This window comes from Bufo bufo, chromosome 10, assembly GCF_905171765.1.
Source record: "Bufo bufo chromosome 10, aBufBuf1.1, whole genome shotgun sequence".
In the NCBI taxonomy this organism is placed as follows: Eukaryota; Metazoa; Chordata; class Amphibia; order Anura; family Bufonidae; genus Bufo; species Bufo bufo.
The window spans coordinates 38,711-292,221 of NC_053398.1; the positions used below are offsets into that span (position 1 = coordinate 38,711).

Sequence of the window (253,511 nt, forward strand, 5' to 3'; positions counted from 1 at the left end):
ACAGTCCCTGCACTGTATACAATGTATCAGGGTGACAGTCCCTGCACTGTATACAATGTATGGGGGTGACAGTCCCTGCACTGTATACAATGTATGGGGGTGACAGTCCCTGCACAGTATACAATGTATGGGGGTGACAGTCCCTGCACTGTATACAATGTATGGGGGTGACAGTCCCTGCACTGTATACAATGTATGGGGGTGACAGTCCCTGCACTGTATACAATGTATGGGGGTGACAGTCCCTGCACTGTATACAATGTATCGGGGTGACAGTCCCTGCACTGTATACAATGTATCAGGGTGACAGTCCCTGCACAGTATACAATGTATGGGGGTGACAGTCCCTGCACTGTATACAATGTTTAGGGGTGACAGTCCCTGCACAGTATACAATGTTTAGGGGGGACAGTCCCTGCACTGTATACAATGTATAGGGGTGACAGTCCCTGCACAGTATACAATGTTTAGGGGTGACAGTCCCTGCACTGTATACAATGTATAGGGGTGACAGTCCCTGCACTGTATACAATGTTTAGGGGTGACAGTACCTGCACTGTATACAATGTATGGGGGTGACAGTCCCTGCACTGTATACAATGTTTAGGGGTGACAGTCCCTGCACTATATACAATGTATCAGGGTGACAGTCCCTGCACTGTATACAATGTATCAGGGTGACAGTCCCTGCACTGTATACAATGTATCAGGGTGACAGTCCCTGCACTGTATACAATGTATCAGGGTGACAGTCCCTGCACTGTATACAATGTATCAGGGTGACAGTCCCTGCACTGTATACAATGTATCAGGGTGACAGTCCCTGCACTGTATACAATGTATCAGGGTGACAGTCCCTGCACAGTATACAATGTATGGGGGTGACAGTCCCTGCACAGTATACAATGTATCGGGGTGACAGTCCCTGCACTGTATACAATGTATCGGGGTGACAGTCCCTGCACAGTATACAATGTATCGGGGTGACAGTCCCTGCACGGTATACAATGTATCTGGGTGACAGTCCCTGCACTGTATACAATGTCATATACTTGGAAAAAGAGAAAAAAAGTGGGCCCAGCCAGACTCGAGGGCGCCAACCCTGTAACGTAGTGTATGAATAAAACTAAATAGGAGAATATAGTAATGTCTAATAAGAATCAAAATACATAGTGGGTATCAGATAACACCTTAAAACATATCAAAAGATATAAACAAGGTAAAACCAAGAAAATGATGTGTTATGACTCACTTCACGAGGGGAGATAGTCCATGGGATAAACTCAAGACACCCATAGGCTTAACTCCCCCGCAGTCACCAAGTGGGTACGTCAGGAAACTTCTCTCCCTTTTATTGGAATCGAGGCTCAGCGCGTTTCGGGGCTATACAGTGCACACAACAACTGATGACTCTCTCAGCCCGCTATCCCAAAAAGCCGATCAAAGACTCCCTTGAGAAAGCCCTTAGCGGTAATCAAAAAGAGTCCCTAAAAAAAGAGTTTGACTGACACTAGGGCCTCACCACTTGACAACAGTACAGCCCAGTTCAGAACAAACCTCATCACCAGATATACTTCCAGACACATGGATATCAGACAGATACTGACCAAACATTGGGGTGTGTTACTAAAAGATCCAGTACTCAAAAACAAACTCCCTCGTCTTCCTATCGGCACGCCAAAACTCTTAAGAATATGATTGCACCATCTTGGCCCTGCCTTTCTCCTAAAACTGTAACCATCTCATCTCCTCCAACTAAATTCAGGGACAAGGACGAAGTAGGGTCCTTGAAATGCAATGTGAAGAGGTGTATGTGCTGCTCCATCATCTCACATAGGGTGGAAAACTTTCAGAGTACCTCCACGAAACAAACGCTTCCTCTTAAACACAAAATGAATTGTGGATCCAGCAATGACATATATCTGCTACACTGTCCGTGTGACCTCCAATCCCTCCGAGAATGGCTAAATGAACACTGAGCAAATATTAAACGTAAGATCCTTACCCACAGCGTTTCCAAATATTTTTCCATCTACCATAACGGTGACTCATCTTTACTTAGGGTGACCCCCCTTGAATGTGTCCAAAAATCCTATCAATCTCTTTGCAGAAAGGAGATGTTTTGGATTTACCGTCTCAATACCCCATCTCCTTTTGGGCTAAATAAATGTTTAGAAAATACTAATTATTAAAGACAATATTTTTTTATATTTTTTTTTACTCCCTCCTCTCTACCCATTTAAATATCCATAGAATCAGATTCCTCCATCCAGCTGCATTTGGATGTATTTAATATATATATATATATGTTTATATATTTTTTATAATATATATTTTTTCCTCGATAAAAATGTATATATTTATTTTTTACATACTATATGTACCACTGCCCTACATAACTATACTAATAGATACCCACCCGATTCATACCACTTTGGTATCTCCCAATATTTATAACCCACCATTCTTTTTTAGTATATACATTTTTATTTTATTTTTTCTTGGTATACTCTGTCCATAATAACATGATATATTTCTATTCAGCCCACGTGTAGACAGACCTAATACATTATATGTTTTTATTGCTTGTGAGATATATGTTACATTTTATATGTGTATACATTTGGGTCTTTTATACATACACAATTCCTGTATCTCATTTTATATTTCTCCTATTTGGTTTTACCAATAGGTATTTGCCTTTTTTATATATCCACACACAATAGTTTTTTTATATATACACGGCCTGCACTGTAGGGAAGTCTTGCCCAAGGACTTCCTACTGACCATAGCCAGGATTCAAACCCTGGTCTCCCATGTGAAGGGCAGCGCCCTTGACCAGTACACTACCCAGACAGCTATATACAATGTATCGGGGTGACAGTCCCTGCACTGTATACAATGTATCAGGGTGACAGTCCCTGCACTGTATACAATGTATCAGGGTGACAGTCCCTGCACAGTATACAATGTACAAGGGTGACAATCCCTGCACAGTATACAATGTACAAGGGTGACAATCCCTGCACAGTATACAATGTATCAGGGTGACAGTCCCTGCACTGTATACAATGTATCAGGGTGACAGTCCCTGCACTGTATACAATGTATTTGGGTGACAGTCCCTGCACAGTATACAATGTATTTGGATGACAGTCCCTGCACAGTATACAATGTATCGGGGTGACAGTCCCTGCACGGTATACAATGTATGGGGGTGACAGCCCCTGCACGGTATACAATGTATCGGGGTGACAGTCCCTGCACTGTATACAATGTATCGGGGTGACAGTCCCTGCACTGTATACAATGTATCGGGGTGACAGTCCCTGCACTGTATACAATGTATCAGGGTGACAGTCCCTGCACAGTATACAATGTATCAGGGTGACAGTCCCTGCACTGTATACAATGTATCAGGGTGACAGTCCCTGCACTGTATACAATGTATCAGGGTGACAGTCCCTGCACAGTATACAATGTATGGGGGTGACAGTCCCTGCACAGTATACAATGTATGGGGGTGACAGTCCCTGCACAGTATACAATGTATGGGGGTGACAGTCCCTGCACAGTATACAATGTATGGGGGTGACAGTACCTACACAGTATACAATGTATCAGGGTGACAGTCCCTGCACTGTATACAATGTATCAGGGTGACAGTCCCTGCACTGTATACAATGTATGGGGGTGACAGTCCCTGCACAGTATACAATGTATGGGGGTGACAGTCCCTGCACAGTATACAATGTATGGGGGTGACAGTCCCTGCACAGTATACAATGTATGGGGGTGACAGTCCCTGCACAGTATACAATGTATGGGGGTGACAGTCCCTGCACAGTATACAATGTATCGGGGTGACAGTCCCTGCACAGTATACAATGTATCGGGGTGACAGTCCCTGCACAGTATACAATGTATGGGGGTGACAGTCCCTGCACTGTATACAATGTATGGGGGTGACAGTCCCTGCACAGTATACAATGTATCGGGGTGACAGTCCCTGCACAGTATACAATGTATGGGGGTGACAGTACCTACACAGTATACAATGTATGGGGGTGACAGTCCCTGCACAGTATACAATGTATGGGGGTGACAGTCCCTGCACTGTATACAATGTATGGGGGTGACAGTCCCTGCACAGTATACAATGTATGGGGGTGACAGTCCCTGCACAGTATACAATGTATAGGGGTGACAGTCCCTGCACAGTATACAATGTATGGGGGTGACAGTCCCTGCACAGTATACAATGTATGGGGGTGACAGTCCCTGCACAGTATACAATGTATGGGGGTGACAGTCCCTGCACAGTATACAATGTATGGGGGTGACAGTCCCTGCACAGTATACATTGTTTATAATGATATTCCTCCATATTTTGATCATCTTTGGACATTTTTGGTGAACACCCACAGGAAGTGACATCACCATTCAGTTCCTCCCCACCATGTGCAAGACTCAAACCATGGACTACTATAAATACCTGCATGTATGTATACCCTTTATATTTGTCCTATGTTATTGCTCCTGAAGAAGGGGGTGCACTGTATAGCCCCCGAAACGCGTTGAGCCTCGATTCCAATAAAAGGGAAGTTTCCTGACGTACCCTCTTCCTGTGATTCTACATGCGATCCTGGCGGGGGAGTTAAGCCTATGGGTGTCTTGAGTTTATCCCATGGACTATCTCCCCTCGTGAAGTGAGTCATAACACAGATTTTCTTGGTTTTACCTTGTTTATATCTTTTGATATGTTTTAAGGTGTTATCTGATACCCACTATGTATTTTGATTCTTATTAGACATTACTATATTCTCCTATTTAGTTTTATTCATACACTACGTTACAGGGTTGGCGCCCTCGAGTCTGGCTGGGCCCACTTTTTTTCTCTTTTTCCAAGTATGTGCTATTTCTACTAGCAGTGGCCGTCCACTGCAGCTCCAGCCGCCTCTCACTGCCCTGGTCCCCATTCTGTCCTAATACCTCTCCCTTTGAAAGTCTGTGATTAACACTCTTGTTTTCGGGCGGGGGTCTCTTTTGTCCCCCCATTCTTTCTTCTCCTGTATACAATGTACGGGGTGACAGTCCCTGCACGGTATACAATGTATCAGGGTGACAGTCCCTGCACAGTATACAATGTATCGGGGTGACAGTCCCTGCACGGTATACAATGTATCTGGGTGACAGTCCCTGCACGGTATACAATGTATCGGGGTGACAGTCCCTGCACGGTATACAATGTATCAGGGTGACAGTCCCTGCACGGTATACAATGTATCTGGGTGACAGTCCCTGCACTGTATACAATGTATCTGGGTGACAGTCCCTGCACGGTATACAATGTATCTGGGTGACAGTCCCTGCACAGTATACAATGTATGGGGGTGACAGTCCCTGCACGGTATACAATGTATCAGGGTGACAGTCCCTGCACAGTATACAATGTATCTGGGTGACAGTCCCTGCACGGTATACAATGTATCTGGGTGACAATCCCTGCACGGTATACAATGTATCGGGGTGACAGTCCCTGCACGGTATACAATGTATCTGGGTGACAGTCCCTGCACAGTATACAATGTATCGGGGTGACAGTCCCTGCACGGTATACAATGTATCAGGGTGACAATCCCTGCACAGTATACAATGTATGGGGGTGACAGTCCCTGCACAGTATACAATGTATCGGGGTGACAGTCCCTGCACGGTATACAATGTATCGGGGTGACAGTCCCTGCACAGTATACAATGTATCTGGGTGACAATCCCTGCACAGTATACAATGTATGGGGGTGACAGTCCCTGCACAGTATACAATGTATCTGGGTGACAGTCCCTGCACAGTATACAATGTATCTGGGTCACAGTCCCTGCACAGTATACAATGTATCGGGGTGACAGTCCCTGCACAGTATACAATGTATGGGGGTGACAGTCCCTGCACAGTATACAATGTATCGGGGTGACAGTCCCTGCACTGTATACAATGTATCTGGGTGACAGTCCCTGCACAGTATACAATGTATGGGGGTGACAGTCCCTGCACGGTATACAATGTATCAGGGTGACAGTCCCTGCACAGTATACAATGTATCGGGGTGACAGTCCCTGCACTGTATACAATGTATCAGGGTGACAGTCCCTGCACAGTATACAATGTATCGGGGTGACAGTCCCTGCACGGTATACAATGTATCTGGGTGACAGTCCCTGCACGGTATACAATGTATCTGGGTCACAGTCCCTGCACAGTATACAATGTATCGGGGTGACAGTCCCTGCACAGTATACAATGTATCTGGGTCACAGTCCCTGCACAGTATACAATGTATCGGGGTGACAGTCCCTGCACAGTATACAATGTATCTGGGTCACAGTCCCTGCACAGTATACAATGTATCGGGGTGACAGTCCCTGCACGGTATACAATGTATCTGGGTGACAATCCCTGCACAGTATACAATGTATCTGGGTCACAGTCCCTGCACAGTATACAATGTATCAGGGTGACAGTCCCTGCACGGTATACAATGTATCTGGGTCACAGTCCCTGCACAGTATACAATGTATCGGGGTGACAGTCCCTGCACGGTATACAATGTATCTGGGTGACAATCCCTGCACAGTATACAATGTATGGGGGTGACAGTCCCTGCACAGTATACAATGTATCGGGGTGACAGTCCCTGCACGGTATACAATGTATCAGGGTGACAGTCCCTGCACAGTATACAATGTATCGGGGTGACAGTCCCTGCACGGTATACAATGTATCGGGGTGACAGTCCCTGCACGGTATACAATGTATCTGGGTCACAGTCCCTGCACAGTATGCAATGTATCGGGGTGACAGTCCCTGCACGGTATACAATGTATGGAGGTGACAGTCCCTGCACGGTATACAATGTGTATGTCTCGGTTAATAGTAGTTCGCTATACGGTATGGAAAACTTATCACACTAAACAGTTGTGGTCACAGAAACGGACTAATGCAAATCCTGACGTGAAACCCATCAGAACCAGTACATAATTCTCCATGACCAGCATGAAACATCTCTTTTAATTCACAGACGCCCTTAATCCCAACTCTGCAGTGGTCGCTGCTCTTTCCATTTGCTCAAATCCAAGGCTATTCTCTGTTTGCTTAATAGGGTTATCTCCAAAATAGATCCCCCCAATGTGAGCAGCATTACATCACTCCACTAATGTGCAACCGGCTCAGCACTTAACCCCTTCTGCAGCACATTGCACAGCAGTGGTCATGATCTTCTTCTCAACACAGTCACAACATATGGTGATCTTTATACACGTAACATAATAGACATTGGAAATCAAAGAAAGGAAAAAACACAAACATCCTTTACAAAGATTGCAGGGAGGAGGGTGGGGGTTGTAATGCGTTACCTCCAGGGTGCAGCTCCAGGCTCTTCGCTCCATTCTCAGCTTTGTATTTCCCACACAAATCCTTATCCTATGGGCAAGTCCTGTGGAATCTCAGCAGAGCAGGGCCCGTGGGAGACTGCGGGAGCCCCACATCTGCTTCCAGTGACCCCCAGCAGGCTGACCGGGACAATGGTCACAGTGCTAGAAGTGGCCCCTATGTGAAGTTTGTAGCCCCCACCCAGCAGCTCCAGCAAAGAGTGTGCAGAGTAGTACAACCCCTCTCCTCCTCCTCTCCACCCCCAGCATCCAGTGATAGCAGAGCGGCAGGAACCACAAGACAAAGAACTTTCTTTATTCATTTCCATACTGCTTCCAACAGAAACCGGACCCAGGGGCCTGGGCTGAGCCTGGACATGATGTATCCTCATCCCTGCACAGACTGCATTTAGTGGGGAGCGCCCAGTACTCCCAAATGTGTCATCTGGGGGAATTACCAGCCCAAACTAGGACCCCAGGGACTGCAACAAGTCCTAGCAATGTCCAGGGATGCCCTGAGTCCATTGGGGCCTCTGTCACTGTCCGAACCAGGCATTTACATCACATAATCCTATTATGGGTAATCCCCTGATCATGTTACCAGCACATCCCATAATAACCCTCCTGCCTGCCGGACTGTTTATGGCAGCCTGTACTGGTAGATGGAGCCCTTCCAGGGATCCACAGTCATTACTAGAGGTGTGACTGGGAAAGCCATCCGAGGGGCAGCCATTAAATTACTGTACACTTATTGGTACTAGCGCTCCTTATGGAGGGCACCTAGTAGACGTAAGGAGTCCGGGCAATGCTATGCAAACCCCAGGCACTGACTTATGGGATAGGTACCAGGGTCGGACTGGCCATAGACCGGTGCATAACGATCTGATGCTCTCAGCATTAATTAATGCTAGGATTGTCAGGTACTTCTGCAGCCGGCGAGTGGCCGCAGTGTATCACCGTCCCTAGGACAGTCATACAGCTGGGGCGGTATTTTGTGCTGCACTACAGTACTGCAGGCCCCGCCTACCTGTGTTGCTCCACCTTCTGTCAATTTGGACACGCCTACAACATGGGGCCACTTTAAGTTCCCAGTCTGCCCATGATCGCTAGTCGCTACCTTACATCTGGTGGCGTCACAGGCTCAGCTTTCCTCTCTTTTTGGAAACAGAGATAATTTGCATGTAGAATTATTTCCTTAACCCTTTCTAATAACCCTGGGGCAGAGGGGCCTTTTTTCCCCCCTTTGGCACCAGGGCCGGAGAGACAGTAACTTCTCAAGCTACACTGAAGGTCAAGGACAGGAAAGGAACCTTCAACCTGGTTTGGGATTCCAGTCAGACCAGACATGAAACCGAACCCTCAAAGTCTAGTAAATGAAGATCCATCTTCCCAGGGGATCTCCGGGGGCATCGGGCGCCTGTGCCACTGAAGCAGAGGACAGCACCCAATGTGCAGATCTTGGCTTCGTCTGCTCCCTGTGCCCGGACTCCTCTTCAGACAAGTTACATGTGGCAGGTTTGGGACCCTAAATCCCAGTTGCCTAATGGTATGCAAAATCAGGTACCAGGCCCCTGGGATTAAGGTGACCGAGTGTGTCCCCTTGTAGACTGTCAAGTCCTCGGGGGTAGGATCCTCTCTAATCTGCCCCTGTCTGTCACCCAGTAGCTGAGACCTTATTTCATATGGACAGGAATCCACAGCGCCTTATGAGAATCATCATCTCATCTTACCTTGATAAGTGGTTAAAAAGCAATAGGCTGCAGAGATCCGATCATCCTTCTGGTGCTGGGAGAGACTGGTCCGGAAGAAATCAGATCCTGCAAAATACACAGAAAGAAATGAGCAAAAACAGAGATAATCAATATAATGACAGTAATATGGTAACATAACCGGCAGGCTACAAATACTTCAGCAGCTGAGGTGTGTATGAGGAGGTTGTACAGCAGCTGAGGTGTGTATTAGGAGGTTGTGCAGCAGCTGAGGTGTGTATTAGGAGGTTGTGCAGAAGATGAGGTGTGTATGAGGAGGTTCTGCAGCAGCTGAGGTGTGTATTAGGAGGTTGTGCAGAAGATGAGGTGTGTATGAGGAGGTTGTGCAGAAGATGAAGTGTGTATGAGGAGGTTGTGCAGCAGCTGAGGTATGTATTAGGAGGTTGTGCAGAAGATGAGTGTGTATTAGGAGGTTCTGCAGCAGCTGAGGTGTGTATGAGGAGGTTGTGCAGCAGCTGAGGTGTGTATTAGGAGGTTCTGCGGAAGATGAGGTATGTATTAGGAGGTTGTGCAGCAGCTGAGGTGTGTATTAGGAGGTTGTGCAGCAGCTGAGGTGTGTATTAGGAGGTTCTGCAGCAGCTGAGGTGTGTATTAGGAGGTTGTGCAGAAGATGAGTGTGTATTAGGAGGTTCTGCAGCAGCTGAGGTGTGTATTAGGAGGTTCTGCAGAAGATGAGGTGTGTATTATGAGGTTCTGCAGAAGATGAGGTGTGTATTAGGAGGTTGTGCAGCAGCTGAGGTGTGTATTAGGAGGTTCTGCAGAAGATGAGGTATGTATTAGGAGGTTGTGCAGCAGCTGAGGTGTGTATGAGGAGGTTGTGCATCAGCTGAGGTGTGTATTAGGAGGTTCTGCAGAAGATGAGGTATGTATTAGGAGATTGTGCAGCAGCTGAGGTGTGTATTAGGAGGTTCTGCAGCAGCTGAGGTGTGTATGAGGAGGTTGTGCATCAGCTGAGGTGTGTATTAGGAGGTTGTGCAGCAGCTGAGGTGTGTATTAGGAGGTTCTGCAGCAGCTGAGGTGTGTATGAGGAGGTTGTGCATCAGCTGAGGTGTGTATTAGGAGGTTCTGCAGAAGATGAGGTATGTATTAGGAGATTGTGCAGCAGCTGAGGTGTGTATTAGGAGGTTCTGCAGCAGCTGAGGTGTGTATGAGGAGGTTGTGCATCAGCTGAGGTGTGTATTAGGAGGTTGTGCAGCAGCTGAGGTGTGTATGAGGAGGTTGTGCATCAGCTGAGGTGTGTATTAGGAGGTTCTGCAGAAGATGAGGTGTGTATTAGGAGGTTGTGCAGCAGCTGAGGTGTGTATTAGGAGGTTCTGCAGAAGATGAGGTATGTATTAGGAGGTTCTGCAGCAGCTGAGGTGTGTATTAGGAGGTTGTGCAGAAGATGAGGTGTGTATTAGGAGCTTGTGCAGCAGCTGAGGTGTGTATGAGGAGGTTGTGCATCAGCTGAGGTGTGTATTAGGAGGTTCTGCAGAAGATGAGGTGTGTATTAGGAGGTTCTGCAGAAGATGAGATGTGTATGAGGAGGTTGTGCAGCAGCTGAGGTGTGTATTAGGAGGTTCTGCAGCAGCTGAGGTGTGTATTAGGAGGTTCTGCAGAAGATGAGGTGTGTATTAGGAGGTTGTGCAGCAGCTGAGGTGTGTATGAGGAGGTTGTGCATCAGCTGAGGTGTGTATTAGGAGGTTCTGCAGAAGATGAGGTATGTATTAGGAGATTGTGCAGCAGCTGAGGTGTGTATTAGGAGGTTCTGCAGCAGCTGAGGTGTGTATGAGGAGGTTGTGCATCAGCTGAGGTGTGTATTAGGAGGTTGTGCAGCAGCTGAGGTGTGTATGAGGAGGTTGTGCATCAGCTGAGGTGTGTATTAGGAGGTTCTGCAGAAGATGAGGTGTGTATTAGGAGGTTGTGCAGCAGCTGAGGTGTGTATTAGGAGGTTCTGCAGAAGATGAGGTATGTATTAGGAGGTTCTGCAGCAGCTGAGGTGTGTATTAGGAGGTTGTGCAGAAGATGAGGTGTGTATTAGGAGCTTGTGCAGCAGCTGAGGTGTGTATGAGGAGGTTGTGCATCAGCTGAGGTGTGTATTAGGAGGTTCTGCAGAAGATGAGGTGTGTATTAGGAGGTTCTGCAGAAGATGAGATGTGTATGAGGAGGTTGTGCAGCAGCTGAGGTGTGTATTAGGAGGTTCTGCAGCAGCTGAGGTGTGTATTAGGAGGTTGTGCAGCAGCTGAGGTGTATTAGGAGGTTGTGCAGCAGCTGAGGTGTGTATTAGGAGGTTCTGCAGCAGCTGAGATAAGGAGGTCCTGTGTAACACTGCTCCTCTCTGCATCACCATCAAGTTCTTGTAGAATAATTATCACCCGCTGACGAGTATGGAGGAGTAATAGTGACTATGAGTAGGTTTCACAGTACAATGCTGGGACCTGTAGTTCTTCTGCACGTCCCTGGCAGTCATTCTGCGGTCACCATTTTATTGAATGGTTTCTTCTATCTGGACTTCACTATAGAAAGTCCCTGGATTTGCGGTCACATTTCTAAAGAATGACTGTGTGTTCAGGGCGCTGTCACTTTAAGACAAATTATATAAAAAGTAGCATTCATGTACTAAAGAGAAGCTCATGTGACCAGTGAAACAATGGATCTGTGTTTCATGAGCCACAAAGTATCAGATGGCTCAGGATATGTGTACACTGCTATATCTGAGCACATACATGGCAGTATTATAATGTACAGTGCTATATCTGAGCACATACGTGACGCTATTATAATGTCCGCACGGAGCTTTATGCAGACCCTGACCGCCAAGCAAGTCTACATCATTATGTCATACTACATCCCTCGCTGTCTCCTCAAGATTCTTCTTGTGTCAGTATTCACTGTAATTCTTGCATTCTATTCATGGACCAGGAAGACCAGGATGAACAGAGCAGTGCAAGGAATTTTGGGAGAATGCTGTAATATCCGAGCTGCATCTGTAGCTGGAGAAGATATGAAGGTTTATGCTCCCTGATCGCCCAAAGCTCCAGGATCACATGATTGTGGAAGAGCTGGAAATTTACGGCATCTGCCCGGGACGTCCATCCTGGGACTGCTGATGCGCAAAATCACAACTTCAGGCAAAACAGACTCTGAGCAATGAGATACTGGGTCACTAGAATGATATATACAGTATAAAAAAATGAAACCTTTATTATTTACAAATTATAATGTATATTTATTAATTGCAAAATATTGGAATTCATTCCCGATCAGCGACACCGTTGTAAGATTCTCCTCTTATAACACTCCAGAGACATTACATCATATGTGACTGATATCAGCCGCTCCTCTTATAACGCTCCAGTACTGATATAACCTCCAGAGACATTACATCATGTGACTGATATCAGCCGCTCCTCTTATAACGCTCCAGTGCTGATATAACCTCCAGACATTACATCATATGTGACTGATATCAGCCGCTGCTCTTATAACGCTCCAGCCCTGATATAACACTCCAGAGACATTACATCATATGTGACTGATATCAGCCGCTCCTCTTATAACGCTCCAGCACTGATATAACCTCCAGAGACATTACATCATATGTGACTGATATCAGCCGCTGCTCTTATAACGCTCCAGCCCTGATATAACACTCCAGAGACATTACATCATATGTGACTGATATCAGCCGCTGCTCTTATAACGCTCCAGTCCTGATATAACCTCCAGAGACATTACATCATATGGGACTGATATCCGCCGCTGCTCTTATAACACTCCAGAGACATTACATCATATGTGACTGATATCAGCCGCTCCTCTTATAACGCTCCAGTACTGATATAACCTCCAGAGACATTACATCATGTGACTGATATCAGCCGCTCCTCTTATAACGCTCCAGCGCTGATATAACCTCCAGACATTACATCATATGTGACTGATATCAGCCGCTGCTCTTATAACGCTCCAGCACTGATATAACCTCCAGAGACATTACATCATATGTGACTGATATCAGCCGCTCCTCTTATAACGCTCCAGCACTGATATAACCTCGAGACATTACATCATATGTGACTGATATCAGCCGCTGCTCTTATAACGCTCCAGCACTGATATAACCTCCAGAGACATTACATCATATGTGACTGATATCAGCCACTCCTCTTATAACGCTCCAGCACTGATATAACCTCCAGAGACATTACATCATATGTGACTGATATCAGCCGCTGCTCTTATAACGCTCCAGCCCTGATATAACACTCCAGAGACATTACATCATATGTGACTGATATCAGCCGCTCCTCTTATAACGCTCCAGTCCTGATATAACCTCCAGAGACATTACATCATATGGGACTGATATCAGGCGCTCCTCTTATAACGCTCCAGCACTGATATAACCTCCAGAGACATTACATCATATGAGACTGATATCCGCCGCTCCTCTTATAACGCTCCAGCACTGATATAACCTCGAGACATTACATCATATGAGACTGATATCCGCCGCTCCTCTTATAACGCTCCAGCACTGATATAACCTCCAGAGACATTACATCATATGTGACTGATATCAGCCGCTGCTCTTATAACGCTCCAGCCCTGATATAACACTCCAGAGACATTACATCATATGTGACTGATATCAGCCGCTCCTCTTATAACGCTCCAGCACTGATATAACCTCCAGAGACATTACATCATATGTGACTGATATCAGCCGCTGCTCTTATAACGCTCCAGCCCTGATATAACACTCCAGAGACATTACATCATATGTGACTGATATCAGCCGATCCTCTTATAACGCTCCAGTCCTGATATAACCTCCAGAGACATTACATCATATGGGACTGATATCAGGCGCTCCTCTTATAACGCTCCAGCACTGATATAACCTCCAGAGACATTACATCATATGAGACTGATATCCGCCGCTCCTCTTATAACGCTCCAGCACTGATATAACACTCCAGAGACATTACATCATATGTGACTGATATCAGCCGCTGCTCTTATAACGCTCCAGTACTGATATAACCTCCAGAGACATTACATCATATGGGACTGATATCCGCCGCTCCTCTTATAACGCTCCAGCACTGATATAACCTCCAGAGACATTACATCATATGAGACTGATATCCGCCGCTCCTCTTATAACGCTCCAGCACTGATATAACCTCCAGAGACATTACATCATATGGGACTGATATCAGCCTCTGCTCTTATAACGCTCCAGCCCTGATATAACCTCCAGACATTACATCATATGAGACTGATATCAGCCGCTCCTCTTATAACGCTCCAGCACTGATATAACCTCCAGAGACATTACATCATATGTGACTGATATCAGCCGCTCCTCTTATAACGCTCCAGTACTGATATAACACTCCAGAGACATTACATCATATGTGACTGATATCAGCCACTCCTCTTATAACGCTCCAGTACTGATATAACACTCCAGAGACATTACATCATATGTGACTGATATCAGCCGCTCCTCTTATAACGCTCCAGCACTGATATAACATCCAGAGACATTACATCATATGTGACTGATATCAGCCGCTCCTCTTATAACGCTCCAGCCCTGATATAACCTCCAGAGACATTACATCATATGTGACTGATATCAGCCGCTGCTCTTATAACGCTCCAGCCCTGATATAACACTCCAGAGACATTACATCATATGTGACTGATATCCGCCGCTCCTCTTATAACGCTCCAGCACTGATATAACCTCCAGAGACATTACATCATATGGGACTGATATCAGCCTCTGCTCTTATAACGCTCCAGCCCTGATATAACCTCCAGACATTACATCATATGAGACTGATATCAGCCGCTCCTCTTATAACGCTCCAGCACTGATATAACCTCCAGAGACATTACATCATATGTGACTGATATCAGCCACTCCTCTTATAACGCTCCAGTACTGATATAACACTCCAGAGACATTACATCATATGTGACTGATATCAGCCGCTCCTCTTATAACGCTCCAGTGCTGATATAACCTCCAGACATTACATCATATGAGACTGATATCAGCCGCTCCTCTTATAACGCTCCAGCGCTGATATAACCTCCAGAGACATTACATCATATGAGACTGATATCCGCCGCTCCTCTTATAACGCTCCAGCGCTGATATAACCTCCAGAGACATTACATCATATGTGACTGATATCAGCCGCTCCTCTTATAACGCTCCAGCGCTGATATAACCTCCAGAGACATTACATCATATGAGACTGATATCCGCCGCTCCTCTTATAACGCTCCAGCGCTGATATAACCTCCAGAGACATTACATCATATGTGACTGATATCAGCCGCTCCTCTTATAACGCTCCAGCGCTGATATAACCTCCAGAGACATTACATCATATGTGACTGATATCAGCCGCTCCTCTTATAACGCTCCAGTACTGATATAACCTCCAGAGACATTACATCATATGAGACTGATATCAGCCGCTCCTCTTATAACGCTCCAGTACTGATATAACCTCCAGAGACATTACATCATATGTGACTGATATCAGCCGCTCCTCTTATAACGCTCCAGCGCTGATATAACCAGCCGCTCCTCTTATAACGCTCCAGTACTGATATAACCTCCAGAGACATTACATCATATGAGACTGATATCAGCCGCTCCTCTTATAACGCTCCAGCCCTGATATAACCTCCAGAGACATTACATCATATGTGACTGATATCAGCCGCTGCTCTTATAACGCTCCAGCCCTGATATAACCTCCAGAGACATTACATCATATGTGACTGATATCAGCCGCTCCTCTTATAACGCTCCAGCCCTGATATAACCTCCAGAGACATTACATCCTATGTGACTGATATCAGCCGCTCCTCTTATAACGCTCCAGCGCTGATATAACCTCCAGAGACATTACATCACATGTGACTGATATCAGCCGCTCCTCTTATAACGCTCCAGCACTGATATAACCTCCAGAGACATTACATCATATGTGACTGATATCAGCCGCTCCTCTTATAACGCTCCAGCGCTGATATAACCTCCAGAGACATTACATCACATGTGACTGATATCAGCCGCTCCTCTTATAACGCTCCAGCACTGATATAACCTCCAGACATTACATCACATGTGACTGATATCAGCCGCTCCTCTTATAACGCTCCAGTACTGATATAACCTCCAGAGACATTACATCCTATGTGACTGATATCGGCCGCTCCTCTTATAACGCTCCAGCGCTGATATAACCCCCAGAGACATTACATCATATGTGACTGATATCAGCCGCTCCTCTTATAACGCTCCAGTACTGATATAACCTCCAGACATTACATCATATGTGACTGATATCAGCCGCTCCTCTTATAACGCTCCAGTACTGATATAACCTCCAGAGACATTACATCATATGAGACTGATATCAGCCGCTGCTCTTATAACGCTCCAGAGACATTACATCACATGTGACTGATATCAGCCGCTCCTCTTATAACGCTCCAGCCCTGATATAACCTCCAGACATTACATCACATGTGACTGATATCAGCCGCTCCTCTTATAACGCTCCAGCACTGATATAACCTCCAGAGACATTACATCATGTGACTGATATCAGCCGCTCCTCTTATAACGCTCCAGTACTGATATAACCTCCAGAGACATTACATCATATGTGACTGATATCAGCCGCTCCTCTTATAACGCTCCAGCGCTGATATAACCTCCAGAGACATTACATCACATGTGACTGATATCAGCCGCTCCTCTTATAACGCTCCAGCGCTGATATAACCTCCAGACATTACATCACATGTGACTGATATCAGCCGCTACTCTTATAACGCTCCAGTACTGATATAACCTCCAGAGACATTACATCACATGTGACTGATATCAGCCGCTCCTCTTATAACGCTCCAGCACTGATATAACCTCCAGAGACATTACATCATGTGACTGATATCAGCCGCTCCTCTTATAACGCTCCAGGACTGATATAACCTCCAGAGACATTACATCATATGGGACTGATATCAGCCGCTCCTCTTATAACGCTCCAGTACTGATATAACCTCCAGAGACATTACATCATATGTGACTGATATCAGCCGCTCCTCTTATAACGCTCCAGCACTGATATAACCTCCAGAGACATTACATCATATGTGACTGATATCAGACGCTCCTCTTATAATGCTCCAGTACTGATATAACCTCCAGAGACATTACATCCTATGTGACTGATATCGGCCGCTCCTCTTATAACGCTCCAGCGCTGATATAACCCCTAGAGACATTACATCATATGTGACTGATATCAGCCGCTCCTCTTATAACGCTCCAGTACTGATATAACCTCCAGACATTACATCATATGTGACTGATATCAGCCGCTCCTCTTATAACGCTCCAGTACTGATATAACCTCCAGAGACATTACATCATATGTGACTGATATCAGCCGCTCCTCTTATAACGCTCCAGCGCTGATATAACCTCCAGAGACATTACATCATATGAGACTGATATCAGCCGCTGCTCTTATAACGCTCCAGAGACATTACATCACATGTGACTGATATCAGCCGCTCCTCTTATAACGCTCCAGCCCTGATATAACCTCCAGACATTACATCACATGTGACTGATATCAGCCGCTGCTCTTATAACGCTCCAGAGACATTACATCATATGTGACTGATATCAGCCGCTCCTCTTATAACGCTCCAGCACTGATATAACCTCCAGAGACATTACATCATGTGACTGATATCAGCCGCTCCTCTTATAACGCTCCAGTACTGATATAACCTCCAGAGACATTACATCACATGTGACTGATATCAGCCGCTCCTCTTATAACGCTCCAGTGCTGATATAACCTCCAGACATTACATCATATGAGACTGATATCAGCCGCTCCTCTTATAACGCTCCAGCGCTGATATAACCTCCAGACATTACATCACATGTGACTGATATCAGCCGCTACTCTTATAACGCTCCAGCACTGATATAACCTCCAGAGACATTACATCATATGAGACTGATATCCGCCGCTCCTCTTATAACGCTCCAGCACTGATATAACCTCCAGAGACATTACATCATATGAGACTGATATCCGCCGCTCCTCTTATAACGCTGCTATGGTGTTTATGGTTAGTGACCCTTTTGCTTGCTTGTACCCATCATTCTAGAGATCTGTGGGACCCACAGGAACCAGAGCCCACTTTTTAGGACCACTGGCTTCTCTCTATATGAAACGATGTGATTGTTCTCCTTGAAATCTGCAGCCGCCCAGTACATGTGTACTCAGCAGAGATGCCAGTACCAGAGATTATACATGCACGGCCTTGACCCAGCAGTCGGGCACACAGTGGACGGGTCATATATACAGCACAACCTGCTTCCCAGAGCAAGGTTACAAAACAGGTGACTGACCGGAGGCTCAATGGAGCTCCTAACTGATATCACAGATGAGTGCTGGTATATGGAATATATACAGTACGATATTGAGACATGGCCATTACATGGATCTAACATTGGAGGACATTTAATCAGGTTACAGCCAGAAGCTGTTTACTACTCCTAGGTGATGTCTAGAGGGGAGATTGGAAAGATAAAGATCCTTTTTTGCAAAAATGTTTTCTGTCCACTGTAGGAACTGTTTCTACACAGAAGCACCTGGACATTTTCCTCTGCATTTTAAGTTTTACAACGGCCACCACTTAACAGGATTAGACAATCAACCAATCAGAAGATCAGTTTAGTTTTAAAACGGCCAATAGACTTGTGTTTAGGTTTGAAATTTTGTATTCGCCAATTAGATGTCCTCCACGTGGGACAAGAAGGAAGGTTATGGGTGAATGGACTGAGGAGAATGGACTGAGGTTATCATTTTGCGTATTAGTCGGTTCATTCATCATAAGAGCTATAAACCTTGCTGTTTCTGGGCCTGATAATCGGAATAAAGCTTCATCTCTGGAAAAGAACTGAGGATTGCTGCCATCCTCATTCATCATTTTTCATCATCACTCGCCTTAACAACATTTTGGTGCCATGACCCAGATATCTGCTCAGAAAGATAATCTACATATCACTGCTTTAGTCACAGGCACAATGTATGATTATACAGACACCAGTAATATGTGTTATCTTATAAATATAGGAAAGACATGCTGAGGGCAGAGCTGTGTCCTAGCATCTACATATCATATACACTATGTACTATAGCTTCACCACACTGAGATCTGCTGTCACAGATGTAGTAGGGGAGAACACCAAAAGACAACAAGAAGGAAGGGGAAAGACACTAGGCCTCACCGCTTTGGAAGGAAAAGGGTCACCACCTATAAAACCCTGCTCCTGGCCCTAACTCCAATCCGTATGGGCACCTCTCGATGGTAGAGATGCCCATACACAGGAACCTAGAAAACCCTGGTGGCCCTCGGATGCCCTAATGGTAATGACAGGGCAGAGACAACCCGCTCCTTCCCTGGTGAAGGAACCAGCGTCACGCTGAGGCCTAGTAAACAACAAAGGTGGAGGGAAATACAAAATACAACAAGCGAAACACTTAACCACTTCCCATCTGGGCCATTTGCCCCCTTCCTGACCAGGCCAAATTTTGCAAAACTGACATATCTCACTTTATGTGGTAATAACTTTGGAACGCCTTTATTTATCCAATTCATTCAGAGATTGTTTTCTCGTGACACATTGTACTTCATGATAATCATAAATTTGAGTCAAAATATTTCACCTTTATTTATGAAAAAATCCCAAATTTACCCAAAAATTTCAAAAATTCGCAATTTTCTAAATTTCAATTTCTCTGCTTTTAAAACAGAAAGTGATACCTCATAAAATATTTATTATTTAACATTCCCCATATGTCTACTTTATTTTGGCATCATTTTGGAAATGTCATTTTATTTTTTTAGGACGTTAGAAGGCTTAGAAGTTTAGAAGCAATTCTTCAAATTTATAAGAAAATTGCCAAAACCCACTTTATAAGGACCAGTTCAGGTCTGAAGTCACTTTGTGGGGCCTACATAGTGGATACCCCCATAAATGACCCCATTGTAGAAACTACACCCCTCAAGGTATTCAAAACCGATTTTACAAACTTTGTTAACCCTTTAGGCGTTCCACAAGAATTAAAGGAAAATGGAGATCAAATTTTTAAATTTCACTTTTTTGGCAGATTTTCCATTTTAATAAATTTTTTTCTTTAACATATCGATGGTTAACAGCCAAACAAAACTCAATATTTATTACCCTGATTCTGCGGTTTACAGAAACACCCCACATGTGGTCATAAACTGCTGTATGGGCACACGGCAGGGCGCAGAAGAAAAGGAACTCCACATGGTTTTTAGATGCCATGTCCCATTTGAAGCCCCCTGATGCACCCTTACAGTAGAAACTCCCAAGAAGTGACCCCATTTTGGAAACTAGGGGATAAGGTGCCAGTTTTATTAGTACTATTTTTGGGTACATATGATTTTTTGATCATTCATTATAACACTTTATGGGGCAAGGTGACCAAAAAATTGGTTGTTTTAGCACAGTTTCTATTTATTTATTTTTACAGCGTTCACCTGAGGGGTTCAGTCAAGTGACATTTTTATAGAGCAGATTGTTACGGACGTGGCGATACCTAATATGTATACTTTTTCTCATTTATTAAAGTTTTACACAATAATAGCATTTTTGAAACAAAAAAATTATGTTTTAATGTGTCCATGTTCTGAGAGCTATAGTTTTTTTTATTTTTTGAGAGATTTTCTTATGTAGGGGCTCATTTTTTGCGGGATGAGGTGACGGTTTTATTGGTACTATTTTGTGGGACATACACATTTTTGATCACTTGGTGTTGCACCTTTTGTGATGCAAGGTGACAAAAATTGCTTGTTTTGACACAGTTTTTTTGGGGTTTTTTTACGGTGTTCACCCGAGGGGTTAGGTCATGTGATATTTTTATAGAGCTGGTTTTTACGGACGCGGCAATACCAAATATGTCTATTTTATTTTATTTTTTCTATTTTTAATTTTTTTTTTTTTGTTCCTTACTTGGGAACTTTTTTTTTTTTTACATGTGAAACTTTATTTTATTTTATTTTTTCAACCCTTTATTTTTTTTTTACACTTTTCGTCCCCCATAAGGTCATACAAGACCTCTGGGGGACATTTGCTTCACTTTTTCTTTTTTTTTTTCACTGTTGATTTCTCCTGTAACTGGGGCTGACATAGTAGCCCCAGTTACAGGACAAATACACCCCTATAGAGGCTGTACAGCAGCAATCCAGCGCTGTACAGCCTCAGTGCAGGGCTGACATAGGAGCCCCAGTTACAGGACAAATGCACCCCTATAGAGGCTGTACAGCAGTATACAGCGCTGTGCAGCCTCAGTGCAGGGCTGATCGAGGTCTCTGAGAGACCTCACACAGCTCCTGCACACTCCGGTCACGGCGGTCACATGACCGCCGGGCCGGAACAGGAAGCGCACAGCGCTTCCTTCTCTGCAGACACAGCGCTCGGTGAGCGCTCTGTCTGCAGCGATCGTGAAGGCAGGGACACCTGGGAACTGTCCCTGCCTTGTCTTAGGGTTGCCCTGCTGTCACTGACAGCGGGCAACCCGATCAGCAGCTGCACGATTAGCGTGCAGCTGCTATTTCTGACAGGACGTTTTAAAACGTGCTGTCAGAAATAGACGTCCACCCATAGGACGTTTATAGTCTATGGGCGGACGTGAAGCGGTTAACTTCTGAGGCTGATGGATTATGGATGAAGGATGAACAGGACTTCAACTAGAACCACACTCCAGCTCTTCCAAAAACCAAATGAAGCTATCCAGAGCAAGAAGTGATGGGTAAAGTCAGACTAAATAGGGGGAGGTAAAGGTCACATGATCCACACCTGAACAGGAGGTGTGGACATACAAGCAACACACAGACAAAGTGAAACCAAGACCAAAAGAGGCTGTCAGATCACTAATGTGCAGATAATCTTTCAGACCTTCTGGGACCTGTCACAGATGTGACAGTACCCCCCCTTCTACGGGTGACCTCCGGGCACACAGGGCCAACCTTATCAGGATGAGCTCTGTGGAATGCTCTCACCAGACGACTAGCATTAACATCGGTCGGTGGAACCCACATCCTCTCCTCTGGTCCGTACCCTCTCCAATGAACGAGATACTGGAGGGATCTCCGGAGAACTCAGGAGTCCACAATCCTGCTGATCTGAAACTCCAAATTGCCGTCCACCATGACAGGAGCGGGAGGCAAGGAGGACGGCTCAACAGGTTCGACACATTTCTTTAGCAACGATTTATGAAATACGTTATGGATTTTCAATGCCTGAGGAAGTTCAAGACGGAAGGCTACAGGGTTAACAATGGCAGTGATCTTATATGGACCAATAAATCTTGGTCCCAACTTCCAAGAAGGTACCTTAAGTTTAATGTTTCTTGTAGACAGCCACACAGAATCACCCACTCTCAGGTCCGGACCACTCATACGTCTCTGTAATGACCGGCGTCACACACAGGGAGGGAAAAGGGAAAGCCCTGCCCAAGGGAGAGGGAAAGGTGGTGACCCCTAACTCACCTTGCGGCTGGCACCTGACTGCCCTGACGTCCCTAGACGGGTTCCTCACCCGTGCGGCGATCACGTGCCTAAACCCTGGCTTTCCCTAGAATGAGCCCTAGATAGTGAACGGGCCGGTGGGATCGCTAGTCCGCACCACTGTCACTAAGAGGGAAACACCAGGGAGAGGACAGACAAAACAGACAAACACATACACCCAGGTGGGCGACCACAATAGACCACAAAGGTCCAACAGGGATCCGGAGGGTAGCGTTCTGGACCAACAACCAGAGAACGCAGCAACACAGCTCCAGTGGGTCAGAATAGATGTCCAGGCAGAAAGCTCTATATCTGGCAACCAGAGAAGTGGGAGATGGGAATATAAGGAGGTTTGGGAGTGCTGGACAAGGAACAGCTGAGGAGAAGGAGCTACGGATCCCTGAGTGAGCCAAAAGGGTTTGCAAAGCAAACCCAGAAAGCCACCATAAGGAAACAGCCCTATCTTACATAGAGCGTGCAGCCAACCGCTGCGACTTCCTGACCCCAGGTATAACGGAGTCAGGCGTGGTTCTCGATACCCTCGTGACAGTACCCCCCTCTCTACAAGGGGACTCCGGACACTCAGGACCAGGTCTCTCAGGATGAGAGGCATGAAAAACCCGAACTAGCCTGTCGGCGTTTACCTCAGACGCAGGAACCCACATTCTTTCCTCGGGACTGTAACCCCTCCAATGCACCAGATATTGAAGAGAGCGGCGGACCCGGGCGAGAATTAACAATTTTGGATATCTGAAATTCTAGATTACCATCCACGACAACAGGAGGGGGTGGCAGCGGTGACAGTTCTAGAGGTGGAACATATTTTTTGAGTAACGACTTATGAAAAACATTATGGATTTTAAAAGTCTGAGGTAACTCCAGGCGAAAAGCCACGGGGTTGATGATGGCTACAATTTTGTAAGGGCCAATAAACCTAGGACCCAGTTTCCAAGAGGGAACCTTCAATTTAATATTCCTAGTAGACAACCACACATAGTCATTCACTCCTAGGTCCGGACCTGGCGACCGTCTCTTATCGGCCATGCATTTGTATTTACCTCCCATATTTTTCAAGTTAGCTTGCACCTTCTGCCACACCGATGAGAGAGATTGACGAAAACCGTTCCTCTTCGGGAACCCCAGAAGACCCCCCCTCTTTGAAAGTACAGAATTGGGGATGAAAACTATATGCACCAAGAAATGGTGACTTGCCAGTGGATTCCTGACGACGATTATTTATGGCAAACTCGGCTAACGGTAAATATGATGACCACACCTCTTGGTTTTCAGACACAAAACATCTTAGATATGTCTCAAGGTTTTGGTTGGTACGCTGAGTCTGTCCATTCGACTGAGGATGGAAAGCTGAGGAAAAGGACAAGTGAACCCCCAAACGGGAACAAAAAGCTTTCCAAAATTTAGAAATAAACTGGGTATCCCCGATCCGAAACAACATCGGAGGGGACCCCGTGAAGCTTCACGATTTCACTGACGAATACCTGAGCAAGAGTCTTAGCATTAGGTAGTGCGGGTAACGCAATGAAGTGTACCATTTTGCTAAACCTGTCCACTACTACCAAAATAACTGTTTTACCCGCAGACAAAGGTAAGTCAGTGATAAAATCCATTGACAGATGTGTCCACGGTCTATTGGGAATGACGAGTGGTAATAGAGACCCTGCAGGACGTGTATGTGAAACTTTTGCGCGCGCACAGGTAGAACAAGAAGACACAAAATCCAATACATCCTGACGCAACCTTGGCCACCAAAAACGACGAGACAATAGCTCCAAGGTTGCTTTACTACCCGGGTGCCCAGCAAGTGCCGAATTATGATGTTCCTTTAATAATTCGAAACGTAGGTTCAACAGTTCCCTATTTCCAATATCGTAGTTCTTTTCTGCTGCAGATAGTTTTTTAGAAAAGAAAGCACAAGGGCGCCATTTGCTAGGAGACGGACCCTGAGACAGCACAGCCCCCACTCCCACCTCTGACGCATCGACTTCAACAATAAAAGGCTGAGAGACATCAGGTTGGACTAGTACAGGTGCTGAGGTAAACCTCTCTTTTAGAGAGGAAAAAGCAACTTTAGCGGCGTCAGACCATTTAGAAAAATCAGTCCCCTTCCTAGTCATGTCAGTAAGGGGTTTTACAATAACTGAATAATTTTTAATGAATTTCCTATAGAAATTCGCGAAGCCCAAGAACCGTTGTAGTGCTTTGAGGTTCTCAGGAAGATCCCAATCTAAAATTGCCTGGACCTTCCTAGGATCCATACGGAAACCTGACGCAGATAAAAAATAACCTAGGAATTGTATCTCCTGAACGGCGAAGACACATTTTTCAATTTTAGCATATAATTTATTCGTCCGCAGGACTTGCAGTACTTGCCTGACATGCACCTCATGTGTTCTCAGATCAGACGAATAAATTAAAATATCATCTAGGTATATTACCACAAACCTGCCGCTTAGATGACTAAAAATGTCATTAACGAAATGTTGGAAGACGGCAGGAGCATTGGTCAGACCGAAAGGCATAACTAGATTTTCATAATGCCCCTCAGGGGTGTTAAACGCTGTCTTCCACTCATCCCCCTCCTTAATACGAATCAGATTGTAGGCACCCCTAAGATCAAGTTTGGAGAACCACCTAGCACCCGCAATCTGATTAAACAGGTCAGGAATGAGAGGAAGAGGGTATGGGTCTCGGATGGTTATCTGATTTAATTCGCGAAAATCTAGACAAGGACGCAGGCCCCCATCTTTCTTTTTAACGAAGAAAAACCCTGCAGCCACGGGTGAAGAAGAGGGTCTGATGTGCCCCTTAGCCAAGCTCTCGGAGATATAATCTTTTATGGCTTGTCCCTCTGGACCCGAAAGATTATATAACCTGGTCTTGGGTAATTTTGCGCCGGGAATAAGGTTAACCGGGCAATCATAAGGACGATGAGGTGGTAACTTCTGACAACCCTTTTCAGAAAAAACGTCCTCAAAGTCTGAAACAAATGTAGGTAGGGAAGCTATGGAGGCGACTAAGCAATTGCTATTTAAGCAATTTTCTCTGCACTGCTCACTCCACTCCAATATCTCCCTGGCCTGCCAATCCAGCACTGGATTGTGCGCTACCAACCAGGGAAGACCCAGCACTACCGGAGTGGGAAGCCCCTCCAGAACATAACCTGAAAGCATCTCGTTATGGTGGTCCCCTACCCGAAGGTGTAAATTATGAACCATGTGCGTGAGGTTTCTCTGAGACAGGGGAGCAGAATCAATAGCGAATATGGGAATGGGTCTCTGTAGCGTACAGAGAGACAAACCCATAGTTCGGGCAAAATGGGCATCTATCAAATTTACCCCTGCTCCACTGTCTAGAAAGAAAGAAATAGTCTCCGTCTTATCACCAAAAACAATAACCGCTGGTAACACAAATTGCGATGTACGTATGGAGGAAACGTACACCCCCCGGCTGACATCCTCCACACAGCCTGGGGTTAGTAGTTTTCCGACGGTCTTTTGTTTCTCAGGAAAGAAGGACAGACATTAATGAAATGACCCCTCTCCCCACAGAAAAAACAAACCCCACTCCTACGGCGAACCTCAGGAGGACGGACCTGACGAGTAGTTCCTCCTAGCTGCATAGGCTCGTCTAAGTCCGTACAGACTAACTGCTGCTTGGGAGGGGTTATCAATTGCTCCGGTTTTGTCGACCTGTCCCTAAGGCGTCTATCTATTCGGATAGAAAGGGACATAACCGCATCAAGGGAAAAGGGGGTCTCATATAATGCAAGCGCATCCTTAACCCTTTTGGATAACCCAGAGCAGAACTGACTCCTGAGAGCCGGGTCGTTCCATTGGGTATCCGTAGCCCACCTACGGAATTCAGAGCAATATTCCTCTACCGGCCGCTCTCCTTGTAAGAGTCTCCGTAATCTTGATTCAGCCAGTGCGACTCGGTCAGGGTCGTCATATATGAGACCCAAAGCCCCGAAAAACTCATCCACTGACCGAAGAGCCTGGGAATCAGTAGGTAAAGAGAACGCCCAGGACTGCGGGTCCCCCAGCAGCAGGGAAATAACAACCCCCACCCGCTGTTCTTCATGACCTGAGGAGTAAGGGCGCAGCTTAAAATATAATTTACAGGCCTCACGGAATGTCAAAAACTTGTCCCTTCCCCCAGAAAATCTGTCAGGGAGAGGGACCTTGGGTTCCGCAACAACCTGGTTACCAGTAGCAACCGCTGGGCTTGCGGTCAGTTGTAATCGCTGCTGTTGCTGGAGGACCGACGCCTTCAATCCTGCCACCTCCAAAGACAGGCCATGAAGTTGTTTGGACAGAGCAGCAATTTGATCCATACTGGATTCTAAGTAGGTAAAAAAAAAAATATTTTATTTTTTTTTATTTTTTTTTTACCTACACAAAATAAGGGCCAGAGATAATGTAATGACCGACGACACGCACAGGGAGGAAAAAGGGAAAGCCCTGCCCAAGGGAGAGGGAAAGGTGGTGACCCCTGACTCACCTTGCGGCTGGCACCTGACTGCCCTGACGTCCCTAGACGGGTTCCTCACCCGTACGGCGATCACGTGCCTAAACCCTGGCTTTCCCTAGAATGAGCCCTAGATAAGGAACGGGCCGGTGGGATCACTAGTCCGCACCACTGACACTAAGAGGGAAACACCAGGGAGAGGACAGACAAAACATACAAACACATACACCCAGGTGGGCGACCACAATAGACCACAAAGGTCCAACAGGGATCCGGAGGGTAGCGTTCTGGACCAACAACCAGAGAACGCAGCAACACAGCTCCAGAAGGTCAGAATAGATGTCCAGGCAGGAAGCTCTATCTCTGGCAACCAGAGAAGTGTGAGAGGGGAATATAAGGAGGTTTGGGAGTGCTGGACAAGGAACAACTGAGGAGAAGGAGCTACGGATCCCTGGGTGAGCCAAAAAGGATTGCAAAGCAAACCCAGAAAGCTACCCTTAAGAAACAGCACTATCTACAACCGCTGCGACTTCCTGACCCCGGGCATAACGGAGTCAGGCGTGGGTCTTGACACCCTCGTGACAGTCTCCTGTCAGCTGCACGCTTATACCTGTTGCCCATCTTTTCCAGGTTATTTTTGATTTTCCGCCAAATAGAAGACAAAGAAGAGGAAAATCGTTCCTCCTCAGAATTATGAGCACCAGAAAATGTACCAAACTGTGGATGGAACCCATATGCCCCAAAAAACTGCGACTTATCAGTGGATTCCTGTCTACGGTTATTTATAGCAAACTCAGCTAACGACAAAACATGTCTGAAACAAAACATCTCAAGTAAGTCTCCAGATTCTGATTAGTGCGCTCCGTCTGTCCGTTCGACTGAGGATGAAAAGCCGAAGAGAAGGACAATTGTACACCCAGACGAGTACAGAACGCTCTCCAGAATCTGGAAACAAACTGCGTCCCTCTATCGGACACCACATCAGAGGGAATGCCATGTAGTTTCCCGATGTTGTCGACAAACACCTGCGCAAGAGTTTTAGCTTTGGGTAAACTAGGTAATGCAATAAAGTGTGCTATTTTACTAAAACGAACGTCAACCTCCCGAATCACGGTTTTTCCCGAAGAATTCAGTAAATCCGTGATAAAATCCATGGACAAATGGGTCCAAGGTCTGGACGGGATGGGCAATGGAAGCAGAGATCCGGAAGGCCGAGTATGTGTCACCTTAGCACGTGCACAGGTACCACAGGCTGACACATAGTCCTCAATACACTTACGCAACCCCGGCCACCAGAATCTGCGAGAGATGAGATCGACAGTGGATCTACTCCCAGGGTGCCCAGCAAGCACCGTACAGTGATGTTCCTCGAACACCTTGTGACGTAATTCGGAGGGAACAAACAACTTCCCCTGAGGACAAGGGTCCGGAGCATCCTCCTGTGCCTCCAACACCCTGGCCTCGAGATCAGGATAAAGAGCGGATATGACTACCCCTTCAGATAAAATGGTACTAGGGTCAACAGACTAACCCCCCCCCCCCCCCCCAGGAAAGCTACACGACAAAGCATCCGCCTTGACGTTCTTAACCCCAGTGCGGTAAGTGATGATGAAGTTAAATCTGGTGAAAAACAATGACCATCTGGCCTGCCTTGGGTTCAGTCGCTTAGCCGACTCCAGGTAGGCCAGATTCTTGTTATCCGTAATTACCGTAATAGGGTGAATTGCTCCTTCCAACCAATGCCGCCATTCCTTCGAACGCCAACTTAATGGCCAGCAATTCCCTATTCCCCACATCATAATTCTTTTCAGCAGTCGAGAGTTTTTTAGAGAAAAATGCACATGGGCGCCATTTAGGTGAAGGACCCTGTGACAATATTGCTCCTACCCCAACCTCAGATGCGTCAACCTCAACAATAAATGGCTGAGACACGTCCGGTTGCACCAGAATAGGGGCCGAAGCAAAACATTCATTCACAGCAGAAAAGGCCTGTAATGCCGCATCAGACCAGACAGAAATATCAGCACCCTTTCTAGTGATGTCTGTTAAAGGTTTAACCACCGATGAATAGTTCAAGATACATTTACGGTAGGAGTTGGTAAACCCCAAAAACCGCATAAGCGCTTTCAGATTTTCGGGTCGATCCCAGTCCAACACGGCACGGATCCAGACGAAAACCCGAGGATGAGAGCAGGTAACCCAGAAATTGCACTTCCTGTTCAGCAAATACACACTTTTCCATCTTCGCCTACAACTTATTCTGTCTTAGGATCTGTAACACCTGTCTCACATGATCCTGATAAGTCTCCATGTCTGGAGAATAAATTAGTATGTCATCAAGGTATACAACGACAAACCTCCCCACCAGATGATGAAAGATGTCATTGACAAAGTGTTGAATAACCGCAGGAGCATTGGTTATCGCAAAGGGTATGACCAGGTTTTCAAAATGACCCTCAGGGGTATTAAATGCGGTCTTCCACTCATCCCCCTCCTTGATCCTTACCAGATTATATGCCCCCCGCAGATCCAATTTAGAGATCACAGACGGTAATACGATTGAGGTCACGGAAGTCCAGACATGGTCTCAGGGTACCATCCTTTTTCTTTACAAAGAAAAATCCAGCCGCCACTGGGGACTTGGATGGTCTAATATGTCCCTTTGCCAAACTCTCGGTGATATATTCTCGCATAGCCTTTCTTTCGGGTTACGAAAGATTATATAACAGAGATTTGGGCCATTTAGCTCCAGGAATGAGATTGACGGGACAGTCATACTCCCGGTGCGGAAGCAACTCCTGATTACCACTCTCAGAGAAAACATCAGAAAATTCTGAAATGAACGAGGGCACAGTTTTAGTAGTAACCATAGAGAACGATGCATTAAGACAGTTGTCCATGCAAAAATCACTCCACTCGAGAATCTGTCTCGCTTGCCAATCGATGTTAGGGTTATGTTTGCTTAACCATGGTAAGCCCAACACCAACGGAGGAGGCAGACCCTCCAACACATAACAGGAGATAGATTCCTGATCCAAATCACCCACTCTTAAATGGATGTCATTCACTACCTGCGACAGGCATTTTGGGCGAGAGGTGCTGAGTCAATTGCAAAGACAGAAATACTTTTCTCTAATGCATTAGTAGTCAACCCGTGAATGCGTACAAACTCTCCATCAATCAAGTTAACTCCTGCCCCACTGTTGATAAATGCTTCGATTTTCACAGTTTTGGACTCTAGCGCCACCTCGGCAGACAGGAGAAAACTGGTACTACCAGTAAAAGACAAAAGTAGGTTTTCTTGCTCTCCATCCACACCACCATGAGTAATTTGGGGATTAAACTTTTTTTTCTTTTTGTTGACACCTTGATGCTGCAAGTACGGACAAATATTCACAAAATGTCCTTTCTTGCCACAATAAAAGCAGACTCCCTTCACATGACCCAAGCTTTTTCCAGGAGTAGCTCCTCCTAACTGCATAGGCTCATCACAAGGCACAACCACCCGTGTCTCTCCACCATAAGTGTCAAAGGAAGCAGTACTCTTATTGGACAGTACGTCCTGAAGGTGAGGACCCCTAGATCTCTCCGTCAGGCGTCTATCAAGACATACAGCAAGGGACACAGGATTTTCATGAAAGGCCAACGCGTCCTGCAGTCTCTCAGAGAGACCCTGGCAGAATTGGCTACGGAGAGCAGGATCGTTCCACTCAGTATCAGTAGCCCATCTCCTAAATTCAAAGCAATAGGTCTCCGCAGAACGTTCTCCCTGCCGCAAACTCCGTAACTTGGTCTCGGCCTGAGAAATCCGATCCGGGTCATCGTAGATGAGACCCAAGGCTCTAAAGAATTCATCTACCGACCGGAGGGACGGTGATCCGGTCGGCAGAGAAAAAGTCCAAGATTGGGCGTCCTCTTTAAAGGGATTCTGTCCCCTCCATATGGCCATATACAGCGCTTACGTGGCTCTGTAGCAAAACCTGTACAGGATGGTAACGCTACCTTTCTTCTTTTCTTTAGACTTGCACCAGCAGGAAAATGAAGTTTAATTCATATGCAAAAGAGCGCTCGCGAGTGCCCAGGAGCGGCGTTCAGTGTGTAGGCGCCCAGGAGCGGCGTTCAGTGTGTAGGCGCCCAGGGGCGGCGTTCAGTGTGTAGGTGCCCAGGAGCGGCGTTCAGTGTGTAGGTGCCCAGGAGCGGCGTTCAGTGTGTAGGTGCCCAGGAGCGGCGTTCAGTGTGTAGGTGCCCAGGGGCGGCGTTCAGTGTGTAGGTGCCCAAGAGCGGCGTTCAGTGTGTAGGCGCCCAGGGGCGGCGTTCAGTGTGTAGGTGCCCAGGGGCGGCGTTCAGTGTGTAGGTGCCCAGGGGCGGCGTTCAGTGTGTAGGTGCCCAGGGGCGGCGTTCAGTGTGAAGGTGCCCAGGGGCGGCGTTCAGTGTGTAGGAGCCCAGGAGCGGCGTTCAGTGTGTAGGCGCCCAGGGGCAGCGTTCAGTGTGTAGGCGCCCAGGGGCGGCGTTCAGTGTGTAGGCGCCCAGGGGCGGCGTTCAGTGTGTAGGCGCCCAGGAGCGGCGTTCAGTGTGTAGGTTCTCAGGGGCGGCGTTCAGTGTGTAGGTGCCCAGGGGCGGCGTTCAGTGTGTAGGTGCCCAGGGGCGGCGTTCAGTGTGTAGGTGCCCAGGAGCGGCGTTCAGTGTGTAGGTGCCCAGGGGCGGCGTTCAGTGTGTAGGTGCCCAGGGGCGGCGTTCAGTGTGTAGGCGCCCAGGGGCGGCGTTCAGTGTGTAGGTGCCCTGGGGCGGCGTTTAGTGTGTAGGTGCCCAGGGGCGGCGTTCAGTGTGTAGGTGCCCAGGAGCGATAGATCTGGACTTGGAGGGCGGGCAAAGGAAGTTTATTCTGATTCACCAGAAAACATGGCATGGTCGCTCCCTAGTGATGACATCATGAGGACAATTTACATGCACAAGCATAGGCAAAATATTCGACATACGATCTTTCATTAACTGCAAGACCACTGGACTATTTGATTACGTGCACATGTGGAATTCAGTACGTGGATTCACAAGGCGCATTGCTGAACATCTAGGTGGTGTCAGAAACTATAATGACACCCTTGTTGCCAAACATGTCAAGCAATTTCACAATGCCAACCCAGATGCCCTTAAATTTCAGGGGATTGAGGTGGTCAAACGTTCACCCTGGTGGGCGACTATCACAGACCTGTCCTGAAAAAAGAGTCAGGTTGGATATTTCGACTTGGTACAGGCCTGAATGATCAGATCTCCTTTGCTTGCTTCATTGAACAGGGGATTTCCAGGGACATATCCTCGATCAGATAGCATTACGTTATGTTCCTCCTTTTTCCTTGTGCTATCTCTTTTGACTATGATATCTATATAGCACAATAGATCCTTTGCACATATGGTCAGAGCCGTAATACAACGTCTTGACTATATACATATTTAATAATGGGTATTATTGAACTTAGGCGCCTATTTTTCGGCATTGAGCCCTATTATATTACTCATATACTCCTGGCGGTAAGCTCAGGTTCGTGAACCACAGTTTGATAGTCCCGAACATATTTAATGCCTGGTTCCATATTAAACATTAAAATACTATCCCCCATACTGGTAATGATATCGTCACGTACCTATCATCTCAGCTGAGGACCGCATTCAGACAGAGTATGTATCTCAGCCCCGCCTCCTTTGACCGGCCCCTGCAGCTGGATAGGTCCGTTCACCTACAATGGGCAGGGCCTAGTATTCAAAAGACACATGCTGAGGCGCGCGCGCCGCGGCCATACCAGAGCCGGACGCGCGATCCCTCATTATCAGTAGGGGCAGCGTGCATTGCTCATCTATGTTTTGATCTTTTAAGTTACTTGCGCGGCCTCTCACCATCTGTAGAGGTTGTGCCTTTCTTGTTCTTGTGGGCACCGGAACACTCCCAATACTAGGGAGTATCGTGACCTTTGCCAAGTGTTTGCAAATCGCAATCTCCCAATACCAGGGAGTAGCGCCTTTTTTTGCAACATGGCCTCATATGCATCACTCTGATACATTGTGTGCTACTAACCAACACATTGTATCAGTGGTTATTTAGGTTATTCATATAATCAGATCTTGGTATTGCCTATCCATATCTGAGGCTCCTGATGATCTGGTGACAACCAGAGAAACGCATTGAGTGTGACAGATGTAATGGTTTAAGCGACCATAACTACATACATATTATCAGGTGATGCATCCGATCGACACTGTGTAGCCTGGGTTTTCTCAGGCAGTTATCACATTTAAACAATAGATCCATATGTGGGGCCTAATCACATGGATTCCGGGAGCATGATTTGCAATGGCATGTTTTCTGGTGAATATACACTTTACATCATCAGAATGGTCATTGTTCTATCCACACCTCTACACTCTCAACAATATAGAAAATGGATTGTTGTACCAGTTTTTAGTTCCCTTCTACGAATATCAAGGGACTTTATAGTTAGAGGCTTTGAGCCTGTGATACAAGGGCAGTGCCCATTAAAAGGTTTTATAATTCATATTTAAGAATAAAGATTTATTATACAGGCAGTGAAATTCCACAGATCTTTAGATACATTTACAAGCACATTGGTTTTTTGTTCAGCGGCTTTTCAAGGCCACAGGATAAGATCCCGAGACACTGACATTTTGTGGCGGTGTACCCAGCACTGGGGTCGGCTTTTGTCTCCATATATTGTCTGAGATGAAGAAATCTCCATTGCTGCTTCTACGTAAATGCCCGACTTTCATCATATAATATCACTGGAGATGGAACTTTTTAAGTTTTCCAGAAATTTCACCCAAAGGCCAAACATCCTAACGTCTTGTGAGTAATGTGTTCCTATACGGCTGCATGCATCTGCAGAAAAAGTATAGTGCCCGATGCAGTGTGGATGACTGCACTTTATAATACCGTCCTACTGTATATTACAAATATATCAGTTCAGGTAAAATGTCTGGAGCCCAAGCTAATTACCTCACAGAGGAGTATCTACACTGATACATTGTAACAAACCCTTAGGCCCCTTGCAGACGAGCGTCTCCGGATAAGGTCTGTATGCGTTGCGGCAAACCTGCGCGAGTAGGTACCCAATTGCAGTCAGTTTTGACTGCGATTGCGTTCAGTTGTTCAGTTTTTATCGCGCGGGTGTAATGTGTTTTGCACTCGCGTGATAAAAAACTGAATGTGGTACTCAGATCCGAACTTCTTCACAGAAGTTCGGGCTTGGGTTTGGTGTTGTGTAGATTGTATTATTTCCCCTTATAACATGGTTATAATGGATAATAATAGCACTCTGAATACAGAATGTATAGTACAATAGCGCTGGAGGGGTTAAAAAAAATAAATAAAAAATAATTTAACTCACCTTAATCCACTTGTTCGCGCAGCCGGCATCTCTTCTGTCTTCTTCTTTCAGGAATAGGACCTTTGATGACGTCACTGTGCCCATCACATGGTCCATCACATGATCTTTTTTTACCATGGTGATGGATCATGTGATGGACCATGTGATGAGCGCAGTGACGTCATCAAAGGTCCTTTTCCTGTGCACAGCAAAGAAGAAGAAAGAAGAGAAGCCGGGCTGCGCGAACAAGTGGATTAAGGTGAGTTATATATATTTTTTTTAACCCCTTCAGCCCTATTGTACTAAGCATTCTGTATTAAGAATACTATTATTTTCCCTTATAACCATGTTATAAGGCAAAATAATAATGATCGGGTCCCCATCCTGATCGTCTCCCAGCAACCGTGCATGAAAATCGCACCGCATCCGCACTTGCTTGCGGATGCTTGCGATTTTCACGTAGCCCCATTCACTTCTATGGGGCCTGAATATAGAACATGCTGCGATTTTCACACAACGCACAAGTGATGCGTGAAAATCACCGCTCGTGTGCACAGCCCCATAGAAATGAATGGGTCCGGATTCAGTGCGGGTGCAATGCGTTCACGTCACGCATTGCACCCGCGCGGAAAACTCACTCGTGTGAAAGGGGCCTTAGGCCTCTTTTACACAAGTGTGACGGATTGGCTACGGATGCGTTCAGTGAAATTTGCACCATTTTGCAAGCAAGTTCAGTCAGTTTTGTCTGCGATTGCGTTCAGTTGTTTAGATTTTTACGCGCGCGTGCAATGCGTTTTGATGCGTTTTTCACACGCGCGATAAAACACTGAAAGTTTACAAACAACATCTCCTAGCAACCATCAGTGAAAAACGCATTGAATTCGTGCCTGCTTGCGGATGCAATGTGTTTTTCACTGAAGCCCCATTCAATTCTATGGGGCCAGGGCTGCGTGAAAAATGCAAAATATAAAACATCCTGCGTTTTTCACGCAAAGCAGAACTGAGGCGTGAAAAAAACCCCACTCATGTACACGGACCCATTGAAATGACTGGGTCAGGATTCAGTGTGGGTGCTATGCATTCATGTCGCGCATTGCACCCGCGCAGAAAACTTGCTTGTGTGAAAGGGGCCTTAGGCTACATGCACACGACATGTGATGGACATTTTTTTTAACTGCTGTCAGACGTCCGTTTTAAGACCTGTGTCTGTGGGGTTATTCACACTGGCAGTTACAGTAGTTTGACGGCCAGTCCATTTTTCACTGCCCAACTACTCCCATACAATTCAATGGGTCCATTTCTCAGTAAAGCATCAGTGAAAAAAAATGTCCATTAAAAATCAGACATTTCATCCATTTTTAACAAACTTTTTTTTCACCGCCGTGTGCATGTAGCCTTAAGAAGCAGAGGCAGGAGGAATAGGAGGCACCAGAAAAGGTAGCTTCACACTGTGCATTCAGGCCACGTTCACACAGTAAGGCCTCATGCACACGACCGTTGTGTGCATCCACGTCCGTGGTTCCGTTTTCCGTTTTTTTTCGCGGACCCATTGACTTTCAATGGGTCCGTGGAAAAATCGGAAAATGCACCGTTTGGCAGCCGCATCCGTGATCCGTGTTTCCTGGCCGTGAAAAAAATATGACCTGTCCTATTTTTTTCACGGTCAACGGTTCACGGACCCATTCAAGTCAATGGGTCCGTGAAAAATCATGGATGCACACAAGATTGTCATCCGCGTCCATGATCCGTGTCCATTTTTTCCTATCATTTCAAAGGCAAACTTGACTCCCGCAGGGGGCGGGGTTGGCGTGATGTTTTTAGGACTTGTCTGGTTGCTAAGGGCGATTACACACATAGCAATCCTGTAGCGTCTCCTCCCGCAGGGGGCGGGATGTTTCTAGGACTTGTCTGGTTGCTAAGGGCGATTACACACATAGCAATCCTGTAGCGTCTCCTCCCGCAGGGGGCGGGATGTTTCTAGGACTTGTCTGGTTGCTAAGGGCGATTACACACATAGCAATCCTGTTGCGTCTCCTCCCGCAGGGGGCGGGATGTTTCTAGGACTTGTCTGGTTGCTAAGGGCGATTACACACATAGCAATCCTGTAGCGTCTCCTCCCGCAGGGGGCGGGATGTTTCTAGGACTTGTCTGGTTGCTAAGGGCGATTACACACATAGCAATCCTGTAGCGTCTCCTCCCGCAGAGGGCGGGATGTTTCTAGGACTTGTCTGGTTGCTAAGGGCGATTACACACATAGCAATCCTGTAGCGTCTCCTCCCGCAGGGGGCGGGATGTTTCTAGGACTTGTCTGGTTGCTAAGGGCGATTACACACATAGCAATCCTGTAGCGTCTCCTCCCGCAGGGGGCGGGATGTTTCTAGGACTTGTCTGGTTGCTAAGGACGATTACACACATAGCAATCCTGTAGCGTCTCCTCCCGCAGGGGGCGGGATGTTTCTAGGACTTGTCTGGTTGCTAAGGGCGATTACACACATAGCAATCCTGTAGCGTCTCCTCCCGCAGGGGGCGGGATGTTTCTAGAACTTGTCTGGTTGCTAAGGGCGATTACACACATAGCAATCCTGTAGCGTCTCCTCCCGCAGGGGGCGGGATGTTTCTAGGACTTGTCTGGTTGCTAAGGGCGATTACACACATAGCAATCCTGTAGTGTCTCCTCCCGCGGGGGGCGGGATGTTTCTAGGACTTGTCTGGTTGCTAAGGGCGATTACACACATAGCAATCCTGTAGCGTCTCCTCCCGCGGGGGGCGGGATGTTTCTAGGACTTGTCTGGTTGCTAAGGGCGATTACACACATAGCAATCCTGTAGCGTCTCCTCCCGCGGGGGGCGGGATGTTTCTAGGACTTGTCTGGTTGCTAAGGGCGATTACACACATAGCAATCCTGTAGCGTCTCCTCCCGCAGGGGGCGGGATGTTTCTAGGACTTGTCTGGTTGCTAAGGGCGATTACACACATAGCAATCCTGTTGCGTCTCCTCCCGCAGGGGGCGGGATGTTTCTAGGACTTGTCTGGTTGCTAAGGGCGATTACACACATAGCAATCCTGTAGCGTCTCCTCCCGCAGGGGGCGGGATGTTTCTAGGACTTGTCTGGTTGCTAAGGGCGATTACACACATAGAAATCCTGTAGCGTCTCCTCCCGCAGGGGGCGGGATGTTTCTAGGACTTGTCTGGTTGCTAAGGGCGATTACACACATAGCAATCCTGTAGCGTCTCCTCCCGCAGGGGGCGGGATGTTTCTAGGACTTGTCTGGTTGCTAAGGGCGATTACACACATAGCAATCCTGTAGCGTCTCCTCCCGCAGGGGGCGGGATGTTTCTAGGACTTGTCTGGTTGCTAAGGGCGATTACACACATAGCAATCCTGTAGCGTCTCCTCCCGCAGGGGGCGGGATGTTTCTAGGACTTGTCTGGTTGCTAAGGGCGATTACACACATAGCAATCCTGTAGCGTCTCCTCCCGCAGGGGGCGGGATGTTTCTAGGACTTGTCTGGTTGCTAAGGGCGATTACACACATAGCAATCCTGTAGCGTCTCCTCCCGCAGGGGGCGGGATGTTTCTAGGACTTGTCTGGTTGCTAAGGGCGATTACACACATAGCAATCCTGTAGCGTCTCCTCCCGCAGGGGGCGGGATGTTTCTAGGACTTGTCTGGTTGCTAAGGGGGATTACACACATAGCAATCCTGTAGCGTCTCCTCCCGCAGGGGGCGGGATGTTTCTAGGACTTGTCTGGTTGCTAAGGGCGATTACACACATAGCAATCCTGTAGCATCTCCTCCAGCAGGGGGCGGGATGTTTCTAGGACTTGTCTGGTTGCTAAGGGCGATTACACACATAGCAATCCTGTAGCGTCTCCTCCCGCAGGGGGCGGGATGTTTCTAGGACTTGTCTGGTTGCTAAGGGCGATTACACACATAGCAATCCTGTAGCGTCTCCTCCCGCGGGGGGCGGGATGTTTCTAGGACTTGTCTGGTTGCTAAGGGCGATTACACACATAGCAATCCTGTAGCGTCTCCTCCCGCGGGGGGCGGGATGTTTCTAGGACTTGTCTGGTTGCTAAGGGCGATTACACACATAGCAATCCTGTAGCGTCTCCTCCCGCGGGGGGCGGGATGTTTCTAGGACTTGTCTGGTTGCTAAGGGCGATTACACACATAGCAATCCTGTAGCGTCTCCTCCCGCGGGGGGCGGGATGTTTCTAGGACTTGTCTGGTTGCTAAGGGCGATTACACACATAGCAATCCTGTAGCGTCTCCTCCCGCAGGGGGCGGGATGTTTCTAGGACTTGTCTGGTTGCTAAGGGCGATTACACACATAGCAATCCTGTAGCGTCTCCTCCCGCAGGGGGCGGGATGTTTCTAGGACTTGTCTGGTTGCTAAGGGCGATTACACACATAGCAATCCTGTAGCGTCTCCTCCCGCGGGGGGCGGGATGTTTCTAGGACTTGTCTGGTTGCTAAGGGCGATTACACACATAGCAATCCTGTAGCGTCTCCTCCCGCAGGGGGCGGGATGTTTCTAGGACTTGTCTGGTTGCTAAGGGCGATTACACACATAGCAATCCTGTAGCGTCTCCTCCCGCAGGGGGCGGGATGTTTCTAGGACTTTTCTGGTTGCTAAGGGCGATTACACACATAGCAATCCTGTAGCGTCTCCTCCCGCAGGGGGCGGGATGTTTCTAGGACTTGTCTGGTTGCTAAGGGCGATTACACACATAGCAATCCTGTAGCGTCTCCTCCCGCAGGGGGCGGGATGTTTCTAGGACTTGTCTGGTTGCTAAGAGCGATTACACACATAGCAATCCTGTAGCGTCTCCTCCCGCAGGGGGCGGGATGTTTCTAGGACTTGTCTGGTTGCTAAGGGCGATTACACACATAGCAATCCTGTAGCGTCTCCTCCCGCAGGGGGCGGGATGTTTCTAGGACTTGTCTGGTTGCTAAGGGCGATTACACACATAGCAATCCTGTAGCGTCTCCTCCCGCGGGGGGCGGGATGTTTCTAGGACTTGTCTGGTTGCTAAGGGCGATTACACACATAGCAATCCTGTAGCGTCTCCTCCCGCGGGGGGCGGGATGTTTCTAGGACTTGTCTGGTTGCTAAGGGCGATTACACACATAGCAATCCTGTAGCGTCTCCTCCCGCAGGGGGCGGGATGTTTCTAGGACTTGTCTGGTTGCTAAGGACGATTACACACATAGCAATCCTGTAGCGTCTCCTCCCGCAGGGGGCGGGATGTTTCTAGGACTTGTCTGGTTGCTAAGGGCGATTACACACATAGCAATCCTGTAGCGTCTCCTCCCGCAGGGGGCGGGATGTTTCTAGGACTTGTCTGGTTGCTAAGGGCGATTACACACATAGCAATCCTGTAGCGTCTCCTCCCGCAGAGGGCGGGATGTTTCTAGGACTTGTCTGGTTGCTAAGGGCGATTACACACATAGCAATCCTGTAGCGTCTCCTCCCGCAGGGGGCGGGATGTTTCTAGGACTTGTCTGGTTGCTAAGGGCGATTACACACATAGCAATCCTGTAGCGTCTCCTCCCGCAGGGGGCGGGATGTTTCTAGGACTTGTCTGGTTGCTAAGGGCGATTACACACATAGCAATTCTGTAGCGTCTCCTCCCGCAGGGGGCGGGATGTTTCTAGGACTTGTCTGGTTGCTAAGGGCGATTACACACATAGCAATCCTGTAGCGTCTCCTCCCGCAGGGGGCGGGATGTTTCTAGGACTTGTCTGGTTGCTAAGGGCGATTACACACATAGCAATCCTGTAGCGTCTCCTCCCGCAGGGGGCGGGATGTTTCTAGGACTTGTCTGGTTGCTAAGGGCGATTACACACATAGCAATCCTGTAGCGTCTCCTCCCGCAGGGGGCGGGATGTTTCTAGGACTTGTCTGGTTGCTAAGGGCGATTACACACATAGCAATCCTGTAGCGTCTCCTCCCGCAGGGGGCGGGATGTTTCTAGGACTTGTCTGGTTGCTAAGGGCGATTACACACATAGCAATCCTGTAGCGTCTCCTCCCGCAGGGGGCGGGATGTTTCTAGGACTTGTCTGGTTGCTAAGGGCGATTACACACATAGCAATCCTGTAGCGTCTCCTCCCGCAGGGGGCGGGATGTTTCTAGGACTTGTCTGGTTGCTAAGGACGATTACACACATAGCAATCCTGTAGCGTCTCCTCCCGCAGGGGGCAGGATGTTTCTAGGACTTGTCTGGTTGCTAAGGACGATTACACACATAGCAATCCTGTAGCGTCTCCTCCCGCAGGGGGCAGGATGTTTCTAGGACTTGTCTGGTTGCTAAGGGCGATTACACACATAGCAATCCTGTAGCGTCTCCTCCCGCAGGGGGCAGGATGTTTCTAGGACTTGTCTGGTTGCTAAGGGCGATTACACACATAGCAATCCTGTAGCGTCTCCTCCCGCAGGGGGCGGGATGTTTCTAGGACTTGTCTGGTTGCTAAGGGCGATTACACACATAGCAATCCTGTAGCGTCTCCTCCCGCGGGGGGCGGGATGTGCCTAGGACTTGTCTGGTTGCTAAGTGCGATTACACACATAGCAATCCTGTAGCGTCTCCTCCCGCGGGGGGCGGGATGTTTCTAGGACTTGTCTGGTTGCTAAGGGCGATTACACACATAGCAATCCTGTAGCGTCTCCTCCCGCAGGGGGCGGGATGTTTCTAGAACTTGTCTGGTTGCTAAGGGCGATTACACACATAGCAATCCTGTAGCGTCTCCTCCCGCAGGGGGCGGGATGTTTCTAGGACTTGTCTGGTTGCTAAGGGCGATTACACACATAGCAATCCTGTAGCGTCTCCTCCTGCAGGGGGCGGGATGTTTCTAGGACTTGTCTGGTTGCTAAGGGCGATTACACACATAGCAATCCTGTAGCGTCTCCTCCAGCAGGGGGCGGGATGTTTCTAGGACTTGTCTGGTTGCTAAGGGCGATTACACACATAGCAATCCTGTAGCGTCTCCTCCCGCAGGGGGCGGGATGTTTCTAGGACTTGTCTGGTTGCTAAGGGCGATTACACACATAGCAATCCTGTAGCGTCTCCTCCCGCAGAGGGCGGGATGTTTCTAGGACTTGTCTGGTTGCTAAGGGCGATTACACACATAGCAATCCTGTAGCGTCTCCTCCCGCAGGGGGCGGGATGTTTCTAGGACTTGTCTGGTTGCTAAGGGCGATTACACACATAGCAATCCTGTAGCGTCTCCTCCCGCAGGGGGCGGGGTTCCCATGTTTAGATGAATACAATCATGGGGGTGATCTCCCTAATAACAACATGACAAATGGAAAACGTATGTTTCTCATACATGATTGGCTGCTAGGGACAATTGCATGTATAACCGTCATGCGGTGTCTCCTCCCACGGGGGGCGGTATTGGCGCGCTCAGGTGATCTCTCTGATTGGCACATGACTTTAGAATTCCCATACATGACTGGTTGTTCAGGGCAATTACATGTGTATGGTCAACGTAAAGGAGGTCTGTCCGCCGGCTCCTGCCTCCAGGTCCAGTAGCATTCCCCATTTCTGACTTTCTGCTTCCGATCCGTTTTTTCCCCTTTTTCTATCCCCATCACTTTGAATGATACTGTGTTAAGCCTCATTCACACGTCAGTGATTTGGAGCCTCCACAGACATGAGGTAGAAAGGAAAGATCTGCTCCTGTTCTGTGTTCAGAGCCGCTCCTGGTTTTGGCTGGAAATCACTGACCGAACACTGACGTGTGACTGAGGCTTTACTCGCATGGACTTGGATGAAATGCTGAGAAGCAGCTGATGTGCGTCTATTGCCTGGATGTGAACTGTCCCCGATACTTGACACAAGAAGGAAGAACACTACATGGCTAGACGCACGCGGTAACGCACGCGGTAACACACGGTGTGGATTGTGAAAAGCGAAAGTGATCCAATCCACAAGCAATAAACAAATATTTGGTATGAAAACCATTATTAATTGTTGGCCTGCTCATGTCCTGTCAGGTGCATGAGCCATAGGCCGTTCTTTAGGAATTCCTTGTATTGCAAGATGATGTTTTTATTCGCTTGAAATAAAGTATTGGAGTTTATAACCACAAGTGCCGGAAGATTTGTCCAGGATTCCCAGTATAAAAAGTATTTTCTACTCCATTCGCATCCCCCAGATATAAAAAACAAGCAGCGGATTTTAAAATCTACAACATGGTCTTTACAGGAGCACAATATACAATGGGCCTAATCCACAGCAGCAGCAGCAGAAATCGGAGTCTTGACCTTGGAGTTCTGTCACAGATTCCCTAAAGAATCGCCAGCCGACATGACAAAGGCAAACCTGACCTGTGTGAACAGGGACTGCGCTGAATTAGGGCTCATCCACATGCGTGTGTGTGCCCTGTGCCGCTGACTACAAATAGCGCCATTTGCAGATGCGGACCAATTCCCTTGAATGGGTCCATGATTCACAAGATACGTTCCACAACACAAAAAAACACGGAGGTACGGACCAAAATCCCATGGAAGTGCTTTGCAGTGCCTCCGCGCCGTATCTTGCGGATTGTGGACCTATTGGAGTGGAGGGGTGCCTGTATATTGCGGACCTACTGAATGGCTGCACTGGGACATCTAATGCAGGAGAGCAGGGATCTGATGAAGTGCGCTGTTTTCACTGATCTCACACTCATGGTATTTTTACATATGTTGAACACTCGCCGCTCCCTAGGAGAACATGCTGAGTGCGCTCTGGCCCTAACCCAGCAAGAATATGAATTAAAGCAATCCGAAATTGCTTAATCACTTAGGTACAAATTCCACTTTCCAACCAGCGAGAAGCTGCGGCCCCAAACACCTGGCACTCCACCGCCGCCGCGACTTGTCCAGTCTTGTGATCTTTTACGGCTCTCTGCCTGGCAGTATCATAGTCAATGTGCCGCCAAATCTGCTGTGTTCCCCAGAAATGAAAGGAGAAAAGATATGGTAAAGTTATCCTGGAGTCATCCAAATCACATTCATCAACAAGCTGGATGGCGACCAAAATGTCCAAGATCATAACAGGGAACATCGCTCAGCTACTGAACAGTCTGCTGACGGGAGTCTGGGAAAGGTGAGTATCAACAAGTCAGGACAGCTTCTCGAGATTCCTGAGGAAATGACGCAGAGAAGCACATTTAAGAAGACCGGCTTTCACATCAGTCTTAGTGTCCCCCTCATCTCATTTAGGCCTCATGCACACGACAGTTGTTTTTTGCATATGCAAATTGTGCGTCCGCCCCAAAAAACTGATGCGGCATCCGTTTTTTTGGGAGGATCCGTTTTTTTCCACAGATCACTTGTAATAAATGCCTATCCATGACCGCAAACGTGAAAAGAGTAGGACATGCACTATTTTTTTTGCAGAAGGGAAACACGGACAACGGACGCTGAACACAAACGGATGAACTATCAGCATTTTTTTGCTGATCTATTGAAATGAATGGGTCCCCATCCTATCCGCCAAAAAAAACGGAATGGAGGCCGAGAAAAACAACTGTCGCGTGCATGAGGCCTTATGAAGAGGCATGAATCTTGTGCATCTGTGGCAGTTCCTGGCTGGCGCAGTTACGCCTGTTTTCCCGGCCCCTGACCCGCCCCCGCCCAGACAGACTTGTGGACACTGCATAAAACAGGTTAAAACAAGGGAACACACCAGCTGGTCATAGGGTTCAGTCTAAGGCCTCATGCACACAGCCGTTGTTCGGGTCCGCATTCACTTCAATGGGGCCGCAAAAGATGCAGACAGCACTCCGTGTGTTGTCCGCATCCATGGCTCCGTTCCGAGGCCCCGTTAAAAAAATATAACATGTCCTATTCTTGTCCGCGCTTTGCGGACAAGAATAGGCATTTACAATGCCGTCACCAGTTCCATTCCGCAAATTGCGGAAGGCAACACGGGCGGCTTCCGTTTTTTGCGGATCCGCAGTTTATGGACCGCAAAAAACAGCACGGCTGTGTGCATGAGGCCTAAGGCAAAATGCGGGCAGCAATACACGGGCGCCATTCTGTGGGCATTCCGTATCACGGATGCGGACCCGCAAATCCGGAGATGCGGAATGGTGCGGAACAGAACCACGGAATGGAACTCTACGGAAGCACTACGGAGTGCTTCCGTGGGGTTTCGTCCCATACTTCCGTTCTGCAAAAAGATAGAACATGTCCTATCTTTTTGCGCAACGGCCGGATCGCGGACCCATTCAAGTGAATGGGTCTGTGATCCGCTGCGGCTGCGCCACGGACTGTGCTCGTGCATTGCGGCCCGCAGCACGACCACAGGCCGCACACGCCAGTGTGAAAGAGGCCTAAGAAGCCTATAAAAATCTAAAAAAGAGAGGTGTAGACTTTGCAAAATAAGATAAGTCTTTAATTGGCCCTATAACATAATAATAAAAACGTTATATAAATGGCCTTGATTACAAATCTCCTACGAGGCGCACGCCACTTGCTCCGTATTTGTGGCACACATTACACAACTGCATTTTATACACGTGGCTGTGGGAGAAGGACACTGATTGTACAGCGCTGCGCAATATGTTGCTGCTATATAAAGATCTATGGAAACCAGCGCCTGGGTCTTGTCAGACAATGGCGCCACACAGTGGACAAGAGTGTAAAGAGCGCACAGATCAGGTGGGAGGTGACGCAGGGATGCCGCACATTATCCCACCCATCGTCAGACACATATGTTAGCAACATCCAGCGTCTATGGTGGGAAAACTTGGACACAACTTTTTCATAGCACTTTTTTTGTAGCAACCCTCAGTCCTTTGCTCTTTCCTATGCACTTGAGAAAAGGTAATCCCTCCAAAGGACGCTCTTTTGGCCTCCATTGTGTGCAAGGAGCCCCATGGATGTGTTTGGCGCGTACACTGCAAGCTTCTCCCGGTGTATCCACTAAACACAGGGCTATGATGGCACAGTGTGCATGGAGCCTTACAAGTGCTGCTGTTCTTCTGGAGACGTGGCCGCCACGACTTGCAATCCACATTCACTTTTATTACGTTGCGATGTAAATGTAACATCTGACCCCCCAGCATAACATAATGGAGGTCAGAGGAGGGGGTCAGTGGCTGGTTTGGGAGACTTTAGCAAGAGATCGTCTCCTGTACATAGTGGAGGAAACTTGCAGAGGAGCAGAAATCGGGCGCAGAGGTCAGGGAGTCAGTGCCGCCATTGCAGTCCGTCTGTTCTGGTCCCAGCTGCTCATGAATCCATAACCTGCCAGGACACAGGGCTACACACATTGCTCTTTAAAGAGGAACTCCACCCAACTGTATCCTGCCCATTAATAATAGGAGGGATTCTGCTGCTGCTAAGGATGATAGGACTGCGCGGATAATAAGAGGCCATGACAGTCCCCATCCACTGTCTAACGTCCTGGGGCCTTCAGCTCCCATGGAGATTATATCTGGGTAGTGTCACTCCGACTGCTCCTCCTACATTCATCTGTCAGCTCTCCTGGCAACCAGCTACCTCTGGCAGAGACATGGGCACCACATCACTGGCCCTATGCTAGGTCCCCCCGCGCCTCCCAACATGGGTACCATATCACCGATTATCTAACAGGATAAGGCCTCTTGCACACTAATGGGTTTTTTCCGCTTCCGTTTCGTTTTTTGCCTTCCGTATACAGGCCGTTTTTGAGTTCCGAAAACAGTTCATATAAGGAACCAGTTATGGTTCCGCAAAAAAAACGGAATGTACTTCCATATTTCAGTTCAAAGGTCCTGTTCCTGTAATTAATGCTCACCACAGGTCCTATTCAACAAAGGAGACAGAAGGAGATGCCGGGTCGCGATCAAGTGGACTAAGGTGAGTTAAATTTTTATTTTTTTAACCCCTCCAGTGCTATTGTACTATGCATTCGGTATTCAGAATGCTATTATTTTCCCTTATAACCATGTTATAAGGAAAAATAATAATGATCGGGTCCCCATCCCGATCGTCTCCTAGCAACCGTGCGTGAAAATCGCACCGCATAAGCACTTGCTTGCGATTTTCACGCAACCCCATTCACTTCTATGGGGCCTGCGTTGCGTGAAAAACGCAGACTATAGAACATGCTGCGATTTTCACGCAACGCACAAGTGATGCGTGAAAATCACCGCTCATGTGAACAGCCCCATAGAAATGAATGGGTCGGTATTCAGTGCGGGTGCAATGCGTTCACCTCACGCATCGCATCCGCGTGGAATACTCGCCCGTGTGAAAGGGGCCTTAGGGTGAATAGGACTTCACACTGTCCCTACTGCTCTGTGTATAGTACACACAGCAGCAGGGAGGTTACCATGGCAGCCAGGGCTTCAGTAGCGTCCTGGCTGCCATGGTAACCAATCGGAGCCCCGCGATTACACTGCTGGGGCTTCGATCAGAAGCTGCCACTGCACCACCAATGAGGAGGAGGGGATCCTGTGGCCACTACCACCAATGATTTTAACCACTACAGGACCGCCGTACGCAGGATTGCGTCTTTGCGGCGGCCCTGTTATTCTGGGTGGACGCGCCGGCGAGACGCGAGATTTCCTGTAAACGCGCGCACACAGGCGTGCGCGTTCACAGGAACCGGAGGTAAACTAGCTGATCTACAGCCTGCCAGCGGCGACAGTTCGCTGGCAGGCTGTAGATGCGATTTTTTTAACCCCTAAAAGGTATATTAGACGCTGTTTTGATAACAGTGTCTGATATACCTGCTACCTGGTCCTCTGGTGGTCCCTTTTGCTTGGATCGACCACCAGAGGACACAGGTAGCTCAGTAATATGTAGCACCAAGCACCACTACACTACACCCCCCCCCTGTCACTTATTAACCCCTTATTAACCCCTGATCACCCCATATTAGACTCCCTGATCACCCCCCTGTCATTGATCACCCCCCTGTAAGGCTCCATTCAGACGTCCGTATGTGTTTTGCGGATCCGATCCATGGATCCGCAAAACACATACGGACGTCTGAATGGAGCCTTACAGGGGGATGATTGCCCCATATAGACTCCCTGATCAACCCCCTGTATTTGATCACCCCCCTGTAAGGCTGGCTCCATTCAGAGGTCCGTATGTGTTTTGCGGATCCACGGATCCATGGATCGGATCCGCAAAACACATACGGACGTCTGAATGGAGCCTTACAGGGGGGTATTCAATGACAGGGGGGTGATCACCCCATATAGACTCCCTGATCACCCCCTTGTCATTGATCACCCCCCTGTAAGGCTCCATTCAGAGGTCCGTATGTGTTTTGCGGATCCCTGGATCCATGGATCGGATCCGCAAAACACATACGGACGTCTGAATGGAGCCTTACAGGGGGGTGATCAATGACAGGGGGGTGATCCCCCCATATAGACTCCCTGATCACCCCCCTGTCATTGATCACCCCCCTGTAAGGCTCCATTCAGACGTCCGTATGTGTTTTGCGGATCCGATCCATGGATCCGTGGATCCGCAAAACACATACGGCCCTCTGAATGGAGCCAGCCTTACAAGGGGGTGATCAATGACAGGGGGGTGATCAATGACAGGGTGGTGATCACCCCATATAGACTCCCTGATCACCCCCCTGTCATTGATCACCCCCCTGTAAGGCTCCATTCAGACATTTTTTTGGCACAAGTTAGCGGAAATTGATATTTTTGGATTTATTTATTTTTTAGTTTTTTCTTACAAAGTCTCATATTCCACTAACTTGTGACAAAAAATAAAATCTCACATGAACTCACCATACCCCTCACGGAATCCAAATGCGTAAAAATTTTTAGACATTTATATTCCAGACTTCTTCTCACGCTTTAGGGCCCCTTAAATGCCAGGGCAGTATAAATACCCCACATGTGACCCCATTTTGGAAAGAAGACACCTCAAGGTATTTTGTGATGGGCATGGCGAGTTCATGTAAAATTTTATTTTTTGTCACAAGTTAGCGGAAAGGGAGACTTTGTGAGAGAAAAAAAATCAATTTCCGCTAACTTGTGCCAAAAAAAACAAAACTTCTATGAACTCGCCAGGCCCCTCACGGAATACCTTGGGGTGTCTTCTTTCCAAAATGGGGTCACATGTGGGGTATCTAAAGCGTGAGAAGAAGTCTGGAATCCAAATGCCCTCCTAAAAGAAACTCATTGGAATTTGGGCCCCTTTGCCCACCTAGGCTGCAAGAAAGTGTCACACATGTGGTATCGCTGTACTCAGGAGAAGTTGGGCTATGTGTTTTGGGGTGTCTTTTTACATATACCCATGCTGGGTGAGAGAAATATCTCTCTATAATGACAACTTTGTATAAAAAAATGGAAAAAGTTGTCTTTTAGAGAGATATTTCTCTCACCCAGCATGGGTATATGTAAAAATACACCCCAAAACACATTGCCCTACTTCTCCTGAGTACGGCGATACCACATGTGTGACACTTTTTTGCAGCCTAGGTGGGCAAAGGGGCCCAAATTCAAATGAGTACTTTTAGGATTTCACAGGTCATTTTTTAGGCATTTGGATTCCAGACTTCTTCTCACACATTAGGGCCCCTAGAATGCCAGGGCAGTATAACTACCCCACAAGTGACCCCATTTTGAAAGAAGACACCCCAAGGTATTTTGTGATGGGCATCATGGAAGTTTTTATTTTTTGTCACAAGTTAGTGGAATATGAGACTTTGTAAGAAAAAAAAAACACATCATTTTCCGCTAACTTGTGACAAAAAATAAAAAGTTCTATGAACTCACTATGACCATCAGCGAATACCTTAGGGTGTCTACTTTCCGAAATGGGGTCATTTGTGGGGTGTTTGTACTGTCTGGCCATTGTAGAACCTCAGGAAACATGACAGGTGCTCAGAAAGTCAGAGCTGCTTCAAAATGCGGAAATTCACATTTTTGTACCATAGTTTGTAAATGCTATAACTTTTACCCAAACCATTTTTTTTTTACCCAAACATTTTTTTTTATTAAAGACATGTAGAACAATAAATTTAGAGAAAAATTTATATAGAAATGTAGTTTTTTTTTAAAAAAATTTACAACTGAAAAATGTCATTTTTTTGCAAAAATTTAGTTAAATTTCGATTAATAACAAAAAAAATGTAAAAATGTCAGCAGCAATGAAATACCACCAAATGAAAGCTCTATTAGTGAGAAGAAAAGGAGGTAAAATTCATTTGGGTGGTAAGTTGTATGACCGAGCAATAAACGGTGAAAGTAGTGCAGTGCAGAAGTGTAAAAAGTAGTCTGGTCATTAAGGGTGTTTAAGCTAGGGGGGCTGAGGTGGGTAATACTGGGGAGGAGGAGGGGGGGGTGGGGGGGAGGGTGCACTGCGCCACCAATGATAGTTAACTTTTAATACAGGAGGCGGTGCTGGAAGAATCACATAGTCGGCATCCTGCCTCTGACAGGGAGCTGCAATCAGCAGCAGTTAACCCCTTAGATGCAGCCCTGAGGGGTTAACTGCAGCGGATCGCAGCGCCCTGTTATAGAGGCAGGGTGCCGGCTATGTGATTCTGCCGCCTCCTGTATTTGTATTATAAGTTAAAGGGGTTCTGCAGTTTGTTTAAACTGATGATCTATCCTCTAGATAGATCATCAGCTGTTTGAGAAGGCAGCAGCGCTCCAGGAGTGCCGTAGCCTTCTCACTGTTGACCTCAGTAACACTATCACTAAGTGAGCGCTGCTGTAAAACACAATACAGCACTGACTTAAAAACCACACTGTTATACCCTCACCTAAAGAATTATTAGGAAGACCTGTTCTATTTCTCATTGATGCAATTATCTAGTCAACCAATCACATGGCAGTTGCTTCGATGCATTTAGGGGGGTGCTCCTGGTCAAGACAATCTCCTGAACTCCAAACGGAATGTCAGAATGGGAAAGAAAGGTGATTTAAGCCATTTTGAGCGTGGCATGGTTGTTGGTGCCAGACGGGCCAGTCTGAGTATTTCACAATCTGCTCAGTTACTGGGATTTTCACGCACAACCATTTCTAGGGTTTACAAAGAATGGTGTGAAAAGGGAAAAACATCCAGTATGCGGCCGTCCTGTGGGCAACAATGCCTTGTGGATGCTGGAGGTCAGAGGAGAATGGGCCGACTGATTCAAGCTGATAGAAGAGCAACGTTGGCTGAAATAACCACTCGTTACAACCGAGGTCTGCAGCAAAGCATTTGTGAAGCCACAACACGCACAACCTTGAGGCGGATGGGCTACAACAGCAGAAGACCCCACCGGGTACCACTCATCTCCACTACAAATAGGGAAAAGAGGCTACAATTGGCACGAGCTCACCAAAATTGGACTGTTGAAGACTGGAAAAATGTTGCCTGGTCTGATGAGTCTCGATTTCTGTTGAGACATTTAAATGGTAGAGTCCGAATTTGGTGTAAACAGAATGAGAACATGTCTCCATCCTCCGATGGCTACTTCCAGCAGGATAATGCACCAGGTCACAAAGCTCCAATCATTTCACATTGGTTTCTGGAACATGACAATGAGTTCACTACTAAAATGGCCCCACAGTCACCAGATCTCAACCCAATAGAACATCTTTGGGATGTGGTGGAACGGGAGCTTCATGCCCTGGATGTGCATCCCTCAAATCTCCATCAACTGCAAGATGCTATCCTATCAATAGGGGCCAACATTTCTAAAGAATGCTATCAGCACCTTGTGGAATCAATGCCACGTAGAATTAAGGCAAAAGGGGGTCCAACACCGTATTAGTATGGGGGCACTAATAATTCTTTAGGTGAGTGTAGACTGGCTGTGTCATGGCCTCTGTGTTGTGCGCCGTGACGCGTTCGCCGTGCATGCCGGTAGCCAGGGGCAACACGTGGTTGTCAGCATGTATGTGCTTTGCTACCCTTCTCCTTGTTTTTACCCTGTCTGGTGCTGGGAGGGTTAACTCCCTGACTGGGAGGTCATTGGTGCTTGAGCTCTGCTCCAGTCTAGGGTGTTCTATCTGCCCAGTCCTTGTGAGCCACCTAGTGGGACATCGATTTATTCCCGTTTGTCTACGTTCCATTCACTACCCTTGCATATGTTTGTTGATGTTTATGTATGGCTGGTTGTTGTCTTGTCTAGTGGTTGTTACATGTCTGGTCTGTTGGGGTCTTTAGTCCAGCATGTTTGCTAGACATGTTCCCTGTGTGTTGTTCCTCCAGAAGGGGGTCTCAGGGTTCCCAAGAGGGGGAACCACAAGTCAAGTCAGTGAGCAGTTGCTGGAGTGCCGGTTCCTATGTGTGTCAGTACGTACTGAGTCCAGTATGGTGTTCGGATTGCAGTACATTTGCCTGGGTTCCAGTTAATACTGATGTGGTCTTCTGTTGTGCCTTCCAGCAGCTACAGCAGGTAAGTTACCATGTATTCCAGTGTTCTTGGTTCAGTAGGTATTCCACTGGATACTTACCTGCCGTTCCACTTGGCTTTTCTCTCCATTCCCGTCTTTGCAGCTAGGCCGGTGGAAACTCCTGTGCATCCGTGTACTGGAAGCATAGGTAGTCTCACCCCAGCTCCTATTCCAGGGATTTTTGAGGGTTAGTAGGGCCCCCAGGTTCCTGAGTATGAGCCTCCTACCATCTGGGTTGGCTCATACGGATAGGAGTCAGGGCGAGTATTAGGGATGCATTAGGTGACCAGCTCCGGCATCCAGGCCTAGTTGCTGCCTTGTATACCCACCCTATCGTACGGTGGGCAGTTTCCCCCACTCCACACCGTGACAGGCTGTTTACTAGCAAGACTGCTCGAGATTGCTGCTCTTTGCAGCAGCTGATACATAGCTGAGGTGTATACCAGTGAGGAAAATACACGGCTGATACACTGTTACTGTATCCTTCCACCTTATGGGGAGAAATAGGATTGAGGGGGATATTTATAGACATACCTGAGTATTGCACCCTAGCCTGCATCTGACGCTGTAGGTGGTCTGTACTGCCCCAGACTTTAGTATTGAATTCGCAATAAAGTTAGTTTTTGTTTTATTTTAACATTCGTTACCAGGCTGAGAATGTACAATATCACTGGCCCTATGCTAGGACTAAAACATATATAAGTCCCCCCCGCAAGTCCCGACATGGCTACCATATCACTGGCCCTATCAGAGGTCGCAAAAACACCTGTACAAGTGTCATAGACGCCTGTTCAGGCTGTTTTACTCTCTGAAAAAAGTCTAAGTTGTACCAATACGCCTTAGACTTTACCCCTACATTCAGCAGCACAGGGAATGGCACAGGCAGAACAATGAAAATAATGGAAGTGTTGGATTTTTGTCATTTGTTTAACGTATACAGAAAAAACCTGTACTATAACGGACGCCATCACCATAGAGTTCCATTGTAAAAAAAAAAAAAAAACATATATGCAAATGTATACGTTTTATTTTTTTTATTTTTTTTGCAGGATGGGAAATCGTACCGTACCACGTCTTTCCATCCTGCAAAGTCCAGAAAAAAAAAATGAAAATGTTGTAACTCTATGGTGACAGATGCCACAATATGACATCTGTCTAAGGAGTCCGTTATAGTATAAGTTTTTTCATGTACGTTAAACGTATGACCGAAACATGATGTGAACCCGGCCTAACTGACAGGAACAGAGTGAACAGACTCCAAGGACTATGATGGAATCCGTTCAGTTTCTGTTTGGGATCCTATCTTTCTGTCCAGTCTTTTTAACAGAATCTGTGACGGAGACTCCAAACGCAGATGTGAACAAGTGCAGGCCACGTATTATGTAATGGGTGCGATATCACCGACCCTATGCTAGGGACTAAAACATATACAAGTCCTCCTACGCCCCCCCCCCCCCCCCGACATGGGTACGATATCACCAACCCTATGCTAGGGACTAAAACATATACAAGTCCCCCACGCACGTCCCGGCATGGGTACGATATCACCGACCCTACACCAGGACTATAACATATACAAGTCCCCCCCCCCCTCCCGAACGTCCCGAAATGGGTACGATATCATCAACCCTATGCTAGGACTAAAACATATACAAGTCCCCCCCCCTGCACGTCCCGACATGGGTACGATATCACTGACCCTATGCTAGGACTAAAACATATACAAAACCCCCCCCCCCCCTGCACGTCCCGACATGGGTACGATATCACCGACCCTATGCTAGGACTAAAACATATACAAGTCCCCCCCCCCCCCTGCACGTCCCGACATGGGTACGATATCACTGACCCTATGCTAGGACTAAAACATATACAAATCCCCCCCCCCCCCCCACCTGCACGTCCCGACATGGGTACGATATCACCGACCCTACGCTAGGACTAAAACATATACAAGTCCCCCTCCCCCCGCACGTCCCGACATGGGTACGATATCACCGACCCTACACCAGGACTATAACATATACAAGTCCCCCCCCCCCCTCCCGAACGTCCCGAAATGGGTACGATATCATCAACCCTATGGTAGGGACTAAGACATATACAAGTCCCCCCCCCTGCACGTCCCGACATGGGTACGATATCACCGACCCTATGCTAGGACTAAAACATATACAAGCCCCCCCCCCCCCTCCCGAACGTCCCGAAATGGGTACGATATCATCAACCCTATGCTAGGACTAAAACATATACAAGTCCCCCCCCCCTGCACGTCCCGACATGGGTACGATATCACTGACCCTATGCTAGGACTAAAACATATACAAACCCCCCCCCCCCCCCTGCACGTCCCGACATGGGTACGATATCACCGACCCTACGCTAGGACTATAACATATACAAGTCCACATCCCCCCGCACGTCCCGACATGGGTACGATATCACCGACCCTACACCAGGACTATAACATATACAAGTCATCCCCTCCCCACCCCACACACGTCCCGACATGGGTACGATATCACCGACCCTATGCTAGGACTAAAACATATACAAGTCCGTCCCCCCCCCCGCACGTCCCGACATGGGTACGATATCACTGACCCTATGCTAGGACTAAAACATATACAAATCCCCCCCCCCCCCCCACCTGCACGTCCCGACATGGGTACGATATCACTGACCCTACGCTAGGACTAAAACATATACAAGTCCCCCTCCCCCCGCACGTCCCGACATGGGTACGATATCACCGACCCTACACCAGGACTATAACATATACAAGACCCCCCCCCCCTCCCGAACGTCCCGAAATGGGTACGATATCATCAACCCTATGGTAGGGACTAAGACATATACAAGTCCCCCCCCCTGCACGTCCCGACATGGGTACGATATCACCAACCCTACACCAGGACTATAACATATACAAGTCCCCCCCCCCCTCCCGAACGTCCCGAAATGGGTACGATATCATCAACCCTATGCTAGGACTAAAACATATACAAGCCCCCCCCCCTGCACGTCCCGACATGGGTACGATATCACTGACCCTATGCTAGGACTAAAACATATACAAATCCCCCCCCCCCCCCCCTGCACGTCCCGACATGGGTACGATATCACCGACCCTATGCTAGGACTAAAACATATACAAGTCCCCCCCCCCCCTGCACGTCCCGACATGGGTACGATATCACTGACCCTATGCTAGGACTAAAACATATACAAATCCCCCCCCCCCCCCCCACCTGCACGTCCCGACATGGGTACGATATCACCGACCCTACGCTAGGACTAAAACATATACAAGTCCCCCTCCCCCCGCACGTCCCGACATGGGTACGATATCACCGACCCTACACCAGGACTATAACATATACAAGTCCCCCCCCCCTCCCGAACGTCCCGAAATGGGTACGATATCATCAACCCTATGGTAGGGACTAAGACATATACAAGTCCCCCCCCCTGCACGTCCCGACATGGGTACGATATCACTGACCCTATGCTAGGACTAAAACATATACAAATCCCCCCCCCCCCCTGCACATCCCGACATGGGTACGATATCACCGACCCTACGCTAGGACTATAACATATACAAGTCCACATCCCCCCGCACGTCCCGACATGGGTACGATATCACCGACCCTACACCAGGACTATAACATATACAAGTCATCCCCTCCCCACCCCACACACGTCCCGACATGGGTACGATATCACTAACCCTATGCTAGGGACTAAAACATATACAAGTCCCCCCCCTGCACGTCCCGACATGGGTACGATATCACCGACCCTACACCAGGACTATAACATATACAAGTCATCCCCTCCCCACCCCACACACGTCCCGACATGGGTACGATATCACTAACCCTATGCTAGGGACTAAAACATATACAAGTCCCCCCCCTGCACGTCCCGACATGGGTACGATATCACCAACCCTACGCTAGGACTAAAACATATACAAGTCGTCCCCCCCGCACGTTCCGACATGAGTACGACAACATATGAGGACTGCAGTACATTTTCCTGATGTCTCCAACGGGGGAAAGAAGGGTCTGAAATGTTGTCCAATCCATTTCTCCTGATCAGCGGTGCTAGAGATCTGCCACCAGCTTATGAGAGAGATGGTTGTGGGGATTGTTCAGTCATTAGCCGTTATATTAACACTGGTGCTCTGTAACCTGAGCTACTTCAGCCATTGTGGCACTGCAAGTCCCAGCAAGCCCTGCAGGGTCAAGCACTGACTTAAGGTTTTTTGTTGCACCACAATCTATCATCTCCATATCCCATCAAACACGGTTTCTGCTGTGCAGATTTTGACTACTGTCCGCCGTGCATCCCCCCTAAAATGCTGTATAAAGGTAACAAGACTCACAGATTCTTGAAGTTGAAGGAAATTTTAAGAAGTGGAAAAAGTTACTTTCCTCCTTTGTTTAATTTAGCGATTTCCCTCAGAGGCTTCCTGATGCAGATTACACGGCCCTGGTACAGGGATATCAGGTAGTACCTGACAGGTACCTCAGGAAGGTGTAAACTCAGCAAAGGACATTCTACAAAATATTCTGGATCCCAAACAAAGCAGCAGCTGCAGCTCCTGGAGGCGCAGACTGACGAGGAACCTTCTGGAAAGGAGGCAGGAGGTAATAACTGAGGTGAAGAGGTCACACAAAAGGAGGGAACCAGGGTCAGAAGGTCAAAGGCGCTTAAAACAGAACTTCATGTGGAAGCAATGCCCTGAGGGAAACAACGAGTCTGTGGGAAGAGGAGAAAAAGTCCAGACCTCACCTCCAATAAATACTATTAGGAGTAGAACGAAAGACTTTCCAGCACATCACAAGGACTTCCTCGTCTACTCCCGCACATCACAAGGACTTCCTCGTTTACTCCCACACATCACAAGGAATTCCCAGTCTACTCCCGCACATCACAAGGACTTCCTCGTCTACTCCCGCACATCACAAGGAATTCCCAGTCTACTCCCGCACATCACAAAGACTTCCCAGTCTACTCCCGCACATCACAAGGACTTCCCCCGTCTACTCCCGCACATCACAAGGACTTCCCCGTCTACTCCCGCACATCACAAGGACTTCCCCGTCTACTCCCGCACATCACAACAAGCACTTCCCAGTCTACTCCCGCACATCACAAGGACTTCCCCGTCTACTCCCGCACATCACAACAAGGACTTCCCCGTCTACTCCCGCACATCACAAGGACTTCCCCGTCTACTCCCGCACATCACAACAAGCACTTCCCAGTCTACTCCCGCACATCACAAGGACTTCCCCGTCTACTCCCACACATCACAAGGAATTCCCAGTCTACTCCCGCACATCACAAGGACTTCCCCGTCTACTCCCGCACATCACAACAAGCACTTCCCAGTGTACTCTCGCACATCACAAGGACTTCCCCGTCTACTCCCACACATCACAAGGAATTCCCAGTCTACTCCCGCACATCACAAGGACTTCCCCGTCTACTCCCGCACATCACAACAAGCACTTCCCAGTCTACTCCCGCACATCACAAGCACTTCCCCGTCTACTCCCGCACATCACAACAAGCACTTCCCAGTGTACTCTCGCACATCACAAGGACTTCCCCGTCTACTCCCACACATCACAAGGAATTCCCCGTCTACTCCCGCACATCACAAGGACTTCCCCGTCTACTCCCGCACATCACAACAAGCACTTCCCAGTCTACTCCCGCACATCACAAGGAATTCCCAGTCTACTCCCGCACATCACAAGGAATTCCCAGTCTACTCCCGCACATCACAAGGACTTCCTCGTCTACTCCTACACATCACAAGAAATTCCCAGTCTACTCCCGCACATCACAACAAGCACTTCCCAGTGTACTCTCGCACATCACAAGGACTTCCCCGTCTACTCCCACACATCACAAGGAATTCCCCGTCTACTCCCACACATCACAAGGAATTCCCCGTCTATTCCCGCACATCACAAGGACTTCCCCGTCTACTCCTGCACATCACAACAAGCACTTCCCAGTCTACTCCCGCACATCACAAGGAATTCCCAGTCTACTCCCGCACATCACAAGGACTTCCCCGTCTACTTCCGCACATTACAAGGACTTCCCCGTCTACTCCCGCACATCACAACAAGCACTTCCCAGTCTACTCCCGCACATCACAAGGAATTCCCAGTCTACTCCCGCACATCACAAGGAATTCCCAGTCTACTTCCGCACATCACAAGGACTTCCTCGTCTACTCCCACACATCACAAGAAATTCCCAGTCTACTCCCACACATCACAACAAGCACTTCCCAGTGTACTCTCGCACATCACAAGGACTTCCCCGTCTACTCCCGCACATCACAAGGACTTCCCAGTCTACTCCCGCACATCACAAGGAATTCCCAGTCTACTCCCGCACATCACAAGGACTTCCTCGTCTACTCCCGCACATAACAAGGACTTCCTCGTCTACTCCCGCACATCACAAGGACTTCCCCGTCTACTCCCGCACATCACAAGGAATTCCCAGTCTACTCCCGCACATCACAAGCACTTCCCAGTCTACTCCCGCACATCACAACAAGCAGTTCCCAGTGTACTCTCGCACATCACAAGGACTTCCCCGTCTACTCCCGCACATCACAAGGACATCCTCGTCTACTCCCACACATCACAAGGACTTCCTCGTCTACTCCCACACATCACAAGTACTTCCTCGTCTACTCCCACACATCACAAGGACTTCCTCGTCTACTCCCGCACATAACAAGGACTTCCCCCCAGTCTACTCCCGCACATCACAAGGAATTCCCAGTCTACTTCCACACATCACAAGGACTTCCCCGTCTTCTCCCACACATCACAACAAGCACTTCCCCGTCTACTCCCGCACATCACAAGGAATTCCCAGTCTACTCCCTCACATCACAAGGACTTCCCCGTCTTCTCCCACACATCACAACAAGCACTTCCCAGTCTACTCCCGCACATCACAAGGACTTCCCCAGTCTACTCCCGCACATCACAAGGACTTCCCCCGTCTACTCCCGCACATCACAAGGACTTCCCAGTCTACTCCCGCACATCACAACAAGCACTTCCCAGTCTACTCCCGCACATCACAACAAGCACTTCCCAGTCTACTCCCGCACATCACAAGGAATTCCCAGTCTACTCCCGCACATCACAACAAGCACTTCCCAGTCTACTCCCGCATATCACAAGGACTTCCTCGTCTACAATGGATCAATGGATGTCGTATATCTGGACTTCTCCAAAGCATTTGACACTGTACCACATAAAAGGTTAGTATATAAAATGAGAATGCTTGGACTGGGAGAAAACGTCTGTAAGTGGGTAAGTAACTGGCTGAGTGATAGAAAACAGAGGGTGGTTATTAACGGTGCACACTCAGATGGGTCACTGTCACTAGTGGGGTACCTCAGGGGTCAGTATTGGGCACTATTCTCTTCAATATATTTATTAATGATCTTGTAGAAGGCTTGCATAGTAAAGTATCAATTTTCGCAGATGACACTAAACTGTGTAAAGTAATTTACACTGATGAGGACAGTATACTGTATATATACTACAGAGGACAGTATACTGTATATATACTACAGAGGACAGTATACTGTATATATACTACAGAGGACAGTATACTGTATATACACTACAGAGGACGGTATACTGTATATATACTACAGAGGACAATATACTGTATATATATATATATATACACTACAGAGGACAGTATACGGTATATATACTACAGAGGACAGTATACTGTATATATACTACAGAGGACAGTATACTGTATATATACTACAGAGGACAGTATACTATTACAGAAGGATCTGGATAGATTGGAAGCTTGGGCAGATAAGTGGCAGATGAGGTTTATCACTGAAAAATGTAAGGTTATGCACATGGGAAGGAAAAATGCAAGTCACCCGTACATACTAAATGGTAAAACACTCGGTAACACTGACATGGAAAAGGATCTAGGAATTTTAATAAACAGCAAACTAAGCAGCAAAAACCAGTGTCAGGCAGCTGCTGCCAAGGCCAACAAGATAATGGGTTGCATCAGAAGGGGCATAGATTCCCGTGATAGGAACATAGTCCTACCACTTTACAAATCGCTAGTCAGACCACACATGGAGTACTGTGTACAGTTCTGGGCTCCTGTGAACAAGGCAGACATAGCAGAGCTGGAGAGGGTTCAGAGGAGGGCAACTAAAGTAATAACTGGAATGGGGGGACTACAGTACCCTGAAAGATTATCAAAATTAGGGTTATTCACTTTAGAAAAAAGACGACTGAGGGGAGATCTAATTAATATGTATAAATATATCAGGGGTCAGTACAGAGATCTATCCCATCAGCTATTTATCCCCAGGACTGTGACTGTGACGAGGGGACATCCTCTGCGTCTGGAGGAAAGAAGGTTTGTACACAAACATAGAAGAGGATTCTTTACAGTAAGAGCAGTGAGACTATGGACTCTTTACTGTAAGAGCAGTGAGACTATGGACTCTTTACTGTAAGAGCAGTGAGACTATGGACTCTATACTGTAAGAGCAGTGAGACTATGGACTCTTTACTGTAAGAGCAGTGAGACTATGGACTCTGTACTGTAAGAGCAGTGAGACTATGGACTCTGTACTGTAAGAGCAGTGAGACTATGGACTCTGTACTGTAAGAGCAGTGAGACTATGGACTCTTTACTGTAAGAGCAGTGAGACTATGGACTCTTTACTGTAAGAGCAGTGAGATTATGGACTCTTTACTATAAGAGCCGTGAGACTATGGACTCTTTACTGTAAGAGCAGTGAGACTATGGACTCTTTACTGTAAGAGCAGTGAGACTATGGACTCTTTACTGTAAGAGCAGTGAGACTATGGACTCTTTACTGTAAGAGCAGTGAGACTATGGACTCTGTACTGTAAGAGCAGTGAGACTATGGACTCTTTACTGTAAGAGCAGTGAGACTATGGACTCTTTACTGTAAGAGCAGTGAGACTATGGACTCTTTACTGTAAGAGCAGTGAGACTATGGACTCTGTACTGTAAGAGCAGTGAGACTATGGACTCTGTACTGTAAGAGCAGTGAGACTATGGACTCTGTACTGTAAGAGCAGTGAGACTATGGACTCTTTACTGTAAGAGCAGTGAGACTATGGACTCTTTACTATAAGAGCCGTGAGACTATGGACTATTTACTGTAAGAGCAGTGAGACTATGGACTCTTTACTGTAAGAGCAGTGAGACTATGGACTCTATACTGTAAGAGCAGTGAGACTATGGACTCTGTACTGTAAGAGCAGTGAGACTATGGATTCTTTACTGTAAGAGCAGTGAGACTATGGACTCTGTACTGTAAGAGCAGTGAGACTATGGAGTCTTTACTGTAAGAGCAGTGAGACTATGGACTATTTACTGTAAGAGCAGTGAGACTATGGACTCTTTACTGTAAGAGCAGTGAGACTATGGACTCTATACTGTAAGAGCAGTGAGACTATGGACTCTTTATGGTAAGAGCAGTGAGACTATGGACTCTGTACTGTAAGAGCAGTGAGACTATGGACTCTATACTGTAAGAGCAGTGAGACTATGGACTCTTTACTGTAAGAGCAGTGAGACTATGGACTCTTTATGGTAAGAGCAGTGAGACTATGGACTCTTTACTGTAAGAGCAGTGAGACTATGGACTCTTTACTGTAAGAGCAGTGAGACTATGGACTCTTTACTGTAAGAGCAGTGAGACTATGGACTCTATACTGTAAGAGCAGTGAGACTATGGACTCTTTACTGTAAGAGCAGTGAGACTGTGGACTCTTTACTGTAAGAGCAGTGAGACTATGGACTCTGTACTGTAAGAGCAGTGAGACTATGGACTCTTTACTGTAAGAGCAGTGAGACTATGGACTCTTTACTGTAAGAACAGTGAGACTATGGACTCTTTACTGTAAGAGCAGTGAGACTATGGACTCTTTACTGTAAGAGCAGTGAGACTATGGACTCTTTACTGTAAGAGCAGTGAGACTATGGACTCTTTACTGTAAGAACAGTGAGACTATGGACTCTTTACTGTAAGAGCAGTGAGACTATGGATTCTATACTGTAAGAGCAGTGAGACTATGGACTCTTTACTGTAAGAACAGTGAGACTATGGACTCTTTACTGTAAGAGCAGTGAGACTATGGATTCTATACTGTAAGAGCAGTGAGACTATGGACTCTATACTGTAAGAGCAGTGAGACTATGGACTCTATACTGTAAGAGCAGTGAGACTATGGACTCTTTACTGTAAGAGCAGTGAGACTGTGGACTCTTTACTGTAAGAGCAGTGAGACTATGGACTCTTTACTGTAAGAGCAGTGAGACTGTGGACTCTTTACTGTAAGAGCAGTGAGACTATGGACTCTGTACTGTAAGAGCAGTGAGACTATGGACTCTTTACTGTAAGAGCAGTGAGACTATGGACTCTTTACGGTAAGAGCAGTGAGACTGTGGACTCTTTACTGTAAGAGCAGTGAGACTATGGATTCTATACTGTAAGAGCAGTGAGACTATGGAACTCTCTGCCTGAGGAGGTGGTGATGGTGAGTACAATAAAGGAATTCAAGAGGGGCCTGGACGTATTTCTGGAGCTTAATAATATTACAGGCTATAGCTACTAGAGAGGGGTCGTTGATCCAGGGAGTTATTCTGATTGCATGATTGGAGTCGGGAAGGAATTTTTTATTCCCCTGAAGTGGAGAAAATTGGCTTCTATCTCACAGGGTTTTTCGCCTTCCTCTGGATCAACTTGCAGGATAACAGGTCGAACTGGAAGGACAAATGTCTTTTTTCGGCCTTATGTACTATGTTACTATGTTATGTACTATGTTACTCCCACACATCACAAGGACTTCCTCGTCTACTCCCACACATCACAAGGAATTCCCAGTCTACTCCCGCACATCACAACAAGCACTTCCTCATCTACTCCCGCACATCACAAGGACTTCCTCGTCTACTCCCGCACATCACAACAAGGACTTCCTCGTCTACTCCCGCACATCACAACAAGGACTTCCTCATCTACTCCCGCACATCACAAGGACTTCCTCGTCTACTCCCGCACATCACAACAAGGACTTCCTCGTCTACTCCCGCACATCACAAGGACTTCCTCGTCTTATCCAGCACATCACAACAAGGACTTCCTCATCTACTCCCGCACATCACAAGGACTTCCCCCGTCTCCCCCGCACATCACAAGGAATTCCCAGTCTACTCCCGCACATCACAAGGACTTCCTCGTCTACTCCCGCACATCACAAGGAATTCCCAGTCTACTCCCGCACATCAAAACAAGCACTTCCCAGTCTACTCCCGCACATCACAAGGAATTCCTCGTCTACTCCCGCACATCACAAGGAATTCTCAGTCTACTCCAGCACATCACAAGAACTTCCCTGTCTACTCCCGCACATCACAAGAACTTCCCTGTCTACTCCCGCACATCACAAGGAATTCCCAGTCTACTGCAGCACATCACAAGAACTTCCCCGTCTTATCCAGCACATCACAACAAGGACTTCCTGTGCTGTTCTCCTCATATCTAATTGTACACCGTATTATTAATTCTTCTTTCTCTATGTTGTTTCTATGTATTGTTCTGTTACTGCCATCTGCTGGCCAGAGTTTGTATGCTGCACGCCTCTGCTCCTGTTATTAAAGTTTTTTCTCTGCTGCTGGGCGTGGTTTTAGGCAGCCGTGGTCCACGTCACTTCCTGCAGCCATTTTCAGTGTTGCATAGCTCTGTGACCGGATATCCAAACACTTTGGGCTTGTGAAGGCATCAGTTTTTGACCAGCAGTTAGCCTCAGGATACACATTAACAGGACAGCATCAATACCACTACTACATTACAGTATTGTATCATCGTATGTCGCTGTTTGGATCAAATAAACCCACGTTGATTGCATTCCCGTGTCTACGTTTGGATCCATCTAACCCGAGCATCTGCCGGTCCGGTCTGCTCCACTGCTTGGATATGAAGGAAGGAAAGTCACACAGTCGTTATCAGTTATACCTTCATTCGCCTTCATGTGGGGACAGAACACTTCCCCGTCTAGAACACTAGAAGATATTAGAATGTTCATTCATTTCTGTAGACCTTTGCAGTGCGTATACTTAGACTGCCTGCCACACTCCGTCTCTGGGGAAGCACTGCAAGTGCTGAACACCGCGTTGGACACGTGTTGTAATATATGGTACGCTCACAAATATACCTGAATCACTCATTTCAATATCGGACGTCTGTGTAATGATATGATACGGCCGCAATACAATACTATATAGAAGAGTTACAAAAGACTGCAAAAATATTAGATAAGACCATATATTCTATACAGTACATAGACACAACCAGCATCTACACAGAGACTTTATAACTCTTGGCAATATTTAATATAGAAGAATTGATGTCCTCTTTATACATATCCGGTGTCTAATACACTTCTCCGGACACGACCGCACACAACACTTGAGGTGCGATGATGTCGTCTCTTCCTGCAGGAAGAACAGTGAACACACGTCAGTTGACATGGCGACCACAGATTTGCGGATCTTCTCCTGCATAGAACATATGTTTACTCCGTTATAACACGCGACATCTGGTTTGCCGTTTAGTGACAATGCGGCGGGTTGTAAAGTTAAGGTAATAAGATTCCTGCTCAAAAGCATAAGTGGGAGAAGCGAATGCAGTTTACAGCGGATGGATCTCGGCGCTGACGGATGGGAATTAACCCATTATTCACCGGTAGACAATTGCTGGGGTTCTCGCCCCCGGCTTTTCTCTGACTTAACAGACTCAGCACTTCAGAAACGCGGCGCTGGAGAGAGACGCGCCAAACAAATTAAGGTGCATAACTAAGGCCCACTGCTGTAAACCTGTCGGACCGCAGGCAGCCGCCCCCTCAAAACTAAGCCACGCCCACTTTGAACAAATACTTATTTATTTATTTTTAAGTGTTTTTGAGCAAAATGCCACTTTTACAAAAAATTTAGCCTTTTGTGCCCCAGTTCTGGCTCACACCCTGGGCTGTCTTGCCCCACGGACAGGCATATTTTGAAGTAATTATCAGGCTTCTGGTTGTGGCTGCAACTTGAAAAGATCTTGAAGATGTACCCCAAAAAACTCAGGTCAGATGCACCTTCTGCTCTCCGACTTTGTCACCGCTCCGCTCACTAATCCTGGCACAGTACATTGTTACAGGGCACCCATGTGTTATACCAGCATTTAGTAACCTCGGGGGGCAAAGGCAGGAGCCGCTCCGCTCACTAATCCTGGCACAGCACATTGTTACAGGGCACCCATGTGCTATACCAGCATTTAGTAACCCTCGGGGGCACAGGCAGGAGCCGCTCCGCTCACTAATCCTGGCACAGCACATTGTTACAGGGCACCCATGTGCTATACCAGCATTTAGTAACCTCGGGGGGCAAAGGCAGGAGCCGCTCCGCTCACTAATCCTGGCACAGCACATTGTTACAGGGCACCCATGTGCTATACCAGTATTTAGTAACCTCGGGGGCACAGGCAGGAGCCGCTCCGCTCACTAATCCTGGCACAGTACATTGTTACAGGGCACCCATGTGCTATACCAGCATTTAGTAACCTCGGGGGGCACAGGCAGGAGCCGCTCCGCTCACTAATCCTGGCACAGCACATTGTTACAGGGCACCCATGTGCTATACCAGCATTTAGTAACCTCGGGGGCACAGGCAGGAGCCGCTCCGCTCACTAATCCTGGCACAGTACATTGTTACAGGGCACCCATGTGCTATACCAGCATTTAGTAACCTCGGGGGGCACAGGCAGGAGCCGCTCCGCTCACTAATCCTGGCACAGCACATTGTTACAGGGCACCCATGTGCTATACCAGCATTTAGTAACCTCGAGGGCACAGGCAGGAGCCGCTCCGCTCACTAATCCTGGCACAGCACATTGTTACAGGGCACCCATGTGTTATACCAGCATTTAGTAACCTCGAGGGCACAGACAGGAGCCGCTCCGCTCACTAATCCTGGCACAGTACATTGTTACAGGGCACCCATGTGCTATACCAGTATTTAGTAACCTCGGGGGCACAGACAGGAGCCGCTCCGCTCACTAATCCTGGCACAGCACATTGTTACAGGGCACCCATGTGCTATACCAGCATTTAGTAACCTCGGGGGGCACAGGCAGGAGCCGCTCCGCTCACTAATCCTGGCACAGCACATTGTTACAGGGCACCCATGTGCTATACCAGCATATAGTAACCTCGGGGGCACAGGCAGGAGCCGCTCCGCTCACTAATCCTGGCACAGTACATTGTTACAGGGCACCCATGTGTTATACCAGCATTTAGTAACCTCAGGGGGCACAGGCAGGAGCCGCTCCGCTCACTAATCCTGGCATAGTACATTGTTACAGGGCACCCATGTGCTATACCAGCATTTAGTAACCTCGGGGGCACAGGCAGGAGCCGCTCCGCTCACTAATCCTGGCACAGCACATTGTTACAGGGCACCCATGTGCTATACCAGTATATAGTAACCTCGGGGGCACAGGCAGGAGCCGCTCCGCTCACTAATCCTGGCACAGCACATTGTTAGAGGGCACCCATGTGCTATACCAGCATATAGTAACCTCGGGGGCACAGGCAGGAGCCGCTCCGCTCACTAATCCTGGCACAGCACATTGTTACAGGGCACCCATGTGCTATACCAGCATATAGTAACCTCGGGGGCACAGGCAGGGGCCGCTCCGCTCACTAATCCTGGCACAGCACATTGTTACAGGGCACCCATGTGCTATACCAGCATTTAGTAAACCTCGGGGGGCACAGGCAGGAGCCGCTCCGCTCACTAATCCTGGCACAGCACATTGTTACAGGGCACCCATGTGCTATACCAGCATTTAGTAACCTCGGGGGCACAGGCAGGAGCCGCTCCGCTCACTAATCCTGGCACAGCACATTGTTACAGGGCACCCATGTGCTATACCAGTATTTAGTAAACCTCGGGGGGCACAGGCAGGAGCCGCTCCGCTCACTAATCCTGGCACAGTACATTGTTACAGGGCACCCATAAGCTATACCAGCATTTAGTAACCTCGGGGGGCACAGGCAGGAGCCGCTCCGCTCACTAATCCTGGCACAGCACATTGTTACAGGGCACCCATGTGCTATACCAGTATTTAGTAACCTCAGGGGCACAGACAGGAGCCGCTCCGCTCACTAATCCTGGCACAGCACATTGTTACAGGGCACCCATGTGCTATACCAGTATTTAGTAAACCTCGGGGGGCACAGGCAGGAGCCGCTCCGCTCACTAATCCTGGCACAGTACATTGTTACAGGGCACCCATGTGCTATACCAGCATTTAGTAACCTCGGGGGCACAGGCAGGAGCCGCTCCGCTCACTAATCCTGGCACAGTACATTGTTACAGGGCACCCATAAGCTATACCAGCATTTAGTAACCTCGGGGGCACAGGCAGGAGCCGCTTCGCTCACTAATCCTGGCACAGTACATTGTTACAGGGCACCCATGTGCTATACCAGTATTTAGTAACCTCGGGGGGCACAGGCAGGAGCCGCTCCGCTCACTAATCCTGGCACAGTACATTGTTACAGGGCACCCATGTGCTATACCAGCATTTAGTAACCTCGGGGGCACAGACAGGAGCCGCTCCGCTCACTAATCCTGGCACAGTACATTGTTACAGGGCACCCATGTGCTATACCAGCATTTAGTAACCTCGGAGGGCACAGACAGGAGCCGCTCCGCTCACTAATCCTGGCACAGTACATTGTTACAGGGCACCCATGTGCTATACCAGCATTTAGTAACCTCGGGGGCACAGGCAGGAGCCGCTCCGCTCACTAATCCTGGCACAGCACATTGTTACAGGGCACCCATGTGCTATACCAGCATTTAGTAACCTCGGGGGCACAGGCAGGAGTCGCTCCGCTCACTAATCCTGGCACAGTACATTGTTACAGGGCACCCATGTGCTATACCAGCATTTAGTAACCTCGGGGGGCACAGGCAGGAGCCGCTCCGCTCACTAATCCTGGCACAGCACATTGTTACAGGGCACCCATGTGCTATACCAGCATTTAGTAACCTCGGGGGCACAGGCAGGGGCCGCTCCGCTCACTAATCCTGGCACAGCACATTATTACAGGGCACCCATGTGCTATACCAGTATTTAGTAACCTCGGAGGGCAGAGGCAGGAGCCGCTCTGCTCACTAATCCTGGCACAGTACATTGTTACAGGGCACCCATGTGCTATACCAGCATTTAGTAACCTCGGGGGGCACAGGCAGGAGCCGCTCCGCTCACTAATCCTGGCACAGTACATTGTTACAGGGCACCCATGTGCTATACCAGCATTTAGTAACCTCGGGGGGCACAGGCAGGAGCCGCTCCGCTCACTAATCCTGGCACAGCACATTGTTACAGGGCACCCATGTGCTATACCAGCATTTAGTAACCTCGGGGGGCACAGGCAGGAGCCGCTCCGCTCACTAATCCTGGCACAGCACATTGTTACAGGGCACCCATGTGCTATACCAGCATTTAGTAACCTCGGGGGCACAGGCAGGAGCCGCTCCGCTCACTAATCCTGGCACAGCACATTGTTACAGGGCACCCATGTGCTATACCAGCATTTAGTAACCTCGGGGGGCACAGGCAGGAGCAGCTCCGCTCACTAATCCTGGCACAGCACATTGTTACAGGGCACCCATGTGCTATACCAGCATTTAGTAACCTCGGGGGCACAGGCAGGAGCCGCTCCGCTCACTAATCCTGGCACAGTACATTGTTACAGGGCACCCATGTGCTATACCAGCATTTAGTAACCTCGGGGCGGGCACAGGCAGGGGCCGCTCCGCTCACTAATCCTGGCACAGTACATTGTTACAGGGCACCCATGTGCTATACCAGCATTTAGTAACCTCGGGGGGCACAGGCAGGAGCCGCTCCGCTCACTAATCCTGGCACAGCACATTGTTACAGGGCACCCATGTGCTATACCAGCATTTAGTAACCTCGGGGGGCACAGGCAGGAGCAGCTCCGCTCACTAATCCTGGCACAGTACATTGTTACAGGGCACCCATGTGTTATACCAGCATTTAGTAACCTCAGGGGCACAGGCAGGAGCCGCTCCGCTCACTAATCCTGGCACAGCACATTGTTACAGGGCACCCATGTGCTATACCAGCATTTAGTAACCTCGGGGGGCACAGGCAGGAGCCGCTCCGCTCACTAATCCTGGCACAGTACATTGTTACAGGGCACCCATGTGCTATACCAGCATTTAGTAACCTCAGGGGCACAGGCAGGAGCCGCTCCGCTCACTAATCCTGGCACAGCACATTGTTACAGGGCACCCATGTGCTATACCAGCATTTAGTAACCTCGGGGGGCACAGGCAGGAGTCGCTCCGCTCACTAATCCTGGCACAGCACATTGTTACAGGGCACCCATGTGCTATACCAGCATTTAGTAACCTCGGGGGCACAGGCAGGAGCCGCTCCGCTCACTAATCCTGGCACAGCACATTGTTACAGGGCACCCATGTGCTATACCAGCATATAGTAACCTCGGGGGCACAGGCAGGAGCCGCTCCGCTCACTAATCCTGGCACAGTACATTGTTACAGGGCACCCATGTGCTATACCAGCATTTAGTAACCTCGGGGGGCACAGGCAGGAGCCGCTCCGCTCACTAATCCTGGCACAGCACATTGTTACAGGGCACCCATGTGCTATACCAGCATTTAGTAACCTCGGGGGCACAGGCAGGAGCCGCTCCGCTCACTAATCCTGGCACAGTACATTGTTACAGGGCACCCATGTGCTATACCAGCATTTAGTAACCTCGGGGGGCACAGGCAGGGGCCGCTCCGCTCACTAATCCTGGCACAGCACATTGTTACAGGGCACCCATGTGCTATACCAGCATTTAGTAACCTCGGGGGCACAGGCAGGAGCCGCTCCGCTCACTAATCCTGGCACAGCACATTGTTACAGGGCACCCATGTGCTATACCAGCATATAGTAACCTCGGGGGCACAGGCAGGAGCCGCTCCGCTCACTAATCCTGGCACAGCACATTGTTACAGGGCACCCATGTGCTATACCAGTATTTAGTAACCTCGGAGGGCAGAGGCAGGAGCCGCTCCGCTCACTAATCCTGGCACATTACATTGTTACAGGGCACCCATGTGCTATACCAGCATTTAGTAACCTCGGGGGGCACAGGCAGGAGCCGCTCCGCTCACTAATCCTGGCACAGCACATTGTTACAGGGCACCCATGTGTTATACCAGCATTTAGTAACCTCGGGGGCACAGGCAGGAGCCGCTCCGCTCACTAATCCTGGCACAGCACATTGTTACAGGGCACCCATGTGCTATACCAGCATTTAGTAACCTCAGGGGGCACAGGCAGGGGCCGCTCCGCTCACTAATCCTGGCACAGCACATTGTTACAGGGCACCCATGTGCTATACCAGCATTTAGTAACCCTCGGGGGGCACAGGCAGGAGCCGCTCCGCTCACTAATCCTGGCACAGCACATTGTTACAGGGCACCCATGTGCTATACCAGCATATAGTAACCTCGGGGGCACAGGCAGGAGCCGCTCCGCTCACTAATCCTGGCACAGCACATTGTTACAGGGCACCCATGTGCTATACCAGCATTTAGTAACCTCGGGGGGCAAAGGCAGGAGCCGCTCCGCTCACTAATCCTGGCACAGTACATTGTTACAGGGCACCCATGTGCTATACCAGCATTTAGTAACCTCGGGGGGCAAAGGCAGGAGCCGCTCCGCTCACTAATCCTGGCACAGTACATTGTTACAGGGCACCCATGTGCTATACCAGCATTTAGTAACCTCAGGGGCACAGGCAGGAGCCGCTCCGCTCACTAATCCTGGCACAGCACATTGTTACAGGGCACCCATGTGCTATACCAGCATTTAGTAACCTCGGGGGGCACAGGCAGGAGCCGCTCCGCTCACTAATCCTGGCACAGCACATTGTTACAGGGCACCCATGTGCTATACCAGCATATAGTAACCTCGGGGGCACAGGCAGGAGCCGCTCCGCTCACTAATCCTGGCACAGCACATTGTTACAGGGCACCCATGAGCTATACCAGCATTTAGTAACCTCGGGGGGCACAGGCAGGAGCCGCTCCGCTCACTAATCCTGGCACAGTACATTGTTACAGGGCACCCATAAGCTATACCAGCATTTAGTAACCTCGGGGGGCACAGGCAGGAGCCGCTCCGCTCACTAATCCTGGCACAGCACATTGTTACAGGGCACCCATGTGCTATACCAGCATTTAGTAACCTCGGGGGGCACAGGCAGGAGCCGCTCCGCTCACTAATCCTGGCACAGTACATTGTTACAGGGCACCCATGTGCTATACCAGCATTTAGTAACCTCGGGGGCACAGGCAGGGGCCGCTCCGCTCACTAATCCTGGCACAGCACATTATTACAGGGCACCCATGTGCTATACCAGTATTTAGTAACCTCGGAGGGCAGAGGCAGGAGCCGCTCTGCTCACTAATCCTGGCACAGTACATTGTTACAGGGCACCCATGTGCTATACCAGCATTTAGTAACCTCGGGGGGCACAGGCAGGAGCCGCTCCGCTCACTAATCCTGGCACAGTACATTGTTACAGGGCACCCATGTGCTATACCAGCATTTAGTAACCTCGGGGGGCACAGGCAGGAGCCGCTCCGCTCACTAATCCTGGCACAGCACATTGTTACAGGGCACCCATGTGCTATACCAGCATTTAGTAACCTCGGGGGGCACAGGCAGGAGCCGCTCCGCTCACTAATCCTGGCACAGTACATTGTTACAGGGCACCCATGTGCTATACCAGCATTTAGTAACCTCGGGGGGCACAGGCAGGAGCCGCTCCGCTCACTAATCCTGGCACAGCACATTGTTACAGGGCACCCATGTGCTATACCAGCATTTAGTAACCTCGGGGGGCACAGGCAGGAGCCGCTCCGCTCACTAATCCTGGCACAGCACATTGTTACAGGGCACCCATGTGCTATACCAGCATTTAGTAACCTCGGGGGCACAGGCAGGAGCCGCTCCGCTCACTAATCCTGGCACAGCACATTGTTACAGGGCACCCATGTGCTATACCAGCATTTAGTAACCTCGGGGGGCACAGGCAGGAGCAGCTCCGCTCACTAATCCTGGCACAGCACATTGTTACAGGGCACCCATGTGCTATACCAGCATTTAGTAACCTCGGGGGCACAGGCAGGAGCCGCTCCGCTCACTAATCCTGGCACAGTACATTGTTACAGGGCACCCATGTGCTATACCAGCATTTAGTAAACCTCGGGGCGGGCACAGGCAGGGGCCGCTCCGCTCACTAATCCTGGCACAGTACATTGTTACAGGGCACCCATGTGCTATACCAGCATTTAGTAACCTCGGGGGGCACAGGCAGGAGCCGCTCCGCTCACTAATCCTGGCACAGCACATTGTTACAGGGCACCCATGTGCTATACCAGCATTTAGTAACCTCGGGGGGCACAGGCAGGAGCCGCTCCGCTCACTAATCCTGGCACAGCACATTGTTACAGGGCACCCATGTGCTATACCAGCATTTAGTAACCTCGGGGGGCACAGGCAGGAGCAGCTCCGCTCACTAATCCTGGCACAGCACATTGTTACAGGGCACCCATGTGCTATACCAGCATTTAGTAACCTCAGGGGGCACAGGCAGGGGCCGCTCCGCTCACTAATCCTGGCACAGCACATTGTTACAGGGCACCCATGTGCTATACCAGCATTTAGTAACCTCGGGGGGCACAGGCAGGAGCCGCTCCGCTCACTAATCCTGGCACAGCACATTGTTACAGGGCACCCATGTGCTATACCAGCAGTTAGTAACCTCGGGGGGCACAGGCAGGAGCCGCTCCGCTCACTAATCCTGGCACAGCACATTGTTACAGGGCACCCATGTGCTATACCAGCATTTAGTAACCTCGGGGGGCACAGGCAGGAGTCGCTCCGCTCACTAATCCTGGCACAGCACATTGTTACAGGGCACCCATGTGCTATACCAGCATTTAGTAACCTCGGGGGCACAGGCAGGAGCCGCTCCGCTCACTAATCCTGGCACAGCACATTGTTACAGGGCACCCATGTGCTATACCAGCATTTAGTAACCTCGGGGGGCACAGGCAGGAGCCGCTCCGCTCACTAATCCTGGCACAGTACATTGTTACAGGGTACCCATGTGCTATACCAGCATTTAGTAACCTCGGGGGCACAGGCAGGACCCGCTCCGCTCACTAATCCTGGCACAGTACATTGTTACAGGGCACCCATGTGTTATACCAGCATTTAGTAACCTCGGGGGCACAGGCAGGAGCCGCTCCGCTCACTAATCCTGGCACAGTACATTGTTACAGGGCACCCATGTACTATACCAGCATTTAGTAAACCTCGGGGGGCACAGGCAGGAGCCGCTCCGCTCACTAATCCTGGCACAGTACATTGTTACAGGGCACCCATGTGTTATACCAGTATTTAGTAACCTCGGGGGGCACAGGCAGGAGCCGCTCCGCTCACTAATCCTGGCACAGCACATTGTTACAGGGCACCCATGTGCTATACCAGCATTTAGTAACCCTCGGGGGCACAGGCAGGAGCCGCTTCGCTCACTAATCCTGGCACAGTACATTGTTACAGGGCACCCATGTGCTATACCAGTATTTAGTAACCTCGGGGGCACAGACAGGAGCCGCTCCGCTCACTAATCCTGGCACAGTACATTGTTACAGGGCACCCATGTGCTATACCAGCATTTAGTAACCTCGGGGGCACAGACAGGAGCCGCTCCGCTCACTAATCCTGGCACAGTACATTGTTACAGGGCACCCATGTGCTATACCAGCATTTAGTAACCTCGGGGGCACAGGCAGGAGCCGCTCCGCTCACTAATCCTGGCACAGTACATTGTTACAGGGCACCCATGTGCTATACCAGCATTTAGTAACCTCGGGGGCACAGGCAGGAGCCGCTCCGCTCACTAATCCTGGCACAGTACATTGTTACAGGGCACCCATGTACTATACCAGCATTTAGTAACCTCGGGGGCACAGGCAGGAGCCGCTCCGCTCACTAATCCTGGCACAGTACATTGTTACAGGGCACCCATGTGCTATACCAGCATTTAGTAACCTCGGGGGCACAGGCAGGAGCCGCTCCGCTCACTAATCCTGGCACAGTACATTGTTACAGGGCACCCATGTGCTATACCAGCATTTAGTAACCTCGGGGGCACAGGCAGGAGCCGCTCCGGTCACTAATCCTGGCACAGCACATTGTTACAGGGCACCCATGTGCTATACCAGCATTTAGTAACCTCGGGGGCACAGGCAGGAGCCGCTCCGCTCACTAATCCTGGCACAGTACATTGTTACAGGGCACCCATGTGCTATACCAGCATTTAGTAACCTCGGGGGCACAGGCAGGAGCCGCTCCGCTCACTAATCCTGGCACAGTACATTGTTACAGGGCACCCATGTGCTATACCAGCATTTAGTAACCTCGGGGGCACAGGCAGGAGCCGCTCCGCTCACTAATCCTGGCACAGCACATTGTTACAGGGCACCCATGTGCTATACCAGTATTTAGTAACCTCGGGGGCACAGGCAGGAGCCGCTCCGCTCACTAATCCTGGCACAGCACATTGTTACAGGGCACCCATGTGCTATACCAGCATTTAGTAACCTCGGGGGCACAGGCAGGAGCCGCTCCGCTCACTAATCCTGGCACAGTACATTGTTACAGGGCACCCATGTGCTATACCAGCATTTAGTAACCTCGGGGGCACAGGCAGGAGCCGCTCCGCTCACTAATCCTGGCACAGTACATTGTTACAGGGCACCCATGTGCTATACCAGCATTTAGTAACCTCGGGGGGCACAGGCAGGAGCCGCTCCGCTCACTAATCCTGGCACAGTACATTGTTACAGGGCACCCATGTGCTATACCAGCATTTAGTAACCTCGGGGGCACAGGCAGGAGCCGCTCCGCTCACTAATCCTGGCACAGTACATTGTTACAGGGCACCCATGTGCTATACCAGCATTTAGTAACCTCGGGGGCACAGGCAGGAGCCGCTCCGCTCACTAATCCTGGCACAGCACATTGTTACAGGGCACCCATGTGCTATACCAGCATTTAGTAACCTCGGGGGCACAGGCAGGAGTCGCTCCGCTCACTAATCCTGGCACAGTACATTGTTACAGGGCACCCATGTGCTATACCAGCATTTAGTAACCTCGGGGGCACAGGCAGGAGTCGCTCCGCTCACTAATCCTGGCACAGTACATTGTTACAGGGCACCCATGTGCTATACCAGCATTTAGTAAACCTCAGGGGGCACAGGCAGGAGCCGCTCCGCTCACTAATCCTGGCACAGCACATTGTTACAGGGCACCCATGTGCTATACCAGCATTTAGTAACCTCGGGGGGCACAGGCAGGAGCCGCTCCGCTCACTAATCCTGGCACAGCACATTGTTACAGGGCACCCATGTGCTATACCAGCATTTAGTAACCTCGGGGGCACAGGCAGGAGCCGCTCCGCTCACTAATCCTGGCACAGCACATTATTACAGGGCACCCATGTGCTATACCAGCATTTAGTAACCTCGGGGGCACAGGCAGGAGCCGCTCCGCTCACTAATCCTGGCACAGCACATTGTTACAGGGCACCCATGTGCTATACCAGCATATAGTAACCTCGGGGGCACAGGCAGGAGCCGCTCCGCTCACTAATCCTGGCACAGTACATTGTTACAGGGCACCCATGTGCTATACCAGTATTTAGTAAACCTCGGAGGGCACAGGCAGGGGCCGCTCCGCTCACTAATCCTGGCACAGTACATTGTTACAGGGCACCCATGTGCTATACCAGCATTTAGTAACCTCGGGGGGCACAGGCAGGAGCCGCTCCGCTCACTAATCCTGGCACAGTACATTGTTACAGGGCACCCATGTGTTATACCAGTATTTAGTAACCTCGGGGGCACAGGCAGGAGCCGCTCCGCTCACTAATCCTGGCACAGCACATTGTTACAGGGCACCCATGTGCTATACCAGCATATAGTAACCTCGGGGGGCACAGGCAGGAGCCGCTCCGCTCACTAATCCTGGCACAGCACATTGTTATAGGGCACCCATGTGCTATACCAGCATTTAGTAACCTCGGGGGCACAGGCAGGAGCCGCTCCGCTCACTAATCCTGGCACAGCACATTGTTACAGGGCACCCATGTGCTATACCAGCATTTAGTAACCTCGGGGGGCACAGGCAGGAGCCGCTCCGCTCACTAATCCTGGCACAGCACATTGTTACAGGGCACCCATGTGCTATACCAGTATTTAGTAACCTCGGGGGCACAGGCAGGAGCCGCTCCGCTCACTAATCCTGGCACAGCACATTGTTACAGGGCACCCATGTGCTATACCAGCATTTAGTAACCTCGGGGGGCAAAGGCAGGAGCCGCTCCGCTCACTAATCCTGGCACAGTACATTGTTACAGGGCACCCATGTGCTATACCAGCATTTAGTAACCTCGGGGGGCAAAGGCAGGAGCCGCTCCGCTCACTAATCCTGGCACAGTACATTGTTACAGGGCACCCATGTGCTATACCAGCATTTAGTAACCTCAGGGGCACAGGCAGGAGCCGCTCCGCTCACTAATCCTGGCACAGCACATTGTTACAGGGCACCCATGTGCTATACCAGCATTTAGTAACCTCGGAGGGCACAGGCAGGAGCCGCTCCGCTCACTAATCCTGGCACAGCACATTGTTACAGGGCACCCATGTGCTATACCAGCATATAGTAACCTCGGGGGCACAGGCAGGAGCCGCTCCGCTCACTAATCCTGGCACAGCACATTGTTACAGGGCACCCATGAGCTATACCAGCATTTAGTAACCTCGGGGGGCACAGGCAGGAGCCGCTCCGCTCACTAATCCTGGCACAGTACATTGTTACAGGGCACCCATAAGCTATACCAGCATTTAGTAACCTCGGGGGGCACAGGCAGGAGCCGCTCCGCTCACTAATCCTGGCACAGTACATTGTTACAGGGCACCCATGTACTATACCAGCATTTAGTAAACCTCGGGGGGCACAGGCAGGAGCCGCTCCGCTCACTAATCCTGGCACAGTACATTGTTACAGGGCACCCATGTGTTATACCAGTATTTAGTAACCTCGGGGGGCACAGGCAGGAGCCGCTCCGCTCACTAATCCTGGCACAGCACATTGTTACAGGGCACCCATGTGCTATACCAGCATTTAGTAACCCTCGGGGGCACAGGCAGGAGCCGCTTCGCTCACTAATCTTGGCACAGTACATTGTTACAGGGCACCCATGTGCTATACCAGTATTTAGTAACCTCGGGGGCACAGACAGGAGCCGCTCCGCTCACTAATCCTGGCACAGCACATTGTTACAGGGCACCCATGTGCTATACCAGTATTTAGTAACCTCGGAGGGCAGAGGCAGGAGCCGCTCCGCTCACTAATCCTGGCACAGTACATTGTTACAGGGCACCCATGTGCTATACCAGCATTTAGTAACCTCGGGGGCACAGGCAGGAGCCGCTCCGCTCACTAATCCTGGCACAGCACATTGTTACAGGGCACCCATGTGCTATACCAGCATATAGTAACCTCGGGGGCACAGGCAGGAGCCGCTCCGCTCACTAATCCTGGCACAGCACATTGTTACAGGGCACCCATGTGCTATACCAGTATTTAGTAACCTCGGAGGGCAGAGGCAGGAGCCGCTCCGCTCACTAATCCTGGCACATTACATTGTTACAGGGCACCCATGTGCTATACCAGCATTTAGTAACCTCGGGGGCACAGGCAGGAGCCGCTCCGCTCACTAATCCTGGCACAGCACATTGTTACAGGGCACCCATGTGCTATACCAGCATTTAGTAACCTCAGGGGCACAGGCAGGAGCCGCTCCGCTCACTAATCCTGGCACAGCACATTGTTACAGGGCACCCATGTGCTATACCAGCATTTAGTAACCTCGGGGGGCACAGGCAGGAGCCGCTCCGCTCACTAATCCTGGCACAGCACATTGTTACAGGGCACCCATGTGCTATACCAGCATTTAGTAACCTCGGGGGCACAGGCAGGAGCCGCTCCGCTCACTAATCCTGGCACAGTACATTGTTACAGGGCACCCATGTGCTATACCAGCATTTAGTAACCTCGGGGGCACAGGCAGGAGCCGCTCCGCTCACTAATCCTGGCACAGCACATTGTTACAGGGCACCCATGTGCTATACCAGCATTTAGTAACCTCGGGGGCACAGGCAGGAGCCGCTCCGCTCACTAATCCTGGCACAGCACATTGTTACAGGGCACCCATGTGCTATACCAGCATTTAGTAACCTCAGGGGCACAGGCAGGAGCCGCTCCGCTCACTAATCCTGGCACAGTACATTGTTACAGGGCACCCATGTGCTATACCAGTATTTAGTAACCTCGGGGGGCACAGGCAGGAGCCGCTCCGCTCACTAATCCTGGCACAGTACATTGTTACAGGGCACCCATGTGCTATACCAGCATATAGTAACCTCGGGGGGCACAGGCAGGAGCCGCTCCGCTCACTAATCCTGGCACAGCACATTGTTACAGGGCACCCATGTGCTATACCAGTATTTAGTAACCTCGGGGGCACAGGCAGGAGCCGCTCCGCTCACTAATCCTGGCACAGCACATTGTTACAGGGCACCCATGTGCTATACCAGCATTTAGTAACCTCGGGGGGCACAGGCAGGAGCCGCTCCGCTCACTAATCCTGGCACAGCACATTGTTACAGGGCACCCATGTGCTATACCAGCATTTAGTAACCTCGGGGGCACAGGCAGGAGCCGCTCCGCTCACTAATCCTGGCACAGCACATTGTTACAGGGCACCCATGTGCTATACCAGCATTTAGTAACCTCGGGGGGCACAGGCAGGAGCCGCTCCGCTCACTAATCCTGGCACAGCACATTGTTACAGGGCACCCATGTGCTATACCAGCATTTAGTAACCTCGGGGGGCACAGGCAGGAGCCGCTCCGCTCACTAATCCTGGCACAGCACATTGTTACAGGGCACCCATGTGCTATACCAGCATTTAGTAACCTCGGGGGGCACAGGCAGGAGCCGCTCCGCTCACTAATCCTGGCACAGCACATTGTTACAGGGCACCCATGTGCTATACCAGCATTTAGTAACCTCGGGGGGCACAGGCAGGAGCCGCTCCGCTCACTAATCCTGGCACAGCACATTGTTACAGGGCACCCATGTGCTATACCAGCATTTAGTAACCTCGGGGGCACAGACAGGAGTCGCTCCGCTCACTAATCCTGGCACAGTACATTGTTACAGGGCACCCATGTGCTATACCAGCATTTAGTAACCTCGGGGGGCACAGGCAGGAGCCGCTCCGCTCACTAATCCTGGCACAGCACATTGTTACAGGGCACCCATGTGCTATACCAGCATTTAGTAACCTCGGGGGGCACAGGCAGGAGCCGCTCCGCTCACTAATCCTGGCACAGCACATTGTTACAGGGCACCCATGTGCTATACCAGTATTTAGTAACCTCGGGGGCACAGGCAGGAGCCGCTCCGCTCACTAATCCTGGCACAGCACATTGTTACAGGGCACCCATGTGCTATACCAGCATTTAGTAACCTCGGGGGCACAGGCAGGAGCCGCTCCGCTCACTAATCCTGGCACAGCACATTGTTACAGGGCACCATGTGCTATACCAGCATATAGTAACCTCGGGGGCACAGACAGGAGTCGCTCCGCTCACTAATCCTGGCACAGTACATTGTTACAGGGCACCCATGTGCTATACCAGCATTTAGTAACCTCGGGGGGCACAGGCAGGAGCCGCTCCGCTCACTAATCCTGGCACAGTACATTGTTACAGGGCACCCATGTGCTATACCAGCATTTAGTAACCTCGGAGGGCACAGGCAGGGGCCGCTCCGCTCACTAATCCTGGCACAGTACATTGTTACAGGGCACCCATGTGCTATACCAGCATTTAGTAACCTCGGGGGGCACAGACAGGGGCCGCTCCGCTCACTAATCCTGGCACAGCACATTGTTACAGGGCACCCATGTGCTATACCAGCATTTAGTAACCTCAGGGGGCACAGGCAGGGGCCGCTCCGCTCACTAATCCTGGCACAGTACATTGTTACAGGGCACCCATGTGCTATACCAGCATTTAGTAACCTCGGGGGCACAGGCAGGAGCCGCTCCGCTCACTAATCCTGGCACAGCACATTGTTACAGGGCACCCATGTGCTATACCAGCATTTAGTAACCTCAGGGGCACAGGCAGGAGCCGCTCCGCTCACTAATCCTGGCACAGTACATTGTTACAGGGCACCCATGTGCTATACCAGCATATAGTAACCTCGGGGGCACAGACAGGAGTCGCTCCGCTCACTAATCCTGGCACAGTACATTGTTACAGGGCACCCATGTGCTATACCAGCATTTAGTAACCTCGGGGGGCACAGGCAGGAGCCGCTCCGCTCACTAATCCTGGCACAGTACATTGTTACAGGGCACCCATGTGCTATACCAGCATTTAGTAACCTCGGAGGGCACAGGCAGGGGCCGCTCCGCTCACTAATCCTGGCACAGTACATTGTTACAGGGCACCCATGTGCTATACCAGCATTTAGTAACCTCGGGGGGCACAGACAGGGGCCGCTCCGCTCACTAATCCTGGCACAGCACATTGTTACAGGGCACCCATGTGCTATACCAGCATTTAGTAACCTCAGGGGGCACAGGCAGGGGCCGCTCCGCTCACTAATCCTGGCACAGCACATTGTTACAGGGCACCCATGTGCTATACCAGTATTTAGTAACCTCAGGGGGCACAGGCAGGGGCCGCTCCGCTCACTAATCCTGGCACAGCACATTGTTACAGGGCACCCATGTGCTATACCAGCATTTAGTAACCTCAGGGGGCACAGGCAGGGGCCGCTCCGCTCACTAATCCTGGCACAGCACATTGTTACAGGGCACCCATGTGCTATACCAGCATTTAGTAACCTCGGGGGCACAGACAGGAGCCGCTCCGCTCACTAATCCTGGCACAGCACATTGTTACAGGGCACCCATGTGCTATACCAGCATTTAGTAACCTCGGGGGCACAGGCAGGAGCCGCTCCGCTCACTAATCCTGGCACAGCACATTGTTACAGGGCACCCATGTGCTATACCAGCATTTAGTAACCTCGGGGGGCACAGGCAGGAGCCGCTCCGCTCACTAATCCTGGCACAGCACATTATTACAGGGCACCCATGTGCTATACCAGCATATAGTAACCTCGGAGGGCACAGGCAGGAGCCGCTCCGCTCACTAATCCTGGCACAGCACATTGTTACAGGGCACCCATGTGCTATACCAGCATATAGTAACCTCGGGGGCACAGGCAGGAGCCGCTCCGCTCACTAATCCTGGCACAGCACATTGTTACAGGGCACCCATGTGCTATACCAGCATTTAGTAACCTCGGGGGCACAGGCAGGAGCCGCTCCGCTCACTAATCCTGGCACAGCACATTGTTACAGGGCACCCATGTGCTATACCAGCATTTAGTAACCTCGGGGGGCACAGGCAGGAGCCGCTCCGCTCACTAATCCTGGCACAGCACATTGTTACAGGGCACCCATGTGCTATACCAGCATTTAGTAACCTCGGGGGGCACAGGCAGGAGCCGCTCCGCTCACTAATCCTGGCACAGTACATTGTTACAGGGCACCCATGTGCTATACCAGCATTTAGTAACCTCGGGGGGCACAGGCAGGAGCCGCTCCGCTCACTAATCCTGGCACAGCACATTATTACAGGGCACCCATGTGCTATACCAGCATTTAGTAACCTCGGGGGCACAGGCAGGAGCCGCTCCGCTCACTAATCCTGGCACAGCACATTGTTACAGGGCACCCATGTGCTATACCAGTATTTAGTAACCTCGGGGGCACAGGCAGGAGCCGCTCCGCTCACTAATCCTGGCACAGCACATTGTTACAGGGCACCCATGTGTTATACCAGTATTTAGTAACCTCAGGGGGCACAGGCAGGAGCCGCTCCGCTCACTAATCCTGGCACAGTACATTGTTACAGGGCACCCATGTGCTATACCAGCATTTAGTAACCTCGGGGGCACAGGCAGGAGCCGCTCCGCTCACTAATCCTGGCACAGCACATTGTTACAGGGCACCCATGTGCTATACCAGCATTTAGTAACCTCGGGGGGCACAGGCAGGAGCCGCTCCGCTCACTAATCCTGGCACAGCACATTGTTACAGGGCACCCATGTGCTATACCAGCATTTAGTAACCTCGGGGGCACAGGCAGGGGCCGCTCCGCTCACTAATCCTGGCACAGCACATTGTTACAGGGCACCCATGTGCTATACCAGCATTTAGTAACCTCGGGGGCACAGGCAGGAGCCGCTCCGCTCACTAATCCTGGCACAGCACATTGTTACAGGGCACCCATGTGCTATACCAGTATTTAGTAACCTCGGGGGCACAGGCAGGAGCCGCTCCGCTCACTAATCCTGGCACAGCACATTGTTACAGGGCACCCATGTGCTATACCAGCATTTAGTAACCTCGGGGGGCACAGGCAGGGGCCGCTCCGCTCACTAATCCTGGCACAGCACATTGTTACAGGGCACCCATGTGCTATACCAGCATTTAGTAACCTCGGGGGGCACAGGCAGGAGCCGCTCCGCTCACTAATCCTGGCACAGCACATTATTACAGGGCACCCATGTGCTATACCAGCATTTAGTAACCTCGGGGGCACAGGCAGGAGCCGCTCCGCTCACTAATCCTGGCACAGTACATTGTTACAGGGCACCCATGTGCTATACCAGCATTTAGTAACCTCGGGGGGCACAGGCAGGAGCCGCTCCGCTCACTAATCCTGGCACAGCACATTGTTACAGGGCACCCATGTGCTATACCAGCATTTAGTAACCTCGGGGGCACAGGCAGGAGCCGCTTCGCTCACTAATCCTGGCACAGCACATTGTTACAGGGCACCCATGTGCTATACCAGCATTTAGTAACCTCGGGGGCACAGACAGGAGCCGCTTCGCTCACTAATCCTGGCACAGCACATTGTTACAGGGCACCCATGTGCTATACCAGTATTTAGTAACCTCGGGGGCACAGACAGGAGCCGCTCCGCTCACTAATCCTGGCACAGTACATTGTTACAGGGCACCCATGTGCTATACCAGCATTTAGTAACCTCGGGGGCACAGGCAGGAGCCGCTCCGCTCACTAATCCTGGCACAGCACATTGTTACAGGGCACCCATGTGCTATACCAGCATTTAGTAACCTCGGGGGCACAGGTAGGAGCCGCTCCGCTCACTAATCCTGGCACAGCACATTGTTACAGGGCACCCATGTGCTATACCAGCATTTAGTAACCTCGGGGGCACAGGCAGGAGCCGCTCCGCTCACTAATCCTGGCACAGCACATTGTTACAGGGCACCCATGTGCTATACCAGCATTTAGTAACCTCGGGGGCACAGGTAGGAGCCGCTCCGCTCACTAATCCTGGCACAGCACATTGTTACAGGGCACCCATGTGCTATACCAGCATTTAGTAACCTCGGGGGCACAGGCAGGAGCCGCTCCGCTCACTAATCCTGGCACAGCACATTGTTACAGGGCACCCATGTGCTATACCAGCATTTAGTAACCTCGGAGGGCACAGGCAGGAGCCGCTCCGCTCACTAATCCTGGCACAGCACATTGTTACAGGGCACCCATGTGCTATACCAGTATTTAGTAACCTCGGGGGCACAGGCAGGAGCCGCTCCGCTCACTAATCCTGGCACAGCACATTGTTACAGGGCACCCATGTGCTATACCAGCATTTAGTAACCTCGGGGGGCACAGGCAGGAGCCGCTCCGCTCACTAATCCTGGCACAGCACATTGTTACAGGGCACCCATGTGCTATACCAGCATTTAGTAACCTCGGGGGCACAGGCAGGAGCCGCTCCGCTCACTAATCCTGGCACAGTACATTGTTACAGGGCACCCATGTGCTATACCAGTATTTAGTAACCTCGGGGGCACAGACAGGAGCCGCTCCGCTCACTAATCCTGGCACAGCACATTATTACAGGGCACCCATGTGCTATACCAGCATTTAGTAACCTCGGGGGGCACAGACAGGAGCCGCTCCGCTCACTAATCCTGGCACAGCACATTGTTACAGGGCACCCATGTGCTATACCAGCATTTAGTAACCTCGGGGGCACAGGCAGGAGCCGCTCCGCTCACTAATCCTGGCACAGCACATTATTACAGGGCACCCATGTGCTATACCAGCATTTAGTAACCTCGGGGGGCACAGGCAGGAGCCGCTCCGCTCACTAATCCTGGCACAGCACATTGTTACAGGGCACCCATGTGCTATACCAGCATTTAGTAACCTCGGGGGGCACAGGCAGGAGCCGCTCCGCTCACTAATCCTGGCACAGCACATTATTACAGGGCACCCATGTGCTATACCAGCATTTAGTAACCTCGGGGGGCACAGGCAGGAGCCGCTCCGCTCACTAATCCTGGCACAGCACATTGTTACAGGGCACCCATGTGCTATACCAGCATTTAGTAACCTCAGGGGCACAGGCAGGAGCCGCTCCGCTCACTAATCCTGGCACAGTACATTGTTACAGGGCACCCATGTGCTATACCAGCATTTAGTAACCTCGGGGGCACAGACAGGAGCCGCTCCGCTCACTAATCCTGGCACAGTACATTGTTACAGGGCACCCATGTGCTATACCAGCATTTAGTAACCTCGGGGGCACAGGCAGGAGCCGCTCCGCTCACTAATCCTGGCACAGTACATTGTTACAGGGCACCCATGTGCTATACCAGCATTTAGTAACCTCGGGGGCACAGGCAGGAGCCGCTCCGCTCACTAATCCTGGCACAGCACATTGTTACAGGGCACCCATGTGCTATACCAGCATTTAGTAACCTCGGGGGCACAGACAGGAGCCGCTCCGCTCACTAATCCTGGCACAGTACATTGTTACAGGGCACCCATGTGCTATACCAGCATTTAGTAACCTCAGGGGCACAGGCAGGAGCCGCTCCGCTCACTAATCCTGGCACAGCACATTGTTACAGGGCACCCATGTGCTATACCAGTATTTAGTAACCTCGGGGGCACAGGCAGGAGCCGCTCCGCTCACTAATCCTGGCACAGTACATTGTTACAGGGCACCCATGTGCTATACCAGCATTTAGTAACCTCGGGGGCACAGGCAGGAGCCTCTCCGCTCACTAATCCTGGCACAGCACATTGTTACAGGGCACCCATGTGCTATACCAGTATTTAGTAACCTCGGGGGCACAGGCAGGAGCCGCTCCGCTCACTAATCCTGGCACAGCACATTGTTACAGGGCACCCATGTGCTATACCAGTATTTAGTAACCTCAGGGGGCACAGGCAGGAGCCGCTCCGCTCACTAATCCTGGCACAGTACATTGTTACAGGGCACCCATGTGCTATACCAGCATTTAGTAACCTCGGGGGCACAGGCAGGAGCCGCTCCGCTCACTAATCCTGGCACAGCACATTGTTACAGGGCACCCATGTGCTATACCAGCATTTAGTAACCTCGGGGGGCACAGGCAGGAGCCGCTCCGCTCACTAATCCTGGCACAGCACATTGTTACAGGGCACCCATGTGCTATACCAGCATTTAGTAACCTCGGGGGCACAGGCAGGAGCCGCTCCGCTCACTAATCCTGGCACAGCACATTGTTACAGGGCACCCATGTGCTATACCAGCATTTAGTAACCCCGGGGGCACAGGCAGGAGCCGCTCCGCTCACTAATCCTGGCACAGCACATTGTTACAGGGCACCCATGTGCTATACCAGCATTTAGTAACCTCGGGGGCACAGGCAGGAGCCGCTCCGCTCACTAATCCTGGCACAGCACATTGTTACAGGGCACCCATGTGCTATACCAGCATTTAGTAACCTCGGGGGGCACAGGCAGGAGCCGCTCCGCTCACTAATCCTGGCACAGCACATTGTTACAGGGCACCCATGTGCTATACCAGCATTTAGTAACCTCGGGGGGCAAAGGCAGGAGCCGCTCCGCTCACTAATCCTGGCACAGCACATTGTTACAGGGCACCCATGTGCTATACCAGCATTTAGTAACCTCGGGGGGCACAGGCAGGAGCCGCTCCGCTCACTAATCCTGGCACAGCACATTGTTACAGGGCACCCATGTGCTATACCAGCATTTAGTAACCTCGGGGGGCACAGGCAGGAGCCGCTCCGCTCACTAATCCTGGCACAGCACATTGTTACAGGGCACCCATGTGCTATACCAGCATTTAGTAACCTCGGGGGCACAGGCAGGAGCCGCTTCGCTCACTAATCCTGGCACAGCACATTGTTACAGGGCACCCATGTGCTATACCAGCATTTAGTAACCTCGGGGGCACAGACAGGAGCCGCTCGCTCACTAATCCTGGCACAGCACATTGTTACAGGGCACCCATGTGCTATACCAGCATTTAGTAACCTCGGGGGCACAGACAGGAGCCGCTCCGCTCACTAATCCTGGCACAGCACATTGTTACAGGGCACCCATGTGCTATACCAGCATTTAGTAACCTCGGGGGCACAGGCAGGAGCCGCTCCGCTCACTAATCCTGGCACAGCACATTGTTACAGGGCACCCATGTGCTATACCAGCATTTAGTAACCTCGGGGGCACAGGTAGGAGCCGCTCCGCTCACTAATCCTGGCACAGCACATTGTTACAGGGCACCCATGTGCTATACCAGCATTTAGTAACCTCGGGGGGCACAGGCAGGAGCCGCTCCGCTCACTAATCCTGGCACAGCACATTGTTACAGGGCACCCATGTGCTATACCAGTATTTAGTAACCTCGGGGGGCACAGGCAGGAGCCGCTCCGCTCACTAATCCTGGCACAGTACATTGTTACAGGGCACCCATGTGCTATACCAGCATTTAGTAACCTCGGGGGCACAGGCAGGAGCCGCTCCGCTCACTAATCCTGGCACAGCACATTGTTACAGGGCACCCATGTGCTATACCAGCATTTAGTAACCTCGGGGGCACAGGTAGGAGCCGCTCCGCTCACTAATCCTGGCACAGCACATTGTTACAGGGCACCCATGTGCTATACCAGCATTTAGTAACCTCGGGGGCACAGGCAGGAGCCGCTCCGCTCACTAATCCTGGCACAGCACATTGTTACAGGGCACCCATGTGCTATACCAGTATTTAGTAACCTCGGGGGCACAGGCAGGAGCCGCTCCGCTCACTAATCCTGGCACAGTACATTGTTACAGGGCACCCATGTGCTATACCAGCATTTAGTAACCTCGGGGGGCACAGGCAGGAGCCGCTCCGCTCACTAATCCTGGCACAGTACATTGTTACAGGGCACCCATGTGCTATACCAGCATTTAGTAACCTCGGGGGGCACAGGCAGGAGTCGCTCCGCTCACTAATCCTGGCACAGTACATTGTTACAGGGCACCCATGTGCTATACCAGCATTTAGTAACGTCGGGGGCACAGGCAGGAGCCGCTCCGCTCACTAATCCTGGCACAGCACATTGTTACAGGGCACCCATGTGCTATACCAGCATTTAGTAACCTCGGAGGGCACAGGCAGGAGCCGCTCCGCTCACTAATCCTGGCACAGCACATTGTTACAGGGCACCCATGTGCTATACCAGTATTTAGTAACCTCGGGGGCACAGGCAGGAGCCGCTCCGCTCACTAATCCTGGCACAGCACATTGTTACAGGGCACCCATGTGCTATACCAGCATTTAGTAACCTCGGGGGGCACAGGCAGGAGCCGCTCCGCTCACTAATCCTGGCACAGCACATTGTTACAGGGCACCCATGTGCTATACCAGCATTTAGTAACCTCGGAGGGCACAGGCAGGAGCCGCTCCGCTCACTAATCCTGGCACAGTACATTGTTACAGGGCACCCATGTGCTATACCAGTATTTAGTAACCTCGGGGGCACAGACAGGAGCCGCTCCGCTCACTAATCCTGGCACAGCACATTATTACAGGGCACCCATGTGCTATACCAGCATTTAGTAACCTCGGGGGGCACAGACAGGAGCCGCTCCGCTCACTAATCCTGGCACAGCACATTGTTACAGGGCACCCATGTGCTATACCAGCATTTAGTAACCTCGGGGGCACAGGCAGGAGCCGCTCCGCTCACTAATCCTGGCACAGCACATTATTACAGGGCACCCATGTGCTATACCAGCATTTAGTAACCTCGGGGGGCACAGGCAGGAGCCGCTCCGCTCACTAATCCTGGCACAGCACATTGTTACAGGGCACCCATGTGCTATACCAGCATTTAGTAACCTCGGGGGCACAGGCAGGAGCCGCTCCGCTCACTAATCCTGGCACAGCACATTGTTACAGGGCACCCATGTGCTATACCAGCATTTAGTAACCTCGGGGGGCACAGGCAGGAGCCGCTCCGCTCACTAATCCTGGCACAGCACATTATTACAGGGCACCCATGTGCTATACCAGCATTTAGTAACCCTCGGGGGGCACAGGCAGGAGCCGCTCCGCTCACTAATCCTGGCACAGCACATTGTTACAGGGCACCCATGTGCTATACCAGCATTTAGTAACCTCAGGGGCACAGGCAGGAGCCGCTCCGCTCACTAATCCTGGCACAGTACATTGTTACAGGGCACCCATGTGCTATACCAGCATTTAGTAACCTCGGGGGCACAGGCAGGAGCCGCTCCGCTCACTAATCCTGGCACAGTACATTGTTACAGGGCACCCATGTGCTATACCAGCATTTAGTAACCTCGGGGGCACAGACAGGAGCCGCTCCGCTCACTAATCCTGGCACAGTACATTGTTACAGGGCACCCATGTGCTATACCAGCATTTAGTAACCTCGGGGGCACAGGCAGGAGCCGCTCCGCTCACTAATCCTGGCACAGTACATTGTTACAGGGCACCCATGTGCTATACCAGCATTTAGTAACCTCGGGGGCACAGGCAGGAGCCGCTCCGCTCACTAATCCTGGCACAGCACATTGTTACAGGGCACCCATGTGCTATACCAGCATTTAGTAACCTCGGGGGCACAGACAGGAGCCGCTCCGCTCACTAATCCTGGCACAGTACATTGTTACAGGGCACCCATGTGCTATACCAGTATTTAGTAACCTCGGGGGCACAGGCAGGAGCCGCTCCGCTCACTAATCCTGGCACAGTACATTGTTACAGGGCACCCATGTGCTATACCAGCATTTAGTAACCTCGGGGGGCACAGGCAGGAGCCGCTCCGCTCACTAATCCTGGCACAGTACATTGTTACAGGGCACCCATGTGCTATACCAGCATTTAGTAACCTCGGGGGGCACAGGCAGGAGTCGCTCCGCTCACTAATCCTGGCACAGTACATTGTTACAGGGCACCCATGTGCTATACCAGCATTTAGTAACCTCGGGGGGCACAGGCAGGAGCCGCTCCGCTCACTAATCCTGGCACAGTACATTGTTACAGGGCACCCATGTGCTATACCAGCATTTAGTAACGTCGGGGGCACAGGCAGGAGCCGCTCCGCTCACTAATCCTGGCACAGCACATTGTTACAGGGCACCCATGTGCTATACCAGCATTTAGTAACCTCAGGGGCACAGGCAGGAGCCGCTCCGCTCACTAATCCTGGCACAGTACATTGTTACAGGGCACCCATGTGCTATACCAGCATTTAGTAACCTCGGGGGGCACAGGCAGGAGCCGCTCCGCTCACTAATCCTGGCACAGCACATTATTACAGGGCACCCATGTGCTATACCAGCATTTAGTAACCTCGGGGGCACAGACAGGAGCCGCTCCGCTCACTAATCCTGGCACAGCACATTGTTACAGGGCACCCATGTGCTATACCAGCATTTAGTAACCTCGGGGGGCACAGGCAGGGGCCGCTCCGCTCACTAATCCTGGCACAGCACATTGTTACAGGGCACCCATGTGCTATACCAGCATTTAGTAACCTCGGGGGCACAGGCAGGAGCAGCTCCGCTCACTAATCCTGGCACAGCACATTGTTACAGGGCACCCATGTGCTATACCAGCATTTAGTAACCTCGGGGGCACAGGCAGGAGCCGCTCCGCTCACTAATCCTGGCACAGCACATTGTTACAGGGCACCCATGTGCTATACCAGCATTTAGTAACCTCGGGGGGCACAGGCAGGAGCCGCTCCGCTCACTAATCCTGGCACAGCACATTATTACAGGGCACCCATGTGCTATACCAGCATTTAGTAACCCTCGGGGGGCACAGGCAGGAGCCGCTCCGCTCACTAATCCTGGCACAGCACATTGTTACAGGGCACCCATGTGCTATACCAGCATTTAGTAACCTCAGGGGCACAGGCAGGAGCCGCTCCGCTCACTAATCCTGGCACAGTACATTGTTACAGGGCACCCATGTGCTATACCAGCATTTAGTAACCTCGGGGGCACAGGCAGGAGCAGCTCCGCTCACTAATCCTGGCACAGCACATTATTACAGGGCACCCATGTGCTATACCAGCATTTAGTAACCTCGGGGGCACAGGCAGGAGCCGCTCCGCTCACTAATCCTGGCACAGCACATTGTTACAGGGCACCCATGTGCTATACCAGCATTTAGTAACCTCGGGGGGCACAGGCAGGAGCCGCTCCGCTCACTAATCCTGGCACAGCACATTATTACAGGGCACCCATGTGCTATACCAGCATTTAGTAACCCTCGGGGGGCACAGGCAGGAGCCGCTCCGCTCACTAATCCTGGCACAGCACATTGTTACAGGGCACCCATGTGCTATACCAGCATTTAGTAACCTCAGGGGCACAGGCAGGAGCCGCTCCGCTCACTAATCCTGGCACAGTACATTGTTACAGGGCACCCATGTGCTATACCAGCATTTAGTAACCTCGGGGGCACAGGCAGGAGCCGCTCAGCTCACTAATCCTGGCACAGCACATTGTTACAGGGCACCCATGTGCTATACCAGCATTTAGTAACCTCGGGGGCACGGGCAGGAGCCGCTCCGCTCACTAATCCTGGCACAGTACATTGTTACAGGGCACCCATGTGCTATACCAGCATTTAGTAACCTCGGGGGCACAGGCAGGAGCCGCTCCGCTCACTAATCCTGGCACAGTACATTGTTACAGGGCACCCATGTGCTATACCAGCATTTAGTAACCTCGGGGGCACAGGCAGGAGCCGCTCCGCTCACTAATCCTGGCACAGCACATTGTTACAGGGCACCCATGTGCTATACCAGCATTTAGTAACCTCGGGGGCACAGGCAGGAGCCGCTCCGCTCACTAATCCTGGCACAGCACATTGTTACAGGGCACCCATGTGCTATACCAGCATTTAGTAACCTCAGGGGGCACAGGCAGGGGCCGCTCCGCTCACTAATCCTGGCACAGCACATTGTTACAGGGCACCCATGTGCTATACCAGCATTTAGTAACCTCGGGGGCACAGGCAGGAGCCGCTCCGCTCACTAATCCTGGCACAGCACATTGTTACAGGGCACCCATGTGCTATACCAGCATATAGTAACCTCGGGGGGCACAGGCAGGAGCCGCTCCGCTCACTAATCCTGGCACAGCACATTGTTACAGGGCACCCATGTGCTATACCAGTATTTAGTAACCTCAGGGGGCACAGGCAGGAGCCGCTCCGCTCACTAATCCTGGCACAGCACATTGTTACAGGGCACCCATGTGCTATACCAGCATTTAGTAACCTCAGGGGGCACAGGCAGGGGCCGCTCCGCTCACTAATCCTGGCACAGCACATTGTTACAGGGCACCCATGTGCTATACCAGCATTTAGTAACCTCGGGGGCACAGGCAGGAGCCGCTCCGCTCACTAATCCTGGCACAGCACATTGTTACAGGGCACCCATGTGCTATACCAGCATTTAGTAACCTCAGGGGCACAGGCAGGAGCCGCTCCGCTCACTAATCCTGGCACAGCACATTGTTACAGGGCACCCATGTGCTATACCAGCATTTAGTAACCTCGGGGGCACAGGCAGGAGCCGCTCCGCTCACTAATCCTGGTACAGCACATTGTTACAGGGCACCCATGTGCTATACCAGCATTTAGTAAACCTCGGGGGGCACAGGCAGGAGCCGCTCCGCTCACTAATCCTGGCACAGTACATTGTTACAGGGCACCCATGTGCTATACCAGCATTTAGTAACCTCGGGGGGCACAGGCAGGAGCCGCTCCGCTCACTAATCCTGGCACAGCACATTATTACAGGGCACCCATGTGCTATACCAGCATTTAGTAACCTCAGGGGGCACAGGCAGGAGCCGCTCCGCTCACTAATCCTGGCACAGCACATTGTTACAGGGCACCCATGTGCTATACCAGCATTTAGTAACCTCGGGGGCACAGGCAGGAGCCGCTCCGCTCACTAATCCTGGCACAGTACATTGTTACAGGGCACCCATGTGCTATACCAGCATATAGTAACCTCGGGGGGCACAGGCAGGAGCCGCTCCGCTCACTAATCCTGGCACAGCACATTGTTACAGGGCACCCATGTGCTATACCAGCATTTAGTAACCTCGGGGGGCACAGGCAGGAGCCGCTCCGCTCACTAATCCTGGCACAGCACAATGTTACAGGGCACCCATGTGCTATACCAGCATTTAGTAACCTCGGGGGGCACAGGCAGGAGCCGCTCCGCTCACTAATCCTGGCACAGCACATTGTTACAGGGCACCCATGTGCTATACCAGCATTTAGTAACCTCGGGGGCACAGGCAGGACCCGCTCCGCTCACTAATCCTGGCACAGTACATTGTTACAGGGCACCCATGTGTTATACCAGCATTTAGTAACCTCGGAGGCACAGGCAGGAGCCGCTCCGCTCACTAATCCTGGCACAGCACATTGTTACAGGGCACCCATGTGCTATACCAGCATTTAGTAACCTCGGGGGCACAGGCAGGAGCCGCTCCGCTCACTAATCCTGGCACAGCACATTGTTACAGGGCACCCATGTGCTATACCAGCATTTAGTAACCTCGGGGGCACAGGCAGGAGCCGCTCCGCTCACTAATCCTGGCACAGCACATTGTTACAGGGCACCCATGTGCTATACCAGCATTTAGTAACCTCAGGGGGCACAGGCAGGGGCCGCTCCGCTCACTAATCCTGGCACAGCACATTGTTACAGGGCACCCATGTGCTATACCAGCATTTAGTAACCTCGGGGGCACAGGCAGGAGCCGCTCCGCTCACTAATCCTGGCACAGCACATTGTTACAGGGCACCCATGTGCTATACCAGCATTTAGTAACCTCGGGGGGCACAGGCAGGAGCCGCTCCGCTCACTAATCCTGGCACAGCACATTGTTACAGGGCACCCATGTGCTATACCAGCATTTAGTAACCTCGGGGGCACAGGCAGGAGCCGCTCCGCTCACTAATCCTGGCACAGCACATTGTTACAGGGCACCCATGTGTTATACCAGCATTTAGTAACCTCGGGGGCACAGGCAGGAGCCGCTCCGCTCACTAATCCTGGCACAGCACATTGTTACAGGGCACCCATGTGCTATACCAGCATTTAGTAACCTCGGGGGGCACAGGCAGGAGCCGCTCCGCTCACTAATCCTGGCACAGCACATTGTTACAGGGCACCCATGTGCTATACCAGCATTTAGTAACCTCGGGGGCACAGGCAGGAGCCGCTCCGCTCACTAATCCTGGCACAGCACATTGTTATAGGGCACCCATGTGCTATACCAGCATTTAGTAACCTCGGGGGCACAGGCAGGAGCCGCTCCGCTCACTAATCCTGGCACAGCACATTGTTACAGGGCACCCATGTGCTATACCAGCATATAGTAACCTCGGGGGCACAGGCAGGAGCCGCTCCGCTCACTAATCCTGGCACAGTACATTGTTACAGGGCACCCATGTGCTATACCAGTATTTAGTAACCTCGGGGGCACAGGCAGGAGCCGCTCCGCTCACTAATCCTGGCACAGCACATTGTTACAGGGCACCCATGTGCTATACCAGCATTTAGTAACCTCGGGGGCACAGGCAGGAGCCGCTCCGCTCACTAATCCTGGCACAGTACATTGTTACAGGGCACCCATGTGCTATACCAGCATTTAGTAACCTCGGGGGCACAGGCAGGAGCCGCTCCGCTCACTAATCCTGGCACAGCACATTGTTACAGGGCACCCATGTGCTATACCAGCATTTAGTAACCTCGGGGGCACAGGCAGGAGCCGCTCCGCTCACTAATCCTGGCACAGCACATTGTTACAGGGCACCCATGTGCTATACCAGCATTTAGTAACCTCAGGGGGCACAGGCAGGGGCCGCTCCGCTCACTAATCCTGGCACAGCACATTGTTACAGGGCACCCATGTGCTATACCAGCATTTAGTAACCTCGGGGGCACAGGCAGGAGCCGCTCCGCTCACTAATCCTGGCACAGCACATTGTTACAGGGCACCCATGTGCTATACCAGCATATAGTAACCTCGGGGGGCACAGGCAGGAGCCGCTCCGCTCACTAATCCTGGCACAGCACATTGTTACAGGGCACCCATGTGCTATACCAGTATTTAGTAACCTCAGGGGGCACAGGCAGGAGCCGCTCCGCTCACTAATCCTGGCACAGCACATTGTTACAGGGCACCCATGTGCTATACCAGCATTTAGTAACCTCAGGGGGCACAGGCAGGGGCCGCTCCGCTCACTAATCCTGGCACAGCACATTGTTACAGGGCACCCATGTGCTATACCAGCATTTAGTAACCTCGGGGGCACAGGCAGGAGCCGCTCCGCTCACTAATCCTGGCACAGCACATTGTTACAGGGCACCCATGTGCTATACCAGCATTTAGTAACCTCAGGGGCACAGGCAGGAGCCGCTCCGCTCACTAATCCTGGCACAGCACATTGTTACAGGGCACCCATGTGCTATACCAGCATTTAGTAACCTCGGGGGCACAGGCAGGAGCCGCTCCGCTCACTAATCCTGGTACAGCACATTGTTACAGGGCACCCATGTGCTATACCAGCATTTAGTAAACCTCGGGGGGCACAGGCAGGAGCCGCTCCGCTCACTAATCCTGGCACAGTACATTGTTACAGGGCACCCATGTGCTATACCAGCATTTAGTAACCTCGGGGGCACAGGCAGGAGCCGCTCCGCTCACTAATCCTGGTACAGCACATTGTTACAGGGCACCCATGTGCTATACCAGCATTTAGTAAACCTCGGGGGGCACAGGCAGGAGCCGCTCCGCTCACTAATCCTGGCACAGTACATTGTTACAGGGCACCCATGTGCTATACCAGCATTTAGTAACCTCAGGGGCACAGGCAGGAGCCGCTCCGCTCACTAATCCTGGCACAGCACATTATTACAGGGCACCCATGTGCTATACCAGCATTTAGTAACCTCAGGGGGCACAGGCAGGAGCCGCTCCGCTCACTAATCCTGGCACAGCACATTGTTACAGGGCACCCATGTGCTATACCAGCATTTAGTAACCTCGGGGGCACAGGCAGGAGCCGCTCCGCTCACTAATCCTGGCACAGTACATTGTTACAGGGCACCCATGTGCTATACCAGCATATAGTAACCTCGGGGGGCACAGGCAGGAGCCGCTCCGCTCACTAATCCTGGCACAGTACATTGTTACAGGGCACCCATGTGCTATACCAGCATTTAGTAACCTCGGGGGGCACAGGCAGGAGCCGCTCCGCTCACTAATCCTGGCACAGCACATTGTTACAGGGCACCCATGTGCTATACCAGCATTTAGTAACCTCGGGGGGCACAGGCAGGAGCCGCTCCGCTCACTAATCCTGGCACAGCACATTGTTACAGGGCACCCATGTGCTATACCAGCATTTAGTAACCTCGGGGGGCACAGGCAGGAGCCGCTCCGCTCACTAATCCTGGCACAGCACATTGTTACAGGGCACCCATGTGCTATACCAGCATTTAGTAACCTCGGGGGCACAGGCAGGACCCGCTCCGCTCACTAATCCTGGCACAGTACATTGTTACAGGGCACCCATGTGTTATACCAGCATTTAGTAACCTCGGAGGCACAGGCAGGAGCCGCTCCGCTCACTAATCCTGGCACAGCACATTGTTACAGGGCACCCATGTGCTATACCAGCATTTAGTAACCTCGGGGGCACAGGCAGGAGCCGCTCCGCTCACTAATCCTGGCACAGCACATTGTTACAGGGCACCCATGTGCTATACCAGCATTTAGTAACCTCGGGGGGCACAGGCAGGAGCCGCTCCGCTCACTAATCCTGGCACAGCACATTGTTACAGGGCACCCATGTGCTATACCAGCATTTAGTAACCTCAGGGGGCACAGGCAGGGGCCGCTCCGCTCACTAATCCTGGCACAGCACATTGTTACAGGGCACCCATGTGCTATACCAGCATTTAGTAACCTCGGGGGGCACAGGCAGGAGCCGCTCCGCTCACTAATCCTGGCACAGCACATTGTTACAGGGCACCCATGTGCTATACCAGCATTTAGTAACCTCGGGGGGCACAGGCAGGAGCCGCTCCGCTCACTAATCCTGGCACAGCACATTGTTACAGGGCACCCATGTGCTATACCAGCATTTAGTAACCTCGGGGGCACAGGCAGGAGCCGCTCCGCTCACTAATCCTGGCACAGCACATTGTTACAGGGCACCCATGTGTTATACCAGCATTTAGTAACCTCGGGGGCACAGGCAGGAGCCGCTCCGCTCACTAATCCTGGCACAGCACATTGTTATAGGGCACCCATGTGCTATACCAGCATTTAGTAACCTCGGGGGCACAGGCAGGAGCCGCTCCGCTCACTAATCCTGGCACAGCACATTGTTACAGGGCACCCATGTGCTATACCAGCATATAGTAACCTCGGGGGCACAGGCAGGAGCCGCTCCGCTCACTAATCCTGGCACAGTACATTGTTACAGGGCACCCATGTGCTATACCAGCATTTAGTAACCTCGGGGGCACAGGCAGGAGCCGCTCCGCTCACTAATCCTGGCACAGCACATTGTTACAGGGCACCCATGTGTTATACCAGCATTTAGTAACCTCGGGGGCACAGGCAGGAGCCGCTCCGCTCACTAATCCTGGCACAGTACATTGTTACAGGGCACCCATGTGCTATACCAGCATTTAGTAACCTCGGGGGCACAGGCAGGAGCCGCTCCGCTCACTAATCCTGGCACAGCACATTGTTACAGGGCACCCATGTGCTATACCAGCATTTAGTAACCTCGGGGGCACAGGCAGGAGCCGCTCCGCTCACTAATCCTGGCACAGCACATTATTACAGGGCACCCATGTGCTATACCAGCATTTAGTAACCTCGGGGGGCACAGGCAGGAGCCGCTCCGCTCACTAATCCTGGCACAGTACATTGTTACAGGGCACCCATGTGCTATACCAGCATTTAGTAACCTCGGAGGGCACAGGCAGGAGCCGCTCCGCTCACTAATCCTGGCACAGCACATTGTTACAGGGCACCCATGTGCTATACCAGCATTTAGTAACCTCGGGGGCACAGGCAGGAGCCGCTCCGCTCACTAATCCTGGCACAGTACATTGTTACAGGGCACCCATGTGCTATACCAGCATTTAGTAACCTCGGGGGCACAGGCAGGAGCCGCTCCGCTCACTAATCCTGGCACAGCACATTGTTACAGGGCACCCATGTGCTATACCAGCATTTAGTAACCTCGGGGGGCACAGACAGGAGCCGCTCCGCTCACTAATCCTGGCACAGCACATTGTTACAGGGCACCCATGTGCTATACCAGCATTTAGTAACCTCGGTGGCACAGGCAGGAGCCGCTCCGCTCACTAATCCTGGCACAGCACATTGTTACAGGGCACCCATGTGCTATACCAGCATTTAGTAACCTCGGGGGGCACAGGCAGGAGCCGCTCCGCTCACTAATCCTGGCACAGCACATTGTTACAGGGCACCCATGTGCTATACCAGCATTTAGTAACCTCGGGGGCACAGGCAGGAGCCGCTCCGCTCACTAATCCTGGCACAGCACATTGTTACAGGGCACCCATGTGCTATACCAGCATTTAGTAACCTCGGGGGCACAGGCAGGAGCCGCTCCGCTCACTAATCCTGGCACAGCACATTGTTACAGGGCACCCATGTGCTATACCAGCATTTAGTAACCTCGGGGGGCACAGGCAGGAGCCGCTCCGCTCACTAATCCTGGCACAGCACATTGTTACAGGGCACCCATGTGCTATACCAGCATTTAGTAACCTCGGGGGGCACAGGCAGGAGCCGCTCCGCTCACTAATCCTGGCACAGTACATTGTTACAGGGCACCCATGTGCTATACCAGCATTTAGTAACCTCGGGGGCACAGACAGGAGCCGCTCCGCTCACTAATCCTGGCACAGTACATTGTTACAGGGCACCCATGTGCTATACCAGCATTTAGTAACCTCGGGGGCACAGGCAGGAGCCGCTCCGCTCACTAATCCTGGCACAGTACATTGTTACAGGGCACCCATGTGCTATACCAGTATTTAGTAACCTCGGGGGCACAGGCAGGAGCCGCTCCGCTCACTAATCCTGGCACAGCACATTGTTACAGGGCACCCATGTGCTATACCAGCATTTAGTAACCCTCGGGGGCACAGGCAGGAGCCGCTCCGCTCACTAATCCTGGCACAGCACATTGTTACAGGGCACCCATGTGCTATACCAGCATTTAGTAACCCTCGGGGGGCACAGGCAGGGGCCGCTCCGCTCACTAATCCTGGCACAGTACATTGTTACAGGGCACCCATGTGCTATACCAGCATTTAGTAAACCTCGGGGGGCACATGCAGGAGCCGCTCCGCTCACTAATCCTGGCACAGTACATTGTTACAGGGCACCCATGTGCTATACCAGCATTTAGTAACCTCGGAGGGCACAGGCAGGAGCCGCTCCGCTCACTAATCCTGGCACAGCACATTGTTACAGGGCACCCATGTGCTATGCCAGTATTTAGTAACCTCAGGGGCACAGGCAGGAGCCGCTCCGCTCACTAATCCTGGCACAGCACATTGTTACAGGGCACCCATGTGCTATACCAGCATTTAGTAACCTCGGGGGCACAGGCAGGAGCCGCTCCGCTCACTAATCCTGGCACAGCACATTGTTACAGGGCACCCATGTGCTATACCAGCATTTAGTAACCTCGGGGGCACAGGCAGGAGCCGCTCCGCTCACTAATCCTGGCACAGCACATTGTTACAGGGCACCCATGTGCTATACCAGCATTTAGTAACCTCGGGGGCACAGGCAGGACCCGCTCCGCTCACTAATCCTGGCACAGCACATTGTTACAGGGCACCCATGTGCTATACCAGCATTTAGTAACCTCGGGGGCACAGGCAGGAGCCGCTCCACTCACTAATCCTGGCACAGCACATTGTTACAGGGCACCCATGTGCTATACCAGCATTTAGTAACCTCGGAGGGCACAGGCAGGAGCCGCTCCGCTCACTAATCCTGGCACAGTACATTGTTACAGGGCACCCATGTGCTATACCAGCATTTAGTAAACCTCGGGGGCACAGGCAGGAGCCGCTCCGCTCACTAATCCTGGCACAGCACATTGTTACAGGGCACCCATGTGCTATACCAGCATTTAGTAACCTCGGGGGGCACAGGCAGGAGCCGCTCCGCTCACTAATCCTGGCACAGTACATTGTTACAGGGCACCCATGTGCTATACCAGCATTTAGTAAACCTCGGGGGGCACAGGCAGGAGCCGCTCCGCTCACTAATCCTGGCACAGCACATTGTTACAGGGCACCCATGTGCTATACCAGCATTTAGTAACCTCGGGGGCACAGGCAGGAGCCGCTCCGCTCACTAATCCTGGCACAGTACATTGTTACAGGGCACCCATGTGTTATACCAGCATTTAGTAACCTCGGGGGGCACAGGCAGGAGCCGCTCCGCTCACTAATCCTGGCACAGCACATTGTTACAGGGCACCCATGTGCTATACCAGCATTTAGTAACCTCGGGGGCACAGGCAGGAGCCGCTCCGCTCACTAATCCTGGCACAGCACATTGTTACAGGGCACCCATGTGCTATACCAGCATTTAGTAACCTCGGGGGCACAGGCAGGAGCCGCTCCGCTCACTAATCCTGGCACAGTACATTGTTACAGGGCACCCATGTGCTATACCAGCATTTAGTAACCTCGGGGGCACAGGCAGGAGCAGCTCCGCTCACTAATCCTGGCACAGCACATTGTTACAGGGCACCCATGTGCTATACCAGCATTTAGTAAACCTCGGGGCGGGCACAGGCAGGAGCCGCTCCGCTCACTAATCCTGGCACAGCACATTGTTACAGGGCACCCATGTGCTATACCAGCATTTAGTAACCTCGGGGGCACAGGCAGGACCCGCTCCGCTCACTAATCCTGGCACAGCACATTGTTACAGGGCACCCATGTGCTATACCAGCATTTAGTAACCTCGGGGGCACAGGCAGGAGCCGCTCCGCTCACTAATCCTGGCACAGCACATTGTTACAGGGCACCCATGTGCTATACCAGCATTTAGTAACCTCGGGGGCACAGGCAGGAGCCGCTCCGCTCACTAATCCTGGCACAGCACATTGTTACAGGGCACCCATGTGCTATACCAGCATTTAGTAACCTCGGGGGGCACAGGCAGGAGCCGCTCCGCTCACTAATCCTGGCACAGCACATTGTTACAGGGCACCCATGTGCTATACCAGCATTTAGTAACCTCGGGGGCACAGGCAGGAGCCGCTCCGCTCACTAATCCTGGCACAGCACATTGTTACAGGGCACCCATGTGCTATACCAGCATTTAGTAAACCTCGGGGGAACAGGCAGGAGCCGCTCCGCTCACTAATCCTGGCACAGCACATTGTTACAGGGCACCCATGTGCTATACCAGCATTTAGTAACCTCGGGGGCACAGGCAGGAGCCGCTCCGCTCACTAATCCGGGCACAGTACATTGTTACAGGGCACCCATGTGCTATACCAGCATTTAGTAACCTCGGGGGGCACAGGCAGGAGCCGCTCCGCTCACTAATCCTGGCACAGCACATTGTTACAGGGCACCCATGTGCTATACCAGCATTTAGTAACCTCAGGGGCACAGGCAGGAGCCGCTCCGCTCACTAATCCTGGCACAGCACATTGTTACAGGGCACCCATGTGCTATACCAGCATTTAGTAACCTCGGGGGCACAGGCAGGAGCCGCTCCGCTCACTAATCCTGGCACAGCACATTGTTACAGGGCACCCATGTGCTATACCAGCATTTAGTAACCTCGGGGGCACAGGCAGGAGCCGCTCCGCTCACTAATCCTGGCACAGCACATTGTTACAGGGCACAAATTCCGGATTTTGAGGCCAGGTCCGGAATACAGATAGACTGTGCGGGCTTCACTGAACTAGATGTTTTCCAAATCATCTTCTCTGAAGATTTAGTAAATGTAACGGTGGCCCAAACCAATTTATACGCCCAACAATTCATTGCTCAGAACCCCACATCGCCATACGCTGGACCCCTAGGTTGGACCCCAGTAGATGATGACGTTTTGGGGACTCGTGCTGCATATGGGCGCTGTAAAGAAGCCAAACGTTAGACAATATTAAAGTTGGGACGTTTTCTACCATGACCCGGAAGCGATTTGAGTCAATTCAGAAATTAGTACACGACAATGACAATGCACAGCGCCCACCCCATAATGACCCGACATTGGACCGTCTGTTCAAAGTTAGGCCCGTCCTCAACTACTTTAACACCAAGTTTGCTGATATGTACAACCAGATAACAATGTCAGTGTAGATGAGTCCCTATTACTGTTCAAAGGGAGGGTTAGATTCCGCCAGTGCCTGCCTAGCAAACGGGCAAGGTATGGCATAAAGATATACAAACTCTGTGAGAGTAGCTCCGGGTACAGCCACAAGTTCCGCGTTTACGAAGGGAAAGATTCCCGCATAGAACCCCCAGAATGCCCCCCCATCCTAGGAGTTAGTGGCAAGATCGTGAGGGACTTACTGCACCCACTGCTGGATGGGGTCACCACCTCTATGTGGATAACTATTATCCCAGCATACCCCTATTCAGGTCCCTAACTGCCAGAGGTACTGCGGTGTGCGGCACAGTGCGCAAAAATCAGAGAGGCCTCCCTAGATCCCTAGTAGGGCAACCACTGAGAATGGGTCAAAGCAGGGCTCTCCTCCATGAGAACATGGACAAGAGGGACCTCCTTGTACTGACCACCATTCACACTAACACCAGCTCCCCTGCCCCTGTACGAGGTACCACAACCACTATCCTCCATGAGAACATGGACAAGAGGGACCTCCTTGTACTGACCACCATTTACACTAACACAAGCTCCCCTGCCCCTGTACGTGGTACCACAACCACTGAGAATGGGTGAAAGCAGGGCTGTGCTCCATGAGAACATGGACAAGAGGGACGTCCTTGTACTGACCACCATTCACACTAACACAAGCTCCCCTGTACGTGGTACCACAACCACTGAGAATGGGTGAAAGCAGGGCTGTGCTCCATGAGAACATGGACAAGAGGGACGTCCTTGTACTGACCACCATTCGCACTAACACCAGCTCCCCTGCTCCTGTACGAGGTACCAAAACCACTGAGAATGGGTGAAAGCAGGGCTGTGCTCCATGAGAACATGGACAAGAGGGACGTCCTTGTACTGACCACCATTCACACTAACACCAGCTCCCCTGCCCCTGTACGAGGTACCACAACCACTGAGAATAGGTGAAAGCAGGGCTGTCCTCCATGAGAACATGGACAAGAGGGACCTCCTTGTACTGACCACCATTCACACTAACACCAGCTCCCCTGCCCCTGTACGTGGTACCACAACCACTGAGAATAGGTGAAAGCAGGGCTCTCCTCCATGAGAACATGGACAAGAGGGACCTCCTTGTACTGACCACCATTCACACTAACACAAGCTCCCCTGCCCCTGTACGTGGTACCACAACCACTGAGAATGGGTGAAAGCAGGGCTGTGCTCCATGAGAACATGGACAAGAGGGACGTCCTTGTACTGACCACCATTCACACTAACACAAGCTCCCCTGCCCCTGTACGTGGTACCACAACCACTGAGAATGGGTGAAAGCAGGGCTGTGCTCCATGAGAACATGGACAAGAGGGACGTCCTTGTACTGACCACCATTCGCACTAACACCAGCTCCCCTGCTCCTGTACGAGGTACCAAAACCACTGAGAATGGGTGAAAGCAGGGCTGTGCTCCATGAGAACATGGACAAGAGGGACGTCCTTGTACTGACCACCATTCACACTAACACCAGCTCCCCTGCCCCTGTACGAGGTACCACAACCACTGAGAATAGGTGAAAGCAGGGCTGTCCTCCATGAGAACATGGACAAGAGGGACCTCCTTGTACTGACCACCATTCACACTAACACCAGCTCCCCTGCCCCTGTACGTGGTACCACAACCACTGAGAATGGGTGAAAGCAGGGCTCTCCTCCATGAGAACATGGACAAGAGGGACCTCCTTGTACTGACCACCATTTACACTAACACCAGCTCCCCTGCCCCTGTACGTGGTACCACAACCACTGAGAATGGGTGAAAGCAGGGCTCTCCTCCATGAGAACATGGACAAGAGGGACGTCCTTGTACTGACCACCATTTACACTAACACCAGCTCCCCTGCCCCTGTACGTGGTACCACAACCACTGAGAATGGGTGAAAGCAGGGCTCTCCTCCATGAGAACATGGACAAGAGGGACGTCCTTGTACTGACCACCATTTACACTAACACCAGCTCCCCTGCCCCTGTACGTGGTACCACAACCACTGAGAATGGGTGAAAGCAGGGCTCTCCTCCATGAGAACATGGACAAGAGGGACGTCCTTGTACTGACCACCATTTACACTAACACCAGCTCCCCTGCCCCTGTACGTGGTACCACAACCACTGAGAATGGGTGAAAGCAGGGCTCTCCTCCATGAGAACATGGACAAGAGGGACGTCCTTGTACTGACCACCATTCACACTAACACCAGCTCCCCTGCCCCTGTGCAAGGAACCAAAACCACTGAGAATGGGTGAAAGCCGGGCTCTCCACCATGAGAACATGGACAAGAGGGACGTCCTTGTACTGACCACCATTCACACTAACACAAGCTCCCCTGCCCCTGTACGTGGTACCACAACCACTGAGAATAGGTGAAAGCAGGGCTCTCCTCCATGAGAACATGGACAAGAGGGACGTCCTTGTACTGAACACCATTCGCACTAACACCAGCTCCCCTGCCCCTGTACGAGGTACCACAACCACTGAGAATGGGTGAAAGCAGGGCTCTCCTCCATGAGAACATGGACGAGAGGGACGTCCTTGTACTGACCACCATTCACACTAACACCAGCTCCCCTGCCCCTGTACGAGGTACCACAACCACTATCCTCCATGAGAACATGGACAAGAGGGACGTCCTTGTACTGACCACCATTAGCACTAACACCAGCTCCCCTGCCCCTGTACGTGGTACCACAACCACTGAGAATAGGTGAAAGCAGGGCTCTCCTCCATGAGAACATGGACAAGAGGGACGTCCTTGTACTGACCACCATTCGCACTAACAACAGCTCCCTTGCCCCTGTGCGAGGTACCACAACCACTGAGAATGGGTGAAAGCAGGGCTCTCCTCCATGAGAACATGGACGAGAGGGACGTCCTTGTACTGACCACCATTCACACTAACACCAGCTCCCCTGCCCCTGTACGAGGTACCACAACCACTATCCTCCATGAGAACATGGACAAGAGGGACGTCCTTGTACTGACCACCATTCACACTAACACCAGCTCCCCTGCCCCTGTACGTGGTACCACAACCACTGAGAATAGGTGAAAGCAGGGCTCTCCTCCATGAGAACATGGACAAGAGGGACGTCCTTGTACTGACCACCATTCACACTAACACCAGCTCCCCTGCCCCTGTATGAGGTACCACAACCACTGAGAATGGGTGAAAGCAGGGCTCTCCTCCATGAGAACATGGACAAGAGGGACGTCCTTGTACTGACCACCATTCGCACTAACAACAGCTCCCTTGCCCCTGTGCGAGGTACCACAACCACTGAGAATGGGTGAAAGCAGGGCTCTCCTCCATGAGAACATGGACAAGAGGGACGTCCTTGTACTGACCACCATTTACACTAACAACAGCTCCCCTGCCCCTGTGCGAGGTACCACAACCACTGAGAATGGGTGAAAGCAGGGCTCTCCTCCATGAGAACATGGACAAGAGGGACGTCCTTGTACTGACCACCATTCGCACTAACAACAGCTCCCCTGTGTCACGGAACCATGAACCAGACGTACAACAAGAGATAAGTGAAAATAAGAAGGCTTTATTGAAAATAAAGCTGTAAAGCAAAAGTCCAAACGAATGGTGAAACCGAAGCAGAGTCTTTGAGAGGCCAGAGATCAGGAACCAGCAGGGTAGTCAGACGAAGCCAGGATCAGGAACCAGCAGGGTAGTCAGACGAAACCAGGATCAGGAACCAGAAGCAGCAGCAGTCTTAGAAGCATGTGAACACAGGAGGACCAAGCAAGGAACTGAAGCCACAGACCTCCTATATATATATGAGCTAGGCATCCAGCTCCTCCCAGTGGGAAGGAGGAGCCGCAGGGTGGAAGGCTACAAGAAACCCAGAAACCAAGATGGCCGCCAGCACATGTCAAACGAAGGAGAACAGCAAGAAGGTAAGACCATGACAGTACCTCCCCCTCAAGGGCCCCTCCTCCGCGGAGCAAAAAACGGTTTCTGAGGGAAGCGTGCGTGGAAGGCTCGGAGCAAGGCAGGAGCTTGGACATCTGCGGAGGGAACCCAGGAACGCTCCTCTGGACCATAACCACGCCAATGGACCAAAAACTGCACCCGACCGCGGACCAGGCGTGAGTCCAGGATATTGCTCACCTCATACTCCTCATGATTGCCCACTCGGACCGGACGAGGCCGAGGAACCGATGAAGTGAAACGATTACACACCAGTGGCTTCAACAGGGAGACATGAAACACGTTAGAGATCCGCATGCCAGGAGGAAGCGCAAGGGCATAGGCTACCGGGTTTACCCTGCGAAGCACTCGGAAGGGACCAACAAAGCGAGGCGCCAGCTTGGGAGTGGGCACTCGAAGGTTGAGGTTGCGGGTGGACAACCATACACGGTCTCCGACCTGGTAGGAAGGAGCAGGCGCTCGTCTGCGATCAGCCTGGAGTCTCTGGCGCTGCGCAGAGGCCTCAAGGGACTTCTGGATCTGTACCCAAGAAGCACGTAGGACGGAAAGGTGATCCTCCACCGCCGGAATATCCTGGGGAGAGAATACCTCCGGTAACACGGCAGGTTGGAACCCATAATTGGCCATGAAGGGAGACGTCCCAGAGGAAGAGTTCACCGCCGTGTTCCTGGCAAACTCAGCCCAAGGCAGAAGGTCAACCCAATTGTCCTGGTGATCGGAGACATAGCAACGAAGGAATTGCTCCAAGGCCTGATTGGATCGTTCTGCGGCCCCATTGGACTGAGGGTGGTAGGCCGAGGAGAAGGAGAGATGAATCCCCAACTGGGAGCAAAAGGCGCGCCAGAACCTGGACACAAACTGACTCCCCCGATCCGACACAATCTCCTTGGGCAAACCGTGCAACCGGAAGACCTCCCTGGCAAAAATCGTGGCCAACTCTTGTGCAGAGGGTAACTTCTTGAGAGGAACACAGTGGCACATTTTGGAAAACCGATCCACAATCATGAGAATGACCGTATGGCCTCGGGATGCAGGGAGGTCCACAATGAAATCCATCCCCAGGTGTGACCATGGGCGCTCCCCGGTGGCTATGGGTTGCAGAAGGCCCAACGGAAGGTGCCGAGGGGACTTACTCTGGGCACAAACGGAGCATGCCGCTACATATGCGGCGATGTCGGAACGTAGGGAAGGCCACCAGAACAGACGTGAAACAGCCCAGGACAGCTGATTCTTTCCAGGATGCCCCGCGGTCTTGGAGTTATGGTAGGTTCGCAACAACCGAGTGCGCAACTCCTCAGGCACAAAACATCTGCCGTTGGATCTCCCAGAGGGAGCACCAGATTGAGCCGCCAAAATCTGCTCACCCAGGGGAGAGGTCAGGCTGGTGCGAATGGCGGCCAGGATCTGATTCGGAGGTATGACCGAAGTCGGAATCGACTCCTCCCTGGACAGCTCGGAGTACTGCCGTGATAGGGCATCCGCCCTGATGTTCTTGGAACCGGGTAGGTAGGAGACCACGTAATTAAAACGTGACAAGAACAGAGCCCATCTGGCCTGACGTGGTGTCAATCTCTTAGCCTCAGAAAGGTAGGTCAGATTCTTATGGTCCGTCAGGATGAGAACCGGAACCACCGAACCCTCGAGCAAGTAGCTCCATTCTTTAAGGGCCTGCACGATGGCCAATAACTCCCTGTCACCAATCTGATAGTTGCACTCCGCGGAAGACAGTTTCCGGGAGTAAAACCCACAAGGAAGCAGAGGACCCTCTGGTGTTCTACGCTGAGACAGAAGGGCGCCTACTCCCGTCTCAGACGCGTCCACCTCGAGGACAAAGGGCAACCCAGGGTTGGGATGCGACAGGATCGGAGCCGACACAAAAGCGGACTTTAGGGCCTCAAAAGCTCGGATGGCCTCGAGCGGCCAGACCTGGGAATTACTGCCCTTCCTGGTCAGATCCGTGAGAGGCTTGGCCAGCATGGAAAAGTCCCTGATGAACTTCCGATAATAATTGGCGAAGCCAAAAAAGGGCTGCAGGGAACGAAGACCACTGGGCTGGGGCCACTGTAAGACAGCCGAAACCTTCTCAGGATCCATGGAGAACCCCTCAGCGGAAATGATGTAACCTAAGAAGGTTACCTGGGATCGGTGAAATTCGCATTTCTCAAGCTTACCGAACAGCTTGTTCTCTCCTAACCGTTGCAACACTCGTCTGACATCCAGAATGTGGGCCTCCATGGATTCAGAATATACCAAGATGTCATCCAAATAGACCACCACACACTGCTGCAACAGGTCACGGAAAACATCGTTGATGAATTCCTGAAAGACTGCGGGCGCATTGCACAACCCAAAGGGCATAACCAAGGATTCATAATGACCGATCCTGGTGTTAAACGCGGTCTTCCACTCATCGCCCGCCTTGATCCTTACCAGGTTATATGCCGCCCTCAGGTCGAGTTTGGTAAAGACCGTGGCCCCTTTAAGGCGATCGAACAGCTCGGAAATCAAGGGTATCGGGTAAGCGTTCTTGATCGTGATGCGATTGAGACCCCTGTAATCGATGCAAGGCCTCAACTCACCGCCCTTCTTTTTCACAAAGAAAAATCCAGCCCCAGCCGGGGACGAGGATTTGCGAATGTGTCCGCGTGAAAGCGCCTCCCTCACGTACTCCTCCATGGCCTCATTCTCCGCTACCGACAGTGGATAGACCTTGCCACGAGGAGGAACGGCACCAGGTTGTAACTCTATGGCGCAATCGTATGGGCGGTGCGGAGGTAGGACAACCGTGCGCACCTTATCGAATACATCCCGGTACTCCTCGTATTCAGGAGGCAACAGAGAGTCCGAGGAAGTACACAGCAACTTGACAGACCCATGGATGCAACTAGTCCCACACTGCGGTGACCACGAGAGGATCTCGGCCGATCTCCAATCGAAAGTCGGATTATGCTTCTGGAGCCAGGGGTACCCCAAGACCACCGAGTAGTGTGGAGACGAAATAACCTGGAGACAGACCGACTCTCTGTGAACGGCACCAATGGCTATCCCCACTGGAAGGGTCTCATGAGTCACGTGTGGCGGCAGAAGGGGTCTGCCGTCTATCGCCTCAAGAGCCAGTGGGGAACCTCGAGCCTGCAGAGGAATGGAATTGGCGGCAGCGAACACACTATCAATGAACAAACCACCAGCACCCGAGTCCACCAACGCCTGGGTCGTCACCGAGCCCCCGACCCAGGAGAGGACAACAGTGATCAGTGGTTTGTCAACACGGGAAACCGGGGACGAGGAGACTCCACCCAAGATCTGCCCCCGACAGGATCTCAGGTGCGAGCGTTTCCCGGACGGTTCGGACATGCCAACCGAAAATGCCCACCGAGACCACAGTACATGCATCGACCCTCGCGTCTCCGGAGTACCCTCTCCCCCTCGGACAGGCGAGCAAACCCCAGCTGCATGGGTTCACCCCCAGACAAGTCATCCCCAGGAGGCGTGGGAGGAGAGGGAGGCACGGGTGGGACAGCAAACGTAGGCGCCAATCTGTTAGAAGACCTCCGCAGGCTCTCCTTAAAGGAAGGTCTCTCCCTGAGTCTGGTGTCAATCAAAATCAGGAAAGAAATAAGAGACTCGAGCTCCACTGGTAGGTCCTTAGCTGCAACCTCATCCTTCAAGGCATCCGAGAGACCATGAGAGAAAGCAGCGACCAGAGCCTCATTATTCCAGCCCACCTCTGCTGCCAGGGTACGAAACTCAATGGCATATTCAGCTACGGATCGTGAACCCTGTCTGATGGACATAAGGAGCTTCGCAGCAGAGGCAGCACGAGCCGGCACATCGAATACCTTCCGAAGAGAAGCAACAAAACCGGAAAACTCGGCAACCACCGGATTGTTGTTCTCCCATAAAGGGCTGGCCCAGGCCAAGGCCTTGTCCGAGAGCAGCGAGATCAAGAAGCCCACCTTTGATCTCTCAGTAGGAAAGGCATGTGGCAGCAACTCGAAATAAATGCCCACCTGGTTAAGGAAACCTCGGCACTGAGTTGGCTCTCCCCCAAAGCGCTGTGGAAGAGGGGCAGACCCGGTCATACCCCGAGACACCGCAGGCGCAACAACAGGTGTCGGGGTAGACTCTGGCGCAACAACCGGAGCGGCAGTAGGAGCGACAAGCGACCCATCAGCAACGGGAGCGAAATGAGCCGTGCGTTCAAGCAGGGTTTGCAACGCCACAGCGAACCGACCCAACAGGTGATCCTGCTGATCAAGTCTGGCAACCAGCATGGGTAGCGAGGATGGCCCTGTACCGTCAGAACTCATGGCTTGGTCCTAATGACACGGAACCATGAACCAGACGTACAACAAGAGATAAGTGAAAATAAGAAGGCTTTATTGAAAATAAAGCTGTAAAGCAAAAGTCCAAACGAATGGTGAAACCGAAGCAGAGTCTTTGAGAGGCCAGAGATCAGGAACCAGCAGGGTAGTCAGACGAAGCCAGGATCAGGAACCAGCAGGGTAGTCATACGAAACCAGGATCAGGAACCAGAAGCAGCAGCAGTCTTAGAAGCATGTGAACACAGGAGGACCAAGCAAGGAACTGAAGCCACAGACCTCCTATATATATGAGCTAGGCATCCAGCTCCTCCCAGTGGGAAGGAGGAGCTGCAGGGTGGAAGGCTACAAGAAACCCAGAAACCAAGATGGCCGCCAGCACATGTCAAACGAAGGAGAACAGCAAGAAGGTAAGACCATGACACCCTGCCCCTGTGCGAGGTACCACAACCACTGAGAATGGGTGAAAGCAGGGCTCTCCTCCATGAGAACATGGACAAGAGGGACGTCCTTGTACTGACCACCATTCGCACTAACAACAGCTCCCCTGCCCCTGTGCGAGGTACCACAACCACTGAGAATGGGTGAAAGCAGGGCTCTCCTCCATGAGAACATGCTGGTGACAAGAGGGACGTCCTTGTACTGACCAGTCGGGGAGGGTTCCAGTACTTCAGCAAGTCATGGTACCCATGTCGTAGCAGAGCAACATTTTCCAGGTTAAATCCCCCAGACAGCAAGGAAAGGAAGGACCCAAAAAAGATGCAGGGTGTGTTCCAAAAGGGGGATAAGGAAAGACACCATTTACCACTGCGAAACCTGCCCTGTGCATGCAGGAGGGCCTCCGAGTTTACCGCCACTCCATGGAGTATTCACTTTATGTCATCCATGATGCACCCTGTAATTTTACCCCCTTACATCTCTGATTTAGTCTGCATCGCTTACAGATCCACTTCTCACCAACCACTACATATTCATTTCTGTGAAACACCTGTTAGGTCAAAAGTACCCTTTCCACCCCTTAAAATTTTCGTATGGGGGTGCTCTTTCCAAAATGAAGTCACTTCTTAGGGTTTTTAATTTCTAAGGACCTCGGGATTTTTTTTTACACGGCATGTCTGCCAATTCAGGTCAGAAAAGTCCATATACTCCAGAGCCCTGCTGTGCGCCCATATGGGGTGTTTCTGTAAACTCCAGGTTCAGGGCAATAGATTTAGAATCATGTTTGGCTGTTAACTCTTGATGTGTTGCAGAACAAATAGATTAAAATTTAAAATCTGCTATAAAAAGAGAAATTTAATCCTTTAAAGGATAATGGTCATATTTTCATCCAAATATCTATTTTAGCATATGTTACCACAGCATTCTGCATAAAGCCTTCTTTAGTTTCTTCACTTACCATTGTTTTCCTTCAGTTTTCCCCTTAGTTACGACAGTTTTGAATCCTACATTATGAGGCCCTTCTTAAGATGGCTCCTCTGCCAGTTCTCTGAGGCCAAAACTGCATTCCCTCAGGTCACATACAAACGTGCTGTAGCCAGCAGCTTCCTGCCAGCCAATCAGATTGGATTACTGAGAGACACGCCTCCTGACTCTGAAGCCTAATGCAGGCCTGCAGTGTGAAGGACCGCCCCTCCGTCTTCCTAGCCGGAGACAGATGAGCCCTAGAAACAGTCTTTTAAGGGACAGGGGACATCAATGAAAGCTGTTATTATAAGGTGATTACAGATCTTTTGACAATCATTGACAGATTGAGCTCTAATAAACTAGCAAATAAAAAAAAAATATGACAGTCATCCTTTAATTCTCATGGGGCACCTAATGGGTTAACAGTTTGTAAAATCAGTTTTGAATACCTTGAGGGGTGTAGTTTCTAAAATGGGGGGATTTACTGGTGGTTTCTAATATGTAAGCCACAGAAAGTGACCCCAACTTCTAACGTCCCAAAAATATAAAATGTCAATTTTAACATGATCCAAACATGAAGTAGAAATACGGGGAATATAAGGTAATAACCATATTTGGAGGAATCACTATCTATTATAAAAGTAGAGAAATTGAAATTTCCGCCTATCCATCCCTAGAGATCAGCGGTGCCATCACTGCGAATGAGGACTATCCATCAGCGGTGCCATTACTGAGAATGCCGCCTATCCATCCCTAGACATCAGCGGTTCCATCACTGAGAATGAGGACTATCCATCACTGGAGATCAGCGGTGCCATTACTGAGAATGCCGCCTATCCATCCCTAGACATCAGCGGTTCCATCACTGAGAATGAGGACTATCCATCACTGGAGATCAGCGGTGCCATTACTGAGAATGCCGCCTATCCATCCCTAGACATCAGCGGTTCCATCACTGAGAATGAGGACTATCCATCACTGGAGATCAGCGGTGCCATTACTGAGAATGACGCCTATCCATAACTGGAGATCAGCGGTGCCATCACTGAGAATGAGGACTATATCACTGGAGATCAGCGGTGCCATTACTGAGAATGACGCCTATCCATCACTAGAGAGCAGCGGTGCCATCACTGAGAATGAGGACTATATCACTGGAGATCAGCGGTGACATCACTGAGAATGCCGCCTATCCATCACTAGAGATCAGTGGTGCCATCACTGAGAATGCCACCTATCCATCACTAGAGATGAGCGGTGCCATTAATGAGAATGCCGCCTATCCATCACTGGAGATCAGCGGTGACATCACTGAGAATGCCGCCTATCCATCAATGGAGATCAGCAGTGACATCACTGAGAATGCCGCCTATCCATCACTGGAGATCAGCGGTGACATCACTGAGAATGCCACCTATCCATCACTAGAGATGAGCGGTGCCATTAATGAGAATGCCGCCTATCCATCACTGGAGATCAGCGGTGACATCACTGAGAATGCCGCCTATCCATCAATGGAGATCAGCGGTGCCATCACTGAGAATGAAGACTATCCATCACTGGAGATCAGCGGTGCCATTACTGAGAATGCCGCCTATCCATCCCTAGACATCAGCGGTTCCATCACTGAGAATGAGGACTATCCATCCCTAGAGATCAGCGGTGCCATCACTGCGAATGAGGACTATCCATCAGCGGTGCCATTACTGAGAATGCCGCCTATCCATCCTTAGACATCAGCGGTTCCATCACTGAGAATGAGGACTATCCATCACTGGAGATCAGCGGTGCCATTACTGAGAATGCCGCCTATCCATCCCTAGACATCAGCGGTTCCATCACTGAGAATGAGGACTATCCATCACTGGAGATCAGCGGTGCCATTACTGAGAATGACGCCTATCCATAACTGGAGATCAGCGGTGCCATCACTGAGAATGAGGACTATATCACTGGAGATCAGCGGTGCCATTACTGAGAATGACGCCTATCCATCACTAGAGAGCAGCGGTGCCATCACTGAGAATGAGGACTATATCACTGGAGATCAGCGGTGACATCACTGAGAATGCCGCCTATCCATCACTAGAGATCAGTGGTGCCATCACTGAGAATGCCACCTATCCATCACTAGAGATGAGCGGTGCCATTAATGAAAATGCCGCCTATCCATCACTGGAGATCAGCGGTGACATCACTGAGAATGCCGCCTATCCATCAATGGAGATCAGCAGTGACATCACTGAGAATGCTGCCTATCCATCACTGGAGATCAGCGGTGACATCACTGAGAATGCCACCTATCCATCACTAGAGATGAGCGGTGCCATTAATGAGAATGCCGCCTATCCATCACTGGAGATCAGCGGTGACATCACTGAGAATGCCGCCTATCCATCAATGGAGATCAGCAGTGACATCACTGAGAATGCTGCCTATCCATCACTGGAGATCAGCGGTGACATCACTGAGAATGCCACCTATCCATCACTAGAGATGAGCGGTGCCATTAATGAGAATGCCGCCTATCCATCACTGGAGATCAGCGGTGACATCACTGAGAATGCCGCCTATCCATCAATGGAGATCAGCAGTGACATCACTGAGAATGCTGCCTATCCATCACTAGAGATCAGCGGTGCCATCACTGAGAATGAAGACTATCCATCACTGGAGATCAGCGGTGCCATTACTGAGAATGCCGCCTATCCATCCCTAGACATCAGCGGTTCCATCACTGAGAATGAGGACTATCCATCCCTAGAGATCAGCGGTGCCATCACTGCGAATGAGGACTATCCATCAGCGGTGCCATTACTGAGAATGCCGCCTATCCATCCCTAGACATCAGCGGTTCCATCACTGAGAATGAGGACTATCCATCACTGGAGATCAGCGGTGCCATTACTGAGAATGCCGCCTATCCATCCCTAGACATCAGCGGTTCCATCACTGAGAATGAGGACTATCCATCACTGGAGATCAGCGGTACCATTACTGAGAATGACGCCTATCCATAACTGGAGATCAGCGGTGCCATCACTGAGAATGAGGACTATATCACTGGAGATCAGCGGTGCCATTACTGAGAATGACGCCTATCCATCACTAGAGAGCAGCGGTGCCATCACTGAGAATGAGGACTATATCACTGGAGATCAGCGGTGACATCACTGAGAATGCCGCCTATCCATCACTAGAGATCAGTGGTGCCATCACTGAGAATGCCACCTATCCATCATTAGAGATGAGCGGTGCCATTAATGAGAATGCCGCCTATCCATCACTGGAGATCAGCGGTGACATCACTGAGAATGCCGCCTATCCATCAATGGAGATCAGCAATGACATCACTGAGAATGCTGCCTATCCATCACTGGAGATCAGCGGTGACATCACTGAGAATGCCACCTATCCATCACTAGAGATGAGCGGTGCCATTAATGAGAATGCCGCCTATCCATCACTGGAGATCAGCGGTGACATCACTGAGAATGCCGCCTATCCATCAATGGAGATCAGCAGTGACATCACTGAGAATGCTGCCTATCCATCACTAGAGATCAGCGGTGCCATCACTGAGAATGAAGACTATCCATCACTGGAGATCAGCGGTGCCATTACTGAGAATGCCACCTATCCATCACTAGAGATGAGCGCCGCCATTAATGAAAATGCTGCCTATCTATTCACTAGAGATCAGCGGTGACATCACTGAGAATGCAGAATATCCATCACTAGAGATCAGCGGTGCCATTAATGAGAATGCCGCCTATCCATTCACTAGAGATCAGCGGTGACATCACTGAGAATGCCGCCTATCCATACACTAGAGATCAGCGGTGCCATCACTGAGAATAAGGACTATCCATCACTAGAGATCAGCGGTGCCATCACTGAGAATGAGGACTATCCATCACTGGAGATCAGCGGTGCCATTACTGAGAATGCCACCTATCCATCACTAGAGATGAGCGGTGCCATTAATGAGATTGCTGCCTATCCATACACTAGAGATCAGTGGTGCCATCACTGAGAATGAGGACTATATCACTAGAGATCAGCGGTGCCATTACTGAGAATGCTGCCTATCCATTCACTAGAGATCAGCGGTGACATCACTGAGAATGCCACCTATCCATTCACTAGAGATCAGCGGTGACATCACTGAGAATGCATCCTATCCATACACTAGAGATCAGTGGTGCCATCACTGAGAATGAGGACTATATCACTAGAGATCAGCGGTGCCATTACTGAGAATGCTGCCTATCCATACACTAGAGATCAGCGGTGACATCACTGAGAATGAGGACTATATCACTAGAGATCAGCGGTGACATCACTGAGAATGCCGCCTATCCATACACTAGAGATCAGCGGTGACATCACTGAGAATGCAGAATATCCATTCACTAGAGATCAGCGGTGCCATCAGTGGAGAATCAGCCTATCCAAGGGCAGAGTTGGAGCAATTTGTGGGACTGGGGAGCACTTTTAGGGGTGTGTGGGTGCAGCTTGTGAGGCAACAGAGGCGCACTTTGTGGTAAAGGGAGTGGTTTGAAGGGTGCAGATGAAGAAGCAGGCAGCGCAGCATGTAGGGCCAGAGGGGAGCGGGAGGGATATCGTTTGTGGGGGAAGCGCACTGTCCCTGAGCTGGAGTTTATAACTTTGGCCTGACCTGATAATCGCTTGACGCGGTCCGCCCCCGGCCTTGAGGAGCGCTCCGTCTGTAACGCACAGAACATGGGACGCTGACATTTAAGGAAGACTTACGTTTGTCCTATACTGAGGCCGCCGGCAGATAAAGGTCACTTTTCCTCCTTGTTGCCAGTACACTGAGGCACACAGCACCTCATGCCTCTGGCTGACACCCCAGGACAGGAAGTGCCTGCTTTACTGCCCCTGTACAGAGAGCCTCTTGTCTGTCTGTCCTGTGGTCATGACAATCCCTCACGATCCAACCAGGAATTGCGCAAGTCACAAATCTGAAGCACATTTCCACACGTCGAGCTGTTCTCCGATTGTGCAAGTCACTAAAGAACCTCCATGAAGCCAAGAAACATGTAAAATGTGAGACACACATAATACAGGCCAAGGGAATATTCTGGACTATCAGACGCCCTAGAAAAGCGCACTCACTAACCACACCGCCAGATGAAGAACATGCGCTCCCCCCCACTAGTCACTAAGGAGGGGCTGTTCACGTCAAGGGTTATATTTCCGTTTAGTGGGTACACAAGAAAAAAGCCCAACGTAGTCTCTAAATGGAGGTTGTGGTGACGTCATGGGTGACAGGTGCATTGAAGGACGCTGTCACCCATAGGATATAGAGGTGTCATTTATTACATCCGTCACCCATAGGATATAACGGCGTCATTTATTACATCCGTCACCCATAGGATATAACAGCGTCATTTATTACATCCGTCACCCATAGGATATAACGGCGTCATTTATTACATCCGTCACCCATAGGATATAACAGCGTCATTTATTACATCCGTCACCCATAGGATATAACGGCATCATTTATTGCACCCGTCACCCATAGGATATAACGGCGTAATTTATTACATCCGTCACCCATAGGATATAACGGCATCATTTATTACATCCGTCACCCATAGGATATAACGGTGTCATTTATTACACCCGTCAGCCATTGGATATAACGGTGTCATTTATTACACCCGTCAGCCATAGGATATAACGGCGTCATTTATTACACCCGTCACCCATAGGATATAACGGCGTCATTTATTACACCCGTCACCCATAGGATATAACGGCGTCATTTATTACATCCGTCACTCATAGGATATAACGGTGTCATTTATTACACCCGTCACCCATAGGATATAACGGCGTCATTTATTACATCCGTCACCCATAGGATATAACGGCGTCATTTATTACATCCGTCACCCATAGGATATAACGGTGTCATTTATTACACCCGTCACCCATAGGATATAACGGCGTAATTTATTACATCCGTCACCCATAGGATATAACGGCGTAATTTATTACATCCGTCACCCATAGGATATAAAGGCGTCATTTATTACATCCGTCACCCATAGGATATAACGGCGTCATTTATTACACCCGTCACCCATAGGATATAACGGCGTCATTTATTACACCCGTCACCCATAGGATATAACGGCGTCATTTATTACATCCGTCACCCATAGGATATAACGGCGTCATTTATTACATCCGTCACCCATAGGATATAACGGCGTCATTTATTACATCCGTCACCCATAGGATATAACGGCGTCATTTATTACACCAGTCACCCATAGGATATAACGGCGTCATTTATTACACCAGTCACCCATAGGATATAACGGTGTCATTTATTACACCCGTCACCCATAGGATATAACAGTGTCATTTATTACATCCGTCAGCCATAGGATATAACGGCGTCATTTATTACATCCATCACCCATAGGATATAACGGCGTCATTTATTACATCCGTCACCCATAGGATATAACGGCGTCATTTATTACATCCATCACCCATAGGATATAACGGCATCATTTATTACATCCGTCACCCATAGGATATAACGGCATCATTTATTACACCAGTCACCTATAGGATATAACGGTGTCATTTATTACACCCGTCAGCCATAGGATATAACGGTGTCATTTATTACACCCGTCAGCCATAGGATATAACGGCGTCATTTATTACACCCGTCACCCATAGGATATAATGGTGTCATTTATTACATCAGTCACCCATAGGATATAACGTTGTCATTTATTACACCCGTCACCCATAGGATATAACGGTGTCATTTATTACATCCGTCACTCATAGGATATAACGGCGTCATTTATTACATCCGTCACTCATAGGATATAACGGCGTCATTTATTACATCCGTCACTTATAGGATATAACGGCGTCATTTATTACACCAGTCACCCATAGGATATAACGGCGTCATTTATTACACCCGTCACCCATAGGATATAACGGCGTCATTTATTACATCCGTCACTCATAGGATATAACGGCGTCATTTATTACATCCGTCACTCATAGGATATAACGGCGTCATTTATTACATCCGTCACTCATAGGATATAACGGCGTCATTTATTACACCCGTCACCCATAGGATATAACAGTGTCATTTATTACACCAGTCACCCATAGGATATAACAGTGTCATTTATTACACCCGTCACCCATAGGATATAACGGCGTCATTTATTACACCCGTCACCCATAGGATATAACGGTGTCATTTATTACACCCGTCACTCATAGGATATAACGGTGTCATTTATTACACCCGTCACTCATAGGATATAACGGTGTCATTTATTACATCCGTCACCTATAGGATATAACGGCGTCATTTATTACATCCATCACCCATAGGATATAACGGTGTCATTTATTACATCCGTCACCTATAGGATATAATGGAGTCATTTATTACACCCGTCACCCATAGGATATAACGGCGTCATTTATTACACCCGTTACCCATAGGATATAATGAAGTAATTTATTACATCCGTCACCCATAGGATATAACGGCGTCATTTATTACATCCGTCACCTATAGGATATAATGGAGTCATTTATTACACCCGTCACCCATAGGATATAACGTTGTCATTTATTACACCCGTCACCCATAGGATATAATGGAGTCATTTATTACACCCGTCACCCATAGGATATAACGGCGTCATTTATTACATCCGTCACCCATAGGATATAATGGAGTCATTTATTACACCCGTCACCCATAGGATATAACGTTGTCATTTATTACACCCGTCACCCATAGGATATAACGGCGTAATTTATTACACCCGTCACCCATAGGATATAATGGAGTCATTTATTACACCCGTCACCCATAGGATATAATAAAGTAATTTATTACATCCGTCACCCATAGGATATAACGGCGTCATTTATTACACCCGTCACCCATAGGATATAATGGAGTCATTTATTACACCCGTCACCCATAGGATATAATAAAGTAATTTATTACATCCATCACCCATAGGATATAACGGCGTCATTTGTGGTCGGATCGGCTATCAGAAAGGTGAACCTAACCTATCTAACCCCATCTACAACAAGCAGTAGAGTTATGCCATAAATGGGGCAGCCTAAATGGGGCCACCCTAATGTGAAGTGACTGTAAGATGGTGTGGGTGGGTGGGTGAATTCAGCTGAATCGGCGTCAGCCTGGGCCCACATGTGCCTATAAATAGCCTAGTAATCAGCCAGCCTGGGCCCACAGGTACGTATGAATAGCCTAGTAATCAGCCAGCCTGGGCCCACAGGTACGTATGAATAGCCTAGTAATCAGCCAGCCTGGGCCCACAGGTGCCTATAAATAGCCTTGTAATCAGCCAGCCTGGGCCCACAGGTGCCTATAAATAGCCTAGTAATCAGCCAGCCTGGGCCCACAGGTGCCTATAAATAGCCTAGTAATCAGCCAGCCTGGGCCCACAGGTGCCTATAAATAGCCTAGTAATCAGCCAGCCTGGGCCCACAGGTGCCTATAAATAGCCTAGTAATCAGCCAGCCTGGGCCCACAGGTGCCTATAAATAGCCTAGTAATCAGCCAGCCTGGGCCCACAGGTGCCTATAAATAGCCTAGTAATCAGCCAGCCTGGGCCCACAGGTACGTATGAATAGCCTTGTAATCAGCCTCCCCTCCCACAAATGCAGCAATATCTTGCTTATACTTATTACATCCGTCACCCATAGCCTAAACTTTCTGAGCCCAGATGGGGTGTTGGCCATATAATGGTTCATGAGCGCATGGGTCCAGACTAATTCCTATCATCCTCCTATTTCCAGCCTTGTCTCCTGGCTGTGAATCTGATGACCGCGGCGTCTTCCGCGGATGTTTACAGAGCGGTCAGAGGGAGCTCACGCACCCCAGTATGAAGCGCTGATTACTTTACCCCCTGACCCATTAAATACGGGGAAGAGATATTTATGTCCTGACCAAGAACATCACACAGATTCCGGACAAGGACCCCGCAAAGAGTCCATCCAGCAACACAAATACCGAGCTGGAGACCAAATGTGTCCTGTAACCACCCGCCGGGTCATCCACACTCCCATCATCCACAGCACAAAATGTGTCCTGTAACCACCCGCCGCGTCATCCACACTCTCATCATCTACAGCACAAAATGTGTCCTGTAACCACCCGCCGCGTCATCCACACTCCCATAATCCACAGCACAAAATGTGTCCTGTAACCACCCGCCGCGTCATCCACACTCCCATCATCCACAGCACAAAATTGTGTCCTGTAACCACCTGCCGTGTCATCCACACTCCCATAATCCACAGCACAAAATGTGTCCTGTAACCACCTGCCGCGTCATCCACACTCCCATCATCTACAGCACAAAATGCATCTTGTAACCACCCGCCGCGTCATCCACACTCCCATAATCCACAGCACAAAATGTGTCCTGTAACCACCCGCCGAGTAATCCACACTCCCATAATCCACAGCACAAAATGTGTCCTGTAACCACCCGCCGCGTCATCCACACTCCCATCATCCACAGCACAAAATGCATCCTGTAACCACCCGCCGCGTCATCCACACTCCCATAATCCACAGCACAAAATGTGTCCTGTAACCACCTGCCGCGTCATCCACACTCCCATCATCCCCAGCACAAAATGCATCCTGTAAACACCCGCCGCGTCAACCACACTCCCATAATCCACAGCACAAAATGTGTCCTGTAACCACCCGCCACGACATCCACACTCCCATCATCCACAGCACAAAATGGGTCCTGTAACCACCCGCCGGGTCACCCCACACTTCCATCATCCACAGCACAAAATGTGTCCTGTAACCACGCGCAGGGTCATCCACACTCCCATCATCCACAGCACAAAATGTGTCCTGTAACCACCTGCCGCGTCATCCACAGCACAAAATGTGTCCTATAACCACCTGCCGCGTCATCCACACTCCCATTATCCACAGCACAAAATGTGTTCTGTAACCACCTGCCGCCTCATCCACACTCCCATCATCCACAGCACAAAATGTGTCCTGTAACCACCTGCCGCGTCATCCACACTCCCATCATCCACAGCACAAAATGTGTCCTGTAACCACCTGCCGCCTCATCCACACTCCCATCATCCACAGCACAAAATGTGTCCTGTAACCACCTGCCGCGTCATCCACACTCCCATCATCCACAGCACAAAATGTGTCCTGTAACCACCTGCCGCGTCATCCACACTCCCATCATCCACAGCACAAAATGTGTCCTGTAACCACCCGCCGGGTCATCCACACTCCCATCATCCATCGGATCATTTGGATTCCTATCATCCACAGTTCAAAATGTGTTCTGTAATCATCCAGACTCCCATCATCAGTGGAGAGTGTGATATCACTGGCTCAGAGCGGGTGGTATCTAAAACAACCTCCTTGCCTCTTCAGGAATGGATAGGTCCCCCTGTGAATCAGCGCACTCCCCTCCTGAAATACTCTGTGCTGCCACTATCTAACTGCTAGTCTGAGAGATCGCGCACATCATCAGCCCCCTCCTCGGCTGAAGGACAGTTCCATCTGTAACCTCAAGTAGGATCAGCACACCCTTCTCCTGAAATTATCTGTGCTGCTGTGGATCATGTCCCTCTGATATAATGAGTAACCAGTATATAGAGATGGACGCCAGAGGTGCAGAGCTTTCCTATAGGATAGTAATATGTCAGGTGCTCATCAGCAACAGACGGCGCCTTGTGCACACGGCCAGGCGCCCGCCATCCCCTCTCATTCATTTTCATAGACTGGAGCCTATAGAGCTGCTCACCATGAGTTACCTGATTCCCTAAAGAATGCTAGGAAAACAGTAAACACTGACACGGTCAGGGGCAGGAGAGTTTTTATATGCTATTCAAGGAATGTGAAAAAATGAGTGACCATTGTCAGCCATTAGTGAGGGCAGCCCAGAATCTGGAATACTTCGATCCGAAAGGCAAAGAGACATCCAGAGGGAGAATGAATGGAGAGACGTGCGCGACACCTGGATGCTGCAGCACAGAGGTGGCACCGGCAAAGTCTGCCACCATAGGGTCCCTCCACGAGCCATCATATCAACCCCTTGCCATACGTTTAGGGGGGCATACCTCCGTGACAGTGCATGTGATGAAGCCCTCATGTAAAACTGGATGGGGAACCTGGATGTACAGAATCAGGAACATAAATCTGTAAGAGAAGTTCTCTTCTATCCAAGGTCCAAGGCATCAGGTGCAGCCTCCCAGTAAATCCGCACGTGTCCATTTACAAGGCGATCTCTCTGTCCTGGACCCCATCCGTGGGTAAAACGGAGCCGAACATGTCCGTACTCTTAGTATCCCTGTCCTCTGGGATGATGAGGTACGGTTACTCTTAGTATCCCTGTCCCCTGGGATGATGAGGTACCACTACTCTTAGTATCCCTGTCCTCTGGGATGATGAGGTACCACTACTCTTAGTATCTCTGTCCTCTGGGATGATGAGGTACGGTTACTCTTAGTATCCCTGTCCTCTGGGATGATGAGGTACCACTGCTCTTAGTATCCCTGTCCTCTGGGATGATGAGGTACCACTACTCTTAGTATCTCTGTCCTCTGGGATGATGAGGTACCACTACTCTTAGTATCCCTGTCCTCTGGGATGATGAGGTACAGTTACTCTTAGTATCCCTGTCCCCTCGGATGATGAGGTACCACTACTCTTAGTATCTCTGTCCTCTGGGATGATGAGGTACCGCTACTCTTAGTATCTCTGTCCCCTGGGATGATGAGGTACCGCTACTCTTAGTATCTCTGTCCTCTGGGATGATGAGGTACCACTGCTCTTAGTATCCCTGTCCTCTGGGATGATGAGGTACCACTACTCTTAGTATCTCTGTCCTCTGGGATGATGAGGTACCAATGCTCTTAGTATCCCTGTCCTCTGGGATGATGAGGTACGGTTACTCTTAGTATCCCTGTCCCCTCGGATGATGAGGTACCACTACTCTTAGTATCTCTGTCCTCTGGGATGATGAGGTACCGCTACTCTTAGTATCTCTGTCCCCTGGGATGATGAGGTACCGCTACTCTTAGTATCTCTGTCCTCTGGGATGATGAGGTACCACTACTTTTAGTATCTCTGTCCTCTGGGATGATAAGGTACCAATGCTCTTAGTATCTCTGTCCTCTGAGATGATGAGGTACTACTGCTCTTAGTATCCCTGTCCCCTGGGATGATGAGGTACCACTACTCTTAGTATCCCTGTCCCCTGGGATGATGAGGTACCACTACTCTTAGTATCCCTGTCCTCTGGGATGATGAGGTTCCACTACTCTTAGCATCCCTGTCCTCTGGGATGATGAGGTACGGTTACTCTTAGTATCCCTGTCCCCTGGGAAGATGAGGTACGGTTACTCTTAGTATCTCTGTCCTCTGGGATGATGAGGTACCACTACTCTTAGTATCTCTGTCCTCTGGGATGATGAGGTACCAATGCTCTTAGTATCCCTGTCCTCTGGGATGATGAGGTACGGTTACTCTTAGTATCCCTGTCCCCTGGGATGATGAGGTACCACTGCTCTTAGTATCCCTGTCCCCTGGGATGATGAGGTACCGCTACTCTTAGTATCTCTGTCCTCTGGGATGATGAGGTATCGTTACTCTTAGTATCTCTGTCCTCTGGGATGATGAGGTACGGTTACTCTTAGTATCCCTGTCCTCTGGGATGATGAGGTACGGTTACTCTTAGTATCTCTGTCCTCTGGGATGATGAGGTACCACTACTCTTATTATCTCTGTCCCCTGGGATGATGAGGTACCACTACTCTTAGTATCCATGTCCTCTGGGATGATGAGGTACGGTTACTCTTAGTATCCCTGTCCTCTGGGATGATGAGGTACCACTGCTCTTAGTATCTTTGTCCTCTGGGATGATGAGGTACCACTGCTCTTAGTATCTCTGTCCTCTGGGATGATGAGGTACCACTGCTCTTAGTATCCCTGTCCTCTGGGATGATGAGGTACGGTTACTCTTAGTATCTCTGTCATCTGGGATGATGAGGTACGGTTACTTTTAGTATCTCTGTCATCTGGGATGATGAGGTACCACTACTCTTAGTATCCCTGTCCCCTGGGATGATGAGGTACGGTTACTCTTAGTATCCCTGTCATCTGGGATGATGAGGTACCACTGCTCTTAGTATCCCTGTCCTCTGGGATGATGAGGTACGGTTACTCTTAGTATCCCTGTCCTCTGGGATGATGAGGTACGGTTACTCTTAGTATCCCTGTCCTCTGGGATGATGAGGTACGGTTACTCTTAGTATCCCTGTCCCCTGGGATGATGAGGTACCACTACTCTTAGTATCCCTGTCCTCTGGGATAATGAGGTACCACTGCTCTTAGTATCTCTGTCCTCTGGGATGATGAGGTACCACTGCTCTTAGTATCCCTGTCCTCTGGGATGATGAGGTACCACTACTCTTAGTATCTCTGTCCTCTGGGATGATGAGGTACCATTACTCTTAGTATCCCTGTCCTCTGGGATGATGAGGTACAGTTACTCTTAGTATCCCTGTCCCCTCGGATGATGAGGTACCACTACTCTTAGTATCTCTGTCCTCTGGGATGATGAGGTACCGCTACTCTTAGTATCTCTGTCCCCTGGGATGATGAGGTACCGCTACTCTTAGTATCTCTGTCCTCTGGGATGATGAGGTACCACTACTTTTAGTATCTCTGTCCTCTGGGATGATAAGGTACCAATGCTCTTAGTATCTCTGTCCTCTGAGATGATGAGGTACTACTGCTCTTAGTATCCCTGTCCCCTGGGATGATGAGGTACCACTACTCTTAGTATCCCTGTCCTCTGGGATGATGAGGTTCCACTACTCTTAGCATCCCTGTCCTCTGGGATGATGAGGTACGGTTACTCTTAGTATCCCTGTCCCCTGGGAAGATGAGGTACGGTTACTCTTAGTATCTCTGTCCTCTGGGATGATGAGGTACCACTACTCTTAGTATCTCTGTCCTCTGGGATGATGAGGTACCAATGCTCTTAGTATCCCTGTCCTCTGGGATGATGAGGTACGGTTACTCTTAGTATCCCTGTCCCCTGGGATGATGAGGTACCACTGCTCTTAGTATCCCTGTCCCCTGGGATGATGAGGTACCGCTACTCTTAGTATCCCTGTCCTCTGGGATGATGAGGTATCGTTACTCTTAGTATCCCTGTCCCCTGGGATGATGAGGTACCGCTACTCTTAGTATCTCTGTCCTCTGGGATGATGAGGTACGGTTACTCTTAGTATCCCTGTCCTCTGGGATGATGAGGTACGGTTACTCTTAGTATCTCTGTCCTCTGGGATGATGAGGTACCACTACTCTTATTATCTCTGTCCTCTGGGATGATGAGGTACCACTACTCTTAGTATCTCTGCCATGTGGGATGATGAGGCACGGTTACTCTTAGTATCCCTGTCCTCTGGGATGATGAGGTACGGTTACTCTTAGTATCCCTGTCCCCTGGGATGATGAGGTACCGCTACTCTTAGTATCTCTGTCCTCTGGGATGATGAGGTATCGTTACTCTTAGTATCCCTGTCCCCTGGGATGATGAGGTACCACTACTCTTATTATCTCTGTCCTCTGGGATGATGAGGTACCAATGCTCTTAGTATCCCTGTCCTCTGGGATGATGAGGTACGGTTACTCTTAGTATCCCTGTCCCCTGGGATGATGAGGTACCACTACTCTTAGTATCTCTGTCCTCTGGGATGATGAGGTACCACTACTCTTAGTATCTCTGTCCTCTGGGATGATGAGGTACCACTACTCTTAGTATCCCTGTCCTCTGGGATGATGAGGTACAACTACTCTTAGTATCTCTGTCCTCTGGGATGATGAGGTACCACTACTCTTAGTATCCCTGTCCTCTGGGATGGTGAGGTACGGTTACTCTTAGTATCCCTGTCCTCTGGGATGATGAGGTACCACTGCTCTTAGTAACCCTGTCCTCTGGGATGATGAGGTACCACTGCTCTTAGTATCCCTGTCCCCTGGGATGGTCAGGTACGGTTACTCTTAGTATCTCTGTCCTCTGGGATGATGAGGTACCACTACTCTTAGTATCCCTGTCCTCTGGGATGATGAGGTACCACTACTCTTAGTATCCCTGTCCTCTGGGATGATGAGGTACCACTACTCTTAGTATCTCTGCCATGTGGGATGATGAGGCACGGTTACTCTTAGTATCCCTGTCTTCTGGGATGATGAGGTACGGTTACTCTTAGTATCCCTGTCCCCTGGGATGATGAGGTACCACTACTCTTAGTATCTCTGTCCTCTGGGATGATGAGGTACCACTACTCTTAGTATCCCTGTCCCCTGGGATGATGCGGTACGGCTACCCTTTGCATTCCTGCCCCCTGGGATGATGAGGTATGGCTACCCTTTGCATTCCTGCCCCCTGGGATGATGAGGTACGGCTACCCTTTGCATTCCTGCCGCCTGGGATGATGCGGTACAGCTACCCTTTGCATTCCTGCCCCCTAGGATGATGAGGTACGGCTACCCTTTGCATTCCTGCCCCCTGGGATGATGCGGTACAGCTACTTTTTGCATTCCTGCCCCCTGGGATGATGAGGTACGGCTACCCTTTGCATTCCTGCCCCCTGGGATGATGAGGTACGGCTACCCTTTGCATTCCTGCCCCCTGGGATGATGAGGTACGGCTACCCTTTGAATTCCTGCCCCCTGGGATGATGAGGTACGGCTACCCTTTGCATTCCTGCCCCCTGGGATGATGCGGTACAGCTACTTTTTGCATTCCTGCCCCCTGGGATGATGAGGTACCACTACTCTTGGTATCTCTGTCATGTGGGATGATGAGGTACGGTTACTCTTAGTATCCCTGTCCTCTGGGATGATGAGGTACGGTTACTCTTAGTATCCCTGTCCCCTGGGATGATGAGGTACCACTACTCTTAGTATCTCTGTCCTCTGGGATGATGAGGTACCACTACTCTTAGTATTCCTGTCCCCTGGGATGATGCGGTACGGCTACCCTTTGCATTCCTGCCCCCTGGGATGATGAGGTACGGCTACCCTTTGCATTCCTGCGCCCTGGGATGATGAGGTACGGCTACCCTTTGCATTCCTGCCCCCTGGGATGATGAGGTACGGCTACCCTTTGCATTCCTGCCCCCTGGGATGATGAGGTACGGCTACCCTTTGCATTCCTGCCCCCTAGGATGATGAGGTACGGCTACCCTTTGCATTCCTGCCCCCTGGGATGATGCGGTACAGCTACTTTTTGCATTCCTGCCCCCTGGGATGATGAGGTACGGCTACCCTTTGCATTCCTGCCCCCTGGGATGATGAGGTACGGCTACCCTTTGAATTCCTGCCCCCTGGGATGATGAGGTACGGCTACCCTTTGCATTCCTGCCCCCTGGGATGATGAGGTACGGCTACCCTTTGCATTCCTGCCCCCTGGGATAATGCGGTACAGCTACCCTTTGAATTCCTGCCCCCTGGGATGATGAGGTACGGCTACCCTTTGCATTCCTGCCCCCTGGGATGATGAGGTACGGCTACCCTTTGCATTCCTGCCCCCTGGGATGATGTGGTACAGCTACTTTTTGCATTCCTGCCCCCTGGGATGATGAGGTACCACTGCTCTTAGTATCCCTGTCCTCTGGGATGATGAGGTACGGCTACCCTTTGCATTCCTGCCCCCTGGGATGATGCGGTACAGCTACCCTTTGCATTCCTGCCCCCTGGGATGATGAGGTACGGCTACCCTTTGCATTCCTGCCCCCTGGGATGATACGGTACGGCTACCCTTTGCATTCCTGCCCCCTGGGATGATACGGTACGGCTACCCTTTGCATTCCTGCCCCCTGGGATGATGCGGTACGGCTACCCTTTGCATTCCTGCCCCCTGGGATGATACGGTACGGCTACACTTTGCATTCCTGCCCCCTGGGATGATGCGGTACGGCTACCCTTTGCATTCCTGCCCCCTGGGATGATGAGGTACGGCTACACTTTGCATTCCTGCCCCCTGGGATGATGAGGTACGGCTACACTTTGCATTCCTGCCCCCTGGGATGATGAGGTACGGCTACCCTTTGCATTCCTGCCCCCTGGGATGATACGGTACGGCTACCCTTTGCATTCCTGCCCCCACACAATCTTATCGCACTATCCGTACATGTCAGGACGATCTGCAGACTTTGCACCTACCGGTTTCTCTCCCGAGCTTGTAGCCCAGAGCCGCGGCTGCACAGCTGCACTGGATCTTGCTTCCAGCTCTGATCTCTGAGCCTGAAACTAATTTTTGTGGAAACTGGGAAAAAAAATTGCAAAGACAGGAAGTGGGGACGAGCCGTCACTGGGAGATGAATGTGAAACACTAAACCCGAATCACCAGGAAAGGAGCTGAAGGAGGGGGAACGTTCTGGAGGACTGCGCTCCAAACTAAAGCCACAAGGCAAGAGTGCTCCACAGCAGCGCTCCCCAATATAGAGGGCTCTGCTGAGAGAGAGACAACCAAGAATAGGATGGAAAACGTGCACCTAGATCCCAGGGAGGCTATACGGGAAAGAGGAATCGGTTGAGGTAAAAGTTACTGCAAAAATAAATCCTTTCTGACTTATTCGGGCTCTAACATAAATCCTCTCTTACAGCGCTGATAGCCCTGCTCACCCAGCTTTCCATAAATCCTGAATGGCAGATACACATGACTATACTGGGATACAACCCTCCCTGTGTCTCTGTGTGTCAGTAGTCACTGCCACTGTTCCATTTTGTTTATGGCAAGACAGCTCAGGATGAACAGAGCTATAGGCGAATCCCCTACAGGAGACACACATGTAATTCACACATTATCAGTAATGATTACAACCCCCAAGCATAAAGCAATCACAGAATACTGATTACATAATATCTGCCAACAACATACCGTGACGAGCTCTTCCTAAAGGTTGGCCACCATTACAAGGGGGTTTTACAGACTTATATCAGAATAACTGAAGATCCCGCACCTCTCAGGTTATCTTTATGCTGGATTAAAGAAATTTTATTCCACATGTACCCCCGGTGTGCAGAGGACACGGTATAGATCTCCACGTGTACCCCCGGTGTGCAGAGGACACGGTATAGATCTCCACGTGTACCCCCGGTGTGCAGAGGACACGGTATAGATCTCCACATGTACCCCCGGTGTGCAGAGGACACAGTATAGATCTCCACATGTACCCCCGGTGTGCAGAGGACACAGTATAGATCTCCACGTGTACCCCCGGTGTGCAGAGGACACAGTATAGATCTCCACGTGTACCCCCGATGTGCAGAGGACACGGTATAGATCTCCACATGTACCCCCGGTGTGCAGAGGACACGGTATAGCTCTCCACATGTACCCCCGGTGTGCAGAGGACACAGTATAGATCTCCACATGTACCCCCGGTGTGCAGAGGACACGGTATAGATCTCCACATGTACCCCCGGTGTGCAGAGGACACGGTATAGATCTCCACATGTACCCACGGTGTGCAGAGGACACAGTATAGATCTCCACATGTACCCCCGGTATGCAGAGGACATGGTATAGATCTCCACATGTACCCCCGGTATGCAGAGGACACAGTATAGATCTCCACGTGTACCCCCGGTGTGCAGAGGACACGGTATAGATCTCCACGTGTACCCCCGGTGTGCAGAGGACACGGTATAGATCTCCACATGTACCCCCGGTGTGCAGAGGACACGGTATAGATCTCCACATGTACCCCCGGTATGCAGAGGACACAGTATAGATCTCCACGTGTACCCCCGGTGTGCAGAGGACACGGTATAGATCTCCACGTGTACCCCCGGTGTGCAGAGGACACAGTATAGATCTCCACATGTACCCCCGGTGTGCAGAGGACACAGTATAGATCTCCACATGTACCCCCGGTATGCAGAGGACATGGTATAGATCTCCACGTGTACCCCCGGTGTGCAGAGGACACGGTATAGATCTCCACATGTACCCCCGGTGTGCAGAGGACACAGTATAGATCTCCACATGTACCCCCGGTGTGCAGAGGACACGGTATAGATCTCCACGTGTACCCCCGGTGTGCAGAGGACACGGTATAGCTCTCCACATGTACCCCCGGTGTGCAGAGGACACGGTATAGATCTCCACATGTACTCTCTGTGTGCAGAGGACACGGTATAGATCTCCACATGTACCCCCGGTGTGCAGAGGACACGGTATAGATCTCCACATGTACCCCCGGTGTGCAGAGGACACGGTATAGATCTCCACATGTACCCCCGGTGTGCAGAGGACACAGTATAGATCTCCACATGTATCCCCGGTATGCAGAGGACACGGTATAGATCTCCACATGTACCCCCGGTGTGCAGAGGACACGGTATAGATCTCCACGTGTACCCCCGGTGTGCAGAGGACACGGTATAGATCTCCACATGTACCCACGGTGTGCAGAGGACAGGGTATAGATCTCCACGTGTACCCCCGGTATGCAGAGGACACGGTATAGATCTCCACATGTACCCCCGGTGTGCAGAGGACACAGTATAGATCTCCACATGTACCCCCGGTATGCAGAGGACACGGTATAGATCTCCACATGTACCCCCGGTGTGCAGAGGACACAGTATAGATCTCCACATGTACCCCCGGTATGCAGAGGACATGGTATAGATCTCCACATGTACCCCCGATGTGCAGAGGACACGGTATAGATCTCCACATGTACCCCCGGTGTGCAGAGGACACGGTATAGCTCTCCACATGTACCCCCGGTGTGCAGAGGACACAGTATAGATCTCCACATGTACCCCCGGTATGCAGAGGACATGGTATAGATCTCCACATGTACCCCCGGTATGCAGAGGACACAGTATAGATCTACACGTGTACCCCCGGTGTGCAGAGGACACGGTATAGATCTCCACGTGTACCCCCTGTGTGCAGAGGACACGGTATAGCTCTCCACATGTACCCCCTGTGTGCAGAGGACACGGTATAGATCTCCACATGTACCCCCGGTGTGCAGAGGACACGGTATAGATCTCCACATGTACCCCCGGTGTGCAGAGGACACAGTATAGATCTCCACATGTACCCCCGGTATGCAGAGGACACAGTATAGATCTCCACATGTACCCCCGGTGTGCAGAGGACACGGTATAGATCTCCACATGTACTCTCTGTGTGCAGAGGACACAGTATAGATCTCCACGTGTACCCCCGGTGTGCAGAGGACACGGTATAGCTCTCCACATGTACCCCCTGTGTGCAGAGGACACGGTATAGATCTCCACATGTACCCCCGGTGTGCAGAGGACACGGTATAGATCTCCACATGTACCCCCGGTGTGCAGAGGACACAGTATAGATCTCCACATGTACCCCCGGTATGCAGAGGACACAGTATAGATCTCCACATGTACCCCCGGTGTGCAGAGGACACGGTATAGATCTCCACATGTACTCTCTGTGTGCAGAGGACACAGTATAGATCTCCACATGTACCCCCGGTGTGCAGAGGACACGGTATAGATCTCCACTTGTACCCCCGGTGTGCAGAGGACACGGTATAGATCTCCACATGTACCCCCGGTGTGCAGAGGACACGGTATAGATCTCCACTTGTACCCCCGGTGTGCAGAGGACACGGTATAGATCTCCACATGTACCCCCGGTATGCAGAGGACACAGTATAGATCTCCACGTGTACCCCCGGTGTGCAGAGGACACGGTATAGATCTCCACGTGTACCCCCGGTGTGCAGAGGACACGGTATAGATCTCCACATGTACCCCCGGTATGCAGAGGACATGGTATAGATCTCCACGTGTACCCCCGGTGTGCAGAGGACACGGTATAGATCTCCACATGTACCCCCGGTGTGCAGAGGACACAGTATAGATCTCCACATGTACCCCCGATGTGCAGAGGACACGGTATAGATCTCCACGTGTACCCCCGGTGTGCAGAGGACACGGTATAGCTCTCCACATGTACCCCCGGTGTGCAGAGGACACGGTATAGATCTCCACATGTACTCTCTGTGTGCAGAGGACACAGTATAGATCACCACATGTACCCCCGGTGTGCAGAGGACACAGTATAGATCTCCACATGTATCCCCGGTATGCAGAGGACACGGTATAGATCTCCACGTGTACCCCCGGTGTGCAGAGGACACGGTATAGATCTCCACATGTACTCTCTGTGTGCAGAGGACACAGTATAGATCTCCACATGTACCCCCGGTGTGCAGAGGACACGGTATAGATCTCCACATGTACTCTCTGTGTGCAGAGGACACAGTATAGATCTCCACATGTACCCCCGGTGTGCAGAGGACACAGTATAGATCTCCACATGTACCCCCGGTATGCAGAGGACACAGTATAGATCTCCACATGTACCCCCGGTGTGCAGAGGACACGGTATAGATCTCCACATGTACTCTCTGTGTGCAGAGGACACAGTATAGATCTCCACATGTACCCCCGGTGTGCAGAGGACACGGTATAGATCTCCACATGTACTCTCTGTGTGCAGAGGACACAGTATAGATCTCCACATGTACCCCCGGTGTGCAGAGGACACAGTATAGATCTCCACATGTACCCCCGGTATGCAGAGGACACAGTATAGATCTCCACATGTACCCCCGGTGTGCAGAGGACACGGTATAGATCTCCACATGTACTCTCTGTGTGCAGAGGACACAGTATAGATCTCCACATGTACCCCCGGTGTGCAGAGGACACAGTATAGATCTCCACATGTACCCCCTGTGTGCAGAGGACACGGTATAGATCTCCACATGTACCCCCGGTATGCAGAGGACACAGTATAGATCTCCACATGTACCCCCGGTGTGCAGAGGACACGGTATAGATCTCCACATGTACTCTCTGTGTGCAGAGGACACAGTATAGATCTCCACATGTACCCCCGGTGTGCAGAGGACACAGTATAGATCTCCACATGTACCCCCTGTGTGCAGAGGACACGGTATAGATCTCCACATGTACCCCCGGTGTGCAGAGGACACAGTATAGATCTCCACATGTATCCCCGGTATGCAGAGGACACGGTATAGATCTCCACGTGTACCCCCGGTGTGCAGAGGACACGGTATAGATCTCCACATGTACTCTCTGTGTGCAGAGGACACAGTATAGATCTCCACATGTACCCCCGGTGTGCAGAGGACACGGTATAGATCTCCACATGTACTCTCTGTGTGCAGAGGACACAGTATAGATCTCCACATGTACCCCCGGTGTGCAGAGGACACAGTATAGATCTCCACATGTACCCCCGGTATGCAGAGGACACAGTATAGATCTCCACATGTACCCCCGGTGTGCAGAGGACACGGTATAGATCTCCACATGTACTCTCTGTGTGCAGAGGACACAGTATAGATCTCCACATGTACCCCCGGTGTGCAGAGGACACAGTATAGATCTCCACATGTACCCCCGGTATGCAGAGGACACAGTATAGATCTCCACATGTACCCCCGGTGTGCAGAGGACACGGTATAGATCTCCACATGTACTCTCTGTGTGCAGAGGACACAGTATAGATCTCCACATGTACCCCCGGTGTGCAGAGGACACAGTATAGATCTCCACATGTACCCCCTGTGTGCAGAGGACACGGTATAGATCTCCACATGTACCCCCGGTGTGCAGAGGACACGGTATAGATCTCCACATGTTGGACATGTGTAAGGAATCAGAGGGGTAAAACTGCTTATTGTAATAAGTGCAGATTACGATTACTTATTTTATCTCACAGCATATTGGAGCAGGACACGGAGCAGGCAGATGGTTTTAATCACTGGAATAATGGGATATTTTGGAAAGTGACACAGAAAATGCTGGAATGATAGTGATTTAATGGAAAGGGTCTCTACCTGCCAAAACACTTTTAAACAGGGCAAAGAAAACTTCCTAAGACTGAAGCGTGGATGGTGCCCAGTGATGTAAATAATGTCCTACTGGCACAAAGGAGACAGTTACGGTCCATGCCGTAAGGCCATATATGCCAGGGTTAATGAAGGCAGGTAGAGCACGACTTACCTGATGGGTGACAGAGGATTAGTGGGGGGTGATAGGAGGTGCACTCCAGTATTCACCAGGACTCCGGGCACAGCTGCCTTCACACTTCAATTCCTGTTAAGAGATGACAAGGTGGTTGGAAACACGCACACTGGTATTTTGAAACTTTTTCAGCACTTTTGTACTTTTTGAGTCATGTTTTCTTGCAGAAAAATTTGCCAGCCCCAGGTGTTTCTTGAAAGTCTATGAAATGCAGGACACACACAAGCGTTTTTTTCGGCAGTGGCATTTTTATTAATTGGTGGTAATTTTTGTCTTTTTTTTTAACGCAACTTAAAGCTATATTGTCTTTCTTTCTCTATAAAACACCATCCACACAGTAATAAAAAAAACTTTTTTAAAATAAATAAAATAATGTAAGGAGTTTCAGGGAGTATTAAAAAAACACCAGACCAAATGCATGTGTGTAATGCAGGGGCCACCACCCACGGCCCCTCCAGGTGTTGTGAAACTACAATCCCCAGAATGTTCTAAGAACAGCTGAGCAAGTGTGCATGCTGGGAGTTGTAGTCTGACATGCCAGAGGTTGCTGATCCCTAAGTGCTTGGTTCTTAGGTGAAAAGTCTGACGACAAAGTTGAGCTAAAGAGCTGTCTGTTGGCTCCTCAGACTTCTCCATGTCTTGGATACAGGCCTTGTGTAGTCCTTAGAAAGCAAAGACTCGTGTCGCCCATAGCAACCAATCAGATTCCACATTTAGTTTAGTATAGAACTGGAAAATGAAAGGAGGAATCTGATTGGTTGCTATGGACGACTGAGCCCGTTCTCCTTTACACCAGTTTGATAAATGACCCCCTCAATTTCTACTAAAAAACAGAGAAATGGAATGGTTGCTGTGGACAAAACCTACACTTTTTACTTCACATTAGTTTTCAGAAATGTCCAGAATCTTACGTGTTTTGTGGCAACTTGTCTTGTGGTTTGGAGCAGACGACAGCAGTGAAGAGAACGATAACCTCCCTAAATCGCGCAGTGGATTTTGGGTCTGGGAGTAGAATGTACGTCTGGGACATGAGGCTATGGACAGAAAAGTCTCCAAGTCTTTATGAGGTTAATTAAAGGGACTTTATGCTAATAAACGGAGGGGATGGAAAAGGAGACAAAGCTGTCAGCGGGGCCCGTCTGAGGAGGGGGTCCAGGAGGTGTAGGGACAATGATGCGCAATTAGCTCTCATCCAGAAGGACGAACTCTCTCTCTAGCGCCACCTGTAGATGGATACTGGCCAAAACCAGAGGCCCGACATGACAGAGGTACCGCCTGGGCAGTGGCGTAACTACCGGGGAAGCAGCTGCTTCGGGGCCCGGGCTGCCTGATATGAGACTTCTACTGTTATAGCTGGCTAAGTGTACATCTATACACATGACAGCTGCCCCAACACACCCAGCACTGCTATATCTCTATATGACAGCTGTCCCAGCACACTCAGCTCTGCTATATCTCTATATATGAGCAGCTGTCATGTGTATAGATGTACACTTAGCCAGCTATAACAGTAGAAGTCTCATATTTTTTCAGTCAGCAGCAAGGCAGCTGTTATGGTCTTGTGGTTAAGTGCTTTGCCTCTGATACAGAAAGTCGTGGGTTCGAATCCCAGCAGAAACTTTTCTGAAATACAAGCACTGACTCCATATATGGACATACAGGGCGGGACACAGGAAGAGGCTGCATCGCATCGCTGACATGGAGGTAAGTAGAAGTGTTTATTTTATTTTTTTTAATACCCGACTGTTACTGCCATGGGGGGAGCGGGAGGCACTTGATACTGGCACATGGGGGGAGGGGGGTTGGCACCTGATACTGGCACATGGGGGGGGAGAGGGGTTGGCACCTGATACTGGCACCTGGGGGGGGGTTGGCATCTGATACTGGCACATGGGGGGGAGAGAGGCACCTGATACTGGCACATGGGGGGGGGGAGGAGAGAGGCACTTGATACTGGCATGTGGGGGGGGGGGGGTTGGCACTTAATACTGGCACATGGGGGGGGTAGAGGCACTTGATACTGGCACTTTTTGGGGGGGGAGATGGCACTATGATACTGGGACATGGGGGGGGAAGAGAGAGGCACTTGATACTGGCATGTGGGGGGGTTGGCACTTAATACTGGCACATGGGGGGGAGAGAGGCACTTGATACTGGCACTTTTTGGGGGGGGAGATGGCACTATGATACTGGGACATGGGGGGGGAAGAGAGAGGCACTTGATACTGGCATGTGGGGGGGTTGGCACTTAATACTGGCACATGGGGGGGAGAGAGGCACTTGATACTGGCACTTTTTGGGGGGGGAGATGGCACTATGATACTGGGACATGGGGGGGGAAGAGAGAGGCACTTGATACTGGCATGTGGGGGGGTTGGCACTTAATACTGGCACATGGGGGGGAGAGAGGCACTTGATACTGGCACTTTTTTGGGGGGGGAGATGGCACTATGATACTGGGACATGGGGGGGAAGAGAGAGGCACTTGATACTGGCATGTAGGGGGGGGTTGGCACTTGATACTGGCACATGGGGGGTTTGGCACTATGATACTGGCACATGGGGGGGGGGAGGCACTTGATACTGGCACATGGGGGGGTTTGGCACTATGATACTGGCACATGGGGGGTGGGAAGGAGAGAGGCACTTGATACTGGCACTTTTTTTTTGTGGGGGGGAGATGGCACTATGATACTGGGACATGGGGGGTAAGGAGAGAGGCACTTAATACTGGCACCTGGGGGGGAGGGGGGGTTGGCACCTGATACTGGCACATGGGGGGGGTGAGAGGCACCTGATACTGGCACCTGGGGGGGGGGGGTTGGCACCTGATACTGGCACAAAGGGGGGAGAGAGGCACCTGATACTGGCACATGGGGGGGGGAGGAGAGAGGCACTTGATACTGGCATGTGGCGGGGGGGTTGGCACTTAATACTGGCACATGGGGGGGAGAGAGGCACTTGATACTGGCACTTTTTTGAAGGGGAGATGGCACTATGATACTGGGACATGGGGGGGGGGGGAGAGGCACTTGATACTGGCATGTGGGGGGGGGGGGGGTTGGCACTTGATACTGGCACATGGGTGGGTTTGGCACTATGATACTGGCACATGGGGGGGAGAGGCACTTGATACTGCCACTTTTTTGGGGGGGGAGATGGCACTATGATACTAGTACATGGGGGGGAAGAGAGAGGCACTTGATACTGGCACATGGGGGGGGTTTGGCACTATGATACTGGCACATGGGGGGTGGGAAGGAGAGAGGCACTTGATACTGGCACATTGGGGGGGGGGGGAAGGCACTATGATACTGGGACATGTGGAGGGGAGGAGAGAGGCACTTGATACTGGCACATGATGGGGGGGCATCTATGGGGACACTTACTGGCACATTATTGGGGGGCAATATGGGGGACACTAGGCCGGCAGCCTATCAGAGGCCGGACACTGAGGGGCATCTACTGGGGCACTATATATGGGGCATTTTATACTGGTACATTATGGGGGGCACTAGCAGGAAGGGGGGAGAGGAGCACTATGGGGGAATTTACTGGGGGCACTATATAGGGGTATTTTATACTGGCACATTATGGGGGCACTATGGGGACATTAGCTCAACTGGGGGCATTACAAGGGGGTATTTTTGCACTGTCACATTATAAGGAGAATTATTACTACTGGGGGGGGGGGGCATTATGGTGGGCTTTATTACTCCCCCATGGTATGACCCCCTAGTAGCAGCACCAGCCTCTCCCTGCTCTGCTATCCCTCTGCCCCTTCTCCAAATCCTTATTATGAAATCTTTCTCATTAGGATAAAGCACAACATCAGCTCCGCCGAGCCCCCGACCAAAGTGTGGAAGTGGCGTCCGAGATCCCCAAGGGTCAAGTAACTGTAAGTTTTCATATGAAATATGTTTATGTTATACACATATAGCCTACACTGTGCCACACAATATACAGTATACCTCTACACTGTGCCCCACAATATACCTCGACACTGTGCCCCACAATATACAGTATACCTCGACACTGTGCCCCACAATATACAGTATACCTCGACACTGTGCCCCACAATATACAGTATACCGCTACACTGTGCCCCACAATATACAGTATACATCTACACTGTGCCCCACAATATACAGTATACATCTACACTGTGCCCCACAATATACAGTATACATCTACACTGTACCCCACAATATACAGTATATCTCTACACTGTGCCCCACAATATACAGTATACCGCTACACTGTGCCACACAATATACAGTATATCTCTACACTGTGACACACAATATACAGTATACCTCTACACTGTGCCCCACAATATACAGTATACCGCTACACTGTGCCCCACAATATACAGTATACCTCTACACTGTGCCCCACAATATACAGTATACCTCTACACTGTGTCCCACAATATACAGTATACCTCTACACTGTGTCCCACAATATACTGTATACCTCTACACTGTGCCACACAATATACAGTACACCTCTACACTGTGCCACACAATATACAGTACACCTCTACACTGTGCCACACAATATACAGTATACCGCTACACTGTGCCCCACAATATACAGTATACCTCTACACTGTGTCCCACAATATACAGTATACCTCTACACCGTGCCCCACAATATACAGTATACCTCTACACTGTGCCCCACAATATACAGTATACCTCTACACTGTGCCCCACAATATACAGTATACCGCTACACTGTGCCCCACAATATACAGTATACCTCTACACTGTGCCCCACAATATACAGTATACCGCTACACTGTGTCCCACAATATACAGTATACCTCTACACTGTGTCCCACAATATACTGTATACCTCTACACTGTGCCACACAATATACAGTACACCTCTACACTGTGCCACACAATATACAGTACACCTCTACACTGTGCCACACAATATACAGTACACCTCTACACTGTGCCACACAATATACAGTATACCGCTACAATGTGCCCCACAATATACAGTATACCTCTACACTGTGCCACACAATATACAGTATACCTCTACACTGTGCCACACAATATACAGTATACCGCTACACTGTGCCCCTCAATATACGGTATACCTCTACACTGTGTCCCACAATATACAGTATACCTCTACACTGTGTCCCACAATATACAGTATACCTCTACACTGTGCACACAATATACAGTATACCTCTACACTGTGCCCCACAATATACAGTATACCGCTACACTGTGCACACAATATACAGTATACCGCTACACTGTGCCGCACAATATACAGTATACCGCTACACTGTGCCGCACAATATACAGTATACCTCTACACTGTGCCACACAATATACAGTACACCTCTACACTGTGCCACACAATATACAGTACACCTCTACACTGTGCCACACAATATACAGTATACCGCTACAATGTGCCCCACAATATACAGTATACCTCTACACTGTGCCACACAATATACAGTATACCTCTACACTGTGCACACAATATACAGTATACCTCTACACTGTGCCCCACAATATACAGTATACCGCTACACTGTGCACACAATATACAGTATACCGCTACACTGTGCCGCACAATATACGGTATACCGCTACACTGTGCCGCACAATATAAAGTGTACTTCTACACTGTGCCACACAATATACAGTATACCTCTACACTGTGCACACAATATACAGTATACCGCTACACTGTGCCGCACAATATACAGTATACCTCTACACTGTGCCACACAATATACAGTATACCTCTACACTGTGCCCCACAATATACAGTATACCGCTACACTGTGCCACACAATATACAGTATACCTCTACACTGTGCCACACAATATACAGTATACCTCTACACTGTGCCACACAATATACAGTATACCTCTACACTGTGTCCCACAATATACAGTATACCTCTACACTGTGCCCCACAATATACAGTATACCTCTACACTGTGCCACACAATATACTGTATACCTCTACACTGTGCCACACAATATACAGTATACCTCTACACTGTGTCCCACAATATACAGTATACCTCTACACTGTGCCACACAATATACAGTATACCTCTACACTGTGCCACACAATATACAGTATACCTCTACACTGTGCCACACAATATACAGTATACCGCTACACTGTGCCTCACAATATACAGTATACCTCTACACTGTGTCCCACAATATACAGTATACCTCTACACTGTGTCCCACAATATACAGTATACCTCTACACTGTGTCCCACAATATACAGTATACCTCTACACTGTGCACACAATATACAGTATACCGCTACACTGTGCCACACAATATACAGTATACCTCTACACTGTGCACACAATATACAGTATACCTCTACACTGTGCCCCACAATATACAGTATACCTCTACACTGTGCACACAATATACAGTATACCTCTACACTGTGCCCCACAATATACAGTATTCCGCTACACTGTGCACACAATATACAGTATACCTCTACACTGTGCCCCACAATATACAGTATACCTCTACACTGTGCCCCACAATATACAGTATACCTCTACACGGTGCCCCACAATATACAGTATACCGCTACACTGTGCCACACAATATACAGTATACCGCTACACTGTGCCACACAATATACAGTATACCTCTACACTGTGCACACAATATACAGTATACCTCTACACTGTGCCCCACAATATACAGTATACCTCTACACTGTGCACACAATATACAGTATACCTCTACACTGTGCCCCACAATATACAGTATTCCGCTACACTGTGCACACAATATACAGTATACCACTACACTGTGCCCCACAATATACAGTATTCCGCTACACTGTGCCCCACAATATACAGTATACCTCTACACTGTGCCCCACTATATACAGTATACCTCTACACTGTGCCCCACAATATACAGTATTCCGCTACACTGTGCACACAATATACAGTATACCGCTACACTGTGCCCCACAATATACAGTATACCGCTACACTGTGCCAAAGGAGTGGGGTTTACACAGGAGGAGGGAGGTGCAAAGCGCGCTGGAGGGGCCTTTACAAATATTTGCTGTGGGGCCCAGTCACTTCTAGTTACGCCCCTGGCCCCAACTATAGTGCTATGGTGCCTGCTGGGCTCCTGGCAGGGAAGGGGGTCCAGGAGTTTAGCTGACAGAGGACTGGAACAAATCCCCAGCTGTGAGAAGTATTAGCTCATGACAGGCTGAACCGCTGAATCTAAACAACAATGCCCCCATTAATTGCCAGCAAGCAGTGATTGTGAAATGGGAAGGAATTGATACAAAGTATGAAATTGCATAACTGCAGGAAAAAAATATCTGTTTTCATTTCTTACATGTTGCAAGGAATCCTAGTTCTTCCTAAGAAATTGACATGAACGGACCCTAATCCCAGAGAGACTGCGCCTTTTTGCCTTACACGGAGCAGGAGTACTTTAGCCGTGCTTTGCTGCGTTTCAGGCTCTGAGGGAAAGTAAAGAAGGGTAGAATGGAGATCAGACAGTGGGGGGGATGTAAAAACAACAGCTTCAGGATGGAGCAGGACATGGAAATGCTTCCCGGCTCCAAGATAAATACAATCCACATTCCTTATTATCTGCTGATATTACTGTGTGGGCACCTGGTACATGCAGGTATTCCCTTCAGTGCTCAATGTGTCCACCGGGGGCGCTGTTCTGGAATAATGCAGTGACACCAGGCGAGCTATATCCTGCAGGAATGACTGATCAGATCTACAATAAGTGGCGGCTCTCTGGGGCTTCCACCAACCCCGGGAATGGGGGGATCTAGACCCCATTCTTACAGACTGAATTACAGTGACAGGGAATGTTTCTCCATTCACTACATGGACGAGTCATTCTCCACTGCAGTGGTCCCAGTACTTACCTTCACATGCCGGGTAAGTCTTTATTCCCGTCATCGCTCCCCGGAGAAGGGCGCTGGCACTAACTGGAAGATGACCATTTATTTGCTATAAGTTGTGGGCTCCCCATCCGTACCGAGGCTCACGCTCTCCTCAGTCTATTTACCTCAGTTTGTATCAAATTCATTAGTTTAGTTGCTTGTAGTTTATAATCATTTGAGCTGCAGTGTAAAGAATGGGGGAGGTGAATTTCAGAGATCAGACTAAAACAATGGACAATACCGTTAAGCTGCAGCCTATATAAAGGAGCCATACTTCACACAATGTAATAAACGTCCCTGTCACATCTGCTGAAAACATCCTGAACTTCCTGGGACAAGAACCATCCGCTTCCCCCTCAAGTGTCACAATCATAAAAATATCCTCTTCTGCCCGATCTAGGAGATACCCGGAAGACGTGGAGAGGCGGATTTGTAACTAAAGGTCGGTGACGCTTTACATTCCCTCCTCCTGCGCGGCAGATTTGTGTCCTGAAGCAGGAATATTCAGAGGAAGAAGAACGTGAAAGGTGTATGGAAGAGACCAGTGTAACCAGTAACATATGGAAGAGACCAGTGTAACATATCGAAGAGACCAGTGTAACCAGTAACATATGGAAGAGACCAGTGTAACCAGTAACATATGGAAGAGACCAGTGTAACATATGGAAGAGACCAGTGTAACCAGTAACATATGGAAGAGACCAGTGTAACCAGTAACATATGGAAGAGACCAGTGTAACCAGTAACGTATAGCAGTGACCAGTGTAACCAGCATCGTATGGAAGTGACCAGTGTAACCAGCATCGTATAGAAGTGACCAGTGTAACCAGCATCGTATAGAAGTGACCAGTGTAACCAGCATCGTATAGAAGTGACCAGTGTAACCAGCATCGTATAGAAGTGACCAGTGTAACCAGTAACGTATAGAAGTGACCAGTGTAACCAGCATCGTATAGAAGAGACCAGTGTAACCAGTAACGTATAGAGGTGACCAGTGTAACCAGTAACGTATAGAAGAGACCAGTGTAACCAGTAACGTATAGAAGTGACCAGTGTAACCAGTAACGTATAGAAGTGACCAGTGTAACCAGCATCCTATAGAAGTGACCAGTGTAACCAGCATCGTATAGAAGAGACCAGTGTAACCAGTAACGTATAGAAGAGACCAGTGTAACCAGTAACGTATAGAAGTGACCAGTGTAACCAGCATCGTATAGAAGAGACCAGTGTAACCAGTAACGTATAGAAGTGACCAGTGTAACCAGCATCGTATAGAAGAGACCAGTGTAACCAGTAACGTATAGAGGTGACCAGTGTAACCAGTAACGTATAGAAGTGACCAGTGTAACCAGTAACGTATAGAAGTGACCAGTGTAACCAGTAACGTATAGAAGTGACCAGTGTAACCAGCATCCTATAGAAGTGACCAGTGTAACCAGCATCGTATAGAAGAGACCAGTGTAACCAGTAACGTATAGAAGTGACCAGTGTAACCAGTAACGTATAGAAGTGACCAGTGTAACCAGCATCGTATAGAAGAGACCAGTGTAACCAGTAACGTATAGAAATATATAAAAACAGCCAATTTGCCATTTTTTGTCACTTCAACTTTCCAATAATTTTTTCATAAAAAGTGATCAAAAAGTCGCACACACTTCAAATTGGTTTGACTGAAAAGAACCGATGCATCCAGCGCCCCAGGAATGCCTCTACTCACCTCACAGATAACGTGACTGCTGATGAAGGTCCCTCGTGACCGAAACGTCCGGTCAGAAATAGTCTGTTATTGATATGTACCACTGGGCAAATGGATGATGCAGATAATCTGAAATAAAGCTATACTTTAATTGCAAAGCCTTAGGCCTCATGCACACGACCGTTGTGTGCATCCGTGGCCGTTGTTCCGTTTTCCGTGATTTTCTGCAGACCCATTGATTTTAAATGGGTCCGTTGAAAACTCGGAAAATGCACCGTTGTTCATCCGCGGCCGTGATCCGTGTCCGTCCAAAAAATATGACCTGTCCTATTTTTTTGACGGACAACGGTTCACGGACCCATTCAAGTCAATGGGTCCGTGAAAAAACACGGATGCACACAAGATTGGCATCCGCGTCCGTGATTCGTGGCCGTAGGCTACTTTCACACAGACGGATCGCAGAAAACTCAGATCCGACAGTATATTCTAACACAGAGGCGTTCCCATAGTGATGGGGACGCTTCAAGTTAGAATATCCTACGAACTGTGTACATGACTGCCCCCTGCTGCCTGGCAGCACCCGATCTCTTACAAGGGGCTGTGATCCGCACCTAAGGGGTTAATTGTGCGTATCATAGCCCCCTGTAAGAGATCAGGTGCTGCCAGGCAGGAGGGGGCACACCCTCCTCCCTCCCCAGTTTTAAATTCATTGGTGGCCAGTGCGGCCCCCCCTCCCTCCCCTGTGTTACTGTACATTCATTGGTGGCCAGTGGGCCCCCCCTCCCTCCCCTGTATTACTGTACATTCATTGGTGGCTAGTGGGCCCCCCTCCCTCCCCTGTATTACTGTACATTCATTGTTGGCCAGTGCAGCCCCCCTCCCTCCCCCTCCTAATTAAAAGCCCCCCCTTATCATTGGTGGCAGCGGAGAGTTCCGATAGGAGTCCCAGTTTAATCGCTGGGGCTCCGATCGGTAACCATGGCAACCAGGACGCTACTGCAGACCTGGTTGCCCCGCTCCCTCCCCTGTATTACTGTACATTTATTGGTGGCCAGTGCGGCCCCCCCTCCCTCCCCTGTATTACTGTACATTCATTGGTGGCCAGTGGGCCCCCCCTCCCTCCCCTGTATTACTGTACATTCATTGGTGGCCAGTGGGCCCCCCCTCCCTCCCCTGTATTACTGTACATTCATTGGTGGCCAGTGGGCCCCCCCTCCCTCCCCTGTATTACTGTACATTCATTGGTGGCCAGTGGGCCCCCCCTCCCTCCCCCTCCTAATTAAAATCCCCCCCCCTATCATTGGTGGCAGCGGAGAGTTCCGATAGGAGTCCCAGTTTAATCGCTGGGGCTCCGATCGGTAACCATGGCAACCAGGACGCTACTGCAGACCTGGTTGCCATGGTTACTTAGCAATTTTAGAAGCATTATACTTACCTGCGATGTCTGTGTCCGGCCGGGCGCTCCTCCTATTGGTAAGTGACAGGTCTGTGCTATAAGCAATGCGCCGCACAGACCTTTCACTTACCAGTAGGAGGAGCGCCCGGCCAGTCACAGACAGCGAAGGTAAGTATAATGCTTCTAAAATTGCTAAGTAACCATGGCAACCAGGACTGCAGTAGCGTCCTGGTTGCCATGGTTACCGATCGGCGTCCCAGCGATTAAACTGGGACTCCGATCGGAACTCTCCGCTGCCACCAATGATGGGGGGTGGATTTTAATTAGGAGGGGGAGGGAGGGGGGGCCCACTGGCCACCAATGAATGTACAGTAATACAGGGGAGGGAGGGGGGCCCACTGGCCACCAATGAATGTACAGTAATACAGGGGAGGGAGAGGGGGCCGCACTGGCCACCAATGAATGTAATACAGGGGAGGGAGGGAGGGAGGGGGGGCACACTGGCCACCAATGAATTTAAAACTGGGGAGGGAGGGGGGGTGCCCCCTCCTGCCTGGCAGCACCTGATCTCTTACAGGGGGCTATGATACGCACAATTAACCACTCAGGTGCGGCACCTGAGGGGTTAATTGTGCGGATCACAGCCCCCTGTAAGAGATCGGGTGCTGCCAGGCAGCAGGGGGCAGTCATGTACACAGTTCTTAGTATATTCTAACTTGAAGTGTCCCCATCACTATGGGAACGCCTCTGTGTTAGAATATACTGTCGGATCTGAGTTTTCACGATCTAACTCAAATCTGATGGTATATTCTAACATAAAGGCGTTCCCATGGTGATGGGGACGCTTCAAGTTAAAATATACCATCGGATTGGAGAAAACTCTGATCCTATGGTATAATAGGGACTCCTGACTTTACATTGAAAGTCAATGGGGGACGGATCCGTTTGCAATTGCACCATATTGTGTCAACGTCAAACGGATCCGTCACCATTGACTTGCATTGTAAATCAGGACGGATCCGTTTGGCTCCGCACGGCCAGGCGGACACCAAAACGACTTTTTCCTTCATGTCCGTGGATCCTCCAAAAATCAAGGAAGACCCACGGAAGAAAAAACGGACACGGATCACGGACCTACGGACCCCGTTTTTGCGGACCGCAAAAAAAAACGGTCGTGTGCATGAGGCCTTAACCTGAGTTCCTCAATACTTTATCATTTGGATGGTGGCTTAACAGCCCTTGATTGGCACCAGGGACACTTTGAGTGCGGTTCCTCACTTAACTACAGATGAAAAGTTAGAGTTCAGAATATTGTTATAAAAAAATGTTTTTTTTCCCTCAAAGTAAAAAAACAAAAAAAAAACTGTATTAAAATGCAAGAAAAATGATACAAGTGTGGTATAGTTGTAACCGTACTAACAGGTCAATTTTACCGCATAGTGTACAGTGGGAAAAAAAAAAAAAAAACCTTTATCAGAATTTGTTTTTTCCCAATTCTACCCCATTTGGATTTTTTTATGGGAAGGCGGGGGGGGGTGAAAAACAAAAGCACAAAAATGGAAAATCTCAGGGTCCTTAAGGGGTTAACCAATTTGAATCCAACAGACAAGCGAGTGTAGTCCCCTAGTTTTGGACTTGTCCTAAATTGCAGCGACAACAGCTCCGTCAGAGATCACACAAATAACTGATCTCTGATGAAAGTGACACAAACATAACAGTTATGTGAACTCAGCATAAGGCCTCATGCACACGACCGTTGTGCGTAGGGATCGACCGATTATCGGTTTTACCGATATTATCGGCCGATATTCCGGATTTTGACCGTTATCGGTATCGGCATCTATTTTGCCGATATTCCGATAACGTATTGGGAACACAGAACGCGCTGCTCTCAGCGCTCTCCGCGTTCCCTCAGCAGCACAGGGGAGAAGGAAGCAGTGTCTCCTCCCCCTGTGCTGCCGCTGCCGCCAATGAGAGGAGAGAGGACAAAAGAAGGGGAGGGGCTGTGGCCACCGCTCCACCAATGAAGATAAGTCTTTCATTCATTCATATACAGGAGGCGGGAGCTGGCTGCAGAATCGCATAGCCGGCCCCCGACCTCTATGAACGGTAGCTGCGATCTGCGGTAGTTAACCCCTTAGGTGCCGCGGATCGCAGCTACCGCTCATAGAGGTCGGGAGCCGGCTATGTGATTCTGCAGCCAGCTCCCGCCTCCTGTATATGAATTAATGAGAGATTTCTCTTCATTGGTGGCGTAGTGCGCCCCCCCAAGCCCCCCAGTATTAATCATTGGTGGCGCAGTGCACCCCCCACCCCCACCCCCGTATTAAAAACATTGGTGGCGCAGTGCGCCCCCCACCATTAATCATTGGTGGCAGTGGCCACAGGGTCCCCTCTCCCCTCCTCCTCCGATCGGTTACCATGGCAGCCAGGACGCTATTGAAGCCCTGGCTGCCATGGTAATCTCCCTGCTGTGTGCACAGAGCAGCAGGGACAGTGTGAGCTCCTATTCACCCTGATAGAGATCTGTCAGGGTGAATAGGACAAGGGTTCTAGTCCCTAAGGGGGCTAAAAGTTAATAAAAAAAAAACACAACACCAAAATATTAAGTATAAATGAAAAAGATTTACAAAAAAAAAAAAACTACACATTAACAATAAACATATTCATTTTCAGCAGATTTGTGTAGGATTTTTTCTTTCAAAAATGAAAATTCACAGAATATCGGTATAAATTATCGGTTATCGGCCTGAAAGTTCACAAATTATTGGTATCGGCCCTAAAAAATCAATATCGGTCGATCCCTAGTTGTGCGTTTTGCGGTCCGCAAATTGCGGATCCGCAAAACACAGATGGCGTCCGTGTGCATTACGCAATTTGCGGAACGGCAAGGACAGCCATTGATATAACTGCCTATTCTTGTCCGCAAAACAGACAAGAATAGGACAGGTTATATTTTTTTTGCAGACTACGGAACGGAGCAACGAATGCGGACAACGGAGTGCTGTCCACATCTTTTGCGGCCCCATTGAAGTGAACGGGTCCGCATCCAAGCCGCAAAATCTGCGTGCCATTGTTTTCAATTGGAATCCACATTGTTGTTCATACAGCCCCAGATCTTTTTTTCCACAGTTCAACCTGTAAATCGGGAACAGAAATCTGAGGGATTCCATATCTGACAATATAGTTGTGTAGCCTCAGGCTTCTTTCACATGAGCGAGATCTCCGTCTCAGTTGTGATGCGTGAAGCAAACACATACACCCGCACCAGGGGCGTACATAGAAATCACTGGGCCCCATGGCAAGAACCTGAATTGGGCCCCCTTGTAAGTAACCCCTAGCACCCCTTAGGGTACGTGCACATCTACTGCAGAGGTACCAGCAGAAGCCTCCGGTGCAGATTCTGGCAAAAACAAAGGGCAAAATAATGTGGGATCACGAATTACCCCATTATTGTGAATGGGATTCGGCAGGTGTCGGCAGTGTTTGGCATATGCTGGATCTGGCCATTCCGGTATTCTGCTGGTATGCTGGTACAGAACACCAAAATCTGATCACAAGTGATTACCTAACCCGATGAACTGTGCCCGCTGCTGCTACTTCTTATATGGTGTGTCACCCTTCCCCATGGACTGTGCCCGCTGCTGCTACTTCTTATATGGTGTGTCACCCTTCCCCATGGACTGTGCCCGCAGCTGCCTCTTCTTATATGGTGTGTCACCCTTCCCCATGCACTGTGCCCGCTGCTGCTACTTCTTATATGGAGTGTCACCCTTCCCCATGGACTGTGCCCGCTGCTGCCTCTTCTTATATGGTGTGTCACCCTTCCCCATGGACTGTGCCCGCTGCTGCTACTTCTTAAATGGTGTGTCACCCTTCCCCATGGACTGTGCCCGCAGCTGCCTCTTCTTATATGGTGTGTCACCCTTCCCCATCGACTGTGCCCGCTGCTGCTACTTCTTATATGGAGTGTCACCCTTCCCCATGGACTGTGCCCGCTGCTGCTACTTCTTATATGGAGTGTCACCATTCCCCATGGACTGTGCCCGCTGCTGCTACTTCTTATATGGAGTGTCACCCTTCCCCATGGACTGTGCCCGCTGCTGCTACTTCTTATATGGAGTGTCACCATTCCCCATGGACTGTGCCCGCTGCTGCTACTTCTGTGTCATCCTTCCCCATGGACTGTGCCCGCTGCTGCAACTTCTTATATGGTGTGTCACCCTTCCCCATGGACTGTGCCCGCAGCTGCCTCTTCTTATATGGTGTGTCACCCTTCCCCATGGACTGTGCCCGCTGCTACTTCTTATATGGAGTGTCACCCTTCCCCATGCACTGTGCCCGCTGCTGCTACTTCTTATATGGAGTGTCACCCTTCCCCATGGACTGTGCCCGCTGCTGCCTCTTCTTATATGGTGTGTCACCCTTCCCCATGGACTGTGCCCGCTGCTGCTACTTCTTAAATGGTGTGTCACCCTTCCCCATGGACTGTGCCCGCAGCTGCCTCTTCTTATATGGTGTGTCACCCTTCCCCATCGACTGTGCCCGCTGCTGCTACTTCTTATATGGAGTGTCACCCTTCCCCATGGACTGTGCCCGCTGCTGCTACTTCTTATATGGAGTGTCACCATTCCCCATGGACTGTGCCCGCTGCTGCTACTTCTGTGTCATCCTTCCCCATGGACTGTGCCCGCTGCTGCTACTTCTTATATGGAGTGTCACCCTTCCCCATGGACTGTGCCCGCTGCTGCTACTTCTTATATGGAGTGTCACCATTCCCCATGGACTGTGCCCGCTGCTGCTACTTCTGTGTCATCCTTCCCCATGGACTGTGCCCGCTGCTGCAACTTCTTATATGGTGTGTCACCCTTTCCCATGGACTGTGCCCGCAGCTGCCTCTTCTTATATGGTGTGTCACCCTTCCCCATGGACTGTGCCCGCTGCTGCTACTTCTTATATGGAGTGTCACCCTTCCCCATGGACTGTGCCCGCTGCTGCTACTTCTTATATGGAGTGTCACCATTCCCCATGGACTGTGCCCGCTGCTGCTACTTCTATGTCATCCTTCCCCATGGACTGTGCCCGCTGCTGCTACTTCTTATATGGAGTGTCACCCTTCCCCATGGACTGTGCCCGCTGCTGCTACTTCTTATATGGAGTGTCACCATTCCCCATGGACTGTGCCCGCTGCTGCTACTTCTGTGTCACCCTTCCCCATGGACTGTGCCCGCTGCTGCCTCTTCTTATATGGAGTGTCACCCTTCCCCATGGACTGTGCCCGCTGCTGCTACTTCTGTGTCACCCTTCCCCATGGACTGTGCCCGCTGCTGCTACTTCTTATACAATGTGTCACCCTTCCCCATAGACTGTGCCCGCTGCTGCTTCTCCTCCTCCCCAATGCTGACTTACTGTTTGTGCTGCTGGCAGAGCGCAGTCAGGGCCTGCAGCAGATCTTCATGGAACTGGACTGGAGTATGGACTGGTAACGTTGCTGGATCAGGTCAGGTCCGGACTGGTCAGTCTGGTCACAGTGAGACGTGTGCTGGAAGAGGAACAGGACAGGGACAAGTGCAGACATAGAAAACAATAGGATTTAATCCAGTCACAACGGATGTTTCTCTGACTGCTGCAGAACCTCCTAATACACACCACAGCTGCTGCAGAACCTCCTAATACACACCTCAGCTGCTGCAGAACCACCTAATACACACCTCAGCCGCTGAAGAACCTCCTAACACACACCTCTGCTGCTGCAGAACCTCCTAATACACACCTCAGCCGCTGCAGAACCTCCTAATACACACCTCAGCTGCTGCAGAACCACCTAATACACACCACAGCTGCTGCAGAACCTCCTAATACACACCTCAGCTGCTGCAGAACCACCTAATACACACCACAGCCGCTGCAGAACCACCTAATACACACCACAGCTGCTGCAGAACCTCCTAGTACACACCACAGCTGCTGCAGAACCACCTAATACACACCTCAGCTGCTGCAGAACCTCCTAATACACACCTCAGAGGCTGCAGAACCTCCTAATACACACCACAGCTGCTGCAGAACCCCCTAATACACACCTCAGCTGCTGCAGAACCTCCTAATACACACCTCAGCCGCTGAAGAACCTCCTAACACACACCTCAGCTGCTGCAGAACCTCCTAATACACACCTCAGCCGCTGAAGAACCTCCTAACACACACCACAGCTGCTGCAGAACCTCCTAATAAACACCTCAGCCGCTGAAGAACCTCCTAACACACACCTCAGCTGCTGCAGAACCTCCTAATACACACCTCAGCTGCTGCAGAACCTCCTAATACACACCTCAGCTGCTGCAGAACCACCTAATACACACCACAGCTGCTGCAGAACCACCTAATACACACCTCAGCCGCTGCAGAACCTCCTAATACACACCTCAGCTGCTGCAGAACCACCTAATACACACCTCAGCTGCTGCAGAACCACCTAATACACACCACAGCTGCTGCAGAACCTCCTAATACACACCACAGCTGCTGCAGAACCTCCTAATACACACCTCAGCTGCTGCAGAACCTCCTAATACACACCTCAGCTGCTGCAGAACCACCTAATACACACCACAGCTGCTGCAGAACCACCTAATACACACCACAGCTGCTGCAGAACCACCTAATACACACCACAGCTGCTGCAGAACCTCCTAATACACACCACAGCTGCTGCAGAACCTCCTAGTACACACCACAGCTGCTGCAGAACCACCTAATACACACCTCAGCTGCTGCAGAACCACCTAATACACACCTCAGCTGCTGCAGAACCTCCTAATACACACCTCAGCTGCTGCAGAACCTCCTAATACACACCTCAGCTGCTGCAGAACCACCTAATACACACCACAGCTGCTGCAGAACCACCTAATACACACCACAGCTGCTGCAGAACCACCTAATACACACCACAGCTGCAGAGCATCATAATACATACATCAGTCGCTGCAGAACCTCCTAATACACACCTCAGCCGCTGCAGAACCTCCTAATACACACCACAGCTGCTGCAGAACCTCCTAATACACACCTCAGCCGCTGAAGAACCTCCTAACACACACCTCAGCTGCTGCAGAACCTCCTAATACACACCTCAGCCGCTGCAGAACCTCCTAATACACACCTCAGCTGCTGCACAACCTCCTAATACACACCTCAGCCGCTGCAGAACCTCCTAATACACACCTCAGCCGCTGAAGAACCTCCTAACACACACCTCAGCTGCTGCAGAACCTCCTAATACACAAGTCAGCCGCTGCAGAACCTCCTAATACACACCTCAGCTGCTGCAGAACCACCTAATACACACCACAGCTGCTGCAGAACCTCCTAATACACACCTCAGCTGCTGCAGAACCACCTAATACACACCACAGCCGCTGCAGAACCACCTAATACACACCACAGCTGCTGCAGAACCTCCTAGTACACACCACAGCTGCTGCAGAACCACCTAATACACACCTCAGCTGCTGCAGAACCTCCTAATACACACCTCAGAGGCTGCAGAACCTCCTAATACACACCTCAGCTGCTGCACAACCTCCTAATACACACCTCAGCTGCTGCAGAACCTCCTAATACACACCTCAGCCGCTGCAGAACCTCCTAATACACACCTCAGCCGCTGCAGAACCTCCTAATACACACCTCAGCCGCTGAAGAACCTCCTAACACACACCTCAGCTGCTGCAGAACCTCCTAATACACACCTCAGCTGCTGCAGAACCTCCTAATACACACCACAGCTGCTGCAGAACCTCCTAATACACACCTCAGCCGCTGAAGAACCTCCTAACACACACCACAGCTGCTGCAGAACCTCCTAATACACACCACAGCTGCTGCAGAACCTCCTAATACACACCTCAGCTGCTGCAGAACCTCCTAATACACACCACAGCTGCTGCAGAACCTCCTAGTACACACCACAGCTGCAGAGCATCATAATACACACCTCAGCTGCTGCAGAACCTCATAATGCTAGAGAAAATATAAGGCTTTGATCACATCTGTGTTGGGGCCTCATTCGCAGATCAGGTCATAAATGCTGGACACAATTTTAAGCCCGTTGCAGACGAGCGAGTATTCCGTGCGGGTGCAATGCATGATGCGAACGCACTGCGCCCGCACGGAGTCCGGACCCATTGATTTTAATGGGGCTGTGTACACGTGCGTCGTTTTTCACGCATCACTTGTGCGTTGCATGAAAATCGGAGCATGTTCTATATTCTGCGATTTTCACGCAACGCTGGCCCTATAGAAGTGAATAGGGCTGCGTAAAAACCGCGTCGCATCCGCAAGCAAGTGCGGATGCGATGCGTTTTTCACTGATGGTTGCTAAGAGATGATGTTTGTAAACCTTCAGTTTTTTTATCACGCGCGTGAAAAACGCATTAAATCACATCGCAGCCGTGCAAAACAAACTGAACAACTGAACGCGATCGCAGACAAAACTTACTGAACTCGTTTGCGAAATAGCGCATTTTTCACTGAACGAATCCGCAACGCATCTGGACCTAATCTGCTCACGCTTGTCTGCAAGGGGCCTTATAGCCTGGCAGATGGAAACCCGTCAGATCTCATCATGGCCAGCGGGATCCGTCAGGTGTTGTTGTCCATGAAGCGATTTTCATTGTTGTAATCCTATGACGAAGAACAGCGAACATCGCCAGCACAGATGTGAACAACGCCTAATACGCACCTCAGCTGATGCAGAACATTATAATAGTGACAAGGGAACTACAAGTCTCATCATCACCTGATTGTTGTTATTGGAAATTAGTGGGCAACAAAGGGAGAGTTAAAAGTGGAAAGAACTACAACTCCCAGCATGTCCAGATTATTATAGGGCCTCATCCAGTTGTACTAGGTGAGAGCTTTAAAAGGAAATAACTATAACCCCCAGTATGGCCAGACTTATTATGGTGCATCAGTATACATTACAGAGAGGGGGTATGAGAGAACTACAACTCCCAGCATTACCAGACTGTACTATGGCATACATTGAAATGACATGGAGAGGGATATACTAGGACAGTACTACAACTCCCAGCTTTTATAGGAGGTTATATGGGTTATCCCAGGACATCACTAACCTCTCCTCCAGGCACAACACAGAAGCTCCGCCCCCTCACAGAAATATCCCATAGGTCTTTTACAGGGCTCTGCACTGGTCACATGGTTGATGACATCACCAAAGGTCCTTCAGACTTCTTGGCTTCCTGCACTGGTCACATGGTTGATGACATCACCAAAGGTCCTTTTCCACTTCTTACATTCTCTTTTAACAGGTAGTGGTTGAGACTAGAATGGAGTTCTTAGAAGGAGGTCCTCCCCCTGGAGTCAGTAGGGGCCTATTCTCTACTGCGGGCCCCCTTACCCCAGGGGCCCCAAAGCAGCTGCGTGGTCTGCCGCTATTGGAGGTACGCCACTGACCCATTCATCAGTCCTGTTCGCAGCCTGTTCTATATTCTGCGTCTTAGAAGTGAATGGGGCTTGTGTGACACACGGACGGTATCCGGATACAATGCGTTTTTCCACACGTGAAAAACGCATCAACAACTGATTGCACCCGCTGATAAAACTGACTGAACTTGTGTGCAAAACTATCAGTTTTTCTCTTGAACAGATCCCGACACAATCCGTATCGTTCGTGTGAAAGAGGCGACTTTGATGCAGTTTTGCTGCAGAAGTTCTTCCTATGACAAGAGTGAAATCCGCACAAAAGATCTGCAAACATAATTGATGTCCTGCAAGTACGCGTAAGCCTTAGGGCTCATGCAGATGAACTTTGTGTGTCCGTTCCGTTTTTTTTGCAGACCATTTACGGAACCGTGTGCATTCTGTTTTCGTATGTCCGTATTTCCGTTCCGCAAAGGATAGGACTGTTCTATTAGGGGCCGGCTGTTCCATTCCGAAAAATACGGAATGCACACAGACGTCATCCATATTTTTTGCGGATCCGTTTTTTTGCGGACCACAAAATACATACGGCCCATGTGCATGAGCCCTTATTGACACAGTCAATGTTTGGCACTGATTGTGGAGGCCAGGTCTTTCCCTCACACCTCATCTCTGTGCAGCCTCCACTCCAGGTTCTGGCGCCCAATCACTGATGCGCTGCAGGTGAAGGAGCCGTATCGTGGCCACAGCACGGATCTCACTTAGGCCTCATGCACACGACCGTTGTGTGCACCCGTGGCCGTTGTGCCGTTTTTTTTTCGCGGACCCATTGACTTTCAATGGGTCCGTGGAAAAATCGGAAAATGCACCGTTTTGCAGCCGCATCCGTGATCCGTGTTTCCTGGCCGTGAAAAAAATATGACCTGTCCTATTTTTTTCACGGCCAACGGTTCACGGACCCATTCAAGTCAATGGGTCCGTGAAAGAACACGGATGCACACAAGATTGGCATCCGTGTCCGTGATCCGTGGCCGTAGGTTAGTTTTTATACAGACGGATCCGAAGATCCGTCTGCATAAAAGCTTTTTCAAAGCTGAGTTTTCACTTCCTGAAAACTCAGAACCGACAGTATATTCTAACACAGAGGCGTTCCCATAGTGATGGGGACGCTTCTAGTTAGAATACACTACAAACTGTGTACAAGACTGCCCCCACCTGAAGGGGTTAATTGTGCTGATCACGGCCCCCTGTAAGAGATCAGGGCTGCCAGGCAGCAGGGGGCAGACCCTCCCCCCCCTCCCCAGTTTGAATATCATTGGTGGCCAGTGCGGCCCCCCCCCCTCTATTGTAATAATAGGTTGGTGGCCAGTGCGGCCCCCCCCCCCCCTCTATTGTAATAATTCGTTGGTGGCACAGTGTGCGCCCCCCCCCCCTCCCTCTATTGTAATAATTCGTTGGTGGCACAGTGTGCGCCCCCCCTCCTCCCTCCCTCTATTGTAATAATTTGTTGGTGGCACAGTGTGCGCCCCCCATCGGCCCCCCCTCCCTCTATAGCATTAACAACATTGGTGGCCAGTGTGCGGCCTCCCATCTCCCCCCTCCCCATAATTGGTGGCAGCGGAGTTCCGATCGGAGTCCCAGTTTAATCGCTGGGGCTCCGATCGGTAACCATGGCAACCAGGACGCTACTACAGTCCTGGTTGCCATGGTTACTTAGCAATAGTACAATAGTAGAAGATTCATACTTACCGGCTGCTGCGATGTTCGTGTCCGGCCGGGAGCTCCACCTACTGTTAAGTGACAGGTCTGTGCAGCGCATTGCTAAATGAACTGTCACTTACCAGTAGGAGGAGCTCCTGGCCGGACACAGACATCGCAGCTCCCAGTTAAGTATGAATCTTTTACTATTGTACTATTGCTAGTAACCCGCTGCCACCAATGATCGGGGGGGGGGGGGGGTAGATGGGAGGCCGCACACTGGCCACCAATGTTGTTAATGCTATAGAGGGAGGGGGGGCTGATGGGGGGCGCACACTGTGCCACCAACGAATTATTACAATAGAGGGAGGAAGGGGGGGGGGGGGGCGCACACTGTGCCACCAACGAATTATTACAATAGAGGGAGGAAGGGGGGGGGCGCACACTGTGCCACCAACAAATTATTACAATAGAGGGAGGAAGGGGGGGGGGCGCACACTGTGCCACCAACGAATTATTACAATAGAGGGAGGAAGGAAGGGGGGCCGCACTGGCCACCAATGATATTCAAACTGGGGAGGGGGGGGGGGGGTCTGCCCCCTGCTGCCTGGCAGCCCTGATCTCTTACAGGGGGATATGATAGTACAATTAACCCCTTCAGGTGCGGCAAGAGATCGGATGCTGCTAGGCAGCAGGGGGCAGTCATGTACACAGTTTGTAGTATATTCTAACTAGAAGCGTCCCCATCACTATGGGAACGCCTCTGTGTTAGAATATACTGTCGGAAATGAGGTTTCACGATCTAACTCATATCCGACAGTATATTCTAACATAGAGGCGTTCCCATGGTGATGGGGACGCTTCAAGTTAAAATATACCATCGGATTGGAGAAAACTCCGATCCGATGGTATAAAAGGGACTCCAGACTTTACATTGAAAGTCAATGGGGACGGATCCGTTTGAAATGGCACCATATTGTGTCAACGTCAAACGGATCCGTCCCCATTGACTTGCATTGTAATTCAGGACGGATCCGTTTGGCTCCGCACGGCCAGGCGGACACCAAAACAACTTTTTTTTCATGTCCATGGATCCTCCAAAAATCAAGGAAGACCCACGGACGAAAAAACGATCACGGGAAAACGGAATCCCGTTTTGCGGACCGCAAAAAAATACGGTCGTGTGCATGAGGCCTTAAAAGGGTTTTCCAGTTTATATATTTTGTACACAAAAAGTTGAGTCACTTTATAGTCTATGGCCTGCAGTATCCGCTAGGGGAGCAGTGACAATTCTGCTGGTAATTACTGGAAACCGTCAGCAAGCTGGTGAACGACACCCCATAACATCTCAGCTCAGCTCCTATAATGTAAAGGTGAAGAAGGTTTTTTTTCTTAGCAAATTAATGTCCTAATATGTGGATAGTACAGACTTTCCACTGCATTTTTTTTCAAAATGCCGCATGCCTTAAGTATGGCGGTATTTTAGGCCATTTTTCCCATGAGTCTCTCTATAGAACTTGAAAAAAAAAAAAAAAAAAAAGGTAACATATAAGCAAGATAAGAAAAGCTTGATATTCACATTTCCAGGGGTTAAAAAAAAAAAATTGCAGAGGCCTGGTGCCCGTGTCTGTGTTTCAGTCCACGAAGAACAGATCTACAAAATCCAGATCCCTTCCGTGTGCGCACTGCATTTTTCTCCCTCACAATATGGACAAGACTGGAGCACATTCTGTAATCCGCGAAAAACCAATGTAAGTGCGCAGATGAGAAGTACATCGTGTGCATGAAGCTTAAAGAGGACCTTTCACTAGTGTAGGAACTAAAACCTAACTAGATCAGTGGGCAGAGCGGCGCCCAGGGGTCCCCCTGCACTTACTAGTAGGTCTGGGCGCCGCTCCGTTCGCCCGGTACAGGCTCCGGTGTCTGCGCTCCCTCTGTTGTACTGGACTGTACATAGCCAGGCTATGAGCTGTGCGCTGCGATTGGCCAGCGCTGCAGCAAGGGACACGCCTCATACAAGAAATCACTCCAGTACAGCAGAGGGAGCGCAGACACCGGAGCCTGTACCGGGCGAACGGAGCGGCGCCCAGACCTACTAGTAAGTGCAGGGGGACCCCTGGGCGCCGCTCTGCCCACTGATATAGTTAGTTTTTAGTTTGAAGAGTAGTGAAAGGTCCTCTTTAAAGGCCGCAGACGTCTTTGGGGGCATTTTTTTAATTATTATTGCATTGTACTCATTTTGAGTTAAAAATAAAAAAAATTTACTTGAACTTTATTGGCAATCTAGAGCCCTTTTTTCTGTACGGAGCTGAGATGCTCTAATAAAGGGATCTGGATTTTCTGTCTTTTCCGTCAGTTGGGGAGCTGACGGACTCCTTATCTCTGCTCTCTGACCTTATAAACACTCGTTATCGGTCAGCCCTCATCTCACTGATAAGAATGTGCCTCAGATCCGTGTTTATGACTCTTAGTAAATTAGAGATAAGGTTTATTAGATGGCGGCACACCGTGAAAGTACCAGTCACATAGCTAGACAAACCGTTAACCCTTTGTGACATTACAGCTCATTATTTTTAATAAAGACCAATTGAAAAAAAAAAATTGCTCAAAATGAGTAAAATGCAATCATAAACAAAAATTTGCCTCCAAAAGGTGCACATAGCCTTAAAGGCGATGTTCACACAGCAGCAACGTTTTTCCAGTCCTGAGATGTACAGCAAGCAGAGTTATTATGCAGGATGAGACGTACAGGCCTCATGCACACGGCCGTATGTATTTTGCGGGCCACAAAAAACAGATCCACATAAAACACGGATGAAGTCCATGTGCATTGCATATTTTGTGGAATGGAACAGCCGGCCCCTAATAGAACAGTCCTATCCTTGTCCGTAATGCGGGCAATAATAGGACATGTTCTATTTTTTTGCGTAACGGAAATACAGAAACGGAATGCACACGGAGTGGAAAAACGGAACGGACACGAAAAGAAAATACGTTCGTGTGCATGAGGCCTTACTAAAAGATACATACACAAAATGTGATGGTTATGCAGGAGATGTACAGCAAGCAGAGTTATTAAGCAGGATGAGACTACAGCAATCAGGGTTACTAAAAGATGCATATACCTGTATGGAAGGGGGGACAGACGGCTGTTAGATGGTTAACTGCCTGACACCTCCCGAAATAGACACTATGCGGACGACAAACGCAGATAAGTGAAAAAAGAACTAGGGTTGCACCGGGTATGGAATTACCGATACTTTTGTACCCGGATCGATTCGATACCGGGATTTGCCATTTACCGATACTAGGCTGCGCAGTATCACTGAGAGAACACGTCGCGCACCATGTCATCCTGAGCCGGCGCAGTGCAGAAGGAGGGGAGGGACTGGGGCCCCTGCGGGTGCCGGCCATTTCACATACCTGGCCTCTGTGACTGGACGCTGTGATCCGCCGCAATTAACCCCCCAGATACAGCATCTGAGGGGTTAATTGCGGCGGATCGCATCGCGCAGTCATAGAGGCTAGGTATGTGATATGGCCGGCACCCGCAGCCTACCGGTACTTTTGTATTCAGCCATAAACTACATTCATTGGTGGTGCAGGGGCCACAGTCCCTCCCCTCCCCCTCTTCTCAGTATTATATTAACTACGGCCCCCCCCCCAATCCACAGTATTATAGTCATTGGTGGCACAGTGCGCCCCTCTCCCCCCCAGTATTATAGTCATTGGTGGCACAGTGCCCCCCCCCCAGTATTATAGTCATTGGTGGCACAGTGCGCCCCCCCCCCCGTATTATAGTCATTGGTGGCACAGTGCGCCCCTCGCCCCCCCAGTATTATAGTCATTGGTGGCACAGTGCGCCCCTCTCCCCCCCAGTATTATAGTCATTGGTGGCACAGTGCGCCCCCCCCCAGTATTATAGTCATTGGTGGCACAGTGCCCCCCCCCCCGTATTATAGTCATTGGTGGCACAGTGCGCCCCTCCCCCCCAGTATTATAGTCATTGGTGGCACAGTGCGCCCCTCTCCCCCCCAGTATTATAGTCATTGGTGGCACAGTGCCCCCCCCAGTATTATAGTCATTGGTGGCACAGTGCGCCCCCCCCCCCCCCGTATTATAGTCATTGGTGGCACAGTGCGCCCCTCGCCCCCCCAGTATTATAGTCATTGGTGGCACAGTGCGCCCCTCTCCCCCCCAGTATTATAGTCATTGGTGGCACAGTGCGCCCCCCCCCCGGTATTATAGTCATTGGTGGCACAGTGCGCCCCCCCCCCAGTATTATAGTCATTGGTGGCACAGTGCGCCCCCCCCCCCCGGTATTATAGTCATTGGTGGCACAGTGCGCCCCCCCCCCCCAGTATTATAGTCATTGGTGGCACAGTGCGCCCCTCTCCCCCCCAGTATTATAGTCATTGGTGGCACAGTGCCCCCCCCCAGTATTATAGTCATTGGTGGCACAGTGCGCCCCCCCCCCCCCCGTATTATAGTCATTGGTGGCACAGTGCGCCCCTCTCCCCCCCAGTATTATAGTCATTGGTGGCACAGTGCGCCCCCCCCCCCCCCGGTATTATAGTCATTGGTGGCACAGTGCGCCCCTCCCCCCCAGTATTATAGTCATTGGTGGCACAGTGCACCCCTCGCCCCCCCAGTATTATAGTCATTGGTGGCACAGTGCGCCCCTCCCCCCCAGTATTATAGTCATTGGTGGCACAGTGCGCCCCTCTCCCCCCCAGTATTATAGTCATTGGTGGCACAGTGCACCCCTCGACCCCCAGTATTATAGTCATTGGTGGCACAGTGTGCCCCTCCCCCCCCCCAGTATTATAGTCATTGGTGGCACAGTGCGCCCCCCCCCCCGTATTATAGTCATTGGTGGCACAGTGCGCCCCTCGCCCCCCCAGTATTATAGTCATTGGTGGCACAGTGCGCCCCTCCGGTATTATAGTCATTGGTGGCACAGTGCGCCCCTCCCCCCCCCCCCCCAGTATTATAGTCATTGGTGGCACAGTGCGCCCCTCCCCCCCAGTATTATAGTCATTGGTGGCACAGTGCGCCCCTCGCCCCCCCCAGTATTATAGTCATCGGTGGCACAGTGCACCCCTCGCCCCCCCAGTATTATAGTCATTGGTAGCAGTGCACCCCTCACCCCCCCCAGTATTATAGTCATTGGCGGCACAGTGCACCCCTCGCCCCCCCAGTATTATAGTCATTGGTGGCACAGTGCACCCCTCGCCCCCCCCCCAGTATTATAGTCATTGGTGGCACAGTGCACCCCTCGCCCCCCCAGTATTATAGTCATTGGTAGCAGTGCACCCCTCACCCCCCCCAGTATTATAGTCATTGGCGGCACAGTGCACCCCCCGCCCCCCCCAGTATTATAGTCATTGGTGGCACAGTGCACCCCTCGCCCCCCCAGTATTATAGTCATTGGTGGCACAGTGCACCCCTCGCCCCCCCAGTATTATAGTCATTGGTGGCACAGTGCGCCCCTCCCCCCCAGTATTATAGTCATTGGTGGCACAGTGCGCCCCTCTCCCCCCCAGTATTATAGTCATTGGTGGCACAGTGCGCCCCCCCCCCCCCCCGTATTATAGTCACTGGTGGCACAGTGCGCCCCTCGCCCCCCCAGTATTATAGTCATTGGTGGCACAGTGCGCCCCCCCCCCCCCGTATTATAATCATTGGTGGCACAGTGCGCCCCTCTCCCCCCCAGTATTATAGTCATTGGTGGCACAGTGCGCCCCCCCCCCCCCCGGTATTATAGTCATTGGTGGTACAGTGCGCCCCTCCCCCCCAGTATTATAGTCATTGGTGGCACAGTGCACCCCTCGCCCCCCCAGTATTATAGTCATTGGTGGCACAGTGCGCCCCTCCCCCCCAGTATTATAGTCATTGGTGGCACAGTGCGCCCCTCTCCCCCCCAGTATTATAGTCATTGGTGGCACAGTGCGCCCCCCCCCCCCCCAGTATTATAGTCATTGGTAGCAGTGCACCCCTCACCCCCCCCAGTATTATAGTCATTGGCGGCACAGTGCACCCCCCGCCCCCCCAGTATTATAGTCATTGGTGGCACAGTGCACCCCTCGCCCCCCCAGTATTATAGTCATTGGTGGCACAGTGCACCCCTCGCCCCCCCAGTATTATAGTCATTGGTGGCACAGTGCGCCCCTCCCCCCCAGTATTATAGTCATTGGTGGCACAGTGCCCCCCCCCCCCCCAGTATTATAGTCATTGGTAGCAGTGCACCCCTCACCCCCCCCAGTATTATAGTCATTGGCGGCACAGTGCACCCCCCGCCCCCCCAGTATTATAGTCATTGGTGGCACAGTGCACCCCTCGCCCCCCCCAGTATTATAGTCATCGGTGGCACAGTGCACCCCTCGCCCCCCCAGTATTATAGTCATTGGTAGCAGTGCACCCCTCACCCCCCCAGTATTATAGTCATTGGCGGCACAGTGCACCCCTCGCCCCCCCAGTATTATAGTCTATCAGGGTGAATAGGACAAGGGATGAAAAGATCCCGGGTTCTGGCCCCTAAGGGGGAAATAGTAAATAAACTAAAAAAAAAAAAAAAGTTTAACCCCCCCCCACCAAAAAAATTTGAATCGCCCCCTTTCCTAGTTTTACATAAAAAAATATAACACAATAATAAATAAATATATTACATATCGCCCGCCCGAAAAAGTCTGAATAATTAAAATGTCAAAAAATATCTCCTATGCGGTGAACGCCGTAACAGAAAAAAACACGCAATTTACCATTTTTTGGTCACCTTGTCCCCCCGAAAAAAAATAGGGTAAAACTGTTCTATTATGGGCCAGACGTTCTATAAAATGCGTAATGCACAAGGCTTTTTTTTGTGTTTTTATTTTTTTCTGCGTGATATTGAATGGTATCGAGTATCGCAATACTTTTTTATGGTATTGAAATCTAATCAAAATTTTGGTATTGTGACACCCCTAATAAGAACTGAATGAAATAAGTGTTCTGATGAGAATACAGAGCAGCGGAGGGAACGCCCGCCTCTCAGACAGGAAGAGCCATTAATAATAAGCACAGATAAAGATGGCGGACCAGCACGGGAAAAGAAGAAAGGAGACTTATAGGGACGAAGAACTGTTTTCACAGACTTGTAGATATCTTTAGGTTAGGGTTAAAAAAAAAACATGGGAGTGCTTCTTTAACCCCTTCCCGACATCCGCTGTACATGCACAGCAGATGTTGGGTCATTAAAGATGGCGCCCACTACGAAAAAAGCGCCATAGCTCCTGGGTGCCTGCTGTTTCATGTGGTATCACTGTAATCGTACTGACCCGGAGAATGGAGGGAAAGGGTCAGTTTTATCTCATAGGGAACACTGTAAAAACAAAACCCATAAAACTATATAAATGTGGTATCACTGTAATCGTACTGACCGGAGAATGAAGAGAACAGGTCAGTTTTATCTCATAGGGAACGCTGTAAAAACAAAACCCATGAAACTATATAAATGTGGTATCTCTGTAATCGTACTGACCCGAAGAATGAAGAGAACAGGTCAGTTTTATCTCATAGGGAACGCTGTAAATACAAACCCCATAAAACTATATAAATGTGGTATCACTGTAATCGTACTGACCGGAGAATGAAGAGGACAGGTCAGTTTTATCTCATAGAGAACACTGTAAAAACAAAACCCATAAAACTATATAAATGTGGTATTACTGTAATCGTACTGACCGGAGAATGAAGGGAACAGGTCAGTTTTATCTCATAGGGAATGCTGTAAATACAAAACCCATAAAACTATATAAATGTGGTATTACTGTAATCGTACTGACCGGAGAATGAAGAGAACAGGTCAGATTTATCTCATAGGGAAAGCTGTAAAAACAAAACCCATGAAACTATATAAATGTGGTATCTCTGTAATCGTACTGACCCGAAGAATGAAGAGAACAGGTCAGTTTTATCTCATAGGGAAAGCTGTAAAAACAAAACCCATGAAACTATATAAATGTGGTATCTCTGTAATCGTACTGACCCCGAGAATGAAGAGAACAGGTCAGTTTTATCTCATAGGGAACACTGTAAAAACAAAACCCATAAAACTATATAAATGTGGTATTACTGTAATCGTACTGACCGGAGAATGAAGGGAACAGGTCAGTTTTATCTCATAGGGAATGCTGTAAATACAAAACCCATAAAACTATATAAATGTGGTATCGCTGTAATCGTACTGACCCGGAGAATGAAGAGAACAGGTCAGTTTTATCTCATAGGGAACGCTGTAAATACAAAACCCATAAAACTATATAAATGTGGTATCACTGTAATCGTACTGACCCCGAGAATGAAGGGAACAGGTCAGTTTTATCTCATAGGGAACGCTGTAAATACAAAACCCATAAAACTATATAAATGTGGTATCTCTGTAATCGTACTGACCGGAGAATGAAGAGAACAGGTCAGTTTTATCTCATAGTGAACACTGTAAAAACAAAACCAATAAAACTATATAAATGTGGTATCACTGTAATCGTACTGACCCGGAGAATGGAGAGAACAGGTCAGTTTTATCTCATAGGGAACACTGTAAATACAAAACCCATAAAACTATATAAATGTGGTATCACTGTAATCGTACTGACCGGAGAATGAAGGGAACAGGTCAGTTTTATCTCATAGTGAACACTGTAAAAACAAAACCCATAAAACTATATAAATGTGGTATCACTGTAATCGTACTGACCGGAGAATGAAGAGAACAGGTCAGTTTTATCTCATAGGGAACACTGTAAAAACAAATCCCATAAAACTATATAAATGTGGTATCACTGTAATCGTACTGACCGGAGAATGAAGAGAACAGGTCAGTTTTATCTCATAGTGAACACTGTAAAAACAAAACCCATAACACTATATAAATGTGGTATCACTGTAATCGTACTGACCCGGAGAATGGAGAGAACAGGTCAGTTTTATCTCATAGGGAAAGCTGTAAAAACAAAACCCATAAAACTATATAAATGTGGTATCACTGTAATCGTACTGACCCGGAGAATGAAGAGAACAGGTCAGTTTTATCTCATAGGGAACGCTGTAAAAACAAAACCCATAAACTATATAAATGTGGTATCACTGTAATCGTACTGACCGGAGAATGAAGAGAACAGGTCAGTTTTATCTCATAGAGAACGCTGTAAACACAAAACCCATAAAACTATATAAATGTGGTATCACTGTAATCGTACTGACCCGGAGAATGAAGGGAACAGGTCAGTTTTATCTCATAGGGAACACTGTAAAAACAAAACCCATAAAACTATATAAATGTGGTATCACTGTAATCGTACTGACCCGGAGAATGAAGAGAACAGGTCAGATTTATCTCATAGAGAACGCTGTAAAAACAAAACCCATAAACTATATAAATGTGGTATCACTGTAATCGTACTGACCGGAGAATGCAGGGAACAGGTCAGTTTTATCTCATAGGGAACGCTGTAAATACAAAACCCATAAAACTATATAAATGTGGTATCACTGTAATCATACTGACCAGGAGAATGAGGGGAACAGGTCAGTTTTATCTCATAGAGAACGCTGTAAAAGCAAAACCCATAAAACTATATAAATGTGGTATCACTGTAATCGTACTGACCGGAGAATGAAGGGAACAGATCAGTTTTATCTCATAGGGAACGCTGTAAATACAAAACCAATAAAACTATATAAATGTGGTATCACTGTAATCGTACTGACCCAGAGAATGAAGAGAACAGGTCAGTTTTATCTCACAGGGAACGTCATAAAAACAAAACCCATAAAACTATATAAATGTGGTATCACTGTAATCGTACTGACCAGGAGAATGCAGGGAACAGGTCAGTTTTATCTCATAGGGAACGCTGTAAATTCAAAACCCATAAAACTTTATAAATGTGGTATCACTGTAATCGTACTGACCCGGAGAATGAAGGGAACAGGTCAGTTTTATCTCATAGGGAACACTGTAAAAACAAAACCCATAAAACGATATAAATGTGGTATCACTGTAATCGTACTGACCCGGAGAATGAAGGGAACAGGTCAGTTTTATCTCATAGGGAACGCTGTAAACACAAAACCCATAAACTATATAAATGTGGTATCACTGTAATCGTACTGACCCGGAGAATGGAGAGAACGGGTCAGTTTTATCTCATAGGGAACGCTGTAAAAACAAAACCCATAAAACTATATAAATGTGGTATCACTGTAATCGTACTGACCCGGAGAATGGAGAGAACGGGTCAGTTTTATCTCATAGGGAACGCTGTAAATACAAACCCCATAAAACTATATAAATGTGATATCACTGTAATTGTACTGACCCGGAGAATGAAGAGAACAGGTCAGTTTTATCTCATAGGGAACGCTGTAAAAACAAAACCCATAAAACTATATAAATGTGGTATCACTGTAATCGTACTGACCCGGAGAATGAAGAGAACAGGTCAGTTTTATCTCATAGGAAACACTGTAAATACAAAACCCATAAAACTATATAAATGTGGTATCACTGTAATCGTACTGACCTGGAGAATGAAGAGAACAGGTCAGTTTTATCTCATAGGAAACACTGTAAATACAAAACCCATAAAACTATATAAATGTGGTATCACTGTAATTGTACTGACCGGAGAATGAAGAGAACAGGTCAGTTTTATCTCATAGAGAACACTGTAAAAACAAAACCCATAAAACTATATAAATGTGGTATCACTGTAATCGTACTGACCCGGAGAATGAAGAGAACAGGTCAGATTTATCTCATAGAGAACGCTGTAAAAGCAAAACCCATAAAACTATATAAATGTGGTATCACTGTAATTGTACTGACCGGAGAATGAAGAGAACAGGTCAGATTTATCTCATAGGGAACGCTGTAAACACAAAACCCATAAAACTATATAAATGTGGTATCACTGTAATCGTACTGACCCGGAGAATGGAGAGAACGGGTCAGATTTATCTCATAGGGAACGCTGTAAACAGAAAACCCATAAAACTATATAAATGTGGTATCACTGTAATCGTACTGACCCGGAGAATGGAGAGAACGGGTCAGTTTTATCTCATAGGGAACGCTGTAAAAACAAAACCCATAAAACTATATAAATGTGGTATCACTGTAATCGTACTGACCCGGAGAATGGAGAGAACGGGTCAGTTTTATCTCATAGGGAACGCTGTAAATACAAACCCCATAAAACTATATAAATGTGGTATCACTGTAATCGTACTGACCCGGAGAGTGAAAAGAACAGGTCAGTTTTATCTCATAGGGAACACTGTAAAAACAAAACCCATAAAACTATATAAATGTGGTATCACTGTAATCGTACTGACCCGGAGAATGAAGAGAACAGGTCAGATTTATCTCATAGAGAATGCTGTAAAAGCAAAACCCATAAAACTATATAAATGTGGTATCACTGTAATCGTACTGACCGGAGAATGAAGGGAACAGGTCAGTTTTATCTCATAGGGAACGCTGTAAATACAAAACCCATAAAACGATATAAATGTGGTATCACTGTAATCGTACTGACCGGAGAATGAAGAGAACAGGTCAGTTTTATCTCATAGAGAACGCTGTAAACACAAATCCCATAAAACTATATAAATGTGGTATCACTGTAATCGTACTGACCGGAGAATGAAGAGAACAGGTCAGATTTATCTCATAGTGAACACTGTAAAAACAAAACCCATAAAACTATATAAATGTGGTATCACTGTAATCGTACTGACCGGAGAATGAAGAGAACAGGTCAGTTTTATCTCATAGGGAACACTGTAAAAACAAATCCCATAAAACTATATAAATGTGGTATCACTGTAATCGTACTGACCGGAGAATGAAGAGAACAGGTCAGTTTTATCTCATAGTGAACACTGTAAAAACAAAACCCATAACACTATATAAATGTGATATCACTGTAATCGTACTGACCCGGAGAATGGAGAGAACAGGTCAGTTTTATCTCATAGGGAAAGCTGTAAAAACAAAACCCATAAAACTATATAAATGTGGTATCACTGTAATCGTACTGACCCGGAGAATGAAGAGAACAGGTCAGTTTTATCTCATAGGGAACGCTGTAAAAACAAAACCCATAAACTATATAAATGTGGTATCACTGTAATCGTACTGACCGGAGAATGAAGAGAACAGGTCAGTTTTATCTCATAGAGAACGCTGTTAACACAAAACCCATAAAACTATATAAATGTGGTATCACTGTAATCGTACTGACCCGGAGAATGAAGGGAACAGGTCAGTTTTATCTCATAGGGAACACTGTAAAAACAAAACCCATAAAACTATATAAATGTGGTATCACTGTAATCGTACTGACCCGGAGAATGAAGAGAACAGGTCAGATTTATCTCATAGAGAACGCTGTAAAAACAAAACCCATAAACTATATAAATGTGGTATCACTGTAATCGTACTGACCGGAGAATGCAGGGAACAGGTCAGTTTTATCTCATAGGGAACGCTGTAAATACAAAACCCATAAAACTATATAAATGTGGTATCACTGTAATCATACTGACCAGGAGAATGAGGGGAACAGGTCAGTTTTATCTCATAGAGAACGCTGTAAAAGCAAAACCCATAAAACTATATAAATGTGGTATCACTGTAATCGTACTGACCGGAGAATGAAGGGAACAGATCAGTTTTATCTCATAGGGAACGCTGTAAATACAAAACCAATAAAACTATATAAATGTGGTATCACTGTAATCGTACTGACCCAGAGAATGAAGAGAACAGGTCAGTTTTATCTCACAGGGAACGTCATAAAAACAAAACCCATAAAACTATATAAATGTGGTATCACTGTAATCGTACTGACCAGGAGAATGCAGGGAACAGGTCAGTTTTATCTCATAGGGAACGCTGTAAATTCAAAACCCATAAAACTTTATAAATGTGGTATCACTGTAATCGTACTGACCCGGAGAATGAAGGGAACAGGTCAGTTTTATCTCATAGGGAACACTGTAAAAACAAAACCCATAAAACGATATAAATGTGGTATCACTGTAATCGTACTGACCCGGAGAATGAAGGGAACAGGTCAGTTTTATCTCATAGGGAACGCTGTAAACACAAAACCCATAAACTATATAAATGTGGTATCACTGTAATCGTACTGACCCGGAGAATGGAGAGAACGGGTCAGTTTTATCTCATAGGGAACGCTGTAAAAACAAAACCCATAAAACTATATAAATGTGGTATCACTGTAATCGTACTGACCCGGAGAATGGAGAGAACGGGTCAGATTTATCTCATAGGGAACGCTGTAAACAGAAAACCCATAAAACTATATAAATGTGGTATCACTGTAATCGTACTGACCCGGAGAATGGAGAGAACGGGTCAGTTTTATCTCATAGGGAACGCTGTAAATACAAACCCCATAAAACTATATAAATGTGATATCACTGTAATTGTACTGACCCGGAGAATGAAGAGAACAGGTCAGTTTTATCTCATAGGGAACGCTGTAAAAACAAAACCCATAAAACTATATAAATGTGGTATCACTGTAATCGTACTGACCCGGAGAATGAAGAGAACAGGTCAGTTTTATCTCATAGGAAACACTGTAAATACAAAACCCATAAAACTATATAAATGTGGTATCACTGTAATCGTACTGACCTGGAGAATGAAGAGAACAGGTCAGTTTTATCTCATAGGAAACACTGTAAATACAAAACCCATAAAACTATATAAATGTGGTATCACTGTAATTGTACTGACCGGAGAATGAAGAGAACAGGTCAGTTTTATCTCATAGAGAACACTGTAAAAACAAAACCCATAAAACTATATAAATGTGGTATCACTGTAATCGTACTGACCCGGAGAATGAAGAGAACAGGTCAGATTTATCTCATAGAGAACGCTGTAAAAGCAAAACCCATAAAACTATATAAATGTGGTATCACTGTAATCGTACTGACCCGGAGAATGGAGAGAACGGGTCAGATTTATCTCATAGGGAACGCTGTAAACAGAAAACCCATAAAACTATATAAATGTGGTATCACTGTAATCGTACTGACCCGGAGAATGGAGAGAACGGGTCAGTTTTATCTCATAGGGAACGCTGTAAAAACAAAACCCATAAAACTATATAAATGTGGTATCACTGTAATCGTACTGACCCGGAGAATGGAGAGAACGGGTCAGTTTTATCTCATAGGGAACGCTGTAAATACAAACCCCATAAAACTATATAAATGTGGTATCACTGTAATCGTACTGACCCGGAGAGTGAAAAGAACAGGTCAGTTTTATCTCATAGGGAACACTGTAAAAACAAAACCCATAAAACTATATAAATGTGGTATCACTGTAATCGTACTGACCCGGAGAATGAAGAGAACAGGTCAGATTTATCTCATAGAGAATGCTGTAAAAGCAAAACCCATAAAACTATATAAATGTGGTATCACTGTAATCGTACTGACCGGAGAATGAAGGGAACAGGTCAGTTTTATCTCATAGGGAACGCTGTAAATACAAAACCCATAAAACGATATAAATGTGGTATCACTGTAATCGTACTGACCGGAGAATGAAGAGAACAGGTCAGTTTTATCTCATAGGGAACGCTGTAAATACAAAACCCATAAAACGATATAAATGTGGTATCACTGTAATCGTACTGACCGGAGAATGAAGAGAACAGGTCAGTTTTATCTCATAGAGAACGCTGTAAACACAAATCCCATAAAACTATATAAATGTGGTATCACTGTAATCGTACTGACCGGAGAATGAAGAGAACAGGTCAGATTTATCTCATAGGGAACACTGTAAAAACAAAACCCATAAAACTATATAAATGTGGTATCACTGTAATCGTACTGACCCGGAGAATGAGGGAACAGGTCAGTTTTATCTCATAGGGAACGCTGTAAACACAAAACCCATAAAACTATATAAATGTGATATCACTGTAATCGTACTGACCCGGAGAATGAGGGAACAGGTCAGTTTTATCTCATAGGGAAAACAAAACCCTTAAAACTGTGTTGGAATCATAGTTTTCCCCCGAATTCCACACCATTTGAATTTATTTCCAGTTTCCCAATACATCTTATGCCATTAGAAAGTACAATTTGCTCCACAGAAATAAGCCGTCATACGGCTGCGTGACCCTGTAGTTTTTCACTCATGTCGATGGAGGGGCCCCGTGCTGGGATGTGGTGAAGGCCATAGGGGCCCCTAATAGAACCTCTCCATTCTCTCCTCCTCAGATATAATAGGGTCTTCTCTGATTAGGATTCTACGTTATGTCATGCTGTGTACTGCACTGGGCCGTTATTACATACACCTCACCTATGGCCTCCATCTATACTGGGCTGTGATCATCCACTGAGGGCGGGATGCGTTCACACACGTCAGTCTTCCCTCAGCCTGAAGCCACAGCTTTCTAACTACAAGTCCCGGCAGGCAGCGCGGCGGCGGCAGCGGCTCAGTCACGTGCCTCTACAGCTGATCTGGCGGCGTCCAGTGAGGTGGCTCTCCTCCCAGCAGGCAGTGCGGGATCCGGAGCAGTGACGTCACGCGGTTGGAGACGTCTGAGGAGTGACGTAGAGGTGGCATCACTTGCGACGCTTTTCTAGTGTTGCTTTCTGGTTCTTATTTCTGATAAATGTAGTGATTTTAGGGTTGGCCCCTTGGATATTTCAGACGGTGTTCGCCATGTCTCGGGATGGAGAATACCCCTTTAACCAGTGAAGTCATCGCTGGTGACCGAGGTGTTTGACAGAGGCTCCCCAGAACCTGATATCATGGGGCCAATGCCTCACCTGCCCCTTAGGCCCTGTCAGCGTATGTTCACACATGTAAATTGGTTTTGAGCCGAAATCGGCATCCCATTGGCTCCAATGGGAATCCACAGCGCAGGAAGGGAGGCCGCGAGGCCCGGGGCAGCCTCGGATTTCCAGCAGGGATTCTGCCCCACGTACACGTTCTCCAATCGTAGGAACGCTGAAGTGTCAGGGGCGATCAGAAATCCGAAAAGATTAGTAAGGTTTTATAAAAATACCATTTTAACGTTTTTTATAATAGTTCACCTTTTAACCCCCTCCCAAAAATCTATAAATTATACGTACCACAAAACCAATAGAGACGCCGCCCTGTCCGGCAAAACCCAACGAGCCGTCGAGCAGTTTTTCCTTAGATAGACTTATTTTTTACCCGTGTGATGGAGTGATTGTGGGTTTATTTTCATCCCCTCACGAGTGATTCCCGGGGTATTGTTGCCCCATCCTCAGCACAGGTCATCAGGATCTGAGCGCTCACCCAGCACAGCGCCATCCAGTCTATAATGGCCGTGCTTGGTACTGCAGCTCTGCCCCCTTCACGTAGGTCGTCAGTGGCACAGGAGGCGTGAGTGCCACGGCTGATCGGCAGATAGGGATGACCTGTCCTGGGGGACTCCCAGAAACCCTTTAATAACGTCTAATCAATAGATTTCTCTGTCCTGAAGGGTTGGCGCGGTGTCCGGAGTCCTGCTCTCTGCGTCTCTTCCGGGGTCTTCCCAGTGATGGCCGCTCGCCTCTTCCCATCTCATTGTCTGTAGATCACAATCCATGGAGAAATCTTACGTGTGGATGGAGGATTCCATCAGGAGAACGTCTGAGCTGGGGCGGCAGGTGCTGGAGCGGGCACAACGCAGGGACGTGGACTGGTGGTCTGCACGTGGACAGGACCCTCAGAGTCCCGAGATCCCAGAGGTCAGTTCATGTCCAGCCCTATAAGAGGCGCACCCCACCTTCTGCAGAGACAACAGTGCGGTCACTGCACAAGCCCCGCCCACCGCGACAACGGGGAGATTTATCAAGACTGGTGTAAAGCAGGATGGGCCTAGTCGCCCATAGCAACCAGATTCCACCTTTCATTTTTCAGAGCTCCCTTGGAAGGTGGAATCTGATTGGTTGCTATGGGCCGTCCTACTTTACAGCAGTTTGATAAATGACCCCCCCCCCCCTTGTATCTTATTCATCAGTTATAACCAGGTAGAAAACGGTTCTCTGGAATAACTAAACAAGTCAGGTTGTCACAGCCCCGCCCCTTCCAAACTCTGGAATCAGGCTACATTCACACGACATGACCATGAAAAACAGACACATTCATGGCCATTTTCAACCATTTTTGCATCCGTTTTCTGGCCCAGTGCTCCAGACTAAAAAAAAAAACCTAGTAGCCATTGGCTCCTGAACTGAAAAATTTAGGAGCCAAATTTAATTTTTAGTCGAAACCGAATAAAAATTTTGGTATCGTGGCAATGATGATGATCAGATCGGCGTAGGGTTGTTTTGATACCAAAATTTTGATTAGCTTTCGTCACCATTAAAAAAGTATTGCGATACTCAATACCACGCAAAAAAAAAAAAAACACCCAAAAAAGCCACGTGCATTTCGCATTTTATGAAACGTTCAGCCCATAATAGAACAGTCCGATCCTATTTGTTGGGGTGACAAGGTGACTTAAAAATGGCGAATCGCATGGTTTTTATTTATTTATTTCTGTTACAGCGCTCACCGCATAGGAGATATTTTTTAATAATTTAATAGTTTGGACTTTTCGGACGCAGCGCTATGTAATATGTTTATTTATTTATAGTTTATATATTTTATATGTTAAATTGGGAAAGGGGGGATTTAAACTTAATATTTTAGGGTACTTTCACACTAGCGTTTTTCTTTTCCGGCACTGAGTTCCGTCCTAGGGGCTCAAATCCGGAAAAGAACTGATCAGTTTCATCCCCATGCATTCTGAATGGAGAGTAATCCGTTCAGGATGCATCAGGACGTCTTCAGTTCAGTCATTTTGACTGATCAGGCAAAAGATAAAACAGCAGCATGCTACGGTTTTATCTCCGGCAAAATAAACTGAAGACTTGCCTGAATGCCGGATCCGGCATTTTTCCCTATAGGAATGTATTAGTGCCGGATCCGTCCTTCCGATCTGCGCATGCGCAGACCGGTAAAAATGTGTAAAAAGATACAAGACAGATCCGTCTGTTCGCATGACAAGCGGAGAGATGGATTCGTTCTTGCAATGCATTTGTGAGATGGATCCGCATCCGGATGCGTCTCACAAATGCTAATAGTCGCATCCAGATCGGCGGATCCGGCAGGCAGTTCCGACGACTGAACTGCCCCCGGATCACACTGCCGCAAGTGTGAAAGTAGCCTTAGTGTTTGTGTTTTTTTTTTTTTTTTTTTACTTACTATTAGCCCCCTTAGGGGCTGGAACCCTTGTCCTATTTACCCTTAGGCCCCTTTCACATGGGCGAGATTTCTGCGCGGGTGCAATGCGTGAGGTGAACGCATTGCATCTGCATTGAATCCGGACCCATTCATTTCTATGGGGCTGTTCAGATGAGCGGTGATTTTCACGCATCACTTGTGCATTGCGTGAAAATCGCAGCATGCTCTATGTTCTGCGTTTTTCACGCAACGCAGGCCCCATAGAAGTGAATGGAGCTGAGTGAAAATCGCAATCAAGTGCGGATGCGGTGCGATTTTCACGCATGGTTGCTAAGATGAAAGTCTATTCACTGTATTATTTTCCCTTATAACATGGTTAGAAGGGAAAATAATAGCATTCTGGATACAGAATGCTCAGGTCAATGTTTATTATACTGGGGGGGGGCGCACTGCGCCACCAATGTTTATTATACTGGGGGGGGGGCGCACTGCGCCACCAATGTTTATTATACTGGGGGGGGGGCGCACTGCGCCACCAATGTTTATTATACTGGGTTGGGGGGGCGCACTGCGCCACCAATGTTTATTATACTGGGGTGGGCGCACTGCACCACCAATGTTTATTATACTGGGGTGGGGGGGCGCACTGCACCACCAATGTTTATTATACTGGGGTGTTGGGGGGGGGCGCCCTGCGCCACCAATGTTTATTATACTGGGGTGGGCGCACTGCACCACCAATGTTTATTATACTGGGGTGGGGGGGCGCACTGCACCACCAATGTTTATTATACTGGGGTGTTGGGGGGGGCGCACTGCACCACCAATGTTTATTATACTGGGGTGGGGGGGCACACTGCGCCACCAATGTTTATTATACTGGGTTGGGGGGGGGCGCCCTGCGCCACCAATGTTTATTATACTGGGGTGGGCGCACTGCACCACCAATGTTTATTATACTGGGGTGTTGGGGGGGGCGCACTGCACCACCAATGTTTATTATACTGGGGTGGGGGGGCGCACTGCGCCACCAATGTTTATTATACTGGGGTGTTGGGGGGGGCGCACTGCGCCACCAATGTTTATTATACTGGGGTGGGGGGGCGCACTGCGCCACCAATGTTTATTATACTGGGGTGGGGGGGCGCACTGCGCCACCAATGTTTATTATACTGGGGTGGGGGGGCACTGCGCCACCAATGTTTATTATACTGGGGTGGGGGGGGCACTGCGCCACCAATGTTTATTATACTGGGGTGGGGGGGCGCACTGCGCCACCAATGTTTATTATACTGGGGTGGGGGGGGTACTGCGCCACCAATGTTTATTATACTGGGGTGGGCGCACTGCACCACCAATGTTTATTATACTGGGGTGTTGGGGGGGGCGCACTGCACCACCAATGTTTATTATACTGGGGTGTTGGGGGGGGCGCACTGCGCCACCAATGTTTATTATACTGGGGTGTTGGGGGGGGCGCACTGCGCTACCAATGTTTATTATACTGGGGTGGGGGGGCGCACTGCACCACCAATGTTTATTATACTGGGGTGGGGGGGCGCACTGCGCCACCAATGTTTATTATACTGGGGTGGGGGGGGTACTGCGCCACCAATGTTTATTATACTGGGGGGGGGGGGCGCACTGCGCCACCAATGTTTATTATACTGGGGTGGGGGGGCGCACTGCGCCACCAATGTTTATTATACTGGGGTGGGGGGGCGCACTGCGCCACCAATGTTTATTATACTGGGGTGGGGGGGCGCACTGCGCCACCAATGTTTATTATACTGGGGTGGGGGGGCGCACTGCACCACCAATGTTTATTATACTGGGGGGGGGGCGCACTGCGCCACCAATGTTTATTATACTGGGGTGGGGGGGGTACTGCGCCACCAATGTTTATTATACTGGGGTGTTGGGGGGGGGCGCACTGCACCACCAATGTTTATTATACTGGGGTGGGGGGGCGCACTGCGCCACCAATGTTTATTATACTGGGGTGTTGGGGGGGGCGCCCTGCGCCACCAATGTTTATTATACTGGGGTGGGCGCACTGCACCACCAATGTTTATTATACTGGGGTGGGGGGGGTACTGCGCCACCAATGTTTATTATACTGGGGTGGGGGGGCGCACTGCACCACCAATGTTTATTATACTGGGGTGGGGGGGCGCACTGCGCCACCAATGTTTATTATACTGGGGTGTTGGGGGGGGGGGCGCACTGCGCTACCAATGTTTATTATACTGGGGTGGGGGGGCGCACTGCGCCACCAATGTTTATTATACTGGGGTGGGGGGGGTACTGCGCCACCAATGTTTATTATACTGGGGTGGGCGCACTGCACCACCAATGTTTATTATACTGGGGTGTTGGGGGGGGCGCACTGCACCACCAATGTTTATTATACTGGGGTGTTGGGGGGGGCGCACTGCGCCACCAATGTTTATTATACTGGGGTGTTGGGGGGGGCGCACTGCGCTACCAATGTTTATTATACTGGGGTGGGGGGGCGCACTGCGCCACCAATGTTTATTATACTGGGGTGGGGGGGCGCACTGCGCCACCAATGTTTATTATACTGGGGTGGGGGGGCGCACTGCGCCACCAATGTTTATTATACTGGGGTGGGGGGGGTACTGCGCCACCAATGTTTATTATACTGGGGTGGGCGCACTGCACCACCAATGTTTATTATACTGGGGTGTTGGGGGGGGGCGCACTGCACCACCAATGTTTATTATACTGGGGTGGGGGGGCGCACTGCGCCACCAATGTTTATTATACTGGGGTGTTGGGGGGGGGCGCACTGCGCTACCAATGTTTATTATACTGGGGTGGGGGGGCGCACTGCGCCACCAATGTTTATTATACTGGGGTGGGGGGGCGCACTGCGCCACCAATGTTTATTATACTGGGGTGGGGGGGGCACTGCGCCACCAATGTTTATTATACTGGGGTGTTGGGGGGCGCGCACTGCGCTACCAATGTTTATTATACTGGGGTGGGGGGGCGCACTGCGCCACCAATGTTTATTATACTGGGGTGGGGGGGCGCACTGCGCCACCAATGTTTATTATACTGGGGTGGGGGGGCGCACTGCGCCACCAATGTTTATTATACTGGGGTGGGGGGGGTACTGCGCCACCAATGTTTATTATACTGGGGTGGGCGCACTGCACCACCAATGTTTATTATACTGGGGTGTTGGGGGGGGCGCACTGCACCACCAATGTTTATTATACTGGGGTGGGGGGGCGCACTGCGCCACCAATGTTTATTATACTGGGGTGTTGGGGGGGGGCGCACTGCGCTACCAATGTTTATTATACTGGGGTGGGGGGGCGCACTGCGCCACCAATGTTTATTATACTGGGGTGGGGGGGCGCACTGCGCCACCAATGTTTATTATACTGGGGTGGGGGGGGCACTGCGCCACCAATGTTTATTATACTGGGGTGGGGGGGCGCACTGCGCCACCAATGTTTATTATACTGGGGTGGGGGGGCGCACTGCGCCACCAATGTTTATTATACTGGGGTGGGGGGGCGCAGTGCGCCACCAATGTTTATTATACTGGGGTGGGGGGGCGCACTGCGCCACCAATGTTTATTATACTGGGGTGGGGGGGCGCACTGCGCCACCAATGTTTATTATACTGGGGTGGGGGGGCGCACTGCGCCACCATCAGGAATGAGCGCTCATATGAAGACTTGTTCCCAGTAATTGGCCTGAATATCTCGCAGTGTATTAGGCTCCATTCACACGTCCGCAAATGGGTCCGCATCAGTTCCGCAATTTTGCGGAACAGGTGCGGACCCATTCATTTTCTATTGGGACAGAATGGATGCGGACAGCACACAGTGTGCTATCAGCATCCGCATTTGCAGAGCGCGGCCCCGATCTTCAGGTCCGCAGCTCCGCAAAAGATAGAACATGTCCTATTCTTGTCCGCAGCTTGCGGACAAGAATAGGCATTTCCACCTCATCACCACGACGGCTACAAGGAGATTGACCCCTGACCTCTGTAGGGGCAGGAACAGAAAGAGGGTTTAAATCCCCCCCTCCCACCACCAACACCAGTGTTCCCTGTCCCTACAGAGGACAGGGGCAGAGAGAGTCTCCCTGTATGAAGATGAAGATGGTAACTTCCTGAGACCTTACCTGGTGTTCCTCCTGCGGTCCTTGTACTAACGCTGGGCAGGGGTGAAGGAGGGAGGCCTCGCTCCATTACAATATGTGAGCCTGCTCCCGGGTCGCGATCTCCCACCGGGCCTGCTTGGCTATCGCCGGGTGCGCTTCAGAAAAGCGGCAGACGTCACTTCCGGTGGACGGGGGAAGTAACGTCATCCAGGAAGCGTCTCCTGTTCAAATTTCGGCGCCAGCAAGTGCCGAATGTCTCAGTGTACCGGCGTACATCGGAGTCAGCGTCCAGTCATGTCGACTGAACCCCGCTCCCCTGGAGACCCTTCTGTGCCGCCTACCGTAAGTTCCCCTGTGGGGAAGCGCTTTTTGCCCTGTTACTTGTTCTTAGACACTGTACCAGGTTGCTTGTCCCTCCTCCTCCACATCTCTGGCTTGGGGCTTCTGACTGTTTTAGCTCCATGTACAGGTCCTTCTCAAAAAATTTGCATATTGTGATAAAGTTCATTATTTTCTGTAATGTACTGATAAACATTAGACTTTCATATATTGTAGATTCATTACACACAACTGAAGTAGTTCAAGCCTTTTCTTGTTTTAATATTGATGATTTTGGCATACAGCTCATGAAAACCCAAAATTCCTATCTCAAAAAATTAGCAGATCATGAAAAGGTTCTCTAAACGAGCTTTTAAGCTAATCATCTGAATCAACTAATTAACTCTAAACACCTGCAAAAGATTCCTGAGGCTTTTAAAAACTCCCAGCCTGGTTCATTACTCAAAACCGCGATCATGGGTAAGACTGCCGACCTGACTGCTGTCCAGAAGGCCATCATTGACACCCTCAAGCAAGAGGGTAAGACACAAAGAAATTTCTGAACGAATAGGCTGTTCCCAGAGTGCTGTATCAAGGCACCTCAGTGGGAAGTCTGTGGGAAGGAAAAAGTGTGGCAGAAAACGCTGCACAACGAGAAGAGGTGACCGGACCCTGAGGAAGATTGTGGAGAAGGACCGATTCCAGACCTTGGGGGACCTGCGGATGCAGTGGACTGAGTCTGGAGTAGAAACATCCAGAGCCACCGTGTACAGGCGGGTGCAGGAAATGGGCTACAAGTGCCGCATTCCCCAGGTCAAGCCACTTTTGAACCAGAAACAGCGGCAGAAGCGCCTGACCTGGGCTACAGAGAAGCAGCACTGGACTGTTGCTCAGTGGTCCAAAGTACTTTTTTCGGATGAAAGAAAATTTTGCATGTCATTCGGAAATAAAGGTGCCAGAGTCTGGAGGAAGACTGGGGAGAGGGAAATGCCAAAATGCCTGAAGTCCAGTGTCAAGTCCCCACAGTCAGTGATGGTCTGGGGTGCCATGTCAGCTGCTGGTGTTGGTCCACTGTGTTTTATCAAGGGCAGGGTCAATGCAGCTAGCTATCAGGAGATTTTGGAGCACTTCATGCTTCCATCTGCTGAAAAGCTTTATGGAGATGAAGATTTCATTTTTCAGCACGACCTGGCACCTGCTCACAGTGCCAAAACCACTGGTAAATGGTTACTGACCATGGTATTACTGTGCTCAATTGTCCTGCCAACTCTCCTGACCTGAACCCCATAGAGAATCTGTGGGATATTGGGAAGAGAAGGTTGAGAGACGCAAGACCCAACACTCTGGATGAGCTTAAGGCCGCTATCGAAGCCTCCTGGGCCTCCATAACACCTCAGCAGGGCCACAGGCTGATCGCCTCCATGCCACATTGCCGCATTGAAGCCGTCATTTCTGCAGAAGGATTCCCCACCAAGTATTGAGGGCAGAACTGAACTTAATTATTTGAAGGTTGACTTTTTTTGTATTAAAAACACTTTTCTTTTATTGGTCGGATGAAATATGCTAATTTTTTGAGATAGGAATTTTGGGTTTTCATGAGCTGTATGCCAAAATCATCAATATTAAAACAAGAAAAGGCTTGAACTACTTCAGTTGTGTGTAATGAATCTAAAACATATGAAAGTCTAATGTTTATCAGTACATTACAGAAAATAATGAACTTTATCACAATATGCTAATTTTTTGAGAAGGACCTGTATACTTAACATGGCTGATGGCATGATTCATGAGGAAGTAAAAACCTCCTTATCCCAAATGCCCCCCTTACCCAGGGATCCACCTCCACCTAAAAAACGAAGGGGACCATCTCCTTCTTTATCAGACCCGGAGATGATAGAGGAAGATGCTTCATCATCTAGAGCCTGGGAGGACGAGGCGGCTTCCTCTGATATTGATACTACAGAATCAGATAGGAAAGATTTTGCTTTTCATTGGATGAGATGCCAGACCTTCTAAGGGCTGTCCGGGCCACTATGGGGGTAGAAGAAACCTCAGGAGCCCACTCAGTCCAGGACGAGATGTTTGGGAGACTCGGGGTTAAAAAGACCCGGGTGTTCCCAATTAATGAGAACATACGAGATATGGTGCTCGACGAGTGGTCCAACCCAGAGAAGCGGTTGGGGGTGTCCAGATCCTTTAAAAACCGGCTGTTGTTTGACACTAGTGAAGTGAAAATTTTCAGTGAAACACCAAAAGTTGACATTCAAGTCGCAAAAGTCAATAAAAAGACTGCCTTGCCCTTCGAAGACACCTCTCAGCTGCGGGACCCCATGGATAGGAAGGCAGATAGCCTTTTAAAAAAATCGTGGGAAGCGGCGATGTTTAATTTAAAAGCAAACATCGCAGCTACCTCGGTAGCAAGGTCCATGAGGTTGTGGCTAGATGAGCTGGAATCTCCCATCAGAGATAATACTCCCAGGGAAGAGATCTTAAGGTCCCTCCCCCTATTGAAGTCCGCCACAGCATTTATGGCAGACGCCTCGGCTGAATCTGTCAGATTTGCTGCGAAGGACGCCGGGCTCTCCAATGCGGCCCGACGCGCCTTGTGGATGAAGAGCTGGTCAGGCGACAACACATCAAAGATGAAACTATGCTCCATCCCGTTCTCAGGGGAATACGTCTTTGGCCCTGTCCTAGATCGTATCCTGGAAAAAGCTGCGGACAAGAAAAAGGGTTTCCCAGAGGAGAGACCCTATAAAAGGAAATATCCCTTTCGGGCCCCCACTAGCCAGAATAGATCCTTTAGGGATAAAGGAAAGTCAGGACGCTGGAGCTATCCGAAAGGGGGCAGGGGTAGAAATAACCCCTCCTCCTCCTCCCAAAATAAGTCCTCGGATAAACAATGACGCCAGAGTCGGGGGGAGATTAAAGAATTTTCTGACTCCTTGGGAGTCCATTACCCCGAACCCTTGGGTCCGGGACATCATAAAATTCGGATGCCGAATCGAACTTTCTTCATCTCCCCCAAACCGCTTTGTTGTTACCAACCCAAACTCCTCCAAGGTACGCAAAAAGATTCTGCAAGGAATTCAAAGCCTTCTGGCAATGGATGTGATAGTACAAGTCCTATCAACACAGCAAGGACAAGGGTTCTATTCGAACCTGTTTTGGTAGAGAAAAAAAAAAAAGAAGGCTCATTCCGTACAATTATAAACTTGAAAGCCCTGAACAAGTTTGTAATCTATCGGAAGTTCAGGATGGAATCCCTAAAGTCCCTGATTCCGTTAATAGGGAGGAATGCCCTGATGTGTTCAGTAGATCTTCAGGACGCCTACTACCACGTCCCAATTCATCCAGAGTCACAAAGGTTCTTGAGATTTGCCATTCAGGACCACAAGGGGGTAACCCGTCACTTCCAGTTTACGGCCCTTCCCTTTGGGATATCATCTGCGCCCAGAGTCTTCACGAAACTGGTAGTCGAGATGGTGGCCTTCCTGAGACACGAAGGACTGGTGATTATACCATACCTGGACGATTTCCTCCTAATTGGGAATTCAGAGAACAAACTCAGAACAGACCTTCTAACCTTCCTGTCTCTCACCCAAGATCTAGGGTGGTTGGTGAACCAGAAAAAAATCAAACCTGGTACCCTCCAGCACTATCCAGTTTTTGCGCGTCATCCTGGATTCCCGAGCTCAACATACCTTTCTTCCACCAGACAAGGTCAAAAACCTCCAATTGAAGGTTCGCCGATTCCAGAACAGGAGGTCTTGTCCCATAAGGGAAGCTATGAGTCTCCTGGGTCTTCTCTCGTCCCGCATTCCGTCCGTCCCATGGAGCCAGTCTCACTTCCGATCCCTCCAGTCATGGATTCTCAGAACTTGGAACAAACAACAGTCCTCCTTGGATCACAAAGTTCTGATCCCTCTAGTGGTGAAGACCTCCCTAGAATGGTGGAAAAGCACAGGCAATCTGTCCTTGGGAGTTGCCTGGGAGAAGACTCCCTACATTCAAGTGCTTACAGATGCAAGCGAAAAAGGATGGGGAGCGAAAGTGGGAGATCACTTGTTTCAGGGTTCCTGGATTCCAACAACCCGCTCTCAATCCTCCAACTTCAGAGAGCTGGAAGCAGTCTGGAAAGCTCTGAAAGCTGCAGAGATCCTTCTCATGGGTCAACACGTAAAGATTCTTTCAGACAACACGACGACGGTGGCTTACCTCTCTCACCAGGGAGGCACGAGATCGGAGAAACTGATGTCCATTGCAAGAAAGATCTTCAATTGGGCAGAGTCCCACGTGAGATCCATCTCCGCAATTCATTTAGAAGGGATACTAAATGTGGAAGCAGACTATCTCAGTCGCCAGTTAATAGACCATACCGAATGGTCTCTAAATCAGGAAGCGTTTCAGGTTCTGGCAGAAAGATGGGGCACTCCACAAGTGGACCTGTTCGCCTCCAAGAAGAACGCAAAGGATAATCCAGAAACTCTACCTAGAAGATACGACGCTAATTCTAATAGCTCCCTATTGGCCGAAAAGGAGCTGGTTCCCTGCTTTAAAAAACCTATCAATAGAGGACCCATGGCCTCTTCCTTCCAGGAGGGATCTGCTTCATCAAGGGCCAATTCTACACCCAAACCCGAGCTTCCTCAAGTTGTCAGCTTGGATCCTGAGGTCCAGAGGTTGAAGTCACAAGGGTTTTCTGACCAAGTGATATCTAAATCACTGAAGAAAATGCACCAAAAGGATATGCCACTGACTATATTAGCTGGTCATACAAGCAGATATTAAAAGCTGAGACTTTTGCCAATATATTCCTGTCAGGAAAATATCGGAGCCCATCATGCACCACGTCACGGTCACTCAGCATGGCACGGGGTCCTACCACTACGCTAACTATGGTGTGAACACGGTCTGAAGGTGATGTAATCCCAGCTCACAGCCATATATAATTGTATTTTCATCCGCACAATGCTCTGGTCTGTGTAGGATGCTTTTGTGGTGCATGTGGACCCCCCTGGCGTCCTCCTTTGTACGCATTAATTGCTCGGAAATGGTCGTTTGCTGCGGTCCACATGCGGTGGGACTGCTCCCCCAATGAGAAACACGCTACAGTGTTTGGGGTTTGAGCAGTTCCCCCATATTGGCCCCTGCAATTCTGTGATTTTGCCAAGTGATATCTACCCTAAAAGCGAGTAGGAAGAAGGTTACCTTCTCGATTTATCTAAAGATTTGGAAGAGATTCTGTACCTGGATTGGTAACCCTGCCCCAAACTTAGAGCCGCCCAATTTTCAGAAAATCTTGGACTTCCTCCAGCAGGGACTTGAATTAGGTCTTAGACCCTCCACCCTGAAGGTACAGGTCTCGGCCCTAGCTTGCTTCTTCGATCAAGATCTAGCCAGTCACCGCTGGATCAGAAGATTTATGAAAGCTGCTTCTCGACTACGCCCCTCTCTAAAATCCAGGATCCCCAACTGGGACCTCCAATACGGTGCTCACAGGCTTAACACTTGCCCTGTTTGAGCCCCTATCTAGTTGTTCCACCAAACATCTATCGTTTAAGACCGCATTCTTGGTGGCCATCACGTCTGCAAGAAGGCTAGGCGAGATTCAAGCTCTATCGATACAAGAACCCTATCTCCGTATCACCGATGATAGAATCATTCTTAAATTAGATCCAGGTTTTTTGCCTAAAGTAGTATCGGATTTCCACTGTAACCAGGAGATAGTCTTACCTTCCTTTTGCAGTAATCCTTCTAATGATAGGGAATCTAACTTCCACTCACTAGATGTAAGACGCTCAGTCTTACGGTATCTCGAAGTGTCAAAAGGTTTCCGTAGATCCAACAACCTATTTGTCTTATTCTCAGGTAAGAATAAGGGTCTAAAAGCCTCCAGGTCCTCCTTAGCACGGTGGATTAAGGATTCCATTTCCTATGAGTCCCAAGGCCTGCCTTGCCCCTCAAATTTGAGAGCTCACTCTACCCGGGCTATGTCCTCCTCCCAGGCCGAGCGGGCCGGAGCTTCTCTTGAGGATATCTGTAAAGCCGCTACTTGGTCTAACATCCACACCTTTACAAAACACTATAGGTTAGACCTATCTAGTTCAGACTTGTCTTTTGGATGTAAGGTCCTTCAGGCGGTCCCCCCCCCCCCAAAGCTATAATTTTTTTTATATCTCCTTGTAGCCGTCGTGGTGATGAGGTGGAAAGCCGGAATTAGACTTACCGGTAATTCAGTTTCTACGAGATCACCACGACGGCACATATATTCCCTACCCTTTCTTTAGCCTTACCTGGGAGGTTATGAAGTAATACCCTCTCGACTTATTATTTTGTGTTCTCACCACTTATTTCTGTCTCTGTAATTTTGGACACACTGGTGTTGGTGGTGGGAGGGGGGGATTTAAACCCTCTCTCTGTTCCTGCCCCTACAGAGGTCAGGGGTCAATCTCCTTGTAGCCATCGTGGTGATCTCGTGGAAACTGAATTACCGGTAAGTCTAATTCCGGCTTTCTATAGGGGTGCCGGGCTGGTGTGTTGCGGGTCCGCAACACACCACGGACGTGTGAAATGGAGCCTTAGGGGCTTAAAGGGATTTTCCAGTAAAAATTATTTTTTTAACAAGTTCTTTCAGCATGGCCCTAGAATCCGAAAAATGATACCTACTTGCTCCCCGCGCTGTTTTTACTTGGCAGTGCATGGCCATGGTGACATGCACCTCTCCAGCCAATCACTGGCTTCCGCGGTGATGTGGCCACAAGCAGAATGTCACTGCTGCAGCCAGTCATTGACTGGAGCGGTGTATGTGACCATGACCATGCACTGCCAGGTGTAAAAGAGCAGGAACCGGAAGATGGAGGCTGAGGGGGCCAGGGCCACATGAAGCAGGGTTAGGGCATCTTCTGGTTCAGGGGCCATGCCGCAGGAACTTGTTAATGTCACCACTTTTCCTGTAAAAATTACTTAACTTCCTGCCTCCTATTCATAAATCAGCGATTTCCTTCCCTGCAGAGGACGGCGCTCACTGGTTATTACTTCTCCTGCCCCCAGTTATGGGGACCCTCCAATGACCAGTAAGTACTTTCCTTCCCTGCAGAGGACGGCGCTCACTGGTTATTACCTCTTCCTGCTCCCAGTTATAGGGGTCCTGCCATGACCAGTAAGCACTTTCCTTCCCTGCAGAGGACGGGGCTCACTGGTTATTACCTCCTCCTGCCCCCAGTTATAGGGACCCTGCAATAACCAGTAAGCACTTTCCTTCGCTGCAGAGGACGGGGCTCACTGGTTATTACCTCTTCCTACACCCAGTTATAGGGGCCCTGCAATAACCAGTAAGCACTTTCCTTCACTGCAGAGGACGGAGCTCACTGGTTATTACCTCCTCCTGCTCCCAGTTATAGGGGCCCTGCAATAACCAGGAAGTACTTTCCTTCCCTGCAGAGGATGGCGCTCACTGGTTATTACCTCCTCCTGCCCCCAGTTATAGGGGCCCTGCAATAACCAGTAAGTACTTTCCTTCACTGCAGAGGACGGGGCTCACTGGTTATTACCTCTTCCTGCTCCCAGTTATAGGGGCCCTGCAATAACCAGTAAGCACTTTCCTTCCCTGCAGAGGACGGGGCTCACTGGTTATTACCTCCTCCTGCCCCCAGTTATAGGGGCCCTGCAATAACCAGTAAGTACTTTCCTTCACTGCAGAGGACGGGGCTCACTGGTTATTACCTCCTCCTGCCCCCAGTTATAGGGACCCTGCAATAACCAGTAAGTACTTTCCTTCACTGCAGAGGACGGGGATCACTGGTTATTACCTCTTCCTGCTCCCAGTTATAGGGGCCCTACAATAACCAGTAAGTACTTTCCTTCCCTGCAGAGGACGGGGCTCACTGGTTATTACCTCCTCCTGCCCCCAGTTATAGGGGCCCTGCAATAACCAGTAAGCACTTTCCTTCACTGCAGAGGACGGGGCTCACTGGTTATTACCTCCTCCTGCCCCCAGTTATAGGGGCCCTGCAATAACCAGTAAGTACTTTCCTTCACTGCAGAGGACGGGGCTCACTGGTTATTACCTCTTCCTACACCCAGTTATTACCTCTTCCTACACCCAGCTGAAATTCCTCAGTAAGTACCAGTAAGTACTTTCCTTCACTGCAGAGGACGGGGCTCACTGGTTATTACCTCTTCCTACACCCAGTTATAGGGGCCCTGCAATAACCAGTAAGCACTTTCCTTCACTGCAGAGGACGGAGCTCACTGGTTATTACCTCTTCCTACACCCAGTTATTACCTCTTCCTACACCCAGCTGAAATTCCTCAGTAAGTACCAGTAAGTACTTTCCTTCACTGCAGAGGACGGGGCTCACTGGTTATTACCTCCTCCTGCCCCCAGTTATAGGGGCCCTGCAATAACCAGTAAGTACTTTCCTTCCCTGCAGAGGACGGGGCTCACTGGTTATTACCTCCTCCTGCCCCCAGTTATAGGGACCCTGCAATAACCAGTAAGCATTTTCCCTTACTAGTGGGGAAAGCGCTTATTGGTTAACACTTTAATAACCAGGCGTGAACAGACACTTTTGGTGATTTAGCGCACACTGTGGTTCAAACGGTTGTGACTTTTGTATGTGTTTGCAACAATTTTTCACTTGACACATAGGGCTTTATAATTAATTTTTTTGTTTTATTTTGGGGAAACTGTAAAAAACATTTTTTTTTTAAGTATTAGGGTTCTGATAGCGAGGATTAATATGAGGAAAAAGGAGACTAGAGAAAAGGTGAGGAGACTGCCGCAAGATGTAGCGGAAACAGAAGCTGAGTTTATTTTAAATCCATCTGTAGATTCTGAGAATAAGTGGAAAGAGGCCCAAAAGTCGCTGAATGATAGATTATTGGTGAATGCGCAGAACAGGAGATTTTTTCAAAAACAGCGGTACTATGAGGAGGGAGAAAAGACAGGGAGATTGTTGGCTCTTAACTAAGGCCCAACATCAGTCCAGCTTTATACCAGCTCGGCGTAATTCAGAAGGGTCGATATGTACCTCCCCGGAGCAGGTGGTAGAGATCATGTACTCCTTTTACTCCAATTTATATTCCTCAAAAATTACTGCCACTGAGTGGCTCAAATGGAGGACTTTCTGGTCCCACTTGATCTCCCTGCTCTTACACAAGACCAGCAATCCCAGTTAGATGCCCCCATTTCCCTTATGGAATTGGAAATGGCGCTGCAAGACATGTCTAATAATAAGGCTCCTGGGGGGAATGGACTACCAGCTGAAATTCCTCAGTACTCCTGCCCCAGTAATTAGAAGTATTTAAAGAGGCTCAAACTAGTAAGGCCCTGCCAGCTTCTATGAATGAGGCCATTATTCTGGTTATCCCAAAACCGGGAAAAGACGTCCTAGAGGCAGGATCTTACCGACCCATTTCCTTATTGCAGGTGGACATCAAACTGTTGGCGAAGATATTGGCTAAACATTTGAACCTGGTGATTAAATCTGTAATCCACTCTGATCAAGCCCGTTTCATACCCAACATGTCAGCGGTAGTGAATATTAGACGACTGTACCTGAATATTCAGGTGGGCCAGACGCATGCGGCGGTCGCGTCTCTTGAGGCGGCCAAAGCATTCGACAGTGTGGAATGGCGATACCTCATTACTGTACTAAAGGCCATGGGATTCGGGTCAGGGTTTATTAATTGGGTCCAGTTACTATATGCATGCCCTACTGCTAGACTACAGGTGAATGGCAATCTTTCTGACTCCTTCGAACTCCACAGGGGGACTAGACAGGGGTGTCCTCTTTCGCCGCTATTATTCACAATCGCGGTGGAACCTTTGGCAGAGGCTCTCCGAAACGCTTGTGGGTCAGTAACGGAAAAGGTCGCTCTCTATGCGGACGACCTTCTGTTATTTCTTGATGACTGGACTTCCTCTCTGCCGGCAGCTATGCAAATCATTAATGATTTTGGGCGTCTCTCTGGCCTGACTATTAATTGGGCAAAGTCAATGCTAATGCCTTTGGGAAATCCTACGCAGACAGATCATAGTTTTACTGCGGGTTTGCAGGTTGTACCCTCCTTTAAGTATCTGGGTATACAGGTATCGGCGGATCCTCAGGACTTTATCCGTTTGAATTTATTACCGCTATTAGATAAATTCAGACGGAAGGTCCAAGTGTGGATTAGACTCCCCTTGTCACTCATCGGTCGCACCAACTTGTTAAAAATGATCCTTATGCCAGAGCTTTTGTACATTTTGCATAACTCCCCGTCCTGGATCCCCTTACGAATATTTCATTCTATTAATGCAATATTCCGAGACCTTATTTGGAAGAAAAAAACACCCCGAATTAAACTTGCGGTGCTGTGCAGATCCAAAACCCAGGGGGCGTTGAGTGTCCCTGACCCACGGATGTATTCTATAGTGGCCCAATTAGAGAGGCAGATAAGTTGAGCCCTGCTGGGCGAGTTGTGCAGCAGCTTATCCATACTAAGAATGTAATGGCAATACGGTATCCTACGTACCGTACACACAGTATGGTGGAAAGCTAAAGAGATTGTAGCGCTTCGATCGGATTGAGTTCCTCTAGAGCGCTATACAAGGACTTAGTAACATAACATAACATTGTAGGAATCCAAGGGTACACACAACTTACCCCGATCTGGCCTAACCACCTGTATAAAGAGCTAAACACGGTAACTAATGTGAAATTATGGGACGTCTATGCTCTTTTTTTAAATCAGATAATTTTTATAAAAAATTTCTGTAAATTGCAAAAATACAGAGAAAGAAAATAGTCTGCACAATATACATGCAACAAGCAATAAAGGTATTACCAGAGCATTACATGATCAGTCATAAAAAGAATTCCATGAATACAAAATGTAGCATCCAGCATAGTAGAAGACGTACATGAGATCAAGTAATATTGTTACACAATATCCATTGTACAAACCAAGTTTCCCACCCCTTTCGGTTTATAAACAAAAGACCGTCCCTCCCTACCCAACTAAAGCCCATCCCCCACCCGAGCGATGGAACGGGTCCGACCTCCAAAATCGGTTACATTCTCAATACTTCCAGAGAATAGCCAATGGTGTACTTCTCTTATCTGTTTAACAGGCCACTTCACCCCCATCTTATGTCATTCTGATCATCTTCCAACAGCACAGACCCAAAGCTAATCAGAATAAAGGAGAGAAACAAGGCCACCACATGGCACAGTTAGGGAAGGAAGCTAATCCGGGCGCTGTATCCTCAATGCGCCTGCGCCGATGACGTCACATGGACACCCGGCGCAGGTGCATTGAGGAGCGAGCGGCCGCCTCTCAGTGCGCCTGCGCAGATTGAAGAGAGGTACGGCCGCGGCGCAGGCGCCAGATATTGAATCAAAACAGGCAGGGCCAGCAGAGAAAGATCCCGTCCGCTGGCCCTGTCAATCAACAAGCAGAGGAGGCGTCATTACCATCGGAGGATGCGGCTGCTACCAGCAAGTAGGTAATTTACATATTTAAAAAATCGATTTTTAACAAATTCTACTGAACGAAAATCATTAATTAGCTTATGTATAATGAGATCGCAGTGTAGGGATTATTAGTAAAGAAAAAAAAAAAACGGTTTAATGGGGTGACAGAAGCCCTTTAAACTTCGTTACACGTTGTCTTTTAATATATACACCTTTTTCTAAGCGCAGTATATCTGACATCCTATTAAGAAATTCTCCCCTAGACGGAGATTGGGGTCTAAGCCAATATCTGGCTATCAGTCTGTGCTCCCAGACGATGATGTCCAATATCCTGACCACACATGCTCTTGGCCCAGGTGTAACCATAATATTATATTCTGCGGTCCAGAAGCTCCTGAGCTCCGCACAATCCCAGAACATGTGTAACAAGGATGCAGGACTTATCTAGGACAATCCGCGCCTTCCCGAACTCCTATCCGGCATAAAAACTCTGGAGTCCTATACACCCGGTGTAGTAAAAACAGCTGGGACATACGCTGCCCCTCACAAACTGACAATTGCGGAGTAAGCGCTAAAAGCGACTTCCATTGCTCTTCTGAAATCGGCCCGACCTCATTTTCCCATTTAGATTTAACTTCTAAAACCTCTTGTTTCAGTGATTTCACATACAAGTCCCTGTAAGTAGATGATATCAGACCAAGAAGTTGCTGAAACAACGGGACCGTAGTACATTTCAACGATAAGGATTCAGCCTGTGTCTGAAAGGCCGTGTGCGGGAGACCAAACTCATTTCTTTACTGACTCTGTAGCTGACAGAAGTACCTCACTCCTCTGCGCTCCCAGCGTGAGAAGCCATCTAAATGGAATAATTCAGGCAGGTGCGTAAACCCTTGTATTGATAGCAGCGCCCGACATTTCTGCCAGACCTTGTGTATCATGAAAAGTGTGGGACGTCTATGGTCCTAATCGAATGTGTCAGCTATATGAGAACAACTGTCTTAAATCCTTTAATATAAGTTTGGACTGCCTAAGACGTGATTTTATGTCTACCTTCAGGTACAGCTTGCTGTACAATCACAAGACCGTAAGGAGAAAATAGTCTCTGCTGATTCACATCCGATTATTACCTCCCTGGGGGATACAAGAGGGGTGATCGAGGAGAGTTCTATCTGGTCTCATGCGGCATTAGGGCTCTTTCACACCTGCGTTGTTCTTTTCCTCCGGCATAGAGTTCCGTCGTCGGGGCTCTATGCCGGAAGAATCCTGATCAGGATTATCCCAATGCATTCTGAATGGAGTGAAATCCGTTCAGGATGCATCAGGATGTCTTCAGTTCCAGGCCGGAACGTTTTTTGGCCGGAGAAAATACCGCAGCATGCTGCGCTTTTTGCTCCGGCCAAAAATCCGGAACACTTGCCGCAATGCCGGATCCGGAATTAATGCCCATTGAAAGGCATTGATCCGGATCCGGCCTTAAGCTAAACGTCGTTTCGGCGCATTACCGGAGCCGACATTTAGCTTTTTCTGAATGGTTACCATGGCTGCCGGGACGCTAAAGTCCTGGCAGCCATGGTAAAGTGTAGCGGGGAGCGGGGGAGCAGCATACTTACCGTCCGTGCGGCTCTCGGAGCGCTCCAGAGTGACGTCAGGGCGCCCCAAGCGCATGGATCATGTGATCGCATTGGACACGTCATCCATGCGCATTGGGCGCCCTGACGTCACTCTGGAGCGCCCCGGGAGCCGCACGGACTGTAAGTATACCGCTCCCCCGCTCCTACTATGGCAACCAGGACTTTAATAGCGTCCTGGGTGCCATAGTAACACTGAAAGCATTTTGAAGACGGTTTCCGGATCCGGAGTGTAATTCCGGCAAATGGAGTACATGCCGGATCCGGACAACGCAAGTGTGAAAGAGGCCTTACACACGGCCCATCCGCTGCAGCTAGATTCCAAATGGCAACATGATGTCACTGACTTAACAGTGGGAGGAGGTATTGGAGGGTTTCCCGGGGGTAGCGGTAAGTGAGGCCCACAGTGTACAGAACGCCAGTCTTATTACACAACGATACCAGCCCTAGATGTGGCGCACGTAATGCTGATTTAATTCACTTAATGTGGAATTGCCCAAGGCTGCGAAGATATTGGTCTGTAATGTGTTTGATGTAAGTACAATCTGTATTCTGGGATATACCGAGGAGATACCTGTTACCCCTGAGCTTAGAATAGCGATCACAAGAATCCTTTACCAGGCAAGGAAGCGAATTGCGTTTCTCTGGATCGCCTCTGCCCCCCGGCTATCCAGAACTTAGTAGATAAGATTCATATGCTAGTAAGACTAGAGAGTTACGTATACCAAAAACGAGGGAGTAATAAGAAATTTGAAAAAATATGGTCCCTTTGGATATGACATTATAATGTAGTGGACTTGTTGCTTTGAATGGCGATGGGAAGGTATTGCATGAGGCCCTGTGAGTAAGGTGGGGAGATGGTTGGAGTGGATGCTGGATTTGCATATGGAAAGTGGGGCAATGGCTTATCCTGAAGATCTTCTGGGACTATGGTTCTTGGAGTACTACGAAGCCACCATCCAGCCCTCTTCTAGAGACTTTCTTACAACCGCGAAGCCAGGACTCTGGGTGTGGGAGGGGGGGGGGGGGGGTTATGTTTTCCCCTTTTTGGGTTGTTTGCATAAAATCTTATTGAAAATCAATAAAAAAGATTTGATTTAAAAAAAAGAAATATGGGTGACGGATCCGTTTTCAATTGCACCAGATTGTGTCAGTGAAAACGGATCCGTCCTGGCACACAATGTAAGTCAATGGGGACGGATCTATATGGTGCAATTGAAAATGGATCCGTTTGGCTGCAGGCAGCATTTTGGCATCCACCTTCAGAGCGGAATGGAGACGGAACGCAGCCAAACTGATGCATTCTGAACGGATCCGTTTTGGGCCACTTGTGAGAGCTCTGAAACGGATCTCAGAAACGCCAGTGTGAAAGTAGCTTAACTAGTTCTCTATTTTGTGTTGGTCGGTTTGTTATATAATATGTATAGTTTCATGTGAATGGACCGCTCTCTCAGCCCGCATGCGCAGTAAAGGGCTGCTGTAGCGCGATCCCGGCTCGTACACACAGACGGCTTCAGTCTCACTACTGTGCATGCGCCCGCCAGCCTTACATACTCGCGCCCGGCATCTTCTCTTCCTGCGCATACAGAGCGCGAGTATGTAAGGCTGGCGGGCGCATGCGCAGTAGTGAGACTGAAGCTGGCTGAGTGTACGAGCCGGAGCTGGGATCGCGCTACAGCAGCCCTTTACTGCGCATGCGGGCTGAGAGCGCGGTCCCGGCACTGAGATGCGGCGTGTCAATCAAGGCGGCGAGAGGCCGGAAAAGCAGGATTGGAGACGCCTAGGCCGCTGCCCCCTTGACTGCAAGCCTGACTTGAAACACGGGGCAGCGGCTGATTAAAACATCGATTTCTCAGTGACGATAAATGTGCGATAGGACACAACTATGTGGCGCTATAAGGTGCTCTGAACAGCTCAATAGGCGGTTTCTGGGTGACAGGTTCCCTTTAAGTTTTAATTTATTTTTACAGTATTTAGACATAAAAACCTATACATATGTGGTATCGTAATCGTACTGACCCAGAGAATGAAAAACACAGGTCAGTTATGCCGCAAAGGGAACGCCATAGGAAAAAAAACTGTAAAATGGTGGAGGAATTGCGTTTTTATTCCAATTCCACCCAGTTTGGAATTTTTTTCCCACTACATTGTATGCCATATAAAACGGTGGCATTAGAAAGTACAACTTGTCCTGCCTAAAATAAGCCCTCATACAGCTACTGTCTGTGAACGGAAAAATAAAGTTATGACTCAGATGCGCCACCTGAGGAGTTAATTGCCGCGGATCACAGCACCATGTCATAGAGGCCGGGTATGTGACACCGTCGGCACCCGCATCCTACACTTGTATTAACAGATTAAGTATCTTCATTGGTGGCGCAGTGGCCACAGCCCCTCCCCTCTCTTCTTATTGGTGGCGCAGTGGCCACAGCCCCTCCCCTCTCTTCTTATTGGTGGCGCAGTGGCCACAGCCCCTCCCCTCTCTTCTTATTGGTGGCGCAGTGGCCACAGCCCCTCCCCTCTCTTCTTATTGGTGGGGACGGAGTGACTCCCTCATTCTACACTGTGCTACTGAAGAGAACATGGCGCGCGCTGCGCAGCCTAGTATTGTTAAAGGGTTTCTGTCACCGGATTTAACCCTATTAAGCTAGCTGACAGTAGCGATGTGCTCATGTCAGCTAAACCTAACTAGCCTATTCCTACTTGTATCTAGGCCCCGTTACACCAGAAATCTAACTGTAATATGCTAATTAGCCTCTAGGTGTTCCTGCTCCTAGGGCTCCCTTCTCCCACCTTTTGTCGCCTCCCTCCAAGTCCTAAATGACAGCGCCAGGTAGCGCTCACATCTGTCTGCCAGCCCTGTGCTCTGGTGAAATCTCGCGGCGTTCAGTATTCGGCGCGGTGAGGGAAAGACGATTGCTGGCTGCCAGCTTCCTCACCGCGCCTGGGCCGCATACTGAACGCCGCGAGATTTCACCAGAGCACAGGGCTGGCAGGCAGATGTGAGCGCTACCTGGCGCTGTCAATCAGGACTTGGAGGGAGGCGACAAAAGGTGGGAGAAGGGAGCCCTAGGAGCAGGAACAACGCCCCCCCCCCCCGCACCTAGAGGCTAATTAGCATATTACAGTTAGATTTCTGGTGTAACGGGGCCTAGATACAAGTAGGAATAGGCTAGTTAGGTTTAGCTGACATGAGCACATCGCTACTGTCAGCTAGCTTAATAGGGTTAAAGGGATTCTGTCACCAGGTTTCACCCCCTCCAGATAAAAATATGGTTACATTCATTGAGCTTTCACGATTCCTAATGTGGTCTTATAAATGTAATCTGGAGGCTCATTTTGCCAAAAAAACGCTATTACTAACCTGTCATTCAACAAAATAAGGTGCCCAAGGGGATGTAAATGGACCGAAGCTGCCGCCCGCACCCGCCGCCGTTCATGCCCAGCTCCGCCTTTCCCGACCTCAGCGCCGCCTCATAATCCTGTGTGACGCCTCCGGCTCTCCCTCCCCCTCCTTCTGCTCTAACATCTCGCGCGTGCGCACAGGGCTCTGCCAGTGTGCAGGTCATCGAGAGGTTGAGTGAAGTGCCGGCGCATGCGCACTTCGCTCTATGAAGCCGAACGGAAAAGTCAGCACGGGCGCATCAGGCAGAGCCCTGTGCGCACGCGCGAGATGTTAGAGCAGAAGGAGGGGGGAGGGAGGGAGAGCCGGAGGAGTCACACAGGATTATGAGGCGGCGCTGAGGTCGGGAAAGGTGGAGCTGGGCACGAACGGTGGCGGGTGCGGGCGGCAGCTTCGGTCCATTTACATCCCCTTGGGCACCTTATTTTGTTGAATGACAGGTTAGTAATAGCGTTTTTTTAGCAAAATGAGCCTCCAGATTACATTTATAAGACCACATTAGGAATCGTGAAAGCTCCCTGAACATAACCATATTTTTATCTGGAGGGGGTGAAACCTGGTGACAGAATCCCTTTAAATCTGGTGACAGAAACCGTTTAAATAGTAAGACCAAGTATCGTATCGATCCAGGTCAAAGTATCGATTGGGTGTCGATACTTCGATACCCGATGCAACCCTAATCCCAACCCCTGCAGTGCCCCCCGTGTCAGGACACCAGATCGGACCCCCGTGTCAGGACACCAGATCGGACCCCCGTGTCAGGACACCAGATCGGACCCCCGTGTCGGGACACTTCAGACCTCCGATCAGACTCGCTTCTCCTGCTCCGTCGCTGTGCTGCAGGTCTGGGAGTCGCGATCACCGTGTGCAGTGTAAGGTCATAGTGCGCATTGTAGGTCCTGACGCGGTACGCAGTGTGGCCCTAGGGTGGGTGAGCACAACCTCACACCACGCTCCCCGCATCTACTGCATACTAGTGAGCGCGTCCATAATGGAAGGTTGCTAGTATTTGCTTTAGAAGACGCACTGCCATTTCCCCCCAACTTTTTTGGGGAGAAAAAAATGTGTCCTATAAAGCGAAAAACAGGGTACTTTAACAAAAATCAGCCAAAAAGAAACAGAAACATGTAATGTTTTTACAATGCATAAACAGCCTGAACAATAAATTTTGCATCAAATGCGCTGTGCCAAAAAATGGCAGCGACCGACCGTACATCTCATCCCGCAAGAAAAAAGCATTGGGCAGTCACCTCAAAGATAAAATAAAAGTTATGACTGCTGGAATGTAAAGAGTTAAAGAAATACCCAAAGCAGATCCAGAATCCACAGCATCCGCAGGGCACCTATAGACTATGTAAGCATTCAATGGGTGAGGTGATAGATGGCAGGTAAGTTTCACTGAGGCCGCGGCTCTCGGTGATATAAGTCCCGGAGGTAAGTTGTGGCCAGTGATGCTAGATCACTGAGTTTGTGGTAGCTGGAGCTTGGGTCCTGGATTTAGGAGTGACTGAAGAGCCTGGGTGGGAAGGTCACTCCCATACTCCATCCCGAGTGGTCCTACCTCAACCAGGTGGAAAACTAATTCAAAGGCTGCCAGAGAGCAGTGTGTGTGCTGGTCTGAGAGTAAGACCCACGGAAACGACCACGCGGCTAGAGAGCAGTGTGTGCTGGTCTGAGAGTAAGACCCACGGAAACGACCACGCGGCTAGAGAGCAGTGTGTGTCTGCTGGTCTGAGAGGAAGACCCACAGAAACGACCACGCGGCTAGAGAGCGGTGTGTGTCTGCTGGTCTGAGAGGAAGACCCACAGAAACGACCACGCGGCCACAGAGCAGTGTGTGTGCTGGTCTGAGAGGAAGACCCACGGACAAGACCACGCAGCCAGAGAGCGGTGTCTGCTGGTCTGAGAGGAAGACCCACGGACAAGACCACGCAGCCAGAGAGCGGTGTCTGCTGGTCTGAGAGGAAGACCCACGGACAAGACCACGCAGCCAGAGAGCGGTGTCTGCTGGTCTGAGAGGAAGACCCACAGAAACGACCACGCGGCTACAGAGCAGTGTGTGCTGGTCTGAGAGGAAGACCCACGGACAAGACCACACGGCCACAGAGCGGTGTGTGCTGGTCTGAGAGGAAGACCCACGGATAAGACCACGCGGCTACAGAGTAGTGTGTGTGCTGGTCCAAGAAGAAGACCCACGGACAAGACCACGCGGCCAGAGAGCAGTGTGTGTGCTGGTCCGAGAAGAAGACCCACGGACAAGACCACGCAGCCAGAGAGCAGTGTGTGTGCTGGTCCGAGAAGAAGACCCACGGACAAGACCACACGGCCACAGAGCGGTGTGTGCTGGTCTGAGAGGAAGACCCACGGATAAGACCACGCGGCTACAGAGTAGTGTGTGTGCTGGTCCGAGAAGACGACCCACGGACAAGACCACACGGCCACAGAGCGGTGTGTGCTGGTCTGAGAGGAAGACCCACGGATAAGACCACGCGGCTACAGAGTAGTGTGTGTGCTGGTCCGAGAAGACGACCCACGGACAAGAGCACGCGGCCAGAGAGCAGTGTGTGTGCTGGTCCGAGAAGAAGACCCACGGACAAGACCACGCGGCCAGAGAGCAGTGTGTGTGCTGGTCCGAGAAGAAGACCCACGGACAAGACCACGCGGCCAGAGAGCAGTGTGTGTGCTGGTCCGAGAAGAAGACCCACGGACAAGACCACTATTCAAAGTGGAATCTCTAGGTCAGTGGTCGGCAAAGTGCGGCTCGCGAGCCACAAGCGGCTCTTTAGATCCTTGAATGCGGGTGGGCGGCCGCGCAGCCATATCGCGCCGCTCAAGCTGCCAAAATGTCCGTCATGCGCCTCCTGCCCCATCTGTCTGCTCCTTCCACTTTATGAATGAAGCAGGCAGGAGGCACATGACGGAGGGTGAGATGTCACGCTGCGCACAGCAGCAGAAGGGCGGGCAGCGGCGGACTTTCGGCACAACACCGGCCATGTGAGGAGTGGTGAAGAGGCCGCCGCTCAGGAGGAGCGAAATGTCCTGCAGCAGAAAGGTAGGAGCTGCCCCCGGTGTGTGCACAGCGCCGGGCACTGCACCGGCCCCGCCGCAAGTTTCCCTGCCTCCTCCCTTCCCCCCACTATAATATTACTTTACTTACTGGGGGGCACTTATGGGGGATATCTGTGGATGACACATATATAGCATCTTATGCTATATATGTGTCCTCCACAGATATCCCCCATAAGTGCGTCCTCCACAGATATCCCCCATAAGTGCGTCCTCCACAGATATCCCCCATAAGTGCGTCCTCCACAGATATCCCCCATAAGTGCGTCCTCCACAGATATCCCCCATAAGTGCGTCCTCCACAGATATCCCCCATAAGTGCGTCCTCCACAGATATCCCCCATAAGTGCGTCCTCCACAGATATCCCCCATAAGTGCGTCCTCCACAGATATCCCCCATAAGTGCGTCCTCCACAGATATCCCCCATAAGTGCGTCCTCCACAGATATCCCCCATAAGTGCGTCCTCCACAGATATCCCCCATAAGTGCGTCATCCACATCTGCAGACAAGTTTAATAAAAGTAAAAAATGATAAAGTTAAAATGAAATAATAATTAAGATCCAAATAAAAGAAAGTACATATAAAAGTATGTAAAAACACACTATGGGCTCATGCCCACGAATGTAAGGGCGCCCGCAAATAGCGGTCCGCAATGCACGGACACAGTCCATGGGGCAGCTGCATGAGGATCGCGGACCCATTCACTTGAATAGGGTTCGCACACCGCAAAAAAGTAGCGCATGCTGAAGTGAATGGGTCCTTGATGCGGGCTGCACACGGCCAGTGCCCGTGTATTGCGGACTGCTGTATGCGGCCTGCAATATGGCAACGGCGGGCACACGGTCATGTGCATGAGCCCTAATAGTTCTCACTGGTACTGTTGACGCAATATTTTAGGTTTTAAAAATGTGGCTCTCGAAAGAAATTTCAATCGTGGTTTTGGCGATATTTGGCTCAGTTGACAAAAAAGTTTGCCCACCACTGCCCTAGGGTAAACCCTACAAGCTGATGAGGCGCCGGTATCACCTCATTGTTTGCTGGAGCCTGTATCGTATTGTCGTGTGTGCTGAATGGTCCCGTCCCCATGTCCTGGTATAGGGTCAGTCAGATGTTCCCTTCGCTCCTGTGCATTGAGATTCTGTCACTGTTTTGCAGGAGGATCGGCTCCAGCGCTTAGAAGACGCCTTCAGCACGCTGTCACGCTTCATGCACCACACAACGGAGCGGTGTGAGGTAAGGGTGATGTCACCTGGTGTCCTGAGGTCATATTGCTGTGCACCTTTTAGACATGTATGGAATATTGATAAGACGGGCCCAGATTCTGGGGTCATGGGGTTCCAGCAGTCATACCCTACAGTGTGTATGGTGTCCGCCTTTATTTTACCCTCACGTCTGCAGCATGGCGACCAGACTGTATGGACGACCTCCGGTGTCCTGCTGATAGATGTGTGCGCCCGCGACCTGTGATGACTGTATAAATCCTATATTCCTGCAATCCCTAGGCGTCAGAATGTGAAGCGCCGTGGAATATGTCAGTGCTATATAAGAGAGTGAAATAATCATAATATCCTGTTCCATCTCCAGAGGTATCACAGCTCTATCCCTGCGCAGGCGATGAACCCGAGTGAAATCCAGCACATCTCCAGATTTCACCGGACCATGCCGCTGAAGCCGCAAACAGGTTGGGTGAGTGGTGAAAAACCGTAATTTGTAATGACTGGATGAAAGTGGAGTGCATACAGCGCATGTAAAAGTATTCACGCCCAACTAAAGCGTCATATGAAGTTTTAATATGTTTTCCCTAATAAAACTAGTTCTAATATACTTTATTAATCCTTTTTGTATTTTTCTTATACTTTCCCTAAAGCGCACCATTCCCTGTGCGCTCAAAACTCTTCGTACACGGCTGAGAGCTGGGCTCTTAATGAGAACTGCATGCCGGCAGAAGCAGGATCCGCTCCGCTAATCCTGGCGTAGTACCTGGGTACAGGGTACCAGGAGTTAGTCATAAAACGTGTGCTCCGTACTCCAAGTGTATTAGAAATCCTTTTATTAGGGAGAACATATTAAAAGTTCATATAAAGGTTTAGTTACTAATGTGTAAAGAGCCCCCAACATGGGGAGATGATAGGGTTAACCCTAGCAATGGTTCTTCAGTACTGAATCATCAGTTATCAGCCGTGGGAAAGGATCCTGAAAGGGATCAGCATTTAAGGTCATGAACATCAGATTGGCGGGGTTGCTACTGCTGGCAGCCACTGGCATTCGATGCTGTAGGAGATGAGGCAGCCCTGGGGGTGAATACTTCTTACAGGCGGGGTATATATCTCTGACCTTTCCTCCAGGGGTGGCTGCACATCTGCAATCGGACGTGTAGCCTGCGGGTTTGGGTGAGTGGGTGGTGGCGTCCTCCGTACATCATGTGTTTATGCTCCGCAGACCTCGGCCGCTGCCCCCCCTCAGTCCTCTGGGAGAAACAGAGACCCTCGAGACGTGTACATTGAAGTTGCTCCTGGAACGTACAGGATCTCTGCCCGGTCCCCCAACCTCCAGAGTCAGACCCACCTGGTGAACATCACCCCCGGGCAGAGCGTGGACCTCACCTTCAATGTGTAGTCTACATCCCAGGGGGAAGGGGGTCAGTACAAGAAGACTGGAGCGCCCCTTTAATACTACCTATCATTGATCTGTATAAGAAGACTGGAGCGCCCCTATAATACTACCTATCATTGAGCTGTATAAGACTGGAGCGCCCCTTTAATACTATCATTGATCTGTATAAGAAGACTGGAGCGCCCCTTTAATACTACCTATCATTGAGCTGTATAAGACTGGAGCGCCCCTTTAATACTACCTATCATTGAGCTGTATAAGAAGACTGGAGCGCCCCTTTAATACTACCTATCATTGATCTGTACAAGAAGACTGGAGCGCCCCTTTAATACTACCTATCATTGATCTGTACAAGAAGACTGGAGCGCCCCTTTAATACAGTCTGTCATTGGAGTTCCCCTTTAATACTGTATGCTGTTCCTGAAGATTTGTGTTCTGTGTGGCAGGCAGTCATGACTCTGCTCTACGGGGACAGACGCCTCTGTTTTCCGGAAACTCTACGGTGGATTTGTTTTTTTAGACACCATTAAAATGAATTGAATAGATGATCAGGTTGGATGTAAAAAATCTGAAAAATCCCTGAAAAAGCAGTCGGCATCTTATATCTCAGGCGCTGATTGTTGCATGTCCTGCAAGGATTTAAGAATTACATTTATGTGAGGAGCAAAATGCAAAACTCTATAAATTTCTAGTGATTGGGCAGCGCTGTGTAAGCGCTGTAATACCGCCGGCAGACTGCAGAGGGCAGCAGAGGGCTGATGTGGGCTTTGTAATAAAGATTTCCCCTTTTATAATCTGATTGCCCGGGTGTAGGAAGAAATGGGATTATGGCGTATTGGCCACTTCTCTGCTGAGAAGGTATTTGTTGTCATTTTACAGGAATAGAAAACCGTACCTGCGTTCTTCTAAAAAATAGTGCCACACCTGTCCCAATACTGTATGAGGTATTGCAGCTCAGCCTCATTGTGTTCAATGGACAGATGTTGTGCTAGTTGGTCTCCCCTTCCCAGTGTAGAGACCACCCAGTGACTACTGAGGAGCGTTGTGCTCCATGACCTGAACTTCCGCGTCTTACATAAAGAGGGCACAAAAAGACAAGAAAAATCTGAATGAACCTGAATTGTGGGAGCAGTGACCAGTGTTCCCTCTAAGCTGCGCGGGTGGGCGGCCGCGCAGCAATTATTGTGGCCCCGCTCACAATTTTATAATGCCCGCTCACTCAGCTGTGCCGGCCCCCAGCCGATTCCCCTGTCTGTTTTGCTGGCTGACGCCGCCCGCCGCACGGTCAGTTCATTTACAATACCTGGCTGTGGGCTGCCGGTGGGCGGTGGCTAGTATTCAAATAGGGGGGCGGAGTTTTGGACCCGCCGGAGGCAGAGAGGGAGTGCGTGCTGTGTTCTGTGCAGGCTGAGGTCACGTCACGCTACGCTGCATCTGAGTACCCTGCGCGCCTGGCCGCCTGCTAGCTGGTGAGGGCATATAAAAAAAGAAGTATGTACCCCCCCCCTGTCCCACAGTGCTACGAATCCTCTGTTGTCCCCTGTATTACCCTGATACCCCTCAGTTATATAATATATCTGAGGGGTATCAGGGTAAATTATACAGGGGGTAATATAACTAGGGGTATCAGGGTACATGAGGGGTAATATAACTGAGGAGGGCTAGGCTACTATCAGACATTATACAGGGGTAATATAACTTATCTTACCCCTCACCCCTGTATTATGTCCCTGATAGCCCTCCTCACTTATATTACCCCTGTATAATGTACCCTGATAGATACCCCTTAGTTATATTACCCCTGTATAATGTACCCTGATACCCCTCAGTTATATAATATAACTGAGGGGTATCAGGTTAAAATATACAGGGCGGGGTAATATAACTAAGGGGTATCAGTGTACATTATTATACAGGGGTAATATAACTAAGGGGTATCAGTGTACATTATTATACAGGGGTAATATAACTAAGGGGTATCAGGGGACATTATTATACAGGGGTAATATAACTTATATTACCGCTGTATAGTGTACCCTGATACCCCTTAGTTATATTACCCCCTGTATAATGTACCCTGATACCCCTCAGTTATATAATATAACTGAGGGGTATCAGGTTAAAATATACAGGGCGGGGTAATATAACTAAGGGGTATCAGTGTACATTATTATACAGGGGTAATATAACTAAGGGGTATCAGTGTACATTATTATACAGGGGTAATATAACTAAGGGGTATCAGGGGACATTATTATACAGGGGTAATATAACTTAGGAGGGCTATCAGGGGACATTATACAGAGGTAATATAACTTATATTACCCCTGTATAATGTCCTTGATAGCCCTCCTCAGTTATATTACCCCTGTATAGTGTACCCTGATACCCCTTAGTTATATTACCCCCTGTATAATGTACCCTGATACCCCTCAGTTATATAATATAACTGAGGGGTATCAGGTTAAAATATACAGGGCGGGGTAATATAACTAAGGGGTATCAGTGTACATTATTATACAGGGGTAATATAACTAAGGGGTATCAGGGGACATTATTATACAGGGGTAATATAACTTATATTACCGCTGTATAGTGTACCCTGATACCCCTTAGTTATATTACCCCCTGTATAATTTACCTGATACCCCTCAGTTATATTACCCCTGTATAATGTCCCCCATAACAGTGTGTGTCATCCACAGGTCCCCCATAACAATGTGTCATCCACAGATCCCCCAAATTATTTTAAAAACCTGCTGTTTCTCTAGATGACCTTATGTTTATGGTAGTGGTAATAGAGTCTCAGGGGTCTATAAAAGCAGCTACACTATTTTTACAGACCTTTGAGACTCTATTAACACTACTATTAACTATTAACATAAGGTCATCTAGACTAGAAAAAGCAGGTTTTTAAAATTCTTATTTTTCCCATTTAGGTGTTAGAGCAATCTAATTAAAGTTATGTTTTAACACCTAAAGAGAAAGAAAAAATAAATAAAAACCTACGGTTTCTCTAGATGACCTTATGTTGATAGTAGTGTTAATAGAGTTTCAATGCTTTGTAAAAATAGTGTAGCTGCTTTTATAGACCCTTGAGACTCTATTACCACTACCATAAACATAAGGTCATCTAGAGAAACAGCAGCTTTTTTTAATTATTTTTTCCTTTAGGTATTAAAGCAATCAAATGAAAGTTATGTTTTAACATAAGGGTCAGAAACTGGGTTTTGTTTAGCCTCTTGGTTATTAGTTTTTCTATGTAAGTTCTCTGGAACAAAGATTTTTTTCCCCTGTATGGTTTATATATGGAGAGCAATGTCCAGTGATAACAGAGAGGACTATACTGTATATTGTATGGGATGGTGCAGGGGTTATACTGTATATTGTACGGGATGGTGCAGGGGTTATACTGTATTGTACGGGATGGTGCAGGGGTTATACTGTATATTGTACGGGATGGTGCAGGGACTATACTGTATATTGTACGGGATGGGGCAGGGGACTATACTGTATATTGTACGGGATGGTGCAGGGGTTATACTGTATATTGTACAGGATGGTGCAGGGGTTATACTGTATTGTACGGGATGGTGCAGGGGTTATACTGTATATTGTACGGGATGGCGCAGGGGTTATACTGTATATTGTACAGGATGGTGCAGGGGTTATACTGTATATTGTACGGGATGGCGCAGGGGTTATACTGTATATTGTACGGGATGGTGCAGGGGTTATACTGTATTGTATGGGATGGTGCAGGGGTTATACTGTATATTGTACAGGATGGTGCAGGGGTTATACTGTATATTGTACGGGATGGTGCAGGGGACTATACTGTATATTGTACGGGATGGTGCAGGGGTTATACTGTATATTGTACAGGATGGTGCAGGGGTTATACTGTATATTGTACAGGATGGTGCAGGGGTTATACTGTATATTGTACAGGATGGTGCAGGGGTTATACTGTATATTGTACGGGATGGTGCAGGGGACTATACTGTATATTGTACAGGATGGCGCAGGGGTTATACTGTATTTTGTACGGGATGGTGCAGGGGTTATACTGTATATTGTACGGGATGGTGCAGGGGACTATACTGTATATTGTACAGGATGGTGCAGGGGTTATACTGTATATTGTACAGGATGGCGCAGGGGTTATACTGTATATTGTACGGGATGGTGCAGGGGTTATACTGTATATTGTACGGGATGGTGCAGGGGACTATACTGTATATTGTACAGGATGGCGCAGGGGTTATACTGTATATTGTACAGGATGGTGCAGGGGTTATACTGTATTGTACGGGATGGCGCAGAGGTTTGTATGCTCTTTGAAGTGACAATTATCTTAGGTTTTCCTATCGCCCACATTTGATGGCGCTGTGCCCAGCTCTGAGCCGACCCCGCTCAGCAGCTGCGAAGGCTTAGAGGGAACACTGGCGGTGACCCCTGCAGGCGATGTCGGGTACTACACTGTGTACTGGCAACGAGACTCCTCAGTAATGGAAATGTTTTATGGAATATCACAAAAAATACATGAACCGTGCCTCGGTAGCGAAATCGTGTTGTATCTGTAACCGTCCTCTGATTGTTAAATCCCTCTGACCCCCTCTATGCCCCCCCCCTCTATGACTCCCTCTATACCCCCCTCTATGACTCCATGCCCCCCTCTGACTCCCTCTATGACTCGCTCCATGCCCCCCTCTATGACTCCATGCCCCCCTCTATGACTCCATGACCCCCTCTGACTCCCTCTATTACTCCATGCCCCCTCTATGACTCCCTCTGACTCCCTCTGACTCCCTCTGACCCCCTCTGACTCCCTCTGACCCCCTCTGACTCCCTCTGACCCCCTCTATGACTCCCTCTGACCCCCTCTATGACTCCCTCTGACCCCCTCTATGACTCCCTGTGACTCCTCTGACCCCCTCTATGACTCCCTCTGACCCCCTCTATGACTCCCTCTGACTCCCTCTGACCCCCTCTATGACTCCCTCTGACCCCCTCTATGACTCCCTCTGACCCCCTCTATGACTCCCTCTGACCCCCTCTATGACTCCCTCTGAACCCCTCTATGACTCCCTCTGAACCCCTCTATGACTCCCTGTGACTCCTCTGACCCCCTCTATGACTCCCTCTGACCCCCTGTATGACTCCCTCTGACCCCCTCTATGACTCCCTCTGAACCCCTCTATGACTCCCTCTGACCCCCTCTATGACTCCCTCTGAACCCCTCTGACTCCCTCTGACCCCCTGTATGACTCCCTCTGACCCCCTCTATGACTCCCTCTGACCCCCTGTATGACTCCCTCTGACCACCTGTATGACTCCCTCTGACCCCCTGTATGACTCCCTCTGACCCCCTCTGACCCCCTGTATGACTCCCTCTGACCCCCTGTATGACTCCCTCTGACCCCCTGTATGACTCCCTCTGACCCCCTGTATGACTCCCTCTGACCCCCTGTATGACTCCCTCTGACCCCCTGTATGACTCCCTCTGACCCCCTGTATGACTCCCTGTGACTCCTCTTTGACTCCCTCTGACCCCCTGTATGACTCCCTCTGACCCCCTGTATGACTCCCTCTGACCCCCTGTATGACTCCCTCTGACCCCCTGTATGACTCCCTCTGACCCCCTGTATGACTCCCTCTGACCCCCTGTATGACTCCCTCTGACCCCCTGTATGACTCCCTCTGACCCCCTGTATGACTCCCTGTGACCCCTTCTATGACTCCCTGTGACCCCTTCTATGACTCCCTGTGACCCCTTCTATGACTCCCTGTGACCCCCTCTATGACTCCCTGTGACCCCCTCTATGACTCCCTCTGACCCCCTCTATGACTCCCTCTGACCCCCTCTATGACTCCCTGTGACCCCCTCTATGACTCCCTGTGACCCCCTCTATGACTCCCTGTGACCCCCTCTATGACTCCCTGTGACCCCCTCTATGACTCCCTGTGACCCCCTCTATGACTCCCTGTGACCCCCTCTATGACTCCCTGTGACCCCCTCTATGACTCCCTGTGACCCCCTCTATGACTCCCTGTGACCCCCTCTATGACTCCCTGTGACCCCCTCTATGACTCCCTATGACTCCCTCTGACCCCCTCTATGACTCCCTCTGACCCCCTCTATGACTCCCTCTGACCCCCTCTATGACTCCCTCTGACCCCCTCTATGACTCCCTCTGACCCCCTCTATGACTCCCTCTGACCCCCTCTATGACTCCCTCTGACCCCCTCTATGCGGCCTCTACTCCTCCATAAGCTGCTCTCTGCGGTGTCCGCTTCGCCCTCCTCGTTGCTCTGCTTGGAGGACTCTTTCAGCCACTTCTTTGTAATGATCCTGAAGTCTTCGGCTCTGCGCCTCCTGTGAAGATAAAGTAGTGACTGAAGGTGAGACGCGCGGCGTCACTGCACGCACCCCGTCGTCTGCGCCATTCTGCCGGTGACATATAGGGTTACTGGAAATGTCAAGGATCTCTGCCTGCTGTCTGTGAATGTAGACACCCTTTGTGATCCGGTCCTGCTCGCAGAGCGCATACACTAACCATGTGATTCCTTTCTCGCTGCTCATTGGCCACACACTTCTCGAATTCCTTCTGGTCGATCCTCTCCCGGACCCTCCTCAGGTGGCCCAGCCTGTGCTCTTCCTTCTTCTTATCCTCAGTAGCTAAGGTTTGGTGGCGCTCGCTGCGCTCCTCGTGTGCAGCCATCTTGGCCTTCATACTGGTCACATTTCGGGCTTGTTTGTCCTTCAGCTTCTGCTCCTCGTTCTGTAGACGGCGAAGGGTTTTCAGCCTAAGGTGGATATAGAAGACACCGTTATGGTCCTAGCCGTGTCTGGAGGCCTCGGGTGTAGACGACCTGGGTGTCGGGCACCTGTGCGCCTCCTGCTGGTCACTGGATTTCTGGCCGGCCTCATCTTCCCTCTTTCGCTCCCATTCTAGATGTTTCATTTTCTTCTTGTGTTGACGTTTCTGCTTCTCCTGCTTCTCCCGCAGTGTAATGGCGTCTGACTCCCCAAGACGTTCACCCGCGGGGGGCGATTGTACCTGTAAAGAATGGATAGTAGACGTAATGAACCAAGAGCAGTGATGGATAGGCGGCATTCTCAGTGATGTCACCGCTGATCTCTAGTGAATGGATAGGCGGCATTCTCAGTGATGTCACCGCTGATCTCTAGTGATGGATAGGATGCATTCTCAGTGATGTCACCGCTGATCTCTAGTGATGGATAGGCGGCATTCTCAGTGATGTCACCGCTGATCTCTAGTGAATGGATAGGCGGCATTCTCAGTGATGTCACCGCTGATCTCTAGTGATGGATAGGCGGCATTCTCAGTGATGTCACCGCTGATCTCTAGTGATGGATAGGATGCATTCTCAGTGATGTCACCGCTGATCTCTAGTGATGGATAGGCGGCATTCTCAGTGATGTCACCACTGATCTCTAGTGATGGATAGGCGGCATTCTCGGTGATGTCACCGCTGATCTTTAATGAATGGATAGGCGGCATTCTCAGTGATGTCACCACTGATCTCTGGTGAATGGATAGGCGGCATTCTCAGTGATGTCACCGCTGATCTCTAGTGAATGGATAGGCGGCATTCTCAGTGATGTCACCGCTGATCTCTAGTGATGGATAGGCGGCATTCTCAGTGATGTCACTGCTGATCTCTAGTGATGGATAGGCGGCATTCTCAGTGATGTCACTGCTGCTCTCTAGTGATGGATAGGTGGCATTCTCAGTGATGTCACTGCTGATCTCTAGTGAATGGATAGGCGGCATTCTCAGTGATGTCACCGCTGATCTCTAGTGATGGATAGGCGGCATTCTCAGTGATGTCACTGCTGCTCTCTAGTGATGGATAGGCGGCATTCTCAGTGATGTCACTGCTGATCTCCAGTGAATGGATAGGCGGCATTCTCAGTGATGTCACCGCTGATCTCTAGTGATGGATAGGCGGCATTCTCAGTGATGTCACTGCTGATCTCTAGTGATGGATAGGCGGCATTCTCAGTGATGTCACTGCTGATCTCTAGTGATGGATAGGTGGCATTCTCGGTGATGTCACTGCTGATCTCTAGTGATGGATAGGCTGCATTCTTAGTGATGTCACCGCTGATCTCTAGTGATGGATAGGCGGCATTCTCAGTGATGTCACTGCGGATCTCTAGTGATGGATAGGCGGCATTCTCAGTGATGTCACCGCTGATCTCTAGTGATGGATAGGCGGCATTCTCAGTGATGTCACTGCTGATCTCTAGTGATGGATAGGCGGCATTCTCAGTGATGTCACTGCTGATCTCTAGTGATGGATAGGTGGCATTCTCGGTGATGTCACTGCTGATCTCTAGTGATGGATAGGCTGCATTCTTAGTGATGTCACCGCTGATCTCTAGTGATGGATAGGCGGCATTCTCAGTGATGTCACTGCTGCTCTCTAGTGATGGATAGGCGGCATTCTCAGTGATGTCACCGCTGATCTCTAGTGATGGATAGGCGGCATTCTCAGTGATGTCACCGCTGATCTCTAGTGATGGATAGGCGGCATTCTCAGTGATGTCACTGCTGATCTCTAGTGATGGATAGGCGGCATTCTCAGTGATGTCACCGCTGATCTCTAGTGAATGGATAGGCTGCATTCTCAGTGATGTCACTGCTGATCTCTAGTGATGGATAGGCGGCATTCTCAGTGATGTCACTGCTGATCTCTAGTGATGGATAGGCGGCATTCTCAGTGATGTCACCGCTGATCTCTAGTGATGGATAGGCGGCATTCTCAGTGATGTCACCGCTGATCTCTAGTGATGGATAGGCGGCATTCTCAGTGATGTCACTGCGGATCTCTAGTGATGGATAGGCGGCATTCTCAGTGATGTCACCGCTGATCTCTAGTGATGGATAGGCGGCATTCTCAGTGATGTCACTGCTGCTCTCTAGTGATGGATAGGCGGCATTCTCAGTGATGTCACTGCTGATCTCTAGTGAATGGATAGGCTGCATTCTCAGTGATGTCACTGCTGATCTCTAGTGATGGATAGGCGGCATTCTCAGTGATGTCACCGCTGATCTCTAGTGATGGATAGGCGGCATTCTCAGTGATGTCACCGCTGATCTCTAGTGATGGATAGGTGGCATTCTCAGTGATGTCACCGCTGATCTCTAGTGATGGATAGGCGGCATGCTCAGTGATGTCACCGCTGATCTCTAGTGATGGATAGGCGGCATTCTCAGTGATGTCACCGCTGATCTCTAGTGATGGATAGGCGGCATTCTCAGTGATGTCACCGCTGATCTCTAGTGATGGATAGGCGGCATTCTCAGTGATGTCACCGCTGATCTCTAGTGATGGATAGGTGGCATTCTCAGTGATGTCACCGCTGATCTCTAGTGATGGATAGGCGGCATGCTCAGTGATGTCACCGCTGATCTCTAGTGAATGGATAGGCTGCATTCTCAGTGATGTCACTGCTGATCTCTAGTGAATGGATAGGCTGCATTCTCAGTGATGTCACTGCTGCTCTCTAGTGATGGATAGGCGGCATTCTCAGTGATGTCACCGCTGATCTCTAGTGATGGATAGGTGGCATTCTCAGTGATGTCACCGCTGATCTCTAGTGAATGGATAGGCTGCATTCTCAGTGATGTCACCGCTGATCTCTAGTGATGGATAGGTGGCATTCTCAGTGATGTCACCGCTGATCTCTAGTGATGGATAGGCGGCATTCTCAGTGATGTCACCGCTGATCTCTAGTGATGGATAGGCGGCATTCTCAGTGATGTCACCGCTGATCTCTAGTGATGGATAGGCGGCATTCTCAGTGATGTCACCGCTGATCTCTAGTGATGGATAGGCGGCATTCTCAGTGATGTCACCGCTGATCTCTAGTGATGGATAGGCGGCATTCTCAGTGATGTCACCGCTGATCTCTAGTGATGGATAGGCGGCATTCTCAGTGATGTCACCGCTGATCTCTAGTGATGGATAGGCGGCATTCTCAGTGATGTCACCGCTGATCTCTAGTGATGGATAGGCGGCATTCTCAGTGATGGAACCGCTGATCTCTAGTGATGGATAGGCGGCATTCTCAGCCTTATAAACTGTTACTAGTGTGTGATGCATCTAGTGCAGTGTGCCATGTATGTAAGGCGACTTTCACACTTGCGGCAGAGGATTCCGGCAGGCAGTTCCGTCACCTGAACTTCCTGCCGGATCCGTCAAACCGTATGTAAACTGATGGCATTTGTCAGACGGATCAGGATCCTGATCCGTCTGACAAATGCATTGAAATGCCAGATACGTCTCTCCGGTGTCATCCGGAAAAACGGATCCGGCATTTATTTTTGTTTACATTTTTTGCGGTCTGAGCATGCGCAGACCGCAATGCCGGATCCGTTTTGCTGGAACACTCGGGGCCGGATATGCAAGTGTTCCGGAATTTTGGACGGAGATAAAACCGTAGCATGCTGCGATATTATCTCCGTCCTGAACAGTCAAAAAGACTGAACTGAAGACGTCCTGATGCGTCCTTAACGGATCGCTCTCCATTCAGAATGCATTAGGATGAATCTGATCAGTTATTTTCCGGTATAGAGCCCCTAGGGCGGAACTCAGTGCCGGAAAAGAAAAACGCAAGTGTGAAAGTGCCCTAATGCAGTGTGTGATGTACGTAATCCAGTGTGTCATGTAGGTAGGGCAGTGTATGATATATGTACAACATACATCACACACTGCACTACACATATCACACTGCGCTACATATATCATAGACTGCATTACATATATCACATCACACACTGCGCTACGTACATCACACACTGTGCCACATATATCACATCATAGACTGCACCACATACATCACACCCTGTGCCACATATATCACATCACACACTGCGCTACATACATCACACACTGTGCCACATATATCACATCATAGACTGCACCACATACATCACACCCTGCACCACATACATCACACCCTGCACCACATACATCACACCCTGTGCCACATATATCACACACTGCGCTACGTACATCACATCACACACTGCACCACATACATCACACACTGCACTACACATATCACACTGCGCTACATACATCACATCACACACTGCACCACATACATCACACACTGTGCCACATATATCATAGACTGCATTACATATATCACATCACACACTGCACCACATACATCACATCACACACTGTGCCACATATATCACATCATAGACTGCACCACATACATCACACCCTGCACCACATACATCACACCCTGCACCACATACATCACACCCTGTGCCACATATATCACACACTGCGCTACGTACATCACATCACACACTGCACCACATACATCACACACTGCACTACACATATCACACACTGTGCCACATATATCATAGACTGCATTACATATATCACATCACACACTGCACCACATACATCACATCACACACTGTGCCACATATATCATAGACTGCATTACATATATCACATCACACACTGCGCTACGTACATCACATCACATCACACACTGCGCTACGTACATCACATCACACACTGCGCTACATACATCACACACTGTGCCACATATATCATAGACTGCATTACATATATCACATCGCACACTGCGCTACGTACATCACATCACACACTGCACCACATACATCACACACTGTGCCACATATATCATAGACTGCATTACATATATCACATCGCACACTGCGCTACGTACATCACATCACACACTGCACCACATATATCATAGACTGCATTACACATATCACACTGCGCTACATACATCACATCACACCACACACTGCACCACATACATCACATCACACACTGCGCTACGTACATCACATCACACACTGCACTACATACATCACACACTGCACTACACATATCACACTGCGCTACATACATCACATCACACACTGCACCACATACATCACATCACACACTGCACCACATACATCACACACTGTGCCACATATATCATAGACTGCATTACATATATCACATCACACACTGCGCTACGTACATCACATCACACCCTGCACCACATACATCACACCCTGCACCACATACATCACACACTGCACCACATACATCACACACTGCACCACATACATCACACCCTGCACCACATACATCACACCCTGCACCACATACATCACACCCTGTGCCACATATATCACATCACACACTGCACCACATACATCACACACTGTGCCACATATATCATAGACTGCATTACATATATCACATCACACACTGCGCTACGTACATCACATCACACACTGCACCACATATATCACATCATAGACTGCACTACGTACATCACACCCTGCACCACATACATCACACCCTGCACCACACTCATCACACCCTGCACCACACTCATCACACCCTGCACCACATACATCACACCCTGCACCACATACATCACACACTGCACTATATACATCACACACTGCACTATATACATCACACACTGCACTATATACATCACACCCTGCACCACATACATCAGACCCTGCACCACATACATCACACACTGCACCACATACATCACACACTGCACCACATACATCACACACTGCACCACATACATCACACACTGCACCACATACATCACACACTGCACCACATACATCACACACTGCACCGCATACATCACACCCTGCACCGCATACATCACACCCTGCACCGCATACATCACATCACACCCTGCACCGCATACATCACACACTGCACCACATACATCACACACTGCACCGCATACATCACACACTGCACTATATACATCACACCCTGCACCACATACATCACACACTGCACCACATACATCACACACTGCACCGCATACATCACACCCTGCACCGCATACATCACATCACACCCTGCACCGCATACATCACACACTGCACCACATACATCACACACTGCACCGCATACATCACACACTGCACCACATACATCACACACTGCACCACATACATCACACACTGCACCGCATACATCACACCCTGCACCGCATACATCACATCACACCCTGCACCGCATACATCACACACTGCACCACATACATCACACACTGCACCGCATACATCACACACTGCACTATATACATCACACCCTGCACCACATACATCACACACTGCACCACATACATCACACACTGCACCGCATACATCACACCCTGCACCGCATACATCACATCACACCCTGCACTATATACATCACACACTGCACCGCATACATCACACCCTGCACCGCATACATCACACCCTGCACCTCATACATCACACACTGCACCACATACATCACACACTGCACCACATACATCACACCCTGCACCACATACATCACACCCTGCACCACATACATCACACCCTGCACCACATACATCACACCCTGCACCACATACATCACACCCTGCACCACATACATCACACCCTGCACCACATACATCACACACTGCACCACATACATCACACCCTGCACCACATACATCACACACTGCACCGCATACATCACACACTGCACCGCATACATCACACCCTGCACCGCATACATCACATCACACCCTGCACTATATACATCACACACTGCACCGCATACATCACACCCTGCACCACATACATCACACCCTGCACCGCATACATCACACCCTGCACCACATACATCACACCCTGCACCACATACATCACACCCTGCACTATATACATCACACCCTGCACTATATACATCACACCCTGCACCGCATACATCACACCCTGCACCGCATACATCACACCCTGCACCACATACATCACACACTGCACCGCATACATCACACACTGCACCGCATACATCACACCCTGCACCGCATACATCACATCACACCCTGCACTATATACATCACACACTGCACCGCATACATCACACCCTGCACCACATACATCACACCCTGCACCTCATACATCACACCCTGCACCGCATACATCACACCCTGCACTATATACATCACACACTGCTGCTGCTGTCACCTTGTTCTGCACGTCAACCTTGATCTGTAGTAGTCTTCAGTTCCACTGCCGCCATGTTTGTCGGGGTCCTTACTACAGCCGGCCCCTCCTCCTTACATCTCCCGCCGGCTTCCCCTGCTGTAGGGCCCTGTATCGCTCCGGCAGCCCGCCAAACCAGCAATAACAAAGCTCCTTGCTGTTCGGAGCTTTGTCATTGGTTATTTCAGGCGCTGGCAGTATCGCTGCGCCGGTCACAGCGCGTCCTGCACTGATGAATGGCAGGGAAAAGTCTAAGGCATATTGCTTCACTTAGACTGTTTTCAGGGAGTTAAATGTCCTGGACAGGCGTCTATGACGCTTCTACAGGCGTTATGGCGACCTCTGCACTAGTATACAGTAATACTCCTGATTACTTACATTTTGGGAAAGGTTAAAATCCGTATGAACCAGAACGTCTTTCATGGTTAAGCGTCTGACCGGTGATTCTGAAATGGTTTCGAATAAGGAGCTTTGGTTGGATGACCCGACCGTATCAGACAGCGCGGCCCTCAGATCTGACGTCAATTTATTCTTTGATTTGATTATTCCTGTAAGATGTAGAATTATTTCTGTGTCAGATTTTGTCAGATACAAGACGTCCTTCGGCCTTGTTCACACTGTACTGGAGGCAGGAAACACACCAAAAACCGTGACCAACCCCCCGAGGGTCCCATCACAAGCGTCATTAGGCTCGGTCATGCAGATACCGCTATGAACACCTTCACAGGCAATTTTTGTTTATGATTGCATTTTACTAATTTTTGGATAAAAATCATATTTTCAATTGGCCTTTATTAAAAATATTGAGCTGTTCTGTCACAAGGGGTTAACTGTCTAGCTGTGTGACTGGTGCTTTAACTTTGTGCCGTCATCTGATAAACCTGATCTCTAAATTACTAAGGCTACTTTCACATTAGCGGCAGCCTTCTCCAGCAGGCTGCCCCCTGCCGGATCCATGCTGACGCTAGTGCACGCGTGCTGCCCGAAGTCCGCTCTGGCCCCATTCACTATAATGGTGGCGAGGTCCGGCTGCAGCACGGCAAACATGCCGTAATTTTATTCCGGACGCCTCTCGGCATGTTTGCCGAGCTGCGGCTAGACCTCCGGCTCGCCACCATTATAGTGAATGGGGCTGGAGCGGATTTCCAGCAGCACGCGTGCACTAGCGGCAGCACGGATCCAGCTGGCTGTTCCCCCACCAGAAGGTTGCCACTAGTGTGAAAGTAGCCTAAGAGTCAGAAACGCTTATTTACCACATTCTTATCAGTGAGATGAGGGCTATAATGTCAGAGAGCAGAGATAAGGAGTCCGTCAGCTCCTCAGATGACGGAAAACACAGAAAATCAGAGGCTGCTAATGGAGCATCTCAGCTCCGTACAGAAAAAAGGAAGAGATGATTTTAGCTTAGAAGGAGTACAATGCAATTATTTTAAAAAAAAATACCCCCAAAGGTGTCCATAGCCTTGAAGACCACATAATCATTATATGTCTCCGCCAAAATATAATAATTGGAGGCATTGGATCCTGATTCATCCCCTTTTTTAAGATCTCTGCTTTGTCAGGGAATGGAATCTTTATTTACAACTGGAAAACAGAGCAGATCCTTTTCACACAGCTGCGGGCACGTAACAATGTATCAGTCCAGACGTGTTAACTTATGGGGTCATTTATCAAACTGGTGTAAAGGAGAACGGGCTCAGTCGCCCATAGCAACCAATCAGATTCCTCCTTTTATTTTCCACTATACTAAATTGAAGGTGGAATCTGATTGGTTGCTATGGGCGACTGAGCCCGTTCTCCTTTACACCAATTTGATGAATGACCCCATAAGTTAACACATGTCTGGACTGATACATTGTTACGTGCCCGCAGCTGTGTGAAAAGGATCTGCTCTGTTTTCCAGTTGTAAATAAAGATTCCATTCCCTGACAAAGCAGAGATCTTAAAGTGTCTCAGCAGCACAGACCTCTCTGCTGATATTTTGTTACAATGTCATCAGTGCAGGTAAAATGTATCATCCTGGATTCCATTGTAGCAGACAATCGGTGGGGAGTACGGGACCGCACATCGCCGCCACTTAATAGAAAATGCCTAATCTTGTCCGCAATTGCAGACAAGAATAGGACATGTTCTATTTTTTTCTGGAACGAAATTGCGGACCCAGAAGTGTGGACCCGCAATTCCGGATCCGGGCTGCACATCGTGCGGCCCCATAGAAATGAATGGGTCTGCAATTCCGTTCCGCAAAATGCGGAACAGAATTGCAGACGTGTGAATGGACCCTAAGGGTGTGTTCACACATTGGGATCCGATCCAGGCCGACACTGGATTCCTGCAGCGGTTGCGCCTCAGATCTGCATGAAGATTACAGACGGATTCTGCTGCATGTGAATGGGGCTTTACCCTGCTGACTGCATGGACAGCTCCTTTGGAAAATGAGAGGAGGAATCGGATTGGTTGCTATGGGCGACTAGGCCAGTTCTACTTAACGCCAGTTTGCTAAATGACCCCTCAGAGTTGTGAAAGTTGGAAAAAGACAAGAGTCCATCAAGTCCACGCTGAACTGCTGCTATGTTGGCCTGATGTCATTTCGTCGAGCGCCGCATCTCTGTCTGTTCTCACCTGGCTTTCGGTAGAAGGGCTCTGGTTGGCTCCTCTTCCAATATTTCCATTCAGGGCGGTCACTAATGTCCAGGCTTGGCTTCTCCCACAGACTGGAGTCCGTGTTCACGGCGCTGTCCACCATTGTACTCTGCGGGGTCCGACTTGTCTCATCATCACTCTCATCATCCAAAGACTCCTCACCTCCAGGCTCAGACGATGAGGAGGAGGAGGAGAAGTGACGTCCACTCTGCCTGCGGCTGTCTGCTTTCATCTTCCTGGATGAGTATAATTCTGCATTGCCCGGCTCCTTCATCCCCTGGATGTAGACGGTGGTCCTGGGTGACAGGGACCACCAGTCCTGACATTTGGAGTCATGGCAGCAGGTACATCCGGAGCGGGTGGGGAAGCAGCAGCAGGGACAGTGGGGGAGATGTGGGTGGACGCTGTGATAATGGTTCCATCTGTGTTTGTGGAAGTGGTCGGCGGAGCACACAGGGATCGGCACTGCGGCGCAGCGGTCACGGATGACATACGTCGTGCTGCTCTGTGCTGTGACCTGGGTGGACAATCGTCTGCCGATTGGACGGTGAAAGGCGTCTACAATCCTGTGGTAAACCGTTGGCGAGATCCACACGGCCACCCGGAGCGGGACTGTTGATTTTTTGCCATTCCAGAAACTGATCATCAGCTCCTCATCCTCGGTGGCTGCAGGAAAAAATAAAATATTATCCGTACACAATTGTATATGGGGTGCAACAGGGAGCTCAGGATTGATAAATGTGGCACATCTTTAAACATGAGACCTTTGGACATTTTTGTGACTTTTTAAAAAAGTTGCATTTGATAAATCTGGTGTGCGCCTAATTTACATGGCTAACCACGTCCACATTCCCACTAAGCAGAAAGGAAGAGCTTTCCTCACCATTTTCAAGATCCCTGCTTTTGTACATAAAAAGGTGACATTCATAACATCCAGCAATTCAAGAGCGCGCCCTGGACTCGCACAGCTGAGGGTACGGCACAATGTATGAGTGCAGACAATCCTCTGTCAACTAAAATCTCACTCCTCTTCTGATACTTTGTTACAATGTCTCAGTCAGCAGTCCAACTCGCAGAGGATTGTCTACACTGTCAGATATCTTTTAAGACTGTATGGGAATGTTAAGCAAGAATGTCTCCATTCACTGACAGAAAGCAGAGATCGTCACAGCGGTGAGAAAAGTAAAATGCAAACTATACAATAAAGTCACAGAATTACTGATTCTGAGTAAGCCCGAGCTAAGGGACGCTGCACTGGAGTGCTTCTCGTTCTTGCAATCAGTGACCATTGTGTAAGGCTGCGTTCTCATCTCCATTTCGAAAAGCTGCCTGATCTGGCGCAAACACCAGCTGTTGGCCGGACAAAAAAACGTTGCATGCAGCAGTTTTTGTTCGTCCGAAACCCGGCATTTATGCCGGAAATTGTCTGGATGACTGCCAGACCTCATTGCAGTCAGTGGGGGTCCAGCAGGCTGCTATATGCCGGAACGGAGATGTGAACAAAGCCTAAGGCCTCATGCACACGTCCGTGGAACACGGACCATGAGATACCGGCCTGGATTCCTGCTGAGTGCAGGAGCGCGCAGCGTCATTGGTTGCTATGACGCCGTGAGCTTCGTGCCACCGCTGCTGTACTGTATGGACGTGTGCATGAGGCTTAAAGGGCTTCTGTCGCTCCACTAAACTCATTTATTTTTTGTCTCCTTAAAATCCTTATGCTGCGATTTCTCAATATTTAGGGCACTGAGTGGAGGACGCTCGCTCGGCCGCCCCATCCTCAGTGCGCCTGCGTCGGGTGTACATGTGACGTCATCGGCGCAGGCGCACTGAGGATGGAGCGGCCGAGCGAGCGTCCTCCACTCAGTGCGCCTGCGCCAACTGAAGACCGGCGCGAGATTTAAAACGCAGACAGGGCCAGTCAGAGGAGGAGCGCATTCGCTGGCCCTGTCAATCAACATGAGGAGGGGGCGTCATTATGAATGGAGGATGCGGTAGCCGCCCTACCTGCTGCTAGAGAGGTAATTAGCATATTATAAAAGTCCGTTTTTTTATATAACTACTGAACCAAACTGAGTAATAGCCCTATATATTGAGAAATCGCAGCATAAGGGTTTTAAGGAGACAAAAAAAAAATAAGAGTTTAGTGGAGCGACAGAAGCCCTTTAAGACTGATAGAAAGCTATATTCACACATGGCAGAAACTTACTGCACCTGAACTGAATTTTGGAAGAACCAACCGGTGAGTTAGCACCTGCAAGTCTTTCTGAAAACTCAATTTAGATTAAAGATACAGTCGCAGAAATTTCTAAAATAAATCTGCCGTTGTCTAATGTTAGAAATACATGGCTGCATTCTTCTTGGAAAATATAAAGTAAGTGACACTGGATGCGGTTTGTATGAGAATGTCTGTGGATCTGTACAGGGACTGTAAGAATGAGGCTTGGTACCTCTCAGGGGGTCCCTCGTCTCCAAGCCCAGAATGACCGTCCCTGGTCCATATCTGATCAGCTGCGGTTCCCAGGGAGCTAACACGTTGTCCCCTGGCACAATGCAGTGTCTCAGCGCCTCCTCATGCTGGATGATGTCACACACACTTGTTTTCTGGAGAATGGCGGGGAAACGCTCTCCATCCACACACGGTTTGGTAAATTCAATTAGGAACGCTCCAGATTCTTCCTGTTGTGAGAAGTGCATGAGAAATTTAAGAGTTTTTATATGTTATTGTGACGGACTGAACCATCACTGGGGCTGCTGGAGAAGCCTGAGGGCCAGCCTCCTTCCTACGGACTATGGACCCAGAACTATGGAGACCCCCTCAGACCTTTTGGGGTTACAAGGAACTATGAACCCTGATTTATGTGTGGAATTTATATGCCACGTATTTCCTATTGCCCATTAAAGGTGCAGGGTGTGAATCCAGCAACACAAAAAGGGTTAACTCTGCACTGAGACTCCCACTGCTTGTGTTAGGGATGGGATTAAGATAGCTGACTCTAGGAGCAGCCGTCTCCTAGATGAGTAGATCACCCTATGATACACTCAGGAGATAATCCCATCACATGTGTCTCCTCTTCCCATTCATTCATTATGGAGGGGGTGAAGATGTCTGTTTCGCATGTTGTTCATTGTTGATTGCGTCAAAGACAATGCCATTGTGTTATTGAGTGCTCACAGGCAATGCCATTGTGTTTGTTAATTGCGTCACAGACAATGCCATTGTGTTTGTTGAATAGGGTTAGTTTTTGTGTTTAAACTGTAAAGCTGTAAAGGATTGGCTGCTATGTCTTGTCCTCAGTTCCCAACCAGGTCCACGGGGGTGGTACCCTTGTTGGAAAATGTGTATATAAGTCAATGCTTGTGTGTTCAATAAAGAGTTCCTGTTTTACCCTTGATCATGTTGAGGCTGGTGTTTGGGTAACTGACACTGGGGATTGCTTACGCTGAAGATTTTCTATACTCCCCTGGTTATAACTACTAGCTCTTGTAAGAGCTGTTCCTGGTTCCTGTGGTGGTTACGGTGTTGAGTGGAGTGCTTGGAGTTCTCGGGAAGCACTAGGAGCATCCATCAACTGAGGTAGCCAGTCGGGGTGCCAGGAGATCCGTTACAGTGGTGGCAGCAGTGGGATGGCGTCCTAGTGCAAGGAGAAGCAGCTCGGAGACACCGTTCGTGGAGCATATTGAGGGCAACGCTAGTATCCGTACAGCGCCCCTGGCTACAGCAGGATGGAATCGCTAGTCTTTGGACAGCGTTCCACTACGACGAGGAGGATTACATGGACTAGAGGGATGCAGTCCGGAAAGGCATCTGGCACGAGGCACTGGAAGATGTACAGCGTCGGCGGGGCGAGAGTCTCCCCAGTGAGGGGCAGCAGTTGCGGATGCGAGTGGCCCTGCGAATGACCCTTCTGGGAAAGCAGCCCCTGGATGAGTGGGTGGCAGAACTCGAGAGTCTGGTATGGAAGGAGCTTTGGCTAGACGACGCCTACCAGGCACTCTGGTGGTATGTGATTCGGCACTCCCCCTGGATGGCTGAGCACGACAGACCCGAGGGTGAGGATTATGATGGCCCTGGCCTGTTTGAGTCCTTCGCAGAACTGGAGTTCGGAGATGCTGGAAAGTCCCGGTTCTGGGATATCTATGACCACAGGGAGGCTATGCATGATTGGGCTACAGCGAGAGAGGTGAGACAAGACCTGGCATCTCTAGTGACAATGGAGCTGGAGCAGGATTACCGATACTTCCTCAGCTCAATTCGGCCCCAATATACACTGCCAGAGAGCTGGGTGGCAGTCCCAGACCTACAACCCTACAGCTGGGAAGACCCAACTGAAGTATCCCCTGCTTCAGTACCAGCTACAGAGGTAGGGGACCTAATAGACTGGTCCTGGGGGGAACCCCATATGGCAGGTGGAGATGGGACCGAGATCTCTCCACCGGCCCTACAGGGATGCTGGGCTGTCGGCCCAGATCCCCAACGGCAGCCGGAGTTTCAGGGAGTAGGGACAGTCGGTCCTGCTCCCCAGCGGCAGTTTACCTTGAAGGGAGAGGAGACAATTGGTCTCTCTCCCCAACCATAGGGGGACAGCACCTCTAACTCTGATGGTGCAGATGGGACCGCGGTCTCAGCACCAGACCTACAGGGATGCTGGACAGCCGGTACAGATCCCCCACCAACCCCGCAGGAATGCCAGGAGGAGGATTTAAGCAATCTCTGCTTTCCACAGCCGATCCACAACAAGGTCCTGGGGGTAGAATTGCCTGACCCCATCCCAGCGGAAGACCTGGCATCTGGGCAGAGCGCAGTTGGCCTCTGCCCACCAAGTACCCACAGCTCCAAGCTAGAGAACAACAATGAAGCAAGGAGTAGCAGATGCCCACTCAAAAGCTGGGGACATACAGAACAGAGCCAGGACCCAGAGTTCAACAGGACCAGTGTTTGTTTATGGGTGGGCTACTCAACTAACTCAGGCACCGACCCACAGGAGGTCAGGTACCTGGTTAGTCTACTGTTGGGAGGGGAGAAATGTGACGGACTGAACCGTCACTGGGGCTGCTGGAGAAGCCTGAGGGCCAGCCTACTTCCTACGAATTATGGACCCAGAACTATGGAGACCCCCTCAGACCTTTTGGGGTTACAAGGAACTATGAACCCTGATTTATGTGTGGAATGTATATGCCACATATTTCCTATTGCCCATTAAAGGTGCATGGTGTGGATTCAGCAACACAAAAAGAGTTAACTCTGCACTGAGACTCCCACTGCTTGTGTTAGGGATGGGATTAAGATCGCTTACTCTAGGAGCAGCCGTCTCCTAGATGAGTAGATCACCCTATGATACACTCAGGAGATAATCCCGTCACATGTGTCTCCTCTCTCCCTATTCATTCATTATGGAGGGGGTGAAGATGTCTGTTTGCATGTTGTTCATTGTTGATTGCGTCACAGACAATGCCATTGTGTTTGTTAATTGCGTCACAGACAATGCCATTGTGTTTGTTGAATAGGGTTAGTTTTTGTGTTTAAACTGTAAAGGATTGGCTGCTATGTCATGTCCTCAGTTCCCAACCAGGTCCACAGGGGTGGTACCCTGGTTGGAAAATGTGTATATAAGTCAATGCTGTGTGTTCAATAAAGGTAGTTCCTGTTTTACCCTTCATCATGTTGAGGCTGGTGTTTGGGTAACTCATCGACATTGGGGATTGCTTACGCTGAAGATTTACTATACTCCCCTGGCTATAACTACTAGCTCTTGTAAGAGCTGTTCCTTTTCCTGGTTCCTGTGGTGGTTACGGTGTTGAGTGGAGTGCTTGGAGCCCTCGGGAAGCACTAGGAGCATCCATCAACAGAGGTACCCAGTCGGGGTGCCAGGAGATCCGTTACAGTTATTATATGTCGGAGGAGCAGCTTAGTGAATACTCCACGTATACCGGTGGACACTGCTATCAGCCTCACATAGTGCACAGTGAAAAATACACAGCCGCATAGATCTTACCTCTTGTATCACCACACCGAGATAGTAGAATCCATCCGGGTCTCTTCGGGCCAGTACAGTTTCTCGCTTAATTATTGAAGTTAGACATGAAAATGTGGGGGAGACGGTCATCTTTCTACAAGTCACACTAGTGTAATGAGGATAGGGACTGGTTAGTGAACATTGGCTGTAAATAGAGGAAAAATAAATCAATTATCTACTACAAGATGCAGAGCAAAATATAACCAGATCAACCGTGAGAAACCTACAATAATACTGTCCTCTATGTGCAAGAATGTAATACTATAATACTGCCTCCTATGTATAAGAATATAACTACTATAATACTGCCTCCTGTGTACAAGAATATAACTACTGTAATACTGCTCCTATGTACAAGAATATAACTACTATAATACTGCTCCTATGTACAAGAATATAACTACTATAATACTGCTCCTATATACAAGAATATAACTACTATAATACTGCTCCTATGTACAAGAATATAACTACTATAATACTGCTCCTATGTACAAGAATATAACTACTATAACACTGCCTCCTATGTACAAGAATATAACTACTATAATACTGCTCCTATGTACAAGAATATAACTACTATAATACTGCTCCCATGTACAGGAATATAACTACTATAATACTGCTCCTATGTACAAGAATATAACTACTATAATACTGCTCCTATGTACAAGAATATAACTACTATAATACTGCTCCTATATACAAGAATATAACTACTATAATACTGCCTCCTATGTACAAGAATATAACTACTATAATACTGCTCCTATGTACAAGAATATAACTACTATAATACTGCTCCTATGTACAAGAATATAACTACTATAATACTGCTCCTATGTACAAGAATATAACTACTATAATACTGCTGCTATGTACAAGACTATAACTACTATAATACTGCTCCTATGTACAAGAATATAACTACTATAATACTGCCTCCTATGTACAAGAATATAACTACTATAATACTGCCTCCTATGTACAAGAATATAACTACTATAATACTGCTCCTATGTACAAGAATATAACTACTATAATACTGCCTCCTATGTACAAGAATATAACTACTATAATACTGCCTCCTATGTACAGGAATATAACTACTATAATACTGCTTCTATGTACAAGAATATAACTACTATAATACTGCCTCCTATGTACAAGAATATAACTACTATAATACTGCTCCTATGTACAAGAATATAACTACTATAATACTGCTCCTATGTACAAGAATATAACTACTATAATACTGCTCCTATGTACAAAAATATAACTACTATAATACTGCTGCTATGTACAAGAATATAAATACTATAATACTGCTCCTATGTACAAGAATATAACTACTATAATACTGCTCCTATGTACAAGAATATAACTACTATAATACTGCTCCTATGTACAAGAATATAACTACTATAATACTGCCTCCTATGTACAAGAATATAACTACTATAATACTGCTCCTATGTACAGGAATATAACTACTATAATACTGCCTCCTATGTACAAGAATATAACTACTATAATACTGCTCCTATGTACAAGAATATAACTACTATAATACTGCTCCTATGTACAAGAATATAACTACTATAATACTGCTCCTATGTACAAGAATATAACTACTATAATACTGCCTCCTATGTACAAGAATATAACTACTATAATACTGCCCCTATGTACAGGAATATAACTACTATAATACTGCTCCTATGTACAGGAATATGATGACTATATTTCTTCCATCTCCTCCGTTATGACTGGCGGATGAGGTTTACCGGCTGTGGGTGGCTTGATGAGTGGTCACACATGGGTGTCCAGGAGCAGTACAGCCACACTGTGTAAGTAGACTGTGGCAGGAGAGTGTAGACAGGGGGGACGTCACACTGCAGTATTTGTGGTCCAGGCACAGGGAGGGCACGCAAGCATCCATCTGTCCAGGTGAACAATGGGTTAATGTGCTGGTTTCATATACAAATATAGCAGACAATCACTATGGCGGGTCTGAGGACAGGAGCTGGTACAGAGCAGACATTCTCAGTTCTCTACCACTTGTGACCCCCTGATCTCTGTGAGCTGCTATTCTGTCTGGGCTTCAGACTGATACATTGTTACAGACGGTCAGGCAGGAAGGAGATGGTCTACTGTGTGCTGTAAAGAGAGTCTACACTGATACATTGTAACAGACAGTAAATAGTCTCTAGATGTGAATTGGGAATGTTTCCATTACCTACTTTGTAAAGTACTTATTTGGCAAAGTTCCTGTGCATTTTATTATCTCTGCTTGCTGTCAGTGTGTGGGAACATTTATGTTCATATTCAGAGACTAAAAACCTGTCTTGCCTAGTCACACAGCTGTAGTTTTTTTATAATGTATCAGTGCAGGTAGAAGCCATCTGCCTGAGGATTGGCTACACTGATACATTGTAACGGACCACCAAAGGAAAGTAAGAATGTTGTCCATTCATAAGTCACAAAATGACTGGTAGTGTGCCCGGCGCTGTACCCTGAGCTCACAGTCCTCAGCCGTGTCCTCCAGTGATGTAGTATGTGTATACTGTACCAGGTCTGGTAGTGTGCCCGGCTCTGTACCCTGAGCTCACAGTCCTCAGCTGCGTCCTGCAGTGATGTAGTATGTGTATACTGTACCAGGTCTGGTAGTGTGCCCGGCGCTGTACCCTGAGCTCACAGTCCTCAGCCGCGTCCTGCAGTGATGTAGTATGTGTATACTGTACCAGGTCTGGTAGTGTGCCCGGCGCTGTACCCTGAGCTCACAGTCCTCAGCCGCGTCCTGCAGTGATGTAGTATGTGTATACTGTACCAGGTCTGGTAGTGTGCCCGGCTCTGTACCCTGAGCTCACAGTCCTCAGCCGCGTCCTGCAGTGATGTAGTATGTGTATACTGTACCAGGTCTGGTAGTGTGCCCGGCGCTGTACCCTGAGCTCACAGTCCTCAGCTGCGTCCTGCAGTAATGTAGTATGTATATACTGTACCAGGTCTGGTAGTGTGCCCGGCTCTGTACCCTGAGCTCACAGTCCTCAGCTGCGTCCTGCAGTGATGTAGTATGTGTATACTGTACCAGGACTGGTAGTGTGCCCGGCGCTGTACCCTGAGCTCACAGTCCTCAGCTGCGTCCTGCAGTGATGTAGTATGTGTATACTGTACCAGGTCTGGTAGTGTGCCCGGCGCTGTACCCTGAGCTCACAGTCCTCAGCCGCGTCCTGCAGTGATGTAGTATGTGTATACTGTACCAGGTCTGGTAGTGTGCCCGGCTCTGTACCCTGAGCTCACAGTCCTCAGCCGCGTCCTGCAGTGATGTAGTATGTGTATACTGTACCAGGTCTGGTAGTGTGCCCGGCTCTGTACCCTGAGCTCACAGTCCTCAGCCGCGTCCTGCAGTGATGTAGTATGTGTATACAGTACCAGGTCTGGTAGTGTGCCCGGCGCTGTACCCTGAGCTCACAGTCCTCAGCCGCGTCCTGCAGTGATGTAGTATGTGTATACTGTACCAGGTCTGGTAGTGTGCCCGGCGCTGTACCCTGAGCTCACAGTCCTCAGCCGCGTCCTGCAGTGATGTAGTATGTGTATACTGTACCAGGTCTGGTAGTGTGCCCGGCGCTGTACCCTGAGCTCACAGTCCTCAGCCGCGTCCTGCAGTGATGTAGTATGTGTATACTGTACCAGGTCTGGTAGTGTGCCCGGCTCTGTACCCTGAGCTCACAGTCCTCAGCCGCGTCCTGCAGTGATGTAGTATGTGTATACTGTACCAGGTCTGGTAGTGTGCCCGGCGCTGTACCCTGAGCTCACAGTCCTCAGCCGCGTCCTGCAGTGATGTAGTATGTGTATACTGTACCAGGTCTGGTAGTGTGCCCGGCGCTGTACCCTGAGCTCACAGTCCTCAGCCGTGTCCTGCAGTGATGTAGTATGTGTATACTGTACCAGGTCTGGTAGTGTGCCCGCGCTGTACCCTGAGCTCACAGTCCTCAGCCGCGTCCTGCAGTGATGTAGTATGTGTATACTGTACCAGGACTGGTAGTGTGCCCGGCGCTGTACCCTGAGCTCACAGTCCTCAGCTGCGTCCTGCAGTGATGTAGTATGTGTATACTGTACCAGGACTGGTAGTGTGCCCGGCGCTGTACCCTGAGCTCACAGTCCTCAGCTGCGTCCTGCAGTGATGTAGTATGTGTATACTGTACCAGGTCTGGTAGTGTGCCCGGCGCTGTACCCTGAGCTCACAGTCCTCAGCCGCGTCCTGCAGTGATGTAGTATGTGTATACTGTACCAGGTCTGGTAGTGTGCCCGGCTCTGTACCCTGAGCTCACAGTCCTCAGCCGCGTCCTGCAGTGATGTAGTATGTGTATACTGTACCAGGTCTGGTAGTGTGCCCGGCTCTGTACCCTGAGCTCACAGTCCTCAGCCGCGTCCTGCAGTGATGTAGTATGTGTATACTGTACCAGGTCTGGTAGTGTGCCCGGCTCTGTACCCTGAGCTCACAGTCCTCAGCCGCGTCCTGCAGTGATGTAGTATGTGTATACTGTACCAGGACTGGTAGTGTGCCCGGCGCTGTACCCTGAGCTCACAGTCCTCAGCCGCGTCCTGCAGTGATGTAGTATGTGTATACTGTACCAGGTCTGGTAGTGTGCCCGGCGCTGTACCCTGAGCTCACAGTCCTCAGCCGCGTCCTCCAGTGATGTAGTATGTGTATACTGTACCAGGTCTGGTAGTGTGCCCGGCTCTGTACCCTGAGCTCACAGTCCTCAGCCGCGTCCTGCAGTGATGTAGTATGTGTATACTGTACCAGGTCTGGTAGTGTGCCCGGCGCTGTACCCTGAGCTCACAGTCCTCAGCCGTGTCCTCCAGTGATGTAGTATGTGTATACTGTACCAGGTCTGGTAGTGTGCCCGCGCTGTACCCTGAGCTCACAGTCCTCAGCCGCGTCCTGCAGTGATGTAGTATGTGTATACTGTACCAGGACTGGTAGTGTGCCCGGCGCTGTACCCTGAGCTCACAGTCCTCAGCTGCGTCCTGCAGTGATGTAGTATGTGTATACTGTACCAGGACTGGTAGTGTGCCCGGCGCTGTACCCTGAGCTCACAGTCCTCAGCTGCGTCCTGCAGTGATGTAGTATGTGTATACTGTACCAGGTCTGGTAGTGTGCCCGGCGCTGTACCCTGAGCTCACAGTCCTCAGCCGCGTCCTGCAGTGATGTAGTATGTGTATACTGTACCAGGTCTGGTAGTGTGCCCGGCTCTGTACCCTGAGCTCACAGTCCTCAGCCGCGTCCTGCAGTGATGTAGTATGTGTATACTGTACCAGGTCTGGTAGTGTGCCCGGCTCTGTACCCTGAGCTCACAGTCCTCAGCCGCGTCCTGCAGTGATGTAGTATGTGTATACTGTACCAGGTCTGGTAGTGTGCCCGGCTCTGTACCCTGAGCTCACAGTCCTCAGCCGCGTCCTGCAGTGATGTAGTATGTGTATACTGTACCAGGACTGGTAGTGTGCCCGGCGCTGTACCCTGAGCTCACAGTCCTCAGCCGTGTCCTGCAGTGATGTAGTATGTGTATACTGTACCAGGTCTGGTAGTGTGCCCGGCGCTGTACCCTGAGCTCACAGTCCTCAGCCGCGTCCTGCAGTGATGTAGTATGTGTATACTGTACCAGGTCTGGTAGTGTGCCCGGCGCTGTACCCTGAGCTCACAGTCCTCAGCCGTGTCCTGCAGTGATGTAGTATGTGTATACTGTACCAGGTCTGGTAGTGTGCCCGGCTCTGTACCCTGAGCTCACAGTCCTCAGCCGCGTCCTGCAGTGATGTAGTATGTGTATACTGTACCAGGTCTGGTAGTGTGCCCGGCGCTGTACCCTGAGCTCACAGTCCTCAGCCGCGTCCTCCAGTGATGTAGTATGTGTATACTGTACCAGGTCTGGTAGTGTGCCCGGCTCTGTACCCTGAGCTCACAGTCCTCAGCCGCGTCCTGCAGTGATGTAGTATGTGTATACTGTACCAGGTCTGGTAGTGTGCCCGGCGCTGTACCCTGAGCTCACAGTCCTCAGCCGTGTCCTCCAGTGATGTAGTATGTGTATACTGTACCAGGTCTGGTAGTGTGCCCGGCGCTGTACCCTGAGCTCACAGTCCTCAGCCGCGTCCTGCAGTGATGTAGTATGTGTATACTGTACCAGGACTGGTAGTGTGCCCGGCGCTGTACCCTGAGCTCACAGTCCTCAGCCGCGTCCTGCAGTGATGTAGTATGTGTATACTGTACCAGGTCTGGTAGTGTGCCCGGCGCTGTACCCTGAGCTCACAGTCCTCAGCCGCGTCCTGCAGTGATGTAGTATGTGTATACTGTACCAGGACTGGTAGTGTGCCCGGCTCTGTACCCTGAGCTCACAGTCCTCAGCCGCGTCCTGCAGTGATGTAGTATGTGTATACTGTACCAGGTCTGGTAGTGTGCCCGGCGCTGTACCCTGAGCTCACAGTCCTCAGCCGCGTCCTGCAGTGATGTAGTATGTGTATACTGTACCAGGACTGGTAGTGTGCCCGGCTCTGTACCCTGAGCTCACAGTCCTCAGCCGTGTCCTGCAGTGATGTAGTATGTGTATACTGTACCAGGTCTGGTAGTGTGCCCGGCTCTGTACCCTGAGCTCACAGTCCTCAGCCGCGTCCTGCAGTGATGTAGTATGTGTATACTGTACCAGGACTGGTAGTGTGCCCGGCGCTGTACCCTGAGCTCACAGTCCTCAGCCGCGTCCTGCAGTGATGTAGTATGTGTATACTGTACCAGGTCTGGTAGTGTGCCCGGCTCTGTACCCTGAGCTCACAGTCCTCAGCCGCGTCCTGCAGTGATGTAGTATGTGTATACTGTACCAGGTCTGGTAGTGTGCCCGGCTCTGTACCCTGAGCTCACAGTCCTCAGCCGCGTCCTGCAGTGATGTAGTATGTGTATACTGTACCAGGTCTGGTAGTGTGCCCGGCTCTGTACCCTGAGCTCACAGTCCTCAGCCGCGTCCTGCAGTGATGTAGTATGTGTATACTGTACCAGGTCTGGTAGTGTGCCCGGCTCTGTACCCTGAGCTCACAGTCCTCAGCCGCGTCCTGCAGTGATGTAGTATGTGTATACTGTACCAGGTCTGGTAGTGTGCCCGGCTCTGTACCCTGAGCTCACAGTCCTCAGCCGCGTCCTGCAGTGATGTGACCGGCGGCAGCAGTTTACTGGTTACAGGGCTCATGTTTCCTGGTTACTGTGTTGGTTGCTATAGAAGCCGCTGGGAATGTGATCTGATAGGAGATACACTGAGCATGCTCACACCGGGCCCAGGAGCTGACACTTCATCAAGTGGACAAGTATCAGTCTTTCTTGCTATTTTTTAGATCCTCTTCTGCAATAAAAATGTTGTTTTACTCATTGTATAATGAAACATTCTGCAATTCCTCCTCATTTTCAAGATCTCTCCTTGCTGTCAGTGACTACAAACATTCTTGATTACTTACAAAGAGTCTGAGAGCTGAAGATTTGTTACAATGTATCAGTATTTATTCCAGTGCCTCTCTGGAGTCCAGGACTCTTGACAGATACATCCATCATGATGATCTTGTGAGTGGTGCCAGTGTCTTCAGCTCGAGCCGGCCGGGATCGGATGGCAGATTCTCACAAAACCGTAAAAGGAAACAGGAAAATAATTTTTTTCATGAAAATTTTGTAAGATGTGAAATATCCGAGACATATTTGGTATCGCCCTTCAGAATATGGGATACAAATAGGAAAAATGTAAAAAGTAAAATGGCAGAGTGTTTGATCCTCCTTGTGTTGGGGAAGAAAATGTTTGTCTCCCAGGCAATAAGATAAGGAAGCCGGACATCTCAGGTTATAGTGCTGCTGACTGCCAATAGTGGGCGTCACAGAGTGGAGGGAGCAGGGTCCCAGCAGCACAGAGGATTTCAGGAGAGCAGTGCGCTGATCTTGTGGAGGTCACAGGCTGAGAGTTACATAGTGGAAGGAGCAGGGTCCTCCCAGCAGCACAGAGGATTTCAGGAGAGGAGTGTGCTGATCCTGTGGAGGTCACAGGCTGAGAGTTACATAGTGGAAGGAGCAGGGTCCTCCCAGCAGCACAGAGAATTTCAGGAGAGCAGTGCGCTGATCTTGTGGAGGTCACAGGCTGAGAGTTACATAGTGGAAGGAGCAGGGTCCTCCCAGCAGCACAGAGGATTTCAGGAGAGGAGTGTGCTGATCCTGTGGAGGTCACAGGCTGAGAGTTACATAGTGGAAGGAGCAGGGTCCTCCCAGCAGCACAGAGAATTTCAGGAGAGCAGTGCGCTGATCTTGTGGAGGTCACAGGCTGAGAGTTACATAGTGGAAGGAGCAGGGTCCTCCCAGCAGCACAGAGGATTTCAGGAGAGGAGTGTGCTGATCTTGTGGAGGTCACAGGATGAGAGTTACATAGTGGAAGGAGCAGGGTCCTCCCAGCAGCACAGAGGGTTTCAGGAGAGGAGTGTGCTGATCTTGTGGAGGTCACAGGCTGAGAGTTACATAGTGGAAGGAGCAGGGTCCTCCCAGCAGCACAGAGGGTTTCAGGAGAGGAGTGTGCTGATCTTGTGGAGGTCACAGGCTGAGAGTTACATAGTGGAAGGAGCAGGGTCCTCCCAGCAGCACAGAGGGTTTCAGGAGAGCAGTGTGCTGATCTTGTGGAGGTCACAGGCTGAGAGTTATATAGTGGAAGGAGCAGGGTCCTCCCAGCAGCACAGAGGGTTTCAGGAGAGCAGTGTGCTGATCTTGTGGAGGTCACAGGCTGAGAGTTATAGTGGAAGGAGCAGGGTCCTCCCAGCAGCACAGTGGATTTCAGACGAGGGGTGTGCTGATCTTGTGGAGGTCACAGGCTGAGAGTTAGGCCTCATGCACATGACCGTATTTTTTTTTTACGTTCCGCAAAATGGGGTTCCTTTGGTCCGTGATCCGTGACCGTTTTTTCGTCTGTGGGTCTTCCTTGATTTTTGGAGGATCCACGGACATGAAAAAAAAGTCGTTTTGGTGTCCGCCTGGCTGTGCGGAGCCAAACGGATCCGTCCTGAATTACAATGCAAGTCAATGGGGACGGATCCGTTTGACGTTGACACAATATGGTGCAATTTCAAACGGATCCGTCCCCCATTGACTTTCAATGTAAAGTCAGGAGTTAATATACCATAGGATCGGAGTTTTCTCCAATCCGATGGTATATTTTAACTTGAAGCGTCCACATCACCATGGGAACGCCTCTATGTTAGAATATACCATCGGATTTGAGTTACATTGTGAAACTCAGATCCGACAGTATATTCTAACACAGAGGCGTTCCCTCCCTCCCCAGTTTGAATATCATTGGTGGCCAGTGTGCGGCCTCTGTCGGCCCCCCCTCCCTCCCTTTATTGTAATATCATTGGTGGCTAGTGTGCTGCCTCCGTCGCCTTCCCCCCCCCTCCCTCTATTGTAATTTCATTGGTGGCCAGTGCGGCCCCCCCCCCTATATTGCAATATCATTGGTGGCCAGTGTGCACCCCCCCCCCCCCCCCCGGCCCCCCCTTTATTGTATTAATATCATTGGTGGCAGCGGAGATTCCGATCGGAGTCCCAGTTTAATCGCTCTGGGGCTCCGATCGGTAACCATGGCAACCAGGACGCTACTGCAGGCCTGGTTGCCATGGTTACTTAGCAATATTACAATATTGGAAGCATCATACTTACCTGTTGCGCTGTCTGTGTCCGGCCGGGAGCTCCTCCTACTGGTAAGTGACAGGTCTGTGCGGCGCATTGCTTAATGATCTGTCACTTACCAGTAAGAGGAGCTCCCGGCCGGACACAGACAGCGCAGCAGGTAAGTATGATGCTTCCAATATTGTAATATTGCTAAGTAACCATGGCAACCAGGCCTGCAGTAGCGTCCTGGTTGCCATGGTTACCGATCGGAGCCCCAGAGGGATTAAACTGGGACTCCGATCGGAATCTCCGCTGCCACCAATGATTGGGGGGGGGGGGGAAGAGGGGAGGCCGCACACTGGCCACCAATGATATTAATACAATAGAGGGGGGGCCGCACACTGGCCACCAATGATATTACAATAGAGGGAGGGGGGGCGCACGCTGGCCACCAATGATATTACAATAAAGGGAAGGAGGGGGGGGCCGACGGAGGCCGCACACTGGCCACCAATGATATTACAATAGAGGGAGGGGGGAGCCGCACTGGCCACCAATGAAATTACAATAGAGGGAGGGGGGGGGCAACGGAGGCCGCACACTGGCCACCAATGATATTACAATAGAGGGAGGGGGGAGCCGCACTGGCCACCAATGAAATTACAATAGAGGGAGGGGGGGGGCAACGGAGGCCGCACACTGGCACCAATGATATTACAATAAAGGGAGGGAGGGGGGGGCCGACAGAGGCCGCACACTGGCCACCAATGATATTACAATAGAGGGGGGGGACGCACACTGGCCACCAATGATATTCAAACTGGGGAGGGAGGGGGGTCTGCCCCCTGCTGCCTGGCAGCCCCTGATCTCTTATAGGGGGCTATGATATGCACAATTAACCCCTCAGGTGCAGCACAGTCATGTACACAGTTCGTAGTATATTCTAACTAGAAGCGTCCCCATCACTATGGGAACGCCTCTGTGTTAGAATATACTGTCGGATATGAGTTTTCACGAAGTGAAAACTCATCTCTGAAAAAGCTTTTATGCAGACGGATCTTCGGATCCGTCTGTATGAAAGTAACCTACGGCCACGGACGCGGATGCCAATCTTGTGTGCATCCGTGTTCTTTCACGGACCCATTGACTTGAATGGGTCCGTGAACCGTTGTCCGTCAAAAAAATAGGACAGGTCATATTTTTTTGACGGACAGGTAACACGGATGCGGCTGCAAAACGGTGCATTTTCCGATTTTTCCACGGACCCATGAAAGTCAATGGGTCCGCGAAAAAAAACGGCACAACGGCCACGGATGCACACAACGGTCGTGTGCATGAGGCCTTACATAGTGGAAGCAGCAGGGTCCTCCCAGCAGCACAGTGGGTTTCAGGAGAGGGGTGTGCTGATCTTGTGGAGGTCACAGGCTGAGAGTTACATAGTGGAAGCAGCAGGGTCCTCCCAGCAGCACAGAGGATTTCAGGAGAGCAGTGTGCTGATCTTGTGGAGGTCACAGGCTGAGAGTTACATAGTGGAAGGAGCAGGGTCCTCCCAGCAGCACAGAGGATTTCAGGAGAGGAGTGTGCTGATCTTGTGGAGGTCACAGGCTGAGAGTTACATAGTGGAAGCAGCAGGGTCCTCCCAGCAGCACAGAGGATTTCAGGAGAGGAGTGTGCTGATCTTGTGGAGGTGACAGGCTGAGAGTTACATAGTGGAAGGAGCAGGGTCCTCCCAGCAGCACAGAGGATTTCAGGAGAGGAGTGTGCTGATCTTGTGGAGGTGACAGGCTGAGAGTTACATAGTGGAAGGAGCAGGGTCCTCCCAGCAGCACAGAGGATTTCAGGAGAGGAGTGTGCTGATCTTGTGGAGGTCACAGGCTGAGAGTTACATAGTGGAAGCAGCAGGGTCCTCCCAGCAGCACAGAGGATTTCAGGAGAGCAGTGTGCTGATCTTGTGGAGGTCACAGGCTGAGAGTTACATAGTGGAAGGAGCAGGGTCCTCCCAGCAGCACAGAGGATTTCAGGAGAGGAGTGTGCTGATCTTGTGGAGGTGACAGGCTGAGAGTTACATAGTGGAAGGAGCAGGGTCCTCCCAGCAGCACAGAGGATTTCAGGAGAGGAGTGTGCTGATCTTGTGGAGGTCACAGGCTGAGAGTTACATAGTGGAAGCAGCAGGGTCCTCCCAGCAGCACAGAGGATTTCAGGAGAGCAGTGTGCTGATCTTGTGGAGGTCACAGGCTGAGAGTTACATAGTGGAAGGAGCAGGGTCCTCCCAGCAGCACAGAGGATTTCAGGAGAGGAGTGTGCTGATCTTGTGGAGGTGACAGGCTGAGAGTTACATAGTGGAAGCAGCAGGGTCCTCCCAGCAGCACAGATGATTTCAGGAGAGCAGTGTGCTGATCCTGTGGAGGTGACAGGCTGAGAGTTACATAGTGGAAGCAGCAGGGTCCTCCCAGCAGCACAGATGATTTCAGGAGAGCAGTGTGCTGATCTTGTGGAGGTGACAGGCTGAGAGTTACATAGTGGAAGCAGCAGGGTCCTCCCAGCAGCACAGAGGATTTCAGGAGAGGAGTGTGCTGATCTTGTGGAGGTCACAGGCTGAGAGTTACATAGTGGAAGCAGCAGGGTCCTCCCAGCAGCACAGAGGATTTCAGGAGAGCAGTGTGCTGATCTTGTGGAGGTCACAGGCTGAGAGTTACATAGTGGAAGGAGCAGGGTCCTCCCAGCAGCACAGAGGATTTCAGGAGAGGAGTGTGCTGATCTTGTGGAGGTGACAGGCTGAGAGTTACATAGTGGAAGGAGCAGGGTCCTCCCAGCAGCACAGAGGATTTCAGGAGAGGAGTGTGCTGATCTTGTGGAGGTCACAGGCTGAGAGTTACATAGTGGAAGCAGCAGGGTCCTCCCAGCAGCACAGAGGATTTCAGGAGAGCAGTGTGCTGATCTTGTGGAGGTCACAGGCTGAGAGTTACATAGTGGAAGGAGCAGGGTCCTCCCAGCAGCACAGAGGATTTCAGGAGAGGAGTGTGCTGATCTTGTGGAGGTGACAGGCTGAGAGTTACATAGTGGAAGCAGCAGGGTCCTCCCAGCAGCACAGATGATTTCAGGAGAGCAGTGTGCTGATCCTGTGGAGGTGACAGGCTGAGAGTTACATAGTGGAAGCAGCAGGGTCCTCCCAGCAGCACAGATGATTTCAGGAGAGCAGTGTGCTGATCCTGTGGAGGTGACAGGCTGAGAGTTACATAGTGGAAGCAGCAGGGTCCTCCCAGCAGCACAGTGAAAAAAAAAAAGTAATTGACCTCCTGGGGGACAGATTATGTGCCAAAAAAAAAATAATATAATAAAAAATACAAGTGTAAAAAAAGCCATTGCTAACAGAAACTGTCACCATAGTCGCCCTGTTCTCTCAAACCTATACATGCTATATATGAAAACAATCATCACAAAATAGGGAACCCATTGCAATAATACATTTTTGTGTCAGTTTTAATAGTTAAGAAGCTATAATAAAAAAATATATACTTTTTAATAATAATTAGCGGTTTTCCTCCAAATTAAACCTAAAAGGAAAAAAAACTCTAAAAAACATTATAATAAAAAGTCCTAAGTATCACGTAAAATTGCAAAAATTGTTTTTGTAGTCAAACAAAGAAAAAAGCTACGGTCAATAAACCACCAGGTGCACAAAATCACAAAAAGTTGCCTGGACATTCAGGCCTTTTTGGGCCTGGTCATGAAAGGGTTAATGACAACTTCTTAGTGAGTGTGCAGTGGACACCAGGTCCTGCCGTGGTCAGGGCCCGTCCTCGTACAAGTAGCACACGGCATCCAGTGCGTTAACAGTGTCACATTTTACTGCCTGCTGAGGATGATGACCCCGCACAGCCCCATGCTGCGAGGAGACAGGGCAGCCCACCATATTCATGTTCCACCTCATTGTATGAATACCTGGGTTCTATTCACTGACATCACGTGTGGTTTGTTCAAAGGGGTCTTTGGGTTTGACATATATTAACCCCTTAGTGACCAAGCCTGTTTGGGCCTTTATGACCAAGCGTTTTTCTTCCTTTTTTTATGGTCTCGTTCCAAGAGCTATAACTTTTTTATTTTTTCGTCTATATAGCTTTATGAGGGCTTGTTTTTTACGGGACAAGTTGTAGTTTTTAATGGCGCCATTTTGGGGTACACATAACTTTCTGATTAACTTTTATTAACTCTTTCTGGGAGGGAGATGAGGAAAAATAGCAATACTGCCACTGCGTTTTTACATTATACATTTTTTGGCGTTCATTTTTCGGTGCAAATAACATAATATCTTTATTCTCTGGGTCAGTACGATTACAGTGATACTAAATACTTATAATTTTGTTTACGTTTTACTACTTTTTTTTGCAATAAAACACCTTTTATTAACCCCAAAAATTATTTTGCATTGCCACTTCACAAGACCCATAACTTTTTTTAATTTTTTTATATGGAATTGTGTGAGGGCTTGATTTTTGAAAGACGACTTGTATTTTTCATGGGTATGATTTTGGAGTAAATGCCGCTTTTTGATCGCTTGTTATTACGTTTTTTTTCGGTGGAAACTAAGAATAAATTTGAAATTCTGTCTTTTTTTATTTTTTATGGCGTTCACCATAGGGGATAATTTATGTAATATTTATGTAGTCCCGGTCGTTACGGACGCGGCAATACCAAACATATGGGGGATATTTTATTTTTGCAATTTTTTTCATTGAAAAGCGTATTTTCAATGGAAAAAAAGGCATATTTTTTTATTTTATGGAATTTTTTTTATTTAATAAATGTGTATTTTTTTTCTATTTTTTTTTACTACTTAATAGTCCCACAAGGGGACTATAATATACAGTATTTTGATTGCTTTTAAAATCTCTATAATGCATTGCATTTCAATAGCAATGCTATTCGAACATTGACCAGCAGGCTGCGCCAGAGAGGCACAGCCTGCTGGAAGTAACTGAAGACAGGCTCGGGCCCTCATCGGAAGCAAGGTAAGCTTCCCAGCACATCAGCACCCCGCGATCGCATTTTCGGGGTGCTGATGGGAGACAGAGGGAGTCCGCTCCCTCTGTCACCACTTTACATGCAGCGGGCGCCATTGTGCCCGGCATGTAAAGGGTTAAACAGCCCGGATCGGCACTCCTGCCGTTCCGGGCTGTTAGAGCAGGGACCCGGCTCTCATGTGAGAGTCGGGTCCGCGCTCCCCGCTGCACGGGGGAGCCGCGCGGCGCTTAAACTGTGCCGCCGTAAAAACGCGGCGGCCCAGCCTAAGGCCCCTTAGTGACCGCCGTAAAAACACGTATGGGTGGTCACTAAGGGGTTAAGCTTAAAGGGTTGTTATCATCTGATGTGATTGGTGGGGTCTGACTCCTGGGACATTCTAGTGACATGTCATCACTTTGTAAGATGGGGATACCCATTTAAAGGGAATATACAATGCCTAAAATGCCTCCCCTACTGCCCGGGTCCCTCACACTTATTATACTTACCCTGCTCCCCGGTAAGTATATTGGGCAAATCAGGGGTAGTATAACCCCTTTAAGGTGGTATTTAATTGGTGGATATTGCTGGGACATGGTGTCACTTGGTGATCCATGTGATCTAATTAAAGGGACTTGTATGGGCCATGTGAATGAAGGGTCCAAAGCACTGCATGCTCTCAGAACTGCAATCATGTTCTTTTACTGGAGAGCCCCTTATTCAGGGTAACCTGATGGGCTTGTTACAATGTATCAGTGTAGTCCAGGGCAGGAGAGGTTTATGGTGCAGTTTTGCTTTCACCGATACATTGTATCAAGCCCTCAGATAATTTAACCCCTTTATGTAAATACAAGTGATGTGATTCATTGATGGCAAGCAGAGATCTTGAAAATAGCAAGGATACTAAATGCAAAGTATTTGTAGAAGTTTTTATTATAGAATATTTGAGCTTTATGTAAAGATGGAAAGGACATTACCATGAAGTATACATTAACTTGTCTTTATCTGCAGTACATGTCTATATACAGTCTATTGCTCCCTGTTATCAGCCATTTCAGGGGAGAGGATGACTGTAGGACAGGAGAATACAGTCTATTGCCCCCTGTTATCAGCCATTTCAGGGGAGAGGATGACTGTAGGACAGGAGAATACAGTCTATTGCCCCCGTTATCAGCCATTTCAGGGGAGAGGATGACTGTAGGACAGGAGAATACAGTCTATTGCCCCCTGTTATCAGCCATTTCAGAGGAGAGGATGACTGTAGGACAGGAGAATACAGTCTATTGCCCCCTGTTATCAGCCATTTCAGGGGAGAGGATGACTGTAGGACAGGAGAATACAATCTATTGCCCCCGTTATCAGCCATTTCAGGGGAGAGGATGACTGTAGGACAGGAGAATACAGTCTATTGCCCCCTGTTATCAGCCATTTCAGGGGAGAGGATGACTGTAGGACAGGAGAATACAATCTATTGCCCCCTGTTATCAGCCATTTCAGGGGAGAGGATGACTGTAGGACAGGAGAATACAATCTATTGCCCCCTGTTATCAGCCATTTCAGCGGAGAGGATGACTGTAGGACAGGAGAATACAATCTATTGCTCCCTGTTATCAGACATTTCAGGGGAGAGGATGACTGTAGGACAGGAGAATACAGTCTATTGCCCCTGTTATCAGCCATTTCAGGGGAGAGGATGACTGTAGGACAGGAGAATACAGTCTATTGCCCCCTGTTATCAGCCATTTCAGAGGAGAGGATGACTGTAGGACAGGAGAATACAGTCTATTGCCCCCTGTTATCAGCCATTTCAGCGGAGAGGATGACTGTAGGACAGGAGAATACAGTCTATTGCCCTCTGTTATCAGCCATTTCAGGGGAGAGGATGACTGTAGGACAGGAGAATACAGTCTATTGCCCCCTGTTATCAGCCATTTCAGGGGAGAGGATGACTGTAGGACAGGAGAATACAGTCTATTGCCCCCGTTATCAGCCATTTCAGGGGAGAGGATGACTGTAGGACAGGAGAATACAGTCTATTGCCCCCTGTTATCAGCCATTTCAGGGGAGAGGATGACTGTAGGACAGGAGAATACAGTCTATTGCCCCCTGTTATCAGCCATTTCAGGGGGGAGGATGACTGTAGGACAGGAGAATACAGTCTATTGCCCCCTGTTATCAGCCATTTCAGGGGAGAGGATGACTGTAGGACAGGAGAATACAGTCTATTGCCCCCTGTTATCAGCCATTTCAGGGGGGAGGATGACTGTAGGACAGGAGAATACAGTCTATTGCCCCTTGTTATCAGCCATTTCAGGGGAGAGGATGACTGTAGGACAGGAGAATACAGTCTATTGCCCCCTGTTATCAGCCATTTCAGGGGAGAGGATGACTGTAGGACAGGAGAATACAATCTATTGCCCCCTGTTATCAGCCATTTCAGGGGAGAGGATGACTGTAGGACAGGAGAATACAGTCTATTGCTCCCTGTTATCAGCCATGTCAGGGGAGAGGATGACTGTAGGACAGGAGGATACAGTCTATTGCTCCCTGTTATCAGCCATTTCAGGGGGAGAATGACTGTAGGACAGGAGAATACAATCTATTGCCCCCTGTTATCAGCCATTTCAGGGGAGAGGATGACTGTAGGACAGGAGAATACAGTCTATTGCTCCCTGTTATCAGCCATTTCAGGGGGAGAATGACTGTAGGACAGGAGAATACAATCTATTGCCCCCTGTTATCAGCCATTTCAGGGGAGAGGATGACTGTAGGACAGGAGAATACAGTCTATTGCTCCCTGTTATCAGCCATTTCAGGGGAGAGGATGACTGTAGGACAGGAGAATACAGTCTATTGCCCCCTGTTATCAGCCATTTCAGGGGAGAGGATGACTGCAGGACAGGAGAATACAATCTATTGCTCCCTGTTATCAGACATTTCAGAGGAGAGGATGACTGTAGGACAGGAGAATACAGTCTATTGCTCCCTGTTATCAGACATTTCAGAGGAGAGGATGACTGTAGGACAGGAGAATACAGTCTATTGCTCCCTGTTATCAGACATTTCAGGGGAGAGGATGACTGCAGGACAGGAGAATACAGTCTATTGCCCCCTGTTATCAGCCATTTCAGGGGAGAGGATGACTGTAGGACAGGAGAATACAGTCTATTGCCCCCTGTTATCAGCCATTTCAGAGGAGAGGATGACTGTAGGACAGGAGAATACAGTCTATTGCCCCCTGTTATCAGCCATTTCAGGGGAGAGGATGACTGTAGGACAGGAGAATACAGTCTATTGCTTCCTGTTATCAGCCATTTCAGGGGAGAGGATGACTGTAGGACAGGAGAATACAGTCTATTGCCCCCCGTTATCAGCCATTTCAGGGAGAGGATGACTGTAGGACAGGAGAATACAGTCTATTGCCCCCTGTTATCAGCCATTTCAGGGGAGAGGACGACTGTAGGACAGGAGAATACAGTCTATTGCCCCCTGTTATCAGCCATTTCAGGGGAGAGGATGACTGTAGGACAGGAGAATACAGTCTATTGCCTCCTGTTATCAGCCATTTCAGGGGGAGAGGATGACTGTAGGACAGGAGAATACAGTCTATTGCCCCCCGTTATCAGCCATTTCAGGGAGAGGATGACTGTAGGACAGGAGAATACAGTCTATTGCCCCCTGTTATCAGCCATTTCAGGGGAGAGGATGACTGTAGGACAGGAGAATACAGTCAATTACCCCCTGCTATCAGGGTCAGCTATTTCAGGCTGGAGTAAAGCTAGCATCCCCCCTGGACCATGACCACTACTTTGTCATATCTCTGCACTGCAGAATCGGTGTCAGTGTTCGTGTCTTTGGTTGTTTGTAGCTTTCTCATGCCGTCGGATGGCATCTCGGGAATCTTCTGTGTTCTCCCAGCAGAGGGTTTCCTGCAGATGACTGATGTATTTGATGGCTGCTCTGAGGGTTTGCACTTTGCTAAGTCGCTTTTCCATATATTCCTGGGGTAGATGCCTCTGTAGTCGAGCGTAGCCCTCGTTCACGCACCTTACCCGCTGCCTCTCCCTTTCGTTCCTCTTACAAATGTATGATGGTCCATAGAGACCATCCTCATAACCGTACTGCTGACGTTGAAGCTGGGCAGAGTACAGGCTGCTGTAGTAATGCTGTAACCGAGGAGTCTCTACATGGGAGAGAAGAGTCATGTCCTGACAGCGGTGCCACTGGTACATCTCAGGGGGCAGATGGAACATCATGGATGTGTCCACACAGAATGGAGGGAGCGACAGGGTGGACAACGCTAAAGCATCACTGACGAGAGGTGGACGCTCCGGTGGATTGTACAGGTCACTGCCCATTGTTCTGCCAAGACCTGTAGGATTATAACTTTGTCATTATAAGGGCTCATGCACATGAACATATTGTTTGTCCACTTCAAATCTGCCTTTTTTGCAAGTCAGTGGCGGACCCATTCACTTCAGTGGAGCAGCAAAAGATGTGGACAACACACCGTGTGTTGTCTGCATCCATTTGTTTGTTCCGTTGCATCCGCTAAAATATAGAACATGTCCAATTATTGTCAGCATTACGGACAAGGCTAGGACATGTTCTATTATGGGCTGGACGTTCCATAAAATGTGTTATGCACACGGTATCTGTGTTTTGCGAACTACAAAACAGGCAATGGTCGTGTTCATGAGCCCTAATGGACAGAAAAATAATGGGATTGTGTTATACTATGAATAATTTAATATAATTAATCTACATAAACCGTAAAGTCACTGTGTACATACATTACTTATCCTGTACTGATCCTGAGTTACATCCTGTATTATACTCCAGAGCTGCACTCACTATTCTGCTGGTGCAGTCACTGTGTACATACATTACTTATCCTGTACTGATCCTGAGTTACATCCTGTATTATACTCCAGAGCTGCACTTACTATTCTGCTGGTGCAGTCACTGTGTGCATACATTACTTATCCTGTACTGATCCTGAGTTACATCCTGTATTATACTCCAGAGCTGCACTCACTATGTACATACATTACTTATCCTGTACTGATCCTGAGTTACATCCTGTATTATACTCCAGAGCTGCACTCACTATTCTGCTGGTGCAGTCACTGTGTACATACATTACTTATCCTGTACTGATCCTGAGTTACATCCTGTATTATACTCCAGAGCTGCACTCACTATTCTGCTGGTGCAGTCACTGTGTACATACATTACTTATCCTGTACTGATCCTGAGTTACATCCTGTATTATACTCCAGAGCTGCACTTACTATTCTGCTGGTGCAGTCACTGTGTACATACATTACTTATCCTGTACTGATCCTGAGTTACATCCTGTATTATACTCCGGAGCTGCACTCACTATTCTGCTGGTGCAGTCACTGTGTACATACATTACTTATCCTGTACTGATCCTGAGTTACATCCTGTATTATACTCCAGAGCTGCACTCACTATTCTGCTGGTGCGGTCACTGTGTACATACATTACTTATCCTGTACTCCAGAGCTGCACTCACTATTCTGCTGGTGCAGTCACTGTGTACATACATTACTTATCCTGTACTCCAGAGCTGCACTCACTATTCTGCTGGTGCAGCTCCTGTGTGATGGATATTTTATTAATATAGGCTACAATGTAACTGTGAACAGAGCCTTACAGCCACACATTGTACCGATCCTCCAGTTTTGCTGCAGTTCAGTTAGAGTCCTGATTTTCCTATTGAAGTGAATGGATGAGGAAATAAATGGGATGTGGAGAATAATGAATATTCACATGCTGCAGAGTATGAATAGAGTTTTAATCTCCTTCCTATAATGTGATACTGTAATAATAATAATTACCAACCTTCTGGATGATGGGAGTTATGATGAGCTGGTAACATGATGCAGTCCCGGGGTGTTGGGTGGCTCTTCTGTCCTCACATTATGGAGCCTCCTGTCATTTATAGCAGCCGGGACAATACCCGGAGTTGTGTACACAAGAACCAGCGTCGCCATCGTCCCTCCGGTGCTTCTGCAGAAACAGGGAAACGAGAGGTGGCCACCAGATGGAGTGGAGCATGTTTGTGGGGCAACATGTCCATGTCGTCACTGCCCCTGGAGATTTATAGTAAATATAGTGCCACCACGCGCTCTCATCCATACAGCTGTAGTGTCACACATTTGTCTTATGCTCCAGTCACTTCCAGAGCTGCATTCACTGTTCTGTTCCATATCACAGCATTGTAATGTGCATTAGCATCGAGACAGACTTATCATATCTTCGAACAGGGTACAGACATGGACTGTACTGCCCCTTAAACCCCTGACAATAGGGTACAGACATGGACCGTACTGCCCCTTTAACCAACGACAACAGGATACAGACATGGACCATATTGCCCCATTAACCCCGCCAACAGGGTACAGACCTGGACCGTACTGGCCCTTTAACACCTGACAATAGGATACAGACATGGACCGTACTGCCCCTTTAACCCCCAACAACAGGATACAGACATGGACCGTACTGGCCCTTTAACACCTGACAACAGGGTACAGACATGGACCGTACTGGCCCTTTAACACCTGACAACAGGGTACAGACATGGACCGTACTAGCCCTTTAACTCCAGCAAACAGCTCCCCTGAATAGATGAGGTAAACGTGTCACGGTCACAGCCTCCATGACACATTCGTCACCAGGTTTGAGGTGCAGATTTAGTGTAGAGCAGGGATCTCAAACCCAGCATGCCTTGAGAGCTGTAGGATGTCCATGTATGATGGGAGTTGTAGTTTTGCAGCAGCTGGAGGGCCACAAGTTTGACATGCCTGTTGTAGAGTAAGCGTTAATTCTAACGTAAATTTGTTTTTCCTTAGTCCTAACAGCAGCACAAGTGGGGAGTTCTCCCCTGTGAAACTGGCAGGACAGGTGGAATTTTTATTGATTCCATGAAGTCAGTGCGGCAGAGCACAAACACAATCTGTGGACAAGGGTGGAAGAAAACTAGTCGTCATGTACAAACTTGGACAACCCCTTTAAGACACTGGAGAAAAGTGAACACGCCACTGGATTCGTAGAACGCAGTGGGAGAAGCATTCCCTTACGTCCTAACCAGCAGCACAAGTGGGGGGGAGTTCTCCCCTGTGAAACCGGTAGGACAGGTGGAATTTTTATTGATTAAAATTGCTACCAAGACAATTAAACAATTAACCCATCCCCTGTAAAGGGACGCCCGCCCCTAAACCAGTGCTTTATCAGCAAGTACACAAACAAAAATAGGGTGGGAAATTTGTGTGCTGCTGTTAGGACTAAGGGAAAACAAATTTACGTTAAAATTAACGCTTCCCTTACGTCCTAACCATCAGCACAAGTGGGGACCTAGCAAGGAGCGACAGACAAATTGGGAGGGTTCCCCTTTTTTTTTTTTTTTTATGAGAGGGCGGCACTAGGAATGGTACGTCCAAATGCCACTCCCTCAGAGCGCTTAGAATCTAGGCGGTAATGCTTTATAAAAGGTAGTGTGGGAGCTTCAAGAGGCTGCAGCACAGATTTGTTCTAGCGGGACCAAACTTTTCTCCGCGTACGAAGTAGATACTGCCTTTGTAGAGTGGGCAGTGACAAAGGATGGAGGAGCCAACCCCTGGGCTAGAAAAGCTTCATGGATGGCCTCTTTTACCCATCTACTCAAAGAGGGTTTAGAGGCCTTTAGACCTTTGTTTTTCCCCGACAAGGACAGCAGGAGGTGTTCGGATCTTCTGAAGTCCGCAGTTCTGTTCAGGTAGATTCTGAGATTTCTTGAAATGTCCAAGGAATGGAGGGCTTCTTCCTCTGGAGATGAGGCAGAGGGACATAAAACTGGTAAGGTGATTGTCTGATTAGTATTTCTAAATGATGGTACCTTGGGGACAAAGGTCGGTAGGAACCTCAACAGAACTCTGTCCTGGAGAAAGAGGGTAAAAGGCTCAGCGGCCGCTAAGGCCTGCAGTTCTCCAATCCTCTTGGCCGAAGTTATGGCCAGTAGAAATGTGACCTTCAAAGATAAAAATCTAAGGTCCACATTTTCCAAGGGTTCAAAGGGGGGAGAGGATAGCCCCTTCAGAACCACAGATAAATCCCTCTGATGTGAACAGCCAAAAGGTGGGATAGACTGGTTTCTGCCCAAGCAAGAATGAAACCAACTTCCTGGAGGAGAGGTTGAGATCTTGTGCCTCCCTGCCTGTGATGTAAGCGACTACCGTCGTATTGTCCGAGCAGACTCTTCCCGCAGATAAGAGGAGCAAAGTGGTAGAGAGCGCGACAAACTGCTCTCCATTCTCTCAGATTGGATGAGAGAAGCCTCTCCTGCGGACTCCAGGTACCTTGTACTGGATTCTCCTCCAGATGGGCTCCCCAACCTAGAAGGGAGGCGTCTGTGGTCAAAGTGATCCAACAAGGTTGAATCAAGGACCTCCCATCTGATAGGTTCCTCCACCACCTGAGGGAGGAACGGACCTCGGTAGACAGGGAATGCGTCTTGTCCAACCACTTGGGGTTGCGATTCCAGACTGCTAACACTTCTTCCTGAAGTGGACATAGGTGCCATAGGGCCCAAGGAACTGCTTCCGCAGATGCTGACATGTGGCCTAACATCTTCCTGAGTGTTCTGATGGACACCCGCCGAGGTGCCATGAGGAACTGCGCGGCTCTTATCACTCGATCCTTCCTCTCTGGAGAGAGGGAAAGGGTCATCCGTTCGGAGTCTACAAGAAAACCCAGGAACATCCTGGAAGTAGATGGAACGATCTCCGATTTTTCCCAATTTATGAGCCAGCCCAAGCGTTGGAGAGACTGAAGAGCCAGCTGAAGATGAGATAAAAGAACGTCTAGCGTGGCGGCTTTTAGAAACCAGTCGTCTAGGTATGGCACGATTTCTAGCCCGTGAAGCCTGAGTTGGGCGACAACCGGAGCCACACCTTTTGTGAAAGTGTGGGGAGCGGAAGAAATGCCAAAAGGCAGCACAGCAAACTGGCAATGTTTTACCACCCCTCTTATGGAGACCGCAATTCTTAAAAATCTCCTGTGAGCTGGATGAATGGGGATATGAAGGTAAGCATCCTTCAGATCTAAGGTGATCATTAGATCGCCAGGGTTTAGGATGCTTATGAGTGATCGAATGGTCTCCATTCTGAAGCGCTTTGGTCTTATGAACCGATTTAGGTAATGCAGGTCTATGATCATGCGCCAATCGCCCAACGACTTCGGGACTAGAAAAACGGGGGAGTATACTCCCAGCCCTTGTTCGCGAGGAGGAACTTCCTCTAGGGCAATTTTTTTTAACATAAAGGAGAACAGAATCCTCTAAGATAGACTGTTTGGTCTGTTTAGGGTTCTGGTTAAAACAAATTTCTCTTGGGGAGGGGACAGAAAATCTATTTCGTACCACAACATAATTATTTCTAGGACCCACTGGTTTGGAATATTTTGCAGCCAGCCCTGCTGAAATAAACTTATATGACCTCCAACCAGAGGGGAACTGAAATTCTGAGCATCGCACAGACGGCCTGGAGGGGATAGGGGAGGGTAAACAGGAGAGTCATAGGTCCGCTTTACGGTCCTTTCCACGACCGCGACCCTGTCTGCGTCTGGATGACTCCTGACGTCTCTGAGACCTCGAGGGGCCCTGGGTTCTAGAACTTCTGGGCCTACTCCGGCCCCGAAAGGATTAATTGGGGGAGGGACTTCCCCTTTTTATCCGCCAGGCTCTCCATTATCTTATCTAATTCTGAACCAAAGAGTCTTCCTGGTCCATATGGTAAGCCACACAGATTGAATTTGGAGGCGTTATCAGCAACCCAGGGACGCAACCCATAGGGGCCGCCGACTGGCGGCTAATTTCAGGTGCCGAAGGTGGACCGAACAAACTCCGCGACTTCTGAGGAAGCAACTGAAGCAGAGGCTGCAGCTGCGGAATAGCTGCGCCTCAGAGTGCACTCGGCCCTCCGATCTAATGGATCCTGAAGGTTGCTTCCGTCATCAGAAGGAACTAAGGTCCTCTTGGACAACTTGGAGATCGCCATATCGACCTTCGGAGGCGGTACCCACAGTTCTGATTCCGACTCCTGGAGAGGAAACATCAGACCTTCTTCAGGATGCTTCCATTCAGTTAACATAAGCTTTTTTAAATCTTTGTCCACTTTAAAGGCCCTTGGCCCCCTAGAGGTGGACGGTGGAGCTTCCCCTTGCTCAATATCCTGATCCCTTGATCGGATGGAGTGTAGAAGTCTTTGCGTCTTCTCAGCAGGAAAAAGATAGGTGGCATTATCTTCATCAGAAGAGGAGGAGGAGCGGTCTTCAACCGAAATAACGTCTTCAGCCATAGGTACAGGACCTAGCAATGAAGCTCTGGGCCTCTTAGAAGAAAGGGCGCTCTTGATTTCCATAATGGAATTACCCATGAATTCCTTCATCCAGCCGAACATGTCACCCACCGTGGGTTGCGTCGGGGGAGGACGGAATAAAGGACACCTATTGTATTCACAGGAGTCCGGCATCGGCATCTCGCAGTTGGAACAAGTTAGGTGCTTCTGTTTATGGGAGGATTTCCCATGCTGGTCACCATTGGGAGACGCCATCTGAAAAAACAACTTGGAAAGTAGTTTAGAATAGACTCACTGCAGGCAGAGAGGGAGAGTCTGAGGTCTGCTGAGCTTTTATAGCTAACAGACCCTCCCCCTAGCGTAGCTACGCCCCCCCCCCCCCCCCCCCCACCGAAGTGACCCACTGTCACTACTTTATTTATTTATAAAAATAACAGAAGCCCCCCCCCCGATTATATATGTAATCTGGGTCAAAAATACAAATTAGGCACACCAGGGGCCAAAGCGCAGCTAAAATAGGCGCCGAATATACGCGCGCCACTGACCCGGAAGTCGTCATCTGACGCACTTCCGGGTATGGCGTGAGAAGCGCTGAGCGCGGCAGCAGGGACCGCTGCCGAATACAGGCTGAGCCTCCACTCCAATGTGAGTTGCTGGGGGCTCACTCACCCGATCTCAGGAGACGCCCTGTGAGGGCGGAGAGGGCTCCTGCAGGGGGATATCGCCGGGATATAGAGGTGCCAACAGACCCCTATCATCTAACTGCGGCAGAGGCTGCAACCCAGCAGAACCTAGGAAAAAAACGGCCACAAGAACTTGGCAGCAAACTAATCAAAAAGGTAACAGGCAGCGCCTGAACCTGTCCTTAGTCCACAGGACAGATAAAGAAAAAGCACTGGTTTAGGGGCGGGCGTACCTTTATAGGGGATGGGTTAATTGTTTAATTGTCTTGGTAGCAATTTTAATCAATAAAAATTCCACCTGTCCTACCGGTTTCACAGGGGAGAACTCCCCCCCACTTGTGCTGCTGGTTAGGACGTAAGGGAATGCTTCTCCCACTGCGTTCTACGAATCCAGTGGCGTGTTCACTTTTCTCCAGTGTCTTAAAGGGGTTGTCCAAGTTTGTACATGACGACTAGTTTTCTTCCACCCTTGTCCACAGGTTGTGTTTGTGCTCTGCCGCACTGACTCCATGGACAGGGGTGGTGCTATTTTGGAAGAAAAGCAGCCATGTTTTTCTGACCCTGGACAACTCCTTTAACATCTGCAGTTCAAGCAGCCATTCATTCAGTGACGTCACTAAACGCAGAAATCGGGAAGCACGGACAGTGTTTATTCTCAACATACAAAATGGAGACGGGCGGAGGTCACCCCCATCATAAGAACTCCTGTGACACAACTATCTGACTGCCAGCGCATGCTGAGAGTTGTAGGTCAGCTTGGTATGGTATCCCATGTTACATGCAGATACTTTGTATCAATCCGAATGCTTTCCAGTGGATACTTGTCCTGATAAAGCTAAGAATCATAATGGCCGCATGCAGGAGCTTTGGAAGAAGATGGTGGGGGGCGCCATCCTCAGACAGCTTTGGACAAGTTGTAGACTGTTTTGGGGAGTAACTGTGATGTGGTTTCTCAGTCCACAGGACCCTGGGAAAATTCTGCAGATTTCTGGGCCCTGTGACCATATTACACAGCAGCGAGGACAGTGAGTTCCAGTCCAGCCCCTCGTCACTGACATCACTCCAGTTAAAGAACTATACGCCACCGTATTAAAGGCCGGGATCCAGTCCCACGTCAATATACTGAAAAGTTCTTTCTATCTCACCATTTTCATACTGAGGGTGTGTTACAATGTATCAGTGTAGGTAAGCACAATCAGCCTGTAGTCCAGAAGAGAAGGTAAGGGAACTTTCACACTACCGGTTTTCTTTTCCGGCACTGAGTTCCATCAAAAGGGCTTAGGGCTCTTTCACACTTGCGTTCTTGTCTTCCGGCATAGAGTTCCGTCGTCGGGGCTCTATGCCGGAAGAATCCTGATCAGTTTTATCCTAATGCATTCTGAATGGAGAGAAATCCGTTCAGGATGCATCAGGACGTCTTCAGTTCCGGACCGGAACGTTTTTTTGGCCGGAGAAAATACCGCAGCATGCTGCGCTTTTTGCTCCGGCCAAAAATCCGGAACACTTGCCGCAAGGCCGGATCCGGAATTAATGCCCATTGAAAGGCATTGATCCGGATCCGGCCTTAAGCTAAACGTCGTTTCGGCGCATTGCCGGAGCCGACATTTAGCTTTTTCTGAATGATTACCATGGCTGCCAGGACGCTAAAGTCCTGGCAGCCATGGTAAAGTGTAGCGGGGAGCGGGGGAGCAGTATACTTACCGTCCGTGCGGCTCCCCGGGCGCTCCAGAGTGACGTCAGGGCGCCCCAAGCGCATGGATCATGTGATCACATGGATCACGTCATCCATGCGCATGGGGCGCTCTGACGTCACTCTGGAGCGCCCCGGGAGCCGCACGGACTGTAAGTATACTGCTCCCCCGCTCCTACTATGGCAACCAGGACTTTAATAGCGTCCTGGGTGCCATAGTAACACTGAACGCATTTGGAAGACGGTTCCGTCTTCAAATGCTTTCAGTACACTTGCGTTTTTCCGGATCCGGCGTGTAATTCCGGCAAGTGGAGTACACGCCGGATCCGGACAACGCAAGTGTGAAAGAGGCCTAAATGCCAAAAAAGAACTGATCAGGATTATCCCCATGCATTCTGAATGGAGAGTAATCCGTTCAGGACGTCTTCAGTTCAGTCATTTTGACTGATCAGGCATAAGATAAAACCATAGCATGCTACTGTTTTATCTCCGGCAAAAAAAAAAAACTGAAGACTTGCCTGAATGCCGGATCCGGCATTTTTTTCCATAGGAATGTATTAGTGCCGGATCCGGCATTCAAAATGCCGGATGCTCAGACCAAAAAAAACTAAATGCCTTCCTTCCGGACAGTCTGCTGCTTGCCAGTGGAGGAGACACATTTAGGCTAGGTCTACACGACGACATTGCGCGACAAATAGGGCGCAACATTTGTCGCGCGACACTTTGTTGCACCAATGTCGCGCGACAATTTGTATAATGGCAGTCTATGGTGTCGCACTGCAACATGCTGCGACTGCGACACAACAGTCGCAGAAAAATCCATCTCGATGGATTTTCTGCGACTGTTGCGTCGCAGTATGTTGCAGTGCGACACCATAGACTGCCATTATATAAATTGTCGCGCGACAAATGTCGTCGTGTAGACCTAGCCTTATATGCAGCGATCTTCTCCACAGTACGGGGAGTAGTGATCACTAATGCCATCACTCATCCTCATACAGAAGCGTTCCTTCTGGACAGTCTGCTGCTTGTCAGTGGAGGAGACACATTTACATGCAGAAATCTCCTCCACA

At 49.5% G+C, this 253,511-nt stretch overlaps 3 protein-coding genes and 1 long non-coding RNA gene across 4 annotated transcripts; 1 reads left to right on the forward strand and 3 right to left on the reverse strand.

Moving 5' to 3' along the window:
- Window positions 1-9,157: 9,157 nt before the first annotated feature.
- On the reverse strand, window positions 9,158-135,246 carry LOC120980479. The gene is made up of 3 exons (XR_005774531.1): window positions 135,159-135,246; window positions 129,273-129,375; window positions 9,158-9,245 (listed from the first exon to the last, which is right to left on the reverse strand). It is a non-coding gene; the product is annotated as an uncharacterized LOC120980479 (long non-coding RNA).
- Window positions 135,247-172,925: 37,679 nt separating this feature from the next.
- AKIP1 (A-kinase interacting protein 1) lies at window positions 172,926-203,043 on the forward strand. The gene is made up of 6 exons (XM_040410217.1): window positions 172,926-173,037; window positions 173,934-174,180; window positions 200,841-200,918; window positions 201,270-201,371; window positions 202,125-202,334; window positions 202,518-203,043. The coding sequence occupies exons 2-5, from the start codon at window positions 174,037-174,039 to the stop codon at window positions 202,299-202,301; spliced, it is 501 nt and encodes a 166-aa protein (XP_040266151.1). The 5' UTR covers window positions 172,926-173,037; window positions 173,934-174,036; the 3' UTR covers window positions 202,302-202,334; window positions 202,518-203,043.
- Window positions 203,044-208,455: 5,412 nt separating this feature from the next.
- On the reverse strand, window positions 208,456-228,075 carry C10H11orf16 (chromosome 10 C11orf16 homolog). The gene is made up of 9 exons (XM_040410216.1): window positions 228,062-228,075; window positions 226,818-226,972; window positions 225,007-225,172; window positions 221,461-221,689; window positions 218,993-219,679; window positions 216,749-216,918; window positions 209,190-209,362; window positions 208,859-209,108; window positions 208,456-208,677 (listed from the first exon to the last, which is right to left on the reverse strand). The coding sequence occupies exons 2-9, from the start codon at window positions 226,970-226,972 to the stop codon at window positions 208,561-208,563; spliced, it is 1,947 nt and encodes a 648-aa protein (XP_040266150.1). The 5' UTR covers window positions 228,062-228,075; the 3' UTR covers window positions 208,456-208,560.
- Window positions 228,076-243,540: 15,465 nt separating this feature from the next.
- ASCL3 (achaete-scute family bHLH transcription factor 3) lies at window positions 243,541-245,818 on the reverse strand. The gene is made up of 2 exons (XM_040410287.1): window positions 245,573-245,818; window positions 243,541-244,073 (listed from the first exon to the last, which is right to left on the reverse strand). The coding sequence occupies exons 1-2, from the start codon at window positions 245,607-245,609 to the stop codon at window positions 243,541-243,543; spliced, it is 570 nt and encodes a 189-aa protein (XP_040266221.1). The 5' UTR covers window positions 245,610-245,818.
- Between the last annotated feature and the right edge of the window lie 7,693 nt (window positions 245,819-253,511).

What these genes read in the sequence shown, in the direction of transcription:
- ASCL3 (XM_040410287.1), bottom strand. Translation starts at nt 245,609, where the DNA reads ATGTTACCAGCTCATCATAACTCCCATCATCCAGAAG. An exon ending in TAACTCCCATCATCCAGAAG is followed by an intron (nt 244,074 to 245,572) that starts GTTGGTAATTAT and finishes ATAATCCTACAG; the next exon opens with GTCTTGGCAGAACAATGGGC.
- AKIP1 (XM_040410217.1), top strand. Translation starts at nt 174,037, where the DNA reads ATGGAGAAATCTTACGTGTGGATGGAGGATTCCATCAGGAGAACGTCT. An exon ending in AGAGTCCCGAGATCCCAGAG is followed by an intron (nt 174,181 to 200,840) that starts GTCAGTTCATGT and finishes ACTGTTTTGCAG; the next exon opens with GAGGATCGGCTCCAGCGCTT. An exon ending in TGAAGCCGCAAACAGGTTGG is followed by an intron (nt 201,372 to 202,124) that starts GTGAGTGGTGAA and finishes TATGCTCCGCAG; the next exon opens with ACCTCGGCCGCTGCCCCCCC.
- C10H11orf16 (XM_040410216.1), bottom strand. Translation starts at nt 226,972, where the DNA reads ATGGATGCTTGCGTGCCCTCCCTGTGCCTGGACCACAAATACTGCAGT. An exon ending in CATCAAGCCACCCACAGCCG is followed by an intron (nt 225,173 to 226,817) that starts GTAAACCTCATC and finishes CTCTATTTACAG; the next exon opens with CCAATGTTCACTAACCAGTC. An exon ending in GCCCTTCTACCGAAAGCCAG is followed by an intron (nt 216,919 to 218,992) that starts GTGAGAACAGAC and finishes TACATCTTACAG; the next exon opens with GAATAATCAAATCAAAGAAT.